Source organism: Fundulus heteroclitus, chromosome 22 (assembly GCF_011125445.2).
Source record: "Fundulus heteroclitus isolate FHET01 chromosome 22, MU-UCD_Fhet_4.1, whole genome shotgun sequence".
Lineage (NCBI taxonomy): Eukaryota > Metazoa > Chordata > Actinopteri > Cyprinodontiformes > Fundulidae > Fundulus > Fundulus heteroclitus.
In genome coordinates this window covers 10,521,279-10,772,725 of record NC_046382.1, presented here as the reverse complement: position 1 = coordinate 10,772,725, position 251,447 = coordinate 10,521,279, and the positions used below count along the sequence as shown (strand labels likewise).

The 251,447-nt window shown below is 41.2% G+C and overlaps 6 protein-coding genes and 1 non-coding gene across 10 annotated transcripts; 4 read left to right on the top strand and 3 right to left on the bottom strand.

Annotated features, from left to right (window-relative positions):
- The first annotated feature begins 14,646 nt into the window (after positions 1-14,646).
- On the top strand, positions 14,647-14,740 carry trnai-uau. The gene is made up of 2 exons: positions 14,647-14,684; positions 14,705-14,740. It is a non-coding gene; the product is annotated as a tRNA-Ile (tRNA).
- A 1,022-nt stretch (positions 14,741-15,762) lies between these two features.
- On the bottom strand, positions 15,763-18,059 carry mxtx1 (mix-type homeobox gene 1). Its single transcript, XM_012862368.3, has 3 exons — positions 17,988-18,059; positions 17,368-17,552; positions 15,763-16,632 (listed from the first exon to the last, which is right to left on the bottom strand). The coding sequence occupies exons 1-3, from the start codon at positions 18,007-18,009 to the stop codon at positions 15,898-15,900; spliced, it is 942 nt and encodes a 313-aa protein (XP_012717822.2). The 5' UTR covers positions 18,010-18,059; the 3' UTR covers positions 15,763-15,897.
- A 4,804-nt stretch (positions 18,060-22,863) lies between these two features.
- tmem254 (transmembrane protein 254) lies at positions 22,864-30,556 on the top strand. Of its 2 annotated transcripts, XM_012862387.3 has the most exons (4): positions 22,864-22,998; positions 26,678-26,781; positions 29,012-29,071; positions 29,891-30,556. In XM_012862387.3, the coding sequence occupies exons 1-4, from the start codon at positions 22,912-22,914 to the stop codon at positions 30,009-30,011; spliced, it is 372 nt and encodes a 123-aa protein (XP_012717841.2). In that variant the 5' UTR covers positions 22,864-22,911; the 3' UTR covers positions 30,012-30,556. The 2 variants fall into 2 exon arrangements, with proteins under 2 accessions (XP_012717841.2, XP_012717842.2); XM_012862388.3 differs by lacking the exon at positions 29,891-30,556 and having other exon boundaries at positions 29,012-29,075.
- A 1,139-nt stretch (positions 30,557-31,695) lies between these two features.
- Positions 31,696-49,793, bottom strand: LOC105926159 (L-threonine ammonia-lyase). Its single transcript, XM_012862376.3, has 11 exons — positions 49,449-49,793; positions 43,924-44,245; positions 42,105-42,221; positions 41,703-41,944; positions 40,984-41,149; positions 37,242-37,341; positions 36,380-36,455; positions 36,050-36,175; positions 33,716-33,883; positions 33,574-33,631; positions 31,696-32,175 (listed from the first exon to the last, which is right to left on the bottom strand). Exons 1-11 carry the CDS (start codon positions 49,562-49,564, stop codon positions 32,077-32,079), a joined length of 1,590 nt encoding a protein of 529 aa, XP_012717830.1. The 5' UTR covers positions 49,565-49,793; the 3' UTR covers positions 31,696-32,076.
- A 29,447-nt stretch (positions 49,794-79,240) lies between these two features.
- On the bottom strand, positions 79,241-207,685 carry LOC105926160 (serine/threonine-protein kinase 32C). Its single transcript, XM_012862377.3, has 12 exons — positions 207,151-207,685; positions 164,578-164,633; positions 130,441-130,592; positions 109,439-109,612; positions 101,456-101,493; positions 99,967-100,056; positions 98,054-98,157; positions 97,832-97,948; positions 90,022-90,147; positions 89,649-89,777; positions 84,354-84,421; positions 79,241-80,934 (listed from the first exon to the last, which is right to left on the bottom strand). Exons 1-12 carry the CDS (start codon positions 207,230-207,232, stop codon positions 80,718-80,720), a joined length of 1,353 nt encoding a protein of 450 aa, XP_012717831.2. The 5' UTR covers positions 207,233-207,685; the 3' UTR covers positions 79,241-80,717.
- A 6,495-nt stretch (positions 207,686-214,180) lies between these two features.
- On the top strand, positions 214,181-225,016 carry LOC105926149 (leucine-rich repeat-containing protein 27). Of its 2 annotated transcripts, none has more exons than XM_021316310.2 (10): positions 214,181-214,694; positions 214,777-214,907; positions 216,943-217,001; positions 218,056-218,208; positions 219,084-219,312; positions 221,865-222,005; positions 222,128-222,188; positions 224,100-224,170; positions 224,571-224,691; positions 224,800-225,016. In XM_021316310.2, exons 1-10 carry the CDS (start codon positions 214,494-214,496, stop codon positions 224,908-224,910), a joined length of 1,278 nt encoding a protein of 425 aa, XP_021171985.2. In that variant the 5' UTR covers positions 214,181-214,493; the 3' UTR covers positions 224,911-225,016. The 2 variants fall into 2 exon arrangements, with proteins under 2 accessions (XP_021171985.2, XP_021171986.2); XM_021316311.2 differs by having other exon boundaries at positions 214,184-214,694; positions 219,126-219,312; positions 224,800-225,013.
- A 2,192-nt stretch (positions 225,017-227,208) lies between these two features.
- pwwp2b (PWWP domain containing 2B) lies at positions 227,209-243,460 on the top strand. Of its 2 annotated transcripts, none has more exons than XM_021316322.2 (3): positions 227,209-227,698; positions 232,966-234,663; positions 242,219-243,460. In XM_021316322.2, exons 1-3 carry the CDS (start codon positions 227,559-227,561, stop codon positions 242,223-242,225), a joined length of 1,845 nt encoding a protein of 614 aa, XP_021171997.2. In that variant the 5' UTR covers positions 227,209-227,558; the 3' UTR covers positions 242,226-243,460. The 2 variants fall into 2 exon arrangements, with proteins under 2 accessions (XP_021171997.2, XP_012717828.2); XM_012862374.3 differs by having other exon boundaries at positions 232,966-234,667.
- Positions 243,461-251,447: the final 7,987 nt, after the last annotated feature.

Below are 251,447 nucleotides of genomic sequence, written 5' to 3'. Positions count from 1 at the left end.
AATAATGTCTTACTGATTAATGTTTTGCCACTATGAACTCTGGCTCAGGCTTTCTCTTTAAGGATCTTGAAACAAGCATGCACATTGACTTATTAGAGGCCTCAACCACTAACTTGACATTCTTCTTTGTTTTTTTTGCTTGTTGATATTAGATCCTTAATAATATTTGACAGCTTACCTCAAGTCACTCAAACTGCAGAAATGGCAAATGCTACATAAACTGTAAACTTACAGGGGCCCAGTCTATGGAGCTAAACCAGGGGATCGCTTGCAAAGATTTTGAAAAAGAGATTTGCTATTGAAAAATTAAACAATGGAAAATCAAACATTGGAAAAAAAAATCAAACATTGATAAGTCAAACGTTGTTAGAAAGTAAAATCTTTTCTATTCTCATTTTATGCTACAGCTTTTTTCCCCCAATTAGATGTTTTCAGTGTCCTTCAGCTACGATGTCACTACAATTATTAGCTGTATAAGCTAATGAAGGTGATAATAATGAAGATAATATTCTTTCTTGTGGTCGAGCAGCGCTACTTGAACCGGAGCTTTCCGTTAATTCACTGCAGGTAATGTTTAATTTTTCAATGCACAATCCCTTTTTCGACGTCATTGCAAGCTGTCGCTGGTTTAGCTCCATACTATGACTTTACACATTTCTACGCCAGCAGCAAACAAAGGTATTCTGGTTAAATTATTGCACACTCTTGGTTTTTTATATTTTAATTCTGTGTTTTAACACCTTCTTTTTACTCTATTTGTTAGTAAACGAAGCGATTTTGTGTATATTTACAACAACAAGACTTCACAATGTGATCGGAAGTACGATATTGCACATGTGCACAGAGAGTAAACGAGGAGGAGCAGTGGAGCTCACAGATGTAGATACAACGTTATAACGACGTCATAATGAAGCAAATGTTCATTCTTACCTGTTAAAGGCAGTGTCAGTAGATCTGGTTTGTACTGTGAATCACTTGGTACAATCCCACGCAGCACATGAATGAGGCATCTTCCGTATCGCCACACTATGCTTCCAATATGGCGGTGACGTAATTCAGCGCTACGTATTTATGTCTGTGATGGAGCAGAACGAGTCAGCAGCGTCCAGTGGAGGTGTGAAAGGAGGAGGTTCAGTAAGCTTAACCCTCAACGATGTTTATGTCTGCTGATCGCGCCCGGTTCTGTTCAGGCTTAAACGAACAAAGTAAACACTCTCAGGACAAACAGTTGGCTTATATTGTTTTATTTGAAGACAAATATAGGCTTTTCATGGTCAAAATACGTGACTAGGCACCTTTAATATGGTGTTTCCCATAAAGAATGACAGAACTGTAGGCTGTGGCTGCTGATCCTGGCTGAAAGGTGGAGGGGAGCCGTACTGTGAAATGATAAAATCTGCATCAGTACGTAAACACCAGCTGGACAGGAATCACAAGACAATGAGGGGGAAGATTTTTTTTATTTTTTTTATTTACCAGCTAGACAAAAGCAAAAACATTTGACACACTTCAGCTTAAATAAGTGTAGAGAACCTCTGCAAGAAAACAACTGGGAAACAAATATAAATGTAAGAGTAAGGTTTAGTTACTTAGTGTTATAAACCCGATAAAGAACAGGTTTAGAACAAGACAAGTCCAGCCATTAAGACTTAATTTAAACATGATGGTTTTGAACTGAATGAATCCAAAGTGGTGTAAGATGGTTCTGCACATTTCATTTATATAATGTTTGTTGTGAACTGGTTCTATATATATATATATATATATATAAAACAGAAATTAAACTAAACTGTGCTAACTGAACTGAATTTAAGTCAACTTCAGCAAACCCAGTTAAACTGAATTGAACTGAACTAGGTAACTAACCAACTAAACAAAATTTAAAGGGTACATATCATTCTAAATCTATTTTTTTAGCTCTTAAATACACATTGTTGTGTCCTTGGAGCCTCTAGGAGTGCAAAAAAACGGAATGGAGTCTCTCTAGGAGCTGCTACATATCTTTATATTCTCTCATTGAGTCAAAATTTTCAAGCCATTCAACTTTCTCTGTTTTCTGTTGAATCTTTTGAACAATTAAATCACAGTATTTGGTGCAGAGTGGCTAAAAAAAGGTCATGAACTTCTGGCTTACCAGAAGCCTTTTATTTTTCAGAGTAATTTTGCAGTCCAAGCTGAAGGATGCTGAAGCTACAGGTGGATAAGTCATCAGTGGTTCACTACACCGAAAAATGGCCGAACGGGGTGACGAGGAATGCTCTGCGACCTGGAGGGGGGCGGGGACTGAACTGCCTCCTTTGCATTTAAAGAGACGGCGCCAAAACAAGTTGCTCTCAGACACACCTCAGAACAGGAGTAAAAGAGGGACGGTGGGGCAACAATAACAAGGATTTCAGACCAAAGCATTGCTGTTTCATTCTATATAGACCACAGCTGAATTAATTAATTGTGAAAAGGAAGAACTTTAAACCCATGATATGTCCCCTTTAATTAAATAGAGCCGTTGTCAGCTTGGTTCGACCTTGAGCAGAGGTCTTTTCACAAGGGGCTTGCATGTTCTCCATGTTCACCTACTAGATCTCTCCAGATAATGTGGCTTTTGCCCACAGGCCAAAATAATCAGGTTAATTATTCTGACTCAAATTATGTGCATGTGGTGGTCTTTTCCTGGGCATTTCTGAGTTTCCCTGTGATGGACTGGCCACCTGTCCAGGGTGTGCCGCGCCTCTTGCCCAGTGACTGCTGGAAATAGGCACCAGGACCCCGCAACCCTGCAGCTAAGACAATGGACGGGCGGATAGATGAATTGTGTATTTTCTTAAAGACTTTAGCCCCGTTCTCCATTTATTGACCTGCCATGCCAGTGCTAATTGTGAACAGTGAAGTTCACTGATGCCTACTGCTGATGTTCATTGCCCTGCAAATGAGAAACAGATTTCTATTTCTGTATGGAACTATGTTTATAAATATATGAGGCCTTTGTTAGAGGAGATTGCTTGCAGCACTTTGCATGCATTAGCGCGTCAAACCCAAATGCAAGAAATTAAAGGTACTCTAAATCAACGTAACTATAGTATTGTGATGATTATCTTTGCGTTTCTAACCATCATATAAATGGTGTAGAACGTCATTCGTGTATCCACAAAGAGCTGCAGCTCCTTGAAACTTTACTCTACTATTTAAGGAAAGGCAAACAAATCCAAGAGCCTTCCCTTTCACATTTCCTATCGCTTATCCAGATGCTATCTCCCAGATCGAAATGCATGAGCGCATGCAGGAACGCACACATAAACACATACTTCCTGTCTGTCACAGGCGGAGATCAATCACACAGTGTGGGAGTGCAAACTGAGGGCGAGGCCAGACACAGGGGAAAGTGGCGCAGCGCACTCACAACGTGCTCAGATGAACTCCTAAATTAGAGCTGCCATGGGCTCCGTGGGAGGGTTTGGTCAAATTACAGAGCGTATTTTTAGAGAGGGGTAAAGGTTCGGCCCTGTGACTGCCAGCAGCTGAGGACCATCACTCACAGGGGCCTCTACTACGTGCATATTTGGTGAACGGCAAGAAACTGGGAAAAAGAAAATTGACCTCTTTAAATCTCAAAATGAGATCTGAGGATGGAACGGTATTGATCCAGCGTGTTTCTTGTGTGGGAAGCTGTTTAAACCAATCATGCCATCATGTGGCTGATTTGCTGCGGGAGAAACAATGAAATCACATGTCAGCAAGACAATGCTCCACCGGGGTCAGTGGGTTTGTGTCAGTCCTTGATCATCCAACACGTCTCGACTCGATCACAGTCCAAAAACCTTCCCAGGACTACAGCGGTGCCATGATCCCTGGGGTTTGGGACCCAGAGAGAGCAACACAACAGCAGCCTGCACTGTTTGAAATCCCTGAGACTGCCTCCGAGTGGCAGAACCATGCCATAACACTTTCTGAAAGGAGAGTCATTTTATAAATGAGGAACTTTGACTTTAATTTTAGCAGTAATAAAAACTTTATGAAGCGCTTTAAAACAAATTGCTGAACAGTTAATGGGATATAAATAATGATAAAACGCAGAGTAAAACAATATTGTTTTACAGGAGGACTCAGCTTTCAAAACTTTCAACTTTCAAAAACGTACAACTCAGCAACAGGTTTGATTCCTTCCAATTTTCACCTCAATCCTCACCTCCATGCAGGTGATCACAACATCTCCCCTGTAAGCCAGGCCAATAACGACCCTAACAACTCCCCATTACCAAGAGGTTGACCAGTTTTGATTTAATTTGCATGTTATCTAAGCCATAACAAGGCCTTTTTGGCCAATAATAAAAAAAAAAGATTTGAACTCCACACTTCTCCAAACATTTGAATTGAGAAAGCTTTCTGGATAGGAAGCGAAACGTCTTCAAACTTCGGAAAAAAAGTCCAGTTTTGTTTTTTAACTTTTTTTTAGAATGATCATGACCTGGATGACTGAGAATCTTCACCAGTAATATTGTGTAAAGACACAAAACAAAAAGGAAAGACTAAAAGAAGCGATATAACTTCAGGCATAGAAGTAAGTTGCATAAGCTAGAGTAAACAAGTGGTTCTTTAGCTTAGCTGTAAAAACCTCCAGAGAACATGCCTGCTGGTTGTCTGGAGGGAGACTGCTCCACAAGGATGTGGCACAAATGGAAAAAGCCGCTCCTCAACAGTTTTCAACACTTTTCGCTGTAGGAACTTTTAAAGTACCCTGTACTCTGGGATGGGAGAGTGTGAAACGTACAGGTACAGCAGGTCAGAGAGACAGGAAGGCGCCAGACCGTTTAGAGGCTTGTAAAAGAGCAGAAAGACCTTAAAAGCAACTCGAACATGACAAGGCAACCAGTGAAGAGATGTCAGAACTGAAGTAATAAGCTCATATTCCCTGTTTTCTGTTAAAATGCAAGCAGCGGCGTTTGGACCATCTGCAGACCTCTGAAACCTTTCCTCGATAGCCCAGACAGGACAGCGTTGCAATAATCAAGGTGCGAAGACACTAATGCATAGATCAGGACTTCTGCATTTTCAAATGATAAAACCTGTCTGATTTTAGTCCTTAAAACCTCTTTAAGAAATGAGGTACAAATGAAAAGTTCATACGTACACAGACCAGCAGCTCTAATTAAAAGCTCTTTACAAGAGTAATTCATTTAATTAACCATTAGATTACATTATATTTTCTATTTATTATTATCACACTATTAATCAGACTGGACATATAAAAGAAGAGGCTGCTTTGAATTTTTAGGTAGCTTCAAACAAATCTGGTATCTACATAGTTCATTAAATTTGGGGGGAAAATCCCTTATAGTTTCTGATATTATTTTGGTGAAAGGATGACATTAAACGGGTAAACATGGACTGGGAGTTTAATCTAACAAACTAGTATTAAAGGCGACAATCATAGTAGCAACTATCAATTTCTTCTATGTCCTTACTTCACTCTGCAGTTTGTTCTCTTGATCATTAAAAAAAAGTTTCATCTTGTTGATACAGAGCTAATCAGAGATAGTTAATGTATGTTGTCCTCGCAGTCTTTAAAATGTTTTTTTAAAATTGGTACTTATTGTCTTCTTTTTGGGAAAATAAATAAACAAATCTGTCTTGAAAATAACCCTCTGAATCTCACAATTGTAATATTTACAAAAGAAAAAAGTCATTTGTAACTCATTCAAAATTAACTCCCATAAATAAAAATCATGTTTTGGTGGCTAGGCAGCCTTGTATAAAAGCACAGCTGTCTTTTTATGCTTCACGTTCTGGTCAACACCTGCCTGACACGGTCTGCAACGTTTCCCCTGCTGGTCTATCTTTAGTGCGTCCAACCAGCCAGAGGGACATGTTGACTCTTCTGTGTGAGTCTATTGTATGTTTTTTTCTGCATGCATTGAAAAAAGGAACTTCATCAAAGCCTAAAACAAGGGCAACACCCTTCCTCTCATCTGGAGTATACAGGCAGTAGGCCAGAACAAGCAGCAGTCAGCGTCCAGCCTAACATCCTGTTTACTTTGTTCCCATGGCCAGTTCGAGGAGCAAATCGGTTTTATTATGTCAGCTGAAGCACAGACAACAGGGTGAATCTTCACTCTGCGCTCGCATCGAGAACCGCTTGTGCCAGAGTGAGGGAAGTGTCCAAACTTAAGACGTTAGCGTCGCAAACTAAATGTGGTTTGGACAAGTATGAGGCCGAAAACGACAGCATTTTGAAATTTACCGATGATTCGTTCGACTTAACAACAGATGGGTGAGTTAAAGGTGCCAAGGCGAACAGGGAGGATTAAAATGCTGTTGTCGTCTATGTCCACACTCATCAGGTTTTTATATGTGTTCATTTTTGTTTTCTTCCTGTTTGTTTCTATGTGTTTTGAAAGGTCAGACGCAAAGAAGGGCTGAGGACCTGGCGTGAGGTAAAGCGTCCCTGCTTTATAGAGAAAAACGAAGAAATCATGCAAAACTTCAACAGGAAAAACACAGTAGGAGAAAAATATTGAATCGTACAACTTTAATGCCATTTAATAGGGTTTCCGTAATATGGAAGATTGAACAAGATTCTTCCTTCTTTACACTTATGTTTTTTCTCCTCGTCCTTTCTGCGCTGAAGCAAAGACACACTTCAGGGAACCGGCCTTTAAGGACTCAAGTCAGCGTTATCAAAATGAGCGAGTTAAGGTGGTCCAAGCATCTGATCAGGATCCCCTCTGGGTCCGAAAAAAGGTTAAAAGATAAAGATAAAGGCCTTTGTTGGCAGTAGTATAAAGCTTGGTACTGCACATTACTCCAGACTTTTTGAATTGAGAAAGCTTCCTGGATAGGAAGCAAAACGTCTTCAACTACGAAAAACAAATCCAGTTGCTTTTCTTTTTTACTTTTTTTGGAATGAGTTAAAAGATAAAACAACCGGACTTCTGTTCTGAAGCTGAAGAGATTTCGCCTCCCATCCAGGAAGCTTTCTGGATGGGAGGCGAAACGTCTTCAGCTTCAGAATAGAAGTCCAGTTGCTTTATTGTTTAACCTTTGTTGGACTGATCGTGACCTGGGTGACTGAGAATATTCACCAACATGTGATCTCTTCTGGGCACTTCCCTTTAGAGGTGTCCTAAGCCCTGCATCCCAGGGCAGACCTCGGACATGCTGCATGGACTGAACATCCCTTGTGACCAGGGAAGACATTGGAACGTCCCAGGATGAGCTGGAGAGCTTCACTGGAGAGAGGGATTTCTGAGTTTCTCTCCTGAACCTGTTGACCCTGCAACCTGATCTTGGTTAAGTGGGGGGAAAAAAAGGCACGTTTACGGGGGATACGCTTCATTTTTAACCCACTAAAGAACACATACATATATAATGTTTTGAGAGAAATGAATACAGCAGTTCAAGTTTTGCTTTTCAGTCAAAAGTGGCGTAAAGCCTCGAAACCTTTGTAACTTTGCGCCCCACCTTGTCTAGCGGCCAGTCTGCTGACACAGCGCTATCTCATCTCTGTCTATTGACAGGCCTTCTGTCAATCCCACCACTGCTGACCGACACAAATGTACCGCACGTGTGCAAACACCCTGATAATCGTTTCTGAGCCTGTCCGTTTGGCCCTCTCACATTAAAAGACTCTCAAGTAGATAAAAAAAAAACATTTTCTGATAGAGGTAAAACTGTTTTCTAGGAATTACAACGACCATGCAGAAGCACACCTAGGAGCAGGCGCAACGCATTTTTTACATGGCGATCACACAAAGTTAAGTTGCTAAACAAGCAATTTAGCTTTTTAAATAATCCTGATTACATTCACATGGATTTGACTCAAAATCCTTTGAAAGGATTGAATAGAAATTGATTTTATTCTTTTTATCAGACATCTCCCTGAACTTAACAGCTCCTGTCTTCCCTTTTCTGCAAATGCATCAGATCTGGGTACAATCAGAATTTATTTTATTTTTGTGTCTGCCTAGTCCCCATACTAGCTAACAGTTACGTAACAATCTCATCTTGCAGAAACGACCTACTTACCCCACTGCATGATAGCAGAGCTGTCAAATATCAATGACAGAGGAATGTGTTCATGGATTTTTTTTGGGAGAATCAGAGCCATATCTTTGACTACACACTAATGCAAAGAAAATTCTTGATTGAGGAAAGTGAAGCTAACAGTCTTAAAATAAATTAAAGCTATGACTTTATATTTTTGAAATTAGGATTCTGGGTTTAGGTTTTTAGGTTTCTTTATGGTAATTCATAGAGTCACAGTTGTAAATAATTTGTTAGCGTTAACGAATACGCACGTTTTATCCCATTATTTTCCAGTGATTTGGATACTATTAATCTCTTATCATCTAATAAAGTTGATGTTGATAAAGTTATAAACATATATTTTTATACTGGGTAATTTCTTACCTTTTTTTGGAATTGAAAAAGTAATGTAATAGTATAGTAACATAGCATACAATTCATAAAGAACATTAAACATAGCAGGATTGTGACTGTGATATTTTATGTGTGTAATAAATAAAAATTTATTGATAAATACTTATAAAACAAAGTATTTATTTGTTAACCGCAAACGCATTTCTTGCCTCAGCATGAATCCTTCTAGAGATATAGCTTAACTGTGATTGTAAGGTAAGTTTATTTATTTAGCACTTTTCAGTAACAAGACGATTCAAACTGCTGTACAAAGTTGTTTGTTTGCTAGTAATGGCCAGGCGTCATCGTGTTATTCTACTCTTGTTTGTTCCATATGTCGGAATTAGAGTCCCATGTCAAAAAACTAATTTTGAGTCAAAAGACCAACTTTGAAAGTCAGAAGCTCTTTACTGGCCCTGACCTTCACATCCTAAATAGTCGCTACAAAAACATGTAATACTTTGTTAAAGTTGCACCAATAAAGTGTCTAGTTGTGCTCCGGACAACTCAACTGCAGACTTGCGCTCAGCTCTACTAGTACATCTTGCCAGGGCAGGACCGGGTAAAAAGCTCCTTTTTCCTCCATCATAAAAAAATGCAACCTTTGCTGCAAGATGAATTCTTGCATGTCACTATCCAAATAAGTCAAGTCAAATTTATTTGTGTAACACATTTCAGCAGCAAGGTGGTTGAAAGTGCTTTACATCATGAAAACATAAAAACATCATAAACACATCGAAACAGTCACCGGTTGTGAGACCAATAAGAAACATCACATTTTATCAAATGAAAACCTCAATACACATCAAACATGTTGGTCAATGTTCCAGTTATTGTGGGTAGACTTTCCTGGTTATTACTTTTTCTTTTCTTGGTTACTTTCTCTTCACTCTCGCTGTGCAAAGACTATGGATGGTCCTCCATTTCATCAGAAAACGGCACATAGAATGAGCTACGGTCATCTTTGCTTGTTTTCTACTCCATCTCCACCAACAGCACGTCTTCATATAGTTGACAGATAAGGAAAATGCGTAAGGTTCTCCTCTGGGCTTCTGAAATCAGAAATAGCGAGGCAACGTGGCACCTCCCAGTGGGTGCACCGGCACCTATGTATTTATAAACTACTTATTCTAAGTTATGAGAACGATTGCATTTTTACTGTGATGTTATTTAGACTTTGGCATAATATGTATTTATAAAAGCAATACATGATTTTTGCTTTGATTTTTTGCTTTTTATAGGAACTCAGTGTTTCCGCTGCTTTGCAGTTTTCTGGAAGTTTGTTCCAGATTTGCGGAGCATAGAAGCTGAATGCTGCTTCTCCATGTTTGGTTCTGGTTCTGAGTGTGCGCCTTGACCAGTGCAACCTGTGGTTTCTCATGGCGCCTGCTGCTTACGACATATTCAGTTGATGCCATGATTGGCTAAAACAAACGTTTGGTAGGCGTGCACTAGGTGTCGCTTCACCTGATCAGTTTGGAGAGTTCTGCTGAATGTCCCTCCTTTCCACAAACGGATTCGATGGGAGCAAAGCCATACTGATAATGTGCAGAATGGAGAGTGCTGCAGATGATCAATCTAGCTAGCCAGGTTAAAAAAACAAATTAATCAGGGACGTCTGGTCAGTCTATGCTAACAGCTACAGAGTGTTTAGCAAAGAGTCCCGCCGACAGCTACACAGACTTAAGCTAACTGTGTTAGAGTTCAGCTAAATCACTACTCAGTGTTATGGTAACTACTTCTCAGAGTCCAGCTAACATGTACTTAGAGTTACCGTAAACTGCTTCAGAGAGTCACGCTAACTGCTACTCAGAGTCCAGCGTATGCAGGGTTGCCGACTGTCCTGTATTAGCCCGGATTTTCTGTATTTTAAGCCATATTGAAGTGTCCAATACAATATACTTTTTTCCCATAGTCTGACAGCAGCCTGCAATTTGTATTTACAAACAATAGATGGCCCTCCTCGCCTTACTTACCGAGCCCTAAATAAAGAAGCAACTCATAAGCAAACCTACAGCTAACCATAGTCAAGAGTATATGGCTATTTCGACTCAAGCTAACAGCTATTTAGATAAGGTGATGATCATATTTTAATTTGCGAAAAATAGAAAACTTGACCTAGTTGTGATCACTTTAAAGCTGCAGTAGGGAGTTTCGAGCAAACCGTGGACTCGGTCTGAAGATTTGAACAAGCAGATTCAGATTCAGCCCTCCCTCCACAGACATCCGTCTCGCATTGTTTTTGTATGAGAGTTCAGTACTGAAGCTGTAAACATCCCTCTGCCTTTTAGACTAAATATGTAAAAATATAATTTCTGTTTCAAGAGTCTTTTCATAAATAAAGAAGTCTACAATAGAAACACCACATCTTTCAGGCAAAGAACCTTGGGGCGACCGAAACTGGATGCGTTCAATTCTTAACACTTGCCTCTGCAATGTTTTCCCTCTGTCTTTGTACTGTTTTCTTTCCTCTGTTTATTATTTGTTCTGTTCATGGACAGCACCTTGAATCGTCTCATTACTGAAAAGTACTTTATAAATAGACTTGCCTTGACTTGTGTAACGCAATAACAAGGAAAAGGGGTACTGTTGGGAAAAAAACTAAGCTCAAAAAGGCGACTTCACGTTCAAACACAACATACGACTCGTGAATTTTACAAGTGACTTAAAAAAAACAAGCCATAATAATCATAAAAACAGACCTCTCAACTTTTATCAAAAGTTAAGAGTGAGATTATGCTCATTTGGGGGCGGGGCTTGTTTGGGGGCGGGGCTAACCGGACCCTGGAAGAGCCGGTGGAGCCAACTCCATCTCATTTTTATCCCACCAGACAATGAAGTAGACATGTATTACTTGTGTTAAAAAGAGAAAGAGACATATTAATACTTTATTGTTCAGTTAATGGATTAAAACATAAAAAAATACACAATTGTTCAAATAATACTGAATAAAATTAAGTAGTTTTAAGTTATTGACCAAATTATTACACTGTTACACATTCATCTATGGGTTGTTTATCATTGTAGATCTATAACCTGATTGGTGAATCAGGCTGAGTTTCATCAAGCCTTTATGGTCAACAATTTCCTCTCAGCAGCAACACTGAAGCACACAGAGGTTCCCGCTGCGTCTTTATGCACGATCCAGCTGCTGATGTCTCCCTCCTTTCAGCTCAATGCACTTCTAGACTGTTACAGTTTATAACATTTTCATCACCTTTCACAGCGACAGGTTTCTCAGTCAGTCGCTGCGCTGATCAGACAAATCTCTATTGCTCTCGTCAGTGCGCTCTGGGTGGTGAGGTGGGTGGATTTTACCCCCGTTGGTGTGCTGCGGGGAAAATGTATAACTAAATACTGTAAAGGGCTCCTATAAAGGGAACAGGGGTACTGACAGGTCTAAGATGAAGCCCCTGATGTTACAAGTTCTTTAAAATGACCCTTAAAAGTGCGCACCTGAATTAAAGCGCGAGGCAGCACGCCCACCGAAGCGCCACTGATTCTATGTTGTTAAAAATAAAATAGCATGAAATACAGCTAGTAACTCTCCTATTGACTTTAACTGGCACACGTTGCTACCGATGTGAGGACATTAAACGTAGTGATTCACGTTTTGAATGGTGAACAGTGATAAAAGCACCTGCTCCGAGGGAAAGGAGGGGGGAGAGGAGCAAGCGCGAAGGCACAGAAACACGGTGCATGTAGTTAAAAAATGCAGAATGAATAAAAACTAAACTTATAAACAGACTAAGTGGCTTTTTAAACTGCATCTGGTTAGCAGAACTGTTTTATGATCCAGCGTGCAGCCATGACTGGTTCTGAATGAACCGGTCATCTGGCAGCAGCTCTCCCCCCGCCCCCTCCCCTCCTGTGTACGCGGTACAGGACCTTACCGGCTCACTTTCACCACTGTTAAGACTAAAATTATTCATAACTCTGATCACTGCTGCTCTGTTAACACGAACTGCAGCAGGAATTACTGATGGCCACAAGTTGTGAAAGAAGCCGAAACAGCTCAGCAGAAGGCGGAGTTTTGTCGTCCACAGCCCAGAGGGGCGTTGTGATTTTTATGCGTGAGAAATTCCATGTTTGCGTGTGAAATGTCTTGTGTTGCGTGTGAGCGTGTGAAGTCAGTGAAATGCGTGTGTCACACGGTCAATGCGTGAGAGTTGAGAGCTATGATAAAAATAATCATTTTCTTATGATTATCAGACTTGGCAACACTGGAAGGACCAGCGTGAGTAGCGAAATGCACAAGAGTGATTGACACTGCTAACAACCAAAACCCAGACATTCCTCCTGGCTCTCATTGGTTGCTTCTTACTGGGAGTGTGTATTTCTGCAAATGACAGAGGGACTACTGGAAAGTGCTAGAGGAGTTTTTTCCCACATATTATCTGGCTCATATTATACTGTCAGGACATAGTGACAGTTTTAACAAATCTTCATGCGACTCTCAGCCATGTTCAAAGTCTACGGTGAGAGCAGAGGAGCTACAATGAACGGCTAACCGCTAACCTAGCCGCTAAGCTAACCGGATACATAAACACTAGCGGAAACTATGAAGAAACGAGCACACACACTGCCGTTACGTGAGTGTGTCAGAACAATGGGACAATGGGGCAAATGGGACAACCAATAGATGAGGTGATTCCCCCGGAACTTGAGAGACAGAGAGGGGGTGAGAGGAGGAACAAAACTCTGATAAATCTCTGTCCGTCAGACCGAACAGCAGAGATTGGTTATAGTTTTTACAGGCCTGAAGCTCCCACAGAGAGCAACTTTGAAACCTCCTTCTTGTGAATATATAATGTACTTTAAAGATGGAAGGACGTGTTTATCCTGTATAACAAAACTGTTTCTGAACAGGCTTACCGACTATAGCTTTAAGCTAGGCGTTAATCAGTTAACAAATCCAAAAATGATTTAAACTTTCTGGAGTCAAATAAGGATAGAATTAATTATCCTGTGTATTATGTACTTGTACACTTTTCAGATCATGCTGCACAAGATCATAAACATAAATCTGAAATAAAATTCAAATTCGATTCAATTTATATGTAACAATAAAATTAAAATTTGTAATCTCATAAAAATACTTGTTTATCAAACAAGTATTTATATACTTTAGTTGTTTTTTTTCATGTCCAGCCTCCTTATCCCCCATCCATATTTTCTATGGAGCTGATCTAATTTGTACAGTCTTTTTCATTCCTGCAAAGAGTCTGTTGGTGGTTTTATACATAAATATGCATACGCACATTTGGCACATTTGTTGAGGTCACCCTGCTCGGTTGCACATCTTTGTTTTTGGATAATGCTTTTTGACAAAAATTAACTGCGTAGTTTTTGTTCTCATGTTGCAAATCTGACAGTACTGCACAGTGTGGGACAATAAAGCAGATTATATTCTATTCTACTAAACAAATTTTGGTTGCTCAACAAATAAGCATGAAAGTCTTTGCAACAAGTGTCTTTAAAATTATACTGCATTAGGAGAATATCCTTCAATGACTTAACAGGAACCAGGTTCTGGTCTTGACCACTGAGCTACATTATAAACTGGAGTGCTAATAGCCCGCTGTTAGAACGCTTTGAAGCCACCGGCCGCCATAGTGGTACTCCCTATTTTCCTCCAGTAACTAGGGAATACGTGCGCTAAAGCATCGAATAACGAGGATTTTCTCATGTTCAGGGGGGCCTAAAACTTTTAAAATGTCAAATGCCACATACTTTTATGTCATGTACTAAAACTATCAAGTACTGAGAAAGTCGTGCTGAAATATTTTGCATGTTATTTATTTATATATATCTATATATAAATGACATTTTTAAATATCTAAATAACAATATACAAAAACATATATTTACATATATGTATACATATATATACATACATATACACATATTTATATATACATATATATATATTCTATATGAATAACATGTAAAATATTTCAGCACATAACTTCCTATTACTTGATAGTGTTAGTACATCCACTGACTGTAGAATTACCCGTGAAACGTTTTCACACAGCCAGAAAACTGCTTGTTGTTGCAACCAAATCCTATGGGATTCTGTGAGAGTAGAGAGTAGCAAGATGGCGGCCAGTGACTTCAGTTTTTCAGGCAAATCAGCACTCCAGTGTATAATAGAGATCAGTGGTCTTGACCACTTGGTTCTCGATCAGTGAGAAAACTATTTGTTTAAATGCAAAGACAAAACATGCACCATGAGCTCCAGTGGCGCAATCGGTTAGCGCATGGTACTTATATGACAGTACGCTGAAGAGCAATGCCGAGGTTGTGAGTTCGAGCCTCACCTGGGGCAGTCTTTTAAGGGGAGTAGTGGCCTAGAGCATTGTTTGTCAGTGGTTCTGGAATCAGTTGAATCTGTGGGAGTTCTGGATTCAACTCCCTGGGGTTTCTGGCTCTCTGTACCAGACCCTTAACCCCGGATTGCTACACAGCGACAGCCCACTGCTCCCCAAGTAATGGGTTAAATGCAGAGAACAAATTTCATTGGAATGCACATTGCAGTGACAATGAAGATACTTATTACTGCACAATCTTGTGTATCTTATGTAACATGTTATGGTTTTGGCCTTTCTTATAAGATTTGGTCCACCTCTGGTGTATCCTAACCCTTTTCCCACGTGTAACAACAAACTCAGTCAACTCACACAGTCTTTTAAGTTTTTCTGTGTCCTTGTGTGACCCACGACAATTGTGGCACCCTTGTCATACACGGACACACATGCCAGCTTTGCACATGGTACACTCCGCCGCCCATTTTTCCTGACCGGGATGGTGTGAGGCTAATTTATTTTACAATTCATTTTAAAACTTCACATATGCTTTAACCTTTTGTAAACCGGCTACCCCCACTGTACTGTGGGTGCGCAGAGATGAACCCCCACACAGCAACAACACGCAGATGACGCCACATGACAGAAAGGTTGCTGCAAGCATCCCACCAGTCAATTTCACTACATGCTTATTGGATCTGTGAAAGATTATGAAACCCAGACATTCTTGTTGTTCTCTCCTATGACTGTCCCTGCGTCAAACCACATTCATTTACAAATAAAACCCCTGCACCTAACCTTTATTTTATTTTTTCAGTTTAGTGGCATTTGCATTCAATGCTTCATGAGAAATTAAAATAAAAAAAATTGTAACTGCATTAAGCTGTTGTTTTACAGCCAGACGCTAAAATCCCTTTAAATGAACAAAGCAAAGAAAACAAAGTTAAATTTTAGAAATACAGATTTATTATTTTTTTGTATAAAATTGTACAATTCACCAGTCATATTATATAAATAGTGAGTAGATTAATAAATACACCCAAAACCCAAAACTGCAGTAATACCGAGTTAAAAAAACAAGAACGTTTGACGTTGATTTCATTTCAAATATCACAGCAGGGCTCTTTAAAGAAATATACAAATGTCCAGAAATCTAAAATAATACCTTAACACAGAAGCATCAGCAGAAAGTTGTTTTTTCTTCAGATGCACATCTGTCCGGTCCTTCTCCTCCCAACCAGTCCTCATTGAGCTCCCCCATGATCTCCTGCAGGGACAGCACAGGAAGGGGGGTATTCTGGACCAGCTTTGGATGCGCTGGCTCGCTGCTCTCCTCCAGAGTCATCCAGTTCCAGGACTTCTCCAGCTGCGTGTACTGGCCTCCAATTTGTGGGCTGTTATCTGCGCTGAGATCCCAATATCCAGAATCAGGCGTTTCTGGAGTGGAGGACTGGGAGCTGGAGGAGGAGTTGCTGTACATCTGCTGCTCCGGATACAAGGCGGTTGCTTGGTTGGAGACTGAGTTGAAGCTCATCATCTCCAAAGATTTGCTCCACAGAGGTGAGACAGGAGAGGTCTGGGCGCCCGGCTTAGGCCACATACCCCACATGGCTGGACTCGAGGTTCTGCCCAGTTGCTGTTGAAACCCAAATATAGAGCTGTATTGTCCTTGCACCTCAGAGGGAGAGTAAGCAGGAGGACACTGGCCATAGTATGCTCCCTCTTCCATTTCCTGCTTAATGGGTGCTGGGTATGCTGGTGGCGGCCTTTGAGGTCTCATGGGGACAGTTGACCCATTGCTAGCAACTCCTGGAGATGGAGGAAAAATGTCATGGTGTGGGCTGTTGGACTGCCACAGAGCTTTTTTTGCTCCTTTACATTTCAGGGTACGAGCTCTCCGGTTCTGGAACCACACCTGGACAGGAAATAAAAGAGAGCGTAGTTTAAATACAGAGCTGATTAAACACATGCTCAGTTGATCATTTACTAGACAAACAAGTATCAGCGGAGCAGCAGCTACTACCTCAAAGAAAAGCCTGATAAAAACAGACTCTGCTGCATTTAAAGATGAAGCAATAAAGTCTTACAATGAAACACTGAACCTGGGGTGAATGCAGGGTGCATTTAAAACCGATATTTTCAAAATAAAACCATGAAAACATACATTACAGTCTTCAACTGTAATTTGCTTCTTAGATTAGATGGAAATATTTCAGCACTGACCCCTCACACAGATGTTGATGTAATGTTCAATTTAATAAATTAAATAATTACATTGTAAGTATAATTGTAAGATGTGATGCAAATGAGTAAAGTAAATGCTTAAAAGTGTAAAATATTATCATATTCACATATAACTATTTATGTAAGGATATTATGAATGACCAGGTAAGTAGATAAAATATCAGTTTTTCTAGTGCTTTTCTCTGTTATTACCTTCTTTATACCTGAAATGCATATTTTGTGCATTTTCATGTTCAGTTTCTGAACATTAAATTTTTAGTGCCTTTTTTTACACATTACTCTTTTCTCATTGGCTTTCTCTTCTTTCGCCTTCTCTTTGCTGCGGTGGCAATGCACATTTTCTATTTTAGGGACACATATAGGATTAATGATACTATCCATATGTATGATTTTATAGGGTATTTACCTGAATGCGTGATTCTGGTAAGCCAGTGGTCTGGGACAGGCTCTCTCGGAGGCTGATGCCGGGGTACGGGTCAGTCTCAAAGGTGGTGCGTAAAAGCTCCACGTGTTCTTTGGAGAAGCTGGTCCTTTTCCTGCGGCTGGCGCTGCGGGACGAGCTGCCGCTGGAGGCCACGGGCCTGGCATCATCTGAGGAAAGAGCAGAGAGTATACATTTCAAAACAAACCGAACCATTCATATAAATTTGTTTTTTAAAAATCATTCAAGCCTTAAAATATCAGGTTTCTAGGTAGGTGTCATGCACACAACTTTGACACAGAGCAAATGCAACAAGTTTAGAATGCTTTTTGTAAATAAATCACATTTTATTAATAAAAAAAACGCAGTAGTTTATAAATTACAGTTTTGTTGTAATAAGTATGTTTCTCCAGAATACGTTTTTTTTCTTTTGCCTGTAAACATTTTGGCTATGTCTATTTCATCCAAATACAAAAGTTTTATCAACATAGATATACAGTTTCTGGCATTACATGTAAATCTAGATAAAATAGTCGATTTCCAGCTTAGGAAACGGTTAAATAACTTAATTTTCTCTAAATCTGATAGAAAATCGGAACTCTTACCATTACTGGAGTCCTTCCACATAGCAGCAGTTAAAACTGATTTCTGGATGCAGCTGCCGGGACTGAGGTCAGTTTGCTAAACTGTCAGGGTCTGTGTGTGTCAGCCGTATCAGAACACCTTTTATATTGATCACCTGAGAATCTTGAAATGACCCACCAAAGCCAAAGGACTCTATAGGGGGTGGGGTCGGATTTGTTTTTCTTTAAGGAATAATGCTTGACAGCAGTACTCTGACCCCACAGCATCCCCCCGCCCCTCCACACACACCTCATGACCCATCCAGTACACAATATAATCTACTGTACTTCAAAATTTGTGACAAGGTCAACAACTAATATGAGGTACTGCAGGCTGAGCTCAGGCAGAGAAGAAAACAAGTCATTTGGGAGTCGTTGAGAGCAAGTCGTCGATACTACTTTTCTAAAAGATCACACAATTGGGGTTGTTTGAGTCACATGATGCCCAGCATGCTTTGTGTGAAATAGTACACACACAAGACAAGTAAAAAAGACAGAAAACCCTTTCCTGCACAACTTTTAATGCATGTTTTACTATTCTGATGTCTTATTTTTTTTAGTGCATATCATTTAAGTTTATGAGTAAAATATTTAAGTAAGACTGAAACCAAGCTTTAGTTCTAATTTTGCAATGATATCTTAGACGACTTAACCATTATTAAGCCAAAGCAGAAGTGGGTTTGTGAAAGGCCAAACATTAATCACCTAACGACAGTTTTAAATAACTATTCCGCTCCCAACCTTTAATGAGCTGAAGCCAATCAGTGGCTTTCATTTGCAGAGCAGCTCTGTGAGATTAGAAGGGGGAAAACAAAGGATGCTTCATGTAGTGAGTAATTGGAAATTTGCCTGTTAGCTCAAAGCAGCCTCATTGCTGAGTGGGTGCATCTAAACCAGGAAGAACCTTGTCTTTTGCCCAAACATGTCTTGGCCTTGACCAGAGCTGTACTCTTAAAAATAAAAAGTATAAAATGTATGCATATCTTTTGAAGGTTTCATTTTAGATTCTCTGTTGGATTTAGTTCTGGACTTTGACTCCTGTCGTCAAGGGCAGGTACCCTGCACATATAGGACACTGCTACTTGCAAACAGACTTTGGACAGCTCTGCTTTAATGCTATTTTAGACTCAACTGACTTTACCTAAAATGTATGCCGCCTTATTCACTTTTGTCTTCATACTCTTGACCTTGTGCTGACATGTGGCATAGAGTCTGAATGAATATCAAAACTTCCTTACAACACTGTCAGGTCTTAACTTTTTCAATGACCTCAGTGATTTGTCCAAGGTGATGTGCAATGTTTGTTTTTCCGTCACAATCTTTTGCATGTAGACAACAGAACGTCTTGTTTTTGGTTGATTCTGACCAGAGTACCTTCTTATATGAATATTTTTGTAAAGCATTGTATTTACTCTAAGGACCTACTCTCTCTTGGCTGAATGGAGGATTTCTTGGAAGCAACTATGTGAAATACACTGATAATGTAAACATTTAAATTCTATGGTGAACAAAGTGCAGGAGCAGATTTACAATTTTGCAAGCACAAAATAAGACAATGCAGTCTGAAGTTATCAGAGCAGAATACAACAAGCGCGACTGTTTTATCTGTTATCCACAAAAGGAGGAAAATCAATGTCTCTCTTGTGGGGACACACCAGCTTTCTCTCTTTGCTTCACCTAAATCCTATCTTAAGCCATCAGTACTTTTACAAACTGGTGGAAATTTACCAATTTATGTAATAACTACTAATGTTAGATAATGCATGATACAAAAAAATTACCAGAAAAGAAAATACTCTAGGCTGTGCAATCATTATTTAAAATATTCTGGTAAAATTCTCAAAAAGAGAAAAAGTCCTCTATCACTGAACCCTCCCATCAGATTACTTTTTATGACCCACGTTTACATACAATGATCAAGTGATTAAAGATAACCAGAAACTGTTGCAGCTAACAGGCTATTCAACTAATGCAAAATCACTATAAAGAATTGCATTTGGTTCGTTCCTTCTTACACAGAGATACGTGCATATTATTTAAAAGCAAATATGCATCTAATCAACTTATCACTTAAAAGTCAAAGTATAATCTCTCAGTAGACAAAAACATCGATACAGTCTCTATCTTTCAGTTTGAGTAAGGATGGATGTTGGACGTTTTTAGATGATAGTTAATGTTTTCAAACACCAGCAGGAATAGAGTAAGCACATATGCTCGTCATGAGGGGTCGCTGCAAAGCCTACAACATAATGCAAGTGATTATTTACTGTCATCTACGTGCTCTTTCAGGAGGAGTGAATGCTGCAGGTTAATGACTTAATGCAACCTGCTAAGTTTCCTTTGACGGAAAACATTTTAACAAATCTGTTTGGATGATTTGTTTGAATTGACTCTGTAAAGTGACTTGAGATGATGCGTTACAAATTGGGCACTATATAAATAAACTGATTTGATTTAATATATTGCGTTTTGCTACAGTCATTATAGAAAAAAATACAACTAAGTGGAAAACATTTAGGACAGCTGCCAATATTCTCAGGATTGGACATCCCAGCAAATTCACCTCAAAGGTAAAATTGTGAATTGTCCAAGAACACACCAACTCCATCTCAGACCGTGCAGCCCTCAATTAGAATTTTAAATGTTAAAGTTCATGACAGGAAAATTTGAAAAAAGTCAGACAAACATTGCTTGTGTGGAAAGATTGTAAGAAGAAAGACTCTTTATTTGTTAAATTCTCATCAGAATGATAACAGATTACAGAACGAGTCATGTGTCCCAGGAGGGGGTCTGGTCTATTCTAACAAAAACAAGAAGACATTCGCCTTTTAACCATCTTGCTCTCCAGCATTGGCCTTAACAGCACAACTTCTGGGAGCCTCTCCCTCTCTAAGACAAAACAAATGTGACCATGGCTCTGCGGCTGCTGTGCAAAACAGATTAATACAATTATATGGATTTATAAGCCAAGGCTAGAATAACATTTTTCCACAACAAGATCAGACTGACATAAAACATATGTCAGTCAAACATAAGGGAGGCACCGTCATGATGTGGATGCTGCATTTTTAACCTGTTCTGACCAAAACAGCAAGAGAAAACTGTTTTCAAACTTTGACCAAACATTCGACACCATTTTTTTCACAGCTTTTGTTTAACAAGTGCTCTACTTCTTACATGACGAAGAGGACAAACCAGATGCCAGTAAACTGCAGCAGAAGCATACCCTGTCAGATAAAGACACAATGGGACACTATCTGTCATGGATTGGCCCCTCCAGGCAATGGACATCAGCATTACTGAAGTGTGTGAAATCATTTCGGCAAACAAAATAAGGCCACAAGCATCTAAACGTGAGATCCTGAAAGAGTACCCTCAACCTGTTACAAGACACAGAATGCAGACCAAAGACTGCTGAAGCTAAGATAAAAATACAGGGGTTGCGTCAAATACTGGCGTTTTCACTTCTTAGAAATACATAATTTCTGTTTTGCTTTAATAGTTGTACATTTCTGTTTAATACATTATCAAACTTCAAGAGATGTCTGCACCATTTTTTTTAATGTTCAAAATCACTAATATTTGAACTTTTTTACTATTGCTTTAAAAATTGCATTTAAAATCACTTCACTTGATATAAATAAATAAAAAAAAATAAGACTTTTTTTACTAAAATACAAACAAGTTCAATTCCAAATTGCTTAAAGCAAATTGTGGGCCCTCATTTATTTGACGGAAACCAACAGATTATGTCAAATCTGCACCCCTGTGCTCATCCTGAGCAAACACATGGTGGCAGTATAGAGGGATAACTCATTTCAAACAAGAAGAACCCCAAAGGGTGGGCAGCCAACTGCTAAGCACAGTGGTGAGGAATCATGATCTGGGCTTGTTTTACTGCCAAAGGACCTAGGCACCTCATTAAGTCTCTGCCGAAAAGAAACTCAGACACATAATGACGCAGTGCCAACTTGTCAAGAAGAAAATGTTAATGAATATAATGTTAAATATTACCACAAAGAGCAAAGTATTCCTTTGTATTTGTCAGTCTCTAACAGAGGTGGATAGAGTAGCCAGAAAGTGTACTTGAGTGTAGCACTACTTCAACATAATTTACTCAAGTAAAGGTAAAAAGTAGTCAGCCAAGAAATTACCCAAGTAAGAGTAAAAAAGTATTAAGTAAGAAGGCTACGGAAGCACTAAGTAACGAATCACAACAGTTGATGATTTAATATTTAAAAAGATTGTAATCAGACAGACAAAAATCTATTTTTTTTTTGGTCAAATTCTGGTATTTTACAGATAAAAATGAAAAAGAAAATACAATAACAATAAGACAATTAGAGACTCTAATGAGATTCATACTTTTTTCACGAACAGCAGCGTTCCTTTTACTACTATTATTGGATTGTACAATTCCTACTTGTCCAGTCAAGAGACTCTCCCACCTGACCTGTTGTTCTCTACAGCTCTGCCAGAGTTTCTATGATTAATGCTATCATTAACCGACTTGTTCAGTTTAAGTGAGTCTTGGTAGGTTCACACTCTTTCCATTTTCAGGTTATAGCTGAACATCACATGATGGCGTGTCCAAAGCTTGGAGTCTTGTTTTATAACCTGACCAGGCTTTAAACCTCTGCACTTTACCTGGGCCTTTCTGCTGCTGTGTTCCCTGGTCTTAGCCCTAAAACCTTCACGAAACATTATTTAAGCTGACTATAAAGCAAAGACAAGCAGCGTCCGTTTACTAACCAAAATGACTGCTGAGATTTTATAATTACATAACCGAGCAAAAAATATATTCTAAAACAAAAAACGCCCATTCTTGGTGCTGACGTGTGCGTGTTGTTTCTAGCCGGGCTCATTTGACGGCGGCACCACTCCAGAGCAACATCGAGCAGCAGCCATGGCGACAAGTGACGGGAGCGATTATTTTAAACGGACCAGCCTGTTTTGGATCGTCTCTGTGACAGTGGCTGCTGGATACTTTTCTGTAAGCGACTTAAATTTCTCTGTTTGAATATAACCAGCAGACACATTCAACCCTTTTTATTAAACTTAAATTAGCCATATTTCTCTGCCGGGGTCGCCTAAAATACCCTCCCCCTCCTCAGGGTCCCTCCTCGGTTATTTAGTTGACAGTCGTTCCTCTGTAGTTAAGTTAAAAAAAATTCTCTGTCGTCATTTAATGTATCCTTTTCGCTAAAAAAAAAAAAAAAAAAAAAACATCAATGCGACTATCGCGTTGATAGCTAATCTTATCAGTGTTAATTAAGTCCATAGGGGAGTTAAACAGACTTTAGGTTAAAGTCCATTTTCCAAGTTGGCTTTTCCATTGACCAACGCAGCAAACAGCAGCCAGTTCACGTTGAAACAACACAAAGCTTCCCCACCGTTCGCCAAAATGTCCTCCTCGGTATTCCTAAGCATAATTATTATTATTATTATTATTATTATTATTATTATTATTATTTATAGTGACAAAAACAGTATGGTGGGTCTGGTTGCCCTATAGTGTTAGTGTTAGACTTTTCTCTACAACAGTGGGGAATCAGATAGTTCCCTTGTTGTGATCCCCTCCAAGGTTTCCAAGATCCCTGACTGTATTTTTTAAAGAATATTTACAACAATCCCATTCAGATTTGACCAGTGTCGCTTTTTTAGGACTTTAAACTAAAAGCTGATATAGCTTAGTCCATATTTCTGAAATTTTTTTTTTGCATTTGGTTCCGTTTGTCTTATTATTATTGGACAGATTTTAGGAATATGTTGCAACACACTCTCAAACATCTATACATTTAGGATGCAGACCAAGAGGTTGGCTCCAGATTGCACCATAGTGAATTGTTCGGACTATTCTTGTTATTAAATTTGACAAATAAACCTCCTTAGACGTGCCTCCTGCTTACACTGGTCATACCTGGGCTGAGTTATCGCACCTGGAATTAGGGGTGGGCGATATGGACATTATAGCATAACATATTGTGGGACTCTTGAGATAATAAAAAGTGATAAAAGGTCATGACCATGTCAGGGCAATCATAGCCCCATAAACACATAAATGCTTCACTTAAAATGCCTTTAAATGGGAAAGTAGCTTTATCAGGACACTAGTTACATGAAAAAGTGTGATTTTAAAGGAAATCACTCAACAGTCCACTATAACTGCATTTAAATATATTTTTGAATTTATTGATATGTATCGATGTTCTCAAGGAACCAACAGTGGAGTAAATCGCAAAAATAGCAGCCCCATCAATATTGGCAGGGTTTGGGTTTTTCAGACATAATTAATTGGAATTTATTGTTCATCAAAATAAATGCAAATTCTTATGAAGCTACATTTTTTCATGATGATATAATAAATGCCCACCCCTACATGGAATGCAAATCCCTAAAACCCTAACAATTTGAGTCCAGGTTTGCGTTGTTTAAGCTTTCCAGTTTTCAATCTGTCGTTATGAAATTGCATAGATTAAAAGGTTTATGGATCATATACTGTCTTAAGTGTAATCCAACTGAAAGCAGTAAAATAGCCATATTTCTGAAAGGCTGCAATCTGGACGCTGACATAACTTTCAGGTTTTGGCTCATATGATAAGCTGAGCGGCACAAGCTAAGAAAGCAAACAGGTTTTCCTAAAGTCTGCAGAGACGTTGAAGTCCTGCAACAAGAACAAATGTGATATTTATAATAGCAAGAGTTGGTGGAGATTCTGATGAAGCACAAGATACAAATGAGGGTAAAAAATAAATATATAAAGACAAAAACTAATAACAGGAGACTGTACAGTAGGGGCAAATTTACAACACAAGAAAAAAACAAAAATGACTGAGCAGTTATTAAGAATAGCGTACCTAAAAATATAAAGAAGTGTGCAGCTCAGTAGGGATGTGCAAAACATGCATTTATGTTAATGCATTAAAAAACACATAAATATAAAAAGGGAGGAAGGATCTGCGACGGAGCTCCTTTGAGCGTCTCTGATGCAGCAGCCTGCCACTGTAGGAGGTCTCCAGCTCTGCAGCAGCTTTATGCATGGTGGCGGAGACGTTGTCTGTCAGTGAGTCATGTCGTCTCCCACCACCGGCACTGGGTCCAGGGGGCATCCTAGAACAGAGCTGGCCTTCCTGATGAGCTTATCTAACTGCTTCCTCTCAGCAGTAGATAAGATGATGCCACCCCAGAGTCACAGAAGGAGTTCAGGAGCGCCCCCTGCGCTCCAGAACGCCTCAGCCTCCTCAGCAGGTAGCGTCTGCTCTGACTAGGGCTGAACCATTTTGGAAAATAATCTAATTGCGATTTTTTTTATCTTTAATATTGCGATTTAATGTGAAACAACAAATCAATCTGTTTCATCGGTGTGCAGATCAGGCGCTAAAAGAGCCGCTGCGTCTCAACTTGGAGAAGAAATGATTGCGTTCTGCCTACGATATATTTAAACCAAAACTGCAATTTGATTTTGACTTTTCTCTGCAATAACCACAAGCAACAAAAATGACCTCTAGATAAAGATGTTTGTAAGCAAGTACTATTTAAAACAAGAACTTTTAATGTTTTTATTAATCAGAATATTATTAAAGAGAACAGCTTTTAACTGAGTTGGACATCAAACCTTGTTGAACTTAAAGTGCAACCAACAAACAAGTCTATTTATTAAACTGATTGACCAGAACTTAATGCTATGGTGAGATTCCTGAAAGTTTCTGGTAAAAAGTATGATTATATAAACTCTAAAACAAGTAATACAATTAAATTATCTCACTGCTGCATCTGTCTTCCCTTCCATGTGGAGGCAAACCCACTTTAAATATATTACCGATACCTAAATAATAATCAGATTCACTGATTGCCACATAGCCAAAAATTGCAGATAGCTGTGATTTGGAAATTGCGTTTTTTTTTTTTTTTTTTAAATTGCGATTATATTGCAAATGCAAATTCCATTCAGCGCGGTAGTTAACCGATCAGAACCGATCACAGGGGTCCACGCGAGGACCACAGCTGATAAGGCAGGGTTCAGTTCTGGTCCAAGTCTGACGCATTTATTCATTTTCTGCTGCGCTTTTAAATGTCAGGGAATCAGATGCTTTCTAGTTCACAGCAATTTCCCTCTGGGATTATTAAAGTATATCTGATTCTGATTAAGCTGTAATGAAATGATGCAGATCTAATGATGATTTGCACGGAGACTGAGAAACTCGCCCTGACTGCCTGTAAAATAAAGGGATGTCCATTCAGACATCCCTTTATTCTTCTGCTCATCCGACTTCATGTGACACAAGTTGTGCAGAGCTGATGAAATAAAAACCAAAAGCAATTTTGTTCGGTTTCTCCTCAGAAGCAAACCTTTGTCGGTCAGAGGGGAAACTGACGCAAGGACTCATTTACTGGAGTTTGCTCTCTGTAGCTCACTGTTGAGCCTCCTGGATGTTAATACATGCAACCAGAGTTTAGCTTTTTATTTATTTTGTAATGTGCACAGCAACAAAATCTAAGGGAGAAAAGAAACCGGCAGCCGGACACATAAATAAAATAAATCCCAGACAGACCTACTAGACAAACTGCCGCTGAATACATTTTGTATTTATTTATGTTTTGTAAAAGTGGCACCAACTGTATTAATTGTGTTTGGTGCCTGACTCTCCGACTCTCCACTGTCGCTTTTGCAGTTCACTGTGTTTGCCCCGGAAAAAGTCCCGTTTGGTCAGCTGGGTCCGTTCGGCAGCTTCTGCAGATACCTTGTGGATAACCACGGCGACCTGATGTACAAAGGGTAAGTGATTAGGATCCGCTGCAGCACTGTTTTCCTGCAACAACTCCTGCAGAACGACGTCTCAAACTACAAAAACAGGACTGTTTGCACATGCGCAGATTACTCAGGGTTGATCTTAGTTAAAGTCCGAGCCGGAGGGGGGGGGGGGGGGGGGGCTTCAGATGAGGCGCAAAGTACCCACCCGTGTGATCAATAGCAGGCCCTGAAAGTCACACGCCTGCTGGAGCTGCAGCTGAATAATGGGAGAAATTCAAGTCATGTGACGCGTCGGTCGGTTAATAGATGTAGGCTTGGTTTATCTTTGAACAACCAGAAACCCTCTGGTAGTCATTTCACCCGCTTTACCGTGGTGTGCCCTTCTTTGGGTCGCTGTCTCATAATTTACAACCAATGTTTTTGATTTATTAAATACATTTTCTATATTCTACCTTAGTTCTGCTGTAAGGAAATCAGGTTTTGTTATCGCAATAAATAATTTCTATCAACAGGAGAGGGTCTATCTGAGTTATTTGGGTTTTGATCCTGGTCCACGCAGGGATTAAAACAACAACAAATGCAAATGAGCCGTATTAGGAAGTCCTCTAAAACTGTTATGAATGGTTATGTATTTAAATATATGTGAGATCTTTATGACTACCGCGTTTTTCTGATCATGAGGCACAACGTGAATTAACGGGTCTGTGCGTCTATGTTCACACATAGGCGCACTGAATATTCTTCCCAAGTGTCTAATATCACAAAAAGGGAACTAAAAGTAAGTAACATTTTATTTAAATCTGTGTATTTTTTTATATGACCAGGTAAATAAGATTATTTGGCAATGGAATAAGATTCTTGCACTTAAAATAACAATTCATCTTTATCTTATTTCAAGTGCAGGATATCCAATAATCTTATTTTAGGGGTAAAAATACTCATGTAAGGTGCATTACATTCAAATTATGTTCTCAGCTCATTTATGAAACTCCTTATTTAGTATTAACTGCTCGGATTCACCGTTTTGTTACAATATAATCAACACTAATGTCTAAGTTAGGTCTTCTGAGTTTCATTATATCTGCTTTTAAGTGCTGCTTTGAAACGGGTCTGTTAGGAAAGTGAGACGTTTGGGTTTTCGCCTCCGTGGTTTCCAGTCCACTTAACATGTTTCCATCCATTCATTTCTACAGTTTAAAGTATTAAAGTAGCGAAGGATCGGCCGTATAACCCGAGTGTACAGTGGGCTCACCGCTATGAGGGAGAAGCGGGTCAGGGCCAAATGGTACCGGCTGGAATCGCTGAGGGACTGAGACGATCTTTGTTTGCGGCGATAACAGAACAGATCCGGGGATTTCTGCAGATAATCTGTGGTCCTCTGCAGAAAGTCAGACCACGACAGCAGGAGGATCAAACATTTAGCAGAAGACATGTTTGTGGTGACGTAACAAGGTGGCTGCCTGTAGAACCCGTTAAAAACCCGTTAAAAACGGACTCCAGCACAAATCCTGGTGTCCTACTGGAGCGGCTTTGGTTAGAAAAAAAAAAAAAACCTGAGAGACTTTAAACCCAAACACTCATTATATTCATCTCTGACTGGCGCTGGACAATAATTCAATAACAATATATATCGATACATAGACATATATAGATGCTAGAAAAAAAGGGTAATTAAAAAGTTCAATAGAATAAAAGTTTCCCTTCCTTTTGCAGTCCAGCCATGTAGGTTAATACTACAATCATTACATCCTCCCAACCAATCACAACGCAGACCCAGGAATCAAGCTCCGCCCCCTTCAGAGAGCGCAGGTTCTTTTTTTCTTTTATAAAAACCTGCAGTTTTGGTAAAAAGTTGGTTGAATAAAGGGTTGAGTTTGAATTCGGTATTCTGTATTTAAAAACAGGTCGCTAAGCAACAGCGTTAAATGGTCAGGGCTGCGCTTAAATAGATGTTTTGAATTGGTTGATAATTATCCATATAGATCAATACAATTTCTATTTTATCCATATGCTTTTTTTTCCTGTATTTTACAGCCCTACGCTGAACTCACCATCCTGGCAATAAGCCTCCCTTTGAGCACAGTTTAGTCATGAGTTATGCTTTTAACCAGGCCAAATTACTGAAATGGGTTTTAGGTGTAATAAGATGGATGAGTTGTTCTCAGAGGGAGCGCAGAACGGATCACGGAGACAACGTAATGTTTCTGGAAGCGCTGCGTGGACGATTTAAAGGGAGTGCTCTGGTCTGTTTCAGGTGGTGGGCAGCCTTTGCCATTCATGTCGCTGAAGCCGTCTACGCTTTAAAGGTGTGCAGGTAAGCATGGAGAGAGCTGAAACGTCCACTAGGTGGTGCCAGAGGATCATTTCGAGTGACGGTTCCCATCCGGTCATTGTTGGCATGAATTGCATATAAAAACTGTTATTGTTGTTCCAGGTGGGAGAGAGTAGGCAGCAAACATCCTCTATAGTTGGAATAAAACAGGAGTTAAATGTCTAAGTTAGAATTTATTGTGGATTTTCTCTAAGCTACACACATGTAAAATTATACAATCAAGTTGAACTGTAGAGAAGATGCTCTTACTAGCCTCCAACAAGCCTCTGGCCTAATCCCGGCTCTCGTTACAAGCACTGGTAGTTTATTACATTTGGTTAGTCCACAGACTTTAAAGCGCTTCAAGTCGAGGCTTTTTCCAGGGAAGGAAGTGACGTAGGTCTGGTGGTATCCTTGTCCTGTGGAAACACCGGCAGCGTCCAGCTCTTAACCACCTAGATGCTGATTTGATGGGGACCAAACCGTCCCCACAGCATGATGCTGCCAGCGCCTTGCTCTACGGTTTGGTACGCTGTGCTCTGGGTTTGAAAGCCTCGCCTTGACGCTAAACAGTTTTTGGCCCAAAGGACTCAATCTGTGTCCATGAAACTTTCTTCAGTAAATTAAAGAAAAAGATCTCCATAAATCCATAAAATAGTGTGTAAAGTCTCCCATTTGTTCTTTTCAGAGTGTATTCAGAGTGTATGTAAGCAGTGTCAAACATTCAAGAAGACACTTTAGCAACAGCTGAGACAAACCCCTGGTTGCACGGCGGCACATCTGCAAACCGTCACTAACGCTTTCCTCTCTGCCCCCCCGCAGCGCCAAAGGCATCAGCAGCCCGACTGCTCGCTTCCTCTGGTTCTTCCAGACCTTCCTGTTCGGCTTCGCCTCCCTCGGCCTGCTCCTCAAGTACGACCCAAAGCGCCTCAAGAAGCCCTGATCCCAGCAGGCGGAAGCCTTCAGAGCCAGAAACGCGGCTGAATACTTACATTCCTGGTGCCTTTTCCCAAGGATGAGGGAACAATCGAGCCTTTTAACCCAAGTGTTAAACTGATGATACACTAAGAACCTAATAAGCGACTGTATTGTAGCCTTTAATTCACTGGTGCGTTATATTCTTTAACTACATTCCATTTATTTTCTATGAAAACAGCTGGAGAAGACTAGAAAATGTTAGAAATTGTGTTTCAGTTTGTTTTAATTTGTAATATAGTGGGCAGAGGATGTTTAATCTGAGACGGATTGTATGTGCAATGCAACACGGAGTCCTAAATCAAGTGTTACGCTCTAATGGTGTTTACAGTCAAGCCTGAAAGACGGCAGTAGATATTTATCAGCTGCTGCCGTAACGTCAGGCACGTTTGCTCTACAGGTACGCTGCTGTTGGCTCAAAAAGACGAAAAAGGAGATATTTTCTCTGTCGTATTAAGGTGCTTCCAGGTCAAGGGTAGTGGAAGTCTTGAATAAAGAGTAATTTACTAACTGCTTCCTGGCCTCTGTTTGATGTGCTGTTGATTCTTAAAGAAATCAGGGGTGTCCAAACTTTTCGGTACATGGTTTTGGGAGTAACTTTGCTGTTTGGTCTTATTTTATTAAAAAAATAAATAAAAATAGAGATCGCTGCCCTCTATTCACAAACTAGTCCATTTTGTCTCTAGCTCGCTCTTAATTGGTGCACAAAAAAAGACTTATGAATGAGTTACAGATTAATTAATAATATATATATGAACTATTAGCTGCCTATAAGAGGAGCCTTATTGTAAAATGGTAACATAATTAGAAAAAACTTAAACTTCTGTTGACAGCCTATCACACATGAAATAGAAAATCCAACTGCTTGATTTTATTTCATTTACAACTGGGGTGCACATTACAGTTGGTAGCACTGTTGCCTTGCAGCATGAAGGTCCTGGGTTCAAATCCCGGCCTGGCGTCTTTCTACGTGGAGTTTGCATGTTGTCCCTGTGCATGTGTGGGTTCTCTCTGGGTACTCCGCCTTCCTCCCACAGCCCAAAGACATCCAAATTACCCTTAGGTGTGAGTGCATGACTAATTTTCCTTTTTACTGCTGCTTAATAGAGATTAAAATTATTTTTGTGGGATAAAAAAAAAAGAAAAAAATGTGGTTCTAAATGTCCTTGCTCTGATCTACTACAGTGACTCAGCAGCGATTAATACTGTTTGTTCCAGAAATTGTAAAATCCCACATTCGGTCAATCTGAATAATGAAATAAAATAAATAAAATGCCTGAAAATAAAAACCAGGAATCCATCTGAAACAGTGTGGATATTCATCGTTTTAGTTTTGTTTTAGCGTCGGTCTGCAGGAGCGTGCAGCCTCAGAATTTAAACAGAACCACATCTCAAAGCACCACACAGCAACAATGGTGCGGGTTCACGGTGCCCTCTGCTTAAAGACGTTTAAGAGCTTTAGCTCCTCTTAAGCAGGCCTGACACCATCAGAGCTGTCTCAGGCCGTTAAATCAGCGGTGGGCGACGCAGACACAATGCGCACACCGCCATTCTCTGTCTCTTCTACTCTCGGGAATTTACTCAGCAAATGCATTTTGCCTTAATTATCTTGCAAAAATCTGCAAACACACAGCATAAAAACAGACCCAATCACAGTTTTTTTGCTTTTATTATGAGATCATTCCCTCTTGGACACTTCTACACCGTGGGGTGTATAAATATAGAGGTATGTACAGCATTTTAGAAATATATATATATATATATACTTTGATAATATTTATTTTATGTGTTGCATTTGTACAGCCACGCCGTCCAACCTGCAGCTAATTCAGAGTGTTTAAGTCTTATAAGAGCTACATCCAGGCCACTCTTCACGGAACAACAGTAGCAGAAGTAACTTAGGTTGATAATTGTTCTATAATCTCTCAGCCTCTCTGTGTGCAAGCATTTCCTGAGGTTGGTTGGGATGTGTTGGGAAACCGATCCAGGTTCCCCAGCTTGTCTCAGGGTTGGAACGCGTAGAGTTGTTCTGATCACCGGTCCAGCCAGCATATCGAAGGGTAGCGCTCGTTCAGCGTCTTGCGCAGCTGAGCGCTTTGTGTCTTATCCCTGGTCTCCACCACGCACTCCACCTGTCAGCACAACAGAGACGTACGCGTCAGAATTATGGGAACGCAGGGAACGTTTTCTGTCTTCGTTGATACGTTTGATTACAATAAAGTGGAAGTTGTGTTGATGTGTGTTTTCTTATTAGACTCTCTGACTGCTGCAGCGCACCATGTTTCACCTCGTAAGGTGCTGAACTGATATGAACTGAAGTGAAGCAAGTGTGATCATAAGGGAAAAAAAGGGCTTCTTTTTTTCCCCAAAAGCTTCCAGGACTGCTGAGTATGGCGTGGCATTTATTGGCACATGGAAAGTGTGGACTGGTCATTGCAGCCATGTTGTCGTAAGTTGCCACACCGCTGGCTCACTGCAAAAAGGGAGCTAAAAGTAAGTGAAATTTTCTTAAAATCATTGTAATTTTCCTTGATTAGAGCAGGCAAATAAGACTATTTGCCAATGGAATAAGACTTTTGCACTTAAAATAGGAACAATTCATCTCCATTGTCTTATTTCAAGTGCAGGATAACTAATTATGTTATTTTAGAGATGAATTGTTCCTAAGTGTAAAAATCTTATTCCATTGGCAAATAGTCTTATTTGCCTGCTCAAATCAAAGTAAAACACACTAATTTCAAGAAACATTTACTTATTTTTAGATCCCTTTTTGCAGTGCTCCCAGTCATGGATACACTGCCACTGGACTCCAAGCAGGAACCCGATATGCTGCCAGCTTCACCACAGATGCTTGGTGAATGCTAAGTATTTGCCTCTTGTTCTCTAACACACCCACTGCTTCCTTCAGACCCTGTTGCTCCCCTAAACCCTGCAAAGGCCGTCAAGTTTCCCCCTGAATTCTAACAGTGAGCGATATCTTCTGAGTGTGAGTGTTGTTACTTAATGACGGGATAATAGTGAATGATAACAGCTGTAAAACCTATTAATGAATGCAAACTAACTTCATTACACAGTGATCTTGCATTGCTTGTGATTTTTGTTAAACAAGGGCAACAAAACAAGCAAGACTATCAGATTTCTAGCTGTGGATGTTTCATTTGTAGTTATTTAAACGGTTTAATCCAACAAAAACACCAGCAGGTCCTCATGTACGACCACATTATTGCCGTGTTGCATCGCCAAAAAGTTACTCTGGAGATCCACCGTTTTTCAACAAAAGAAAGACTAACGTCCAAAGGTATTAAACTGGCTTAAGTTTCCATCTAACACCACTAGATGTCCCTATATCCTAAACACTGCACCTTTAACATGCAATACGTGGACATGTTGGTGATCCAATGTCATGGTTGGTACCTATACAGTTAATATAATGCATGGATGTTTATTTTTTGTTATTCGCTGGTTAGATTGTGCAGTAATGAAAAAAGTATATGACTAGATTGCGAAGGAGGAGGACATTAGCTGCCTACCTTTGCTTTGAAGACATCTGACTTGTCACTGTGTCTGCGATGGCACACATCCAGTAGTCTAGGAGGGGAAATAAAACACGTGGCGGGGAGTCAAAGATTGCATCAAAAAGGGAACAGATTAAGACTAAAGACGCGTCCCTACCTGACGTCCTCTCTGGACAGCACGTCCAGCAGTTTGGCCATGTCTCCTGGCCATTCTCCCAGCTGCAGGGAGAACTTACTGACCCGGTCGTCCAGCACCAAGGCTCGGTCCACACACTGCCTCACCAGGTCCGGCTCCATGTTAGCGCTACTCACCACGACAACCACCCTGAGGCAGAAAGAGGCTGGAAGGTTAAAATGAGCGGTAACCAAAAGAATTACTGCCGCCAACAATGTTAAACAACCATGATGTCAACTGGGTCAAACATGAGTTTTTAAATTGTCTTTATTTGTCACTGCAACATACTTTCCATTGAAATTTGTCCTCTGGATTTAACCCATCCATTAGGGAGCAGTGGGCTGCCACCGGGTGGCGCCCAGGATGCATCCTGGGGCCTAAGGGTCTTGCTCAGGGACCAAGGCTCCATCTGAAAATGTCTAATTATAGCTCCCAGCTCCATTTCCTTGAACACTTTTGTGTGGAGGAAAGGAGCTACGGACTGCTTTAATTCTGACATCATTACATGCAGAAAGGCACATGGATGATGCGAGTCAAATCCGGGTCTACAGCCTTCTGAAAATGAACTACAAAGCACACGCTCTCTTCCCTCCGGATATTTTTGATAGTTTCTGTGAGGTGGGCTGTGCTTATATGGCATGTAACGCAAAGGATTGTGGGAGTCCTTCTAGCTTCTTAATGCCGGTAAGGGAGATCGTGAGGTTCCTATGCTAAAGTAGCTGTGAGAGGAAGCAGACAGGCTCATTTTCCTACCTCCTTTCCTTACTGACTGCACTATTCAGACAACACGTATCCTAGTGAACGCTGACACACTCCCGCTTTGGCCGAATAGTTCTTACCCAAAAGACGTATTTGGATGGAGCCCCAGAATAGCAGACTGTGGGATTCCAACCCAGGACTTCTGTACATTTAAAGGAGCAATAAGTAATGATGACATCTAGTGTTTCAAATTGGAACAACACATACACAACAGCCCGCCACTGACAACAGCCTGTGCCGTTTCCTTGACGGACCATTGCTGCTGTGAAACGCCACTTTATTTTTACTCAATTCAATTCAATTTTATTTATAAAGCGCCAATTCATGAAACATGTCATCTCAAGGCACTTTACAAAGTCAAATTCAATCATATTATACAGATTGGTCAAAAAGTTTCGATATAAGGGAACCAGTTGATTGCATTAAAGTCCCGACAAGCAGCATTCCCTCCTGGAGAAGCGTAGAGCCACAGGGAGAGTTGTCTGCATTGTACATGGCTTTGCAGCAATCCCTCATACTGAGCAAGCATGGAGTGACAGTGGGAAGAAAAACTCCCCATTAACGGGAAGGAAAACCTCCGGCAGAACCGGGCTCAGTATGAACGGTCATCTGCCTCGACCGACTGGGGTTACAGAAGACAGAACAGAGACACAACAAGAGAGACAAAAAAGCACAGAAGCACACATTGATCTAGTAATCTGTTCTACATTAGATGATAATAGCGGGTGAGCCGTCTTCTCTGGATGATGTCACAGCTAACAGAACGCCAGACCAGGTGTACCTACTATGAAGAAAAAAAAAGTTAAAAGCTGAAATGACAATAGTCATTTCAATGCAATGCAAAACTAGAGAACAGTAGAACTCAGTAGAGTGAGAAAAATAGGCCCTGATGTCCTCCAGTAGCCTAAGCCTATAGCAGCATAACTATAAAGGTAGCTCAGGGCAACATGAGCCACTCTAACAATAAGTGGCAAAAAGGAAAGTTTTAAGATTAGTCTTAAAAGTAGACAGGGTGTCTGCCTCACGGACCAAAACTGGGAGTTGGTTCCACAGGAAAGGAGCCTGATAGCTCCTAAAGGATCTGCCTCCCACACAGGTTAGTAATATGATGTTGTCTTCTGTTCTGTTTCTGGTCTGCTTCTCTTACTGGATTCCATGATTGCAGGCTGAGGCTTTTTGCTAAGACAAAACACCAAATGCTGCGCTTTATTTTGGAAACCATGTGAACTCTCATATGACTGGCTCAGGAACCAGGAAGTAAACATGGCCTATAGAGTGCACCGAAGTACTTCCACACGGTACCTCTAATTCTGAAAGGAGAAAAACATAGTTGATGGAGACTTCCATGTCCCTTCCATGCCAGGTGATAAACGAGAATGATTTTGGTTAATTTTACAGTAAACGTCTTACTTATTGCTCCTTTAAAATGATTTGTACCCAGACTGATGTGCACAAGCCAACCGCTAAACTCTTAACCTGACCCTAGCTAGTCAGGTTACTAAACTCTATGGTCTGTGATGGATTTCAGCCTCTACAATGTTAAAATATCTGACCTACTTTTTCCCTCTTAGTTCTGGTAGTTGCCCTGCCAATATGGCAGCCAGTCCCATGGCTCCCACGGGGTCCACTGTGGAGTGCTCCACCTCCTGAAATCGCAGCATCGCCACCAGAGAGTCTTCCTCACTGAGAACACAGACAAAAATTAGACACGTGAACTTCAAATCGCACTGGGAATTAGCCAAACGAGGTCTGAAAAATCACATTGCTGAGAATATTCTTCGTTCCATAACCTCGCAGCCTCGTTTGTCTCACATGGTCAGTAATAACTGATAAACAAAAACCTTTAAGGAGGTCAGAAGGCGTAAATGTGTCATGGAGGTGCAGTACCTGACAGGTATAACTTTGTCTATCAGTTTCTTGGCCAGATGGAAGGTGTTTGCTCCAAGCGATCGCTCGGTAAAATCTGAGAACACAAAATGATCATAGGGTAAGAAGAAACTTGTAAGAAAATGAACGTGCATTTAAATAAGTAATGTGCTCTACAGTCATGGGAAAAGAAGTTCATTCATCTGAGCATTTTCAGTGTGACCGGCTCTATAAGAACGTTTGGGCAGTTTGATGTGTGTCTGTGTGCTTAAAACACAACGGCAGAAAGGGAAAACATCAGCAGTGACCCTGGAGAAGCATTTTCTGCAGTCCATCAAATTAGGAAGGGTTATAAAGCTCTTTCCAAGTGATCTGAAGACACTTTGGAGTCATGGAGTAAACTCCTCGATGTACTAAAGTGTTCAAGAGTAAAATGCTAAGGCTGAAGCTTGGCCTAAACCGAGCCATAAACGGGACGATCCGATACACAGCAGCACATCTACAGCAGAAGAGCTGAAAAAGGAAAGGAATAAAAGGTGCTGCAATGGATCACAGTTCAGATCTCCACCTGATTCACGTTGCTTCGGTGGGGCTTTAAGAGAGCGGTCCAGAAGGAATGTCTGAAAACCTCAGTGAACTGAACCATGGTCAGACAGCAAAGTGGGTCAAAATTACTCCACAATAATTTAGGAGATAAATTAGACGGAAAACATCTACTTAGTTTTTGCTTCTGAAGGCGGCTCCAAGGTGAATCATGGGATATAATTAGTTTTCTTTTCATGATAGTAAAGTATTGATGATCATCTTTTTTCCCCATAACTGTAAATGAACTCAACCCACAGTGCAGGTTTTCATTGAGCGTCCAGAGGCGACGTGAACTTACCTCCATACAGTTTCTTATTTGGGTAGCTCTGCATGTTTTTGACTGGGCCGTCTGTTTTCAGAGATTGTAACAGCAACGGGAAACCCTCTGGTTCAATTCCCTGTTAAAATAAGTGCAACAGTGAATATCTCAAAGCACTGATAATGCCATACTGTCATATGTTTAGAGGAAGCAATGTTTACTGTGATTAAGATCCAAAAGGCAGATTGTGAAGTGGGAACTGAAATACAAATATTGACGAAGTTCCATCAACCCTGAATCCGCCTAGGGATGTAATTCTCTTCTGAATGGTTGGTTTTCACATGAATGTTTTCACAGTTTATATAGACACTGTGAACCCCCCTGCAATAGTAAAAACGGATTTATTTTCTATTTCAATGCTTTGCACTGTGAACAATTGCTGTATCTGTTCTCAGGTTGTCAGATCATGACGATAATAGGGTCTTCTAATTATGCTACATAAAACTCAGCTGTAAGTTCCGGATCTTTCTAGAAGTAGCGGTTTTCCTTCCAGACTAATAATTATAGATATGTTCAACGAAAGCAACATGCCGTTTTTACTACCTGTAACTTACATAAAGTTCCAAAAACTAAACTTTAAATTCCAGGAAGTGACTTGCACCAGTTCTGGAAATTTACCAAAAGCTGACTTTAAGTTCTCAAAAAATAAACTGTACGTTTCATAAATTTAATTGTATGTTTTGTGAAATTACGCGTCAGATTTTGTTAAAGTAACCTGTAAGTCACGTGATTGGAAGTATTCTGTAAGTTCTGCACACATTGTACAAGTAAATCAACAGGTCCAAAAAGTAACATATTTAAAACCCAAGAGAGTGTGTCCTGGCTAGAATAAAAGCCTTTAGTTTGTGTTAAAAACAAGAAAGCGCGTTTAGAGTTTGCCAAAAGCCACGTGGGCAACTCCATAAATGTATGTTGGAAGTAGTTCTGGTTAGATGAGACTAAGAATGAACCTTTTGGCCACCAAGGAAAACTTTACGGCTACGTTCACACTACAGGTCTTAATGCTCAGTTCAGATTTTTTTGTGAAATCAGATTTTTTTGCGTGTCGTTCACATTTCCAAATATATGCGACTTGTATGTGATCTACTGTGTGAACTGAATGCGTTCAACCTAAGTGTCCCACATGTGCACTCGAGGACGCGATGACGTCACACGTAGCAAAGCGTCCTCAGTGTTTGCAGGAGTAAACATGGATTATAATGCTGCCGCGCTTTTTGCGATCTTTAATTTATTTTCTAACCGGTGCTTTCTCTCCATTGACTGCTCTCCTCATTGTTGTCCGCTATGGGTGTCGTCTCTCTTCCCACTTCTGCATAGCCGGACGCAGAATAGTGACGTTTGTCGAGCATCGGTGACTTACAGGTCCGATAAATACGACCCGGCCGTACAGACACAGGTCGCATTTGAAAAAGATCAGATATGTATCGGATTCAGGACCACATTTCCAAGTGGCCTGGGTCGCATTTGAAAAAAATCCGATCTGTGTTGTTCAGACTGTCATAAAAAGATCAGATCCAGGTCGCATATGGGCAAAGAAATCGGAATTGGGTCACTTCAGGCTGCAGTGTGAACGTAGCCAAAGTCTGGCTCAAACCCAACACATCAGGATAACATGGTGGCGGCAGCATCGTGCTGTGGGGATGTTTTTTTCAGCAGCAGGAACTGGGAAATGGGTCCAAGTTGAGTGAAAGATGGATGGTGCTGAATACAGGGAGTCTGGCTGCGGTTTGAGACCGGGACGGAGGTCCAAATAAACAGTTATGTATGCTGACGTTTTATGGTGTTTAGTCCTATTGGTTGTTTACTAAGGGGTGGTCCTGTTTCTGTTGAATTTGCATTTTATCTAAGCCATTACTAGGCCATTGTTTGGGCAATAGTATATAGCTTGTTACTCCACATTACTCCAGACTTTTTGAATTGAGAAAGCTTCCTGGAGAGGAAGCGAAACATCTTCAACTACGGAAAACAAGTCCAGTTGTTTGTTTTTTAATTTTTTTTTGGAATATTGGTTGTTTATAATATAGCTTCATCTTCTCCATTTTAGATAAAAAATGGCAAGTTGTTTTGCAAGGCCTTTTGTGTATTGCAAGGTATTTTGTGGTGTTCCAAACACCAAGAAAATATATGCTCCAGACAGTAATATGAATGTCCAGTGAAATTAACCTGTAAGTTTCAGAAAGTTACCAAAGCAAACCGTCAGTTCCAGAAAATAAAACACAAATTCCATGAAATTAAGGTTCTGTAAAGCGATTTTGTCAAAGCAACATGTCAGTTGTGGTTAAACAATTTGCTGAAAGTATACAAAAAGTTCTAAAAGTCCCCGAATGCAACGTCTATGCTCATTTGATGTAACCTGTAGGTTCAAGGAAGTAAATTTAATTTTGTTTGATTGAAACCTGTGAGTTACCCATGCAGTTTGGTACCTTTTGGAAAGTTAGTCTCAAAATTTAATAAATATCTAAGATATGTAAAACCCCAGTTTAAGTTCTGGAAAGTACCATATATGTTCCATAAAGGGATTTGCTGTATCATGGACTGCTAATAATGTCTCCATACAGTTATAGACAGCTCCTGTGTGAAAAAGAGGCGTTCAAACAAGTAAAACATGGCAGAAAAGAAAAGGAAAACATAACGTAGATAAATGAAGTCATTGCAATAGAAAGGAGCCAACAGGAACAACAGCCGTGGTTATAGCACCCACAGACATCATTTACTTAGACGCGTCATAGGGCGCAGGTTCGCACGTCAACGTCACCGCCATATTGTATGTGGCAGAAAAAAGTTGAGTTCTGTTAAGATACCTCATTCCTGTGCTGCATGGAAATGTATTCGGGCTGATTTCACTACTTGTATTTGCCTTCTATATATATATATATATGTATATATATATATATATATATATATATATATATATATATAAATATATATATATATATAAATATATATAAATATATATATATATATATATATATATATATATATATATATATAGAAGGCAGATACAAGATACACACACACACATACATACATACATACATACATATATATATATATATATATATATATATATATATATATATATATATATATATATATATATATATTTGTGTGTGTGTATGTGTTATGAATATAAGGATCGATTTGTTAAATCTAAACATTGTGGTCTTCATTATTTCACAAAACCGTGTCACATGTGAACCTTTAGGAACAGACTTTTTGGGGGAGTATTAAAGAGGTAAAACTAATAATATGAGAAATAAAAGTCCTAGGTCAATAAAGTAAAAAAACCCTACAAAAGTTATAATGTTATGAGAAAAACGTCATATTATGAGAATTAAGAGGGAACATTTCCAGAATAGTCACAGTTTGCAGAATTATTTCACTCCTGGAGTAATAGGGCCAGGTTAGATTATTTTAAATATTTTTATTCTTTAGGGGAATAAATTCAGGAGAATGAAGCTAAAGGGATACGAAAATAAACTTGTAATATTACAAAAACAAAAATACTACGAATACAAAGTATATTCAGAGATTAAAGTCCCTCTGATACTGTTTAAGTGACTGAGTAACTGCAGATTTGCCACATTTAACATGGCGGACGCTCTGACGCATCGCAGCATAAGCAGAACCCGCCCAATGACGCGTCTACGTATATAATGTCTATGATAGCACCGCTGTGAAGCAGCAGCCATTAAATGTCTGAGTTTTTACGTGTACTTACTATAACGAGAATCTGAGAGTTGAGGTGTTTGACGGCTGCAGCGGTGCTGGCCAGGAGTCCATACTGTCCTGCCGCAGGAACGATCACTGCATCCACTTTGGGCACCTGCTCAAAGATCTCCATGCCCACAGTTCCCAGTCCTGCTAGGTAGGCTTCACTTTCATCTCTGGAAACAATTTGGAAAGATTTTTATTTCCCCGCCACACACTCATCCCTGCTGCTATCAGATTATACAATGCTGCACTGTAACTGTAACCATAACTGTAATAACCAATGTGCAATAACTAATGTGCAATAATCTATTTAATACACTGTGCTATAATCTGTGCAATGATCCTGAAAGAGGTAACTTCTGCTGCTATCACCAAGTGAATATATGTCAATACAAATTTTACTTAAACCGTGAAAGTACATATGACATCATCTGCCTACTCTGATTTCTTTTGTATTTTTATTCTTATTTTTTTCTCATTTTCTTTTTGATCCACTGTATATAGGAAGGTACACTGTATATAACTGCACTTTTTCCTACTTTTGGCACCTTCTCCTGACTATTGACTGACTATTGAGCTGATGTGACAAGTGAATTTCTCCAATGTGAGATCAATAAAGACTATCTTATCTTATGTTATCTTATCTTATCTTATCTTATCTTACACATTAAGAACACGCAGTAAATGCACATGAACTCATTTTGAAGTGAGCATGCGGAGACTGACTCCTCCAGGTAGAGGTATCCGTTCTCTTTGGCCAGATGGCGGGCGTGGTTCCGGGAGTCGTGGCCGGTGCCGCCGTAGGAGATGACCATGGCGCCATAGTCCCTGTAGGTCCGCAGACGGGGAGAGGAGCAGCTCGACGGCATGATGGCGAACACCGGGATCTTCATCTCTACGGCGTGGTGAGCCACAGCCATGGAAAAGTTACAGTCGGTGGCCACAATCACACCCTTCCTCTGCTGCTCCTGGAGGGACACAAACTCACTCCCGTCACCCTCATCGTCCCCCACAGGCGTACAGGAGAGACATGCGGGTTTGTGACATTTTATTTAAAGCGTGGCCCAGAGCTGCAGCCGGGCCGACAGAATCAGACTCCCTTTTCGCCTCCTCCTGGTTAGCTTTTACCTGTGTGAGGGAGGTGAGCAGGTACAGCGCTCCTCTCTCCTTCACGGAGCATGTGTAGTGCAGGTGCTCCTTCTTCAGGTAGATCTCCATCCCGTACTGTTTGGACAGCCTGGAATACTGCGCAATAAAGAAGCAGCATTAATCATTTAATATTCCCTGTTAATTTAGATTTAAGTGGGTTCTCTAGCAGCTGTTTTCTGTTGAGTTTAGACATTAAGGCCACGCCTGGTGGACCGGCAACCCTGCATGGATAAACGGGTAGAGATAATGGATGGATGGAGGCGATGCTCAGTAGTTTAGACAGAAAGTCATCCACTGCTAAAACAGACTAAACTTAACTAAAAATAACTTAACATTTTCTTGAAATTAATGTATTTGTACTTTATTTGAGCAGGTAAATAAGATGGAATAAAATTTTTGCACTTAAAATAGGAATAACTCATCTCCATCAACTTATTTCAAGTGCATTATATCTAATTATCTTATTTTAGGGGTAAACTTACTCTGTCCATTGGCAGATAATCTTATTTACCTGCTCAAATCAAGGACAAATACACTCATTTCAAGAAAATTTTACTTATTTTTAGTTATGTTTTTGCAGTGCAATAGTTAGTTCAATTCAGAAATACTTTACTTGTCCCAAAAGGAAATAGGATGCAGTCAACACAGTCATGAATTCAGCAGCTTATACAATCAAATTTAGGAGCGATAACATTCAGAAGTGGTTCCTATCAAATCTGTAAGTCATTCAGAAGGAAATGTGTTCCTCTCTTCTTCGCTAAGGTGCTTTAGTTCGTTGACGTTTGCAGACGTTTGTTTCTATTTATGTCCCGTATCACCACTGCATTACGATCAGGTTGAGATCTGGGCATTGATCCGGACCTGTTGATCCGGACCTGTTGCTTCTCAAGCTTCAGCTGTTTGAGCGGTGGACTCACATTTGACTCCAAAATGCTTTACTATACAGAGAAGCTCCTGTTTAGACAAAACAAGCCCAGATCACCATCAGCGTGCTTGAAATGAGTGGGTTTGTGCTGATGTACCGTGTTTGGTTTTCAGCTGTGCTTTATGACCACATTTCTCATATATCCGGTCTCATCTCCTTAAAAGATGTTGTTGCAGCTCTTTTTTCTGATTGCCCTGTCAGGAACTTCAGCTAATTAACCATTAATTGACCGAGGTCTGCAGAATCTGAGATGGAGCTGTTGACTTTTTTGTCATTTCTCTGAACGTTGCATGATTTGACTTTGGAGTGAATTTGTGGGACGTCTGTGTTGGTGGCCGTCTTAAATGTTTTCTAATATGGAGAAATTTCACTAAGTGGTGGATGTCACATTAAACTGAAATTGCCTTGTAACCCTTTTCTGATTAACCGGTTTCATGGCAATTGTTCTCTGAGGTAATTGCTGATCGGTCGTTGCCTTGGCATTGTGTTTTCGCACACCTGGACGCTAAGGTGGAGCAAATTCCTGCTTTTATGGAGGTCGTCACTTTGTTGAGGATCTGCTCCTTTTCTTTTTTTTAGATAAAGTTGTTTTTCCAGTAACTATGAGACAGAATCAAGAAATACTTAAGCTCTTAGGGTGACTAAAGTCTATCCACTCTTACATGTGAAAAGAAAACTCAATGTGCTATTCTGTACTATTACTTTTTTTAAATATCAGGACCAGAACATGTTTCTGCCAATGAATACAATTATTCAAATGTTTGAACTTCTAAGCTCTTTCCTGTTTTATGGCAAAGCTTCCTTTAGCTCCCCGAAAGCTGAATATACTCCTCTTTCTATTTACATCAGCATTATTTCATGCAACCAGCATACCGTACAAGGTGTCTTCTGTATCACTGACTGGATGGTGAAGGCTGCGGCGCTGATGTCCTCAAAGCGGAGGTACTGAACTGGAGGCCTGGGGACGATCCTGAACTCACTCACTCTTCTGATTTTCGGGGGATCCATTAGCTTTATTTCAGGAGGTGCAACCGCTTTGACTTCGTGAAACCTGACGTCTCCATTGAGAAGTTCCTCCTCGCCAAAGTCCTTGAGACGCTCTGGTTCGATCAGAGTAGGCCGGCGGCCCGAGGTGCCGTTACAGACGGCTTTGTAGGAGCCGCCCGGCTGACTGGGGCCCAGACGCAGTTCCTCTCTGAAATAATAAAAGCAAAAGGGTGGAACACAACTTTTAAGTCCTGACGTCCTTGTCGGAAAGTGTCGGTCTAAAGCTGTAGTTGTGACTTTCAAACAGAGAAACAACCTCTAACTTTTTAACTTGAGTTTGTTTATTCAACAGGGAAAAAAGTTCAAAGATATCTACCAGATGCACAATTGCAGCTTTTCTGTGAGATCTAGGTTGGTTGAGTGAGACGGTCATGGGAGGAGGTGGATTATTTTGTCTGTTCAACCACTGAACTTTGATTTGGCCCAATTATGATCAACTTCAGTTTACCGATGGATGCTACCAGATTTTTATGTAAAATGTCTCCATATTTGAGAGTCTTTCTGATGTTGTGCACCAGAACAAGGTTCCTGGGGTTGATACAACAGGAACTGACCATCCACCACACTTTGCAGTAAGTATTTCTGGTTTACTGCCAAAAAGCTGTATCTCAGTATCCTCTAGTGGATTCCAGCTAGTGTCCCAATAGAGTTCAAACTTTGCATGTAAACATCTCTGATAGTAGGACTGCCATGCCTCCCAAACAACCAGTTGGTATGTTGATAGCCCAGAGACTTAGGCTACGTTCACCCTGCAGCCTGAAATGACCCAATTCCGATTTTTTTGCCCATATGCGACCTGGATCTGATCTTTTTATGACAGTCTGAACAACACAGATCAGATTTTTTCAAATGCGACCCAGGCCACTTGGATATGTGGTCCTGAATCCGATACGTATCTGATCTTTTCAAATGCGACCTGTGTCTGTACGGCCGGGTCGCATTTATCGGACCTGTAAGTCACCAATACTCGACAAACGTCACTATTCTGCGTCCTGCTATGCAGAAGCGGGAAGAAAGACGACATCCATAGTGGACTACAATGAGGAGAGCAGTCAATGGAGAGAAAGCTCCGGTTAGAAAATAGATTTATGACCGCAAAATGCGCGCCAGCATTATAATCCTTGTTTACTTTCACAAACACTGAGGACGCTTGCTACGTGTGACGTCATCGCGTCCTCGAGTGCACATGCGGGACACTTAGGTTGAACGCATTCAGTTCACACAGGAGATCACATACAAGTCGCATATATTTGGAAATGTGAACGACTACACAAAAAAGATCCGATTTCACAAAAAAATCTGAATTGAGCATTAAGACCTGCAGTGTGAACGTAGCCTTAGTCAGGTCCGCACAGGTCTGCCAAAAAAGTGGATCAGACAGCTGCAGCTGATCCAGAATGCTGCTGCCCGCGTCCTCACTAAGACTAAGAAAGTAGAGCACATCACCCCAGTTCTAAAGTCCTTACACTGGCTCCCTGTATCTCAGAGAATAGACTTTAAAATCCTTCTGTTAGTCTATAAATCCCTGAATGGCTTAGCACCTAAATACATCACAGACTTGTTATCAGTGTATCAACCCTCCAGACCACTAAGGTCTTCTGGCTCCAGCCTACTCTGCAGAACCAGAACCAGAACCAAACATAGAGAAGCAGCATTTAGTTTTTATACTCCATTTATTTCAGAAAACTGTAAATGTGCTGAAAGCCTGAGTTCCTCTAAACAAATTAAACAGTTTTTGTTAACCTATTTGTGTAGAGTTGACAATAAATCTTAATGTTGAAGTTTGTAGTCCAACTTGTTTTACATGTTTTAAATGTGTCTTTTCCATTTTCATGTACAGCACTTTCAATTGTCTTGTTACTGAAAAGTGCTTTATAAATAAATGCACCTTGCCTAAGTGGCACACCCTTTAATGCAGCTCTTCAGCAGTGAGTCTTGCAGATCTTGACAGAAACTTCCTTCAACTGTGTTTGTTCCAGTTGTTTTAAACTTCGCAGCTCTTGTTCCAACATTTTGCACCCCTTGCTGCTGTTTGCTGACTGTTAAAGTTTAGCACTCATCTCCCTTTCTTTAACGAAATGTTCTCTTGTTCTTCCTGTTTTGAAGAGTGGCTACATCCTATTTACTCCCCAGGGAAACAGCCAGCCAAGGATTAACAACAAAAGCTCCTTGTGACCGTGATTATGGAGGACCAACTCTGACACATTTAAGAATAAATATACAAATAAATACAGAAATAAATACACACTCAATAAATAAATAAGCATGACGTAGATGCACAAAAATAAAACAAATAATTTAGGTATAACAATAATTCTTTCTGGATCTATTCTCGTAATCTATTATCACTAATGATTTAAGACCTCACCAGAGCTTCCTCAGTCTTTCCACCATCATCGCTTCAACTGCTTCACTACCTAATTATGCATGATCATTCTCCTGATTAGATATTATTGCACATTTCTAATATAATATCAGGCATGTTAAACAGCTGAGTATGATTAGGTGTTGATCTCGTCACACTGGTGTTACTCTTTTTAAGAAAACAAAGTCAGTCCTGCTGTTGTTCAAGCCATTTGTTTGGTGGTGGCATTTTGCTGAAAGATGAAAAAAACATTTTTTTTTGCATGATGTTGACGTCACTTAGGAACTCTGACTAAGTTAGCAGTTTAGTAATGGATTTAGCTGCCCATCCCACACTTAAAAATGACTTAACTCATTTTAAATATAATCTGGAATAATGTCATCTGGAACTACAGCGTTGTTTTCAAATCAAGTTGTTAAATGAAGCAGCTCACTCACTGCAATAAAACGGAACAAAAGATAAGTAACATTTTATTACAAATTATATTTGTCCTTGATTTTGAGCTGGTAAATAAGATGATCTGCCAATGGAATGAGTAGTTGACCCCTAAAATAAGATAATTAGACATAATGTACTTAAAATAAGATGATGCAGATGAGTTATTCCTATTAAAGTGCAAACATCTTATTCCATTGGCAGATCATCCTATTTATCTGCTCCAATCAAGAACAAATACACTGATTTCAAGAAGGTTTTACTTATTTCTAGTTCCGTTTTTGCAGTGCTGATCCATTGTGGCTATGGTCGGTATCAGCATGTAGATTCTAGCTATGGAATCTGATGCTAACCAACAAATAAAGAGCAGTTGTTCCCTTAAGAACCCCCACCCCCCTTAATTTGCATAATGAGGCAGAAATGCATACAAAAATGGATAAAGGAGAGGCATAAATAAATACGGTTGAAGAAATTAATGGGGTAAAACTATAGAAAGGAACAATAAAACAGACAAAAATATTAAAACATACACAGAAATAAAAACATTTAAAAAAAAACTCACTAATTAATAAAGATGACAACTATAATGAACAATACATAAGGTGCTTATTAAAAAGAGGAATAAGTAAATAGAGATATTTATATTTATATCTGATTGTATATTTTAATTACTGCTTACATTTATTTATTTGCTGTATTTTTTGTATGTATTTTATGCTGATATGTTCATTGAGCATGTACTTTCCATATTTATTTTTAATTGTGTCAGGGTTGGTCCTCCATAGCCATTTCTAGGACCTGTCAGGCGTACCCAGCTTTTAAAAATGTCCACATATTCACTTCAGTTCGATGCCTGTAGACTTTCTCGCTAAAAGAGACCTGTTACGTTTTTTTTTTTTTAAAGTTTCTGAGATTTCTGAGAAATGTCACTGACCTCAAGAAGACTAGAGATGTTCAATAAAACCCTGAATATAGGGTTCATTTTTCACTCTGAGATGAACTGATTCACCTTTCACATCAACTCGGCTTTAACTGTCGGTGATTGATCACATCAATAAGCCTACTTATGATTTATTGCTTAGTCCGGCTCCTCTTTTTAGGGAGATGCAAATTAAGTGGTGATTAAGGACTGAAGGCAAGACAGCTTGATTTATAACAGCCTGGTAAGTGGACACAGGATGGGACAATTCATCTGATTTGTTTAATTTTGCTTCATATTCTCTCATTTCTCAAAGGACACCAAACAAACCTGGTTTAGACTGTTTTTTTTTTTTTTTTTTTCCAAGGTGCATGTCTCAAAGTGTAATTTATAGAGCAGGCTTTCTGCTACATAAAGGATTACCTGCAATGCATTAAGTAATGTGCTTAGGCACTAAAACAAATCAAAATGGATTTAGTGGATGTGCTTTTATTTTTTGGCAGACATCCACCAGGTGGAGCTGCTCTCTCAGCCATATCTCCGGGTGACGCCAACACTCTGCAGACACCACCCTGCTCTATTTCTTTCACCGTGATCTATTATAAGTAGCACATTCACCTTTCACCCGGGCTCACAGATCCATTATCGCTCTCTGCTCCAATTATTTCTAGTCCGGTGCTATACAGAGTGCCCCTATTATTGTGAATGGGAATAAGAGCGAAGCCTAAAGCTGCAGCAGCGATAAAGGAGCTTTCATTCAAGGGCCGTATTCAACAACAACAACAAAAAAAGCATCAAAGAAAGGTAAAGAAAAACACAGCGACCTTGAAGTACCTCTTCAAATGAGAAGATGAGGAGATCAAGCGATGAGCGAAAGCTTATTTTACTTAAAAAAAAAAATAATAAAGATTGAGGATGAAGCAAAAAAGGTGACGGAGGCGTTTTAACCCAGCAGGCTTTTATCATAATCTGCCTCTTAATGTCAGGCTTTTTCGTGAAAGAGTTCATTCAGAGAAACTGAAGCATTTTCTGCAAACTGACTGCTGAGGTTGCTTCGTCACAGCTTTTTTTTTTTTCTAGGAGTTGCCTCGCATTTCTCAGATTTGGTAGCTTTAGCCTTCGTGAGTGACAAACCAAAAGATTTGGATTTAGACGCGACAAGGCAAGCGAGTCCTTTCCCAAAACGACTCTTAAGAGGCTCTTCTTCTCCACAAGCTTTTGGTTTCCCTCTGATTTTCAGGCAGAATCGCTCAAAATCACCAAACAAACCAAAAAGAGAAACAGGATTATGACGGAGTTTGAGAGTATGGAGAACTGGGAGAGGAAAACAATGGGGAGGTAGAAGAAGAGCTGATTTTTTTTTTTCAGCCGCCTGGTCAGTAATTGAAGCCTGTAGAACCAGATAAAGGATTTGGAGGATCAATGCTGCTTTTGTGGGATTCCCTTTTGCAACAAGGATTTCAGGATGTACCTGAACAAGCGTGCTGCAGATCAAAAAGGGGCATAGAGGAGCAAAAACCATCAAACTCTAGACGTAGGCGGTGGAGTTTGTATCTTAGAGCAGATCTGTCGCTACAGGGGTCTGTCGGAGGAGGGCAGGGGTCTGGGTCTCTACTCGTCGGTATTTCCCACCTCTCCCAGAAGGGGTCATTCTCCTCGCTGTCTTTAATCGCAGGTCTCGGTGAGAACAAACGCTCCAGCCGCTCGCTCAGGTAGCTCGAGTAGAATAACTGGGCGGCAAAGTTCATCCTGACAGAGGAAGCTCCCTCTCTCTCTCGCGAGCTGGAGACCGAATCCCTCTCCTTGCTCCGGCGGCGGTGTGTCCGAGGGACGACAGGACACTGACTGGTGCTGCTCCCCCCGGCTGAGCTCCCTCACTCCATCCCAAGCCCGGAGTTACTTAAGAGTGGATTACCCATGGACACATGGTGGCCGTGGAGCGTCTCTGCTGTGGCTCTATTCCTGGGCCCGGATTACTTCCCCTTTCTGTGACGCGCTGCTAATCAGACCGTCTAAGGAGATAGATGTGGAATTAGGGTTTATCTGGAGACCGGTGAACTGGAAGCTCCACCACACAGAAGTAAAAAAAAAAAAAAAAAAAAACCTGCATGGGACGAGAAAATCAAAGACTTTGGGTTGAAATTTGTCGCCTAAAAGTTTAGGAAAATGGAGCGGCACGCCTCGTCTTTTCTTTGATTCGCTGCTGCTGCCTCGAAGGGGAATGCATCTATAAGAAAGAGCAAATATCAGGCAAGGCAAGGCAAGGCAAGGCAAATTTATTTATATAGCACAATTCAGTACAAAGACAATGCATATGGAGGACCAAGTCTTCCATATCTAAAAATAAATACAGAAATAAATAAATGCTCAATAAATAAATAAGAATACAATTAATTGCCACCAAATTAATAAATGTAGGTAGAAATTAAATTATACAGTGAGACATAAATGTATATATCTCTTTTAATTAGCTTATTTATTTATTTGCCTTTGTAATAATTACCTTATTTATTTATTGTGCGTTATAATCTTCAACTTTATTTATTAATTACTTATATTTTTTAAGTATTTATTTATGTGCATGTTATAATATTTTTGTCTGTTTTATTCTTCCTTTGTATTTTTTTACCCTATATATTTCTGTGATGCTATTTATTTCTGCCTGTCCTTTTTACATTTCTGCCTGTCCTTTTTACATTTCTGTATGCATTTCTGCCTCATTATGCAAATGAGGAGGGCTGTGTCTTAAGGGCTCAACTTCTTCCCATTGGTTGGTTAGCATTTTACTGCCATCGGTCAAATCTACATGGCTTTTCCCCGCACTAAAGCATTGTTAAGTAATGTCAAACTCAGCAGTCAGACGTTCAGTGGCCGACCTCTTAAGGAAAGCTGCTACATCATGGCAATAAAAAGCACTACAGATTATCATTATTCTATCCATGTTGGTCTAATTTGTGAAGGAGGCGGAGTTTCATCAAGCCGAGCCAACATTTCCCCTCAGCTGCAACACTTGGGGTTCACGCTGCGTCTTTAAGCATGATCCAGCACCGCAGTGGAGTTGGTTTGAATTTGGATATTGGACATTCAAGCTCCACGGAGTCAACGGGATCTAGCTCATGGTTAATCCGATTGAGGGACTCCGATTTCGGCCAGCGTCTCTCAGCTGCTCCCGCCTCCCACACGCGGTGGTGCAGTTAGAGACTGTCAAAAAACTTTTGAACCAAGCTCTCTTGAGAAATAAAAATCAATAAATGTATTATCTTGTGACCAGCTAAGATAAACTAATATAAATTGATGTCAATAGATAAAATCTGTAAGGCACATTTGTTTTTATTCATTTTTAAGCTATTTTCAATTTTCAAGACAAAAATTGGGACTTTTCCTTACAGATGTTTTTTAGTGGCTTGATTTTATATTAGTTTTGTCATAGGTGGTCACAAGATACGGAATTTATTGACTTTTGTTTCTCAAGAGTGCTTGGTTCAAATGTTTTTTGACGGTCCCTAAATGCACCACCGCGTGTGGGAGGAGGGAGCAGCTGAGAGACGCTGGCCGAAATCGGAGTCCCTCAACCGGATCAACCATGAGCTAGATGACTCCGTGGAGTCAACGGGACTTTTATAATCAACTACAGTATTTTCTTATCAAGCGAGCTCTGCATAGGGTCTAATGTAATTCACCCAGCGCGATGGGAGACTCGTTTTGAGGAAACTATGGTTGTAGCTCACTGTCTGCCTTGCTGTGGTTGCAGAGAGGTGTCTGTTTTGTAGAATAAATCATCCGCCGAATAGTTATTGATCTGGAAAAGCCGAATCTGAAACCATAAAAAAAACATTCAGATCCCAAATGTACAGCGTTCTAATTCTTCCAGTCTATTAGCAGCTTCCCTTAAGAGGTTGGACACTGAACGTCTGCCTGCTGAGTTTGAAATTACTAAACAATTCTTTAGTGCGGGGGAAAGCCATGTAGATTTGACCGATGCAGTAAAATGCTAACCAACCAATGGGAAGAAGTTGAGCCCTTAAGACACAGCCCCTCCTCATTTGCATAATGAGGCAGAAATGCATACAGAAATGTAAAAAGGACAGGCAGAAATGTAAAAAGGACAGGCAGAAATAAATAGCATCACAGAAATATATAGGGTAAAAAAATACAAAGGAAGAATAAAACAGACAAAAATATTATAACATGCACATAAATAAATACTTAAAAAATATAAGTAATTAATAAATAAAGTTGAAGATTATAACGCACAATAAATAAATAAGGTAATTATTACAAAGGCAAATAAATAAATAAGCTAATTAAAAGAGATATATACATTTATGTCTCACTGTATAATTTAATTTCTACCTACATTTATTAATTTGGTGGCAATTAATTGTATTCTTATTTATTTATTGAGCATTTATTTATTTCTGTATTTATTTTTAGATATGGAAGACTTGGTCCTCCATAAATGCAAAGTGCTTTACATGATTAAAATATAGCAAAATAAAACAGAATAAAAGAAAGTAGGAATAAAATATAGATAGAAAATAGAACAAAAAAGTGGTGATTCAGTTAACTAGGACAGTTGAAGGCAATTTTAAACAAATGTGTTTTTAATCTTGATTTAAAGGAACTAAGGTTTTCCACATCTTTACAGTTTTCTGGAAGTTTGTTCCAGATAATTGGAGCATAGGAACTAAATGCTGCTTCTCCATGTTTGGTTCTGGTTCTAGGTATGCAGAGTAGGCTGGAGCCAGAAGACCTGAGTGGTTTGGATCAGGGAGAAATTATGTCGCCGCAGTGGTTAAACTTTAGCAACACAGACACAGTTCGTCAGCTATATAACCGGGACTGAAACAAAGGAGGGCTGAAAAGTAAAACGGGCTCCAGTTAAATCCCAGCAGGTGGTGCGGCTCCTGTTCGCCTCTGATCAGGTGTCCAACGTGTTCCTCAAAGCTGAATTTAGCAGCCAACAGAGATGCCAGGAATATTACTGGAGAGAGCTCCTGAAGCCAAAGTCTAGGCTCTGTGAAAAGAAGGATGGCAGATATAAAGTACGCATTCACGGGGAATAAACCAACTCCCCGAGGTGTTCTCTTGGCTCACAACGTTTCTGAGGAGTCCTCGGAGCAGATCATGAGTGTCGCAGTAAAACAGTGATTGCTTTTATTGGTGTGATAGTCAGGCTCCTAATCCCCAACACACAAGGATAATCACTAAACGTTGCATCCCCTTTGTTAAGTCCTCAGATTGAAATCGCCTGCAATGGAAGTCATTAAGAGTGCCAACGTGTCAGCTCTGAAACAAAACTCTCACTATTTAAAGTGCTGCTTTAATTCTAGCTTGTTCATCATGTTTTTTTTTTTTGGCTTCCCACCCACAATGTGGGAAGGACATCAAAAATGCATTAAAACACGCATCTTGCCAGGAAAAAGCGCGCTTTGACCTTTGGTTGCGAAACACTGTACTTTGTTGAAAAAAAATTCACCCAAAATCGGCATAAATGTTTCTCTAAAACTACAAACAGAATTATAAACAGAGGTCTTTGGAGCCACACAGCGTAGTGGAGCTTTATAGTAGACAGACCATTTAAAGTTTAAAGAGAACTCAAAAAGTTGGATCGTAACTGACTGAAAAGGCATTTCAGGCACATTATGGTGAGTAACGGTAAGAAATCTTTCGTGGGGAGGAAAGGAGCTTCGGACTGCTGTGGCGATTTCAGACAGACTATGTCCAGAATCTGGGCCTACAGCCTTCAGAAAATGAACTACAAAGAGCACAATCTCTGCTCTCCAGACATTTTTGTTAATTGCCGTGAGGTGGGCTGTGCTGATACGTCATATCACGCAAAGGATTGTGGGATTCCTTATAGTACCTGAGCGCAGGTAATCAGAATCAGAATCAGATATACTGTAATAATCCCGGAGGGAAATTGCTGTTTCAGTACCATCACCATAACATAAACATCACAAACATTTCAGGGGGGAGACGGTTCACTGAGGCCGTGCTGCCAAGGACACTGTTACACAGTGTCCACAAGGCGCTTCCCTTGAATCTGTAAAAGGAAGATTACAACCACCTGGGTGAAGTGGAGGGAGATAAAAAAAAAGACAGATGCTTGACAATTTATGCTCTCACGAATAAAGAGTGAAGCATCCGACAAAAAAAAAAAAAAAACACGACGAGAAGCACAAGAAGCACAAATAACACGGGACACATATTTGCAGAAAGGTAAACATTTGAGACTAGTCGCGTGTCAGTTCATCTGTATTTTTGAGCATCAGTTATGTGTGTCTGTTTGGGTGAAGTGTTTATATTTCTGTCAGCTTTAAGTTTATGCTGGCTTCAAATAAATCCAATATTCCAAATTGTTGGGCTTTTCCGCAAAAACACTTCCAGATTTTAGCCCATCTACCATTAAGTCCAACCACCGAAGCCAATCTGTGTTCCAGCACAGCCAGCTTTCGGCTCTGCTCCTCCACCTTCCAGGTCTGTCCGTTCACTGCCTTAGAGGGACATCACGAGGTTCCTATGCTAAAGGAGCTGTGAGAGGAAGCATCCAGGCTCCTTTTCCTACCTCCTTCCTTACTGACTGGACTATTCGTACGGCACTTATCATGGCGTCGCACTTCCGCTCTAGAGTGGGGAGCCTTTGTCTGTGGGAACCAGGACGCCTGTCCCTTTAATTTGCCCAGCCCATTTTAACTGGGATGTCCAAAACAGAACCATGGTTGGTGGAAACTCCTCCCGCTGAAGCAGCCTCAGCTAAGGTGTTGCTCAAGAGCTGGGTGTGGGAGCAGGAGGCTTTCACTGTTGGTTTAAAGACAGGATTTCTAACATTTTAACAAAACAGTAACAGGTGACTCTGTCGTGGAGAGCATGTCCAGTGGGTTGAAATGTTCTCTTGCTAACAGCCTTTGCAGCATGGTGGTCCAGTGGTTAGCACTCTTGCCTCACAGCAAGAAGGTCACAGGTTTGAGTCCTTGGCTCAGCCAGGTCCTTTCTGTGCATGTTCACTACGTGTCTGTGTAGGTTTCCTCCAGGCGCTCTGGTTTTCCCAACCACTAAAGACATGCTGGTTAGGTCTGATCTACGAAAATTCATTGTATGTACAATGACAAATAAAGCAGCTCGTCCTATAAAGCTATGAGTTACTTCTTCACTAGACATGTTCCTCTGAAAAGTGATGCTGTTTTGTGCATTTATCCTTTGCAAACATGGAGGCGAAACGATAACCTGACCCTAGCCAGATTGATGTCGCTCCGCCTAGCTTCACTCACATCCATCTGGGACATCTCCCATAGAGAGTGATTTCTTCAACCAATTTTATTGTCCAGCCAATCAGGACGCAGGGCTGGAGTTTCATAGATGTGATGTAGTGAAGAAGCGATCGTGAGAGTGTTTTGATTCAGACAACAATGGCGGCTCGCATCGAGGAAGCAAGCGTTAACATTGATGCTGCTATTTCTTCCATGTTGTCCAACCTACCTAATATTGTTTCATTAAAAGAACATCAGAGAACGCCTCTGAAGGCTTTTGTTGGTGGAAACCATGTTTTTGCCCTTCTCCCGACCGGATTTGGCAAGTTTTGTTTTCCGGGCGGACGCGGGGCCCGTGGCGGAGCGGTTAGCGTAAATCATGTTAGGAGGCCTTTAGTCCTCAACGCGGTCGGCCCGGGATCGACTCCGACCCGCAGCGCTTTGCCGCCTGTCTTCCCCCTCTTCCTGTCAGCTCAGTCAATAAAACGCGTGCCACTAGAGCCACAAACACATAAAAAAATAAAAAAGTTTTGTTTTTTCCTGCGTCGCTCTCACAGCGTCACGGGTTAGCTTCGGTGTGAGTGGTTGAAATAGCACGTCGATAAAGATGACAGACAAGTGGCTTATCCAATCAATGCAAGGATTTTTGATAAGGCCCAGCCTTCTGAAACGGTATACCTATGGATCTGTTCCAGATGGATGAGTGGAGCTAGGCGGAGCGAAATACATCTGGCTAGGGTCAGGTTAGCGAAACGAGGCGACAGGTGAGGGGGCGAGGGGAAGGGGAGGGTTGGCGCTGGGGTCGTGGTAGAGAGAGTGGAGGCTCAGAAACATGTTTGTTATTTAATGTTGCAAAGTCCAAATGTCAGTCCCACAGAAAATCTGGGTGGCGCTGAATAGGTGTGTGTGTGAGCAAGGAGGCCGACCACCATGACCCAGTCACACCAGTTCTGTTTGGAGGAACGGGCCGAACAGTTGTAAGAAGCGTGAGGCTCGGTACCCAGAACACCAAAGACACTTCCACCAAATACTAAGGAAAATAACTACCCGCTGAATCCCAATGACTTAGACTTAGACACATTTTATTGTCATTTTGTATGTACAGAGTGGATACAAAATGAAATTTCATTGCATGCAGCTTAAAACAGTGTAATGAGATTGCAACTGAACTAAAATAGCATTACAATATAAAGTGCAGGAGTGACAAGAATGTAAAAAAGTGTGCAGAAGAATGTTCCACCATGTTTTGTAGTGCAAGGATAATGGTGCAAAAAAGGCATTAATTTGAAAAGGTCAATGTTTGCGATGCTAAATAATGATGGTGTAAAAGTGCAGTAAACATTCAGCTGTGTACTTTTAAATTTAAATGGATTATAAAAGTTCAGCAATGTTGGCAGTGCCAGAATAATGATGCGGAATGGCCACAAAGTTCAGTACTGTGCACGTGTGATGATGGAGTTAAAAACATTATTTCTCTCAATATTCTGGCAGCACCCTTTACATTTTCAGACATTTAGACCTTATGCCGTCGAAATAAAAAAGTCAGTAGCGCTTTTAGACGGGGCTAAATAAATCTGTGCTCAGTTTCATCAGGATCTTCCACTGCCCAGTGGCGAATCGAAATAGCCAAAGCACAGAGCGATGACGCAACACCAGGAGCATCCAGGTAAATCCGAAGACAAAAGAAGCCGCCGTTTGGACACAGGGATCATCTTGATCCCCGCTGCCTGTAATACGGACTCAACACAGAGCATTACAGAGCTTGGCTGCCAAGCTTTGGCGGCTGGTTGTTAGTTTTCTTATTATTCTACTAGAAAGGGTAACAGAATCATGACACCATTACGAACGCAGGCAGTTTATCATGCCAGCATTTTTATATAAGCTGTGTAATAGTTTGGGGGGGGGGGTCGGTGTTTTAAGGGACCTGTGTGGTAAATAGTAAATGACCCTGAGGAGTAATAATTTATTACCGTCCTCCCCTTATCTGTTTAGTCAAGCTGTTGATAGCCTCCGTAAGTACAGAAAAGCCACAATAGGATTAGAAGAGGACAAAGTCAAGGAAAATCAAGGGGTGAAGTAATGGCTTCACACGTCCTCCCACACAACTCGTCCAGATTAGATTTGCCGTCTTGCAAACGGCCAGAAGAAGGCGATGCTCTGACAGGCCTTACACTGAATGAGACAAAGAGATCTGTGAACAGCAGGAGGAGGAGGAGGAGGAGGTAGCTTTTACAAAAAAATAAAAGCCAAAGGGTGACCCTGCCTCCAGGAGTCTGTCGCAGCACGGATCAGCCTGGCACCGGCCAAGGATGCCGTGATCCTCTGGTCGTGTGCTCTCTCTGGACCTTTTTGTTCTCTGCATTGTGTCCGCTGTCCTGGACCAACGCTCGCTGGATGACCGGCACGGACCTGAAAGACGATCAAATATATCTGCAACTCACTTAAATCATGAAGAATGTTCCATTTAGTTCTTTTACATTCATTATCAGCTGTGTTTGATGTTGTTGAACATGCTGTTCTGATTGGTCAGTTAAGCGTTGGTTGCTCTAAAAGCAGGGGTGTCAAACATACGGCCCGCGTGCCGATTCCGGCCCGACGAAAATTTTATTTCGGCCCGGTGGCTAAATGCATTTTCATTATTCAACAAAAATTGTTATTTTTTTTTAATCCAGTGTCCTGTCTGGCAATGTGACAATAAGAATTGTTGTCTTAATGCCAAAAAGAGCTCATCAGATTTGACTTTCACAAGTGGAGCAGTATAGCTTTTGCCAAAGTGCTCCGCTTGATTTATGAATGTGAATAGTTTGCGGGGATTATCTCAAATTATATGGACACTACAATGGAAAGTAGGAGAGAAAAGGAAGAACAAGAAGAAAAAAAGGAAAGGTGAAAGAAACAGGAGATAAAAGGAAGAGAATGATAAAACAATTATTGAAAAAAACATGTACTTCCTTTAATTGAAAATCTGCAGTTCCTATATTGTCCACGAGGGGCGCTGTGTTTTAATCAGCAGATGGTAGCACTGAGCTTCAGATGTGGAATATTGATTTTAAATCATTTCTTAATTTTTATCTGTTTGATGTATTTTGTCATGCAGGACAGTGTCTTTAAGTTCTAAAAAATGTGAATAAATGTTTTTCAACATTGTACAATCACTGTGATCAGTTCTTATGCATAATGCACAAGTAAATGTTTAACTGAGTAAAAGTATTGTTCATTTATATACAGTGCTAGGAAAGGTGTTTTTCCAACAGACATTTCTCTTTTGTTTTGTCTTTTTCATGCTTATATGTTTAAGAAAGGTTTATAACAGAGAAAGGTAACTGGAGCAAATACAAAACACAGCTTTCAAACAATGATTTCCTTATTAAAGCAATAAAAAACTATCCAGGCTAACCCGAGTCTATGTTAAAAATTTAAAATATGACATGTTTGACTTGGTCGAGTACTGACGCAATTTCACACCAAACCTTTAGCACAACAATGTTTGACGGTTGTTTTGATTAGATCTTAATCCAGTGAAAAGCAGTTTTTATAAGTAAGTATATTATAAAGTTAAATCTGATGTATGAATGTGCACCACAAACGTCTGAGCATTGAGTTTACTTAGTGGACCGCTGATATGAAGCCGAACATTATTCACCCCCCTCACTGATTCAGATTTTATATGATAAATAATGTAATTTATTAGATAAGAAAACAATGCAAAAGCAGAATAAATGTATCTGTTATCAACTCACATTTGATAAAACAAGCCATCTATGAAATTATTTATACCCTACTCTATTAAATCTATTATTGGCATTAATGCCATTAAACTCTTCTTTGATTTTTGCCGATCGGCTTTTTGCATGTTTCCACTGGTATTCTGACTATTTAGCTTTAATGTTGAGCGTCATCTCATTAAGGCTGGAAGGCCTCCCTGCCATCACCCTAATCTTTAGCCCCCCCACCGCAGACTTTCTGTATAACTCAAGCGAGGGCTTTGAGCAGCTCCAAAACCTGAATATTAGCCTAATTCTAGTCAGAAGAAATATATTGGTAACATTAAAAGACCACTTTAAACCTAAATCTAGGCAGGGGTATCAATAATTAAGGGAAATATTTGGGGGAAACCGCGTAAACGTTCAAAACGGATCGCATCAGAGAGATTCTGACATATCCTGACATGTCCTTGACCTCCATGCCTCCATTTGTATCTGTTTACTGTCAGGCGTGCCTCCCGGCTCTGTTCTGTCATAAACCCCTTGTGATCCCTTCGCTCGTTTGCCCCCCCCCACCCCTCCAGTTTTGTGTCGCCGCCGTAGTTAAACCGTAGATCTACTTAAGCGGCCAGACGAGCGTGCCAGAGGAGGAGGAAGGAGGAGGCTGAAGACGGTCTGGCTTAACGAAGATAACCGTGTTTACAGTCGTGTGTGTGTGTGTGTTTGGGGGGGGGGGGGGATGGGGAGTCAGACACTGACAGAGGGAGCGAGACAGGTCAGTTCAGTGGGAGGTACAGCAACTAATCAATGCAATTATATATAAAAGGCGGTTGGAGCTGCCGATTTTCCCAGAAGGAGGAAAGCAGCTTTAACCCTCTGTGTGTTTTTTTTTTTATCATCAGCCGTTTCAATTAATACATGGAAAATAATTAAAAGGTGCATGGTTGTGGATCAGAATGAGAAATATTTGATGCACTGCAGTCTAGTGATGCAAGGCGCTGTAATACTGACTAATGTCATAATGCAGCACTGGAATCCTGTTCATGCCGGCTGCTGCGGTTTCCGGTGATGGTTTACTTCCTCTCGTCTCTTTAAATTACCGGCAATAATTGTTTGTTTGAAGCGCCCTTTTGCCACGGTGAAGTGATTAAAGAACTGCAGTGAAATGCAAAAAGAAAGTTTGAATTTAATGTGATCCCCCCCTCCTCCTTCTCCCCCCCCCCCAATCCACACATACAGGCTCAAATTTGAATACATTGGGTTAAATCTTTTAGTAAGTGCTGCTGAAGATTTAAAATATCTTTTAACTTGACACCGAGTAGACCTCCCAACTTCTGACTAGTGATTACGACCGATTGCAGCTGTTGGTCAGCATAACAGGATTTGCTTAACTTTGTTTGTACCGACCAGCTTTCTGAGCGACTGAAAAGTCCAAGGAACTCAGTGAAAAACCTCAGAAGGTGCACGAGTCCATAGTTTCTTCTGGAGCCATTTCTAAACAAACGCAGATTGTAGATACGTGTTATCCAGATGTGTCACCGCTTTACCAACGCCTTGAAGAAAACACAAGTTTGGACTTTCAGGAACTTACCAGCTGTTTTAGAATAGGATAGAATAGAATAGAAATACCTTTATTGTCCCACAACGAAGGAATTTGGGTGTGATTGTGGCAAAAACACGTAGACAGAAGACACCAGTTACACTAGATTCGCTCACTTGAATTTAAGAAACAAATTTAAAGTTAAGTTGTGAAGCAGAAGAGAATAAACTTATCAGAAAGGGGAAAAATGTGTCATTATGAATTGAAAATACACCCTATTTGGATAAAAATGCATACATTATGTGAAAAATGCAATATTCAAGTTAAATTTGGCGTTTACTTTTCCAATTAAACTGATCTCAGGAGCGTATGGCTGACGCGCGTTTCCTAAAATGACAGGTGTGTTTAAGCACAAAAATAAAAATGCACAAAATATTCCACTGCTTAAGCATTCTTGCCAAACATGTTCACAAACTTTGCCAACACGTCCTCACTGATAATCCTAACATGGTCAGAAAAAAGCCGCTCCTCTTCTCTTTGCAGCTCTCCTTCAGTTCCTAATCACAGGACTCAATTAAAGCTGAAAGCTCTTCTATCCACTTTGTCCTTCGACTCAAATAAGATACTACGACTGTACAAACAATCACATTGTAAATCATAATTATTCAGCATATCAATACTTTTTAAATGCAATCAGATTATAAAACTGTTAATCAGTAATTAGAAACCAAACTAAAATTGCCATAATTACAGTCTATCTCACTGCCCCTTACACAGAGGAAATACAGCAGCCAGTTCAGAGAACAATGGCAGAATACTATCCAACATGCGTGATTGTAGAAGCAGCAGGTAAAACACCTGAGTGAAGTTGGACCCCCATCCACCCACCTTCTTTAAATCGAACAAATTATTCATATTCATAGGTTAGCAACTGATAATTTATATGAAATTCACAGTTACAGCATCAACAAACTATTATTAATATCATTAAAATGAAAGCAGTACAAAAATGTTATATATTTTAAAATATGCATTTTATATTTTTGTATAGTCAAAATTTTCATTTGTACAGCTATCATTATAATGATATTAATAATAGTTTGTAAAGGTCATCAAAGCTCAGTCAACATCTGTTCATGCTGAAACTGTGAATTTCATATAAATTATAAGTTGCTAACCTATGAATATGAATAATTTAATTTTAACCTGGAAAAAAATGATAGTGGCACAAATGAAAAATTTATTTCGACACCATTTTTGTCTGATTTGAAGAAGGTGGGTGGGGGTGGGGGGGGTAACTTCTCTCAGGTAGCTAAAACTTGTGCAAATCAGCATCTGAGAGAAAGGATTCATGATCAGATCAGAACCTGTGCAACACATTATCATGCAGTAAAAACTTAGTTTGTTGAGAGCAGCAGAGATTATAAAGTCTAGGAGCCGCTGGGAGGAAGGACCTGAGGAAGCGCTCCTTTGAGCATCTGGGATGCAGCCGTCTGTCACTGAAAGAGATCTCCAGCTCTGCAGCAGCTCCATGCATGGAGTGGGAGACGTTGTCCATCCATTATGTTATTTTTCCAACAGTCCTTCTGTCTCCCACCACCTGCACTGGGCTCCAGGAGCCATCCCAGGACAGAGCTGGCCCTTAAATGAGTTTCTCCAGCCACTTCCTCTCAGTCTCAGACAAAACCACAACAAACCACACCGTAGAAGATGGCCAGTGCCACCACAGACAACTTTAAGGAATTCATTTCAGATTCTTTTTTTTTTTTTTCAGTGTCCTGTCTAGCAATGTGGCAATAAAAATTGATATCTTAATGCCAAATAGAGCTCGACAGATTTTACTTTGACAAGTGGAGCGAACAGCTTTCGCCATAATGCTCCGCTTGATTTGTGCGTGTAAATAGCTTTATTGTGATTCCTGCAGGGAGAATTTCAAATTATATGGACACTACAATGGGAAAGTAGGAGAGTAAAAGAAAAACAAGAAGAGAAAAAAAAGAGAAAGAAGAGGTGAAAGAAAGAAGAGATAAAAGGAAGAGAATGATAAAACGTCCTCATTTTAGATTCTAACCAGGTACTCACCTTGAACTTACACAGGGAGGAAAAAAAACTACCAAAAACATCTTGTTGATTTATTTGAATAGAGTGAGAAGAAATGTGTTTGGAGGAGTCGATGTGAGGCTTTCACATTGAAGAGCAAGCCTGCAGCATGGTGGCATCACGCCATAGGGCTGCATGATACCATCAAAAAGGGGAAGGAACAATGACATTTAACTGTTTTTTAAAAAGGTAGGCCTCTAAAGTCCTGAGGTCAGAAGTCAAACCCCCAGTGGCTGCGCTGACAGTCTTCGTCTACGGGGGGGGTCGCCTGCTCTACCACCACACCAACCACTGAGCGGTATAATTAAACTCTGGAAGAGGACAGGTTTAAACAAATAACTACAAAGTCTCAAGGTGATATGACATCTGTGGGTCTGTTATATAATCTGGAAAATGTGTAGTAGTCTCATGTGTGACAGATTTTTCAGCCCCCCCTTAATAAATAGGGCAGGGGTGCCCAAAGTGTGGCCCGGGGGCCATTTGTGGCCCCTGTGCTGATTTTGTGCGGCCCTCCAACTGATTTCAGGAAAGATTTCAGCGCTGGTGATTTTTTGCACATGCAAACTTTTTATTCTTAATTAGGTAAAATTCATTATCGACAAGTTAAATTCTTACAATTGAAGGTTTAATTAAATTTTCGGCACAAACACCAAACGTTTGTTTTTTAGCGAGCACCCTTTTTACATGTGCTTTAATTTCATGGCAAATAGGCCGACTTTTGCTCAAATGCAGACTTTGGTGCATCCAAATCTGACTGGAATTCATTTAATAGAATATGCTAAACACGGTTTAATATATTTTCTTAAAATGTTCGTATTTTGTTTGGCAGGATCAGTATTTTTGGTCGTGTTATTTATTTCCATTCACTTTTGGCCCTCAGGCGCTTTCGATGTAACAATTTTGGCCCGATAGACGAAAAGGTTTGGACACCGCCGCCTTACGGTGAAGATGATGAAGATGTGCGAAGATCATGAGGAAGAAAAGACACGTAATGACAAATAAAACCGGGGTTTCCTGCACCACAGTCGGCGTGCAGCTGAACTGAGAACCGAGTCCCCTCCCCGGTACATCCCCCCACCCCCCTGCCCACATCCTGAGCTTCTTGTCCTGCTTTTCACGTTTTCATTAGGAAACTGGGCGCAACCGAGAGGAGCAGGGAAGGATTACTGAAAAAGTAAGCGAACGATTTCAGCAGAGGAAGTCATTAGGAGTGTTTTTTTTTTTTTTAAATCCTGCCTCTGGGTTTAAAGCAGAGATCCCTGACTCCTTCTGGTCATTTTCAGTCTTTGTCAGCAGCTGCCTCCCCACCATGACTGGTTCCTCCTGCTTACCTGTTGGACTCCTGCTCCTCCTGATTGGCTACACAGCAGCAGGTAAGGAATGGGAGTGTGAGCGACAGGGATGACATGACGTCGCCTCTGCTTTATACGTTTGGTGTTTGTGACGGACGGTGAGCTCGTTTTTAAGCCTTTCCACGGATTTCTGCTAATGTGACGCAAGTGGAGCCTGAGTCTGGATCCAGACTTTGGGGATCTGTGTGTGTTCAGACCCTCGGCAGCACATCTGTTTCTAATTCGGCTGCAGTTCTTGCGTCACTTCGTCGGATTCACCGCCAGCGTTGTTTCTAGCAAACACTTCATCTGTCGCAATCGTTTGTTTGCTTCTTCAGCCTTTATGATTTTCAGTGGAAGTTTACAGAAATGGAGACAAAGCTTGGGGCGGCAAATTACACTCATCACCCTGAGAAAGGAAAGAATAACCCACTATTACTAACAGAGAAACATGTTTTTCATCTGAAACTTTCCATCTAACTATTAATTTAACTGAGCGTTGATTTGTCCCAATAGACCGTGAGTCAAACTGGTAAAAAGTAACGTGATCTTAAGCTGACTTCAAGTGGAAAACATGGACGCTGTGAAAGCTACCAGCTGCTGAAAGGGGTCCAGCTGTTGGGGTCCACAAAAGGTTTAGTTTCAGCAGAGGCTGAAACAAAGTAAAAGTGTTGCGTGATTGTGTAACAGCATGCAGTCGGAGTGCGAGTAAACCTTGAACACGGCCAGATTGTAATTATACTGCCAGAATGCAAAAGCAGACCTGTAACAGTGACTTCCTCCACCTCGTTGATGTCTTATGTCGTGCATTGCAAAGGTAACTTTACCAACACAAATGTCACGGTAATTTATTGCGATTTTATGTGATAGACCAACACAAAGTAGTGGGGAGCTGTAATTTGGATGGAATCAGTTTGTTTTACACATACTAATCTGAAAAGTGTGGAGTGTAATTAGTATTCGGAGTCTGTAGGCTACTTTGCAGAAGCAACTTTTTCTGCAATTACAGCTTCAAGTCAGCTTTCACTGACAGGTTTTCTTCTTCTTCTTCTTCTTCTTCTTCTTCAGTGATATTGGACGGAGAGCATTTGTTTAACATTAATTTCTAAGTTTCAGGAGAGATTGTCAATTGGGCCTGTTGACTGGGCCTCTCTAACAGGTGAACGTGCGTCAATCTAAGCCCAGAGATCTCTGGTTGTATGTTTAGGGGCCGTTGTCCTGTTGGAAGGTGAGCATCCGCCCCGGTCTCCAGCATTTTCCAGCCTCTGACAGCTTTTCCTCCAGGATTCTGCTTACTTTAGCTCAATCGAGTTTCTCAGCAGCTCTGACAAATCCCCCTTTCCATGTTCAGAGAGGAACATGACCGCAGCATGATGCTGCCACCACCGTGTCTCCCCCCTAATGGTGATGGGTTCAGTGTGATGCGCGGTGTTACCTTCTTGTCTTTTCATCCGTTCCTCCATCCAATCGTCCTTGAAGGGTGAGCTTGGGTGGAGGGGTGACGGGATGGTACGCCCCGAAGAGGTCGCCAGTCCATCACAGGGCAACATGGAGACACAAAGAACAACAAACCAGGCACAAACTCACACCTATGGGCAACTTAGAGAGACCTATTAACCAAACAGTCATGATTTTGGACTGTGAGAGGAAGCTGGAGTACCCAGAGAGAACCCATGCATGCACAGAGAGAACATGCAGACTCCATGTAGAAAGACTCCAGCCTGGGATTCAAACCCAGGACCTTTTAGCTGCAAAGCAGCAGAGCTACAGTGTCAGAATGCAGACCAACTTGTTTTTTGCTCATTATTATTTTACTTTTTTTTTTTTTTTACATTATATCAAATCTGAATTGCATATAAAATATTTGCTTTTGACTTGATATGAAGTTTTTAGAAATACATCCCATATCAAAGTTCCATCTGTTTTAACCTTCATCTGCATATTCTTCTACAAAAAAAAATCACATTGTGTCTACTTAATTATTTTTATTGTGAGGCCCTGTGTGGCATATTAATGTTTCACACAATATTTAAGTAAATCAGTACTTTTCACTCACAATCATTTGAAACATTTTAAGATATTTTATTTCAGCCAATAGATTTTAGTTTCGCAGGGTTCTGAATGCATTGACCTCTTTCACGATAAAAAGGAACAGAATGCAGAAATCAGCATTAACTGGTTACAAAACAGCACAGAGAGGCACAACTTACCTGACTCCGCCAGATGGATTTGCTCCGCATATCCATCTGGAAACCTTCCGTTGAAGTAATTTTGGGAAGGGGCGAAAATACTGGTTAGCTGATTGGCCTATGTTGGTGATAGACGGGCCAAATGAACCAATCAGATTCGTCGTCGCTCTGTTACGAGCGACGACGAAAACACAACCACAAGCCAAGCTACTCTTGCTGCTGCAGGTAAAGGCTCGTTAGCTCAGCAAAGAAATACTCTGTAATTCCGATAAAACTTGCTCGATAGCCACGCTAATGCTAGTTTCATCGGCTGAAGCCGCCATGTTGTTTAGACTGAACTGACGCGCTTCCCGTTACGTCACACCTCAACCCGCCTCAAAGCCAACGCTGATTGGACGTTCGTTTGGTGAACGGCTCCAAATTTTCTTTAACGGAGAGTAGCCAGACTGATCTGCGAGTGAAACCTTGAAAGCTCGCGAGATCAGGATGGTCTCACGAGGCTAACAATCAACAAGTCTGTAAGAATTAATAATTATAAAAATTGTTAAAACAATAGTTTGTTAGCTCACCTTTTGATTAAATCACAGCATTCAGTCTTTTCTTATAGAGTCTGCCAGCATCCTGCATCTCTACTAGATGATATTTGGCCCAGATCATGATGCCACCACCACCATGCACCATTGTGGTGATGGTGTGTTCAGGATGATTTTAACAGCCTTAGCAGTTAAAAAACTTTATTCTTTTTTGGTGAAATGGTGGTTTGGTTTCATCAGACCAGAAGCTTTGGGCAGATTTTAATGCGGCTTGGATGTTTCTGTCTCCTGTCTCTCTTTATTCCAGACAAAAGTTTATTTTTAGTTCAGTTATGCAGGTTATTTGATGGAAAACAATTTTCCACGATCTCATTTTTACATAACCTTAACAAAGCGTTTTAGCTGGATTGTTTTTTGTTTGTTTACCAGATGTGTTTTATTGGAGCTTGAAGGGTTTTTTGGTGTCATTTATCAATCTGCTGATGCTGCTCAAATGGAAAGAAAAGGGCCGGCTTGAGCTGGAAGAGGAGAAAACACCTTCCCACTGCTGAGCCACATGTAGTTTTCTCCTCACGTTATCCCCGCGTGGCGTTTTTATGAGACATTCACCACGAAGCTCTCGACTGGAAAGGCTGCAGTCGTAAAAAAGAGGAGGTGGCGCTGGCTCACAGGTGGGGGCGCAGCTGTGGTTTGGATGGATTTAAGAACCCCGTTTGCATTTTTTAAATCTTCTTGCTGATTGGAAAACCAGCAGAGGTGCTGTGGCTCTGGTGGACTGGAGGAGAGAGAACGCTGAAACGCATTTACGTCCAGCTGTTTGGGTCTGGTTTTTACCGTCTTCAATGATTAATCTGTCACTTTGGAATGAGAGGAGGAAAGATGGGATGCAGAGTCATCACCCGCCTGAGTGAGTTTAACTAAGCCTCCCCCTGTGAAGCACGGGGCAGGACAGAGAGCTGCCCTGTCCTCGCCGTTAGGAAAAAGGCCGTCCTGCTGTTTACTGGCCTGCTTCCTGCATGTAGGGAACTTTGCATCCCTCCGGCCGGCAACACGGAGCCGGGAAAATGTTTCCAAGGGAGGTTGTTGTGAAATGAAGGCAGCTCGGTGTTTGGGTATGTTCTCTGTCGCAAGCGATTTTCGATCGGCTCCTCTGGTCCCCCGTTTGGCCTTTCATGGTGGACTGCATCACTTTTGGGGATCGGTCACATGGGAAACAAATTCTAGACATTTGCAGAGAAAAAAACATCTTTTTATTTATTTATTTTTTCTCGAAAACATGTTTCCAAAGCCAAGAAAGGAAAATCACGGAGAGCACGAAAGGAGCAACAAAAAGGCTTGAGACTAAGGAGCAAATGACATCACAACTGTGGTTTAAAACTGAAAATCTGTCTGAAGCTGGTGAAATTGAAGAGATAAGCTACACGGAGAAAAACAGCGGAGGCCTTGTCTGATGGGATAAAACTTAGTTCAGTAAACACAGACGTAAATAAACATATTTTGGCTCAACAATGGGTGTCCAATCCAGAGGCCTGTTAATCACATTACCGTTTACATCAGGCAGAAGAAAAACACCTAAAACGTGCAGGACAACTGGCCCTGAGGACCAGGGTTGAGACACGCGGTGCTAAAGCTTGGCTTCTTCTCTCTTTGTCTTGTCTCTTTTGGAGTGAGAAGCTTCAGTTCACAGGTGTTACAGGCCTTTGGCCCGGTTACTGCTCTGGGAAAAACTAAAGCAACAAAGTGACGCAACCGCTAGTAGAGCCGCCCTTAGCTGCAAGAACTGGAAGTGCTCATTTTCTCTATGACTTTATCAGTCTCTTACGTCCTCCTGGAGGATTTTTGGGCCACTCCTCCTTACAACACTCGGTTCGGCTCAGTATTCACGCCTCCTCGACGAGCGTGTAGCAATAGGGCTGGACGATAATTCAATAACAGTATAAAATCGATAGATAGACTTATATCGATGATAGAAAAAAAATGGGCAATAAAAAGTTCAATAGAATAACAGTTTTCCTTCCTTTTGCATTCTAGCCATGCAGATTAATATTCATTAGTCATTACATCCTCCCAACCAATCACAACCAGAGACTACAGGAACTAAGCCCCGCCCCCTCCAGAGAGTTCAGAGAGCACATGTTCTTTTTTCTTTTTTAAAAACTTGCAGTTTTGGTAAAAAGTTGGTTGAATAAAGGGCCGAGTTTGTGTGTTCTGTATCTAATAATAGGTCATTAAGCAACAGCATAAAATGGCCAGCGCTGCACTTAAAATATATGTTGTGAATTTGTTGATAATTATCGATGTTGATCAATATGATTTCTATATTAGCGATGTGCTTTTTTTCCATATCGTTCAGCACTATGTGGCAACACTGGACAGTCGCCTGCATCGTGTCGCTGACTTTGCAGCAATTCCTCATACTAAGGAACACTACACTGTGCATGTAGGGACAGTGGGATAAAGAAACCCTTGTGCTAAACTAAAGAGTTATTTCACAGTTTTTCATAAGTCTGGACTGTGTTTGATCAAGTCAGGTTCAATATCTAAAATACTAAAGGGAAATACACACTGGCAAGCTCAAAATTACGTCAAAATAAATACCGTAGTTTTAGACAAGCAACAACAATAAATAAAAAATAACACTATTGGTATATGGACTCATCACACCTGGACTGGAATAAAAAGTTCTAGTGACTAGAATGATTTTTTTTTCACAATAATCACAAATTATTACCAATACAGGTTTTGATTGGTCAACCCCTTATTACATTATTACAAACAACAAATGAGGATTCCTAATTTTCCCTTAAAATATGTCAAAAATGTCCCCTCGTCTCCTGAGCTAAATGTTTGCTACGCCACTTTTTTCCATGTTGTTCTTCATAACGCGCTAAAAAAAAATTGGGGGAGTGTGAAAAAAACAACGAGTAAAAACCCAAAACACACAAATATTTTTGTGCCACATTTCCCAGGTGGAAGAATCAGCTCGCAGCTTTTTTGTCCTAAAAGGAGTTTGCCTGTATCCATGACAATGGGATATCTCAGCTTTGATTACCTGTGCTTTCAAATCAAATAACAACTTATTTTGTGTTTGAACGAGGTCGTAAACAAGCTGGCAGTGGGAATATGTCTGATGGGACGAATATAACGTTCTTATCTTTTGAGGGAGCTTGGTTTAAGCCATGCTTTGGCTAAAAAAAGATTCTTCCAGGTCATGGTAATTCCAAAAAAGTTAAAAAACAAAGGAACAAGAAGCAAAACATTTTCAAACTTCGTGAAAAAAAAGTGCGGTTGTTTTGTTTTTTCACTTTTTTGGAATGTCAATCTTAACGGCTCCCATTGCAGAAGGAGTTTCTGCACCAAATGCTGTAATCTACTGGGAATGTCGCTCTAGCGTCACATAATTATCTGATCAACAAACAGTTGTTTTTTTAATTGTTAGTGTCGTTTCTTTGGATGTTGCACAGCAAAAATAAGACTATTCCTGCGATGGGTTAGATGAAAACAGTCACTAGATGACACTAATTTCTTTCTTTGAGGTTGTTCAATGAGACACTAAAAGGGTCAGATGATAATAGGCTAAATGAAGCTTAAAGTCATGCCCTCCAGCCCCTCTCTGTAAAAAACCACATCTGTATAGACAATCCTCTGAGTTTCTCATCGACAACAAGGCCGATGACAGTAGCAGGTGAAAGAATGCAAAGTGGCCTCGCCTCAGGCCGTCACATGGCGGCCCAGGCCGTAGAAGGTGTTGGAGAACAGAAGCCGAGTCTCGTGAATGAAGGCGGACTTCTTCTCAAACATCCTGGCTTCAAAGAGAAACGGATAATTGGGAGCAGGGCTGCGAGGAGGAAACAGCTGGAACTACGCATGAGGCCCTCCCCGCCCTGCTGGAGGGAGCTCACACTGCAGGGCGAGGACGTTTGTTAAACGGATTATTTAAATTAGGAACAAGCATACTGATCAATATTGAATGAACAACATTAAACAAGGTTGTGTGTTTTTTTTTTCTACATCATTTGTTCTCAGACTCATAGGATCATAAAGCTTTTTTTGACTGAATAATATGTGCATGTCAGTCCTGACGTGCCACTTTTGCCGGCATGTGTTTCCACTCAAAGGAAGTGTGTGTGTGTGGGGGGGGGGGGAACAACTGCTTTTGTTTAAGATGAAGTGATCAATCAAAGCAAGAGCAGTTGTCTGAAGCCCAATTTTCTCTTGGATCCTACTCAAATAGGGAAGTGATCCAACGACTTGAAGCAGGCTTTATAATGGAAAAAGCGGACTAGCGTTCAGCTTCTTGAACGTCCCTCTCAAAGCCCTCACCACAACCGTGCTGAGCAATTGTGATCTGTGCTCAAAGGCCGGTCCTGTGCCAGAAAAGCCAGTCTAAACGGTGTCTGTTTAAACCTAACATCACTGTACCAGCAGGCAGGTTTGGTCAGGAAGCATCAGGCTCTGGATATCTTATACATGCCAATGGTACTGGAGTAAAGCGCATTACAATGAAACACGCAAACACAGAAAGGAAATGCAATAGACAAATGGTGCTAACGACAACTGCTTCAGTCACGGAAAATAAGAGCATAATGAAAAAATACTGCAAGCAACAGCGAGTAAAAAAAGCTGCCAACTAAAAAAAAAAAAGGGAAAAAAAACACGGAAGTACTCCAGACCACTAGGGGGAGTAGATGGACTCGGTAAAGACAAGCAGCTAGGCAAGGCAAGGCAAGGCAATGCAAATTTATTTATATAGCACAATTCAGTACAGAGACAATGCAAAGTGCTTTACATGATTAAAATATAGGAATAAAAGCAAGTAGGGATAGAATGTAGAAACAAAAAAAAAAGAATATTTAAAAAGAGTAAAACAGTTTAACTTGAACATTGAAAGGCAATTTTTAACTACAAGGGTTGACAGTTTGGGTCATACGGTTGAATCTCGAACAGAGCCCGGTGTTCAAGCTGGACAATAATCCAAAATACACCACAAAACTGGCTCTAGATTGGATGAAGCAGGACAACACGAGACCCTGGACCTCCACCCTATTGAAAACTGAGCCTGGTTCTGCTGGAGGTTTTCCTCTCCACTGTCGCTTCATGTATGCTCAGTATGAGGGATTGCTGCAAAGCCATCAACAATGCAGACGACTCTCCACTGTGGCTCTACGCTCTTTCAGGAGGAGTGAATGCTGCTTGGAGAGACTTGATGCAACCTGCTGGGATTCCTTAGAGAGGAAACTTTCTGACCAACCTGTATAATCTGATTTAATTTGACTTTGTAAAGTGCCTTCAGATGACATGTATCATGAATTGGCGCTTTATAAATAAAATTGAACTGAATACAAAAAAGGACATTTGATCAAATATTAGCAGGCGGTACATTTACATTTTAAACCTGTATGCAGGATTTCGCCCCCGAGAAATCCACATTAAAGTCAAACTAATTGCATCCAGTTGTTTATTGCGTTACTCGATGTCTCAAGCATACACCTCTGTTTTGTATGCAGGACTGGAGTCTGACCGGCAACCCCGGGCGGTGCAGTCAAGCATCTGTCAGGAACACATGAACCTTCACAAACGGCTGGATGAGGTGGAGAAGGTGCAGAATCCGAGATAACGTTGCTTTTGCTCGAGTCCAGCAGTCTTTTCTTGGTTTCAGCTTTCTTATACCAGTCGGCTGTGTGGTGTTTTTTTCCCCCCTTATGAAAGATAAACAGTCTATAAAACTACCTCACAGCCTTTCTCATCTTTTAGTGTAAAAGCACTGAGAAAATGCTCACAATGCTCGTCTATTTTAGGTCTCTTTTTGCGTTATTCATGAGAGACAGTTCAATTATCTATAATGGAAGATAATAATGTATTATTCACTTGTCAACCACACTCACACGTAAGCTATGCCTCCCCTTTGCCTGCAGAGGGTGGAGAACACCGTCATGACGTTGGAGGGAGAGCTGGCTGATCTGATGGAGGCCATTGATGCGCCGCAGTGGCGCCCCCTGCTGGACACATCTGCAAAGACAGCCGTGGACATCCTGGAAGATCCAGCGCAGAGGGGCCAGTGAATGGCGCACACGCCCCACGCCACGATGACACAAAGTCCCTACACAGACTATTCTGTGCAAAAGTCTTGAGCCAACCCCCGTTTACCCCTCCTTCATGTTTAACCGAGAGAAAAAAATACAAATGCAGTCGTTTGTCCAAATGCTGGTTCATTTCTTTATTGTTGCGCTTGGATGACTGAATGACTGAAGTCAACAGAAAAATATATATTTTTCTCTTGTCGTAATGAGCAGCTATGGTTCTGGACTGAAGCTGGAGGGGATAAAAGCAGTCGATGTTAATAAGAATATAACCTTCAGAAAGCCTGGGGAACCGATGATCAATAAATAATCACAATATTTGCCCCAAGACCTAAACCATGGTGAAACGTTTTCATCTTTAATGTGAAATGGATCTTGTACGATTTAGCTCAAAAGCGAATAAATTTATCAAAGGGAAAACTTATGTAACACACACACACTTTATATATATAGAGAGATAGATATATAGATATATATAAAGCTGTAATAAGCGTAGTGAACCTTTAATACCTGCCAGTCTTCTTTGGTAGGTGTTTGAGCATCTTGAATTGGTAATATTTTCCCATGTTACCTTGCAAAAGTCCTTCAAATCTATCCGATTGTGAGAAAATCTCTTGTGTACAGACCTCTTCAGGTGACCACAGAGATTTCTGCCACATTTAGTCCTGGACACCGGTTAAATAATTTAAAACTTTGACAATGAGAGGCTGAAAAATAGGCGAGGCACAATTTTCTTTTACAGATCGTTTACGTTTTGCCATCGTCGGACAATAACGCCTTCTCCTAGAAAGTGTTGGGAAATTTGAGCAGCAACCTTGCATGCCGTCTTTGGTCTTGCAACCTTTCTCCTTAGTTCAGATATACGGAGGATACAGGAGATTGCTGTTACCCACAGAGCTCAACCAGTTGTTGTTGGAAAATGTTGTAGCTCATCTATTGTTGCTGACAGCCCAATGTATCCTCTCTGACCAGTTTAAAATTCGTCTTTTCATTCAGCTTGCGAAATGTTCAGTTCATCTAATTTCATCCCATATTTCTGCAATTATGAATGACTGCCTTTTCCGTTCCAAAGCGTATAAACCTCTGTGGGCTTTTATCCTGACTGATACCTTTGTTGATATCTCTGAAAAACTGTGGCTTTTACCAAAAGAAAAGAACATTTATGATACAGATGTCAAAAAAGAAATCTCACCAGGACAGCTGATGCTCATTGTGATCAGATGAACTATGACTGGCAGCAGGTAGTTTAATGGCCACTTTTTGCACATCCATGTAACCATCTTACGTTGCTATTGTTGATATTATTCTAATGTTTCATTAAAGGTGGAGAAATTGCAAAAAAAGACAATAAGAATAATTTTTTAATCCAGTGCATATCAGTGTGCATCTTTACAAGGACTGTGTTTCGCAGAAGAAGAAAAAAAAACCTCCTCTGCATTATTTACTCTCTGTAATCCTGCGGCAGCTTCTTCTTTTTTTTCCCCCAAAGTCTGCGGTTCAGACCTAGATTCTTCTTCCTGCAGCCGGTATTGGCAAAGCGCTTGTGTGCGCGCTGCTATTTAGAGACAGGATTCACACCAGAGACTCACCCCTGCTCCGCTCCGCTCCAGACCAATGGCTGCCGCTGCAATCCAGGGAAAGTGACACACAGACGCCAGATCATTGGAAGAAGGTTTATTTCTTTAACAAAGCAATCAAAGCAGCAGCATCATGTTTTTGAACACACAGAGCAGGTGTTTAGGTGGTACTTGAACAAGACCTTTTTTTTATTTTATTTTTATGTTTTTTTTTCTCCACCGACTTGACAGTAGAAATCCTGAAGTACGAGAACGTCACGTGACGGAACGAGTGGCAGGGATCACGCCGTGTTCGTGGTGTTTGTTTTTTGGCCGACGGGGCACGGAGTTTCAGACTCCATCCGCAGGGCGAAGACAGAGTACGGACCGGGATGCCTCGACAACGTCACACGGAGAAACGCTTCAGTAAAGAGACGCTACGACAAAGCCTTCGGCCTGAGGTCAAAGGGCAGCCGGAACGGAAACAGTCAAAGAAAGACATTGGGAGGCAACTTCCAGTTAGAAATGATCAACGTATCATAGTAAAAAAAAAAAAAAAAAAGCTAAAACATCGTAAAGCCAAACTGTTCTTCATCTACAAATGATTAACTTCAAGTTGATTCCGGTGGAGCAAAATCTGAGAACGTCCCGCTCCACAAATCTGAACTTTTCACGAATCACTGTTAAAATACCGCAGCAGATTCTTCGTATAGATCAGGTGGTTCATTGGCTGCACAAATGACACTGCGACAACAGATCATCACGCACACGCAGCGGCGGACCTCCCGTCGCTCGTCTGCGCCCCTGAACCAAAAGCATAAAGGCCACCTAGAGGACGCCGAGAAGCACTCCGTCTCGTCTAAGGATAACATGCTGTCCACGTAACACTGGGATTATATCGTTTTTGTACACGTCACGTTTTCTCAGAAACCCCACTGCCACGCGGGCCAGGTATACTCGGTCAGTAATCAGGTGAGCGGAGCGGCGAGGTTTGAGCGTACCAAAAAGCTTCTGCATGCATATAATCAGCCAGTCAGGTTCAAGCTCCAGGCTTCGGCTAAATCAGGCTCATATTGTAAAAGGTGCATGCAAGAAACTAAACCGAACAAAATACAGCAAAAAAAAAAAAAAAAGGAAAATAAAAAGGTTCAATATGAGTATTCATGTCATCACAGGCAGACTTTAAAGATGCCTTTTTTTTTACATCCCTTTACCAAAGCTCCTAAATCTAGTTGTTGTGTGGGATAAAAAAAAAACGTTTAGTAGAAATTTGGGAGATATATTTGCCTCATTCTGGGAATGATTGGAGAAGACTGACACCAGTCTCACGTCTGTGCATTAAATCTGCAGCCCAAGCAGCTGAGAGCAGCTTTGAATTATGAGAATAGAGAGAATAAAGTTGTATTTTTATAAGAACTTTTGCAAAATACCGCAGCCTTGCCCTGCATTAAAATGAGGAATGTCGAACATCTTGTAAAAGTTATACTTTGGTGTTGTTTTTGCAACTTATACTGAATATTTTCAGCACATCAGCATCAAATCCTCTTGCGACCCCCCCATGAGGAGTCTGGTGGCCCCCAGGGGGCCCCCCACCCCCATATTGGGAACCTCTGTGATAGAGAGTCTGGGGATGGAGGTAAGGACTAGATGGTAAAGAGGTCTGTCAATCTCGAATAGTTGGAGCTCATCACCAAAGACAAATCAAGTCTTCACTAGATTTTTTTCATAAAATACAAATAAACATCTATAAATATATATTTTAATCAAGGCTCCTGCTGGAATGTTTTGGTATCTTCTGAGAGATGCCCGTCTCATTTCCTAGTTTTGGGCTCAGTCGCACCACTCTGCATTTGACGCATTCAAACACGACAGGGACTCGTCCGCTAACAGATGCTCAGCAGGACGAGAACGTCTGCAGGGTCTGAAACGTGCAGAGAGCCACACTTTCCATAAATCAGATCATAAATCAGAGACATGAGAGTGGCGTCCATCTTCGTTTTCTACTCTTAAGACAACAAAAAAAAAAATCGCGAGTTGTTTTCACCAGAAATTCAAGACACCACTCCACCTGGAATGACCACATTACAGTCCTATAAACGATAACATCTTTACTGTTAAATAGAGCAAACTTTAAGTTCTACAAAAAGAAAGAAAGAAAAAAAAAAACGACATACATTCAGACATTTAAAGTTCCTTAGAAATGGGTATGCAAATGGTAGAAAAGCTTTGGCATATTTTGCCTACAAGTTGTGCCTGCAAACCTGCAGAGAAGAGCGGAGTGAAGCGTTGGAGGGGCGAAGAGGGGGGGGGGGGGCTTCACCCAGCTCTTCCCCCGGTTTACACGTCAGGTTAGCAGTCCCACATAAAACTGTGGAGAGTTTAATTACCTACATTACATGCTATTTACACTGCTTTGTCTTTCCTCAGGCCCAGGAGCAGTGGGGTGGGGTAGGGGGGGGGGATTTTAAGGTAGTCCTTTGCTACATGTTCCCAGGCGTCTGGACCGGGACTAACGGGACCACCTTAAAGGAGTCGAGCGTCGCCGTGCGAATCAGAGACGAGCTGGAGAACCGACAGCTACACGTTTAGGCCCCAAACTAAGCCCTACGGGGGGAGATGATCTTTGTCCTAACTGAGCACTTAACAGGATGACGTCTAGTAAAGCAGCTTTGAAATAGATTCTTAAAGGCTGACAATGCTCTTATCTATCCTTAGAGCTTATTCTGGACTTTTTCCAGGCATCGGTAGCTGGTTTCCCGTAAATTAAGTTACCTTAATATCTTAGGAAAGGCTTCGAACAAAGAAGTTGGTTCACACTTAAGAGAGGAAAAAAAAAAATCAGACTCATATCTCGAGCTTATAAAGCATCCGTGGGTGCGACACGGTTAACGGATACTGATTATTATAAACAGGCACGACGTTAAACAGCTTTAAGAACAGGAAACCCACCGACACTTACTGTAAATGTGACCCAGGAAGCTGCCGCAACGGGCCGAAGGAGCTCCGGGAGGAAACCGAACACATTTGCCCACAATTTGGGCAACGTAACAAACAGTCATGGTAAAAAAAAAAAAAAAAAAAAGGAGAGAGAACACTCACTTTTTTTAACCGAGGCTTTAGGGCATCAGGGAAAGCAATAAAGGTAAATCTGGTCTGTACCAGGTCCTACATTTGTTTTTCTTTTTTTTTTTTTTAACCTAATCTCAAATGTACAAAAACATAAAGCAGATTCTGCTTCGTGTCCATTGATGTGGTTTCTTAAACACAAGTCAAGCCAAAAAGGAAACGCTGCGTATGGAAAACTAAGTACACCCTTCTCGCTTTAAGGGAAAAGAGCAACAAAGGGCGGGCCACTGTACGGCTGCAGCTAGCTGATCATCATTAGTGTGACCGACTGTACAAAAGCACGCAGGTTTAGTCAGTTTGCTGCTCTGGATGCTCGTTAACACAATGCCAACGTGGAAAGTCATCAGCAATAACCTTTTAAGGAGAGCTTTTAATTGAACTCTTGCCCTTTTACTTATTGTCTCTGTTTATTTTATCACGCTCTCCATGTGTTTTTATTTAGCACTTACCTGTTTTACTATGTAGCACTTTGGGATTTGCATAAATATAAAGTGCATTACAAATCCAAAGTATTATTATTATTATTATCATTATTATTATTATTATTATTCCAACAACTGAAGACGATTCTCTCCTAGGCAGGAAAGATTATTCACAGACAGAGAACCAGCAAGAATTCAGCTCCAGATCTCCTTCTCAAACTCTACGTGTCTCTGTTGGCATAATCAGCGTTAAAGTTCCTGAAAGCATAACTTGGCAAAGGCTGAACAAGCGTAGCTTGTTTGGCAGGGTTGACAGGAGAAAGCGTCTTTTATCTAAGAAGAACATAGCAGCAAGGGTGCTTGGTCATAGGTTGGGTCATAATGCGTAGCTCCACCTCTGGAGAAAAAAAACAAAAGGGTAAAAATGCTTCTTTGTCAAGCATAGTGGTGGATGGGTGATGGTTTGGGCTCATTTTGCGACTGGCAGACATGCCAAAAGTGTTCTGGAGTCAAATGTGAGAACATCTGTCTCAAACTGCATATAACACTGCAAAAACGGAAGGTTATCACACAGAATGTGATAACCTTAGCGTAGCCTTTAAAACTATCCTAGATTCAAATGGTTTTGCTCAAAATGTGCATAAACCGACGCACTCTTGGCTCCATACTTTAGACCTTGTGCTGACATATGGCCTTAATTGTGAAGAAGTAACAGTATTTCCTCACAACCCTGTCCTATCTGATAATTTTTTAATAACATTTCAGTTTAATCTAACTGAGTTCTTCACCCCCAAAAGAGGGTTCCATTATAGTAGATCTTCATCGGACAATGCTGCATGTAACTTTAAAGAGTCTGTCCCCCTTTTAATATCCTCAGTATCACAGAAATGCCCTGCAGATGGCAGTAATGGTTTTCTTCCCATTCACAAATAGATGTCTTTGTTAACGGTATGACTTCCTCATTGCGTTCTGCATTAGACAATGTAGCTCCCTTGAAAAAGAAGGTGATTATTCACAGGAAGCTGGCTCCCTGGTTTAATTCAGAGCTGCGTTCCTTGAAGCACAATGTTAGAAAATTGGAGAGAAAATGGCGCTCTACACACCAAGAGGAATCCTACCTAATCTGGAGGGACAGTCTAATGTTGTATAGAAAGACCCTTCGCAGAGTTAGAGCAGCATATCATTCATCATTATTTGAGGAGAATAAAAATAATCCTAGATTTCACGTCAGTACAGTTTCCAAACTTACACAGAGTCATAGCTCCGTTGATCCATCCATTCCCTTAGCTCTTAGCAGTACTGACTTTATGGGATTCAGTGTTTCCCCCAGGAATTTGCTTAGGCGAGGCGATGAGTTGTCGGACTTAGAAATAAGTAAAATTTTCTTAAAATTAGTGTATCTGTCCTTGATTTGAGCAAGTAAATAAGATGATCTACCAATAGAATAAGATTTGTGCACTTAAAATAGGAACACCTCATCCCCATCATCTTATTTCAAGTGCAGGATGTCTAATTATCTTAATTTAGGGGTAAAAATGCTCATTCCATTGGCAAATTATCATATTTACCTGCTCAGATCAAGGACAAAAACACTATGTTTAAGAACATTTTGCTTATTTTTAGATCAATTTTTGCAGTGCAGCAATGGCCTAGTCAAAGCCCAGACCTCTAAACTGATTAGCAATCTTTAGATTGCTGTGCAGAAACAAGTTCCTCATCAATGAACTTTAGCAATGTCGTAAGGAAGACCGGACCCACTGAGACGTCGACACCTCTGTCGACACCGCCGCCCAAAAAAACTCAAAGCTGCTTTGTCCTGTTACGGCTGAAGGTTATGCCATCTGTTGCGTCCCAGGGTGTAGTTAGTCTGTGCGTTTTTGATCTTGGTTTGATGCGTAACGACGGCGTTGAATCCGCTGTGAGTTTCTGTACACTTGAGGTTAGACATTGGAGCAGATAATTTCTGTCACATCCTCCACCAGAAATCTGCATCCTTAACGATGCAAAGAGCAAGTTATTTATTTTTTGCCCTCAGTCCAGCTAAATAAAACCTCGTTAAGAGCCGCTAATGTTGCACAATCTTTAAAAAAAAGAGACCTAACAACCTTAATTTAATATATAATATAGGAAATTAGAGAACCTTTGTTTTATTTGTAAGGTTTTGCAACAAGAGGATGGAAACATTTACTTTAAAAGGATGTTGATACTTGTGGAAAATTGTGTAAGAAGCACAAATTTCCCAACCCAAAGACAGGCAAACTGTTGCCGGTACCATAAGTCTCATTATGGTTTCTATATTAAATGCAATTATTCCATGAAAATCTATTAAAATTAGCATCTGTTATTAGATCCATATTTAAAAACATTAGTTGGTTCTTTATCATTTTTAGCCAAAGTTATAGTGCCGCAGGCTGCAGAGCCCCTATCCTAAACCCAAAACACCAGAAAGGGGGTGTTCTGTCACCCCGGCAGGGTCGTAGGAGAGGCTGCGGAGGGGAAAGTAAAGCAAAAACAGGCGATTATGTACGCTGAGCGGCTTCGTGTGCCGAATCACTCAGTCGCCCCCAACAGTTTTGGCACAGAGACGATGCGAAAGACCGGCAGGCGCCTCCACCGAACCGGCAACCCACCCTAAACCGTGGATCGCTGTTGCTCAAAGATGTCACCCTGCCTGTGGATGCTCTCTCTCTCTCTCTCTCTCTCTCTCTCTCTCTCTCTCTCTCTCTCTCTCTCTCTCTCTCGTGATCGACACCTCCTAGTTAGTGATAACCTTAGTTTTCATGCTATAAAGTTACATTGCATAGAAGTTAGAGCTTACTCTACGAGCACAGAGACTCTCTGGGGATCTGCTTCATTCATGCCTTACCGGAAAGATGCTACAGAAAGTAAAAGAGAAAGAACACTGCAGGAGCCATTTTTGGGTCGTTTTGAGCCCCTACCCCCCTCGCCCCCTTCCATGTGCGTTTCCTCACCCCCCCTTTCCCGGCTACAGAGGAGATGGGCGAAGGGGGGGAATCTATTGGCATGGCACAAACGCGGCAGCCGCCAGAGAGACCCATCGCAGTGCGGGCTAGCAGCTGCCGGGAGAGGAGCACACGGAGCCGCACATGCTCAGTTTGGAGGAGGACTCCGGTTCCGGATCCGGGTCGAGCTCCGGCTGAGGCTCCGGGTCCGGTTCCGGCGCGTCGTCATCAGCGGCGGCCCCGGGTTCCGCCTCTACGTCGCCGTCCGCGCTGGCGTTGTCGCCCCCGGCCTCCGACTGACCCTCCTCCTGGCGCCTTTTCAACCTTCCAGGGATAAAACACAGTTTGAAATCACATCTGAGCTTCTCTCACTGTTAGACATTCTAAAAAAAAAAAAAAAAAAAAAAAAATAGAAACCGCAGTAATGAGAGTGGAGTGTAATTACAGGACTTGACTGAATTAGACTGTGTAGGGCTCTTCACCGCTGTGCATGATTCCAGATTCATTATGAATAGCAGTAGATTGTCATTAATTAGAGCGATAGGATATAATAAGACACTTGCACAGGGAAGGAGTTCAGCAAGACTGTGGTTGCAGGACGTGGTCAATAATAAATGAGGCAATAATTGATTGCAACACACGACCGATATTCCTCCCTCGCTCCTTGCAAAGAAGAATACCTTACTATGATTTATGTCCCTTTTAGTTGTTACCCGTAATGAACTCAGCAGAGTCTACTGACATGAACAAAAGCTACGAAGATCACTGCAGCTCTGGCTGGCTTCTCATGCTAAATGATCCCCCTCTATGTTTTTTTTTCTGTCATGTTGCCACCATGCACCTGTAGGCGGTTGGGGAGATTTGTTTGTGGTAGCGCTTTTGCTTTCCAGTGGGGAAAATAGAGCTACATGCTCAGCAAACATTGTCACAAAACATTTTAGAACTGTGATGCGTGAGGGAGAAGGCTGTGGAAAAGTTGAGAGCAGAAAGTTATGAGGCTTTCAAATGCATTTAGGGTACCACAAACCAAACGTCGCCCCTTGCAGACCCCACCATTACATTCTTTTATCTTTTTCTTTTTTTATTACCAGGATTTTAAGAAAGTTGAGGCAAACAATGTAAAAACATCCCTGCAGCAAAGAATGAGGGGCCAATTGTGAGGCTGGCTGGTTGGTCTGGCCTACATTATGCATACGGTGAAGAAAGACATTCTTTGATCTCCTGCTGCCTTTGTAAGTTTGCTCACTCCCTAAGAAATATAGAAGAGTCCTTTTAACTAAGGGGAAGACAAAATATCAACCAAAGAAAAGAAAAAAACATGGCGTAAAAGTTAAATATTGACTTGCACGTCATTGAGTGAAGTAAGCAAGTAACCTTGTGGACAAACCTTTGTTAGCAGGAACACCGGTAAGTTGTGTTTGAACGCATCTCACCACGAATTTTGAGCCACTCTGCTTTAGCTCTAAATCATTCAGAGCTCCTGGCTGCCGCCTTGCAACTCAAAGCTTCGACTCCCTCCATCGATCCTTTGTAGGATGCAGACGTGAAGCCTGGCTAAACCCTTCCCTGACCTCAGCGGGATCCTTCTTTAGCATGGCTGTAATATTCTGGGTCAATGCAATGCTGGAGGAGGCCTCCATGATCCACGCTCTCAGTTTTATCCTGTAACACTGAGACAAAAAGCCCCAAACCATGTTTCTACCTGCCTGCCTGACTGTGTGTGTTGGGTTCTTAGGGTCTCACTTCATTTCATACCAAATAATATATCACCATATATTAATTTTTTACCTCGTTCATAAAGTAAGAGCATGCATTCTTTTAATTAAAAATAAAATTACTCCTATTGTCTGCAGGAAAGGAATGTGCAAACTATTGTGGACCCAAAATAAAAACAAAACACAATTTTGCACCTTTGACTTATAAAGGAGTCTAAGAAAAAAATCTATGATCTATTCAGCCAATTTTAATAAATGAATTAAAAGCAGATTTTGCATGTATGCATTTGATAGATTTCCTAGTTGCTATGAAATTATAGCGAATGCAGAAGTGTGGAAGACAAATGCTTGGTTTTGTACTCAGCATTTTTAGTTATTAATGGTAAATGCCTTGTACTTCTATAGCGCTATAACTAGTCCAATGATCCCAAAGTGCTTTACACCATCATTCACACCCTGACGGTGGTGAGCTATGCTAATAGCCACAGCTGCCCTGTGGCAGACTGTAAGAGGTGTGGCTGCCAAACATAAGCATATAAGAACATTTTAACTTGTTTAAAAAGTTTTCATCTACATCAACCACCTGTGCTGGTGGAGCCAAATCATTCTGGAAAACAGTGCAAGTAGTGAGCTAAAAGTAAGTATTTTATTTTTATTTTATTTTTCTTGAAATGAACGTATTTGTCCTTGATTTGAGCTGCAAGTCAAAATGATCTGCCAGTGGAATAAGAAATTTGCACTTAAAATAGAAAAAACTCATCTCCATTAAGTGCAGTATATCTAATTATCTTATTTTAGGGGTCATGATACTAATTCCATTGGCAGATAATATTTTTTCATCTGCTCAAAGGACAAATTCAAGAAAGTTTAACTTACTTTTAGTTCCATTTTTGCAGTGAAAGCATGAGGGGGGGGGGGGGGGGGGGGGGCTTAAAATCAGCCCAGCGGCCACACTTTGGACACCTCTGATGAGTACGGACAAGAGGGAGCAGAAGACTTGACCAATGTGGACCAGGAGACCTCTGATGTGTCACCAAGACCAACTACGCTAATGCTTGTAAGATGAGCACCAAATCCCTCCAGTGAGGCATCAGCAATACTGACTTTGAAAACAGATACCCCAGACTGCACCGCGTGGAAAATTGTTCTATCAACGGTGTTCCCTCATGTAGCTCTCCCTCATCTTTCTCATCCTCAGCTCATGAGGCAGGATCTGGCATGGCAGCCCAGAACCAGGGCGACTGATCTAAATCTAATCCGGCCCGGTCCAGATCTGCTATCTACAGCTCGTTGGTCATGTTAATGGTGGCGGAAAGGTGCACACTGCAAAAATGGAACTAAAAATAAGTAAAATTTTCTTAAAATGAGTGTATCTGTCCTTGATTTGAGCAGATAAACAAGATGATCTGCCAATGGAATAAGATTTTTGCACTTAAAATAGGAACAACTCATCTCCATCATCTTATTTCAAGTGCAGGATCTCTAGTTATCTTATTTTAAGGGTCAAAATACTCATTCCATTTGCAGATAATTCTATTTACCTGCTGAAATCTAGGACAAAAACGCAAATTTTAAGAACATTTGACTTATTTTTAGGTCCGTTTTTGCAGTGCAATATCTGCACACAGCCAGGCTGCAGGAGCCAGAATTTGGGCTGCACCGTAGGGCATCAAACACTTATTTCAATCAGTGATTTAAAAATGAACTTCCGTGCAATGGATTGTGGGATTTCTGGCCTATGTTCTGTTACTCTACAACAAAATAAAACCCACAAAAAACCAGAATTTGAAGCCGCCAATTTCTTTGTAGTCGTCAGTGGGGGTTTGAGTAATGATTCAACTTCGTTCTGGTGCTGCAGCTTTTACGACGACAACATAAAAAGGGATTATTTAAGAGATATACAGCGTGAAATGATAAAATAAAATAAAAAACGTGTCAGATGTATAACTCTTGTGCTTGTGAACGAAAGCAGCGAAACATACTAGCAGCTCTGGTCGGAGACGCCCCGCCGCCTTTCCTTTCTCTTACCTCTCCCGGTTGAAGATCATGAACTCCTGCTGCACCACTTCAAGGCACTCCTGTAGGTAGTCGTTCTCCTGCGGGCAGACACACAGAACAGACACACGTCTTCAGCTTCTCACGACTCGACGCCGACCCGCGCCGCCATAACGGGGAAGGCCGACACGAGTCAGTGCACCCCCCGCCGATGGACGAGGCGGGGTCTCGTCCTCATGAATTGTTTGCGAGCCCCTCCACAAATTGGATGTTTGGCTCGAGACAAAAATAGAAGCTCATATTTCCAGAAGCGCCCGGGGCCATGACAACGGCACGGAAAGGCTTCATAATTTAATAATCTTAGTAATAATGCAGCACAAGCACACACACACACACACACACACACACACACACACACACACACACATGCACACACACACGCGCGTGCGGCAAATCCCATAAGGCTGCTGTTATTTGAGGCACACACTGTTTCCTACATGCTGATCAGCCCTGATAACAAGTGACAAAAAAAACCCAACCACAAACACAGAATTATGGTAATAACACTGTCATGAGGGCTGTTTCACAAGAACAGGCTGGTTTTTTTTAATTCTTCTGATATACAGAGAGGATACCCCTGGTCTGTGATTAAAAAAAAAAACCCCACATCTGAACACTTTAGGAGGAAATAAAGCATCATTTTGAATTTGTTCTGCTGGAGCATCAAGAGCAGATTTGTCACTGTTGTTCATCTGCAACTTAATATTCCAGCGTAATCCTTTTAATTAGAACAACATCATACGGCAATAATCTCATAATGATCGGTAAATGTTAGATGAGCAAATGCCATCAGCGCCGGCTATTCCCACTGTTGGCATTAAATGCTAAAAAAAAAAGAAGAAGAAGAAGAAGAAAAAAAATCAATTAACTGATCCGTCGTTTAGAAAATGAGCAACAACGGCCGCGGATATGAGCAGTTCTGGCTGCGTGTTAACGGAAGAAATGAAAATGAGAAATGCCCAAATGAAAGTTAACACCTGTAAAATGGCAAATTAAATTACAGAAAAGAATGAAACGGCATGAAAAGGCATAATTACAGCAAGCTAATTTATTTACTCTGATTTATGTTTCACGGAAACAGAATATTTTGCTGAGCAAAAAAGCTTTGAGTCGTAGCCCAGGAGCGACGGCGGGGCAGGAGCCAGGAGTCTGTCCTGTAACCGGTGGGTTGCCGGTAGGGCTGACCAATTAATCGCATTTTCAATATAATCGCGATTTAAAAAAACGCAATTTCCAAATAGCAGAGGTCTGCAATTTTTGGCTATGTAACAATTAGTGAATCAGACGTGTCCTTTAGGTGTTGGTAAAATATTTAAAGTGGGTTTACCTCAACATGGAAGGGAAGACAGTTGCAGCAGTGGGATAATCTAATTTTATTACTTGTTATAGAGTTTATATAATCATACATAGCATTAAGTACTGGTCAATAAGTTTAATACATAGACTTGCTTGTTGGTTGGACTTTATGTTCAACAAGGATTGATCAATTAAAAGTTGTTCTCTTAAATAATATTCTGATCAATAGAAATATTAAAAGTTCTTGTTTTAAATAGTCCTTGTTTACAAGCATTTTTATTTATAGGCCATTTTTGTTGCATGTGGTTAATGCATAGAAAAGTCAATATTGCAATTTTAGTTGAAATATATCGTAGGCAGAACGCGATCGTTTCTGCTCTGAGTTTAAATGCTGTAGGTCTTTTAGCAACTACCCTGGGTCAGTGCTGTTGTGCCAGGCTATGCTTCTTTTTGGGTGACGTCGGTGTGGATCTAGCACTGCCGTTGCCTGTGTGCGGTCTCATGCTGAGCCTGGTTCTGCTGGAGGTATCTTCCTGTTAAAAGGAAGAGGTTCCTCCCCACTGTCGCCACAGGCTTGCACTGGATCGGGATTTCGGCAAAGTCAGCTGGGCTCCCCTAACGTGGTTCCTGCTCGCGTCCTCACTAAGACTAAGAAAGTAGAGCACATCACCCCAGTTCTAAAGTCCTTACACTGGCTCCCTGGATCTCAGAGAATAGACTTTAAAATACTTCTGTTAGTCTATAAATCCCTGAATGGCTTAGCTCCTAAATACATCACAGACTTGTTATCAGTGTATCAACCCTCCAGACCACTAAGGTCTTCTGGCTCCAGCCTTCTCTGCATACCTAGAACCAGAACTAAACAAGGAGGAGCAGCATTTAGTTCCTATGCTCCACTTATCTGGAACAAACTTACAGAAAACTGTAAAAGTGCTGAAAAGTGCTGAGTTCCTTTAAATAAAGATTAAAAACACATTTATTTAGGATTGCCTTCGACTGTTCTAGTTAAACTGTTTTAGTGAAACATAATTAGTTCAACTTTGTAGTCCAGCTGTTTTTAATGTTTGCTTTTAGTTTCTATTTTTCTACATTTTAATACTACTTGCTTTTCTCTGTTATTTTGTTTCCCTGTATTTTAATCATGTAAAGCACTTAGCATTGTCTCTGTACTGAAATGAGTTATACAAATAAATTTGCCTTGCCTTGGTTATTTGATTGCATTCTGCTACAATTTGAACTTAAAAGTCTGATTCAATCTGCATATATTTGTACGGGAAAGAAAGATATAGTTTTGATCTGAATCAAAGCTGAGCCGGATTCTTAGTCGGAGGCATTTGTTTCTAAGGCGTCATGAAATGCAAACATTTCATTGAAGCTGGTTCTGTAGAAATGAAATTAACTGAGCTGAATTATTCACGCTTTTGAAAAATGCAGATACGATTCCAAAGTCAGATCAGAATAGAAGTCAGCCAAATCGCTGAACGGTGCAGGTTATGTGCTTCAACAATAAGTATATCTTCATGCTCTCCACTGGAGCACACTTTTGTCCATTTTATTTGCAGAGCGAATAATAGAGGCCATTCACAACAGCTGAGAGAGAGAAGGGAAAAAAAATGGTCTGGCTCACTGCCAAACTAAAAATATGCAGCTCTGACAGGACCTGCCTGCTTAAAGGAGACCTGAGCTGCATTATTATCTCCAGAGCAGCTCGGGCTCTTGAAGTATACGGTTTATTCCACTAAGACTCCTGCAGCTGTAATTGAGCTCTCACTTACACCGGCCGTTTAAGTTTGTGAAAATCACTCGAACAAAATCTGCCTCAAAGATGAAGTTTAGGCCGAGATCGCGTTAGTTTCTAACGACTAAAAAGGCTTCTTAACGTGAAAAGACAACATGAGGCAAACAAGGTAGGATCAGTGATGAGATAACAGGGAACGAATGCCTTGTAACAGATGCAGTAACATCTTGAATCCCATCTTCATCCTCACAGCTCCCGAATCCTCCTACGTAACAGAACGTGTGGCAATTATCACCGAGGTAAAAAAAATAAAATAATAATCATTGCAGCGTATCATCAGAAAAATCTGCTCACAATGGACTGGACAGAACAATCATCATCCATAGCTGGACCGACATTATTAAGGGTTTCCTTTTAAATGTTTATTCTTTAATGTTTAAGCTTTGTATTCCACTGATCTGTGGATCAATTTGAAAGATTTATTTGCATTCTATACAAAGTTCTGGTCTCTGTTCTGGAAAAATGTGTAGCTAACCATCCAGAGCGGAAAAACAAACTCTGCATTGAGTTTTCTTACCGTTTTCCACAGTCTAATCTGCTGCGTTTGCTGTTTTCTTGAACTAGTTTACATTAATGTATTCTGTGAAATGGTTGCTGTTGTTACTTTTTGTGTTTATCTTTACATAGAAGGTATGTCTGACCAAGTGGTTTTCTATTCAGTTGTGTCTCCTGTTAATGGTGCCATTGTTGCCGTTCACCTTGGCTTCTCTCTTTGCGTGGCTAAACATACAGGCACCCATAAAGGCACCGTTACCTTTAGCCAGGTTTGCTCCCACGACTTGTTTTTCTTTCCAATAGAAAGTACTCCTTGTTCAGCATTTCTTTTTCTCAGATGACAGCCGGAATATTGAGTTGTTGCTGCCATCAACTATGGATAATTAACTTGGAAAGTACTCTTTGTCCAGATCTTCTTGGGTCATTTTCCTACATAAATACAGTCAGGCTGCCAGGATTTTTGTGTTTTCTCTCTGTTCTTCCTTTCAAGGAGGGACGGTCCGACTCAGCATGTCTGTGTTTAACCGTGTCTCCTTTCTAGATGAAGTCACTGAAGGAGCTATTACTGCTCTCTGCTTGTTTTTCCACATAAAAAGTACTTCTAAACTAGTTTCTGGGTTCAAGCCAGTGCTTGCATTTTGTGTACTCTTAGAAGTCTTTGGTGTAAAAAGTACTCCTGTCAGCTCAATCCATAGCTGGTTGCAGCCGCTCACGCTGAGCCTGTTTTCATCCTGTTAAAAGGAAATGGCTCCATTGCTCTGTTGCCACACGTCTTTTTTTAACTGGCATGTAATAAGTAACCAAGTTTTAATGCATTGCGTCATAACTTTGATTATTCAGCTGTATTTCTTTCCTGGAAGGAGTCACTGAAGGTGCTAATGTTCTGTTATGGTTCTCTTTCCCAGATCTGCGTATGTGTGTGTGTTGTTTTTCCTAAAGAAAGTACCCCTGGTCCAGTGCTTCTGTGTTCAGTTGAGTCTCTTTCAAAGTCTAAGTGTTGGTGTAGCCACCTGACCCAAATTGGATAAATCAACCAACATTTTATGATCAACTGAGTACATTTTATTTGAATAGCACTTTTCACAAATTAAAACAAACACAAGCTGCTTCAAATTAAAACAGTATGAGTGCAATTAAAGCCTGTTTTAAATTAGAACAGGCCTAAAAAGGCAAAATTAAGTGAAAAAAAATATATAACCACTGGGGATAAAAATAGGATTGTATTGTATTGCAACTTGGATTAAAAAGTAATAATGTATGTTACTGGACCTGATTCTGGCTGGACTTTATAGTTAGATTGCACTAAAATGAACAATAAAACTATTAGACTTCAGCAGAATTTGGGCCAAACTAATTTTAGATATGAGCCGAATCCAATTATCTTTTAAAGAGGTTTGAAATAAAGGTGTCTTGCATTGGCAACATATAAATTTAAAGATATTTGTATTTCACACCGATGATCACTTGATAATTGGTTCAATCTTAGCAGGGAATGATTAAGTGAAATTTCTCACAGAGTAAAAATGTAGAAACGGCTTGATTAGACTAGGTTTTTAACTATTATTACAAAAAAAAACAAAAAAAACCTGGATTTGATATTCCAGTTTCATCATTTCACGCCCAGCACGACTTGTCAGAGTAAAATGTGGGAGGCTTGTGCGCCGCACCGGTTCACTCACAGACTGCGAATCCTTGCTGTTGTCTCGCGAGCGGTTCTTAGCCAGCCTCTTTTTCTTCTTGTGGAGGGGACGCGACTCCAGGATCATCTCCTCCAGCTCAAAGGTGGGGTCGCAGTGGAGCCGGCCTTTCTGTGGAAAGGGAGACGCACGCCGCATAATTAGAGAGACACCCTGTGTGCGCCGGCGAGGCCACGAGGCAGTGCAGGCACAGCACTACCCAGGGAGTAAAAAACACAGGAACTCACAGCTTATGTGGACGGCCGTGATATTACAGGGCGCCGTATGCATTATTCAACCAGCATCCGCAAAGGAGCGGGTTATATGCGCTGTTAAATAGTCATTGTGTGAAATATTGCATCTCTTTGACACTGACATTAGGAACAAAGCCCGGCTCCATCTTCTTCTCATACACGGCGTCCCAGTTGACTTCGGCGAGGTACGGAGACGTCTGCATGTCAGAGAGACTGGAGAACCGGTGCTCTGGGTTCACCGTCAGGAGCTGCAGGGAACAGACACACACGCACACACACACACACACACACACACACACACACACACACACACACAGAGTCGCTAACGTCACCTTGCCAGTTCAGATATCACCTTCACAACTTCTCTCCAAACCAGCGGCACGCCACTTTTCTCCCGGGAGGTGAAATAAATTGCAGGTGTGGAATAAAACTCTTGTGTGGCTTCGCGGTTTCCTCCTTTTTTTTTAAAGAAAGATATAAAGTAAACATTCACGTAGCTCAGGCTGAGCTCACAGGAGTGGATACAGCGTTGGTTTATAATTCTTTATTCCCCTGGTGGTCTTTCTAAAAACAGGTAACGTCGGGGTTTTTGAGTTAAAATAATCTTTAACTTCAGCCTCTCAGAGATGCCGTCACTGGTCACAGTTTGTTTGTCCGAGAAAGGGATAAACAAGAGATATTTTAGCTGCACGGCTTTTCTTTTTTAGCATCAGAGTAGAAAAAGAACAACCTTTATTGTCCCACAGTAGAGACATTCAGGTGCACACTGCAAAAAGTTGACTAAAAGTAAGTAACATTGTCTTGTAATGAGTGTATTTGACCTTGATTTGAGCAGATAAATAAGATGATCTGCCAGTGGAATAAGATTTTTCACTTAATATAGGAACAACTCATCTCCATCATCTTTTCAAGTGCGGTATTTCTGATTATCTTATTTTAGGGGTCATGATACTCTTTCCATTAACAGATAATCTTGTTTACCTGCTCAAATCTAGGACAAATACAGTCATTTCAAGAAAGTTTTATTTTTAGTCTTATTTTTTAGTTCCGTTTTTGCAGTGTAAAAACAGCAAGGAGCGCATTGACAACATAAGAACAGATACTGCAAAAAGGGAACTTAAAGTAAGTACAATTTTCTTGAAATTAGTGTATCTGTCCTTGATTTGGGCAGGTAAATAAGATTATCTGTTAATGGAATGAGTATTTTAACCCCTAAAATAAGATAATTAGATATTATGGATTTGAAATGATGGTGGAGATGACTTAATCTATTTTAATTGCAAAAATCTTATTCCATTGGCAGATAATCGTACATAACTGCTCAATTCAAGGACAAATACATTAATTTCAAGAATATTTGACTTACTTTTAGCTCTCTTTTAATATGTTGAGTATGTTGTTTTAGATGATCATCTAAAATAACTAAGATATTTAAAGAAGTGTGCTACGGATTGATTCATAGCTACGCATGAGAAAAAAAAAACACAACAGATTATTTACAAGAAACAGACTGCAAATAAAGCCGAGCTGATAAACAACTTAACGAGTTTGTTGGGAGCAGCGGCGGTCATAAAGTCTAACAGCTGCTGGCGGGGAAGATCTGCGGCAGCACTCCTACGCTCTTACCACCGCCATCCTCACTCAGGTAATCTAGAGAGAAGTTGACTCAAAACACAACATGCAGCTGAAAACAGATATTTGTGAAAATATTTTCTTTCCCCGTCTGACATTAAACCGAACTCAATGATTACTGATTTAGGCCAGTTAGGGATACCAAACTAATTCGTATTTCCATGAAATGGCGTGTGTTGTGAATATGGAGTTATATTTTAAATTATTATGATTTTATGGACATTTTCTAAGTGTTTGGCAGAAATTCCTGGCTTGTGCGTTTTGGGTATCCAGACAGAACTGATGTAACTTAGTCAGGTTTGTTTGGCCTCCTTGCTCTCACACACACACACACACACACCTTTTCAAGCTTTACCAATAAATTATTAATGAAACCGGAATTATGCACTGCAAAAGCGGAACTAGAAATAAGTAAAATGTTCTTAAAATTTGTGTATTTGTCCTTGATTTGAGCTGGTAAATAAGATGATTTGCCAATGGAATAAGAATGTTGCACTTAGAATAGGAACAATTCATCGCCATCATCTTATTTCAAGTGCAGTATATCTAATGATCTTATTTTAGGGGTCAAAATACTCATTCCATTGGCAGATAATCTTATTTACCTGCTCAAATCAAGGATAAATACACTAACTTTAAGAACATTTTACTTATTTTTAGATCAGTTTTTGCATTGTGGCCGTTCCAAAACCTTAACTATGCTGACTTAAGCCACAAATTACACCCAAGGACGATTGAGACATTTAGGAGACATTTAGGAGACATTTAGGTCTTCCCGATATGTTGTCAGTACACACCCCACACAACGATGCAGAGATACGATCTGACTGCTGGTTGGGGTCCAGATTCAGAAAGAAACTTTGCAGCAAGAACGAGGATAATGTAAAAAAAAAAAAATCTGTTTAGTATCTAAGGTTGTCCTCAGTTCATAGTAGACACTGTGCTGGAAAAATCTACACTCCTTCTATGCAGGACGTTGCATTGCTACCTGGTTGTGTCCCTGGTCAGTAACCAAAGCAATTAGCATATACCAGAGTTTTCCCAGCACTGCAAAAACAGAACTAAAAATAAGTTGAATTTTCTTGAAATGTGTGTATTTGTCCTTGATTTAAGCAGGTAAATAAGATGATTTGCCAATAGAATGAGATTTTGCACTTAAAATAGGAACAACTCATCTCCATAGTCTTATTTAGAGGGCAGAATATCTAAATATCTTATTTTGGGGGTCGAAATACTCATTCCATTGGCATATAATCTTATTTACCTGCTCAAATCAAGGACAAATACACTAATATCAAGAAAATTTGACATATTTTTTGTTCCGTTTTTGCAGTGTTCACCAGAGAGCCTAAGAACCCGCGCACAAAGGGATGCAATCTGCTTCCTCTTTCACCTGGGGGCTGCACGCAGGAAAACGCTAATGGGAAGTGGCTTCACTTGTCATGTTAGCTCTCCTCCCGTGCTTTATTTTCCTTCGTTGGTCACAGGATGATTCACTTTTTCCTCCTGCAGGGCCAGTTAGGTCTATCTGGGTGGAATCCAGACACGGTAATCGATCAGCGGCGGAGCGGAAGAGACCGTCTCTCTGTCCAGAGCGCTCCGTCATACCGACGGAGAGCACATGGACGCACTGAAGCTCACACTCACACCATGAAATACTCTCTGGCTTACTTTCTTTTTTTTTTGCTGTTGCCACCAGAAGGCTTTTTATTTAAATCAGTCAAAAGATACGATTACCGTCTGACTGAAGCCCATTTGTTGCTTTTGGACATAAAAGGGAACAGTTATCATTGTACAAGCCTAAATTTTAATTTGATTTCCTTGGTGAGATGATTATTACCCCGTAAATCTAGGCGCAGAGGAGGAAAAGGGCCGACTTTTCTCTCATGCATGTCTCTGCCTCCCATCTGTTGCCTTTTTCCCGCCGATGCCCCGAGGGTCTCCACTCATCCTGCCTCCCACCAGCGTAATTCCCCCCTCAGAGCCTGCTCCGTCTCCTCCTGCTTAAACAAATCACTTTTCATCCCAGGACATACGCTAACATCACCTCCATCGCTGCTTCCCTCCTTCGGCGCCGACGGTCGTTCCCGAGGAAGACGCCCCTAACTCAGGGTGGGATGAAAACGACATTAGCGTTCCTTAATACGTTAATTGATTCCCTTTTTTTTTTAATCAGGGGCGCAAAGAGCCATCACTCATTAAATTTCGGAGTTACCCGCCAAATCGCTCGGTCCCCTCGAGGCGGGGAAAGTTGTGGAGTTCCTCCGACATCAGCAACGCAGACGGCACTAACCCAGCAATTCAAGGTTAATTACTGACAGATAAGGCGCCGCGCTGCAGGGGGTGTTTGCTAGTGTTTCTCTGAGAACACAAAAGGTCAGCGCTGACTAAAAATAAGATGATGAAATCTTCACTGACAGTTCAATCTATCTGTGGACTCTGCTAAGCTCGGATGAAAAAAAAAAAAAAAAAAATATATATATATATATATATATATATATATATATATATATATATATATATATATATATTTTTTTTTTTTTTGTTTGTTTGTTTTTAACACCCAAACCAATAATAGAAATATTGCTCCAGAGTTTAGCTTTTTAAAGTCCGTAGATATTTGGTGTTTTAGTCGAAAGGTACCTTTTGACTAAAACACAGATCCAACAGATCCGCCCGCTGACATAAAATTAAATACATAATTGTTAAAATGGTATTATTTTACAGCAAATTTCACAACTTCTGAAATTACGGCTTTTTAAAAAAAAAAAAAAAAACTAGAGGAGTTATTCTCTAACTATACCACAGTCGGGTTCCTCTAACGGACATATGGCCACCTTTCTATGCCGCCTTTATTTGGCAACCGCTTCTTTCCTGGAGGCCAGAATTTACCAAACAGCTTGAGCTCCTTAATCAAATCTTTTCTGCTGTGAAAGAAAAAAGAGAAATGGATTAAGTGATTTTGTTTAGAATCATGTTCAAGTGCCCGTGCAGAGGGTGTCAGCGAGCTTCACAGGTACGCATAAATTTACAATTACTGGAATAATTTTGTGAGGAGCCATTATTGTGGAAAATATTGGAAAAAGGAAGTCCAAGTCCTTGTTCCAAATGGTCCAGGGGAGGCAGTGTGGCTTTCTGCTTTACCTCCAGCGGACTAGAGGTAAAGATCAGGAAGCGCCATGTGTCCGGGTGCTATCAGGGATTTACTGAAGAACACAGCTTTAAAATATTCAAGTAGGGATGGGGACGTTTCACATTTGAACCGATACGGTACCAGGTATCGATACCAGTACTTAAAGATACCCATTTTCGGTGCTTTTGTGTGTCTATATAGTAATAAATGTTAGTTTGTTAATAACATCTCTACATTTCTCAGTTTAACATGTTTATTTCTCAATATATAAAGTTGTTTGGAGCTACAAGTGAACCATATTAAATAATTTATGAATTTTTTTATTTTTCTTATTTTTTTTTCTTTTTTCCCAGTGTCCTGTCTAGCAATGTGGCAATAAGAATTGATATCTTAATGCCAAATAGAGCTCGACAGATATTTACTTTCACAAGTGGAGCAAACAGCTTTCGCCATAATGCTCCGCTTGATTTGTGCATGTAAATAGCTTTATTGTGATTCCTGCAGGGAGAATTTCAAATTATATGGACACTACAATGGGAAAGTAGGAGAGTAAAGGAAGAACAAGAAGAGAAAAAAAAGAAAGAGAAGAGGTGAAAGAACGAAGAGATAAAAGGAAGAGAAAGATAAAACGTCCTCTGTCTGCTCCATCACCTGGAAAGAGACGCAAAAAGAACAGCACAACCAACGGACATAAAGCAATAATTTATGAATTTTAATACATTGCCTGAATCCACAGCACATAAAACAGTTTTTTTTTACCAAAACAACAGTTATGAGAGGCAGAGAGTGAATGAGGGTAATATGGGATTGTAGCAGTGTGGGACTAAAATTCAGGAAATATTTTTACACTGCAAAAACAGATCTTAAAATAAGTAAAATGTTCTTAAAATTTGGGTTTTTGTCCTTGATTTGAGCAGGTAAATGATATTATCTGCCAATGGAATGAGTATTTTGACCCCTGAAATAAGACAATTAGACATACTGCACTTGAAATAAGACAATGGAGATAAGTTGTTCCTATTTTAAGTGCAAAGATCTTATTCCATTGGCAGATCATCTTATTTACCTGCTCAAATAAAGTACAAATACACTCATTTTAAGAAAATTGTATCTATTTTTAGTTCAGCTTTTGCAATGTAGTGCAACAGCTCCAGAAAGAAAAAAAAAAAAACTGTATTAAAAAATTAAATTTTATCAGGGCGGGATATAATTTACAATGAGGAAACAGAGAGGCTGTCTTTGCTCAGACAACAGGAGAGTTTCTCATCTGGGCAGCAGCAGCCTGTCTGTCTGTCTGTCTGTCTGTCTGTCTGTCTGTCTGTCTGTCTGTCTGTCTGTCTGTCTGTCTGGGAGGCAGGGCTTGGAGAAGCGCCGCTCTCCCAAGACAGTAACTTCAGAATGATTATTACTTTCACAGGAAGTTGCTAGTAACAGAAAAAAGTCGCTTTTTTGATAAAAAATGTCGCTGGATGGGTCTAAAAAGTCGCTAAATATAAAGAGAAAGTCACAATACTGGCAGCAGAGACCAGGTGCTTCCTCAGATTCCCGCCGCTGGTCTTGCACTTCGCCTCACAAATATTGAAGCGAGCATGATCTCTGCAGTGCATTTTTAAAAGTGGAGCCGTACTTTCCAGCGCTTTCTAAACGCCACGCTCACTTTACTTCCTGGACCAGCGGCTACTGACGTAATCGCGCTCTTATGCGGGCAACGCTGTGTTCATGTTCTGGGTGGAAAATCGCCCGCTCTTCCACTCCCTCGGTTTCACAGTGATGCGTTTAGATAACGAAGCATGGTGTCGTTTGAGTTTACATGACACGGTACTTGGTAGCATCGGCGGGATTCGGTCGGTGCTCAAAAAAGTACAGAATTTGGTACCCATCCCTATATTCAAGTGGTTGTTGACAAAAGAAACAAAAAGCATTTCTTTCAGTTGGGATAAAAGCGACCGTGCTTCTTTCTTTTGAGGTATTTCAGGCAGGTAAGACCCTTAGAAAGACCTGGATGGATAAATAGAACCCTGTCTATATACTGGGTTATAAATGACTTCCGGTCAAATCTGTCTCCTGCTGAAGAATCGTTGTGTAATCTCTGAGATCTTTCTCTTACACGCAGTTCTTTACTATTGCAGGCCTGTTTTTTTTTTCTAACAACAGGTCCGTGACATCTTGTTTCCCCCCCTTGCTGACGTCTTAGGAGAGATCAGGCGATCGCTCCATTGCAGCACCAGCGCAGCCTCCTGAGCGCTCGGCTTTGGAGGCTAAACATCTGCGACCCAACGCCACAGCACAGCTGGTCTCACCTGACAGCTCACGTTGACCACACCGAGTAAAAAGGAGGAACGCCACTTTGACAAGCCGCCTTTTCCTCCTGCATCACTTCCTGGATGCAGCGTAGAGAGGGCAGCGGGCATCTTTATACAAATCACACGGACTCTCTGAAGTAATTTATCCCCAATATTCAGCATCTACACAAATCCTGTTCCAGAGATCAGGATGTATGCAGACTGATCCATGCATTCAGAAGGTTAGGAGGGTTAATTTAGTCAAACCGACCTCTACCTTAGGAGACGACGCTCCCAGTTTTAGGCTGTGATCCGAGCTTTTCTCCATCATTTCCTTTGATTGTGGTCTAAACCGGTTGCTTTTATCACCAGTGTAAGCAGCCCTGCATTAATAACCTCCAGTTGATGCATAACTTCTCTGACTACCAAGCTCCTGTAAGAAGAGCTTCAACACTGCAAAAACGGATCTAAAAATAAGTAAGATGTTATTAAACTTAGTGTGTTTATCCTTGATTTGAGCAAGTAAATAAGATTATCTGCCAATGGAATGAGTATTTTCACCCCTAAAATAAGATAATTAGACATCCTGCACTTGAAATAAGATGATTGAAATGAATTGTTCCTATGTTAAGTGCAAAAAATCTTATTCCATTGGCAAATCATCTTGTTTACCTGCTCAAATGAAGGACAAATACACTCATTTTAAGAAACTTTTTGCTTATTTCTAGTTCCGTTTTTGCAGTGAACGGCTCGTTTTAAGATCATGTAGCAACAGCCACTAATTTTCTATCAGTGTCTTACACACTTGAGCTCTTTACAAGTAATTTATCCCCAATATTTAGTAGAGAAGGATGGATAGATGGATGGATGGTCAGTCTAGCTCACCTTCCTTAAAAGAGCCACCAGGTCTTTGGGCCAGGCTGGGCAGTACTGGACGCTCACTGTACTGAAGAGCTGGATCAGAGACTCCACGGAGTTACTGGCGTGGATGTCATAGGGCCTCTGGGAAAGACAGAAAGAGGAGAAAAATCTCCAAAGTTCAACCCAACAAGTTCAGTTTTTGCCAACTTGAAAGACAAAGAGAAACATCAGCCGTCCTAGCCGTACCCATCCACGCAGAACCTCAAAGGCTGTTACCCCCAGTGACCACCAGTCTACTTCAAAGGCGTAGCCTGTACCTCCGCTCACAAACGACTGGAAGATCTCTGGAGCTGAAAGCAGAAAGCAGAAAAGTCACGACTGCTCGCCTGGCTACAACAAGCAACTGTAGAACAAAAAGACGAGCTTTCCCTTCCTAAAATGCCTTTAGGTTCTCAGAAAGACCCCAAAAACTTTGTTCTTTTTTACAAACAATAGTCTACAGTCATGGGCAAAAGTTTCAGCACAGGCACAAAGGTGTTTGAGGCTTCACCTTTTAGATTTTTTACAGCTTTTTTGTCTTATACTAAAGACCAATTTAAACATGAATCGACTTCCAGATCAAAATCCTGATGGATTCTGTTTAAGAAAATGTTCTTATCGGTGTTGAGATCCTGACAACAGGTGAAAATATGTGATGTTTTGATCTCTTTGTTACCACGTTTGCCTTACGGCACAGTGCTCTAGCGTGCTGTCCTTGATGTTTCTCTTGGATATATTGTGATTCCTTTGCTGCCCTTGTTGTCACAAACTAACGGTCAGCTAGCTCTGCACTGGTGGCAACAGGCTTTTACACCATTTATTCAATCAGTCTCACCTGATAGGTAAAGAACATGATTAAAGGCCTGGTAGGCCTTCTAGCCAATGCAGACTCAGTGGACTCGGTTCGTAACAGGAGATTTAAAAGGTTTTAAAACTCTCAGGAAAACTACCAAGTGAATCCTGGACGCTTTAGAAACCTTACGCACTGCAAAAACAGAACTAAAAATAAGTAAAATTTTCTCAAAATTAGTGCATTTGTCCTTGATTTGATCAGGTAAATAAGATTATATGCCAATGTAATGAGTATTTTACCCCTATTTGAAATAAGGTGATGGAGATGAGTTTTTCCCATTTTAAGTGCAAAAATCTTATTCCATTGGCAGATTATCTTATTTACCCGCTCAAATAAAGTAGAAATACACTCATTTCAAGAAAAAAATTACTTATTTTTAGTTCTGTTTTTGCAGTGAGACAAAAGAAAAAGCAAACAAACAAGGAAGTAGCCGCTGCTAGCATAAGCAGACAATGATTTCAAGCCGTACCTTTATGGTAGCCGGTCTGCTACGTAGACTTTCGTGATTTTAGTTGGACTCTTTCACGGCCTCCCTTCTGCCGATGACATAACTACACTGATAGGAAGTTAGCCAATCAGTTTGTGCCGATATAGAGAAAGTAAAAATTCAGACTAAGGTCATCAACATGCAACTGATTGCTCTGCACAGCAAGGTGAAGTGTCACAGCAAAAAAAAAACGATGCTGTGAAGTTTGGAAAACACATGTGGGTCAGTGCTGAAACGTTTAGTTACACTGCAAAACTAGAACTAGAAATAAGTGAAATTTTCTTGAAATTTATGTATTTGCCTTTGATTTGAGCAGGTAAATAAGACTATTTGCCAATGGAATAATATGTTTGCACTTAAAATAGGAACAATTCATCTCCATCATCTTATTTCAAGTGCAGTATATCTAATTATCTTATTTTAGGGGTAAAAATGCTCATTCCATTGGCAAATAATCTTATTTACCTGCTCAAATCAAGGGCAAATACATTCATTTTAAGAAAATGTTACTTGTTTTTAGTTGTCTTTTTGCAGTGTTATTGTAGACTAATATAGGTCCATTGGAAAAGAATCCACACAGTTAGAAATCTACATAAAAGCGGAGATGACCTTATAACCATGTCATTAAACTTGTCTTTAAACCCGGCCATATCATCGTTAGAGCAACCCTTTGTTTTCCTGTTCTTGGTTTATAACGGCGTCTCCTGTCTCTGAGCACTGCTGTTGTTCTCGCAAAGGAGGCGCGGCTATTTATAAGACACAATGGCGGATCAATGTTACCCATGTAGGGCTTGGTTCCAGCCAACGCTGTGGCTCTCTCTCCATCCTTTATTATAGTGGCAATGTTGAAGTCTGTCAGGTGAGCGTGACCTGAGAAAACCAGAGCAGAAACGAAGACAACATCCGTTAAAAATGGTTTCCTTATTATTTATTTACATTTTCAATGACTTCATAGGGAGCAAAGTGGAAGCCAAATTCCTTGTCTATGTGCATAAACCTGATGAATAGAGCCAGTTCTGATTTGGAAAGAAGCTGCAGCAATTGTTAATAGGAATATATATATATAAAAAAAACAAGAAAATGTTCCAGTGTGTAAACAAAATAAATCAAATGTGACATTTCAATGAGCCGATTCTGTGCCAGCTCATTATTTTGGTAAATCTTTGCAGACTTTTCTGCATCATCTGACTCATCAGGAAAAAGCACATTTATTCAAGTAATGGTGGAGTTCCCCTGTTTTTCTGCAACTATTATTTCTTCCCACGGATTAAAGACATAAAGACTGGATTATGTAAAAGAATAAATGAGGCGTTGAATACAAAACTGAAATAACAGTACATGAGTTTAAGGCCTTTTCTCTACCCAGTGCTTACTGAGGAGTGTTTCACGTCTGCAGGCGCTAATTTAATCAACGCGGATTTAAAAGGTGAGAGCAGGTATAAGACACTGAGGGGGTGTCACTAGCCGACCGAATGTCACATCCAATAGACAACAGGAACATGTTGGATCCTTTAGACGAAAACACATTCAGAAGCAGAATGTTATCTAAATATGCTAAAGAAATATAGGGTAACACTTTATTTGAAGGGGTGTACATAAGACTGACATTACACTGTCATAAACATGACATAACACCTGTTATGAACATAAATGACTGTTTATAAATGTTTAGGACTGTTGTCATTAATTGTCATTCGGTAAATTATGACACTATTAAAGCAAAGTTGACATTGTTTAAAATGTCTTTGTTATGACAAGCCCTTAATTTAACAAAACTCCAAGTCAAGCCCTTAACCTAACCAAATCCCAAACCAAGCCCTTAATTTAACCTAATCCCAAGTCAAGCCCTAAATTTAGCCTTGTCTCTGTTAATGTTAAGTTGTCATAACAAATATATATATATATATATATATATATATATATATATATATATATATATATATATATATATATGTGTGTGTGTGTGTGTGTGTGTGTGTGTGTGTGTGTGTGTGTGTGTGTGTGTGTGTGTGTGTAACTGAATCAACTGTTAAACACTGGACTATGGACACCCCTGACCTAAAGCGTGCAAAAAGTGCACAAAAAATATTGATTATTGCTAGATTTTAAATGTGAGCTATTGTAAATCTTGAAATATTGTTAGCATGAAATGATCTGTGAGAGACTAGTGATATAGATTTCACAACAGCACTTTTTGTAGTGCTGTTGTGAAGCATCCCATAATCAAACCTATACCTGTGAAGTGCCACCAAAAAAAACACACTCTTACCTTGTTCATCTAAAAGGATGTTGTCCGGCTTCACATCTCTGAAAAAACAAAAACACACACACAGAAAAACAATAATTTAATCACCTTAAAGTTAACAAAAATAGTCAAACTATTTTAATGAAGTTTAACTGTGTCTGATGATCGCTGCATTAACTAAAAGCGTTGAGCCCGCTCCTGAGTTAACACATTCTGAAACCCTGCCTCAAGATGTCATCGCATGTGGGAAAGCCTGGGATTAGGTATATACAGTATGTGTAGATGCGAAAGTCTGTAGGAGGTGTGCTGGAGGCTGATGCATGTGTGAATTACGTGTTGGTGCAATATTGTGCCAGTAAGCGCACAAGAGGGACGAGATGCTTTCCTTTCAAACGCTGCCTGAGGGACTGGAGGCGCAACAATAGTCAGACCTCTGGAGGCTCTCTGCAGGTTCGCTCAAACAAGCTTATTACGGCGGGGCCGCACGCACCGAACAGCGAACACATCCGCTGGCTTGACTTTTACCTGCCGCTTCGGAGCGTACCCGCTGCATTTAATTACGGCGCACGTCACGCTGCAGCACAGAAAAAAAAAAACAACACAGGCAGCTTACAGAGAGCATCAGCACGGGTGACAGAGATGTGCATGCCATGTTGATGCAAGCCCCCTCCGCCTGAAGCCCTGAGGGACGGAGGAGGAGGAGGTGGGAGGAGGAGGAGGAGGCAGGGGAGACGCATCTGACATACGCGGGAGCCTCAATAAATAAGGGTATCATCAAAAATGCATTCTAGGATTTTTCATTTAAAAAGTAAACTTACTGTAAAATAATTACAAAGGCTCTATGCACCCCTGCATCAATGCAGCGTAGCATGGAAGCCGTCGGCCTGCGGTTCTGCTGAGGCGTAATTGGTCATTGAGGCAGGGACTGGTACCTACGGCAGTGTGGGCCGGCACCAAGTCCTGCTGGGAAATGAAATCGGCATCTCCGTAAAGGTTTTCAGCAGAAGGAACCATGCAGGGCGCTAAGATCTCCTGCTTGGTGGCTGAGTCGACTTTAGACCCAGTGGGCCAACACCAGCAGGTGACATGGCACCCCACACCATCGCTGACGGGAAACTTCACCCTGGATTTTAAGTAGTGTTGCGCCGATGTCATTTTTTGACCCCGATACCGATACCCGATACCTGGCTGTGCAGTATTGGCCGATACCGATACCATCTGTTTGAAATTGATGTGTGTTTATATATATATGAAGAACTGCATACTACTTAGGGTAGTAGAACTTTTTATTGCCTACCTGGAATGGGTGACAATAGTTGAATAAACTTTTGGCTCTCAAAGGCCAAAATAGTGCAACATTGGTGAAATTATAACATGTATAATTGTAGTGCAACAGTAAGACAGTAAAATTACATTAATAATTGAATAATCTCTTTTAAACCCTGAGTTTTGGCTCTCAAATGCCAAAATAGTGCAACTTTCATGAACTTATATAACATGTATAATACTAGTCAGGAGAGAGAAGGCTGCGTTCAAGTGACATACAAACATCAAAATGGTATCGGTGCCCTATTTGTTGGTACTCACCGATACCGATACCACTATTTTAGTGCTGGATCGGGGCCCCGTCCCATACTGGTATCAGTATCGGTGCAACACTAATTTTAAGCAACATGGATTCTTCCGGATTCTGGGACCCCGATTACCAGATGAAATGCAACATCTACTCTCTAAAGAGGACTTCAGACCACCGAACAGTCGGGGAGATTTTCCCCCTTAGACCGAGTAAGACGCTTGTGACATCAACTCACCTGTAGCTTATGTGAGGATATGTTTGTGTGTTTTGGCCCTTGAAGCGTTGACTCCAGCCACAGGCCACCTCCTGTAGACCTAACCCCACACCTACACCTCTTTCCACCATACTTTTTCCTTCCACTAAATTTTCCCCAACATGCTGCAGCGCAGGCTGTTAATGTGGCACTCTGTTAACATCCAGCTTATTTAGCTTCATCCTGCTGTCCCGTCCTAAGTCTTCCCCATGACTGTGTGGGTCGTTACTCGGTCCTAACATTCTTCCTATAGCAATATTTAGATTTTTCAGAGAAAATGACAACTTTATGGAGGGGTTTAAACTGTAATCAATGCTTGAAGTGAAAAAAAAAATGTGAAGAATGTAAACAACATACCAGTTTCAAGTTTTGAATGTAATGGCTGAATTAATTAGATTTTTTTTAAAGATATTGTAGTTGATCTAAATGCACCCGGAGCAACACCACTCCAGCAGAAAAAAGGCAACATGAGTCAAGAAAAAGAGGGATACTCCACTTCTTCCTCCCTTTCTCTAATAAGACTAATTTTACCTCCTTGGGCATGGTGACAGCTGACTGTTGCTAGGAGACCAGAGACCCTTCTTCCTTATAAGTTGGTGCAAAAAAAAAAAAAAAAAAAAAAAAAAAAAAAAAAAAAAAAAATGGTGTAGCGTGTGCCCTACTGTGGAAAACTTGAACGCTGGAACGACGCAGCAGAGGCCAGCCGACAATGCGATTAGGGCTCCTTCCCAGCAGCGAGAGGCTGTTAAACATCACAGCGTCGATCACTTATTTTATTAGCAGCCGCTGAACGTGTGTCGGCGTCACCTTCACCGACAGGAAAAATCAAACCGCTGCTTGTGTGAGTATTAGGAAGGAAGGAATGCAGCTGTTTATGTCAAATGAACCTGTGCCTAACTGTGCAGAGCGTCGCCTATCAGTGAGCCAAACGACAAGGTATAGCTGGTAGCTGGGTGGGGGGGGGGGGGGGATTTTTTTTACTGCATACGTACCTCTGTCTGAGCACCTAAAAATAGCTGCAAGATACACATCGGCAGGGGTGCGTTCAATCACGTGTCAAGAGGCGGCAACATGGGCTGGAGTCTGATCCAAGGGTCTGAAAGCCGGGGGTTTATTTCCAGGATCCATTATCTAAAAGGTGATAACTGGGAGGTCTGATTCCAAACAGTGGGAAGCCATAGCAACAATATAACCTGTTATAACGTTACATTTTTATTTGGACTTTTCTTTTTTTTTTTAACTGGTTCTAATTCTGTTTCTTTCTACTCGTAAAATCCTGGCATCGGATAAACAAACATCCCACCTTTCAAGGGAATCATTGACAGACACGCAAATGTCAGACTGAAAGCTGCAAATAGATTGAACTATAAAAAAAAAGGAAAAAAAAAGAAGAGTCAATGAATGTGTTGCGCAACAAGTGAAGCACACTATGTGAAAGGAATGTGTGTTTCACTCTGACGGCTCTTACAACCCATTAAGGGCGAGCTTGGGAGGACTCCCCCTTGAGTCATGAAGAGGAGGAGAAAACGAGGAGAAAACGAGGGGGGATCACATGGAGCGGCTATTGATCCTAACCAGGCGAAAACATTACAGTGAAACAGATGTGAGTCATGCTTCCTGCACCTCATTCATGGCAACGTCTCATTATTTTCCAGACTTGATTTTTGCCGTTTAAGAAAACTAAAATAAAATCCTACATTTATTTTTGGTATTTTAATGTTTGTTTTTCTCCTGGATATGGTGCCGCCCTAACCTGACGCCGCCACATAGATTTGCTTCGCATATCCATCTGGAAACCTTCCGTTGAAGTAATTTTGGGAAGGGGCGAAAATACTGGTTAGCTGATTGGCCTATGTTGGTGATAGATGGGCCAAATAAACCAATCAGATCAACGAAGCATATGACGTACTAACAGCGACGACAAAAACACAACCACAAGCCAAGCTACTCTTGCTGCTGCAGGTAAAGGCTCGTTAGCTCAGCAAAGAAATACTCTGTAATTCCGATAAAACTTGCTCGATAGCCACGCTAACGCTAGTTTCGTCGGCTGAAGCCGCCATGTTCTTTAGACTGAACTGTCACGCTTCCCGTTGCGTCACACCTCAACCCGCATCAAAGCCAACGCTGATTGGACGTTCGTTTGGTGAACGGCTCCAAATTTTCTTTAACGGAGAGTAGCCAGACTGATCTGCGAGTGAAACCTTGAAAGCTCGCGAGATCAGGATGGTCTCACGAGGCTAGTGCCGCCCTATTTTAGCGGCCAAATTTTGATGAACACACGTAACGCCCGCCTTTATCTTTCGTTTCTTTCTGCTCCCGCCACTCTGGGTGAACTTTAATATCTCAGTCACCCAACATTCACAGAAGGTACAGACACTGAGGGCAGGTGGAGCTTTTTCCACTCCCCAAATATATAGTATCATCTGTTTGTAGACTGTGAATGTAGGACACCCACATCAAAAATATTGCATTCTGGGATTAATTTGCAATAGTGATAACTGCTCATAGTGGGGTAATGATTGTGATTCAATACAATGTGCAGCTATAATTATATATTGTTATGCCACTGAACGTTTAAAGCTATATTATTGTGACATTTCTTTCTGGGCTTAGGATAAATCGGCTCATTACATTACTTATATAGGACATTTTTGACCAATCTGTATAATCTGACCCAATCTGTATAATATGATTGAACTTGATTTTGTAAAGTGCCTTGAGATGACATGTTTCATGATTTGGCGCTATATAAATAAAATTGAATTGAATTGAATTGAATTATGTCCAACAACCTTACATGGTCTGACGTGAATCACGTTTGACCACTAGAGGGAGTAAGGGGGCTAACATAACCTGCGTAAATGTGCTGATCTTCTATAATGTTGAAAAAGATTGTGGCCACATGTTTTAAAAAAGGAGATGAACGAAAACCCTCCGTCTCCCTTCTGGACTCACGTTAATGTATAAATTGAGGGCCTGCTCCCATGTGACTAGATGGTCGTCGCCCCCTAGTGGTCTGGCGCACTTCTGTTTTTATTTTAGAGCGAGTTTGCAGCTTTTTTTTTTTACTGTTGTTTTTGGTGCGTGCAGAATTTTTGTTCAGTGGCGTTTTTCTGTTGCAGTATTTGATTGTTTGTGTGTTTTAGAGTTTGCCTCAGTCCACTTTCTGTGATTGCAGCGCTTTTCTTTTGCGGCGTCTTTCTGTTGCAGCACATTTGGACATCTGTCAGCCAACCGTACGGTGCCCATCTCCAGCGGTCAGTGATCGAGACGGCGGGGTGAACCGTGCACAGGTCGCCAGTCTATCACAGGGAAACGCAGAGAGAAACAACCATGCACCCAGACACCCATAAGGTGTCTGGGTGTCTGGGTGACCAATTTAAACTAACAGACATGTTTTTGGCCTGTGCGAGGAAGCCCGAGTACCCAGAGAGAATCCACACATGCACAGGGAGAACATGCAAGCTCCATGTGGAAAAAAACCCAGGCCTGGATTTGAACCCAGAACCTCAGTGGGCCAAAAAAAGTAAAGAGAACCGAAAAGCTTGTTCTGTTTTAATAAAAAGCACAGAAGGTTTGTTCTGTGATTTTAAGGGTTTTAGTAATTTCTTTTTCCACTGATTTGTACACTGTTCCATTTGCGTTTTATCATTTTATTACTTTCTTAGAAAATGACAAACCTCCATATAAATATATCACCATAATGCCTTTTCATCTGTAGTTGCAACTGATGCTACAATTCTTGTCGCGCCTGTTTATTTTTTCCTGCAGAGTAACGCCGAGTAACACCGTTTTATCCTCTCTGCTATTAACAAGATAACCACAGTCTGCTTGTAAGACAGATCGAAGAGAAACACATTTGCATCTCCCAGCGTCACTTCAGAGGAAACCGAACCGAAACTCCTCACAGCATCAATAATGCGGGTTCACACGAACGCACGCATACGCCTTGTTTGAAGGTATAAATGCGGCCCAGACAAGGTTTTGAACAGCATTCAAACAGAGTTTCAGCCATCTGTGGCACTAAATCAGCAGTCTGTTGGGATCTTTGCTCTTTTACTCGCCAAACTGCAGACACACACTCCCCGTACCGCTGCGCTCAGCATTCCTGCGCAGAGGAAAAACTGGGCATACTTGAAGCTTCACTGATTATAGCTGATGCATGGCCACATTTGCAAGAAAGAAAGCTTGGTAGGACCCCACACCTGGCTATTCTGCACATGATTCACATGACTGATTAGAAAAATCTGGAAAATATAACTCATTCAGTGAAAGCCTGCCAAGCTCTTACTACCAACAAAACAGGGTTTTATAGTTTGCACATCCTGGACACCATTTCTCTGTTAGTCTTCATTATAGAAGCACTTCGTCTTGCACTAAAAACATCCACAATTTCCTCACACACCAGGGATTACCTGGAGGGGCTCCTTCGGACCTTGCCAGGCAGCAGCGATATACCAGAATAGGGCTGGACGATAATTCGATAACAATATATATCGATGATAGAAAAAAAAGGGTCAATAAAAAGTTCAAAAGAATAACAGTTTTCCTTCCTTATGCATTCTAGCCTATCATGTGGGTTAAAATCATTTCTGCACATACAAATGGTTTTTAAGAAATACTCACCTGTACACTTTGATCGCACACAGTCTCTTTCTCTTGCATTGTTTACATTTCAATTGTTGTACTGTTAAATCACTGCTGCACTTTTCCTGTAAACTTTATCCTGTACATTCTATCCTGTAAATGTTATCCTGTAATTTACTTTATCCTGTAATCTACTGCAATTTACTGTGATTCTTCAAGCTGTATGCAAACGAAATTTCGTTCTGTACGCACTTTGTGCATACAAAGTGACAAATAAAGTTGTCTAAGTCTAAGTCTAATATTACAGTTGCTACATCTTCCCAGCCAATCACAAAGGCAGACCCAGAAACGACACCCCCCCTTCAAAGAGTTCAGAGAGCACGTGATATTTTTTCTCTCTTTAAAACAGTTGCTGTTTTGGTAAAAAGTTGGTTGAATAAAGGGTTGAGTTTGAATTCAGTGTTTGTTGTTCTTTATCTAAATATAGGTCGCTAAGGAAGAGCATAAAATGGCCAGAGCTGCACTTAAAATATATGTTTTGAATTTGTTGATAATTATCGATATCGATCAATATAATTTTTATTTTATCAATATGCTTCTTTGCTATATCGTCCCTTTGCTGCACATCGAGAGCGGCTGAAGACAATCCCTGGATCCAGAGTCGAACTGAGATTAAAAGCCCATTTCTTCCAGATTGCTTCATTAATCATATCTGGGAGGTGACCGTTCACACTGGGACTGGTTCTGCTGGAGCCATCTTTCTGTTAAAACGCAGTTTTCCTCTCCGCTGTCGCCGCATGCATGCTCGGAATGAGGAATTGTTGCAAGGCTAGTGAAAGTTGTGCAAATTTCAGCTAAAGAAGCATTTTGAAATGTCAAACAGGGACACGCGGGGCAGGACGCAGTCTTAGGACAGGAAAAAGCAGGAAGTGAGCTCAGTGTGGAGGCCGGTTCAAAACATCCAAACGTGTTTCCATCCCACAGAAACGGCTGCAGCACAGCTTAGAAATGTGCGGTGACTTTGTGGTTCTGACTGCCTGGCCAAACAGATTAATGCTGCGTTTTCCCCCCTGAAGCACAGAACACATATTCCAGCTGCACACAATCATCAAATGTAATTCATCCTGTCTGAGCTGAAGCCAGAGGAGCCGGGCAAGGTAAAACATCAATGACGTCGGTGCAAGCTGCAGACACAGAACCTCTTGGCTGCCAGATTCAACCTTAACTGGATTTTTAAGAGCATATTTCATGCAGGATAAAGCCCTGCATTTTCTTCTGAGGCTCATTTCAGTTAGCAGCAGGGTTTATAGTTAGATTTGGAAAGTACTCTCAGTAAATACGGAGTACAACAAGTTTGTTTCCCCACACGTCCAACAAACGCACGAATAAGTCACAACTTTTTTATAAACTTAAAATTAGTCGTTCGCGTGGCAGTTTTCCCTTTATGTTACATAACGCTGCATCAATTGCCAAAACCGGCTCGAATGGAGCGTTGCAGCTCTCAATAGACAACAAAACTATGCTTTTCCTGACAAATAAAGCTCCAGAAGACCCAGACAAAAGAAATACGAGCAGACGGATGCACGGGTACCTGTGGATGATGTGCTGGCTCTGCAGGTAGTCCAGGGCCAGAGTCATCTCACAGAGGTAGAGTTTGACGGCGTCCTCACTGAAATGGACGTTCTGCTGTAGGTGGTAGCGCAGGTCTCCTCCAAGCAGGAGGTCGACCACCATGAACATGTCCTCCTCGTCCTGAAAGGAGTACCTGGGAGCAAACACACCGCTCGTTGATTGGGGGGGTGGGGGGGGTGCACAGCACATGGCACACATACACAGAAGCAGAGACTGGGCACATACACAGCAAACAGAAAGCAGGGCTGGAAGACATTTATTTTGCATGCAGGACACATTTCAGGCTGATAGCAAGCGTGCTGACACGTATCTGCAAACTTTATTCCTGATGCACTGCTGCTTCCTAATGCCCAATTTGAAGGTGAAATTAATATTTAGCGGTTTGGAAATGCATATGCCTGTTGGGCTTTTTTATGTTTTCTTAAAGCTACAAAGTTTAAAGGCATTTTATTTTTATTTATTTTTTTATTGTGTAATCGTAAATTGCATTCTGTGGTGAAAAAGTGTAGTGTGCATTTATATCCAGCTCTGTATACTCTGATGCCCCTGAACAACATCCATTGCAACTAATTACAGTACTTTCTGAACCTACAAAATAAGTAAATAAGCGTCGACTTGTGTGTAATTAAATATGAGTGTAAATCCAGCGGTTCTATGAAGGTCTAAGGGGTTTGTTAGAGAACGTCAGAGAATGAAGAACACCATGAAGACCCAGGAATACTTAGCAGAACGGTCAGGGGGGACGTTGTGGAGGAATTTAAAAGAAAAAAACAAACATCCAGGGGCTTTGAACCTCTCACAGAGCTCCGTTCAGTCCATCATCACGCAGGTCAGCTATCCGTCAGGCACTAATCTGACCTCAGTATATCTTGCAGGGAGAAAGACATTTTATAGTAAAGACTTACAACACCGGTCAAAGAAGAAAGCAGATGATCTAGTAAGATGAGAACAAAATTGTCTTTACTGGTGTGTGGTTAAAAAAGTAAAAAAACGAACACCTCACAGCCGTATCCCCCTCCTAAAGCATGGTGAGGGGATGCTCACCTTCTGCAGAGATAGGGAAGTTAGAAATGTGGTGGAGCTAGATGCAGGAATATCATGGGGGAAAAAACACACATATTTGTGTTAGAATGGCCTAGTCAAAGTCTGGAACCAAATGGAAATGAGGATCGGTGGCAAAACTTGAAGATAGCTGCTCACAGACGCTCTCCATCCAACCTGACTGAGCTTCAGCTTTTATGCAATGAAGAACGGGGAGAACTTCCAGTCTGTGCACAGCTGGAGAGGATGCGCCTTTATTTTACTGTTTCTGCACTAAAAAGGGTTTCTACAAACACCGGACACAAGGCGACCAAACATAAATGTCAGACACACTTTTCAGATTTTTTATGTAAACAAGACGTAAAACAAAGTTATCATTAATCTAATCTCTAAACCTTTCCCTGTACAGTCTGGCGCCAATTCCAACATCTGGGTTGTATCAACTAAAAAGAAACAAAAGAGAAACAAGAAAAATCCTCCAAGGGTTTCTCACCCAAGAGATTAAAGCCTTGACGAGCATTTGTTTTGTTAAACGTCAGAATAATGACACAGAGATTTATGTGTTGAGACTATTTAGTTTTCTCTCTTTTCAGATGTTTACATGCACCAAGATTTCAGGTCTTTAAACTATTTGGTAAAACCCAGGTAATACCAGATTTAAGCAAACTGATTCATGGTTATAGTTCACCACTAAACGTTGTGAAATAAGTTAACAGGAACAACCTGAACTAGTTCTCAGCCATATATTATATTAAAAACACCTAATATGGTTTTTAATATCTCCTGTTGTCTTTGCTCTATTAAACTGTATCTTAAAAGGGCTGAACTTAGTGCCCAGTCACAAATTTTAATTGTTTCAGCAACAGGAATATTTTGACGCATACTTTTGGATTGTTTGTAACTGTGGTCAAATCACCCGCAGTAATACCAAATACCTGCAAAACACTGAAAGTTTAGTTTGTGCTGGACAAAAGACGACAATCAGGAATCAGGAATCAAGGAATCAGGAATATTTTATTTGTCACCGCGTGTTAGCTCAACAAAATTTATCTTTGGCTACTCTGGTTCACATGTCTACAACCGTAAATGAAAAAAAAAATACATTCAGGTCACAATCTAACTTCTGTCATAAGTGGGTTAACCCACCACAATGTTCCTCGTTAATCCGGACTCGGTTAACCCACATACGTCTTTGTTGTTTCTTCAGTTGCTTACCTGCAGGATGCTCGGAGAGAGGAGATCAAAGTTGCAGCTGCTCTGCGTCTCTCTGCGTCCATAAACGAGCAGACAAGCACACCCCGGCAACACAAAACCCCTCAATGTAACCTGATAGTTTGAAGGAGCTTGAGCCTTCAGCTAATATCCTTATGTAGAGAGCAAAGTTGAAGGCAACGTAGTCAACTTTGAGGAGAGCAGAAAAAGCGCAGGCCTGAATTATCAATTTAGGTCCTCACAAAGCGGTTCTCGGTTTCTGCTGCCTGCATGTGCACACAGACACTAAAACACTCAGCCGAACCACTTGAGGGTGAATGCAGCTGCTCTTTCTTCTTTGAAATATCCAGACTTAAAAAAAAACTGAATCATTCATTTCAAAGTTCTCAAAAATGTGAGCTCAGTTCATGGAGGGATTGCCACCAGGTTAGATGAAAAATGGGTTAAAGGCAACCTATCAAGCATCCTTTGTAACAATTTAGGATAAGTATGGGCTATACAAAACATGTTCAATAACTTTTTTGCACAAAATCATTCTCAGATATTGAGATTTCACCTCCCCAGTTCCAACTATTTAGAGGTTCTGTCAGAATGAGCTGTTTTACAGCTCTGTCGCTTTTATTTAAATAAGCTGGTGCTGGCCGCGCCTCCCAAAGCGATGTTTACACTCACACTTTATACACATGAACATGGCTGCCAGCAGATGCACAATGGTGCAACAATACATCTTTGTCCCAGAGTCAGACCCAGAAGCAGAAGAAGTGGAGCCTCTTTGTACAGCCAGCAAAGATGCAGCAACATTTTCTGAATGGACACAGGGCTATCAGTAGCTTTTTAGCGTTAGCTTAACGACAAATCATGTTCATGCCAAACGGCCATTGTACAGCGTATACAGAAAATAGAGCGAGTTTGAATGAGCACATGGGATGCTATGTGAAGGGAAGTGCCCACAGAGTGTGACGTACCGTATTTTTCGGACTATAAGGCGCACTTAAAATCCTTAAATGCTATCAAAAAATTTATGATGCGCCTTATAATCCGGTGCGCTTTATATATGATTAACGTTGTGCTTACTGACCAATTCTATGTGGTACAATGCACTCAAAAATCAGGTAAAATGTGTAAGTATGACTTTGGTTAGTATAGAAGCCGCTCCAATCAGTGGATATTCGGAGCATTGCGGCACATTGTGTCACTACCTGGTCGGACCCCTGAGCTGTTCAGAGGACTGCCTGACTGTAATGTCTAAACTAGAAGTGCGATTGATCTAAAACAGCAAAAGTTAGTCTGATTTAAAGTCAGAATGAGAGAAATAAAGGTTATATGTCACTTATACAGCATGTGCAGATATCTTTATTTTTAATTTCGTATGGCTAACTATCATCAGCATATCAACAGATGTTTGTCATGTGATTATTTTTACCAAATGCACGTAGACATAAAGTATTCACTGTTGCCCGTCTGTAATTCACTCACTGGACAAGCTTTAAAACAGGAATATAAAAAGAAGCTCCCACTATGTCGCACGGATCCCCTCCAGAAATATTCCCTGTCTGATCACAGCCGACAGGGAAAGCAAGTTGTTTTACACTGAGTCTTATGCTGCGTGCCATACATCATTCAAGCTGTCAAGACATTTTTTGCCGTTCATCAATAACCCCAGAGCCAAGTCTGAAGCATTGTTTCCTCGTTTCAGTGATTGATTCTGCATCGTTCTTGGCTGCAGCCTGGAACGACGCTGCTTCCTTTGTCCGTGCAACAATAGCGTACAATGATACAGCCGGCGACTATTCCTGCAGCTGATCTTTATCCGGCCTTCGGTTTTCCACCGGGCTGGTAAGTCACAGTCATACTGCACTTGCAGTGTTTGTTCTTTTTCCATGTGCATCCAGATGCACAGTGTAAAATATGATGCTGCTGTTTTTTTTTTGTTTTTCTGTTGTGAGCAAAGACATGAATGATTTATTATGTTGATGCACAGCAGCAAAGAGTTCCTCTCACCTCCTGCCATGTTGCTTGGCCTTTTGTTAAACTGTATACCATGTGCAAAGCCTTACTGGCAGTACTCCCATCTTAGTGCATGTATGTTTAGTGGCTTCTCTGTCCAGGTTGTAGTCATTAAAGGAGCTATAATTTATTTTTTACATACTTTTATCAAAGTACTCCTGGCCCAGCATTTCTGTCCTCGGATGGGATTCTTTCCTGGACGGAGAAATTGATGAAGCTATTGCTGGTATTAGGTTTGTCTACATTTTGGTGTTAAACTTTGTCTCTTCAAAGCTACTCAGCTGCTAGTCTTATTAACCCGGAGCTTTCTTCCAGTTAAAAAGGTCATGGTTCCTCTCCAACGTCATCACCAATTGGCAACACATAATCCAGTGAATCAGACTTTATTGCTCAACAGCATAATTGGACGGGAAGGGATGTAGCTGGTTTTGTACCCGAGGATACAAGTGGGTGATTGGATTGGACTGAAATTTGATTTTAAACACAATTTGAATAGTATTCTGTTTGACCCATTTGTCTTTTACAGAGCCTCTAGAGCAGAGATGCACAATGTTTTGGCATTAATATCGGCGGCGTAAGTAAAACTGGGCTGATATTAACAACCGGTGTTTATTTGTGTATGTATTTTGGGAGGGAGGTTGGCTAAGTGGTATTTGTTTGACCATGTGACAGTGATAGTGGTTTAATGGAGGACAGCGAGTTGCTAAACCGAAGCGGCGAACCCATTTCAGTCATGTGGTTATACTTTCCTGGTGACAAAATGGTAGAGAAATACACATAATATTCATAAATGTCAGCTATAGCCCATAATTAATATCAGATAATGATGCTGACATCATTTAATCTGACTCTCGCCAGACGCATGTCGCTCCGCCTAGCTCCATTCATCCATCTGGGACCTCTCCATAGGAATTGCCTTTATTGAAGGCTGGGCCTTATCAAAAATCCTTGCATATGATTGGATAGGCCACTTGTCTGTCATCTTTATCGACGTGCTATTTCAACCACTCACACCGAAGCCAACCCGTGACGCTGTGAGAGCGACGCTGGGATTTTATTATTTTTTTAAATGTGTTTGCGGCTCTCTAGTGGCACGCGTTTTATTGACAGGAAGTGGGGGGAAGTCAGGCGGCAAAGCGTCGCGGGTCGGAGTCGATCCCGGGCCGACCGCGTTGAGGACTAAAGGCCTCCTAATATGGTTCACGCTAACCGCTAACCGCTCCGCCACGGACGCGCCCCGGAAAACAAAACTTGCCAAATCCGGTCGGGAGAAGGACGAAAACATCGTTTCCGCCAACAAAAGCCTTCAGAGGCGTTCTCTGATGTTCTTTTAATGAAACAATATTAGGTAGATTGGACAACACGGAAGAAATAGCAGCATCAATGTTAACGCTTGCTTCCTCGATGCGAGCCGCCATTGCTATCAAAACAGTCTCACGTCACGGTCGCGTCTCCACTACGTCACATCTATGAAACTCCAGCCCTGTGTTCTGATTGGCTGGACAATAAAATTGGTTGGAGAAATCACTTTCTATGGGAGATGTCCCAGATGTATGTGAGTGAAGCTAGGCGGAGCGAAATCCATATGGCTAGAGTCAGGTTAGACATCCTTTGTATGCATGTAGCCTGACTCAAGATGCATTTATATGTGATGTAGGCCTGTGTGAATGAAGTGTATAAATGGCAAGTTTTGCAAAAGCTCAACTTAAAACCTTATTAAGGTTCTTTCAATCAGACTAACCAATCAATCAGGTCAAATTAAAGCCTCTGACTACTTAGATACACTCGGAAACAAAACATGAAACCACAAAAGTGAATAATTAAAGCCGAACAGATGCTGAATACTCAGCCAAGAAGAATAAAGACAGACTAATAACTTAATATCCCCCAGGTGGGAAAACAATCTGAGCCTCTGTGATTTCTTTCATCAAACCGGGCTTCGCGTGATTGCGGGTGAGCCACTTCTTTATTTTTCTCATCAAAGCTCTTCTACTGTGGTGGTATTACTTCTATTTATAGCAGCAGGTTTTCCTCTACATCCTCAAGTCTGGCCATGAATGCGCACAAGGACACCCTGATTGCTCATATTTGGCAGTGATTTCCTGCCGAAGGGGTGTCTGTTTGCGAAAGAGTAAAAACAGAAAATGACTCTTTGGCTTCGGGAAGGAAAGAAAAACACAATCATTTTCACAGAGCGGGTTTTCATCCACCTGCAGTAAAAGGAGATTTACTACATAACTGCAAGGGGCAAAAAAAAGCTCTCTGGCAAAAAAAACAAAAAAAAACAAAACGTTTTGGGATTCTGAAAATGGCTTTAAAAGCCTTAATCACACAATTCATCTTCCCTGTTGCTGCTGCCCGCTGTCAGAGGGAGATGACTCTTTAGCCACCCACACCCAGCCGCAGTTATTCCACCTGCCCTGACCTTTTAAAGATCAGCCTCGCTGTTAAAACACGGGCGCCGCTGCGACAGATGGCCGGCCGCAGGGCGCTGTTTGCCTTTGGCTCCGACTCCTCACGGCCGCCTATTTAACACCTCGTCGTCAGACTCCGCTTCCCAGGCGTCCTGCCGACAGACGAGCGTCCTCCATGACGGCCCCTCGCCATCTCTGGGCCAACCCGAAACCAGCTTCCCGACCACCGTGTCTTCGCTCGCGCTCTCTCTCTCTGGCTGTCACTTCCTCCCCTCGCTGCGTCCGAGGTGACAGGGAGATGTCCGATAACGGCAAACAACTGGAGCATATGAAAGGAGCCGGCGCTGACAAGCAGTGACACTTTCAGGGCTTTTCCCCGGGAAAGGTGGAGAGAGGGAACACAATTTGACTCCCCATCTTTGGCATCTCTTGCCTTCAAATCAACACGATGAAACTCAAAATGTGTGTCGGTTCTGAGAATATCAGCGGCCGACTCTCCAGTTCTTGCAAATAGACAAACTCAGGCAAGGAATTTGGTTTATCTGGGTAAATATGTCTTTTGGAAATTAGTACGTGTAAGTTATTTTCTGATACTTCAGTCTTGCTCTCGGTCGCCATGTTTCCGTCCAGCGGTCACGTGGATTTTGAGCGAAAAAATGTGAATTAGGCGTGAATTAACCAGGCTATGCAACGCGTAAATTCATCGGATGTTGACGTCATGCACGGTCGTAATAAACAGGAAGTATGATGGTTGCAAACTGTAGCATGGGCTCCATGTCTGTGAAAAACGGAGAGAGGTTTTCAGTAATGGTTTGCTGCTATCAGGCAACTTGTGATGGTTCTGCCAGGTCAGTAGTTTCGGTGATTTTACGCGCTGTCCAGAGTCGCTCAGAAAGAAATGCAGTTCTGTTTGTGATGTAGGAATATGCGGGAAGACGCCGACAGTAGAAACAGCTGATCAGTTATGTGAGGTAAATGTGTTTCCATCGCCCGTTTTGCACATTAACTCTTAAGTTTATCAGAAAAGCCAAAACCCACCTTAAGCGAGGGTAAAAACTTTTTTTTTTTTTTTTTTTTTTTTGCGAAATTGAGGAATTTATTTTGCATTTTGACATTTGCATCAGCCTTTTGCATTGTGGTACTTCAAAAAATGCATAAAAAAGCTTTGATGGGGGCTGGGCTGGTGGGAACAGGCTAAAGGACAAATCTTTTGTCAAATATAGGGATAGGAAACCGACATTGTGTGGAGCTAAGTTTTTCTATCTGTGTAAAAATAACCACATTTTCCTCTAAGAAAAAAAAAAAAGAGAATTTCTTTGAGAATAAACAGGGAACGGATCAAAAGCCTCCAAGGTTCAAAGAAGACCTTCAACAGAACCTTTGATCAACATTTTTATTCTTGTGTGTTGGAAGCAGAATATAAAAGATGTGAGCTTTAGGTTTTTGTTCACTGCTGTCCAAGTGTGCAGATCCCTCCTTCCCTTCACCTCCTTCTCCACAAAGTTATTTCTCAGCCATCTTAAAGTTTTTATCGACCGTTGTTGTGCAAAATAAGCAAATGTCCTTGTTGTTGTTACTCCTAAGCTCTCTTAGGATGTTTGAGTTCATCACTTTCTAACTTACAGAGGAAATAGAGACCCTGTCAGATATTTAGATTTTAAAAGTATACATTTACAATACAGGGTGTTTGTTTTTTACCTTTTGTTGCAGTAGCCTAATATATTTTTTGGAGGAAAAATGTACTTTTAATTTGAGAACATACATTAAGTAAATCATCTGTGACCAAAACTATTGACACTTCCAACAATTTCTATAAAATAAATGTAACTAAAACATGTTTTTAATGTACATAGTAGCCCATGTTTCTTTTTTCCCTGGACATAAAACAGAGGCTCATTATTTATTTATTTTTTTTAGCCCCAAACCCAAAACAAGAAAGACGACAGTAGTTACCATCCAAGTAATCTTCATAAATCAGGAAATTTTAAAAATAAATAAATAAATCCAACTTCTTTGAACTTGCCCGTGTCTACAGTCAAAGCAATAAATAATTTAAAGTTTAAAGCATTTTGGATCTTTTCTCTCCCACCATCACAAACCTAAGGCAGGTCTGCACAGAAACTAAGGATACGGGTGTAAGTACGGTGGCTGGTCTGAGATGCTGTGAGCCTTTTTCTCTTGCAAAAAGCCCCGAGAACCTTGTTAGGAGTGCTGAGCATCATGAGCTTATTGAAATACTTACTAAACAGCTGTTCTCTACCAGAAAAAAACAAACAAAAAAACAAAAACAGGGCTCGCTTGGTCCTCATAAGGCCACCAAACAGCAACAAAAACCAACCTTCTTCCATGGCCGACTCCTTGCAGATACTTCGCGAAGAAGCAGCAAACCACGCACTTTTAGGTAAATGAATTAGCATGGTGCTTGATGAAACCAACACGAATGGACGCCTCGTGGGGTCAAGGGTACCTGTCCACAACCACAGGCCGGCACAGCGTGGGCTGGGACAGTTACCGCCACAAAGACAGGACGGTTACTGGCTGCAAGGAGCACAAGAAAGAGGCTGAAATAATCGGGCCACAGTGACAAATGAGCTCTAGGAGGCAGAGAGGGAAGTAGAGGTGGAGGGGGGAAACAGCGGAAGAGGAGAACCAGTTTTGAGGAAAAAAGCAGAGAGAAAGAGCTTCTGTTGGCTCGGCCTGTCTGCAAAGTTTCAGTGGCCTAAATAAAGCTGATGACGGGCTGCGTGACTCAATCACGGGACACTCGCACGCTCCTCTGAGGATTCCTCCAACAATGGTCTGACTGAGCGCTGCCTCTCCTGTCTGAAGCCTCCGAGTCACCTTAAGACACCTCCGCCGGCCTGATTTCACAAAGTGAAACTTTGAAAGCCTCGTCCTAAAAAAATATGTCCCGCTTTACAAAGCAAGGAGGAGAAGGACGTTATTTAAAAAAATAAAAAATAAAAAATAGTCTGAACAAGAGTCCTTCAGGGAAGTGTCCTGCCTACTTTAAAAAAAACTCTCTAACCACACTGGCTGCAGAGGTTCACCAACCGTGATTCCTGCAGAACTGCACAGCAAGAATAACCTCAAAACCACCAAACAGAGCAGGTTTAGGGAGACCAGAGCTCAAAGTAAAAACTTTAGAATCATGGGAAGAGATGGTGTGTAACAAACCGCCTGAATGTCCAAAGTTAGACCGGTTCGTTGCTCTGTGCAGACGGAGCAGGAGCGCTCGTGCCTGATTGAGCCGGGTCAAAGTGGATCCATCCCCGGTTCTGGGCTGTGAGGGCCAGGATGGCGCCGGTGGCCGTGTCGCTGTGTCACCCAGTTACAGTACATGGCCAATGAATTAATAGCGCAGAACTTTTTTTCACGTTACTAGCCACAAAATGGACTCTGAAATGCCGAAACCACAAATGGACTCTGTACCACACGTCAATAGCACACCGTCTATTTCCCCTGCATTGGCTACCTTGTGTACATTGGTTTTCATTTCAATTGTTTACATAAATAGCTGCCGCATCTGGATACGTGAATAGCACACTGTCTATTTCCCATGCATTGTTTACATTGTTACATTGGTTTTTCATTTCAACTGTTTACATAAATCGCTGCTGCATCTTTATCCTGAAAAATAGTGCAATCTACTGTGATTTTTAGAGTGATTCTAGAGTGACTTTTTTCAAGCTGTATGCAAATGAAATTTCGTTTGGAACGCACTTTGTGCATACAACATGACCATAAAGATATCTATCTCTATCTATCTATCTATCTATCTATCTATCTATCTATCTATCTATCTATCTATCTATCTATCTATCTAAACGTCAAACCAGTAAAAAAACTTCTACAAACAAAAGCCCATAAAGTTTTATGTGCATTTGCATTCAGCCCCTCTGAGTAAGGACCTGGTGTTAAATCCAGTTACACAGACATTACAGCTGCTTCTCTTGCATCGTCCTAAAAACTGAACCTTCAACCTAAGCTCTTTCCCGACTGGATTGAGAGCGTCTGAACGTCGATTTTTAAGTCTTCTTAAATATTCTCAACGGCATTTAGGTCTGGACTCAACGGATGGACTGAACAGAGCTCTTTGGATGTAGTCTTTATAACCTGACTCGGCGTTAAACTTCTCCCTGTTGCGTCTGCCGTGCCTCCTGGTCCCCATAATGCTATTTGATGTAGAGTTCACACGATGGTTTGATGACGTCATCCCCACTGGTGTCTCTTCCTTGCAAATCGGTCCGCATGTGCAGCAGATTATTCTGCCGGGGTGCTGAGCTGTCGTTGTTAGTAGACGGCCCGGCAAGGATCTCCCACAGGGAAGATGTGCGACACACACTTAATGTGTCCTGATAAACATCAGTGCAGCCGATTTACAAGGGATGCCTTCCTCGATTCCTCAACGTTGCTCCGCGTTATCAAAGGAAATAATAGCGTCTCGATTTGTTCATGAGACCAAAGGTGTCTTTAAGGGGACATTTGTCACCATTTTGCAAACCCCCTTGTGTGGAAGGAGCTCAAGACCCCGTGGCTCATTCTCCATTAGCCTGTGTTTCCTGCCACCTCCATACATCTTCTGTATCCATCTCCTGTAAATATCTCCCGTGACCATCCCCACTGCCCACAGCCTATCGCAGGCCTCATTAAAACTGCTGACTCAACCGTTCCATATTCTCTCCCGGCCTTGTTTCTTCCTGGCCTGAAATCAATATTCTAATGGGAACAAGACAGGATGGAGTACATTCATCCTCCCCATTACCCGCCCTCGTTTTTTTTTTCTGACTCCACAGCAGAGAAGCAGAGCCTACTGCTGGCCCAAACTACCCCCGTCCAGCTGACTTTCCTCTTTGGCTACACTTAGATTATTGATTTTTGGAGAAGACGGGGAATGCAGTTTTAGGAGCGATGTTTTCTGATGTGAAGTAAGGTGGCATCTACTTCAGTGTTTCTCATCCCTGATCCTCGGGACCCACTGTTCTTCATGTTTTAGGTCTGTCTCTGCTCCAGCACACCTGATTCAAATGTTTGCATTACCTCCTCAGCGCACCACCTAGTGCTGGAGAAGTCTGTTATCACCTATGTATTTAAAGCTGTAGTTGGTAATGCTGTTCAGAAACACTTTTTGGGATACTGGGTAAAATGGTCCTCCCATCCTGAAAGTAGTAGATACATAATCTATTCACAAAAAGTAGGTTAAAAAATAGTTTTCTGGGGCGTGCTTTGGTGTTGCAGTGGCTAGCATGCACAACCCATATATGGAGGCCTTAGCCCTCAACATGGCTGACGCAGGTTCGACTCTGACCTGTCGTCCTTTGCCGCATGTCTCTCCCTCTCTGTCATACCCCCTTTCCTGTCAGCCTACTGTACAAAAAAAGAGTTTCTTGGGGAGCTGGAGGCCTGTAAAAAAATCTAACCAATCCATGCCCCTCGGTCTGAAGGGCATGGATTGGTTAGAGCTTTGTTCTTGCCCTCACCACCCTTTGTCACTCAATCACTTTATCTATTGGTTGTCCCACATGTCAATCATTCTGACGCGCTCACATACCGCCAATGTCCGTGCTCGTTCCTTGTTAGTTTCCGCTTGCTGGTTGCGCTTGTAAACTTCTAGTGTTTAAATATCCGGTTAGCTTAGTGGCTAGGTTAGCTGTTAGCTTAGTGGTTAGCTTAGCGGCTAGCCGTTCATTGTAGCTCCTCTGCTCTCACCGTAGACTTTGAACATGGCTGAGAGTTGCATGAAGCGAACCGCATTCATGTTTATGAGAAGAAGAGGAAGGACTCAGTAGAAAGATATAAGACCAGAGTGGATTTGGGAGATTTTTAAGACGCTATCCCCCTGAAGAGCGGAAAAGCAAGGTCAGACGGTCTTGCAGATGGGCATTTATTCAAAAAGGGACTTGGGGAAACTTTTGGAAAAATCGTCAACCCTAGCTTTTAACTGGTGTTTATGACAGCTGGGAAACACCTAAAACATGCAGGGCACTGGGCTCTGAAGACAAAGATTGATTAACTATACCGTTCATTGTAGCTCTTCTGCTCCCAACGTATATTTTGAAAATGCTTGAAACTCGCAAGAAGCAAACTGTCGTACACGTTTATGAGAGGAAGAGGAAGGCCTCAGAAGAAAGAAACAAGACCAGAGTGGATTTGGGAGATTCTTTCAGGCAATTCCCCCGAGGAGTGGAAGAGCAGCTTAAGACGGTCTTGGACACATTTCTATTCTACCTTTCCAGAAAAATTATCCAGTCTACCTTTAAACTTGAGAATTAAAGTCTGGTTATTTATTTGTGTTGTACATGTAGCTTATTTTGCATATACACCATTTTCTGTTAAAAAGAAAACCGATTCTAGTCTAAAACTAAAACATTTGAAATAAATGCAATAAAACCATCATCAGTATGTTAATTCTATTTAAGAAGATAATAACAAGCAATTGGTCCGATTACAGTTAGAACTACAAAGTCTATAAGTTTACGCACCCTCATCTGTATTGGTTTGTGTAACGGAGAGCTTCGTTGTCTGACTTGCGTGTTTTGTAGCTCTTTTCATCCATGTGCGTTTCCGTCACATCATGATGTTGGAGTTACAGGCTGTCAGACATCGGCACAGCAGTCCAAAGCTCCTTTCTCCCCCACGATAGAGTTCTTACTGTTGACCCCTTGAAAGGTTAAGGAAGAGGAGCTAGGAACTACAATTAGACATTTTCGGACGCAGTCTAAGCCACAAAAGGTGATATGCCATTAATTGAAGATTAAGTGGAAGGACAAAGTGTGCCAGAAAAAGGTTCTTACACACCATTTAGGGAAAGCACATCATATCTATAGTGAAACATGTTGCTGATGTTACGGTCTGGGGCTGCTTTGCTAAATCAAAACCTTGCTGTAATCGATCAAAATATGAATTCTGTCCTCTAGCAGGGAACCCTGAATGATAATGTCCAGCCATCGGTTCATGATCTTAGATCAAGAACAGCAGGACAAAGGCTACAGTCATTATTAACTGATTTAAAACAGTTCTTTAAAACTGCTACATAGCTATGTAAAAGACTCACTCTCAGTGAGGGGGGGTCTCATGGTGATTGCTTCTGCTGCGACTGACGCACATTAGCTTTGTTTTTCTCTTAATGAATGAAACCATTACAGTTATTTCATCTAATTATCATCATCTGATCCAAAACAACTGTCTGATGATCTCAAACGTGAGCGACAGAAAACCAAAGACAGAAGAAATCTGTTATCTAATAACGCATTTCAGGGTTTGTTTTTAATACCATTACTGAAATAATTCAACTTTCAATATTACACGTACTGAGATGCACCTTAGTTGGCCTCTAAAGGTAAAGATAAAAGTTAGTTTACAGAGAGATGAACTACACTCTGAAAGAAGTGACCCTGCACTTATATGGCTTTCAAACATTATAAAGGAGAGAAAGGACTCAGTGTCCTGTCATGTGTTGCAAATCCTTTCAAGGATTTGTGAGGATTTGGTGTGCAGCAGGTGATGATTAATTTTTTTTTCCTCCTCTGAAGTAATCCATTCGGAGCATCCTCAACCCCCGTCACAAGGTGTCTGTGAAGTTAGGGAACGGCAGCAGCAATTATGGCGGGCTGCGGACTTAACGGGGGCACCCCCCCCCCCTCCCTCCTCCCCCTCGGCTGGAGGCAGCCTTCACCCCACTGATGGGATTCAGAGTGGGCTTTCACCAGCTTGCTTCCAAATGCTTTTCTTCTGAAGATGCCTCTTCAAAAGCACAGCAGCAGAATTCACAATGACTCTAAAAAAAAAGAAAAAAAAAAGAAAAAGCGGAAGCCCATTTCCAGACACGGTGTTTGCATCCATGTGTGTGTGTGCAGGTATGAGCTGCAGGGTACCTTAGAAATCCTCTTAGTCTGCACTTTTCTTTGTCGACAAAACAAATCAATGGCAACTACTTCCTCTCGACTGTCATGCGTCTCTCGTTTTCGGTTTATGATCCACCGCTTCCAACTCATTGCCGTTATTGCGGGAATCATTACCTCGACTGACAGCAGTTTTGTTTGTTTTCCCATATTCTCCGACGCTTTCAGACTGCCTCTCCGGCTCCCTCCCGGCACCGTATCAATAAAAGCACTCCTGTGAAGCTTTATCAAAGCTGGCATTTCTCTTGAGATGCATTTTTTTCTTTTTTCTTTTTTTATTGTTTGCTTTTGAGAATTGGCAGTTCCCAAAAACCCCAGCTGGTCTGTCGCACATCCATTAATAATGAACTGAAAGCCCAAATGCCAAGTGCCAGAAATCGTAATGTTCTGTGTGAGGAGCCAAATGGATAAGGCAACTGTCAGATCTCCCTGGGTATGGAGGGGGGGAAAAAACACATACACACACACACACTACGTGCCCACGCAGTGAACCAATTATTTCCATCGTTGTTATACAGTAAGAGAGACAATAGGAGAAGGAAGCAGCGTTCTCATCGGTCCCATCTCATTACCTGCCGCCTTGCATGGATGCCGTCTCAAGCATCAGCTAAATGAAGCAGACAGTCATTGCCATGCACACATAACAATGTTGCTAACACAATGCTTCATAAAAGCTTCCGACAAATTAAAGCAAAATGCAATTCTCTCCCAGATTCAACTCTCAGAGACATTTTTGCTTGTTTTAAGCGTAAAAAATGAAAGTTTACAATAGTGATGTAGAAAGTACCCCTGGATCAATGTGAGCTTCTGTCCTCTTTCTGTGTCTCTGCTCTGTCTTCTCTAAGCCCCAGTCGGTCGAGGCAGATGAGCGTTCACACTGAGCCTGGTTCTGGTTCTGCTGGAGGTTTTCCTCCCTGTTAAAGGGGAGTTTTCCTCTCCACTGTCGCCTCATGCATGCTCAGTATGAGGGATTGCTGCAAAGCCATCAACAATTCAGACGACTGTCCACTGTGGCTCTACGCTCTTTCAGGAGGAGTGAATGCTGCTTGGAGAGACTTGATGCAACCTGCTGGGTTTCCTTAGAGAGGAAACTTTCTGACCAATCTGGAGGATTTGATTGAATTTGACTTTGTAAAGTGCCTTGAGATGACGTGTCATGAATTGGTGCTATATTCATAAAATGTAATTGAATTTAAATGAATTTTGCAGGAGATTTTTGCAGGATGGATGGATGGATAGAACCCTGTCTATATACTGGGTTATAAATGACAGTTTCCTTCCTGTCAAATCTGTCTCCTGCTGAAGAATCGTTGTATAATCTCTGAGATCTTTAGTGCTCTCTTACAAGCAGTTCTTTACTATTGCCGGCCTGTTTTTTTTCTAACAACAGTTGTTTTTCCCCCCCTTGCTGACGTCTTAGGAGAGATCAGGCGATCGCTCCATTGCAGCACCAGCGCAGCCTCCTGAGCGCTCGGCTTTGGAGGCTAAACATCTGCGACCCAACGCCACAACACAGCTGGTCTCACCTGACAGCTCACGCTGACCGCACCGAGTAAAAAGGAGGAACGCCATTTTGACAAGCCACCTTTTCCTCCTGCATCACTTCCTGGATGCTTTGTTTCTGCAGCGCAGAGGGGGCAGCGGGCATCTTTATACAAATCACACGGACTCTCTGAAGTAATTTATCCCCAATATTCAGCATCTACACAAATCCTGTTCCAGAGATCAGGATGTATGCAGACTGATCCATGCATTCAGAAGGTTAGGAGGGTTAATTTAGTCAAACCGACCTCTACCTTAGGAGACAACGCTCCCAGTTTTAGGCTGTGATCCGAGCTTTTCTCCATAATTTCATTTGATTGTGGTCTAAACCGGTTGCTTTTACCACCAGTGTAAGCAGCCCTGCATTAATAACCTCCAGCTGATGCATACACTGCGAAAACAGACTTAACTAAACTAAAAATAATTTTCTTGAAATGAATGTATTTGTACTTTATTTGAGCAGGTAAATAAGATGATCTACCAATGGAATAAGATTTTTGCACTTAAAATAGGAACAGCTCATCTCCATCAACTTATTTCAAGTGCAGCACATCTAATTATCTTATTTTAGGGGTAAAATTACTCTTTCCATTGACAGATAATCTTATTTACCTGCTCAAATCAATGACAAATACACAAATTTTAAAAAAATATTACTTATTTTTGGTTCTGTTTTTGCAGTGTAACTTCTCTGACTACCATCTGAGCACATCGAGTCATTGAATAAGAAGGTGTTTTAGATTAAAAGCTCCTTTAAGAAGAGCTTCAACAGCTCGTTTTAAGATCATGTAACAGCCACTAATTTTCTGATGCCCCAGAAATCTCTTGATTATTTTTTCAGCTGTTTTGTTGCTGTTTTTGATCACATTTGCTTCCTGGTGACACATCAGCTAGACCGATGATGATAGCAGTGACTGAAGGACGCTCTGGTCCTGTGGCTGCAAATCTGGTCCTAATCCTCACCCCTCTACCCCCCAGGATAGAAAGCTGCTCTGAGGTCTCTTTCCTGTGCTTGGGGCTGTGGATTACGGCCAAACATCCGTAGGTCTCTCTCGTCCGTCCAAAGGACGGCATTCCAGAAGCCTCCGTTCAGATTCAGCTTTCCATGACATCTTGGTTTCTTTCCTAAAATCTCTTCCAAACAAGCCCTGCTTATTCTGTCTTTTTCAAACCGTCCTCTCACGAAGGTTAACGTTAAACGTGCCCAACTTAGACCTGCAGAGTCGGAGTTAAAGCCTCCTGAATGTTTGCAATTCCTCTGAGCATTCTCAGGTCTGACACTGGGGTGAATTTGCTGAGATTAGAAGCTGCTTGAATGATTTCCTCTTGTGAATAATCAGCTTTACTAACAAATGGACTTTAAAGGGTCAGAAAAATGGCATCATAATAACCCTTTCAAAACTGATGGCAGCAACAATTGAAAAATCTCATTGCTGATGTCTTTCCCTACACATGTGTGCTTCAGACCCAGCCAAAGGACAAAAAAAATGCTGCTTTAAGCCCACCCGGCTTTTTATTGAAGCCCTAGAGGTGCATTTAAGTTTTCTCATACCTGTATTGATAGTACTGGAAACTGTCCTTTTCCCCCCAGAACTTCAACTGTGTTTTCTTCCTCATTTTCTGGTTCTTTAAAGTTATATTTAGAATAAATACAACACAATCAACTTGAACGACACAAGTAAACAGAAGCCTCTTTAAGACAATAAGTTTCTCTAAGGGAAACCTTTGCCTCTTTATTAAGGGCAAACATCCTTACATTGTCACGTGTGAAGCTGGAACTGAACCCACAACCTTCTGATGGCTCTACCCTTTGAGTCACAGTCACCCCTGCTCGCTCCAAGCCAGGTTAGACGTGTGTTTGCACTCTTTATCAAGCGAAGACATCTTTGGCCATCTTGATTGCAGTTGCTACAGTTGAACCACTAGGGGGAGCCCCGTTAAACCAGACAGCCATCGCCTCATGAAACGAGTCATTTTCGCTTGTTAGCACAGCACCAAGCTTCGCTTTTATGACATTCTGTTGATCGGCTCTTTGCAGCGCTGGTAGATTTTACTCTGGCTCTTGATGCTGAACTGCTTGGGCGCCTCTGAATCTTACCATCTTGGAAAAAGTTTTTTTCTTTTCCTTTTGCCTCTTTTTTTTGTTTGCTTCTTCATTTGCTTTTTCCACCCACTCACTCAATCTGAGCTAATCCTCACTTATCTGACAACAATATGTATCTGGCTCTTTGGTTTCCCTACTCCTTTGGATGACATAGCCCCTCTCGCGTCTGTCAGTTCCCTCCTTGTCTGAAAGTCGGCTGTTGTCTCAGGCCTTTCCTTTACACACCGTCGCCCACTCTGCTCAGTCAACCAACCTTTCCTCGCCTCATCTACTTCCTTCCAGCTGACTCTCAGCATCAGCTTCATCACTTTCTACCACCCACCCACGCCCTGTTTTCCCCGAGTCTTTGTCTGTCCGTTGGCCCAATTCCAAAGCTGGTTTGTTCAGAAAATCTGAATAGGTTGAAGATTTCTTCAGAACATCTCTCTTTGCAAAGATGCAGAAGATCCATTCTAGAAGTTGGACATGTTCGTCTACAAAGACCAAAAGGACAAGACCGGAGACGGCCCCTTAAGTCTTCGTGATTGCCACCAAGGAAGATTTTTTTAACTTTTCGTAGCGTGACAGAAATGTATTTAGCATGAAAGAGGCAACTTTTAAACCTAGACAGGAACGTCGAGTTTCAATGGCGTTTTCTGTGTTCTTTGAGAAACGCCTCACAGAACAAGATGATAAATCATACATTTCTGTTGTGCTTTACAGTAAAAGTAATTATTGTATATACTGTATTTGTAAAATGAAAAAAGCCTCTATGTATTTAAAAAAAGATAATTTTTATAAATTGCTCCTTGATCCAATTGAAAGGCTGGGTAGTTTGATGATTTTTTTATTTTTTTTTTTAATTGGGTGGGGTAGTTAACAAAAATCTGACCTAAAACAGGAAAGGTTTAGTCTGATTCAGTGTCAAACAGTGAGTAAAAATGGTTAGCCCTTTAGTACAATGAACAGAAACAACTGGTTTACAGTGTACATGTATGTATATCGACATATTTAATCCAATGTCTCTATCCTTAAGACTTAAATGGGCGTAAAAGGTGGTTTAAAGCAACAGAACGTCCTCCATTATTGTGTTTTTCTTATCTTTTTTTGTCAAACCTCGTGTGTTTTCAAGAGATATATATATATATATATATATATATATATATATATATATATATATATATATATATATATATATATAAAAATAAACTGAGAACCACTTCTTTGGTGTTGTGTCATACGAAGGGCTACCAGTACTGAGTTTTAAACCAGAAGATTCAGCGTTCACCTTCAATTTATGTAAAAAAAAAAAAAAAAAAAGCCAACATGTTTTTCATGCTTTTTTATAGATATTGTAATTTTAAAATCTATATAAATGCAAATGTGAATAAACAGGCAGAGTAACGGAATAAAATAAAGTTTTATATGCAGCTCACTGGTGGATTGCACTTTATTTAGAACAGGGTTGTGGGGCTACTTGGTGCCCATGGGCTCCATGGTGGTGACCCCCGATATATATCTATATATATATATATATATATATATATATATATATATATATATATATATATATATGTAATTATTTATATTTTTTTACTGAAATGGCCTTTCTGTCACTACTGTAACACTGAAGCCAATAAACGTAGGAAACACAGATCGTGTGCCGCCAGTCTGCGTACGACTCCTGAGATGAAATTTCCTTTTTCTGGCTGCGCTGCCAGGCGCTAAAAGGTACGAAACCAAAGAGAAAACAAACTGCTGAGCACGGCAACGCTGCTACTGCGGTGGGAGGGAAGCCGAGACGCGGTCGCCATGTTCCCCCGGTGAGATGGACGGGGACTTTTTGGAGAGTCTCCTGAGCACGGAGAGGAGGTGTGAAACTTCTAATTCCCACATAGCTGCAAAGACAGTGTATTTGTCGCTAATGGGCACTCAAAATAGTGCTGGGGGCAGAATATGAGAGGGAGAGAGGAGCAGCCCAGCACATTGGAAACTAGAACACAGAAGGTTCTGGCAGCCACACACTCCTACAGGGAATTATCTAAAAAAATATAGACTCAGAGCCACTACTGTATGCTCATTAAAATGCCCTCAGTCTCTCCAAGTAGAGGAGCTTCTCTAACAGGGAAAACATCCAATGGATCAAACTTAAATCACTGAGAACTTTATAAGGCTGCAAATCCAAAAACATTCATTTGTTTGGTTCGTCGTAGCAGATAATCAGTTCATCACAGAATGTGTCAGAAACTAAATTCACTGGCAGCGATTACCCCTGAAACATGCAACTGTTCTCCCAATTACAGAGGAGCACAGCGCTTTGTCTAATACGCTGTGAATGCCAGCTCCACAATTACATTTAGAAATGTGTCCCGCCTGAGAACGAGAGTGTTGAATAATGAAGCCAGCCTCCATTCACCCACATATCAGGCTCCGGGGAGTGGTAAGGTCATTTCAAAGCGTGGTAATTATCAAATGTGCACTTCATGGGCTCAGAGTCAAAATTAATATCCCGAAATATCTCTCCTGTGTAAATTGTTTCTCAAGTTAATAGCTGTTGGTTTGTGAAGAAAGGAAACTTGTTCCGAGGTTTAATTAAACAAATGCATGCGTTCTGCACAACCAGCGCGATATCCACAAACAGAGCTTCCATTCGAGGGGCTGCAGCAGGTCTGAGGGGAGGCATGCACTCTGGAAAACGCACAGACAGACAAAGCAAGCAACAGCAGACCACACTGAAAGTGTAAAAACATCGGATAGTCACCAGAGATTTACTAAAAATACATGTTCAATTTCCTGTAGGATCTCAAGCTCTCTAAAGACGTTTCGGACCTCATCTCTCTCTATGCACTGCTGTTTGTTCATGTACTTCATGGCGTACATCTTCTCTGTGTCCCTCTTTTGCACAATGCATACCTGCAGGCAGAAAAAACAAGGTGGAGGGGGGGAGAGGAGGGGGTGGGAAAGGAGAGAGAGAGAAAAAAAACATGTTAGAAGATAAACAGGTTTCATTTGTTTGAACATGGACATGAGAAAACAGCCCTCAGCTGCTCTTGGAGCAACGGCAAGAATGGATATTACCAGGGTTTCTCCACTGGATGGATGGATGGATGGATGGATGGATGGATGGATAAACAAGGATGGATGAATGGTTGTGTAGAAAATGGATGTTGGATGATTGAAGAATGGATGAATGGGTCCATTAACGGATGGATGGATGGATGGATGGATGGATGGATGGATGGATGGATGGATGGATGGATGGATGGATGGATGGATGGATGGATGGATGGATGGATGGATGGATGGATGGATGGATGGATGGATGGGTCCATTAACAAAAGGCTGGATGGATGGATGGATGGATGGATGGATGGATGGATGGATCCATTAACAAATGGATGGATGGATGGATGGATGGATGGATGGATGGATGGACAAACAAGGACGGATGAATGGTTGTGTAGAAAATGGATGTTGGATGATTGAAGAATGGATGGATGGGTCCATTAACGGATGGATGGATGGATGGATGGATGGATGGATGGATGGATGGATGGATGGATGGATGGGTCCATTAACAAAAGGCTGGATGGATGGATGGATGGATGGATGGATCCATTAACAAATGGATGGGTGGATGGATGGATGGATGGATGGATGGATGGATGGATGGGTCCATTAACAAAAGGCTGGATGGATGGATGGATGGATGGATGGATGGATGGATGGATGGATGGATGGATGGATGGAAGGAAGGAAGGAAGGATGGATGGGTCCATTAATAAAAGGCTGGATGGATGGATGGATGGATGGATGGATGGATGGATGGATGGATGGATGGATGGATGGATGGGTCCATTAACAAAAGGCTGGATGGATGGATGGATGGATGGATGGATGGATGGATGGATGGATGGATGGTTGGATGGATGGAATGAAGGAAGGAAGGAAGGAAGGAAGGAAGGAAGGAAGGAAGGAAGGAAGGATGGATGGGTCCATTAACAAAAGGCTGGATGGATGGATGGATGGATGGATGGATGGATGGATGGATGGATGGATGGATGGATGGATGGATGGAAGAATGGATGGATGGATGGATGGATGGATGGATCCATTAACAAATGGATGGATGGATGGATGGATGGATGGATGGATGGATGGATGGAAGAATGGATGGATGGATGGATGGATGGATGGATGGATGGATCCATTAACAAATGGATGGATGGATGGATGGATAGATGGATGGATGGATCCATTAACAAATGGATGGATGGATGGATGGATGGACAAACAGACAGATTGTAGGACAGAAGACGGCTGAAGGACAGAAAAACGGCGTAAGGGACATTAACAAACTCACAGCATTCATTACTATCACGGGTATTCCAACATCCAACATAAATCCTTAAATCGCGTCCCAGACGCTCGTCCAGCCTGGATGAGGTACCAAGCCTCGCTCTGACGGGCTCAGCGGCTCTCATGAACATCAGTTTCAAAGCCGGCGCTTCCAAACAAATCGTCTCATAATTTATTCACACTGGTTGTGTGGTTTTTGTCAGGAGGTGTCAGTAAAAAGGTCGGCTGCAGGACGAGACTCCAGAGAGGTGAGACTCATCACAGTAGCAGCAGCGTCTGCAGCCATTACACCCATCATGTGGCTGCAACCATCACCGGCCGGCCCACGCAGAACGACTTCAGCGTCAGGCTTGCTGCTTAATCTTCCCTGATTTCCCTCCTCATCCTACTGCTGTATAGCAGGGAGAAAAGTCTGTGGAAAAGTCTACTTACAAAAACACACACACAAAAAAAATAATCATTCCGATTGGCTTGTTTACATGACGCATTTTTGATTGACCGTTTATTCCGATTACTTTTGTCCATGTAAACGTATCAGGATTGGATTGATTATTTAACAAGAGAAAGGAAATCCTGCTTCAGATAGTAAAAAAAGATGATATATATTCCTGTGCGCCACCTACGCCTAACCATGTGGCTAAACATTAGCAACAACAACAAAAAACAAAAAACTGCAACTATAGGCACACTTTAGTCTGGTTTTCTGTTTGGATTCTAAACATATAAATCCTACTGCTATAAGAAGAGCAGAGGGGAAATGGTTGGTAGAGCATCTTAATGTCCATGGAGACACAAAGAGAGGCTCTGCAATGTGTCTTGTGACAGAAAACATATATTTGCCGTTGTATATTGCTGTTTAATGGCGCTTTGAAGAACCCCCCCAAAGGACTTAAAGGCTTAATTTGAGGTCTTAACACCACACCTTTTCACGCAGTCAGTAAAATGTTTACCAGGGCCAGAGGGAAAACAAAAACACTGATTTGAACAACTGAGAAAACAGGATTAAGAGAAACCTGCGAGATTTTAATTTTAATGTTAACAGCTGCTTTGGCTCTGTGTTTTTTTTTTTTTTTTTTTTTTTTAGGTGTGCATCTCCATGGCAAATGCCTTAAAAAGCCATTTGAGTATCTGAATGTCACCATGATGGGAGAGTAGGGGTTTAATTGAATTACCTTATTTGATTGTTTTAGTTGATTGGATTTCTATCCGCATGCTGATATTTTGAAAAAAAAAGAAGCCTTCACCAAAAAGAGAGCAAATCACACCAATGTTCGCTCCACAAACCCTCCAGGAACAAAACATACGCCGTTGTTGTGAACCTAAAGACTGCTTGTAATTTAAGAGACGAGTTTCACAATCTCCAAGGCATTAGTACGTAAAATGCACCCTGCTATTTTTCATAACAGATACTAGTCCAAAACAGCCATTTCACAGGTTTCATTGGAAAACTGCAAGAAGCTGAAACTTGATCCTGTCTTTTTGTCCCTGGAGCCGGCCAGTGGGAAGACAGCATTCCTATCAGGCAAATATTTGAGGAGATGCACTGTTTAACCTAATGTGATTCCTAAAAACCATGACACAAGTTGCAATAAGTCATTCTGAACATATTTGTATATAACAAAAATCATATCAAAAATGTGCATTTAAATTACAAATAATAATGAGTTTAGGGATACTTTTGTATGCCAATTAGTTGGTTTTCCAGAGGATGAAGCAGGGAATAAAAGAGAAACGTGAACACATACCGTTAAAATAGACGTTATCTGAAGAGTGACTGGAAGGTTATTCACTATGAGTAAAACATCATCTATAAAACTGTGCTCATAGTTTCCCCTCAAGCGCACAGCTCATGTCTGTCTTGACACCTGTCAAGTTCACTACCTTGGATCTTTCAGCTCAAATTTCACGACTTCTGTCAATTCTTTCTACTATTTAAAGTAATTCAGGAGCCTCTCAGGAGCCGATTTATCAAGCGCACAGACTTCTAGCTTTACACTCAGGATCTCATCAAGCACAGGCAACAGACTGTCCACGTTCTTCCTGCCATTTTGTAACCTTTCCCCGCTCAGGCCCACATGCACATAGGAATCACATTCTGAGAAATTCACCCAAGCTTGGCTGTGCTGGTTGTCGGGACACCAAAAGAGGCTGTGACTTTTTTTTTCATCAGCCGTGCCGGTTGTTTTGAGAATGAAACAAGGTTAGATTTATTTCACATCAGCTGTGCCGGTTGCTAGGAAGCATTGTTTTTGTTTTGCTTTTTTTTTAGCCCTGTACCTGAGTCAGGTACAGACTGGAGGAAGCTGATTTCTTCTTTCTTTTAAAATGGCTATGCTGGGTGCTGGGAGACCGAAAGACATTGTGAGGTATTCACGGTGCAACGTCAAAGCAACATGTTCCTTTTATTTTATTTTTTTTGCCTGACTGGACAATAAGAGACATAAGAAAGCTAAGAGTTTTGCAAGTTGGTCGCCTGCAGGGAAACTGAAGGCATCTGTGAATTTTTTTGTCGTCCATTCATTGTTAAGGAAGGAGGAAGGGAAAAAGCTTGTGCATTGGTTCTTATTGGTTTATAACACATCATTTGGAATCGTGTTATGAAGCTTTCCTTCGCCCTTAGACAAAAGAAAACCTTCAGAGATGGATTTTCAATTTTATCAAGAATCTTTAGCGTCACCATGTGTCACCATGGTGAAATGCTCAGGATGTACGCAGATTACATACAACACAAAGACGCAACAGACGTAACATTCCCACACATATTATTCTTGAATTTAGATATGAAGTCAGTTGATTGCACTGACCGAACACACTTCCTGCGATGTGTAAAACATGCATATAGTCTTTAGGGTCTGCTAAGACTCGTACCGAATCCGAAAAGTCTGATATGAATTACTGTGTCGTTGCATTAATTAATCCCTCAACGCTTCATCAGTGATACAGCCATGTCCGCAGTAAACTCTCTGCAGCAATCTTATGACTTGATTTACAGAAGTGTGCAATCAGACATTCCCTGAGAAATTGGAGTGTGCAAATAGGCATCACTAGTAGTGTGGTTGCAACATGTAACAGACCCCAATCTTCTCAGCAGGGGGTGATGACCATGTTTTTGAGCCTATTAATATTTAATTTACTGTTTCTGAAGTGTTTGCCTGATAGAAGTGGGTTAAACTGTTCATTGCCCGGGTGGGTGGGATCTGTGGCAATACGTCTGGCCCTTTTCTGGACGCATGCTGTATAAACTGTGTCCAGATCTAGTAGACAGCATCCCACAATCCCCTGCGCTGTCCTCAGCACCTGTGCCAAGTCCTTCCTCTCCTGCACTGTGCAGCTGCCACACCACACAGTTACGCTGAGACACGAAATGCTTTCTATTGTAGCTCTGTTGAAGTTTTTTAACAGCATTGTAAAAAGCCCAGTAAGTTTCAGTTTCCTGAGGAAGAAGAGCTGTTGTTGGGCTCTTCTTCACCAAGTGGGAGGTGTTCACAGTCCATAAAAGGTCGGAGGAGATGTGCAAGGTCATGACTGACTTCACACTCAGGTTTTCCCGAAGACCTCTTCATTCCAGATGGACTGTTTGTTGGTGAAAACCTTGATCTTTTTTTTTTCTTCCGACCAAAGCAAACTGGTCCAGCTTAAGTCTAAGCAGTGTTTATCAAACTTCTCCTTTTTGCTTTTGTGATAGTAAGACAGAAAAAAACTTTGCTGGCAGGCCTCTCATCCAACAAGTCCCACGTGTAGACTTGGTTACCTAGAGATCCCCTCTTAATGCAGCTCTCTAACAAAAAGCTTTGGAGCTAATTTCTTTTTCTTTACTTCTTTTCATCCTCTTACTGTGTGTGGTGCTAAGATAGACTTAGGCTGTGGTCCAGCATCGTTTGTCACAGTTCCAGTTGTTTTAAACGTATTACTCGTTGATATATATATATATATATATATATATATATATATATATATATATATATATATATATATATAGTATTTAAAGAAAAATAGGTATTTTATTGTAGCCATCCTTGAGGTGTGATGATCAACACACATGTACTTTACATGAGTGATGTGTTCTTGTGTCTATCCTATCAGTTATGAATCACCTCATGATTCTCTTGGGAAACTAAAAACACACATTCTGATCAACTTATGGACATTCAAGTTTATATTTGTTTCATACATTTTAATTAAGGGTGGGAATGTAAATAATTATAGCATCACTAATAATGCATGAAAAAATGTAATATTTATAAGGGAGTGTTTTTCATCAATTGGAAGAAAAGACCTTCATTTTGAGGCTCTTTACACACATGTACTGTATCTGTTGTGGGTGCTGTGTATCGGTCTGCTGGTTGTCAGAGTAGATTAAACCAGACTAAAATATTAAAGTGGAGGAAATGAGTCTAATGTGACATCATGGAAATGTAGTCATGTAGTAACCACTAAATATTTTTACAAAGAGAGTTTAAGAAATTAGTGTTTAAGTGTTTTTTCATGTTTTTTTTCTTCTTTTCCATATTTATCTAGACTTTGAATGCAGAAAAACCAAAATCCATACTTTTTTGTACTTTTCAAGACATTTTTGGGATCTTGTATGAAAGATTTTCCTAATCAAACAGGTATTCCTCATTGATTCATCTCCCACTGGACTCAGGAACTGGTCAGTTGAGTAAAATGATGGAAACAAGGATTTATTCATGTATTCATAGAGAATATTAGCAATTTCAATGCATCAGAGCAGTTTTGTAGAGAGCAGATAAAAAGTAACAATTTAGAGGCGAAAAGAGGTGAGGCGGAAAGTTTAGAGAGCTATTTGCATATGAATGTAGACATTTCTCAGCTCAACTCAAATCAGCAAAGATGAAAGATTCAAGAAATCCCTCTGACGTAAGTAGAGGACAGAGCCACAAAGGAGTGATGAATGCTAGACTCTACCAAAGCCATGTTATAAGAAAAATCATCTACAAAATGCTAACAAATGTCACACCGAGGCAACGTTTAATTTAGGAACCCTGCATTTAGAGGCTGTCAGCGGATGCCGCTCAGAGACAAAGTTCTCTTTGTTGCCCAACAGGATGCCTGAAGCCAGTTCAATTCACCAGCTGGCTGTGCATCTGGGCACGCTGACCAGATCAAGCTCTGGATGTAGCAGCCTCTTGCCAACACAGGCCAGACGTCACAGGGCCACTGGACAATATAAAGCCACCCAATAACCAGCTTCCAAACACACACACACAACTGCAAACAACATGAAAATACATCTGTGTTCTTTCAACACTGACACAAACATTAATTCCTTTTTGCTTTAGTTGATTGGGTTGGTTTTTCGACGATCATAAAACATTCCTATTCACAGAGAAAAGTTTTTAAAGCTTGAAATCACAAAACATCTACATTTCATTGCAAAAAAAGGAAAACAATTGTAAATGATATTTAAAAAATATATATAGAATATATTTTTTACTTTTTGAAAAGAGAAAGACATGGCATCAGATTAACATGACTGAAACTCTAAGTGGAAAAAGGCACGATCTGATGACCAAATGACATAACTGCAGTATCCAATAAGTCTGCACATATATCCCTATTACCAATGATTACAACAAATTTTGTTGTATCCCTCTGGCCTTGGCACACATTGATCCAGATTACTGGATCAATGTGTGCTTCTGTGCTTTTTTGTCTCTCTTGTTGTGTCTCTGCTCTGTCTTCTGTAACCCCCAGTCGGTCGAGGCAGATGACCGTTCATACTGAACCTCGTTCTGCTGGAGGTTTTCCTTCCCGTTAATGGGGAGTTTTTCTTCCCACTGTCGCTTCATGCTTGCTCAGTATGAGGGATTGCTGCAAAGCCATGTACAATGCAGACAACTCTTCCTGTGGCTCTACGCTTCTCCAGGAGTGAATGCTGCTTGTCGGGACTTTAATGCAATCAACTGGTTTTCCTTATATAGGACATTTTTGACCAATCTGTATAATCTGACCCACTCTGTATAATATGATTGAAATTGACTTTGTAAAGTGCCTTGAGATGACATGTTTCATGAATTGGCGCTATATAAATAAAATTGAATTGAATTGAATTAATTAATCATCTGATATAGGACTGCACAACATACTGCAAATGTATCACCGTAAGCAATATGGATATCACAGACAACTACCTGCGCTGTAATAACTCTTTGCTAATTAGTACTCTGCATTCAGGCTCCCTATGCCTCCGGACTTGTTATTAATGTAGGGTAGTGGTAAGGTGGTAACGTCATTAATAAACTCTAACTACATTGTATAAATGCCAAAACAGCAGACAGCAGCCAGAGGAAACACTTTCAACAAAACCTTGTTGAGATGGAAATAATGAGTTGAATTTATTTTCCTGTAACTAGATAGACCCACAGACTCAACGTCTGAGGGTCTGTGTTTCCTGTAAAACTCAATGCGGAAAAGGATTAAGACTTTTAAACCATGCATTTGCTTATGGAAAGTCATAATGTTATTGCAACATTCCACAATACTACCACAAATAGCTAGTTTCCTTATTAATTTAGTGAAGCTCCAATCTGATAGCAACTATTTGAAATAGTCATTTAAAGCGGACATATCATGCTTTTCAGTTGTTTCTTTTCACATTTAAAGTATTTAGTTGTGATGTATATAAAGTGGAACAGCAATGCTTTGGTCTGAATTTCTCAGTATTGTTGCCCCACAGGCCCTCTTTTGCCCCTGTTCTGAGGTGCGTCTGTGAGCAACTCGTTTTGGTGCCGTCTCTTTAAATGCAAATGAGGCAGTTCACACTCCGCCTCCTCTCCAGGTCGCAGAGAATTCCAATCCATCCCTGGTTAACCAATTATTGTAGTTTGATAGCAGAGATAGGATTGTCTAGCGCCCCATATAAATGTTATTCCCGAATTGATTAAATGATGTCAACAACGTAAGACCTGTCCATCCAGCCTTACATGTTAGAGCCAGAGTCTTACCCAGAGCGAGAGAATTAAGACGACAAATCTGCAGGGCCGCTAGCATCCTGGAGCTTGGACTACAAATTTCGCTGTGAGAACACAAAAGGGAGTGTTCAGAAATTGCAGGATTCCATGACTTTGTTTGGCAGCTCTGCAGCAAACTCTGTGATGTAATTGTTCATAAAACATAATAGAGAAAACTGAACGGCTTGAAAAATATGACCCAAGCAGAATATAAAGATATCCACGTAGCACTGGGATAGACTGAATTAAAATTTTCTTAACTCCTAGAGACTCCAACTACACAACAAAACTTATTTAAGGGCAAAAAACATGGATTTTTCATGATATGTCCACTTTAAATGAATTCAGCTGGACTGAAGTAACAGAATTACGACAGCTTTTCCACAAGTGATTTGCATTCCTTAGTATCTCAATTTTTGTAAGGATAACAGTTTGTGTGTCTTTACCAAAGCCTATAAAATCTATAAATCCCTGAATGGATTAGCACCTAAATACATCACAGACTTGTTATCAGTGTATCAACCATCCAGACCACTCAGGTCTTCTGGCTCCAGCCTGCTCTGCAGAACCAGAACCAGAACCAAACATGGAGAAGCAGCATTTAGTTCCTATGCTCCACTTATCTGGAACAAACTTCCAGAAAACTGTGGAGGTGCTGAAAGCCTGAGTTCTTTTAAATCAAGATTAAATCAAGATTAAAAACACAAAATTTGTAGTCCAACAGTTTTTAATATTTGCTTTTAGTTTGTATTTTCCCATGTTTTATTTTGTTTCTACATTTTATTCCAACTTCCTTTTATTCTGTTTTATTTTCCTATGTTTTAATCATGTAAAGCACTTTGCATTGTCTCTGTACTGAAATGTGCTATACAAATAAATTTGCATTGCCTTGCCTTACACTTTTTTTTTATAAACCTTCAGGTTTATAGATCAATAGGTTTATAAACCTATTGATATCTCTGCCTGGTGTATTTTTCTCATTCAACAGTTTATTGGTATGTGGGGTTATATTTTTTCTGTTTGCCTTATAATAGTACAAACCTTTTGAAGCAGCTGTTGACATTAGCAAAAATGTTCAGATTTATACATTTTTCTGCGACTGTTGTGCAGCATTAGCCAACACGTAAAGTTAGGGTTTTGTCATGCTGGTTTTAAACTTTTCATTATAGTTTGTCATAGTCGACAATAAAACCAAGTAACATCAGAATCCTTAAGCTCTGCACAATGCACAAGGGAAAACTAACAGCGCTCCAAAAATATACCTGAAAGGGAAGATAAAAGGTGAGACAAACGAGCCGGGTCCAGGGTTTGTGCTCAGGTCCAGATCCCACGTCTCCGTGCAGCTGGAAGGAAGAAAGTCGGCCTTAGATCCTGTCACAACAGCTTCCACAATCTCTCACGGCCAGCAGGCCACAGCACCGGTTTATCTTTAAAAGAGATGCTTTTAGAGGTGGTCAGCTGATTTGCATTAGAGTGGGACCCATCAGTTTCTCTGCGGACGGCGTGAAAGACAGCAGACTCTTTTCATGTGGCGGTTTGAAAGAAAAGGGAGATGCAAAGGAAAGTCCGCCACTGAGGGGACCACCTGTCTGTCTCATCCTCAAAGACGGGCCGCCGCGTTCACTTTTAACAGTCCTGAGCTCTGAAGCACGGCATCAACTTTGTTGTTTGTTTTTACTGCAGCCCATTCATTATTTAATCGGTTCTAAGATGGGAGAATGGCATAACGAGGAGCTTCATGCTCCGTTTCATGGGGTTAATCTCAATAGGGTCACCCAGATGCGCCTGGCGGCAGAGAGAGCATTTCTCCAACAATATAAACCGCTCTACAATAGGCCAGGATAGTTGGAAACACATACAGTGGATAAAAAACATCTACAGATATATATATAACTATATCTACAGATATATATATATATATATATATATATATATATATATATATATATATATATATATATATATATATATATATATATATATATATATATATATCTTATATATATCTATATATACTTTACATGAGTGATGTGTTCTTGCATCTATCCTATCAATTATGAAGCACCTCATGATTGTCTTGGGAAAATAAAAACACACATTCTGATCAACTTAAGGACATTCAAGTTTATATTTGTTTCATACATTTTAATTCAGAGTGGGCATGCAAATAATTATAGCATCACTAATAATGCATGAAAAAATTTAATATTTATAAGCGAGTGTTTTTCATCAATTGAAGAAAAGACCTTCATTTTGAGGCTCTTTACACATATATACCATATCTGTGGTGGTTGCTGTGTATCGGTCGGCTGGTTGTCAGTCAGAGCAGATTAAACCTAAAATATTAAAATGGAGGAAGTGAGTCCAATGTGACATCATGGAAATGTTGTCATGTAGTTACCACTACATTTTTTTTACAAAGCAAGCTTAAGAAATTAGTGTTTAAGTGTTTTTTCAAAAAAAAAAAATTCTTCATTTCCATATTTATCCAGACCTGGTATGCAAAACAAACAAAATCCATACTTTTTTGTTGTTTGTATATCTAGAGCGTGTAACGGAAATAATTTCCCTCTGGGATTATTATATTATTTCTGATTTTGATTCTGATTACACACCTCAATTAAACAAGTTAAAAAAAACAGGTACAATAATGTGGTTGTATTTGAGCTCATACTATTTTACTATGTATATGTAGAAGAATAGTAAAATTAAGTAGTCTTAAACCACAGTCTGCTGCAGTGGATTTATTAATCCCATAAGAAGGTATCAGCCAAGAGAAATACATCTGGGGTTATGTAGTGGTAACATGTGATAGTTCTCTGAGAAAATAAATCATCCAAGCCAGGCCAGAATTTGAAAACAAAAACAAATTTGAACTCTCCCAAAACAAATGTGCTATGGACAGTTGAAACCACTTTGAACTTTTTAGCCCTAATTTTAGAAAGGCCCAAAAAAAGCACCACTTCATTGGACTGTAAGAACACCATAGCCATGCAGAGTCACGGAGGTGGCAGCATGATCGTTTTTTATTTATTTATTTTTTTTAAACAGCTCAAATTACCATTCAGCATTAGACCAATACTTTCAAGTTTCAGGTACATCTGTGAGGGAGAGAATAACCCGCAGCTATACTATGAAATTAACATCCAATCGATGATCTGCAGGTAGGGTCACCTGCAGAGGCACACAGGAGGTCTGGGATCTGACAGATTTGGAGCATTATTGCGTAGGAGAGAGGACAAACGTTGTGCCACGCGAATAGACGACTACTGAAAATCAAAAGGTGTTTTAATGAAGTATTAATTTAAGAGTGTGCACATTTATGCAACCACACAACTTTAGTTTTTAGGCTCCGCCCTCCCAAAAAATACCCCCTCTCATTCATTTTTTTTAAAGTTGGGTTACAGGGTATATGCCACATTTGGGGTGAAATAAGGTTAAGACCTTAAATGGTTTCTCTTGGCTTTGTTTTTTTTTTTAAAAACCTGCTATTTTAAAGCAGGTCTGAATACTTTTTATAGTCACCGCATGTTCAGAGTATGAGACGCAGCACACAGAGGCTGCATAAAGGCCAGGGGACGCCTGATAGTCACTGTAATCTACACCGCTCCAAAAAACGTTAGAATAACAGATGTGTGAGACCGCAACAGGCCTCCTCAAGATCCATAGTCACAAATATTATGGTAGAAGTTTTTAGTTTTTTTTTCCCAATTCAGGGTGACCGATCTTTTTTTGGATGACCCACCTCCTACAGATCAGACTAATTTTATACTCCGCCGAGATTTTGTGTCCAGAAGCCGCTCCAGTCCTCTCATCCAGCTGCCTGGTTGGGTAGGGGATGGTAATTTGTCATGATTCTTTTTTTTTTTTTTTAAAGAAATATTTAGCAAGACTGAGAATCTTCTTGATTTAACTGGGGTAAAAGAATAATGCTCTAGAGCTTTGCCTGTATTACACCAGCCTCTCGCTTAATGCAGGTAATTAAAGTGCTAACCTAGATCAAGCCCAAGAGGAGCCGTCTCTTTGACTGGCATTAAAAAAACCGCTTGGACTGGAGGCCCAAAAAAGACACAAACACAACAAATCTAGACAAAAATTAGCACTAAGCTTCACAAGTTATCAGTAAACCCGACAGGCCTACGCCCAACAGCCTAAAAATATGCTGAAAATAGTTCAGTACTATTCCCTGTGCTTCATCCATCACAGAGTCCACATTAGATCCCCAGCAAGTGCCACTTCAATCTTCCTCGTGGCTCCTATGACACAGAAGCTGGTGACAAAGACGAGTGCTGAGCCTTGCTGAAGGACACTTGACAGAAAGCAGCAATTGAATTTAAGGTATTGCTGAGGTTGTAAAGCTTGACAGTAAAGCCTCAAGGGCTTGGAGGATTTATAACATGGTTTACGGTGTCCTGATAATGTAGCGTCGTAGTACATCAATGCATTATTGTCCTACGAGACGGCAGAGTGGGCTGCATGTGTTCTTTTTGTCTCTGCTGTGCATTTTTATGTGGTTCTTCTCTTAAATGGAGCATAAACTAAAATTAAAGCTCATCTCACGCTTGTATTTTTTATGACTACTACTCCCGGCAGCACCGATGCCGATTTTCGCGTCCTAGCTTGCGGTTTTATTGTTGTTTTTAAAGGCGGGGGCAGTTGAACCCAACAGGGATAGATTTGTATCAGAGTAGTAGATTCACAATGGGATGCAATTTTGCACTGCAAAAACAGAACTACACATAAGTCAAATCTTCTTGAAATTAGTGTATTTGTCCTTGATTTGAGCCAGTAAATAAGATGATTTGCCAATGGAATAAGATTTTTCCACTTAAAATAGGAACAACTCATCTCCATTATCTTGTTTCAAGTGCAGGATGTCTAATTATCTTATTTTAGGGATCAAAATACTCATTCCATTGGCAGATAATCTTATTTACTGGCCCAAGTCAAGGATAAACTTTAAGAACATTTTACTTGTTTTTAGATCCACTTTTGCAGTGTGCATGTTTCGCAGTTTTTCCCTTTGCACTGGATCGTGCAACATACATAGAGATGCATCCACCAGTGAAATCCAATGGAAGGGCGTTTTTCTCTTACTGTTGCATGAGATTTCAGCTGACCGCACTGCAACCACAAGGAGCACAGCAAGGAGACACGTAACGCTGTTTCCTGACAGAGAGCTCCGGCCAAGACTAGAAACTTCAACAACGCATTATCGTATGAGGACAAACTTTACTTTGCCTGTGCAAATCCTCAGTTATCCGGGTCATAGCAACAGCAAACAGGCTTAAATGGGACGCACCCGGACATTGGTTCAGTTCTAAGTAGATTAGAGGCTTTTTTGTGGATACCTGCAGATTTTAAATGATGATGACATTATTTATTCTTTTCAATTATCAATTCATAGACAAAAAACATTGCTTGATGAGCAAATTCACAGTTAAGCCAAAGAATGTCATAACCGCTGACAGAAAATGGTTTTAAAAGAGGTATGTTTTTATCCTATCAAGATTTCTTTTCCTGAGCTGTGGCTCTCTGCAGCTCATCCAGAGTTACCGTGGGCCCATTCTCTGATTAATGATCTAATTTACCGGTGGACGGCCATGTCCTGATAGGTTTCACCATTCAGGTACTCTTATGCGCTACCTGGTGGTGGTCCGTCACATGAAATCCCAATAAAACACACTGAAGTTTCTTGCCGTCACAAAACGAAGTAGGAAAAAAAAGTTCAAGTGTGGTATGAGAAGTTCTGCAAGGCACCTTATGTCCTTTCAATCTTCCAGTTTACCTAGACTCTAAAGTAAAACCTTAAGAAATCTATTTGACCAAATTAAGGCTTTAATACAAGATCTGAGTGTGCACTTCGATCTCTCCAGCTTTCTCTCTCTGCCTCGAGCTCCTCCGTACGTACCCGGATCCCCTGCTGGCTGATCTCAGCGTTACATGCTCCTTAAAGACATGCACTTATTAGATACTTATTAGCTACTTATTAGCTAAACATATCACTTGGTTTGTAAGAACGACAGGGGGGGAAAAAAGTAGAAAAGGTTTTTCAAGTTGTGCCTCAGCACGGTGAATCACTGCCAAATCCCAGGCATGTCTGCATGTTGTTTATTTTTCCAGTCTGCCACCCCGCTTCTCTTCGTCATCCCCTTAACCGTTCCCTGCTATAGATAGCAGTCCTATCAATTGTTGTCAGGGGGTCTAAAGCTCCTGATACATCAAGGCGCCAAGGAGGAGGAAATAAAAGGTGGATTTTTTAAAAAAATCTATTGTAGTCAGGAAGCTGGAGCTTAGCGTTATTTATTTATTTATTTTTAGGCCCGGTAACTGACAAGTCGGCCAAACGCCTCCGACTCGGACATAAGAGGTAAAATACGGACCGGCAGAAATCTGGTGCCTCAGGGGGTTGAGAAGGCTGGAGGAAGGGTAGCTTGGATCTTTCACCTTGACTTCATAATAAATACAGTATCTGTACCTTGACTAGTGAAATCCATTCTTCTATAGGGTTGAACTGCACCTCACGTTGATTCAATGTCTAACAGTCATGATTGAATAAGTTATCACCTCGGGAAAAGCGCTGACAAGTCAACGTCTTGACAATGGGGCCCAAAAATATTTTCCGTTTCTGTTAACACAGCTACATTTTAACTACAGTTTCGGTGTATACGATGCTAAGGTAAGTATATAAAAAAAAAAATAACTGTGTAATTCCCCCACCACGCCACTAGTAGGCGGTATGTTCTTTGATACTCAACAACATGCACATGAATAAAAACACTCTTTGCTTAAAAAAGGCGCATGTGTCAGGGTTCCCCCTTGCAGGCATATTTCCTGTGTACACAGGAGACCAGGATGTTTTCAAAACAACGCACTCTGGATCCCATTTTCAAATTGTGCTGTTTTTAGAGAAAACGTGTGCCATTTTGGTGTAGACGAACGATAGAAACGCAAGAACACGTTTCCGTTTTCACCAAAAAACATTGTGTAAACGGACCGTTTGTTTTTTAATTGCCTCCACTTTCTAATTAAGTCCCCAAAAATTCCTATTAATTCCCACGATACTCATAACCAATGGTTGTGTTAAGGTGATTACATTTATAACATTTGAAGAGTCACTCTAAACCGCATGGTAATGTGTAAAAGTAAGAAACTTTAAATTTTAGTTCACGCAGCGAAGAACAGAACCCTGTTATTGGGCTGTCCGTGAAGCTAACAACAGCTAGCGCTAGCTTACAGGTCTGTTGTCTGGGCGTTCGCTGATGCACGTCATCTTTATGTTGCTCTGAAACATCCATGTCGTACTGTTAGCTTAGCAGGTAGCACTGCTACGCTCACGGGCTAATTTCAGCGTAGCTAGACCAAAATGCTCTTACGAGAACTTTCCCGTTTGTAGTTGGTGGCTTGTTGTGCTAATTTTCTCCGTCCAACCTCCCAGGTATGTTCCATTTTATTCAGCCAATTGTGGATGCAGCTGTGCAATTGAATAAGTTGCCTTACCAGATTAAATGCCAGTTTTTAGTCTTGAATTGTGTGAAATACATCTCTAAATAAATGTGACTTATAGTCCGGTGAGACTTGTATGTTTTTTTCCCCTCTTTATGACGCATTTTTGACTGATGCAACTTATATTCCGGAGTGACTTATAGTCCCAAAAGTACAGTGCCCAGGTTCCTGACAAAGGTTCATTCATCCATCCATCCATTTTCTGACTCGCTTATCCCTCATGGGGTCCTGAGGGGTTGCTGGTGTCTATCACCAGCATTCAATGGGCGATAGGCGAGATACAACCTGGACAGGTCGCCAGTCTGTCGCAGGGCCCTGAAAAAGGTTCCTGCAGTTAAATCCCTCCATTAAGGGATCGCTGGTACTGGATATTAGTCGAACATAAAGCCTGGACATAGAGGTGGGTTTTGGGTGCTCCCAGATGCCGTCACTGCCACGTTTGGCATCAGTGGTGCTGTTTCTAAGAACTTGTTGCCATGTAGATGGTTTTACCAGTTTGCAAAGATGCTTAGGAAGTAGGAAGGTGTCAAGTGTCAAGCTAATGCCAATCTGTCTGCCAGGAGGCATGTTTTCAGCCGCAAATTGTGTCGTAACAAGATATGCAATGTTACTCACTGCACCTGTCACCGGCCACAATTTTATGGCTGATTGGTGCATGAATACAGAACAGGATGAAAATACACACAGTCAGCCTTCTTGCCGAGAGCGCCATTTTGGAAACAGTGCTTTGAGAGAGGGAAGTGAGGCGAACACAATTTCAGGGTCTGATAAACATGTCATCCTGTGAGAAGAAGGAATAATTTCCACTTTCATTTGGTTCATTCCACTGGATGTCTTCTGGTCTGCAGCGGCTGCTGTCAGCCCACTGGAAATGTGAGTGTTTACTGAGCTCAGCAATCCATTTGCTCAACTCCAGGAGGCACTACTACTGCAGGCATCGTAATGAAAACGTGCAGCCATAGATCGGGCCTCTGAGACTGAAATGGGAAAAATGGGAGTTTTTGCAAAATGGAAATGAGTACATGAGTTTTAGACAGCAATGAATACAATTAGGCTAGTAATATATGTTGACACCAGAAGAAGATATCAGGGCCTCAAACACTTTTATGCATAATCACAGATGATCCTGGCTGCAACCTTCATATTAGGTCAAAACAGTCTACAGGAGCTCCAAGATCATTAAAACACAGCTGGATCGGTCTTTAATGCTACTATGCTTCCAGTTACCTCCAACTATTTTTCCCAGCTGTTTTCCTGACCATCTTACCACAGTGCAACCAAACGAGTTTCCTGACTGAACCGGCGTGTCTTTCTGGCCCTGCCACAGTCTCTGCCGTCCTCCATATAAACCTAACATATAAAGCAGGCATCTGGGCAGCAGTTCCAGACCTACTAAGGAGGATTTTTCAGAAATTAATCACAAAAGCATGAGAGGATACATGTGAAAGGTATTTCTTTGCATCAGTGAGCCTAATATCCTGCCTAAGGCTGACCTGTTGCTGGGAGCGTTATCATTGACAGGTTTACAGCTGTATTTAATCTGCAGCCTAAAAAAGGTCACCGCTTTCTTCCGTACCCAGTAAGCCGAGCATTGTGCGCAGTTTGGAAAAGTGCTTACTTTTTCCCAACTGGCAACCCTTGTGCAGAGCACAGCATAGCATCTAACGTTGGGAAAACATGGGTTACGTCTTGAAGCTACATGCTGAGATTATTATGGTTCAAGCCAGAGCAGCTAATGCAATTTAAATTGCAACATTAACTTACTGGGGAGTGCTGCCGGCATTTCCAGGATAACTTTTACTTCTCTAATGACCAAGTCATGTCACTGGGTACCAGTCTAACCGAAGGAAAAAGCTGCCAACACTGCAAAAACAGAACTAAGAATAAGTAAAATGTTCTTAAAATGAGTGCATTTGTCATTTATTTAAGCAGCTAAATAAGATGATTTGCCAATTGAATAAGATTTTTGCACTTAAAATAGGAACAACTCATCTCCATCATCTTATTTCAAGTGCAGGATGTCTAATTATCTTATTTTAGGGGTCAAATTACTCACTCCATTGGCAAATAATTTTAATTACCTGCTCAAATCAAGGATAAATACACTGACTTTAAGAACATTTTACTTACTTTTAAATCCGTTTTTGCAGTGAACAAAGTCACGACCATGCAGCCGCCACAACGATAAACCAACCTCACCTCCTTGCAAAGGTTTTGTGCGTTCTTAGAACAATCGAAGATGGCCGACATGCCGTCAGGCCTGAGGGATGGACGGACGACAAGGTTCTTTTGGGATTTAAATGAAAATACAGAATGTGTAAAACTAAACCCACTGCAAAAACTGAACTAAAAATAAGACATTTTTTTCTTGAAATGAAAGTAATTTTCCTTGATTTGAGTAGGTAAATGAGACCATTTGCCAATGGAAATAAGACTTTTGTACTTAAAATAGGAATAATTAATCTCCATCATCTTATTTCAAGTGAAGTATATCTAATTATCTTATTTTAGGGGTAGAAATACTCATTCCATTGGTAAATAGTCTTATTTACCTGCTCAAATCAGGGGCAAATACATTCATTTCAAGAAGATTTTACTTATTTTTAGTTCTCTTTTTGCAGTGCCCAAACCTTAATTATATCTTAGTTTTGGAGAAACAAACCAGAGAAAAATGTGCTCTCGGCTGATTTAATAATAAATTATGTCTGGAATCTGTTCTTGCAATTATGTATAAAAAAAGAAAAGAAAAAGGGCTTTGAAGCCACTCTTTGATTATAATAGGGATACAGAAGGAGAGCATTAAGAAGATTACATGGTTTTCAGACTTTGAGCGATAATAAAGATGCACAAAGTAGGAGTGAAGTTTTCTCTCTGGTATTTTCTCGTCAGATGTACTGAATGTGTCAGAGGCATAACTGAGTATTTCATTAAGGGTGAGACCGCTCGTACTTATTCATCGACGTGGCAACGAGTCTGCAATCTACCTGGCATCACGTTCCAGATTCTCCAGGTGAAAATATGCAGATGCCGTCAGAAAACTGACGCTGCATCATATCGCCTGACTGCTATGGAAGGACGGCGTCGGTCGGCGGGCGGTGAGAGCGACGGCGGTGCAGAGTGACAACCAGCCTGCTGCACCGATCCCTGACTTGTTAACAGCAGAGGTTCGCCGTGGGACTTCAGTTCTGCGGTCAGTTCTGACAGCCTGCAGCAGCGGTGCGCTCTTCCTCTGAGCTTTCCTCTCCTGAGATCTTTCTCAGAGCGATCGTCTCTCTGTTCACACGCGTCATCCTCATGGGAACTGACCACAAGGTTTGACCTAGTACTAGCATTTCACAAACCCGTCGACTCGTTGCTGCGCCCTGGCCTGAAACGCAGAGGTGGCCATAATCCTTCTTGCAGAGGTTTTTAATTACAGATGGAAAAAGGTTTTAACTTGCTTTCCCTTTTTGTGTGCACAAAGCCAAAAAGACATTACCACTGTGTGATTATTTGGATTTATAGGATTTTCGCATTCCTTGTATTTATTGGTCAATGATTTCGTAGCCCAGGTGAAAAGCTGGTAACGATAGGCCAGGAATACAGCATGATTCTCTAGCAACTTCCCACTTTGAAGGTCTGTACTTTTGCAGAAATCATCGGTCTCATCCAGGATGGTGACGAGTCTGCATTCAAACAGGAGGTAGACTGGCAACTCAAGAAGAACAACCTTCCAGAGGAGCTGCTGGTTTATCTTCTGTACTGCCAACATTCATCCTGTCCCGTTTCTGTCAACCACTGTGTGGTTCGGCTCATCCACAAAGCTACAACAAGCAATCAGGTCTGCGGAGAAGGTGATCGGGGCTGACCTTCCCTTCATCCATACAGATCTAGGGTCAGGAAAAGAGCAGCTAACATCTCTGCAGACCCTACACATCCTGGACACAAACCTTCAGGCTGAAGCTACAGAGCGTTATTTACCAAAAAAACAGCCACCACGGAGTGTTTCTCTGATTAACACTGAGTGCCCAGAACATCCATCCATCCATTTTCATACACGGTTATCCCTCATGGGGTCGCCAGGGGTGCTGGTGCCTGTCTCCAGCTGTCAATGGGCGAGAGGCAGGGTACACCCTGGAGGGCAACACAGAGAGACAAACAGGACAAACAACCATTCTCACACACTCACACCTAAGGAGAATTTAGAGAGACCAATTAACCTAACTCATGTTTTTGGACTGTGGGAGGAAACCAGAGTACCCGGAGAGAACCCACGCATGCACAGGGAGAACATGCAACCTCCATGCAGAAAGACCAAGGCCAAGGGTTGGACTTGAACCCAAAACCTTCTTGCTGCAAGGCAACAGCGCTACCCACTGCATCACTGAGCAGCCCATCCCCAGAACAATTTGCACCAATCCATATATATATATATATATATATATATATATATATATATATATATATATATATATATATATATATATATATATATAGAGAGAGAGAGAGAGAGAGAGAGAGAGAGAGAGAGAGAGAGAGAGAGAGAGAGAGAGAGAGAGAGAGAGAGAGAGAGATAGATAGATAGATAGATAGATAGATAGATAGATAGATAGATAGATAGATAGATAGATAGATAGATAGATAGATAGATAGATAGATAGATATGTATTAAAGTCAGTGCCAAGAGACACTGATGGGCTGGGCTAAGTGTAGGGAACGTCTAAAGTTCAGTAACAAACGCTAAACAATATCAATCAATGCTCCCAATCCTCACAAATACAACTCCTGGGTCTGATGCTACGTGGGTGTGTAACTGATGATTTTATACCCAAAGGTAAGGCTATGATGACTACAGCATGTGACGTTTGAACCAAAAGGAATATTTAACTGCAATAGCCACCGTTCAACCCTAAGAGGGCAGGACTAAGACGTTTTGAGACAAATACTACAGAACAAAACAAGTTCACATGAAAAATAAAAAAATAAAAACATTAAAGTAGCACCCTTAGCCCAGTTTATCTGGGAAAAAAAGTGGATTTTTGAAGTGAGTTTAAAATGTCTTTGTTTATACGAAGTGGATCCTAACTCATATCCTTGGATGTGTCACAAACGTGCCGACTAAATTGGATTGTTATTTTAACCTTACACGTTTTAGTTTGGTGAGCTCCGGACTGTTAAAGTGAGAGTGAACACCATGGAAGACAGAAAAAGCTTCCTGAGGACTTCAGAAAGAAGACAGTAGAAACGTATGAGTCCGGTAATGAATTTAAAAAAAATACTACAAATTCAAATCAACCTTACAGAATTTTTTATTTTATTTTTTATTTTTATTTATTTTTTTACAAATGGAGGACATTCAAAACAAACTACTGACCTACTAATGTCTGTCTTTACCCTCAATGCAGACAGCAAGATGCTAAAAGGAGTCTAAAAAAAACCCTAAAATTTCATCATGGAACCGACAGCAGATTATTGCTGCTGTTCTCTGATCAAAAAGAGATTGCCTTTGGTCACTAAGAAACACCATGAAGGTCAGGCTGAAGTTTGTCAAACAGAACAAAGACTGAAGCAAAGACTTCTGGAATAATGTTTTTTCTTATTTCTTTGGACAGACAAAAACGGAAGTATTTTGAAACTAGAATAGACGAGAGCTTTACCAAAAACAAAACAAGCATTCCAGCAAAATATCCTAATACCATCTGTGAAGCATTTAGGTGGAATGGACACGGTTTGGGGATCAGGAAACATATAAATTAACCAGAAATATATCAGTCAATCCATCAAAGACATGCTGAGAAGGAAGAAACTGATACTCCTGAGCCTAATCATAGCTCAGATCTCGATCTCATTCTGATACAGTGGAGTGACTTTAAATGAGCTGCAAGAAAACGGTTCAAACATCTCACAGCTGAACGAGATGAGTGTGAGAAACTAGTAGATTGGCTAAAAGAAGCCTTTCACTAAAGTTATGTCCGCCAAAAGAGATGAAACTGGTTGATTAGGGGCACAGGTGTTCTAACTTTTTAATGTTTACCTGCATTAAATCACTTTTTATCTCAGACAGAAACAGATTATACGTCGTTACGTAAATGGGATGTCGTTAATTTTATAACTGTTGCTTTCCCATTTCTGTTCATGTTTTTACTCGTGTGTGTGCAGTTTAACTTTGGAAACCTCCAGTGGGTCGAGGCAGATGGCCGTTCACACTGAGCCTGGTTCTGGTTCTGCTGGAGGTTTTCCTCCCTGTTAAAAGGGAGTTTTCCTCTCCACTGTCGCTTCATGCATGCTCAGTATGAGGGTTTGCTGCTAAGCCATCAACAATGCAGACGATTATCCACTGTGGCTCTACGATCTTTCAGGAGGAGTAAATGATTTGGCGCTATATAAATAAAATTGAATTGAACCAATTCGTGCTGTTAAGATTAGAGTAAAATATACCAACTAAAAGACTCCATAAGCTCTTATAAGATACTGTTATTTAAACCACGACGGAACCGACAGAGTCAAGGCTCAGCGAATCGTCAATAGCCCTCTTTTCTTTTGATGGCTCCTTAACAAAAGGGACTCATACATACAAAATGTCAGATTTTAAGCATGAAGATATGAACCTCTGAAGGTCTCTCATCTTCCCTAAAGTCCAGCCCGGGGCAGACGCACTGATCATGAAAGGAAATTCAGACTGCATGCTGATTGAATTCTTATCTGAACTTTTTAAAAGCATAATAACCTATTTTATCCTAGAGCCAAATCAGATTTTTAAAAGCAGAATATGTTATTTTATCCAGAAAGGGATGGGGGAGAAAAGAAGTAGCTGGCCTCTGTCACAACTCTGCAATTAATTCTCCACGCAGCATCAAAGATATGGAAAATGTGGAGGTGGAACAAAACTGAGCCTGGCGTGGACAAGCAGCAATTTTTTTTTTTTCAATCCTGAAACTTGGGAGTCTCTCGGGGAAAAAATGCTTGGAATGTTAATGAATACAAAGAAAGAGTTTAACCTCTTTTTATTAGTGGGAATGTAACGCTCACAAAACATCTCATTAAACAGGGTACATCTTTAATGAGGGTATATCTACATCTACAACACACTTTGCCAGAACAGTGTTGTGACTTAAATGTTTAATTTTCTCCCTATGAGGACCATTTTCTATAAAGAGTGTTACTTTCCGAATGTTACAAATTCAGCGAGCTCGCCACATACAGTCACTGAAAAAAAAAAGCACGCTCTCTACTCAAGTCAATTGTCGGGGTACATGTCCAACAGCTGAAGCTTGGCCCAAACCGGGTCATTACAGGATAATGACACCAAACAAAGTAGCTTATCTACAAAAACAATATAACCAAGGTGAACACTGCAAAAAGGGAACTAAAAGTAAGTGAAATTTTCTTGAAATCAGTGTAATTTTCCTAGATTAGAGCTGGTAAATAAGACTATTTGCCAATGGAATAAGATTGTTGCACTTAAAATAGGAACAATTAATCTCCATCATCTTATTTCAAGTGCAGGATATCTAATTATCTTATTTTAGGGGTAAAAATACTCCTTCCTTTGGCAAATAGTCTGATTTAGCTGCTCAAACCAAGGTAAAATACACTAATTTCAAGAACGGTTTACCTACATTTAGTTCCCTTTTTGCAGTGAATGGCTTTGTTACAGTCCAGACCTCAACCTAATTAAAATAGTGCAGTTGTACCTGAAGAGAGGTGTGCAAAACCTCAATGCAAACCTCAGTGAACTGTTCAGTGACTGAGACAGATATAAAATCACTGCTTCAATTTGTTTCTACTGCAGCTGTTTTTATAGGCTGTGAAATCACGAGTTGTAATTTATCATATACAGCGTCTCAGTTTTGGATTAAACTTAAAAAAAATAATACAAGTGTGGGGGATTAGCTCTGTATTTTCTCTATTACTGAGCCTAGATTTAAATACATTTAGAACCAGGTATATTTTTATTTCGTTTTAAAAATATATCCTCATATATCTGAAACCTTTTTTTTTTCCAGTGAGTGATGAAAGCCGATAAATAAGTGAAGATCGTCCACTGAAAAAGTGGGATTCAGGGGTCCCGGAGCAATTTCATCCATATGGCCTCAGCCTCCTTTAGCAGCAAAGCAGCAGAGCTCCTATGAAATCTATAGGAGCTCTGCTGCCATGAAGGCGTATTCATTTCTAGGTTAAAAAGGCGGCTGAGGGCTATATGCTGGAAAACTCCCGTTCTGCAAAACAAACTCCCATTTCCACACGGCCAGCTGCGAGGTAAAGAAGACGGACGGGGGGCTTTTTGCGAACAATATCTGGCTTACAGGCAGGTGGAAGCCCTGCAGGACTAACTAAAGACAGCAAATGCTATAAAAAGGCTTCATCATCTCCTGACCTTTCCACAGACGCTCCCCACATTTCTCCCACATGAGCTTGTCACAGTTTCTCTCGCTGTCTCCCCCCCCCCCCCCCCGCCTCTCCACCTCCATCACACGGGCTCCCAAACAAGGGTCCGTTTGTAGTGAAGTGTCTGAACGGCGCAGGAAATGAAGACGCAGAAACCAACGGTGGAGTTTCTCCGCCACTTCTGACCTTCCCTTTCCTGTCTCCCCCCTGTCCTCCCTTCTCTGCGTTTCGATGTTAACCTGTCCCTGTGACTGCTGGCGTTAGGAAGCTGTCACTAAACTGCTGTCGGATCCAATGACTGTCATGTCTTCCCCCCCCTCCCCTCCCCTCCCCTCAAACTCCCACAGCACAGGTTTTAATGAGCCCCACAGTCGACATGCCGGTCTCCGGTGCATTCAGAGGCGAGACGACAGAGCAACAGAGAAGGGGGGGGGGGGGCAAAGGGTGATACTCATGGGAGAAAGGAAGGGGGTGAGTGGGAGAGCCAGGAGGAGGCGGGCAATTATATCAACTTTAAGGCGGTGTGTGGAGCTTCCTGAGCTGTAACAAATGAGCTGCGCCGAGGAATGAATCACGGCGAGCAACCATCCCTCCTCACTCCATCTGCCCGAGTACAGATGCTTCAAAACATCAGAGCGAGGAGGAAGAGGGAGACTGTGGGAGACCGAGCCATGTCGCCACCAATTGTTTTATCCTTCATGATAACATGCTCGTTTGGCAACGCGGGGCTACTGTAGCTACTGGCATGCAAGCCAGAAGACCTAAGGGTGTGCAAAGTATGGAACATAAGTGAGCGACAATTGTGATTTCTTTTTTTACTGTTTTTCAAACCTATAAAAAGAGCCTTCGGAGTCATGCACTCAAACTGGATTTAAACATCCAGATATGGGTGACGGCGCAGCGGCAGCAGCCGCACGATCTCAAAGTCGGTTACTTTCTATGGCTTTCCAAAAAAAGTAAAAAACAAAGCAACTGGACTTGTTTTCCGTAGTTGAAGACGTTTTGCTTACTCTCCAGGAAGCTTTCTCAATTCAAAAAGTCTGGAGTAATGTGGAGTACCAAGCTATATACCTGTTTCTGTTGTATTTGCATGTTATCTAAGCCATTACAAGGCCTTTGTTTGGGCAGTAGTATAAAGCTTGGTGCTCCACATTACTCCAGACTTTTAGAATTGAGAAAGCTTCCTGGAGAGGAAGCGAAACGTCTTCAAACTACGGAAAACAAGTCCAGTTGCTTTGTTTTTTACTTTTTTTACTTTTTTTGGAATGACCATGACCTGGATGACTGAGAATCTTCACCAGCATTTCTATGGCTTGAATCCGAAGAAAAAGAACTTTTCTAGTTGACGTGTGGCCACTCTGGTGACAAATAAAAGACAAATAAAAGTTCATCTGTCCAGGAAACGGGTTAGGCTCGGTGAAAGATGGCAGACTTTCTGCTCAGCCGTCAAGCACACTCTGTTGAAAATCATTTGTGCCTGAGGGCTGTGAAGCAAGGGGAACCAAATAATGACAAGAGCCAGTTTTTGCCTCAAGTGCTACTGATGTCGCCAGCAGGAGTTGTTTAATGTTGATGCATCCTCTGTCAGGACAAAATATCAGCCAACATCAGCAGATTGCGTGAGTAAATCAATTAAACCTGCTGCCTCCAAACATTCTTCCTATAAATTTTCCCGCAGTAATTAGCTTTTGTAATTTTTCGAACTATAAGTAGCATTTATTTAGAAGTTTATTTCACAAAATACAAGGCTATAACATATTTAATGTAGTAAGTAAACCCATTCAATTGCACGATTTGCATCCACAACAGGCAAAATAACATGGAAAACACCTGGTGCAAACGAAAAAAAAAGAAATACATAACACAAATCAGATGGATTACCTTAACTTCTTACTAAACTTGCTTAACTGCATTGTTTCAGAACTAACATTGAATTTTCTCTAAGCCCCAGTCGGTCGAGGCAGATGAGCGTTCACACTGAGCCTGGTTCTGGTTCTACTGGAGGTTTTCCTCCCTGTTAAAGGGGAGTTTTCCTCTCCACTGTCGCTTCATGCATGCTCAGTATGAGGGATTGCTGCAAAGCCATGGACAATGCAGACGACTGTCCACTGTGGCTCATCCTGCACTTGAAATAAGATGATGGAGATGAATTGTTCCTATTTTAAGTGGAAAAATCTTATTCCATTGGCAAATAGTCTTTATTTAGCAACTCAAATCAAGGACAAATACACTCATTTCATGAAAATTGTACTTATTTTTAGTTCTGTTTTTGCAGTGTAATCTAACCTAATCTGTATAATCTGATTGAATTTGACTTTGTAAAGTGCCTTGAGATGACATGTTTCATGAATTGGTGCTATATAAATAAAATTTAATTTAATTGAATCGGGATTCCTGAAGGTTTTATGGCCCTTATTTGTTACTTGCAATGAAATTAGAGCTTATTTTATTTATTAAGTTTTCTGGAACTGTCATGAAGCATATTATGGACCACTACCAAAGTATTTTATAGCAAAACAAAGACTGAGCCACAAAGAAAACAAAAACAAAAAGTCTGGAGGAGTCATGACACCACGTACTGTAAGGCTCGCTGGTTTTAGCATCCTGCTGGGAGGCAGTTCAGCATCCACTGGTACCGATAGCTTGGACAGAATTTAAGGTAGTAATGAAAATGGAAAACTACCTCCAAATACTTCGATTTTTGATCAAATCAACAGCAAGATAGTTTATACAATTAGTCAATCCAACAGGATAATGATGGCAAACACACACTAGCCCTGTCTATGATAAATGTACAAGCATCTTGGAATGTAAAGTGGCTTTACTTTTAGTTTAAAGCTTTAAATTAAAACTTATTAAGCTTCATCGCTGTGAGAGAATCATTGGGTTACATTTCAATGCAAAGCAACAACACTCCTGTAATAGGAGAAATGGTTGGGGGCATAATTTAAATAAGCAGCATGTTTTGGTTTTTTTTTATACACCACATTGGAAACACACAAAAAGTGGTGCGGGTATGTTTGAAAGAAATTCAGTTCCAGATAAAAACCTGTTGCATGGTTGCCAGAATGTGTAAACTTGGACCTCGAGCTGTAAAATGCAAATGTTTATGTCAATGTCAAATTTATTTATATAGCACTTTAAAAACAGGTTTAAAACTGCACCAAAGAGCTGTACAAGAACAACAATAACACAAACTGATAAAAACAGAGTATCAAAACACTACTTCAAACGAATGGCAAAGAATAAAAATGAGTTCTGAGAAGCAATTTAAAATGATCCAGGCTGTGGGCAGATCTAATTTGGAAAGCTAGATTGTTCCAAAGAATAGGAGCAACAACAGAAAAAGCCCGATCTCCTTTCCTCTTAAGTCAGGTAGCAGCTGATTATTTGATCGTAGAGTTCTGGACACAGACCGGAATTTTAAAAGGTGCCGAAGACAAGGGGGAGCTAACCCATTTAAAACTTTATAAGTTAAAAAGAGAATCTTTAAATCTATTAAGTTTAGTTAATCAGTGGAATACTCAACAGATTACTTAGTTAGCAGCTAGCACCCTCGTAAACTGAATGAAAGCAGCGAGTGTACGGCTTATATTTTAACACGCTCAGATAAGCACACGGCTACAGACGTGAATTACTGTCGGAACATTTCTGTATCGTTAGATAAGAACTTCTTTTCCTGCAAAACGGACATCGACTGGCACAAACATCGCGGTAGATTAGAAGCAGAGTACTGTGCACAAGGTTTATAAATGCCTCTTGGAAGAAGAGGGACCCTCTGCTTCTATCTTGGCAGTCTCTCCCCCCCCCCCCACCCCACCGCCCACCCCCCCAGCTCCAACCTCACTCACGACTCCCTGCTACGCAAGACCGAGTCCCACAACACTCGTTTCCGCTCCTTCACAAGTCCTCGCAAAAGCAAACACACATACATCCGACAACGACTACTACTTAAATGTTTGTTTTTTTCTCCTTCCAGCACCTACACAAGCTATGGACTACAGATTGTATTTCACTGCACTACATAAGGTAAACACCTCTCTCTTTTTTTATATTGCTTTCATATAGAGCTACAGAAACTAAATCTGTTCCTCGTGACTGAAAAACACAAAAACAGCTTTTGAGGATTAATACTCGTCTAGATATATAATATAATGACTTTCCACGTCGCCGTTTGGCTCATTTGGGTGTCGTGGCTCAAACGTGTAATTTATTTCAGACCACATCTCCTCTTTCCTTTAATGCGTTTTATGGGAAACTAAAGACTTATGCCGTTAGGTGCTCGGAGGCAGCGGGAGCACAGTGTGTTGCCACAAAACATCAAATGAGATCACCTCCGGCGAGGGCGAACCTTAGCTGGAGGTCTGTGTGAGCATCTGCCGGGCGCTGAGAGTGTGTCTCTCCACAGAAAAGGATGGAAACAAACAGCACCGTAAAAAAAAAACGTTTCAGCACAATGTAAGCACTCACTTTAAACCGACAGCAGATATTTACCGCTATCCTGCAACCGATCCGTAAAGCATTCAAGCTAAAGCTAACTGTAGTCCTTGTGCTGTATGTATTACCAAGCGTTTCAGGTGCTAGGCGTTTGCATTCTTGTTTTGTCACGTTTAAATGTTTCAGACCAGTGGCGGCTGGCCCATAGGGGGCGCTCGGGCGCTGCCCTCCCTAGATGTGGAGGGGAAAAGTCAAAATATATAGAGATTTTAAAAGTATTATTAATGTCAGTTTTTACTTAATAGTACGTGGCTACATGTAGTAAGAATTATTAAAACACTTCTACTAATTGACTCTACCATTTAACAGTCCATTTCCACCAACAGAACGTGTCATTTCTCTACTTCTACACTTTTGGGGCTGTCACTCAAGGAGCCCCACAAGTGTAGCGAAATGACTAATCGTATACTGTTGCTAGGGAAGATTTATAAATATTTGGCCAATCAGCATCGCCAAAATAAATGGGTTTGGGGCTCCTGGAGTCTTTGCCCCTGCTACACAGTGATAGGTGTATAGACCACTTCACGCGTGACGTCACAAGCTACATCCGCGCTACATCCGGGTCATGGTAGTAGACAAAAACAGTACTGTTTTTGTCTACTACCATGACAAAACGGGTGAATTAGAGCATACTTTTAGTTTATTTTTGAAATCTAAACAATGCCTACGACTTGTTGTGCTCCCGGTTGCACACAGAGGCATTCCAAATCGTCGGATGTACGTTTCTTTTGTTTACCGAAGAAAGAAGAAAGAAGAAAGAAATGGATAATTTCAATGAAAAGGATGCAGAGGCAGACAATCCCAATCGACTGTGGGAGCCATCATACCATGACAGAATTTGCAGTCTACACATCATCTCCTGTAAATACAACTTAATTTTGCACTAGTCATTGTTCTACTTAAATCATTGTCTAAATAAAAATTAGGATATATATATTTAAGTCAAGACGTAAACGTTTGTTACGTAATAATATACGTACATGTACAATGTATGCAAACCCTCTGGCATGAGTCTGTGAAAAGGATTAATAAGACAAAAACACCAAATTAATCCTTTGTGAACAATGTTTTTTTATTAATTAAATGCTTATTGTGAAATCGTAGTAATTTTCCGACTTTTAATTTAAATGCATGTACTGGGTTAGGCAGGGAAATCTATTGGCCAGCCCCACCAAGATTTTCTTTCACCAGCCGCCACTGATTCAGACCATCAAAAAAATAACATAAGATGTTAAGTAATATCAGACAAAGATAACCTGAGTAAAAAACAAAAGACACTTTTAATATTTTATTAACTAATATGGGATAAAACCTACACAAACCAAACTATTGTCCCTATCCTTTGACTTGGCCACTTCAAAACCTTCCTCTTTCTTTCTGTATTTTTTTTTTGTAAAGCCACTTAGAGGCGGACTTGCTGGTGTGTTTAGGATCATTCGTCCTGCTGTATAAACATAATGGACGGATATTCTCCTTCTGGATGCTCTGCTGGAGCGCAGAAATCCCAGCTCCATCAATCACGGCAAGTCGTTCAAGTCCTGAAGCAGCAAAGCCGAGCAGGGCAAAGTTTACACAGTGGTTACAGCAACAGCTCAGCAAAAATACGGTTTCCTTTATTCTCATGAAACAAAGAGAAAAACATATGATGGTCACACTCTGCTTTTAGAGACAGTTTTGTTCCCAGTGAACTCTTATTTTTAACAGGAGCTCCTCTGTGTATTTTCTATTGCACCCCAAGTCAAGGTCTTTCAATGGGATGCTAACGTATTTTAATTTTATAGATGCTATGGTAGATGGAGGCTGAAAGTTAAAAACAATAAATGACCTTTCTGTAACCCATTTGGCCTTCCTGTTGTGTGCTGAAGCTCCTTATTGCTTCAGAGCTGCACTTTTTGCTCCAGTTGCTTGATTGCTGATCAAGTTCCTGGTTGCACTTCCCTGCTGAATCAGATTTGGGTTCACTGCTGTGGGTAGCAGTTTCCCACATTTCTAATGATGATGTAAATTTTTATTATTCCACATAACACATAAGTTGGCACATAATCAGCCTCTTGTAAGGTCCTGCTTCCATCAAAAATAGAAAATAATTGTGGTAAGCTGGGCTTTGTGACATGCTTGTCAAACTGGTTGAGCAGCAATGGAAGTGGGACCCAAACGGCAGCCAAAAAAACAACAACAAAGCAATGTGACATCTGTGGAGGCTTCTTGTTTTTCTTTATTTGTTATTCTGTAGCCAGCAGCATAACCAAACAGAACCACCAACACCCACTACAAAAACAGAACTAGAAATAAGCAAAGGTTTCTTGAAATGAGTGCGTTTGTCCTTGATTTGAGCAGGTAAATAAGATTATCTGCCAATAGAATGAGTATTTTGACCCCTAAAATAAGATAATTAGGTATAATGCACTTGAAATAAGATGATGGAGATGAATTGTTCCTATTTTAAGTGCAAAAATCTTAATCCATTGGCAAATCATCTAATTTACCTGCCCTAATCAAGGATAAATGCACTCATTTCAAGAAAATGTTTGTTATTTTTAGTTCCGTTTTTGCAGTGCAACAACAAATGACAAACAGCTTAAACTAAATTGGGAAACGCTGTTATTAGGGTTGCATCAAATGCAAAAAAAATACAACACTATTTCCACTAGACAAAGACTAAAAAGAACAATACATTTATCTTAGGGTTAGGGTTATCTTAAACACGTTCCAATAAAACCTGTGTCAACAGAAAAATCCGCTCTGGCCAGTATCATCCCTCTTTAATCCGCCTCTTTTTACCCAGAACCAATAAATTGTGTGCAAATCCCTGGGGACTGTTTTATCTGCGCACCTGAGAAGGACATGCCAGGATGAGGTCCCTCTACTGCAGGTGAAGACAGGGCCAGAAAACAAACAAATTCCAACCAAACATAATAAACAAAAGGGGGAAAAAATAAACTGTTTTCTATTAATGCGTGTTTAAAACAATAATATTCAACCTGACATGTATCGTTGGCTCATTGTTACTTCTCTCAGCTTTCAACATAATCTGAGCGCCATAAATTGCTGCTGATGCTGTTTTTTTTTTTACCCTTTATACATAAATTTGGTATCCAACCCAGTCTCACTGTCAGAAATGCTAGAAAATGTGACATTTTCACATTTTTCTGAGGAGACACTGATCTTCTGTGAAACTAACTACAAAAAGATTGTCTAGGGATGGATGATAATTCGATAATATATATCGATCGATAGACGTATATAGATGATAGAAATAAAAGGGTCAGTAAACAGTTCAATAGAAAAGTTTTCCTTCCTTTTGCATTCTAGCCAATCATGTAGGTTCATTTTACAGTCATTTAAATCCTCCCAACCAATCACAACGCAGACCCAGGAATGCACCATCACCAAGCTCCGCCCCTTTCAAAGAGGTCAGCGAGCACGCTTTCTTTTTCTCTTTTTAAAAACTTGTAGTTTTGATAAAAAGCTGGTGAAATAAAGGGTTGAGTTTGAATTCAGCGTTTGTGTGTTATTTATCTAAAAATAGGTTGTTAAGGAACAGCATAAAATGGCCAGGGCTGCACTTAAAATATATGTTTCGAATTTGTTGATAATTATCGATATCGATCCAATATGATTTCTATTTTTATCGATATGCTTTTTTTCTATATCGTTCAGTCCTAAGATTATCTACAATTCCTGAATGAAAATTACGACAATATAATGGTTCGCTCCCATGACAAATGTCAACAAAACGCATATAAATGTCGATGTTATCTTTAAAATCATAAGTTTTCCACATAAAGTACATTGAATGCACTGCAAAAACTGATCTAGAAATAAGTAAAATGTTCTTAAAGTTAGTGTATTTGTCCTTGATTTGAGCAGGTAAATAAGATTATTTGCCAACGGAATGAGTATTTTGACCCCTAAAATAAGATAATTAGACATCCTGCACTTGAAATAAGATGATGGAGATGAGTTGTTCCTATTTTAAGTGCAAAAATCTTGTTCCATTGGCAAATCATCTTATTTACCTGCTCAAATCAAGGACAAATACACAAATTTTAAGAACATTTTACTTATTTTAAGTTCCGTTTTTGCAGTGTGGCGGCCATGTTCTCTTTTTTTTTTTTTTTTCCACTGGGGGAAACTAGCCAATATGAACGAATAGGCCAAATAACACGTAGGATAGAAACGTACGGTGGAGCCAAACAGCGTCTTTTAGACGTTTCCTGACTGAAATGGCTGAATTATCTCCTCAGTCTGCAGTCAAGTTCTCCAGAGTCCTGCTAATGACCTGATTATTGGACTCAGCTGTATTGAAGCAGAGACACATATAAAGGTTGCAGGACACCGGACCTCGAAGACTTGATTTGGAGCATCTTTCAAAGGCAAAGGTCTGTGGTACTGGATTTAAAAACATCCATCTTAACCAACATGGGCAGAGCTTATGTAGGAACTCCTGTGCATCGATTTTTTAAATCAAAAATACAAATCAAAGAGGTTCAAGGATATTTATCCATGCAATTAAAAAAGCATTCTGCATCATAATTTGCTAGAGATTCCCATAACGAAGGAGGTGACAACAGCTCGCAGGGAACAAAGCAATGCGTATAAATTTACATAAATTCTCATGTTAATGCGCTCGTCACAGCCGCGGGACGTGTTTTCAGCAAAGAATGAGCAAAACTGAAGAAGTTACCAAAACACACGAATGAATAATGAACAAATATTAGCTGGGATGTTTGGGATTTAAGATTAGGGTAAACTATTCAGACCTCCAGAGCCCAATTGTGCGTTGATGAAAACGCATTAAGCTAAAAAAAAAAAAAAATCAGCACTGAAGCCTGTAACAACGACAACAAGAAAATCATTCAACTAGAAATTAAGGTTAATCAAAGCTGTCATTTCTTAATCCATAATGTCCACTAATGACGACACGGACACCTGTGGCACACTGCTGGGATCTGGTTTCACAGTGAGCGGCGCACACAAACACACTCAAACAGAGAAATGCCAAGTTTACAGAAAAAATCTTATTGATTAATAAACATTAAACCAGAAAAAAAAAACACTGATCTTGACTTTTAGGCAACACAGTGCGATTTAAATTGAAATGTCCATCAGCCGCTTCTGATCCAGCAGAGATAATGAACGTAGCAGGTAACAAGAGGACGCAAAACACACACGTTGAAAACTGGAGACAGCTTTACCTTTCCGAAGCTCCCTTTTCCGATGGCCCGCAAAATCTGGAAGTGGTCAAAGTTTACTGCGGAGAAAACAGAGAAACAGAAGCTGGGTGAGGAAACACGAGGTTTGTTCGTAGCATGAAGCGTTAATCTGACAGATTACCAGCTCAAACAGTTTATTTCAATGGGCAGACATCACATTTGATGATTAGATACCAATCTGTTGCCGTTACCCACTGACCATAACTCACATGCTTAGGACAAATAGGGCTTAGTCTAACAAAGACAGTTGTTGTCTCATCTATTAGATATGAGTTGTGTCTTGTGAAAAGGTTCTACATAAGAGAATAGATATCTATTCATCTGTCGCTCCATCCTGTCCTGATCATAAACGAGACCCACACATGCTTTAACTCCTTCGCTGAGGCAGTCTGACTCCAGACCTGAAGGGAGCGGTTCCCCTCTTTCATATTTGAGAATCAGGACCTTAAGTCTTAACCAGATAGTTGTACACAGTTGTGAACCAGGAGGGAACTTGGAATGGTTCTCCTTTGCACACGCTAACCACACTGCAAAAAGGGAACTAAAGGTAAGTAAAATACTTACTTTTTAAAATAATAAATGTGTGCTTCTGTGCTTTCTGTGTCTCTGCTCTGTCTTCTCTAACCCCCAGTGGGTCGAGGCAGATGAGCGTTCACACTGAGCCTGGTTCTGGTTCTGCTGGAGGTTCTCCTCCCTGTTAAAAGGAAGTTTTCCTCTCCACTGTCGCTTCATGCTTGCTCAGTATGAGGGATTGCTGCAAAGCCATCAACAATGCAGACGACTGTCCACTGTGGCTCTACGCTCTTTCAGGAGGAGTGAATGCTGCTTGGAGAGACTTGATGCAACCTGCTGGGTTTCCTTAGAGAGGAAATTTTTTGACTAATCTGAATAACTTGGCTTTCAACACCAGCGAGATCTAGTTTAAAGTGTATGTCTTTGTTTTTAAACTACTTTTAATTATAATTATTTTTATTTTGTTGTGTTTTTGGATTGTACAGCACTTTGTATCAACTGTGGTTGTTTTAAAGTGCTTTATAAATAAAGCTGGTATGGTATGGTATGGTAATCTGATTGAATTTGACTTTGTAAAGTGCCTTGAGATGACGTGTATCATGAATATTATATAGTTATATAAGTAAAATTGAAATCAGTGTATGTGTCCTTGATTTTGAGCAGGTAAATAAGATAATCTGCCAATGGAATAAGGTTTTTTGCGCTTAAAATAGGAACACCTCATCTCCATTATCTTATTTCACGTGAATAGATCTAATAATCTTTTTTGGGGGGTAAATTGGCAGATCATTTATTTACCTGCTCAAATCGAGGACAAATACACTAATTTCAAGAAAATTTTACTTCCCTTTCTGCAGTGAAGAGGGACAGTGAGGTGTATCCGGCATGTGGAAAAGACACAACGCTTCTTACGAGAAGGGTTCTCTAAGGAAATCAGCTCCAATTTATTCATCAATCTATCGTCTATACCCGCTTATCTGTACAGGGTCATGGAGGGGGGGGTCTGGGGCCTATGTCCAGTGCTCATTGGCCAATAGGCAGGAGAACAGGGGAGAACATCCATGCAGAAAGGCCCCAGGCTGGGGTTTGAACCCTAGGTCCTTCTTGCTGCAAGGCAACAGTGCTAACAACTGCAACACTGTGACGGCATGAAGGAATCATTAAAAAAATCCAAAACATAAATCCTATCTACGTGCATCAGATGTCAAATGCCATCTAATTTAAAGGATTAGAGGTCATGTCAACAGACTCCAGTGTATGAATAACCAAGGAGGCACCAATGGGTTCTTGAGGTTGCAATGCCATTCTAATGAGGGCAACGCAGGCAGAAGTGCTGTGAGGCGAACCTTTTTGGTAACTTTAACACATTTCAGCCCCCTCTGCTGTTTTCTCCACCTGTTCAACTAATGACTAGCAACAGAACTGATTTGTTTCTGACAGGCTGCATCTGGGTGGGTGGATTTTTAGACACCTGCAGAATTACCCTGATGATTCTGCAGCAGCAGTTTCTCAGCGAAGGGAGGAAAATGGACCACTTTGTGCCTTTACGTGTTTGTCCTAGAGTTGGACCCAGAGATTCAGAAACTGGGTCTATGGGAGAGAAAAAATAAGCTCGGTCTGCGTTGGGGGGAAATCCTTGGGGCCTCGACCTGACTGCTGCAAAGAAACCTTTTAAAATAATGGCCAAAACCAACAAGGATACGGGACGTTTTACACCAAATTCCAGATTTTGTTAAGTATACATCGTCTCATGAAGAAGAAGCTGGATCGGAATAAGGAAACGGGAACATCTTAAATGTATTTGGATAAATGTTTGCAGGCAACACTGAGGGCATGAAACACCTTTTCACAGGACGCATTGCTTCCCTGCATGGAGGGGCTGCAGATAACAAGAAGTGAACGTCACCAGAGCTTTTCTGGAAAAGCAAACAGAAACACCGAATGCACAAATGTGCAAATGCATAGCTTCATTAAATATAATGTAATTTAATAACTTAAGTTATGCCAGTGTCCTGGCTCTCACTGCACATCCACAGACTTATCTGCAACAGTAGCAGTCACAGCTCCACAATAATAGCCGTGCTGTTTTTTTTTTTTTGTCTTGTTTTTATGAAATGGTCTTAATATTGTCTGCTCCCATTGCTCAATGACTTTATAATAACAGAAAGGAAGCCGGCATTCACTATAACATTTTATTGCTTTGTTTTTTTAACAAAGCTTTATTGAACACCTCTAGTAACAACTACATCTGCCATTACGTCCGTAAACAGTGCGCTGCTGCTGTGTGACGTCTTGAACTGTTCCCATAGAAGTGTGACGGCAAGTTGCATTTAGTTAATACTATAAGCAGCCACGCAAAATCAGATTTCAGAAAAAAAAAAAAAACAAACGAATTGAACATTCAGTCCTGCAGTGCGGACGTAGACTTTGTCCTCACGGCTCCAGTTGCATTTTGCAAGCTCCATGTTCGCGTTTGTGTTAAGAGGACAGAAAAGGTTTCCCAAATATCTGGTTCGGATTTCGTCTAAAGGTTGTTTCAGAGCTGAGTCCAGAGAGTGGCCGGCGGATCATTTGCAGCACTGCAATAATTTTGAACAGCTCACAACCAAACTTCGATTTTGGTACAACTTTGTTCCGCCCGAGTTGAAGCTAAAAGCACATAGACATTAGTTTTTGTGGTATGAAACGTATTTGGATGCCAGGACTTTCAATAAAAAAAATAGATGCAGAAAAGAATTAAATCTTTATTTAATTACAAGTAGTGTTGCGCCGATGCCATTTTTTGGCCCCGATACCTGGCTGTGCAGTATTGGCCGATACCAATACCATCTGTTTGAAATTGATGTGTGTGTGTGTATATATGAAGAACTGCATACTACTTAGGGTAGTAGAACTTTTTATTGCCTACCTGGAATGGGTGACAATAGTTGAATAAACTTTTGGCTCTCAAAGGCCAATATAGTGCAACATTCGTGAAATTATAACATGTATAATAGTAGTGCAACAGTAAGACGGTAAAATTACATCAATAATTGAATAATCTCTTTTAAACCCTGAGTTTTGGCTCTCAAATGCCAAAATAGTAGCCTCGTGAGACCATCCTGATCTCGCGAGCTTTCAAGGTTTCACTCGCAGATCAGTCTGGCTACTCTCCGTTAAAGAAAATTTGGAGCCGTTCACCAAACGAACGTCCAATCAGCGTTGGCTTTGAGGCGGGTTGAGGTGTGACGCAACGAGAAGCGCGACAGTTCAGTCTAAAGAACATGGCGGCTTCAGCCGATGAAACTAGCGTTAGCGCGGCTATCGAGCAAGTTTTATCGGAATTACAGAGTATTTCTTCGCTGAGCTAACAAGCCTTTACCTGCAGCAGCAAGAGTAGCTTGGCTTGTGGTTGTGTTTTCGTCGTCGCTCTGTTACGAGTGACGACGAATCTGATTGGTTTATTTGGCCCGTCTATCACCAACATAGCATAAATACCTCTTTACCCCGAGTTTTCTGGCTCTCAAATGCTAAAATAGTGCAACTTTCATGAACTTATATAACATGTATAATACTAGTTTGGAGAGAGAAGGCTGCGTTCAAGTGACATACAAACATCAAAATGGTATCGGTGCCTATTTGTTGGTACTCGCCGATACCGATACCACCATTTTAGTGCTGGATCGGGGCCCCATCTGATACTGGTATCGGTATCAACATCACTAATTACAATACAAATGAACCATTTTTGCCTTTGTTTTAATTTGTGAGTAAACAGGACGTCACACATCCAGCCACCTGTGCCAAAGACTTAACTTGGATAAATGAAGGAAGTGTTTTGGAAGGAGTTACCCATAACCTGTTCTGTTTATACGATAAAACATTTCCTAGACCAAGAAAATAGAAAACGATCAACCTAAAAACAGGCAACCTTTTTACAAAACTCAGTTTCCTATCTAGCCTATCTAAAAAGATAACTCGCCGTTTTTAGTTCTTCCTATGTAATATAACCAATCCTAGTCTAGACTGAAGCATATCTATTAAATGTGGTTGTTCCAGGTTTTATTCTCATTTAAAAAAGACAATCTGAACAGTATGGTTACTATAGCATGTTTACTATATGCCTACAGTGAAATAAAAGAGTCAGCCAATAGTTTAGTCCAGTTAAAATGAGTCTTTTTTGTATGAGAGTAAAAATATGGGAACCCTGTGGGAGAGAAAAATCACCATTTTGGGAAATAAATGGCCTTAAATATTTAAAAGCATTGACTTTATGAATCTGGAGAAAAGAAAGTAAATACAATTATCCAAAAATCGTCCCAGATCTTCTAGTAAACCAACAGCATCAGTGAGGCAATAGCAGAAGGGACTTTTTTTTCAGATAAACAAACTCTCTGGATTTATTCTGTTATTTATTTATTATATGCATGTATATGAGATGTCTCGGCTCATTGCCGTCTTCATTGAATGTTACGTGCCTCAGATTGATAAGTCATCTTGCGTGCTCTTTGAAATATGTTCAGAGAGGCTAAGTAGCAGTCAAGAAGAGGTGAAGATGAGGAACACAGTCTTTGATGAATAAATCCTGCTCGCTATCAGAAAACTGAACCCCCCCTGTTGCATACAAAGATGTGCAAATAAACACCAAGTTTGTCTGATATAAAAAGTTAATTTGTTGAGAGATTTTCTGATTAGTTTCACTTTGCACACTGGGGAATTTACCAGAAATGCAAGACCTTGTGTTACACTCCCAGATCTGGAAAATAACGACCAGATTAATTACCGACCAGATTAATAGCAAGAAACTGTGCCATTCCTGGAATCTGCAGCACTAAAAACTAACTACTGACTTGGATACATTTTGTGGCGATGCCTCAAACTTCCTGATTTTTCGTGTCACTTCACAAGATGTGGAGGGGCCTGTTTCACACCCTGCGTCCAATTTCTTGAGGCCTGATAATGCAAAGTTTTTCAGACATTTCAGAAGGGAGACGGGGTTCTTTGTCCCAGAGAGGAACATGTTAAGGTGGAAAACGTGCGTTTCGAACCCGGAACAAAAGAAAGATTATCTAGTTAAGTTCCTGGCTGAAGCTACTAAGAGCATATAATTACCAAAACTGAGACAACACCTCTACCAACAGGGCTATAAAGGCCACTCAGCGAGGAAGAAGCCATTACTCCAAAACAAACACAAGAAGACAGATTAAAGTTTGCAAATGCACTCAGGGACAATGGAGACGGGTCCTGTGGCCTGATGAAACTAAAAGCGAAGTGTTTGGCCATAAAGACCATTTGGAGAGAAAAAAAAGAGGCAAGCTTGGAAGGCTGAAGGATGGAGGTGGCAGAATTGGGATGTTTTTCTGTTTAATTAATTAGTTACGGTTGCTGGAGGAGGGACCGGTGCACTTCACAAAAGAGACGCCATCCTGAAGAGAGACAATTATGAGGAAATATCGAAGACATCAGCCAGGAAATTAACGCTTGGGCACAACCGGGTCTTCAAAACAGACTTGAGCCCCATTCATACCTCACGTAAAAGACGGATACGGATACGGATACGTGTGGAGTGTTTCATACGTTCTAACCGTCGATTTCGTCCGTATTTTGACACGAAAATTGGGAGCTTACGATTACGGACGAAACGGATCAATACGGAACAATAATACCGGAAAAGGTGGGGGCGCTATTTAGTTTGTAGTACAAAATGTCAACAAAATCACGAAGAAGGTTGTAATTCTGGGCTTTAAACAATGGCGGGATTCGAGGAACGACTTGCGGAGCTTTTCCGCAACTACCCACACATATGATGTGTCGAGTCCGGGGCACAGGGACAAACAAAAAGTTTACTTACGGAGCAAATACAACAAAATCACGTATTGGACCGTCGTCATGTTTGATCAGTGACGAATCATTGGCGCCCAGCACTGCCACCTAGAGGAAATATTGGTTATTGCGCACCTCAACAGACGGAGGTATGAAGGAGTCAACGGATAGAACGTACGGACAGAAATACGGACGTGTAGGCCAAACGTAGGGTATGAATGCACCTTAAGGCGTTGAGCATTCTACCAGATTACTTACAAAGTGGTTCGAGGACAACTATTATTATTGTTATCAAGCCTCTTTTTTTTTCTTTTTTTTTTTACAAAGGTAGTCTCACAGAGGCAAGCGAGAGCTGTTGGAACTAAGTCCTACTTTAGGAGAGGCTATCCAAAAGTCCTGTTCTTAGTCCTGTTGAATGTGTTTTGGCAGAAAAAATGCACATTTGACTTCTCCACTTCTCCTGAGGCATGAAAAGCTCCCAGTCTTGTATTTTTCTTATTCCCCAGAGCTGATCAAAGTCAGAGGAATCAGCTGTGTTGCACGGAGGATAAATACTTTCCACTACCTGCCCCCCTCCCTCCTGGGTTTCCACGCTGCCGACTGAGATTTGCCACTGATCCCAGGGTGCGAGTGTGAAAGTGTAGCCGTGGTGCGGGCAGATGTGGCCACAGCAGGACTGACGGCAACTCCAGCAGCTCCGAGATGAAAATCCATCAGGATTTTTTAAACTCACACTGCCTTTCAGCCCTGAAACAGAAAGCAATCAAGAGGAGCGAGGCAAAAAGCCGGCCGGATTGCTCTGAGTGGACCTATTGCTCACAGGTAGCACTCCCGGCTGCATCTCACAGGAGAAGTGAGGTTTCTGTGCTGTCTGGGAGTCAGGATAATCCAGTGTGGATTCTCCTATTTCAGACTTCTGTGCACAGCTAATCCTTCCATAAGGCACGGCGGCTCTGATTCGGCCCCTCGTTCTGACACAGTGAGACAGTCCCGTGAACATAGCATTCTGTGCGGTAGCTATTAGAACGGGATTAAAAGAAGTGTGAGAAAATGTAAAATACAGCTAGCTGGGTTCACAGACTCAGCACTTTCTTTTTTTAAGATTCATTATTGTCTGACTCAATCCGGGCTGTGATAAAAGAGGCGCTTGACTGAACAGGATACATACCCTGGTTTCATAGAAGACTCAAAGTGGCATTTGAACAGAGGGAGCTTTGAAAAAGATATAATAAATCAACACTTTCATTAACTTTTTGCCAGTTTGGTAGGATGACCTCCTCTCTGGTCTTTCTGTTTTTCAGAACCCTGAACATAAAACGTTACAACAACCATGAGAGGACACGACACCAAGACACGCAGCGGATGTGATGCTGAACTTGACATTTTAAAAACAAAAGTCATAAAATACTACCATTAGGAGAAATCTATTAAGCAACTTATGACACTGAGTTGTTTTTCTTCAAACCACTGATCTATACAAGCAGACCTCCTTTGAAGCATGAGTCATGGAGTAAATGGGAAGCGAAACAAAGGGATCCCTGCCGCTTCGAGGCAAGGCTGCTTGAAAGGAACCACTCTTCAGATTGAGGAGGATACTTTTCTGCATGCTAAGAGGATAATTAATGTGGATGTAATGTTTTTGTGCAACTATTCCCTTCTGCGGTTGCCTGGCAGACACACACGCTGGGAGGAAGAAATATGTAGGAAGCCATGCATGTCCCTGCATAGTGGGTTAAGTTGCAGCATATAGTAAACCGCCTCTGCTGAGCGGTGGAGGAGGAGAAGTGTTAGTTCTGCCGCACATAAATAGGTTCACGGCATCTTAAATGCTAAGCGAATCAATACAGCCGCTGACGGACTGCTTTACCCGACAGATGTTTCCGCACAGACAAACGGTGACCATTTCTTTCACAGAACCAAGAGACCAAACTCCTACGCAGGAACATCCTCGCTGAAAGAAAGGCCTCAGGAACCTTTTGTCTGAGATTCTGATGTGAAAATTACAGGAATCAATGAGGCATGACTGCACGTATTCGTAAGCTGCGACGTTTCACAGTCAAGTGGTGTTTTAGTGGAAAAAAAAAAACGGCCAGATACTGACGAGAGAGGCCTGAAAGGAAACCAGTATCTCTACAGCGCAGCATGCTGGCGCCATCAAGCACTCTCAGGTTTCTCTGGACCACAGGCAAATGCAGCTGAAGCCTCAAGTGGATGCCAGCTTCTTCGGTTTATCGCCGTAGAAACGGGATAAGATCATCCTGTGGGTGCTACAATCTGCTGATGCACCAGGACTCGGTGTCGAGTAGACACAGACGGCCCTCCTCGATGGGTGTTCGCCTCCTGTGGGGAAGCTGTTGTTGGCGGGAAGCCTGAGTCAAGGTGCACGGTAAGTGTGAGACTGACAGTGGTGTGCAAGAAGATTACTCAATTACCCGCATCAATATCTGCAGCCCTGATGGGCTGACAACGTCTGATGAATACTTCTGCAGCGTGGGGAGACTTGTGTGAGCAAATGTCAAAAATTAAGACCAGAAATAGGCTGGCATCACATTGTCATGGTGCAACACTGAGTAAAAAAAATACCACAACGTCGCAGCAGCACAAAAAAAAGCATGTGTAGCATGATATAATTGTTTTCCACTAAAACATTATTCCTGCTGCTATATCCCATGTTGAATATTATAGTCATGATCAAGTCACACATGACTTTTATTAGGCTCGAGCGAAAGTGCATCAAAGCGTTTTTGGTATTAATTAGCCATTCTCTGCCAAAATAAAGTGGCTTTTGGGGTGGGGGGGGGGGGGCTAAACATATACAAAACCCACCAAAATTTAGCAAAATATTCAACCCCCGGTGACATTTTTATTTTTGAATGGAATTAAAAAGTCTGATCCCTATGAGGCGTTCGTCCAAGTTTGACACGTGTGAAACGTCAAAAAAACCTCCATAGCAATCCTTTGATCCAAAATGGCCGACTTCCTGTTGGACATACCCCGCAAGAGCCTTTCTTTTCTTCTTCTGGAGGATTCTATCTGTGCGCCTAATTTCAAAAGTCTAATTTCAAACGGCCCCTAAACTCAACTAGGCCATCGGTGTAACGTATGTAAAACTCTGATGAACGCCTCCTAAGGATTTTAACGTATCGTCTTCAAATTTGGTCAGAATCCTCTTGAAGCGGCACCATGCGCCACTAGGGGCGCTAGACCTGTAACTTCAGGTTTGGTGCCAAGGAAGGCCACTTGCAACACTGCACAGTCGCTAAATAAAACAGTCTCCCTCCGTGTTTTGGAATCTGATAGCAGACGACTTTGGACCAGCAGGTTGAGAAGTTATGGAGTTACATGTAAAGACAAGGCCACATGTCTTTGGCCACATCAGAGAACCAAAATTATGTCAGGTAAGTGTCATAAATAAGCTAATACTTGGGTAAAAACTTACACTGTGCTGCCTTAAGACATGAGGGATTTAAAGTTATCAAAAGGGTGAGTTTTTGGACATGTGTAGGGAGCGGGGTCTTTGCCTTCCTGCCACAAAATTTGAAACTCTGCAACATAGAAAGCCCTTATTTTACCAAAGTTGGTGTGACTGATCCATTTTTCCTGCCCAAAGATGCTTTGTGGTCATATGCTGACATCATGTAAGAAACACCCGGGGAGAACAAGTCTCTTCTGTTAACTTGAGAAAAGTCCCTCTCTGACCCTCTTGACCTAATCTAAATGAAGTTGTGTCAGAAGAGCGATAAACTCGTGTCTGGTTTCCAATTCAGACAGTTTTCATTTGAGTTTGTGGCCAAGTCTGACGTCACACCGTGCCCACATGTTTGGCTCCAGTTTCTTCATAAATCATCAGGTCAAATTGAACATGATGGTTAATAACCAAACATCTAAAAAGTATTTAGGAAAATTTTGGGGGGTTTTCATGTTGTTTTCGAAATACATCAATACATTATATCATCGATATTAGGATTATATGCTAAACCAACGCAAAGTAGTGCAAAATATTAAAGCAGAAAAAAAGTGCTGCAGAAGAGCATTAATCAGAGAAGCAGGCGACAAAACCATGGTAACTCTGGAGGATCTTCAGAGACCCACAGCTCGGGTGGGAGAATCCATGTATTGGGCCTTCATGGAAGAGAGGCAAAAAGGAAACCATTGTTGACAAAAATATATAGCAGGTCCTGTCTGTCAAAAACCATGTTGGAAACACAGCAGACTTAAAAGAAGGTGCTCTGCTCAGAAGGGGCCATAACTGAACTTTTTGACTGTCCGTCTGCCCCCTTTAAGCAGAGTTTAGAGCTAATTACATCCAATTAGCGTCAAATTAGCAGTAAAAACGAAAGGATTTTCTCTAGAAGCTGAACCGTTTTTGTCCTGACTTCAAATAAAGTTACATTCTAAAACATTTACTAACTATCAGATGTTTTAAGGTCAATATTAGTAAGAACATAGTGTCCTGAAGAATGGTTTCCCCGTTCAGCCCATTTGATAAAAGAGTTATCATTATTTCTTACTATGCCAAATCCTCCTCATTATTAAACACACTGCATTGGTGGCTGCAAAGGATGTTCAATCAAAATCTTGGCAATTGTAATTATAGTTTCTGAGATACATATTACAGAGAATGATGAGGAAAGAAAAGGGAAAGTGAAGAGACAGGAGAACACGTTCAGCAAGACGTTCAGAATGATAACACACAAAGGGAATGTGCTTACACCCAGTAAATTATCTTTAACATGTAGAAATGAACACAAACTTAGACTCTGTAGTCATATTTTATTATTAATTATGAATCCTGAGATAATGTAATTTTCATGAGACGTTTTTTAATTAATCATCATCACAGCGGCTGCTCACGGCACAAAGAGCGTCGCGAGAGAGGAGGAGGAGCGGCCATCGATCAGCAGCAACGACTTCAACTCTCCTGCAAGTCTCCTCTGTTTGAAGAGCCAACCCACAGTTCAGACCACGGTGATTTTAGCCTCTATTTGCAGGAAAAACTCTGCTGATGTCAGTCCTTTTTAAAAGGTTTAACATTGCAAAGCACCATGAGGTGAGATTAACCCATCAGAGTTGTAATTTTTCCATTAAAAATGCTCATTTAGGGAAAACTCAAATATAGATTAAGAGCCATTCAGGGTTGGAGTTCTCTGCCAATACTACAATTTGTTTTCACCTTTCAGACAACATGATACAGGAATTAAAGTCACAGATTATTGTTATTGTGAAACAGTTAGAAAACACAACCAGCTGATAATCAAATGCCTTATTAAGCTTATCACCAACAAGGGCTTGATTTGCTTTAATCCCAAATATTTTTTTTCTTTTGATATTTGAAAATGGTGTAGATGCTTTTCAAATGCAAATAAAAACTTATTTTTTTAATTGATACTCCATTCATGTTGTTTTATTTTATTTTGAGAGATGCTTGGCTCATTTCCCTAACCTTGCCTTTCAAGATGGATTCTCGCGGTATTTCACTAACACACGATCTTGTGTTATCTTGAATCCATCTTGTACCGCTCCAGCTTCAACCTTTCGTGTCCGAACCTAAAACGGTTCGGGCCAATCACGTTGCAGTATTGTGGTTTAAGGCGGGACATACAGCTGTGATGAAAGCAAGAGCGGCTGAGCCGACAGCCGAACCAAAACAAACATGGCAGCGCAGGAGGACGCATGCGTAGCTGCTGCTATCACATCTGTTTTGTCAGAATCCACGTTTTCTTCTTTGATAGTAAAACAGCAGGAAATTCCTCGACCAGCTAACCTTGTGGTTTCTCATGACGTCTGCTTCCTATGTTTTAATTCCATACCGTTATAGGCTAGAACCAACTTTTGGTAGGCGGGCACTAGGTGTTGCTTTGCCCAATCAGCTCGGATTCAAATGGAGCAGTTCCAGATTGATGATGTCCAGAACACAGAGTGCTACACATTACCAATCTGACTGATCAGGTTATCAATTCCCATCAGAAAAAAAAAATCATCTTGAATGGAAATAATTTTAAATTTAAATGTGCTCGGGGTATGTATAATTTGGGCCTATGGGTGCTCTTCAGGTTATTCATCAGGGTCAACTATAAAAAGAACAAGTTGTGGTAAAATTGATCAGGGAGGCACTTATGGAGAAGATAAACAGAATTTAAATGCCTCTGTTTTACAACAAATTTAATTTAAATCAAATGAATACTGTGAGATTCTGAGGCTGCAATGCGACTAAATGCAAAATGAAAAACCTCACTGGGCTCAGTCAGTATCCACAGATGGGTCACATTTGGGTTTTTGGTTGACAAGTAATACGAGCAACACTCTTCTTATCCAAGATCAGCTGAGAAGATCAACTGCCTCCACGTTCAGTAAGTGGCGGGCTCTAAAAATATCGTTGGGTGTAATATAAAACCACTAAGAATGTGGAAGATTAGGAAATGCATTAAACACCCTCCACAACAACTCCGCCTCGACCGTCCTGCCTTCAGTTCCCTCCCCCCCCCCCCCCCCCGGGTTCCCTCAGAGAGAATAATCTAAAGCGAATCCCCACCACGTTCGATAGACCAGGCCGATTATGCCGCTGGCCTGTCACCTGAACTGAATGCACCGAGTCGGGCCGTGCAGAGCACTGCCGGGGGTGGAGGGTGCAGGATGCAAAGCACTTTCTAATGGGGAGGGCAACCTGATACCTTTGATGTCAATAGGGCCTGGCGTATTGATCGATGCAATCCCACTTAATACGATGGTGCTTAAGTTCAACGTGAAGACTCACTTCATGCCTCAGAGTTGGCCCGGGGAGGACAGAGACTAAAACTCTGTCCCAAAGAGTGAGAAAAGACTCATTCAGAGTGAGTTTGGTGGCATTAAAAAAAAAAGGCTGGACAAATAAATGCAACTGCATTAGGTTAGTTCAAGTGATAACAGCTTATTAGTATATACCATAACGATTTACATGAATTATGTGGATGACTACCTGACTAGTAAAAAAAGAGATAAAATAAAAAGAATACAGATAAAAATAAAACATGTGGAAACATCATTTACGCCCTGGATGGGATAATATAGTCACAGGTACACATTCTTGTTCCAAAAGTTGGGAAATGACGACTTAAAAGAAATGATCTGCTTCGTCAACTTTATTTCTAGTAGCCAGAAAAGCTATCAACAGCCTAAAAGGCTCTGGGGTGTATCAGGACAGGCAAGGTTGGTTGTGTTTTGTGGGTCAGTCAAACTTGGGGTTTGTTGGGTACTTGCTTGCTGGTTACCACTGAAATGTGAGACGGGGGGTTATTTTGAATGTAATTGATCTGACATTTTCTATGCTTTTAAATCTGCTGAGCGCAGCTAAATTTTGTATTTGACTATTTTTAAGCATAGACTTTAAAAAAAAAAAAACGTCTATTTGTACAGCAGAAATTATACTTTACTCTAAAACCTATTGTCTTGTCTTATGCCCCCTGGTGAAATATCTAAGTGGCACAGGTGCACCTTCTAAGAATTTGAGTTTTCAAGGAGCGAAAACCCAAAATGTCAATTTTTTTTGCCATGGTTTGCTGATAATAAACTGTAAACTGGTCATGGATCCATGAACTCGGCTTAAAATCAAGCACACTGGGATTATGCCGCAGGGCAATAATCCAAAGCACATCAGGATAACCTTGCTTGAATGGTTAAAAAAATGAAGCTTCTGGAGTGGCCTAGTCAAAGTCTGGACTAGGGCTGGAAGATAATTCAATAATTCAACAACAACATATATCGATCGATAGACGTATATATACGTATGATAGAAAATAAGGGTAAATAAAACTGAACAAAACAGTTTTCCTTCCTTTTGCATTCTAGTCAATCATGTAGGTTCATACTACATCATTACATCCTCCCAACCAATCACAATGCAGACCCAGGAACCAAGCTCCGCCCCCTTCAAAGTGTTCTAAGAGCACATGTTCTTTTTTTTTCCTTTTTTTTTTAAAGCTGCAGTTTTGGTAAAAAGTTGGTTAAATACGGGGTTGAGTTTGAATTCAGTGCTTGTTGATACTTTATCTAAAAACAGGTTGCTAAGCAACAGCATAAAATGGTCAGGGCTGCACTTAAAATATATGTTTTGAATTTGTTAATAATTATCGATATCGATCAATATGAGTTCTATTTTATCGATATGCTTTTTTTCTATATCGTCCAGCCCTAGTCTGGACTGTGGTATAACTTTAAAAGGGCCTTTCGTGCTTGTAAACACCAAATACACAATGTTGGTTGCTGCTGCACAACAGTTGTTAGGTTTAATAACTTGTTCCACTCAAGGCCAGGCCGCTTTATATTTCTTTCTTCCATTGATAAATGAAGACAACATTTAAAAATAACTGCAGTTTGTATTTACTCAAGTCGTTGTTGCTTGATATTAGACTTAGTTTAATCTGAGACCAAAAAAATAAATATTTCAAAACAACTGAACAAATTTGTGTTGGAGGCAACTACTTTTTCATGGCACTGTGGGTGCAGCCATGTAAAGCACAACAGGTACTGCAGCTCCCCAGGAACATGGCAGCATGTGTGGTTATAGAAAAAGAGAAAAGAAAAGAAACTTAGCTACGTTAAAGACCTGTTACCTAAAAATTACAGCTAGCTACATATGATTAGCAACCAAACCAGCTTTACTTCAACTTCTGCTGTGTTTCAGGAAGCCTCCCCCATCAATCCCACACCAACACCACCACCAGGGCCAGGGTGGATAAGAGAATTTGCACCTTCATCAGCTGCTGTTTCTTCCAACTGTCCTTATTATCTCAGTCTGTCAGAATATATCATTCATAAAAAGGCTCAAGCTTCAGTCCACATGACTGAGTTTCAATGTTTTCACCAGTCTTCCCCCTGAAACAGCCGGAGACTTGTGCCAAGGTTCTGTCACGCGGGGCTCTCTCCTGCAGCAGCTGTAATCTGAATATCAAATTGAAGGGAGACAGGAGCGCGAGTATATGAAAGCAAAGCTTTGTCCTTTGAGAAATGAGAGAAGTGAGTGCTAAAATCGCTAACACAAAGCGCATCTGAGAGCCGGCGTGATTGCACGCCGCCGCGGACGGAATCAATGCACGGGGGTCAGAAAACCCCACCGAGCGTCAATCATTTCCCGTTTTATCTTCTGAGCGTAGCCCGTCTTCTAATCCATACTGTCTGCTCTCATTTCGCTGACAGGTTTTTCCATTTGCATAAACGCCGAACATAACAAGTATGCCGGCGCACTCGGAGGCTCTACGGCATCTGCAGAAGGCACTGTTTTAAAGGATGAGGACTACATGCTTGAGTGCTCCCTACATCACTTTAATATCCACACAGACAACGGCAGGAGGCTGTGACTGAGTGCTTGTGAAACCTGACAGCGCAACCAGGATCATAATAGGACCCGCATTGAAGGAGCCGTTTGCTTTGCAGCAGCTTCCCCTCCCGCGTGATTACTGAATATTTTAGGCTTCTTGTAAGCCACATTTCACGGTGTGTAGTAGTCAAGCTAAGTAGTCAGCACCAGAGGAACCTACTGTGCAATTCATGCAAAGTTCACACAGACATTTCCTCTCGGGCCGTCTTCGTCTTAAGCTCATATTATTTGAATTTTATTGATGCGAGTCTCATCGTGGTGCACTGGGAAAAGACCGGTTCTTTTGATCAGCGGAGGGAAGGCCACGAGCCTTGGACGCTGATAAAGGAGAAGCGTCTGGCTCGAATCATTGTGGTAAAGCAGCGTGTTTCGTTTCAACCGGGCCGAGCTTTAAGATCATGCTAATCAGGAAGCCGTTAGCACAAATCAAAGTGTACTTGAGCGTTTGAGAAACGAGAGGGGTGTGCTCATTTAGCAAAGAATTGGGGCTAAAATAAGACTTTTCCTCCACAGGAGACATTTATGTAAGAAACCTCACCGCACAATGCTTTTCATATGCACTCTTTGCTTCATCTCACCCCGCAGGTTTCCCATAGGATTAATGTCTGTAGAGTTGCACATTATATCCAATCTGTATAATCTGATACCAGATCGAGTAGATAACAACAGTCTTTGGTGATGAAGGTGTTAAGGCTGAAACACGCTAAACCATCCGATCCGTCCGACCTGACGTTCAGATCGGTACAGATTTTTTTTCCTCATCTACTGTCTGTGTAGACGTTCCCTCTATGAATCCCTGGATTCTTGAGGTTGAGTATTCACGCGAGATGGTGTACCACAAAATCCGGAAGGTACGCCGGCATAAACGAGCCGGGCAGTAAACGTTAAGCTGCAGTTTCTGCTCGAACAAGCTCAAAGAATATTGCTGTTTGATTTTCTTATCTGTTTGTTGTGCTTCTGAGCTCCTGCCATGGCTAAATACAGTTTATTTAAATGATTTATTGATTGTTTTAATAAGATGTGTTTTCCGAGACGGACCTATTTGGGGACAAACCTGGCCAGAAATTGCGCTCCGTTAACCTTTGTGGTTTTAAGATTTTATTTAGCATTTTCCTCAAAATAGACATCTTTTAATTTGCCAAATGGTCTCTCTTACTTTCTGACTTCTTATCAAAATGCTGGTAGCTCCAACCGAAATAGAGCAAAGGTTTGCCTTGGTCAGATCTCCTTGAAGATTGAACTTCTATGCCGGTAAAGCTGCATCTAATTGCTACGACGCGATTTTCCGCTGCATTGGAAAGATCGGTGGCTGCCGTTTAACAGTATTTTTGTAAATCTCACAAATAAGATAAGGATACCCTTGGAGGAAATACACACAGAGTCTGCTGTTGGTAATGCCACTCCTTACTATATCAATATATCATACCAAAATTAGGTGTGCTCATCAAAAAAGGAAACAGTAGGTTAGCAATATTCTGTCTCATAAAATAATAAATGAGGTCTGTGATTGTTTCATTCAGATACTTTTATCTCACAACCAGGAGGATTTCACTGGATTTGTATATTGATGCAGCGAAAGGCAGCTCTGTATCTTTGGGCTGTTTTTGAGAAAAGTCATAATTTTGTTTCACAATAATCAATTTTAATTAACCCAGAGAGTGGAAAAACATGCAAATGTAGTTATTTAAGACTTAGGCTACGTTCACACTGCAGCCTGAAGTGACGCAATTCTGATTTTTTTGCCCATTTGTGACCTGTATCTAATCCTTTTATGACAGTCTGAACGACACAGATCAGATTTTTTTCAAAAGTGACCCAGGCCACTTGGATATGTGGTCCTGAATCCGATACATATCTGATCTTTTTCAAATGCGACCTGTGTCTGTACGTCCGGGTCGCATTTATCCGACCTGTACGTCACCGATACTCGACAAACGTCACTATTCTGCGTCCTGCTATGCAGAAGCAGGAAGAAAGACGACATCCATAGCGGACTACAATGAGGAGAGCATTCAATGGAGAGAAAGCACCGGTTAGAAAATAAATTAATGACCGAAAAATGCACGCCAGCATTATAATCCATGTTTACTTCCGCAAACACTGAGGACGCTTGCTACGTGACGTCATCACGTCCTCGAGTGCGCATGCAGGACACTTATGTTGAACGCATTCAGTTCACACAGGAGATCACATACAAGTCGCATATATTTGGAAATGTGAACAACCACGCAAAAAAATCCGATTTCACAAAAAAATCGGAATTGAGCATTAAGACCTGCAGTGTGAACCTAGCCTTGGACTTAGACAACTTTATTTGTCATTTTGTATGCACAGAGTGCGTACAGAACGAAATTTCGTTTGCATACAGTTTAAAAATTTCAGTGAATTGCAATAGAATTACAGGATAAAGTGCAACAGTGATTTCACAGTACAGCAATTGAAATGTAAACAATGCAATGAATGCATTTTAAAGACTGAGAGTTCGGCAGCATTTGTAATGCTAGATAAGGTTGCAATGATGCAAATGTGCAGATATGCAAGTGGTACAGAGTCCGGTTATAGCTTCAGCAAGAGAACCAAAAGAGAAATTATTTAAATTTGCTAAAATCTGTATTGGCAGGACACAGCTTTACAAGAATCACAGATTGAAGATCGGCCAGAAAATCTCTGATTGGTGCATCTCTAGTTTTCCACTCAGTAGGATTATAGCATGCTGTTAATCCTGCCTGTAGCCACAACCTTGTTAACAGGCTGCTGTTCTTGGCTAAGAGGCTTTACAGGCTGTAGCTGGCAGTGTCCAAAAAGTACACGCTATTTTATGCCATTTAACATTGTTTAGATTATAGATTTGTATTCAGCACCTTCAAACGATCACATTTAGAAAGAAAAATAAAATTTCTACAGTTTGTTTAAAAACTATTTTACTGTTTCATTGTTTTGCACAGTTTTTTTGCTCTTCATCCTTTCAGAAATCAGAGATATTGGCAAAAATAATCCACCGCTCGGTGTGAAGTGCCTCATAAAAAAGCTATTTTAGAATCAAAATGTGTTTTAACAACTTTACTATACTTAAAAAACAGATATAGTAGTTTTAAAATTCAGGGTCCTCACTGGCTGGAGGGCTATAAAATGATTGATCTGTTAGCAAGATCTTGATTCTTGATATGAGAAATATTTTTACGTTCGTTAGATTCACATATACTTAACTGCAGGGAAGATAGATTATAGCCTAAAAGGTACATCTCAACACATGTGAATAGGACTGAAAGGTTCATTAATTGATGTAGGAAGCTGTGTAGGAACAAGGAGGAGGCTTACAGCAGCGGGGGCCGGGACCAAGCAGATTGAGGCAGCTAAGTGAAGCCACAACGACCTTTGTTAGGTTCTTTTGCTTGTAAAATATGGATAAATATACTGTCGTCGTGTGTCGTAACCATACTCTAATTTTATTTTTTGGATAAAAGAAACAGCTTTTCAGTTAACGACCCAGAAAAAGTTTTGTAAGGTCTGCAAACATCATGCCTACAGGAGCGCACCCCACCGAAAGGGTCTGCCATGGTTGGAACTACGCAGACACAGTTGGAGAAAACCACAAGGGGTCTTCAACCATGCAAAGGGTATGCTGTAATCGGTACAACATACAATCCAATTTTCCATTGGATCGGAGGCCACCTTAGAGGCCCTACCCAGATCTGTAGATTTATATAGACTCTTTCAGTGCCAGACGGTCAGGACCTGATGACGTCTCCCCCATCTTCAGTCAGATCTTCAACAAGTCTTCAACTATAGGAGGTTCCAACGCTCCACCATCATCCCGATCTCCAAGAAACACACCATCAGGGGGTTAAAAAGGCCTGTAGCCCTATCGTCTATGGTTATAAAGTCCTTTAAGCGATCTGTGTTGTTCAAGCACCTGAAGGAGATCACAGGCCCCCTGCTGGACACACTGTACCCCCGACAACGGGCGTTGCTGCTGTTTTAGACTTGATTTACGACGCAAATGATGCAAACAGAAGCCAAAATCCTGGTTTGTACCCACAAACATGGCCGATAGAGTCACCCCTGAAAGTATGCCAGTAATATGTGTATGCTCTTTTCAGTCAAAGAATAAGCAGTAACAACACAGCATTTAACAGAGTTGTGTCACCTAAAACTTCTTTGATGTCAGTACAGGCGAACTTATTCGGAGAGGGCTCCTTTGAATTCCCCCATTTTGAAAGAAACTTGTGTGCGAGGTTTACTCACGGTTACAAAAGGCCGCGGGTACGGAGGATTGCGTCCCTTTTGGTACGGGCCAAAGATCATTGTATGGAACGCTAGTCGTTACTACAGTGCTTTATGCAAGCATATTAATGGAAAGTTGAGTGGAAAGAAAAAGTGTGGTATAAAACAAAAATATTTTCTCCATTGGTGCAGGTGGGGTGGTTTCTCTGTCAGGAGTGGCTTAACACAAAGAATGCATCCATCGTAGCTAATGTTTTAATACGTGTGTGCAGTGTCTCATGAAGACTATGTCTCAGTCCACGGCACGCAAACCTTCCCCAATCTCTTGAATGGGCATTGCTTCACAAGCTTTCCAAGGGTGTTGTTATCTGCTGCTTGTGCACATTTATGTACCACACTTTTTCCTTCTGCTAAACTTTCCATTAAAATGCTTGGATTCAGCACCGTGGACAACAAGCAGCAATTGTGGAGGATGTCAGTAATTGTCTGCTGAACAATTAAGTCAACATTCCTGTTCATGATTGTGTTGGCTGTCACGTAAGGTTTCTGTGAATAAAATACGCCATTCTTTAGTATAACGTATAGTAGGGCTGGACGATATAGAAAAAAAAAGCATATCGATAAAAAAGAAATCATAATGACCGATATCGATAATTACCACAAAAAATTCAAAATATACATTTTAAGTGCAGCCCTGGCCATTTCATGCTTATTGTTGCTTGATGACCTATTTTTAAATAAATGGATTCAAACACAACCCTTAATTCAAGTAACTTTTTACAAAAACTAAGTGTTAAAAAATAAAAAAAGAACATGTGCTCTCTGAACTCTGAAGGCTGATTAAGCTTTCCTGGGTTTGTGATTGGTTGGGAGGATGCAATGACTGCAGTATTAACCAACATGATAGGCTAGAATGTGCTGTTCTTTTATTTAACTTTTTATTGACCCCTGTTTTTTATATTGAACCATACGTCGATCAATATATACAAGTTATTGAATTATCGTCCAGCCCTAATGTACAGCAGAAGTTTGTATGCTGTTGTTAGGTGTAACGTATTTTTTCGAACCATAAGGCGCATTAAATATTATTCTCAAGTGTGTAATATCACTCCGCCCCTTCACGTACACAGCTCTCTATCCGTTTCTGTCAGGAGGACTGGGTAGTTGGACTACACTGGCCTGTTTCTAACATTAGACCAAAATAAACGTAACTTTATATTGAATTAACTTCCTTGGTTTATGGTTGATAGCGCCTTCTCTGGGGCGTGGGCTGCCTTACATGAATGCACTTCTAGTTTCGACATTCAGTCAGGCAGTCTTGTAGACAAGCTCAGGTGTCCTATCAGGTAGTGTACCGTAATGCTCCGAATATCGACTGAGTGAAGCGGCTTCATTGCTAACCAAAGTCGTACTTAAACATTTTAACATATTACTGAGCACACTGTACTACGTCAAATTTGTCAGTAAGCACAACGGTAATCATATCAAGGAGCACCATCAATTTTCTAGAAAATGTAAGTATTTTTGGGTGCGTCTTATAGTCTGAAAATACGGTAAGCAATTTTCATAAAAACTTACAGAAAGCAACAGTTTAAATACGTCACTCTGAGTGCAATGGATCCCCTTTTTGAACTGAATCCCTTATTTATAACAATGTTCTAATTTACTGAGCTGTACCTGTAAGAGAAGAGGGCATAAACCAATTCTCCTAAAGCAAACCTTTCGTTTTTTCCAAGAGACACCTGACACATTGCACTAGTCCTGCCAGCCTTGCCATGAGTAAAGCGGATCAGTGAACCAAACTCCCACGTTTATCAAAGACAGAGCAAACTGCTGCCTCAGTGAGAGATTTGCATGCAAAAGTCGTTTCCTGCAAAACCGGTGGGAAAACAAGAGAACACAAAAACCCTGCCGTTTCCATCTCCTCGGTGCCCGTGCAGCGAGCTGAGGGCTACATTTGATGAATTTGTTTACTTAAACCTCCATCATCACAGAGCATCATTATTTTCTCCTTGTATGCTCCAGCGCTAATGCAGTCTAAATGGGGCTGCTCTAAACAGAGCATCACTTGAATATTCATCAGAAGCACAGAGCACAGGGTCCTTTTAGGCATCGCGGTTCAGCTGAGGATCTAAATTGATAATTGGCCACGGAGAGGGAGCTTTGGATATGGAGATGCGGAGGATGTGCCGGTGACACTTTATCCCAAATTCCAGCGCCGAGTCGTGGTCGTACCATCTTGAGGCTTCCTGCGCGTGCATTAATTACCCTCGGAGTCAGTTCCCCCCCCCCCCTCTCCAACTCTCCATCTGGTGGGCAGCTTTTAGGATAACACAAAAGAGCCATACTGCTGAAAGATTAAAGCGGCCATTAAGGCTTTTGTTCCTGGCTGCATGTGGGTCTCACTAATGTGATGACCGTCTATTAAAAACTAAAAAAAAATACAACAACAACAACAAAACCAGACTGGAAAGAATGACTCCTACATCATACATTGTTGCTAGGGTTACCCATCAAATTAAATTGAACTCGGTCGGCTTGTGTCTTGATGAAGATCGATGGAGATGTGCGCCTCAGCTGCAACAGTTTTAGTGGATGTTTTCCAGCCAACAAAAGGTTTTGTTTTTTTTCTGCCTCAGCAATCCTGTCTACTTACTTACATGCGCTGCTGACCAACAGTCTACTCTAAATGTTGAATTGTTCCAGATTTCCATAACCTGTTTACTTTTTCACTGATTTGGCAATGAAAGCTGTTTTTTCCTAACAGGGCCCTCCAAGACCCATCCATGCGTTTGTCTTGAGCCGCTTATCCTTTAGGGGCGCAGGGGGTGCTGCTGCCTATCTCCAGCGGTCATGAGGCGAAAGGCGGGCTTCACCCTGGAAGGGTCACCAGTCCATGGCAGGGCGACACAGAGACACAAAGAACCGTGAACAGACTCACTTACGCCTAAGGGTAATTTTAACGAGACCAATTAACCTACCAGTCATGTGGGAGGAAGCTGTAGTACCTGGAGACGACTCACGCCTGCACAGGGAGAACATTCAATCTACCTGGAAAACCAGTTAGAAATATTTATTTGCTGCTGCAAAAATGTCTCCCTCAAAAAAAAATGTAAATAGAAAAACCTTTAATTTAAGCAAATTTATTCAGTGGACCAACAACTCCCACATTGAGCAGTAACGGTTCCTTTACAAAAACTGGTGGCACAAGTTTTTGCACACCTTAAATGTTTCTCCTGGAATTTATATTTATTTCGGGATTTAGAGACATTTTCATTTAAAATCAATACATTTTTTGTTTCTCTCTTTAAAATAATCTGATGTGACACAGAGGGCCAGATCTACCCCCCCCCCCCCTCTCCACTTCAAAATGGGAAAGACAAGTCAGAGCATTAACTAAGACAAAATGAGACCCTGACTGTAACCTTTAAAGTATTATATATATATATATATATATATATATATATATATATATATATATATATATATATATATATATATATATATAGATATATATCGTATTTCAAATAGTCCCTCCTGCCATATATATATATATATATATATATATATATATATATATATATATATATATATATATATATATATATATATATATATATATATATATATATATATATATATATATGACCACACAGGAAAAAAAGTTCTGCCCAGAATAAGAGGCAATAACAAGCTGCAAGAGCTCCCAAACCAGGGCTGACAAGAATTATGTAATTTTACTCCTGCAACCCTAGGTGGGAACAAAGTTTTGTGTTCTTTTGGACTATCTAGTGACCTTAAATGAGGTTAAAATAATCTAGAAAAGCTCACTGTGAGAGAACTGCAGCAAGGACTAGAATCTCAGTCACCAGGTCTCCATTACAACTGTTATAAACTGTCTAAAAGCAAGATGTTTTTAGTAAGGGCATGCCCTAGAAAAGCCTTTTCTGCCCTACCATCATAAACGTAAATATCTATATATATATATATATATATTTTCTTTGTGTGTGTGCATGCAATATATATATATATATATATATATATATATATATATATATATATATATATATATATATATATATATATATATCAAGAGAGAGAGATATGTGTGTATAATTTGTAAATGTATTTATACATGAAGTGGGATTTGTTGGATCCAAATTATGATAAAAGGGATTACGATAAACGGTCTATGAATGAATATATATATATATATATATATATATATATATATATATATATATATATATATATATATATATATATATATCAAGAGAGAGAGATATGTGTGTATAATTTGTGTGTGTTTATTATATTAATATGTAACTGCAAAATACATAACTGCGTGTATATATATCTCATCCAGTTTGACTTCAGTTTAAATTGCTTTGGTTCTGAATAAATATGTATAATCTGACTGAAGATCATGAGCATTGTGAACATATGATTAAAATGTGATCTGAGCTGCCTCCTATTCATTCTGACAGCAGCTGTCTGATATGTGGTCTGACCCAAGATGGCCGCCCTATAGGCACGTTGGCCTAGAGGCCAAAAGCGTCCAATGGGGCATCTACATATATAATGCCTATGGTTAACACTACCTAATGCTAGCTGGCTATATGAATAGCGTTCATACACAATAAGCCCTGCTTATATGACTTAATGGTTGAAGATCTTAGTTATAATAATATGCTGCAAATAGTGCAATCGGCCCTAACCAATCAGTGACCGATGGTCTTCTAACATCACTTTTTCAGAATGACCTGGGATGGTTGGAACTACAGGCAAGCAGGTGAGAAAACGGAAAAGCCAAAAAAAGCAACCTGACCCGTAGCGAACCGCTCTAAACTGTTACTAGAGGAAAAGGGGCAAATCTTTCTAAAATATTCTGTTGATGACCCAGTTTGGGCCAAGCTTCAGCTTTTAAGACAGATTGCCTCCTTTTTGTCTGTAGAATCCAAACTCTTCCATGATACAGAGGAGTTTATGGTTGATTCACTGACTGCAAGGTGTGCAGTTCCACTGGCTGCAAAACAAGCCCAACATCTTCACAGCTGGTATAACGTCGTCGTGCTGATGTGCTGTGTTAGGTTTTATGCGCATAATGACCAACTATCTGTGTTTTCATCTCATCTGTTCAAAAGGACATTGCTCCAGTAGTGTAGAGAGAAGAGACTCTCCCCTAGCAACGCTTCCAAACAAGCCCTACTTGTTAAGAGTTCTTCTGTCCTGTCGTTAACTTTTTACCATTTATCATGCCGACTGAGGCCTTTAGAGTCAATTTCTCTGAGCTATGCATGGTCTAAGCTTTGAATGGATTTGCCTGTGTGTGCATTTCTGGGAGGAAACATAATCAGGTTTGTCAAAGGCAGCAAAACGCCTGCACACAAAGTTTCCAAAGCATTTAAGTGAGGAATTGAACCTCGACACCATACATCACAGACACGTCCACATCATGACGCATTTCTGTGGGACCTGGTTTCACAAACCACTGAGCTGTGACCCAACCTAAAGTAATAGACCATGCTCCAGGGTTAAAATGCCGTGCTAACCTTTCGACTGTTCGCAGAGGGACACATTAGGGGTCTATTTAAAGCACGGTGTGAGGTGGGAAGGGAATGCAGCAGAGGCAGTAACAAATTGGCTTCGCGAGAAAAGCAAAACGGTGAGGCTACACCAGACTTCTCAGGAAATAGCACTATTTATTTCCAGCCAAAAGTATGAAAAAAAAAAAACAGTGACAGGTAAAAACTGCACCCACTCTCCCGAAATGAGCAAATGCACATGTGCTTCATGATGAATTCCTGAACTATTTCTTAGGTAAAGGTGTCATGGATGCACGCATTAATCAAAAGTCATTATATCTCGGTGGATGACTGGTACCCTTACAGTGGAGGCAGGAAACACATGAGAAAAGCAGAAATGGAAAACAGATTTGTTTCTCACTAACAGGGGAGATGTGTTGTTTAACAAAAAAAAATGTTAAAAAAACGCTTCTGCTGCTGCAGAAGCACAACACGCATAGTGCTGCGTTTAAGTGTACATTTAAGGTGAGCGGAAAAGGACACTGTGGCCTAGTTCTTTTCCCTCTAAGCAGTTCAGCTTTGAAGAAAGCTCAGGACACATCGTGTTCTGGCCCAGATACACCTGACTTCTGTTTGCTCTTGCAGGTATTTAGGACAGAGGTGTATATTCGGTTCCTGAGTCAGGCGCACATTCACATGATGCATCAGCTCGAAACCTTCTTTTTTTTTTTTTTTTTTCTCTCCACATTTTTTTTTTTTTTTTGTACCGCTTTCTGACTGGAAACTGAATCGACACGTCTCTCTCTTTTAACACCTGTGAGCAGCTGAGGGAGGATGTGTTTATAGACTTTATGCTTTATGAATAGAAGCAGCCCTGTTTGCATACACACACACCCTTCCTCAGGGGAAAAATATAAATACAGGGGCAGCTGGAAGGGAGGAGTTTCTGGGAGATTGGACAGTGATGCCTTTTGCCGGCCATTTAGTGTGGAATCCTGCAAAAAAAATTAAAAATAAATCATGCAGCGGGTTGATCAGGATGCTGATGCATACCTTCGAAGCACATTAAATATCAGCCATATGGTGGTTGGTCTTTGCAGGTTCTTGGGGAACTCTTCCGGGATGCATCAAGAATGCAGCGAGCTCCCCGGAGTACATTATGGAGCATCCTCGGATTGTTTTATGCATGCATGTATCTTCCTCGTTGAAATCATTGTGGTACATTATCGTTTTGGCAGTATAGCCGGGTCCTGGGTGCACTTTACAGCATCAGCGGTAGCTTTTTCCGTGACGTGCTCGGTCATTTAAGAATTTGAAGCAGGACAGGCCCCGCTGGCCTCGTGGCAAAAGCTAAAAGCTCATTATGAGCGTACTGGGCTGGCAGTGATGTCAAACAAGGTTATTTTAACGCTCTTAGTGGTACAGGGGCAACGTGCATCGCATCTTGTTGCTGCTCCTCTGCTTCTACCACACCCGAATATATGTCAATACACACACGTATAAGCCACAGTGAACAGAAGACATCCTCTGCCTTATTTCTTTTTTGTATTTTTTTCTTTTTGCTTTTCTTTTTCTTACCTACTCCTTTTGATCCATGGTATAACGAGGACACACTGTATATATTTGATGCACCTTGACTCCTCTTTCCTATGACTACTGATTACTGAGCCAATGTGACATGCAGATTTCTCCAATGTGAGATCAATAAAGCCTATATTATATTATCTTATCTTTGGCTGCAACAAAGCGTAGCTCGTAAAGCTGATAGATTTAAAAATCCGCAACATATAAATGCAGTGGCTTATCAGGCTTCTTGCACATAGATATTGCTACAGCCTGGGTTCCCCTGGGGTTTTCAAAGTTTTCAATTTCAGACTCAAAAATAACTGATGAATTGAAGCATCTTGTGACCCCAAGTAGTGGTTGAAAATGCTTGCAATCCAATTAAACAGGTTATACAATAATACTAACAGCATAAACAGCTAATATATTGCTTATTGTTTATTCATCTTTTTATATATTTGTTGCCTATGTAGTTGGATGTTTGAGGGGGATCTCAAGAGCCCAGGTATGTTTATTCTCAATCCCCAGTGAGGTCCTGGTCAAACGTCTAGGAACTACTGCGTTAGAGAAAAAAGGGCCTCTGGCTGTAGAGAAAAACGGTAATTTCCGAACTGCATGTATGGTCGGACGTGTTTGTCGTAAGGAGACCAAGGGGAGTTCAGGCGGTCGGAGAAGAAGCTGAAGCAGTGCCTCGTCCGGTTTAAAATTCAATCTGTCGTAGCTGATCCAAACAACTTCAGACACTAGAAGTCGGGGATTAGAGCACAGCAATAAACTCTACCGACGAATGGATCTGTCCATGCTCACTTGCCTAGTCTAGTAACTCCTTTATTGGCCTTTTTTTGCCCCCCAGTGAACGGCTCGTGAAGTTATTATGTTATGACCAAACTTTCTTTTGCTGTTCTCCCCTTTCCTGTCTTCTTGTTGTCGTCTGACTCTTCCGTTTGCGTTCGTTTGTTTGAGTGACATTTGTGCCTGTGCAGTTTAGCTGCCGGGGGTGTGACTTTGATTTACCCGTATCATGAGTTAATCTGATTGGATGAAGAATGACACAAAATGCACGGATTGTCCCAGGGGCTCCCAGGAAGTTGTGGCTCTGGCAGAATCTATTAGTAACCTACTATAGACCAGCATGAAGTTTAAAAGTATACATACGCACTCGGCTGGCCGGTGTCCCTCGCCATTAAATGATGTGTAAACCCAAATAACCCCAAAAGGGAATAGAAATGCATAAGAATCAAACATCAGACACATTTTATGAGGCAAATCTAATTACTTCTTTGTTTGCAAATTATGTTTACTGTAAGTAAACAGAGCGATTAGGTGTATATTTACAATAACAAGATCATGTGACCGGAGGTAAAATGCGTGCAAAGAGTAAACAAAGAGAAGCGATGGAGCCGAGCGAGTCGCCAACACCCAGCGGCTCTAGAGAGGATTTACTCGAACTTGGAGCCACTGTAGGGTTAGCGTTGGCCTTCAAGCTGTCACTTTACTTCAAGGCATAGCAGGACGGTCTGCTGACTCTTTCAGTGGCTGCGTCAATTGTCACCATCTTGCTTTCTGGTAGTTCTGCGGTACTGCCAGCAGAAGGTACAACGATGTTTGTGTCTGCTGATCGCACCCTGTGCAAAGTTATTTTCAGGCTCAAAAAAGGACAAAATAAACACTATCAGGACGAACGCTTGCCGTATATTGTTTTACTTGAAGATTCATATATGTTTAAGTTTTTTTTATAGTCAGAGTGTGTTACTAGGACCCTTTAGGCTGTTTTTGGTTACTGACAATAATGATAGTATTTCCTCCAAAGCATAGCTGAAACTGGACATGGAGGAGCAGAAACCTCCACAGATTATGTATATCATCATAACTGAGGCAGGAAAAATACACTTTGAGCCAAGGGTAAGATCTGAGTAGCATCACAATTGCCTTCACACTGAAATGACATTTTTAAAATGCTGCTGTGATCCAGTCACGTTCAGCTGGGCATGAAGCTCTTGTCGACCTCAGGGCCGTCTTAATCTGACATTAAGGGGGACGATAGAAATCAGTCCTCGTTATTCAGACTTCATAAAACTGACACGGGGTGAACCTCCCATATTTTGGATAAGGGAATGTGAAAAAAAAAAAAATCTCCTTAAAAAAGGTCCAGAACCCACCAATTAACAATAAGCATGTATGAGCTTTAATAAGAGCACTTGGCATGAAAGGCTTGGGTCAAGAACAGCTGAACGATGGTGACGATGATTATGTGAGGTGCTACATCTTAGCATTTGGCATTAATTAGAGCTAAAGTCACAATTGTGACTATGGCAGACATGCTTGGACAGACTCTCCTGCCTCGCCCTGATTTCTCTGATTAGCTGCCTTAGTGTGGTGTCCGTGTAAATATAGCGGGTCTGACAGACCCTCTGGCAGCACGAGGGATCTCAGAGCATCACACGAGGACTTCCAGCGACGGGTGGGTGGTATTCTTACATCAAAGTGGCTGACCACCCCGTCATGTCCACTTACAGTCACGCGGGGAACAACCGCTGGCCTGTTCCAGACGCGTCGTATCTGCGATCTCCGTTCTGACCGGCTGGGAAACTTAAAACACAAGAGACGGTATAAATCTGTTGCCTGTGTCCTAAGCTCTGAGTGCAGCACGCCAAGACGAGCACAAATCACAGCGGAGCAGGGGGGAAGTGCTGAGTCAAGCCGTGCCGAAGCAGCTAACTAGGCTGTGAATCAGACACTAAAGCTCAAGCATCAGACTGTGCTCTGGTTGGGCTCCGTGAAGAACAACAACTCTCCCACCTCCAGTCTGATACGGAGAAGTCGTTTTCTACAGGTTCTGTGTGCTGGTTGTAGAAGCAGCGTCCGCTTTGGTTTTACTTTGTGGTCCACAGATTACAACATCGAAAGTCAAATGTGAAATCAAAAACACCAGCGGCTTAAAATGGGCTGAAAAGTCTAGTTCTAAATAGTAATATAGTCTTTATTGTCATTGAAACATACATTACAACGAAAATTGTTCTCTGCTTTTAACCCATCACCCTTGGGGAGCAGTGGGCTGCCATGTGCGGCGCCCGGGGAGCAATCAGGGGTTAAGGGTCTTGCTCAGGGACCCAGAGTGCAGGCAGTGGGGATCGAACCGGGTACTTGCATCCTTCTCTGAATGCAAGCACGCTGCTCTAACCACTAGGCCAACACTCTGTTAGGGCTACGTCTCCACCAGCTTTACACGTCTAAAGCCCGGACTTTAGTTACCGTGACTTTATTGCAAAAAAAACCCCTCAAGCTCAGTCAGACAGGGCGGAGAGCATAAGTGAACATCAATTCTGTCTTACGGCATCAATCGGCTTCGATGTAAGTTATTGAATCGAAGCTGGGGCTGCACGTTTTTTTTTTTATCTTTTATTTATGAAAATATGAAGAGGAAGAATCAAAGCTCAGATGTCTGCAATAAAAGCAGAATTGTCTGCAAACAAAGCATACAGAAAGAAAATAACCTATTTTAAACAAAAAAATTCAGAAACTAAACAGGTTCTTCTTTCCCAGACTTTTTCCCAGTCTTGCAATGATCCAAATACTCCTTTACAAAGTCCTTGGTCTGCTGCCTGCACCACCTTGTAATGATCTCTGAGCAATCCTCCAAAGAGTTTCCACCGGTCCAGTTTCTACCCCTCATAGGGTTGGTAGTTTCTGCAGATGTAAATGGTGTGTCTTGCCAGCGACAACATAATATTGCAAAGACGGTGATGTTGCAATGAAACATGTTTGCACGATGACCCAAAAAGTCTCAGCCAGTCCCACTCCTGCTCTTTCACCATCACATCTGAACAGGCGGCGGATTTCTTCCCAGAAGTGGGTGCAGCTAGCCTCGTGAGACCATCCTGATCTCGCGAGCTTTCAAGGTTTTACTCGCAGATCAGTCTGGCTACTTTCCGTTAAAGAAAATTTGGAGCCGTTCACCAAACGAACGTCCAATCAGCGTTGGCTTTGAGGCGGGTTGAGGTGTGACGCAACGAGAAGCGCGACTGTTCAGTCAAAAGAACATGGCGGCTTCAGCCGATGAAACTAGCGTTAGCGTGGCTATCGAGCAAGTTTTATCGGAATTACAGAGTATTTATTTGCTGAAAGAAGAGAAAAACACTGCTCTGGAGGCTTTTCTCAGAGGAAAAGATGTTTTTGCTCTTCTCCCGACTGGTTTCGGCAAGAGCTTGTGTTTGTGTTTTCGTCGTCGCTGTTAGTATGTCAACATGCTTCGTTGATCTGATTGGTTTATTTGGCCAGTCTATCACCAACATAGGCCAATCAGCTAACCAGTATTTTCGCCCCTTCCCAAAATTACTTCAACGGAAGGTTTCCAGATGGATATGCGGAGCAAATCTATCTGGCGGAGTCAGGTTAGGGTGCAGCCAGGACAGCGGAGGAACAGGTGCTCCAGCGTCTCGGGGGTCTGAATGACGGACTGTGCGATCTCCGCCATAGACTTCCTTGTTAATTTGGTGCAGGATGACGCCCGTAAAGATCCTCCTGTGCCTTATCAAAAAGTCTGTATTGTTTGCTTGTTGATGACTGAACCTTGTGTATAGATTTGACCATATCTTCTTTACAGATCTATTTGGGAATATGTTTGTCCAATGTTTGGGAGCTGTAGGCTCTTGTAGAATTTGTGAAATTAGAATACTGTAACAGTTCTTTGTCCAGGATTGTCCTGAATTTAGCTCCATCCGTCTATCCGTCAACTCTTCCCAACTTCCCCGTCTCCACGGAAGCACAGCGTCCATGCGGCATTATGCGGCCACCACCGCCTTTCGCAGTGGGACGATGCGTTTCGTTGTGCAGAAAAGGCCCAGAAAGCTCAATCCTGGTCTCATCTGACCCAACCTTTGAACTGCACGGCCACTTTTTGTCCTTTTTAAGCTGTGGATATCCGCAGCTCTTCCAGGGTCAAACGTCCCCAAAACGTTCTCCCAGGGACAAACGCTGCGTTCATCTGCCCCTTCGCTGATGTTAAGAACAAGAATTTCTTAGTTTTAGTTCCAATCAAGTGTTGTCTATGTGTGTGTGCGGTGGGAAGAAATGGAAAAGCTGCAGCAGCAGCAACAACAACAGAGGGAGTTTAATTAACAGAGATTAATCCTTTACTAAAAAGGCAAAAAGGGTTTTGTGCACAAAGCCAAACGGTAAGAGTCCCTTCTCGAATACGCTGGAATGAGTGCGCCGTTGAGGCAAAGCAGACACTGAGGTTATCTGCCAGGAGCTTCTAATTGGTTTCTATGGGAAATGATGTCTTCGCGGGGCGTTAAAAGTGGGGGGGATCCCAGGGTTTTGTCTACCAGCAGTGCACAGGGGCCCTCCCCACGCGCACCCTCAGACGGGCAAACCCTGCGTCATGAACTGGATGCCAAACTACAGAGAGTTCCCATCAGCCAGCCTGTCGCGCGGCTCAGGCTGGCTTTGTAATCTGCGATCCTCCTCATTTGCTGCGGGGATGCCTGAGCCTGAGCGCAGCGAAGATGTACTTACAGTCTCATTCAGGTTTTCCCCACACAGGAGCAGGCAGAGCAAAAAACGCGCCGCTTCCCTCCTCCCTGTCACGAAGCAGCTCGGCATCAGAAGCCGTCGGAGAAATGGCGATCCGTTTCTCCCCTCGACTGCATGCTAAGTATCCAACCAAACCAAGTCTGCCCCGAGGTTTCGTCTCTCACCACTTCCAGCCTCTCAAAGAGAAAGCGCATCCTTTCAAGCAAAGCTCTGTTGTCATTTTCTGTCTACGGTCAGAAACGAGTGAATGCGGACGCCAAGGTTGAAATGTCTTCCCCTCGTCTTAAATCCTCCCTCACGGCCCAGACACAGGCACCGCTGAGCCTATGCCTCAGCGCGCCACGGTGACCTTTCCTCCGACTATCACCTGCATCAAGCTGCGCTCATCTCTTTGATGGGATCCTTCGCCGCTACAACTGTCCCCACCTGAAGCAAACTGGGTTACATAAACCCGGAGAGGTGGACGAAAAAGCCTGCGCCTGTGTGGCCACGGGCGAAGCATTTACCGGACGACACGCGGTGCGGCGTACGAGCTTTGATCGGCGGTAAAAAAAAGAGAACAAACAAAAACTTCTCTATAAACTAGGGCTGAACGATTTTGGAAAATAATCTAATTGCAATGTTTTTTCTTAATATTGCGATTTAATGCGATTTTTTTTCCCAGTTTAATTTATCATGTATTTTTAAACATATACAAACAATAAATCAACTTGTTTCCTCGCTGTGTAGATTAGTTGCTTAAAGACCCACAGCATCTAAACTCTGCAAGAAATGATTGCGTTCTGTCTACGATATATTTCAACCAAAATTGCAATTTTGACTTTTCTCTGCATTAACCAGAAGCAACAAAAATTGCTTCTAAATAAAGATGTTTGTAAACAAGGACTATTTTAAACAAGAATTTTTAATGTTTCTATTAATCAGAATATTATTCAAGAAAACAGCTTTTAGTTGATTTGGACATCAATCGTTGTTGAACATAAAGTGCAACCAACAAGCAAGTATTAAACTGATTGACCTGCACTTAATGCTATGTATGATTATACAAACTCTAATACAAGTAATAAAATTAAATTATCTCACTGCTGCAACTGTCTTCCCTTCCATGTGGAGGCAAACCCACTTCAAACATTTTACCAACACCTAAAGGACGCGTCTAATTCACTAATTGTTACATAGCCAAAAATTGCAGACTCTGCGATTTGGAAATTGCGTTTTTTTAAATCGCGATTATATTGAAAATGCGATTAATTGTTCAGCCCTACTATAAACTTCTTTTTTTAATATATATAGAAAAAAATAAGGTTCCAGGAGAACACAGGCACTGTGGTGACAAGTTAAAATGTGTGCTGTCAGCAGGAACAGCAGGTGCAGTCAGGCAGTCGTACTTGTAGCCAGTCTGTCAATCCGAACAGACATGAAAGCAACAGGACAGGTGTTAAAGCGGAAAAACCAAAAACAGCTTTCATTTCTGGGATTGCAGATGTATATCATGCTTCGCTTTTCTTTCTTTTTTTATTACTCTTTGTTATTGAAGGTTTAGAGAATGAACGTGTCTGTTTAAGAACAGTGATTATGATTGACAGCAGCTAGTTTTTTTTCCTGTGCCTCCGTAAACAGGATTACTTTGACAGGCTTGTTGGACTGGCAAACTCTTGGAATAAAAAGAAAAATATGGGGAGAAAACCACCAAGAATAGTAGATTTACACAAGCCATTTATACCTGCGGCACGCTCAAGCTCCTTTGAAATTTACAGCGGTCAGATGAGACAAAAGTGGAGAGAATGAAGCCCTGTCCACAAAGACACAAGATGAGGTGTAACCGCAAACGTATTTCATCGTCAAGGCTGTGTGTCCGCACAGATTTAGCGTTTTGGTAGACCATAAACAATCCATGCGCCTCGCTCTCACAATTAACAACAAACATGGTGCCATCCAGTGTTGCCTTCATGCTAAGGGAAATATTGGCTTTGTTATGGCTGTTAGCAGCATCCTCAGATTCTTCCGCCCTACACTCAGTGTCCCATGCCAGCCGGCATAACGATCACGTTGAACATGCTTAGGTGTTTGCGTCTGATCCTCCACCATGGTGCTTGTTTACTACATATGTACTGAACATTGCATTTTCTGTGGCCATGTCACAGGGCAACCAACGGGTCCGGCATACCTATTACAGCGTTTTCAGTGGTGCGCAAACAAATTTCTTCTTAATCATCTCTTAAAATTCGTCTGACAATTTTTGTGTCGACAGACGGAGCGTAATGTTGCAGGTAAGTGAAACAGGACTGTTTAGAAACAGCTTAGAAGCATCCTCATGGCCTCAGATAATGGACTTGTGTCTGTACTTGACCACAGTATTCTCCAAGAAAGACTTAAGAACTTACTGTAGGGATTAAGGCAAATGCATTAGGCTGGTTTAAATCGTATCTGTCTGGCAGAATACAGTTTGTTCAAGATAAAGTTTGTTCATGTTAATAAATCTTCTTGAAACTCTGGGGTCACTTGTGGAGTACCACAGGGTTCAGTCCTTGGGCCAATTCTCTTTACTATCTATCTAGTAAGGCTAAATGTCGCTTCTTTATTTTAACCGCCTCGATGTTCGAGAGCAACATAAATCAGTCGGTAAAAGTTCACGTATGGGAGAAAACCACCCGGTCAACTAAGCTAACGCGCTAGCTGTTATTAGCTTGACACACACTACGGTACCCGGTGACGAGCTGCACCCCTCCTTCACACTGCATCGCTCCTCGCGCTTCCAATTCCCCGTTCTGTGGGCACCTCCCACAAGCATCCAGACAACTACAGCCAGGGTTACCCCCATTTTCTTTAGGAAACCCTGGCTAAAAAAACGTAACCCCTAAAGAATCAAGAAGGTTGGGGTGAGTAGACTCCGATGCAGCGTACCAAACCCTTTTTGTCATCCCGTCTCAGAGAGAGGAGACGGAAACAAAAGGAGAAATAAGCATGCATATGTTAATTATCACACTTATTTTAATTAGTCATGAGATTATATCCCGCTATTACCATCCAATGTAGAACAGATTACTGGATCAATGTGTGCTTCTGTGCTTTTTGTCTCTCTTGTTGTGTCTCTGCTCTGTCTTCTCTAACCCCAGTGGGTCGAGGCAGATGACCGTTCATACTGAGCCTGGTTCTGGTTCTGCCGGAGGTTTTCCTTCCCGTTAATGGGGAGTTTTTCTTCCCACTGTCGCTTCATGCTTGCTCAGTATGAGGGATTGCTGCAAAGCCATGGACAATGCAGACGACTCTCCCTGTGGCTCTACGCTTCTCCAGGAGTGAATGCTGCTTGTCGGGACTTTAATGCAATCAACTGGTTCCCTTATATAGGAAATTTTTGACCAATCTGTATAATATGATTGAACTTGACTTTGTAAAGTGCCTTGAGATGACATGTTTCATGATTTGGCACTATATAAATAAAATTGAATTGAATTGAATTAAAATGTATATTGCGTGATAAGTGATTTATTGATTATGGTGACAGGACTATGTGTAGGGCAGTGAAACGGCCTTTCAAACCTTTTGACCCTGTGCCGACTGTCAAGCATGGGAGTGGTGGCGTCATACTGTTGTAGCAAGACAAGCATGCATGCATCCAAGCATGATGCCACCACCGCCATGCCTGACACCGGGTAAATTGGTTCCACGTGTGGTTTTCAATCCTAAGAATGATGCGCTAAAGAACAAACCTGGTGGTGGCACCGTCATGTTGTGGGGGCTATTTCATTGCCAGTGGTACTGGTGTATTACACAGAATGAATGGAATAACAAAGAAAAGGGCCGGCCTCCAAAATATTTCAATTTCACTTAAAGCATAGACGGTCGAAACATGGACACAATCGAGTGTTCAGACAGGACAAAGAGTGTTTTAAAGGGATAAAGAAAGTGAGCAAAAACTTTCAGGAATTGACTTTACAAAGCCGCAAGCTTGACCTTGTTGAATATTTGTAGAACAGAGCATACAAGTTCGGATATCAACACCGACCCTATCAATTCTGTTAAGACGAGTGCTTGAATATCCTACCAGAATCCAGCCAGAAGGTCTGATCAGTGGAACTGCCATTAGTGCCAAACAAAGTTGGTAATGAACAGATTCTAAAAGTTGGCCATTTTTTTACTTTAATCAACATTTCAGGTAAATTTACAGGTAAAATTACCAATAGGAAACCCCTCAGAGGTTTTTAAAGTCAGCTGTTGTGATAGCTGTGGTGACTGGAAGCATAAAGCCAGGTCAGGTGGGACCAAAATGTTGGCAGTAACACATCCTGTGTTACGGGAGAGCAGCAGCTCTGTAGCTGAAGGCAGCCAGGAAGCCGCGGTGAATAAAGGAATTGTGTAAAAATGAGAGCCTGCGACGGAGATGAAAGAAAGGGAGTGCCGCAGCAGTAATCAGACATCCATCTCTGAGTCTATCTTTATCCTCAACCAAATCTGCTTTCAGTGCCTCAGACATTTATCGTTGATGGGAAAAGCAGCAAGCCACAAATCCAGACATCCAGGCACTCACACGATCAAACGCCTACACACAAAATAGAAGTTTACTGTCCACAGAAGTGCAAATTTGCCTTCGGCTTAACGCGAACGATCAAACGGACTCAGAGAGACAATAGAAAAACAACAGACCCCAGAAATACCAGCGACAAGCATGCGTTTTCGAATTTTTTTCAGATGAAAAATAACAAGATTGGGCTCATATTCAATTAAAGCAAAACATTTCTGCAATTCTTCACACTCTAGTAAAAAAAAAAACACTGCAGCATATTGACGTATTTTGTGCGTTATTTGAAAAAGCAACAGGCGAGTAGATTCCGTTGGTCAGCGTGTAATCAGGAGTCAGGAGCCTCAAAGTTAAACTGAACACAGTTTAGGCGCTGCCATTTAACCATGAGGGACAATTTATCCCATCACCTCATCTATTCATCGCTTTCTCAAGCAATAAATAGCCAATAGTGTAAGGACATGGATTAATAGGAGATATTTATATACGGACGGACGGACGGACATCTGTCTTTTCCTCAGAGTCACTCTAACATGTTTTTTTCTGAGCTACATTTTCATGTATCTCATCAAACACATCACAGCAGAGCTCCGCGGTTCAAGAGCCAAACTGAAATCTCTCCAATAAGATAAAGCACATTATTAAGAGTCCAAAAAAGCGGGCCCTAATCTCCATTCAATCTAACCCGTGGCTTTATTTACCACCCACAGTGCCGTGTGTTAGAGTGAGCCGGAGACTGACAGCAGTGGAGGCGCAGGCAGCTTCTGGCAGCTGTGTCCGGACATCAGCCTGACCGCTCGATCGTGTTTGCAGCCCTATGAGCCGGTTGCCTGCTCTAATATTGCAGCTTGATCTAGGCCATGCACTGTTTTCCAAGAAGCTTGGGGCTTGGGGAGGGGGGTTGGTGGATGCTGCTCCTAAGAGACGTGACATCTAGAGAGACGGTACGTCTGCATCGGTGGCGTGTCGCAGCTCTTTGAACAGTGAGCGGGGGAGAAGGAGAGGCAGTAAACGGTGTAAAAGCTGTGCTGCTACACCGTCCGAGGCGATCGGCGTCGCGCCCCGACACACTTTAGACTCCGCCTGCTGTTCCCTACCTGCTGAGCCGAGGACCGTTTTCATTGCCGCGCACACCGTGGACCACGTTCCAGGAAGTACCGGCTGTATAATTACATCAAACGCACTTTTGCACTGTCGAGCAGATCCAAGCTTAATCTATATGCATAATGATAGTGATTATAACAACGGCCGTGATTAAGATAATAATGGAGCTCGTGATTCAAGTGCAGAGCGGCACACATGAGTGGCACCAGCCTTGATGGGCGACACGGAGGGCTACGAGTAATGTTTGAAAATAAACCTGATCCCCTTTGTTTCCTCAAGGTTTCAACTTTAATCATGCAGAACCAGCCACGCCACGCGCATCTCTCCCATAAGATCCAAGATGTGGGGATTTAGCTTTTGATCGGATGCGGCACAGCGGAGAGCACTTAAAGCTGGAGGGCCACTCCTTCGCTCTCTGCTCTCCCTACATCTACTCGCCTTGACAGCAGCCTGACCCACGGAGCTGGACAATTTGCCTTCAAGGCCGCTGACACAATTGCTGTAGACCTAATTGGGTTATCCTGGCACGAGAGTGCACGGCGATGCAAACATATGACCGGATCCCTGCTGCGATACGACCTCATTTATCCAGGTTTTTTGCCTATGATAGCCACAACTACAGAGATTCAACGATGTTGAGCTTATTGGGCGCCAAAGGTTGGCTTGCATCCGCTTACAGGATCTTCGATTAAAGAAGCGCCGATCAACTGGTAAACTAGCTTGTAAACAGTTTAGTTTCCTTTGAAGACCAATGGGCAAATTTCCTATAACAAGTTTTGGTTTACTTTTGCAATTAAATGCGTGAAATGCGGGGCTGAAAAATTGTCCAGCATCTTGCTTGATAGAGGTAAAGGTCTTCAGTCTATAAACGATTGCAGGATTGTTTCAATCATTTCTGAAAGCATATATCCTTAAGATATACCCAAGCCTTATTCAACTTTTACACAAAAAACGGATGGATGCACTGATCAGGCTTTTTTTGTGTGTGACTGAAACCAAATTCCAGTTGTCTTGGAGGACGGATCTGAAGATACAAATTGTTTTCTGTAACAGGTCCAAACTCCTGCAGCAAACTTTTTCTAATGCAACAACTAAAAGCTAAAGTGTTGACTAAGAATAAAGAAAATGTGCTGTGGGTTGCTTGCTAGAAGTTTTGAATCCAACAGAATATAAAGGCTGTGTTTATTTCTGGTTTTGTTTGAGAGCTACTCTGTGTGATTCCGATTTTGGACAAAGCCAACTTTCCTGCAATGCATAGAAACCTATTAGTTCATACTGTGTTTTAATTTCATTGGGTAAATGTAACAAACGTTGACAATAAAAGGGAAGTGTGTGCTGCAGGTTGCTTGACATTGGCAGATATTTGGAATATGATCAGTAGGTCAAATCATTTCAGAATAAGATTATTTTTCCCGGTCATTCGATGCATCAAAACTGGAAACCCCGTCGTGTACGACCTGCCAATTCTGACGTTAGCTGATTTCTAAAATACATACAAGTTCATCAATTAAATGATGTTAATCCTTTTTTTTAATAAAAGACTCAGACCTGCAGCACCCAATAAAATCTTTCTTTCACTGTATACAGTACTATAAGGTGTGTAAAATACAAAGATTTTAAGAGAAAATCCAGATTTGCTAGAAGACTGATTCTGAACACTGATCATTAAATCAAGTACAAAAAGGGATTTATTTTTCTTGTTTAATAAATGCATCAAACGTATAACTCGTTTGCGGAGTGACCTCCTGATTTCTATTTTCTAAGAAAAAATTAAAACTCATTGGTGAAAGTTTTCTGGAAACATTTCCCCACGACTGTGCACTCTCGTAATCGTGTAACCTCGCCTGCAAACTGAATTTTAGTGGCATTTGTGCATTCACAAACACATGAGAATGAGAATCCATCGTGTCCCGCTCCCGCCGTCCAAGGCCGACCCAAGACGGATCGGTCAATCCCGTTGCAGAATTACGGTTTAAGGCGGGACATACAGCTGTGATGACAGCAAGAGCTGCCGAGCACCCCAGCCGAACCAAAATAAACATGGACGCAAGCGTAGCTGCTGCTACCACATCTGTTTAGTCAGAATCAACAACTGTTCTGAGTGTCTCTGTCCAATTTAGCGTCACTTGTTGTGGTTTCTCATGGCGCCTGCTTATTTTCATTTGATACCTCGATTGGCTAAAACCAACCTTTGGTCCTAGGTGTCGCTTCGTCCAATCAGCTCTAATTCGAACGGACACAGATTAATAATGTGCAGAACGGAGAGTGCTACACATTATCAATCTGGCTGGCCAGATTAGCAGTTGTGTCCCATTTAACTCATTTAACCGATGACAATTTGGATACCGGAGAAGCCGCTTTTCTTGATATTCCGATATTTTGTTTCTGAAGAGGAGTTTCTGTAAGACGGCCAGTTCGATTGCTTGGATCATAACATATTTCAGTGCAGTCCTGGTTAGTGACCCTGGTTAATGCGCACAAAACGCACAGAAAAAGTGAGCGTACTGCTCCCTAAACGTTGCTTTGAACATCGTAAAACTAATCAGCTAGTGTTTCGGGGAGCTGCAGCAGCTAATGCAGTCTCTGCTTCACTGTGAGCTTCATTACAAAATGCTGAAAAACATTTGGATTTTAGGGGGGAAAAAAATATTAATTTGGGCTACAAAAGCACACGCATGGCCAATCATAGAGCTTTGTAGGCCGTGCAGTAAAAAAAGAAGTTGTGATTTTTGAACAATTGGCCGTGAAAAACTTGACAGCTGTGGGGTGAAGCTTATATGAAATCACAGTAAAACAACTGATTTTGGGTTAATATCCACAAATATATCAGCTAGTAGTGGGAACCGTCCAATTTACCCCATGATAGAAATACTGGGAGATATAATTTGTTTTTCATCCCAGTTTCTTAAAAGCATCAAATTGCTTTTAGTTATCTGTATAGGGAGTGTTAAACACTAACAAATACTATACACCTAAACACTTATAGCATATATAAGCTTTTGCTTACATGTTTTATGTAAGCTTTTGCTTACATAAAACAATACAATCATGCAACAATACTTAAAAAATGCAAACACAAAACAAGATAAAAATATAAACCTTGTTAAACCCCTTCAGTATAATCACGAGTTACAGTAAAATGGAATAAAAACACATTTTGTGGTCATTAATGGCTATAGAGACTGATTCAGCTTAAACTTAAACCATTGCCAGTTCAGCATCAGAACCAATAAGTTTTGGTTCATACACTGAGGAACTTCTAAGAGTTTAGTAAAAATCAGATAAAGGTTTGGCACATATATGCCTGGAAGCACAAGAGGGATTTCAACTGGATACTATCACCTCTGGCACTTTTTCCTCCTCATGTAATCGTTATAGTCCGTAGAAAAGCCCAATCAGAACTGCTCACCATCTGAACCAAAGGGTCAGACCTGAGAGAAAAATGGAAAATCGGTGCCGGACATGAAAAAGCCCGATCGGTCCATCTCTGGTGAGACAAGTAAGGTCAGGGATTCTGATACCAGTGATTTAACGCCTTGTTGGTCCAACCAATCTCTGGTTCTGATTAATATGTCAGATTATCTTTGCAGCAGGAATAGCTGTTAACATGCTGCTTTAAAAAAAGCATTTAAACCGTGGAAAACACAACTTTTCATGCACCTATACACTGCAAAAAGCGAACTAAAAATAAGTAAAGTTGTCTTGAAATTAATGTATTTGCCCTTGATTTGAGCAGGTAAATACGATTATTTGCCAATGGAATTAGTATTTTTTTACCCCTAAAATGAGATAATTAGATATCCTGCACTTGAAATAAGACCATGGAGATGAATTGTTCCTATTATAAGTGCAAAAAATCTTATTCAATTGGCATTTAGTCTTATTTACCTGCTCAAACCAAGAAAAAAATACTTTAATTTTAAGAAAATTTCTCTTATTTTTAGTTCTATTTTTGCAGTGTACTGAAACCACTGTGTCTGACCAGAGATGATCACACCATGAGGATCTCAGAGCGACCCTTGCCTAAACTAAACTACAACCGGGCATCTGCTCTATTTGCTCTTGTCCAAGTTAGAAAAAAAAACTGGATCCCTGACACAGAGCGATGCCTCTCAGCAACTTTCTGCTCTCCAAGACTCACCGAATCAAACTGGGAAACGACATATCAGCTCCCTTCTAATCCGGGTTACATAACTGGAAGAAAGCTAGAAGGAAGCTGGACTTTCACGCCTCCAAACACCACGAAGACACAACAGAGGTCCATCAGCAGTAAGCGCTCCGTATGTATCGCTCACTTGCAGCCGAGCTCTGGCTTTTTTCCACGCAGGGTTCGCTCACGCACCGCCGTTACGCAAATAGCCGCTTTCAACTTTACAAAATGCCTCACTGTTAATTGACTTTCTTTGCCCGATGCTTACCATCTTCCTTCTCGTCGAACACGGGTCTCTTTGAAGAACTGTTGGCTCCCATCCTCTTCTTCCACTTGCCCCAGTGAAACATTGATGCTCAGATTGCATTCCTCGCCTCTTGGAGAGAAACTACAGCTCTGCGTCGGACACCCTCCTCCCGAGAACCAGACTGCCGTGCATTTCAGCCGACTCCCGTTTGGTTTAGGAGGGGAGGGTGAGGTGGGTGGTGGTGGGGTTTCTTTCTCTTTTTTTCCTATTTTCTTTGTCTGTCCGTGTCAGCGAGTGAATAATAGTGGTTTTGGAGGAGAGGGGAAGACAAAGTGTTTGTGGGTGAGGTGAGAGGAAGCGCAGACGGCGGGTGTGTGTGTGTGTGTGGACGTGTTGGGTCGGACTGTGTTGTGGAAGTTGGAGCTGGGTGTTCAAACAGTGACTGGATGTTTGCAGCGCTCAGCTGTCTTCCGCAGACAGACCAATGCGCGTCGCTTTCATCACCGGCTGCTGCGTCAAGCTGCCCGGACGCGCGTCTTCCAAACGGAAATGGACCGGACGACGTTTGTCTGAGAAAATAAAAGCCCGCGCTTTTATTTTTTTTCTGGGAGCGTTAAATCTTTGTATAGTGACGGACTCAGACGTGAACCTCCAAAAGCATCTAAAGACAGTTACAAGGTCGGCTTTCTATCACCTGAGGAACATTTCCAGGATTAAAGGACTGATGTCTCAGCAGGTTCTGGAAAAACTAATCCATTTTAGTCGAATTTATTACTGCAACTGTGTTTTCACAGGCAGTGGCGGTTCTAGACCAAATTTACCAGGGGGGCCAAGGTGGGGCCAGTGTTTTTTTTAGAGGGGCACAGAACAAAAGAATGAAATAATAAAACAGGACAATATTTAATTGTTTTATTAATAGGCCTACTAAGTGAGCCACTTGTGGCTCTGGAACTGCAGGTTTCAGACCCCTGATCTAGCAGATGAAAACTGTGATTCCAGCTCGATATGGCTGAAGCTAAATGTGAAACACCTTAATTTTGAAATCCTAAAACTTTATGGGTAAAAAATAAAGTTGGTCAAAGTGACCAATCAGTTTTGGTTTCTTTGCTGGTGGATATAATCGTAAGAAGTGTATTTAATGTTATGTCTTTAGTACAGGGGTCTTAACGGGGGCCAGGACCATTTCTACAGGGGCACTGGCCCCTGTTGGCCCCTGTCTAGAACCGCCCCTGTTCACAGGTCTGCCTAAAAAGTGGATCAGACAGCTGCAGCTGATCCAGAGCGCTGCTGCCTGCGTCCTCACTAAGACTAAGAAAGTAGAGCACATCACCCCAGTTCTAAAGTCCTTACACTGTCTCCCTGTATCTCAGAGAATAGACTTTAAAATACTTCTGTTAGTCTATAAACCCCTGAATGGCTTAGCACCTAAATACATCACAGACTTGTTATCGGTGTATCAAACACTCCAGACCACTAAGGTCTTCTGGCTCCAGCCTGTTCTGCAGAACCAGAACCAGACATGGAGAAGCAGCATTTAGGAAATGCTGCTTCTCCATGTTTAACTACCAGGAAACTGTAAAAGTGCTGAAAGCCTGAGTTCCTTAAATAAAGATTAAAAACACATTTGTTTAGGATTGCCTTTGACTGTTCTAGTTAAACTGTTTTACTGAAACATCATTAGTTCAATTTTGTAGTCCAGCTGTTTTAAAATTTCCTTTTTGTTTCTGTTTTCCCATGTTTTATTTTGTTTGTTTTGAGATTTTCTTCCTACTTTCCTTTATTCTGTTTTTTTCCCCCCTATATTTTAATCACGTAAAGCACTTTGCATTGTCTCTGTACTGAAATGTGCTATACAAATAAATTTTGCCTTTTGCCTTTGCCTTACCATGCAACCATGAAACTCCATGTCCGCGTCTCCGCGCAGGGTAGCGGTTGCATGTCTCTCCAGCAGTCACAAACTGGACAGGTCCACAACAAGCAGCCAACCAACATGCAGACTCCACGCAGAAGGAGCCTGGAACGGCCCTGGATTTGAACCCAGGACCTTCACACCACCAGCATTCCTCCCGTCCAGTGTCGCCTCCAGAAATGTTTCATAGAGGGCCAGATGGGGCCAGTTAAACTCCTGGGGTGGCACTGAAACTAAAAGCCATAATTTCAGGATTATATTCTACTGTTGTAGCAAAGCTGCCTGTAGAAAACTATCAGAAAGACTTAAGTAAATGCCTACTGATATCTTTTGGTTTATTGTTTGATTTTGATGTGACTAATGATCTAATGTGTTTAGACCAATAACAGTACAGTTAACATTATGAGTTGAACAACAGTTCCTTTTTAAATGTGTAATTATATTAGGAACAAGGTGTACATTTATTCATTTATTGGAAAAACAAAACAGTTACTAGGGGGAAAGTAGATACTGATACAAATAAAAGCGTGATAGAAAGTCAAGAAGGGCAGCTGCTTTGCTGGCTGTGCATGATGGGATGAAATGCTAAACTGATGCTACTATTTACACTGGTGAGTGGGGTGGGGGCACCCCTGGCCACCCCCTGGTGGTGCCATTGCTCCCATCTTAGATCCGCTTATTCTTACAGTGTTTGAATGTTGTGCATTTTAAAGGTGCATACTGGATGTTTTGAAGGTAAATGTTGTTTATTTTTTCTTTCCCTTTACAATTACCCGACTTGTGAAATGAGTTACCCTCTTACTGCTGCAGGTGCCTCCAGGCCCCATTGGTCTGCTCAGGAGAGAGTGATTCGGCATGCGCTCGTTCAGCTGGCCACTTTGTTCAGCTGGAGTCTCCGCCGTAGTCGATGCACTAGCGAGAGAACACGGACTACCTTCAATATTTTCAACTTTCTTACCTCAGAAGACATCTCGCCTCTGAACAAAAGACCTGCACAGTGGCAGATGCTTTTTCTCTTCTCCCATGTGTGTGCACAACACTGGTGTCGTTTCAACTTGTCACCAGAGGGGGCAGACTTCTCAAAGATATTTGAGTAAATAAAATAAAAACCTGTCAACTCTGTCTAGCTTCTAGTTGAACTTGAACTTAACTTATGTATCACTATAAATTTCTACTTGATTATTAGTTTGAGTTGAGAAATCTTAATTCTCCCAGAGGGGAAATGGATCACACAGCCAGCAGTAAAACACAAAGACAGACGTGTAGCAAAACTATTCCAAAAAAAGTAAAAAAACAAAGCAACTGAACTTGTTTTCCGTAGTTGAAGACGTTTCGCTTCCTCTCCAGGAAGCTTTCTCAATTCAAAAAGTCTGGAGTAATGTGGAGTAACAAGCTTTATACTACTGTCCAAACAAAGGCCTTGTAATGGCTTAGATAACATGCAAATACAACCGAAACAGGTCCACCCCTTAGTTTTTTACTTTTTTTGGAATGACCATGACCTGGATGACTGAGAATCTTCACCAGCATGTTGCAATACTACACTCTCACCAAGATCACAGTCTTCTTGTTGCTTTGACTTTTCTCTTTCAGGCTTCGCTAACTATCCTTACCTTCTGCATCTGCTTCTCCCACACCAACTACCTTTATGTTGTCTTTAACTCCGTCCGTATATCTCCTCTTTGCTCTTCCTCTAGGCCTCCTGTCCGTCTGATCCTGCCTCAGCATCCTTCTATCGATGTGCTCACCATTCCTCCTCTGAACGTGTCCAAAACCTCTCAGTCTGATCCCTCTGGCTTTATCTCCAAACTTTATCTCTGATGTACTCATTCCTGATCCTATCCGCCCTCGGCACTCCCGAAGGAGCAGGAAGCAAAATCACGCCATTATTTAGAAATCCAGTCTGGATAAATGAATGTTTTGCTCTGTAAGTCCTGAATCTGCATCTGGATGGAAGCAGATTGAACTCATCATGCATCGGATGGGCTGGATCTGTCAGGATCAGTTTGGCCTTTTTATTTTTTTATTTTTTTACTGACCTCACCGTACACAAGACGCTGAGGTCACGAATGTGCCGGTGATTTTGCTGACAATTCCCAACAGTTTGTTCCTGTTTTCGCGAGCTAAGACAAAAACAACAGATAACAGTAAAAGTTAACGTGGACTCAAAATAACAAGTATAAAACATTCTCATAAAACCACAAAGCTGATTAAAATACATCTGCTGAGGAACCTTCCCAGAGAGGGAGCACACATGGGCTTTAAACTTCAGCCTGTCATCACCAGAGATGCCCACAGGTTAGATGACAGAGCAGGTTTGCTTAAAATCAATAACTATTATTAGTAGTAATAAAAAAATTGTTAAATCAACGATAGCACTAGCAATATAACATTATTGTTTTTATTTATTTTCTATTCATCCATTGACGCTTGATATTCTTATCAATTAAAATCTATAGGGCTTGCCATTAACCTTGATTTTATCACAATAATTTTAAATGTATTTTACATGTTTACAATTATATGAATTCATTCTAAAAATAACTAATTTGTTTCGAAAATCTTAGCTGTTTGTGTTGTGCTTCTCATTAATTTACTCGTATGCACAAATGTTGCTATCATTTTTATACTAGTTTAATTATTTCTACTGTATTACTTATTTATAATGGGAGGACAACAACTTCAAAAAGTTGTATTTCATTTATAATTTGATTGTATTGCACTTGGATTTATTATTATTATTATTATTATTATTATTATTATTATTATTATTATTATTATTATTATTATTATTATTATTGTACGCAAACATATATTTTAATTTGACAGTATAACCAGACGGTTAACAGGAAGTTACGTCTTGCTATATTCTGGCTACCTTGACATTCCTTTATAACGAGTGGCTCAGTTACTGGCTGTGCCCCATTTCCATGCCAGCGAGGAGAGATTCCGCTCCGAGAGTAGGGGCGCCCAGCCGATGACATTGTTATTAGAATAAGCCAGTTAAGTTTGATTCGTAAATCCTCAAATATAAATTATAGGCTGATTTTGTGGATTTCAAACACACCGTTTTATGTGGACTGCTCTGTTTCAGCTTTGATTGCTCATTTTTGTCTCACCAATCACCATTACATGCATAAAAATGAACCCATATTATTGTATGTAAAAAAAACAATACATTTAAATTAGATGAACGTAAAGTTAGGTGTCTCTTATATTTGGAAAAGCCAGTTTTCTCAGCTTCCTAATGCGTACTTGCCACTCACAATATGGCAGACTCGTTTGGCGTATCGTTTCTCCAGCCGCCCAGACGAATCAAAGCCGAAACACGGGTCCACCATACGTCTCTGCTCGGTAGCTGAGCCCAAAGCGGGGTCTACTCTTCTCTGCCGACGGTCGCTGACCCTAACCACTCCATCTAAGCTCCTCCCACGCCGGTCTGCCGTCGCGTTTGGCCGGGCTTCTCGCCGGCGGACTGTGGAGGAACGGACCTACCAGAAAGCGGCATGCCTGCCACACGTAGCACATCAAATAACCCTCCGTTTCAAATCATGTGCAGTCAGGATGGCTGAGAAATAAGCCGCAGCGGGGAGGTGGGCTTTAACGCGATGCAAAGTGTTGGCTGGCGCTGGCCTTCATCACAGCAATGAATTAATATTTGACAATCCGATTAGAGTATGGATGGGTGGAGCCGGAGCGCTGACAAAAGAGCGGAAGGTTAAATAACACTTTGGGGTTTTCTGCGGATGCTACGGCTCTGCAGATAATGCCACATTTGACTTTAGTTGAAATCTTAACAGAAATGTTATATTTTTTGGTCACATTTGCCCAAATGTCTTTATTTTGTTCAGATTATTAAGTGCTGAACGGGTATTTACTTTAGATATGTTTTTATTTAAAAATGTCCAATTGGTACCTTTCAATGGTGAAAGGTGCAGTTACATTTGTTATCATTTAGGTACAAAAGATAACTAATAACGAAATCTTGGTAAAATTATTAAATACATGCATTAATAAAAGTGAAAACAATTCCTTAAAATGTAGGTTTATTATGTTAAAACTATGTATATTTATTTAGGATGAATTGTGTGTTCATGCGACATATATTTATGTTTCAAGCAAAAAACTTTATTTCCTTCACCTATCTAATTAACAACATATTTCTACACATTTCAACATGATATGCACATTATATTTAACTCTATATTTTGTTACTATTGTTTTCCAGTGTTCTATTTGTCCATTCATTGCTTTTCCTCTACAAAGTGAAATAAGATAGTTTTCCTTTAGTCTTATTTATTTATTTGTCCACAGTCCTTTGTCGCCTTTTAATCATACATTTATTTTAATCTTTTGGCTTTACCCATCAAAATCCTTGGACAAGGCAGACACTGCCATGGACAAGGATCAACAGGAAAGTTGCTGTGCAGATGAACCAATCAGATGTTAGGGTCCATTTAAGTTATTTCATGACAGACTGTAGCTCTAAAAATGTGAAATAATTCAATATTTCTATGATATTTGTGAATAAATGTAAGTAGTAATTTAAGATTTTGACCCTTTTTTCCACTTATTTTGTCTTTATATGATCACATTAAAGCCTAAACCTTGGTGTATTTCAGTTTATTTAATGTGATAGATGTTGTACTGTTGCAGAATTTAAAAACATATATTCATCTTACCCCCTTTTAAACATACCTCATTACAGACAGAATCACTAAATAATGATAATAATTCATATATATATATATATATATATATATATATATATATATATATATATATATATATATATATATATATATATATATATATATATATATATATACACACACACACACACACACACAAATACACACAGATAGATGGATAGATAGATAGATAGATAGATAGATAGATAGATAGATAGATAGATAGATAGATAGATAGATAGATAGATAGATAGATAGATAGATAGATAGATAGATTTATCTTTATTTATAATTTCACTGGATTGTCTAAAATACATTATTTAATGATTCATTTATAACGTAAATGACAACGTAAATATTTATTTAACAAATTATTAAAATCACATTCTCTCGCGCGAATACAAAATCCGTGAGATTTGGCGTTAACCAGCCGTAGTAATATGTCCACTTTGGCCTTCCGTAGTTTCGTGGACGCGGTTGTTGTCAATTTCGTTGCCACGGTTACACTTTGACTCGGGAAATGCAGCCGAAAGTTACCTTACTTTTTTGAATATATATACATACATATATGCCATAGCATGAACTGTTTATTAAGACTTGAATTGGTTTGTATTCTCTTTGGAGTAGAGTGGCTAAAATAAGCTACATAACATTTCTTCAGGCGTTAGTTTTGTAGTTTTAGCTAACGGCGGTCGTGGTGAAGTGAAAACTCAGGGATAAAAAACGTAACAACAGGAAAGACGTTTGAAATGAGCGCTTCTTGAATGACTTCCTCTGACATGGCCGGGGAAACACAACCGGGCTTTGTCTTCGGGAACGGCGAGGCGAACCTCCCGAGGAAACACGTCCCGCCCGACGGCACCGAGCCGCCGCAGGACGAGCCCACTCCCACGGAGATGGTCAACCTGAGGAGATGCGACCTCACCTGTGTTCCTGACCGGGTCCTGGGGAGCAGCGACCTCACGGTGAGGAGCCCAGAGCCCAGCATTAGATGCGTTCCTCCGCTTCTCTGCATAACAGGACGCCTTTTTCCTTTTTGCTCCTCAGTATTTGTGTCTGGAAGGGAATCAGATCCCCAGCGTCCCTGCGTTCTTGTTCTGCAGCCTGCCGCGGCTGCAGTGGCTGGACCTCAGGAAGAACCTCATTACCTGCCTTCCACCTGAGATTGGCTCACACAGGTCAGGTCCTACACTGCAAAAACGGATCTAAAAATAAGTAAAATGTTCTTCAAATGTGTGTATTTATCCTTGATTTGAGCAAGTAAATAAATTTATCTGCCAATGTAATGAGTATTTTGACCCCTAAAATAAGATAATTAGACATCCTGCACTTGAAATAAGATGATTGAGATGAATTGTTCCTATTTTAAGTGCAAAATTCTTATTCCATTGGCAAATCATCTTATTTACCTGCTCAAATCAAGGACAAATACACAGATTTTAAGAACATTTTACTTATTTCTAGTTCCGTTTTTGCAGTGTACTGCGTCCCTCTAGTCTACAGGAACTGGCTCTGAGCTGCACAGTGCCTGGCAAAAAGTATTAACACCCGTTAAAACTAGACACAGACACACAGATCTGTGCATTTTGTTAGGACTAAAGTGGGATAGATAGACTCAGAATCCGTTATTTCTGAAGTGAAAGGAAAACAATGTTTTGCAGAATCAGAATCAAGTTTATTGCCAAGTAGGTTTGCACTTACAAGCAATTTGACTTGGTGTTGATGGTGCAGACAAAATATATTATAAAAGAATAAGTAAAATGTTCTTAAAATGTGTGTGTTTGTCCTAGATTTAAGCAGGTAAATCAGATTATCTGCCAATGGAGTGAGTATTTTGACCCCTAAATTATTATTATTTTAAGATAATTAGACATTCTGGACTTGAAATAAGATAATGGAGACGAATTGTTCCTATTTTAAGTGCAAAAATCCCTATTCTATTGGCAGATCATCTTATTTATCTGCTCAGATCAAGGACAGATACATACATTTTAAGAGCATTTTACTTATTTTTAGTTGTGTTTTTGCAGTGTGGTCCTGATGGACCGCAGCCTCCTGCCAGAGGGAAGTGACTGAAATAGTCTGTGACTGGGGTGCGTGGGATCAGCCACAATCTTCCCTGCACGCCTCAGAGTCCTGGAGGCGTACAGGCCTGGAGAGATGGAAGATTGCAGCCAATCACCTTCTCTGCAGACCTGATGACACGCTGCAGTCTGCTCTTGTCCTTAGCGGTGGCAAATACAAGCTTTAAACAAGGAATGTCAATCTAATGCCCCAAAATCAAATTAGTCAGTTGATTTAAAAAAAATAAATCCAGCAGTTCTGTAAGAGAACTTTAGTTAACAAACAGCACCGTGAAGACTAAAGCGGACCGGTCAGGGAGGAAGTTCTAAAAGCGTTTATAGCACGGTCAGGTTAAGATAAAGGCCATAAGGATAAAAAAATTTAAAAAAAAGCATTATTTAGCTCCGTCCATCTTTCCCTTGACTCAGACCACTTTCCCAGTCCCTGTCAGTAAAAAACATCCCCACAGCCTGGTGCTGCCACCGCCATGGTTCCCTGTGTTCTTGGGATGATGGGATTTGTTGGGTTTGCACCAGATGGAGCTTTTTTTTCTCCATTTTCAAGGTAATTAGCTGGTAAGAGTATTTAGGGGCTTAATACTCTTTAGTGATCTCTACTGTGCAGATGTTTTATATCTAAAGGAAACATACTCCAGGACATTACACCTTTTCTTTTGCTGTTTTGTACTATATACACTCTTTGATATCATATTGTCTGTTGTATTCTATCTTTAATGGCTCTAATTCTGCCCTTTGTACTCTACATAAGCTACTGGAACCAGAATTTCCCTGAAGGAGAAATCCCAAGGGACAAATAAAGTCTAATAGGAAAGGGGGCAGATAGAGACGCTCAGGCCAATTTTCAGGTTTTTGTTTATTTATTTGTTTTGTTTTTTCACCTTTCACCTCACCAACTTGAACTATTTTGTGCAGATCCATCTAGTAAATTTGTATTAAAAAAGCAGATAAATTACGGGTTGGAGTATAAAAAAAAATGCATAAAAAAAAAAAAAAACACAGGGGATGAATACTTTTTCACGGCACTGTAAACTCCAATGAACTGACCGTCACTGTCGTGTGTATCATAGTAGAGTAGAACGGGTCCGTGTGCTTCCTGTCAGCCTTGTAACCTGCAGCTCTGATCACGCAGGTCCCTGAGGAACCTGCTGCTGGAAGCCAACCCCATCTCCGAGCTTCCAGCCGAGCTGGGTGAGTTGGCTTCACCCACACCAATCAGCTGTTGACGTTTGAGACGCACGCTTCCTCTTCTGTTTCCTCCCTGTCACGTCTTCAGACCTGAGTTACATTCAATAAACAAATACACTGCAAAAAGGGAACTAAAAGTGAGTAAAATTTTCTTTAAATAAGTGTATTTGTCCTTGATTTGAGTAGGTAAATAAGATGATCTGCCAATTGAATGAGTATTTTGACCCCTAAAATAAGATAATTAGATCTTTTCACTTGAAATAAGATGATGGAGATGAGGCGTTCCTATTTTAAGTGTAAAAAATCTTATTCCGTTGGCAGATTATCTTATTTACCTGCTCAAATCAAGGGTAAATACAACAATTTTAAGAAGATTTTACTTACTTTTAGTTCCCTTTTTTGCAGTGTATTGGATGTTTAAAAGAGAACCGAGAGAGAGATTCACTTTCCTCCTCAGGTGGGCCGAATCTAAAAAGCACATTTCTGGTCCCGCTGACCGGACCGAGGCCCGGGCCGAATGGCACTCACTGCAAAAACGGATCTAAAAATAAGTAAAATGTTCTTAAAATTTGTGTTTTTGTCCTAGATTTTAGCAGGTAAATAATATTATCTGCCAATTGAATGAGTATTCTGACCCCTTAAATAAGATAATTAGACATCCTGCACTTGAAAAAAGATGATGGAGATGAGGTGTTCCTATTTTAAGTGCAAAAATTCTTATTCCGTTGTCACATAATCTTATTTACCTGCTCAAATCAAGCATAAATACACAGATTTCAATAATATTTTACGTACTTTTAGTTCCCTTTTTGCAGTGTATTGGAGGTTTGAAAGAGAACCAGGAGAGAGAAAGAGAGATTCTCTTTCCTCCTCAGGTGGGCCGAATCTAAAAAACACGTTTCTGGTAACGCTGCCTGGCCGAATGGCACGGGAAACTAACCCACAACTTTTCAACCGCAGGACGACCGCGCCGCTGCCGTGGAACACATCCACTCTGTGATTCGGGAAATCCCAGAGGCAGCTGCTACAAACGTCTTTTTCCCCTTTGTTTTGCCAGGCAACGTGATTACATTGAGAGGCCTGAGCCTGCGGGGCTGCCCCATTCGCTTTCCTCCCAAAGAGGTCCTGCACCAGGGCTGCCGCTCCGTCCTGCAGTACCTGAGGAGCGTTCTGGCCCGGAGAGAAGTCACGGAGAGGAAGAGCCTTCCAGGTGAATCAAAGGCGCCTCGGCGGCGCCCGCGCTTCCTCGCCATCTGCTCTTTGTCAAAGGCAGGACGGCCGGGAACAGAAATAGCTCCTTGCCCTGGTACCGCTTCGCCCGGCGTGACTGGCGTTCCCTTGGAGACAGCTCAGGCCACTCGGCTCACTCCCTCTCCCTCGCTGCTCCAGCTTCCAGCTCTGGAATATTTTTAGCAGGCTGGAAAATGATCGATTACCCGTGGCTTCCTAAACAGGGTGGCTCTCTTTAAGCAGGCTCTGTCTGTCTGGAAGGTAATCACCATCAGAAGCCCTGGACGGCCCTCCTCAGGAGAGGCGGCCGATGCACGATGTCCTGATCGGATCATTTTTCTCCCCGTTCACAAGGTTATTAACGGAGGCAGAGCTCCGGTCTGCGCAGAGAAACTCTCCTTTTATTAACTGTTACAGCCTCAGACTGTCCGCCTATAAACAGCGCAGCCTTTTATTCATAGACTTTGGAGTCATCATCCTTTTTTCAGGCCTCGCCCTGCGATCTAAACGAGCATTTAGCCAGCGTCGTCTGCCTGTTATGTTTGTGTGTGTGTGTGTGTCCGCACTGCAAAAACAGAACTAAAAATAAGTCAAATTGTCTTGAAATTAGTGCATTTATCCTTAATTTAAGCAGCTAAATAAGATGATCTGCCAATGGAATGAGTATTTTGACCCCTAAACTAAGATAATTACATATACTGCACCTGAAATAAGATGATGGAGATGAGTTGTTCCTATTTTAAGTGCACAAAAAATCTCATTCCATTGGCAAACCATCTTATTTACCTGCTCAAATCAAGGACAAATACACTAATTTCAAGAATATTTGACTTATTTTTAGTTTTCTTTTCACAGTGCGCTGTCACCAGAAAGGTTTGACCCTTGTGTCTTTGCCAGCCGAGGAGCAGCTCCGGCTGTCGGAGCTGACGGAGTCCAGCGTGGAGGAGCAGGAGGAGTCAGCCGACGAGGACGGGCTGCAGAGGTTCAGGGAGCTGAAGGACGAGCTGATCTCGCTGGAGAAAGCGGAGGTGGCCGCCATGGCGCAGAGCCGCCGGAAGTCTCAGCTTCTGCCCGCGGCCAAAAGGTGGGCAGCGGCGGACGGATGTGCAACGGTGGGACAGGAAGTTACCTGACACACGCGTTCACGGCCCCTGAAGTGTTTACAATTTGTCATGTTGCAACCGTGAACTTTAATGTACGTTAGAAGGGGCTTTGTGTGACCTTCCACTCTTCCACTCTTATTTACCTGCTCAAATCAAGAGCAAATACACTAATTTCAAGAAAATTTTTCATATTTTTAGTTGTTTTTGCTCTAAGGCAGAGATCTGCACTGCATACACCGCCTTCTCATCCTTGGGGTCTTCTCAACCAGCACAGGGGAAGTGGCAGGAAGGTATTCAGCGCTGTCATTTTTACGATCACGCTGCATAAAGGGAATTAAAAGTAAGTACAATTTTCTTGAAATTAGTGTATTTTTCCTTGATTTGAGCAGCTAAATAAGACTGTTTGCCAATGGAATTGGATTTTTGCCCTTAAAATGAGAACAGTTCATCTCCATCATCTGATTTCAAGCGGAGGATATCTAATTATCTTATTTTAGGGGTAAAAATACTAATTTCATTGGCAAATAGTCTTATTTAGCTGCTCAAATCAAGGAAAAATACACACATTTCATGAAAATTGTACTTTTAGTTCCCTTTTGCCGGAAGTACACACCGGAAGTCTAGCTAAATCTCCACAAGTTGCTCCCAAAATGTTTATTGTTTTGGTATGCATGATCGCCTGACTGTAATTCATGCTCTTCTTGACTGGACTGAAAATAAAACAAAATCAAAAATATAAATGAAGTCGCCCCTGAAATCGGCAGAAGTCCTTTCCTACTGGAAGTCGGTCCCAACAGGAAGTTAACAAAGTCGTATTAAATCCACTGAGCTTAGGTTTCGCTTAAATCATCTTTCTCTTGGTCTCCACACATTATGTTGTCCAAAGCCTTCGGCGTTGATGTGCCCTGGCTCACCCCAGCTGAGTTGATGCTGCTACTGATGGGTCTAAATTACACTCCTTCCTTGGGGTTTAGGATTATTTCTGTTGTCTAACAATAAAATGCCGTGCTTTATTCTGCAGATTCTGCGTTTAAAAAAAAATCATTTAAGACAGTTTCCAGTCTTCCCAGGAGCCAACATCCCACTAAAGTTCGCCCATTGTTAGACTGTGCAACTCTCAGAGAAAAGACACTAAAGTCTAGACCTTCGTCTCAGATGCTATAGGCGTTAGTTAGCAGGTAGACATATGGCAGCAAGACTCGGGTTTGCAAAGTGATGTCGGAACGAAACACAAAGCTTCAAAGATAGAACTTCAGAGATGTTTGACCATGACGCACCGCCGCGTGTATGGAGAAATAAACCAAACACGGCATATCAGGCTGTCGGCACGGCGGCGGACGGGTGATGGTTTGGGCTCGTTTCACACCTGTATTCCCCGTCTGCCGTCCCGTCATTGATTGGACCCTGAATGCCTAGGTACTCAAACGTGAGCCCGTCCATCTGACAGCTGGAGCTCGGCCCAAACTGGCTCTCCAACAAGACAGCGAGGCCAAACCCTGTAGCTAATTTAGAACAGAACATAATCCAGGTTTGTTAGTTTATTTGCCACGGTCCAGTCAACCTGACTGAAAGTGGGATCTTAAGAGAGAAGAAATGTCTGTACATCTGAGTGAACTGGACCGCTGTAAGTAAAGTGGGCCAGAATCCACCCCCTCCCCCTTCCCAGTGACAGATGCAGCTAATGAGAGCGCCTGCTCATAGTGTTGCACCGATGCCATTTTTTGGCCCCGATACCGATAACCGATACCTGGCTGTGCAGTATTGGCCGATACCAATACCATACCGATACCTTCTGTTTGAAATTGATGTGTGTGTGTATATGAAGAACTGCATACTACTTAGGGTAGTAGAACTTTGTATTGCCTACCTGGAATGGGTGACAATAGTTGAATAAACGTTCTCAAAGGCCAAAATAGTGCAACATTGGTGAAATTATAACATGTATAATAGTAGTGCAACAGTAAGACAGAAAAATTACATTAATAATTGAATAATGTCTTTTAAACCCTGGGTTTTGGCTCTCAAATGCCATAATAGTGCATCTTTCATGAATTTATATAACATGTATAATACTAGTCAGGAGAGAGAAGAGGGTTTTCAGAAGCATCCTCTATGACTATTTTCTGTCTAAATAGTTCTCGCTTGACTTTCTAATGTCCTGCGGTCCTGGGACTGAGAGAGAGAGAGAGCGCGCTCCATTTTAAGTCCACCGGAGCAGGTTGGCGTCGAGCTAAAACAGGAGACATCTTCTTCCGCCTACCTTTTTGTGTGTAGCTTGGCCCTGTCCGCGTGTTCAGGCAGCAAATAGCCGGAAATCTTCTCCGACACAGGGCTGGTGTTATTTTTATGCGGCCACAGCGAGGAGTAGCAGAAAACTGTCCTTCTGAAGGACTGCGTGTGGGAAGGAGAATCCCCAAACACTTCTTTCCAATGACATCCACCACCGAAAGGGAGCAGAAATAACCGTTTCAGAGCCTCGCTGCGACTCTGAAAAAGGGTGTAAAAAGGAGACTGTTTTGTTTTTGTTTTTCAGGAAAGGTTCGACGACAAAGGCCGGCATAATGCCTGAGCTTCGCCTGCTTGGCTCTCAGTACTGCGGGAGGTCGGGAGAGAGAGGGGAACCGGCCCGGAGAGAGCTGAGAGAGAAACAGGCTCTGCTGGAGAAGGAGAAAAAGTGGGCCGTTTCACTGGCATTTTCTCTACACTTCCTATTTAAAAATGCAACGTCAGCTAGAGAAACTGTTTGCTCTACATGAAATAATTACATCTTCGCTTTGTTCTGTGACGCTGCTGCAGAGGGGCTCTTCAAAAGCACCGCAAACAAGCCAAAACCAGAGGAAGACAAAGGAAAGCGCAGGTGTGTATGGCAGACAGCGACTCTGCTTTCAGCTGTTATCCACCAGGGGGCGCTGTCACTTCATGTGAGGCATGCAGAAAGCGAGTCGGTCCCTTCACTGACTAGAAAATCTATGCGGCCATGCACGCTCCCACAGATTGTAATGGTGATTTCTACAGATTTCTACTGTTTTTTTACTTTTACTATCAGACAAAGATGATCTGAGTCTGAGTGAATACAAATTCCAGTTTACAAAAGATGATTTTTCTTCATTTAGAGGGGAAAAAAACCCAACCTGGTCCTATGTAGGAAAAGAAAAAACAATTGCCCTCTAAACCTAATAACCGTCTGTGCAACAACAACCAACCTTGATTATTTGTGGTAACGGCCAGTTATTCATATTGCTGCAGAGGAACTGTGCTTCGATCTTTTCTGCAGAATAGTTTTTAATTCGCCCTCACTGGTGGGTTTTAAAACATGAATTTCAGGGTTTTTGGTCAGGCAACATAGTCCACTCCTAAATCTCCAGCCATAGCGGATTTGCCTATGGATTATTTTGCTGCTGAATAACCGATGGTGTTTGTTTTGTTTCTTTTTTTTTTTGCGTAATGTCACCAACTGATGGCCAGACATTCTCCTTCAGGATTTGCTGCTGGAGAAGAAATGTGTTTCCATCATTTGCAGCAAAGTAGCTCCAGACCAACATACTACTGCCACCGTGTTTCACAGTTCTTTATGACGCCCTGTTTCTGAATTGCTGTGCTACTTTAAAGCCACAGAAGCCGGATGCAGATATACTATCACAGAAATCATGGGGATAGTCAGTATGTTGTTGTTGTTTTTTTGGTAACGCTTAAGACAGGCCTTTGTGTTATTTTTGATCAGCGGTGGTTTGGGCCTTTAATAATAATAATAATAATAATAATAATAATAATAATTGAACTTTATTGATCTCACAATGGAGAAATTCACTGTTATTATAAAGTCTTATTGTTAAATAGTAAAGAGACTGGGGCAATGGAGGCCGATAGCCCTTTAGATGCTGTTCTGGGTCCTTTTCTGACCTCCAGGGTGACTTGCTGATGCTCTAAGAGCAGTTTTGATAGGCAGGCCTCTGGTCCAAGTTTGTACCATACATGGACAACAATTCTCACTGTTCACTGGACTCAGAAAGTCGACCCTGATCATCTTCACAAGACTGTCACTAAACAACAGGTATCTCCATATCCTGTGTAACACAGGCGGCTACAGGAGATCCTTCCGTCTCTGTCTGAAGGTACCCAGACAATGAGAGTTACTACAACATTTAACTCTGATAAAGTATTTTTTTTTTTATCTGAACTGACTTTTAAGTGACTTTGTAATCTTTTCTAGACTAATAGAGGTCAGTGAGGTGATATATTGACCTGGTATGTTGCTTTTTGAAATCTCTTAACCTACTTTATGTCGTCAGGCAGGTTCTGTTGCGGTGATTTCCTGGTAAGGTCTGGAAGTGATCAGGCCTGGGTGTGTCCTGTGAAAGTTAACTCAGCCTTTCATTTTTTTTTTTTTAAAAAGGATAAATCACAGCCAATTTATTCTTTAGGGTTACACAGTTAAGCGTGACAAAAAAACGAAAAGACAAAACGGTAGGAGTGTAAAGACATTTCACAGCTCTGTAGGTCTATACTTCCGTGCATCCGGCAGGAAAGGAATTCTTATTGTTTGACAAATATTCAAATGTTATCAGCATCTGGGGAAACAATTACTAAAAAGGAAGGGATAAATTTGGATAATTCAACACAGAAAGCCTGCTAACGTTGCTGCTTTCCGTCTGCGGCTACGGGCTGCAGGCGGCCATCTTTGCGGTTCCTTGTTCGTGCAACAGAAGCTCGGCTATCGCAATCGAAACAACGTGACAGGAGACACCAAGATCTTCTCGCTCTGTTACAGGAAGCCGTTTCAGAAAGTCCTGCAGAGGGCAGCACGGGACCTTCACCGGAGCGGAAGAGGGAAGAGGACAGGTAAGGTCAGGAAAGGTAGCACACGTCCCCAGGATCCTGCAACATGGGATACCATGTCAATAAGACATGGTGCTAACTGTGCTGGTTAGTATTAAGTTAGTATATAACCATAATTTTGTGTCATTGTGTCGATGGTAATGCAACACGGGGTCTTGGACATTAGGGCTCACTAACGAGAAGTTTCCATTGATTAGAATTGCATTTATAGACACCTAGTGGATAAGAACAAGACATTTAGTCTTTGGGGGAATCGGTACACAGGGTGAGATTTCCCATCTGTGGTATTCCGTTTTCCTCCATTGAATCAGTCACGGTCTCTGCAGTTTCCCTCTGCTGTGCGCCATCTATACCCCAATACCTCTGGTACATCCGAATACTCTCTTCTGACTTCCACCTTCAGATCAGCTCGGGAGCTGGAGCGCCACATCCGTGCTCATGTCAAGAGGATGCAGGAACGACGAGGAAATCCCGGGGGCACTATGGCCCCGCAGACGGCAGTGACAGAGGAGGATGTGGAAGAGGTTAGCCGCTGAGCCAGGATCTGCAGAACAAACCATCTGTATTGAAATCAGATGTCCTTGATCTAATTTTTTCCCCTCCCTCCCTCCGTCCGTCTGTCTGACCGACAGATCAGGAAGTTACAAGCGCGACTCCTTGAGAGGAAAAATCTGGGAAGGCATTCGGAAAACGCTTTCACCATCTACACTGCGGACACATGGCCGAGTTTCCTGTTTAAGTGACCGGGACGCCTGACGCCATGTTTGAGTGCTAGGAATTAAAACACACACACACACACAAAATGACTTAAAACAGACGACTCCATCGCCAATGGCCATAATGTTTCCAACATTTAAAAAAATAAACATGCCAAGTCTTCTTGTGTCTTTTTACTCGGACGTCTACAACACAATGTCTCCATTTTACAGTCTAGGGATGGTTAAAATCTACAGATCCCTTCTGGTTCGGTTAAAAAGGTTAAAAGTGGATCTAAATAGAGCATCTTGCATTAAACTAAATCAGATATTGGCTATGTGGGACATGAAATAAGGTCGTTTATGATATAGTTCTCCCGTGCCCCATACAGATTTGTCATGCTTGTCCAGTACTAAGAAATGCTCAACACAAATTTTAGTCTTCCAGACATTTGTTGATTCTTATTTTTGAGACTGGTGTGACAAAGGGTAACCTTTTGGAAGGTGTTTGTGTCCCTTTACATCGGGGATAAATCTCACACAGCAGTTCAGAAAAAGACCATCATAACCAGCAGTCATACATGGTGGTGGTGGTGGTCGTAAATCCTGAAGAATGTCCAGCCGTCCGTTCATGACAAAGCGTTATGGAGTTTCTGCAATAGGACAATGATGCCAAATCACACTAAGTCTGCTTCTGAATAATTCAACATGCTTAACCCACCTGGGCAGAGTCTTGGCTCATTAGCAAGGATTTGTAGAACTTGATTACAACTTTACTAGTTGTATATAGTAACTTTATTGTTGTTATCGATAAGTAGAGTTTATTGACTTTATATCCCTGTGGTGCTGCTAACAGGCATCACCCCACAGGACGACAGACTTATTCCACTGTAAACCCACCAGTATGTGAGAGTGAATAAAGGTCATAATAAACAGTAAATGAAAGCAAACCTTAGATTAGGAGCTTGATTAACGATGGTACTGGACTGCCAAATAAATTTAAACTCCTACAGCTGTTTTGCCACAAAGTACATTCAGCACGAATCTGCAACCGCAAGGATTATTTTCCTCTGGTTGTGCATTCCTAGATAATTAATTTATGTCATGACATTTCATCTTTCTTCAGTAGGACTCTATATATACACTGGTAATATGCTTATTGTTAGCAAAAGGTTTCTACACGTTTCATTTAAAACATTTTTTTTTTTTTTTTGCTGTCAGATTTCCAGGTTTGGCCTTACTTTAAAATGTAAATGTAGTATTTTACTGTGTATTCATAGCAGATTTTTCTGCAATGGGGAAACTTTAATTATGGAGTCTGCAAACAAAACAAGAAAATTTTCGTATTTATTAGGCTCAAGAAAATAAATACAGTTCCAGACAGAAGCCGTGTAGATGCGTTAGCTTACTTCATTGTGTCTTTGTTTTTAGTGTGCCTTTTTATTCCTTTACATTGATTTTCTGTTTAGGGCTACTCGTCTTTCCCTGCACCGCTCCATTGTAAACCTTACAATATGTTAGGGTAGGTTCAGGGTAGTGGTCCGGTGTCCTGGAACCTCTGGACGTGTCCCTGACCCAAGACATCTGAATAAAATGGCCGAATTACCTCGAAACTGTGGAGTCTACAGTATGCAGTCGGGTTCTCCAGAGTCCTTATGGCGGTTGGCAAACAACATTAGGTAGTATTACCGAAACCAACTGGTTAGGAGTGTAGATCACATGACGGAAAAAAAACCAACAAAATAGAAAAGAAAACTAAAAAACAAAACAAAATGCCATATCCTATTGTATAATGTATACTGTCTTAGAAAAAAAAAAATAGCCTGACAACTCCTATTTCCAGAATCTTTCTGCAATAAATCTACAATGTCTAATTGTATGTTCATATTACTAAGATTTTGGATTTATTGATTTCTATCAACCCTGATAATTCCTGCAAAAAACAAACAAACAAACATGTTCTATTGTCTCATCTTCTCCACGATCACATTTCCCTGTCTGACGTTTCCCTATAAATAATATTCTATTCAATCCAGTATGCCCAATCCCAAATCGTGATACATTTGTCTCTTCTCCCCTGTTTCTTTCTGCTCTCCTCAAACCCAGAGTCCTGCTAATAACCTGGTTATTTAACTCAGGCGGGTTAAAGCAGAGTAACAAATAATGCCACTTGAGGGCCACTGGCTTGGTGGGGAGCGAGTAAAAGTCATTTTTTAAGAAGAAAATGAAAGATTAATATCCTTTTTTGTGGCATTTATTTGATTTGATACATAAAAATGCTTCAAGTAGACGGATAAAACCCCGAAGTCAATTTCCTAATGCCATATTTTTGTTAACCTCGCTGCAAAGCCAGCCTTGCTCGCCACTACTTAGTCGGCGGGGAAAGCTGGGTGAGGCGAGGGGTAATGAGCGGCATCAAACGTCGCAGAGTGAGGCAGAGAAAAAAGGCCAGGCCTGGCTCCTGAGGAGCTTTTTCTTTTTTGCCTTCCTCCTCCTGTAGCACTCGGGAGCGTGATGTCAGCGCCGGCTGCGCTGTTGTAATGGACTTGGTGGGGGTGATGGCGTCATTTTCTGCCCTAGCGTAGCCTACCTGCTCTCGATAGCGAAAGGGGAGACGGGAGCTTTGGCCCGACGCGACCGTGGCTCCCTTGGCCGGGACCGAGTACCGCGGAGCCGGACAGATCAGCCCGGGAAACATGGAGGCTGCGGACGGGGAGCTGCGGGCCGGCTCTCGGGTACCTGTCACTATCGATCATGTTGTTAACGACACGCTGGTGGTGACGCTGACCTACCGAGAGAGGAGCTACACGGGGATATTACTCGATTCCGGCAAAAAGTGAGTACTATGACCGACTTTCTTTTTTAAAATAAAATAGTATTTTTTAATATTTTTATGCCATAGCCGGCTAACGGCTAACGTAGCTCGGTGCTAACTGAAATGCTAACTCGTTAGCTTCGTAGCAGCAAACTGGGCCTTCTGGGATGGGGAGGGGGAGATATGGGTTATTGTAGCTGACAAGGGAGCTAACGGCTAACTTGATGGCTAACCACAAACTAACATGTAACTTTACGGCGTGGCACGTGAAAAACATGCCAGTTTCTCGTCGTGAAAACGTTTTTTTACATTTTATTTATTCATATTATCCGCTTAGGGACCGCAGAGACTAATAACTGGCGTTGTGCAGCATCCACTGTTGTTGAATTCACCAATAGCTTATTGTTAGCCTCATCAAATGCTGAAGAAAACTGAACAAAAAAGCAGGTCTACGAATCAGACGTCGGCGTGTTCGTCTACACGAACGGTTTTATTTATTTTATTTATTTTTAAATGAGCTGTTTTTTTTTTTTTTTGTTTTTTTTTTAAACAATCTTTGGTGTTGGTGTTGATTTGAGATGCAGGCTCTGTTACAGCCACAGACCTGGAGTTCACACAGCAAGCGTGGAAAATTACAAAAAGTTGCCTTTTGATGAATTGACTTTAGCCAGGCTCTGATAACCTGTGGCCCCAGGCTGGTTCTGTTGGCCATCGGAGGCCCCTGTCTGTCACCAATAAGCACAATCCTGCTCAATTATGAGGGGGTGGAAAAAAAAAAAAAAACAATTATCAAGCATAATTTGCCATCACTTATGCCTTTTTATTATTCACTTCCCCCCTCTCTCTGTTTGTCAAAGCTGTCAGCTCTGTGTTGCGCACCTTTTAAACGCCACAGGCTTACTTACACTATTTATAGCCTTCGCCGTATCAAAATCTGACCAGCTTTGGCCCTTCTTTATGCAACAGCTCAAGCTGCTCTGAGAACCACTGAAGCCAAATGAGGGGCAAAGAAGGCCTTGAAATAACCTAAAATAGACCTTTTTCCTCCTTTCAGGCCTTGTCAAACACCAGATTTGACTCCTTCCTTTCAAGCTGAGGGAAAATCATTTCCTCTCATTGTTTCCCCCCCCCTCTGGCTTTTTATAAATATCCCTCTGTGTGTGTTTGTGTGTGCATCAAACTAATCTCCACTATCTAGTTTCACCGAACGCGACACGGTAGTGTCTGCGGCTTTGGGGGGAATCACTGCTTATCGTCGTACTGTGCGTCCTCGCGTCGTGTCTAACAGGCACGGCCTGTTCCCTGAGGTAAGCAGGGAACGTGGGCACCGTTTGTGGACGGTCGCAGCGGAGGCTAATGTTTGGCAGCTCTGGGGTGGGGGGGACACACAGGCACGGGGGAGAAAGGTTTTGAGAGGAAACAAACATCGCCACGGGACTGTAATTCACGGAGCCCTGCCAGCTCCCGTCTCTCCCGGGGTCAGAAATGGGCTCCCCTGGCAGCGCGCTAATTAATAATCTCACCGCCCTGGGTAGACACGGAGGCAGGGGAGGAAACGAGAACTGAAATCTCCTGATTGCATCTGTGAATCCCGAGTGATTCATGGGATTGTTTTTGTTCAGTCAGATGTTGGGAAAAGACGAGGAGGAGGAGGAGGGTGGTGGTGGCCTGGGCATCCTGTAGACTCTTTGTTTGCTGTCTCCTGACTACAGCAGCTCAGCCATGTTGCTTTTTGCCTGCCCGCCACCTCTCAATGACTTCTCCACCGTTCGGCCTTCGTTAGTTGATTGATTCCCCCTCGGATGTGAAGGAAGACGGGGCGAAGTCGTCCGCTGTAGCCCCAGGTATGGGGAGAGATTGCTGCACCCAACCCCCACCCCTGCTCTGTAAGAACTTCCAGAGCGCAGGTGACTGGGACGCTTCTTCAGACGCAGGGAAACACAAGACTTCTCATTTATTTACCCCCCCTCTGGAAATATTTCAACATCTCCACACATGCGTGTTCACACTTAAAGCAGTGTTCCCGCGGATCCTTAAAAAGTCTTAAAAGGCATTGAATTCTGTAACTTAAAACTAAGGCCTTAATTGGCATTAGAATGTCTTAAATCAGTCTTTCTTAGGTCTTAAAATTGTTTACCAGATACCAAAATAGTTTTATTTTAGTAGGGAACAAAACAAAGTTGGAGAATTCAGTTCAGTAGTTATTAAAATATATCTGTAATTTGTCTTTTTTTTAGCTTTCTTCCTATATGAAATGTTTTTCAAAAAAATTTAAACATGTCTACTGGGCCAGAAAGTAATGGTTTATGTTAAAATAAACATTTGGGTGAAGTTGTCGCTACCAGGTTGATCATGAATTTGGTCTTAACTTTTTATTTCAAGTGGCATTAAAACATCTTAAAAAGCCTTGAATTTAACTTGCCTTATGCTGTAGGAACCCTGTAAAGACACCCCTGATGAAAAATGAAATCTTTATATATCTCCAAACCTTTAATCGGTCAGTGTGGATAAACTTGTAGTTTTCCCCTGAGGTGTATATGTGTGTGTGTGAGACATGACTAGGGTCCTTCTTAGCCACGCTTCAAAGTCGAACAAGAAGAGAACGAGCAGTTCCAGCAAGGCAGATGTGAGTTAATCCTCATACGTAAGGAAGTGGTCACCACTGGGACAAACGAGAACAAGATGATCTCGCCGCCACGGACGGCGAGCGGGATGATAGGGGAGGAAAAACAAGATGACTCCGTAGCTCACTGCTGACGGTGGGGGGGTTGTTCCAAAGATTGGCCGTGTTGGTGGTCAGCAACTCTCTCTAGCAGCCATTAGATGATGACTACATGCCAACTGGTTGTTAGGGATCATTGCATAGAAAAAAAAAAACTTAAGCTTTTTCTGTCAGATCAACGCAGATGTGAACTGGGTTCACAGCAGTGCGCTGCGACACGCTTACTCAGGAAGATGAGTAGCTGTAGTCAACAGCCAGTAGGGCTGGACGATAATTCGATAATATATATCGATCGATAGACGTATATAGATGATAGAAATAAAAGGTCAATAAAGAGTTCAATAGAATAACAGTTTTCTTTCCTTTTTAGATGCTAGCCTATCATGTAGGTTAGTTTTAGTCATTAGATCCTCCCAACCAATCACAACACAGACCCATGAACGCTCATTCCCCAAGCTCCGCCCCCTTCAGAGTATCAGAAAGCACATGTTCTTTTAAAAAATGTTAAATACTTGCATTCCAAACAAAGTAAAAAACAAAACAACTGTTTTTTACCTTTTTTTTATGTTGGAATGACCATGATCTGGATGACTGAGAATCTTCACCAGCATAATAAAAACTTGCACTCTTGTAAAAAGTTGGTTGAATAAAAGGTTGAGTTTGAATTCAGTATTTGTGTGTATCTGTATCTAAAAATAGGTCGCTAAGCAACAGCATAAAGTGGCCAGGACTGTACTTATCGATCAATATGACATCTATTTTATCAATATGCTTTTTGCTTTTTTCTTCTTTTTTTTTGCATATATAGTCCAGCCCTATTAGCTACGTTTACATTCACAAAAGTAATTCACAAGTGTGCCTGACGTAAAAGTAATCGGAATGAACGGCTGATCGCAAGCGGGAAAAAGTCATGTAAACACGCCAGTGTTGAATATTGTGATCGGATTAAGATTAACCGGAATGCAATTGTAATCCGAACGAGAGGGGTGGTTTATGCTGGTTCATAATCCGATCAACGTCCATGTAAGCGCTGGTCAGGTTAAAGTTTTTCTGAATGTGGCAAACAGACCCGAGTGCACGTTGGCGAGTGGCGGAAATACGTTGGGAAGCAAAACCGTCGAGGCTCCCGATAAAACCGTTCTGTTCGAAACATTAAAACGGCTCAAAATGTTTAGTTTGTAACGACTAAACCGCAATTAGAAAATAAACTTGTACGCCACTGCTAGTTCAGCAGAGACAGAAGTATTTCTTCTGTGGTTTTTTTTTTTTTTTTTTTTGGGGGAGGAATTTAATCACTGTGGAGAGTGATTCTTTTCTGAATAAAGCCAGATGTGTATATAAACGCACATCATGATTGTATTAATTGATTCTGTGCCCATATAAACGGTACGATTATAATTTTTTTTTTTTTTTTTGTCCAGTTACTTTTTAATCCAATTGCTAAATTTATAGCATGTAAACATGTGATCGCTTGGGTCTCTTTATATGGATATCTTTTCACCAGCTGCTAATCTGCATTGAATTTCACTGAACTGGTTTATAGCTACCGCTCAAGTTGGTAACTAAGTTTGAATCTGTATAATTATGTTGACCTGTTGATGGATTTTTATTTATTAGATCGGTTTGTCTAAAAAATAAGGTGCTATAGATATAAAACAAATTGAATTCAGTTTTGCTTCCATCAGACGAGACTAAATATATTAGATATATCACTATATTTGTATAAAATCTGCTGGCTTTTGTCAGACGTTTTAGCATGACGGTGATGCAAAAATATTTTATTTTTGCATCACCGCAACCGCAAGGATTATTTTCCTCTGGTTGTGCATTTCTAGATAAATAATTTATGTCAGACTCTAAGAACATTTCATCTTTCTTCAGTAAGACTATATATATATATATATATATATATATATATATATATATATATATATATATATATATATATATATATATATATATATATACACACACACACACACAAGGGTAATATGCTTATTGTTAACAAAAGGTTGAGGCAAGGCAAGTTTATTTCTACAGCACTTTTCATTAACAAGAGGATTCATAGTGCTGTACATTAAATCACCAATTACCCATGATGCTTGTTGTGTTGTTTTTAATGCATCTTTAACAATCCTACCTAAATGTGTGGATGTGGATCTTCTCTAAGCCCCAGTGGGTCGAGGCAGATGAGCCTTTACACTGAGCCTGGTTCTGGTTCTGCTGGAGGTTTTTCCTCCCTGTTAAAGGGGAGTTTTCCTCTCCACTGTCGCTTCATGCATGCTCAGTATGAGGGATTGCTGCAAAGCCATCAACAATGCAGACGACTGTCCACTGTGGCTCTACGCTCTTTCAGGAGGAGTGAAGGCTGCTTGGAGAGACTTGATGCAACCTGCTGGGTTTCCTTAGAGAGGAAACTTTCTGACCAACCTGTATGTGATTGAATTTGACTTTGTAAAGATCCTTTAGAAGACATGTGTATCATGAATTGGTGCTATATAAATAAAATTGAATTGATGTTAGACACAAGAGTAACGGTCTGTCCTGTCTTTGTTCTGACTCGTAGGACCGGGCTCTTCTGTCTGCCGGACTTTACGGCCGAACACGAGAACCAGCCCGTCACCAAGCCAGCCTGTGAACTCCCGGAGCTGCTGAACGAGGAGCCCGTGTCCCCCGGCGAGGCCCCACCCAGACCAAAGGATGAAAACTCGCTTCCTGAAAGCGGCGAGCCCGCCGCGCCCCCGCCCTGCCCCGTGCCCACCCCGGTGCCGGCCGGGCAGACTCCGTTTCCTCCTTATTTTGAAGGAGCCCCGTTCCCCCAGCCCCTATGGGTGCGCCACACCTACAGCCAGTGGGTGCCGCAGCCCCCTCCGCGACCAATGAAGCGGAAGAAGAGGCGGTCGCGGGAGCCCGGCCGGATGACCATCAGCACCATCCGCCTGCGGCCGCGGCAGGTGCTGTGCGAGAAGTGCAAGAACACGCTCAACAGCGACGAGGACAGCAAAGACGGCATCGGCAACACTAAGACGTCCAGGAAGGAAAATACGCTGCAGAGCGACGACGACGGGGATTATAAGGACGGCACGGGCAAGCTGTCGAGAAAGGAGGACCTCGTCGCCGCGAAGGACGCCAAAAGACGAGAGAACGGCCCCGGAGTCGACGCCAAGCGCTTCCGGAAGGACAAGAGGGGCGAGGGCGTGGAGAAATGCCCCGCGGGCGACGTCATCCCTCACAGCCCCGTCATCAAGATCTCCTACAGCACGCCGCAGGGCAAGGGGGAGGTCATGAAGATCCCGTCCCGAGTCCACGGCTCGATCAAGCCCTTCTGCCCAAAGCAGCTGGTGCAGAACGGCAAGAGGTCCGCGGACGCCGCCAAGGAGCAGCGGCACATCCTGGACGCCACCCGCTCCGGCCTCACCGTGTCTATTCCAAAACTGAAACTGACCCGGCCCTTCGCCACGGTCAGCCAAGGCTCGTCCTGTCCAAAGATCCGGTTGAGGCCCCCGCAGAGCCAGGGAGAGGAGACCATGATGGAGTACGAGGCGGAGTTGGTGGGCGGCGGCAGGAGGCGGAGCCCCAGGGGGCCCGGATCCTGCCTCCCGCACTCCGAGGACTCGGGCGAGGGGAAGAACTCGCTGGAGCTGTGGTCGGGGAGCTCCGGGGAGGAGGCGGACCGCGGCCACGGCGACCTCACCCTCCTCATCAACTTCCGCAAGCGCAAGGCGGACTCGTCCAGCCTGTCGGTGTGCAGCAGCGACAGCCTGGACGAGTCCAAGTCGTTCAGCTCCGAGGGGACGTCGCCGGAGACGTGCGACCTGGCGCCGGGCGAGGACCTGTCCGTCACCTCGTCGTCCGCCACGCCGCGGGACTGCAAGACGGTGCCGCCGCTCACGGTGCGCCTCCACACGCGCAGCATGACGAAGTGCGTGACGGAGGAGGGCCACGCCGTGGCGGTGGGGGACATCGTGTGGGGGAAGATCCACGGCTTCCCCTGGTGGCCGGCGCGCGTGCTCAGCATCAGCGGCACGCGGAAGCAGGAGTCGGACGGCTGCGAGGCGCAGTGGCCCCAGGCCAAGGTGGCGTGGTTCGGCTCGCCCACCACCTCCCAGCTGTCCGTGGCCAAGCTGTCGCCCTTCAGGGAGCTCTTCAGGTCCCGCTTCAACCGCAAGAAGAAAGGGATGTACCGCAGAGCCATCCTGGAGGCGGCCAAGGCCGTGGGCCACGTGGGGCCGGAGATCACGTCACTGCTTACCCACTGCGACACGTAGGTCAGTCCGCTTAACGTAGAAGGAAATGGGGCTGAACAATTAATCGCATTTTCAATATGATCGCGATTTTAAAAAAAAACGCAATTTCCAAATTGCAGAGTCAGCAATTTTTGGCTATGTAACAATTAGGGAATTAGACACGTCCATTAGGTGTTGGTAAAATTTTTAAAGTGGGTTTGCCTCCACATGGAAGGGAAGACAGTTGAAGCAGTGAGATAATCTAATTTTATTACTTGTTTTAGAGTTTATATAATCATACATAGCATTAAGTACAGGTCAATCAGTTTAATACATAGACTTGTTTGTTGGTTGCACTTTATGTTCAACAAGGATTGATGTCCAAATCAACTAAAAGCTGTTCTCTTGAATAATATTCTGATTAATAGAAACATTAAAAGTTTTTGTTTTAAATAGTCTTTGTTTACAAACATCTTTATTTAGAGGCCATTTTTGTTGCTTGTGGTTAATGCAGAGAAAAGTCAAAATTGCAATTTTGGTTGAAATATTTCGTAGGCAGAACGCAATCATTTCTGCTCCGAGTTTAGATGCTGTGGGTGTTTTAGCAACTAATCTGCACAGCGAGGAAACAAAATGATTTGTTGTTTGTATATATTTTAAAAAGACATGATAAATTAAACTGGGAAAAAAAATCGCATTAAATCACAATATTAAGAAAAAAAGATTAGATTAGATTATTTTCCAAAATCGTTCAGCCCTAGAAGAAAAGTCTGAGGTGCTTAACGGCCGGGCGATATGTCGATTTTTAAAAATATCAAGTTGTTGTTTTTTTTGAAGAGATATTGTCTAAATCGAGATGGTCTGTTGCATTATAATTATACTTTTGTTTTCTCATTCATCTACGGCTGTTTGTTTAAAAAATGTGCCTGTGGGACATTTGGCATAAAGCTTTGACTCAGAGATAAGAAAAAATCGTATCTCGATAAATATCGTATCGCACTGCAAAACCAGAACTAAAAATAAGTAACATTTTCTTGAAATTAGTGTATTTGTACTTTATTTGAGCAGGTAAATAAGATTATCTGCCAATGGAATAAGTATTTTAACCCCTAAAATAAGATAATTAGATATATTGGACTTGAAATAAGATAATAGAGATGTGTTATTCCTATATTTCGTGCAAAAATCTTATTCCATTGGCAGATCATTTTATTTACCTACTCAAATCAAGGATAAATACCCTAATTTCAAGAAAATCTTACTTACTTTTAGTCCCCTTTTTGCAGTGTAGTCATTGCTGGGCACTGCCAGTCAGCTAGCATTTATTCAGAAGCTAAAATCAGCTTTTATACTCCCAGCGTCACTATAGGAGGGTTTAGAACGACAAAAGGTTCAATATTCAGACAGAATACTATATTTTCTGGGTGCTTATTCTAAATGTCGGCATTTTAATTTTGATGCAGAGGTAAGCAAACTTGTTTTGAGTCATGTTTTCATGATTGTAGTGAGTAACTTTTTATATTTATGCAGTGTTAGGAATCATTGTTGCGTTTGCAGTTTTTTTCTTTTTAATAAAATTAAAATAATTGCCGCTGTGATAAATTATTGGAAGTTAATGTACCATACGGTGAGAGTCTCGTACTAATCCATGCAGAGTTTTAAACATTTGAGGGATCTGGTTGTTACCTGGATGGATATTTTTTATTTATTTTTTTTATATCTAACAATATTTAGTCTTCACAAACAGCCTGAGTCTGAACAATTCCTTATTACTTAATGAACAAAGATCACATCAGTGTAAAACTCTGTAAAATGAGTTGGGTACATCCAAAAAAGTGATGATGATCAAGAAGGTATGCAAAGCTAGTGATGCAGCAGATTATTATTATTATTATTATTATTAAAGCTTTCTTAATACAGGGAGTCTCATTGAGACAGGCGTTTTTTACAAAGTCATTCAGAACAGTACAAAGCTTACTAAAATACAACAGCACAGCGTTTCAATTGCAAAATAATTAGCGAAAATAACAAAACTTAAGAGCAAGAACTTTTTGACACTTGAGCAAGATTTTAATTCTTTTTAAACGAGCAATAAAAATCACCCAAAGAAAGTTGATCTGGGCGTTTCAGCTCCCGTTGAAGGTGACTGCGGGTTAAAGGCTAACTCTGGGCGGACCGAGGGAACAAAGAGGGGGGGGGGGGGTTACTTCCTGATATCACAGACTGTAAATGGCAACAAACACAGAGGCAATAAACCAAGGGATGGATTGAGAGATAAAAATGTGCCAATGAAAACGGCACAGAGACGGCAATCAGCAGCTAACTAAAGGCTATGAGTCAGAGCCGTCTAATAAATGAAGAGACCTGGCTGAGCAATTCATCAATAAAATGTAACCATGATCCAAAAAAGGCAACAAGACTATATTCATTCGATCCACTCTGACCGGTGATCAGCAAGCCGAAGACCATTTGTTTCATCTTTTCCCGCTCATTAAATAGAAATAGAAAAATGACACGTTTCAGGCTGCAAACACATCAGCAGAGGTTATCTGATGGTTTAGGACAAATCAGATGTTGGGGTCGTATGCTGTGATTTAGAAATGGGAATAATCCTGTACTGCCTTCCTTTCCAGGACTATATTTACAGTCAATGTGTTGCACTTAATCCTACAGGAAGTATTGAGGCCTAAAAAGCCTTGGATTTGATTTTATTGTTTAGGCTGCGTTCACGCTACATGCAAATGCGTCTTTTTCACTGTAGTGTGAACGGTCCAATTCCGATAATTTCTGTGCATAAAAATCGATACAAAGATCAATATCGATGTTTTTAAAAACGATTTAATATACATTTTTCTGGCTTTCAGTATTGATATACCTCCCAACCCTTAGGGGGCGTTATTACAGCGCATCATTACTGTTCACAGCCAGGAAGAGCAAGTGACACCGACTGAACGACCGACAGGATTTTAGAAGCGCCTTAGTCCCTAAAATCAGACGTTTGGGCACTTTTTTTGTTTCTGTGATACGTTAAATGCATTGAACCAAAAGCACTTTATTTTCCTGTTTATATATCTGTGTTCAATGAATGTAACATAAATATAATATTTGGCTGGTTTTGGTGATGGAATGATTTCGAACATTTGAAAGTAATAAATATGGATATTGGAGTCAAATCAAGGTTTTATATATATATATATATATATATATATATATATATATATATATATATATATATATATATATATATATATATATATATATATATATATATATATATATATATATATTAGGGCTGGGCAACGATTAAAATATTTAATCGCGATTAATCGCCCTGATTAATCGCGATTAATCGCATTGTATTTACAAACTCCAAGAATGAATTCAAAAGTAGTGTAAAGAGCACTTTTATTTTAATGTTCTGCTGCCATATGAACAAAAGTGTTGTAACATTTGTAGCACTTATTTTATACTGGATATTTTCAACCCATCTATTGAATTTAGTGAACTAGTTGATCTTTTCTTCATAAGAGAACAGCAAGCACTGCAGCCAAAATATGGCCTTTTTCGACCTGCTGTATATTAGCCAGTCCCTAAGCTTGATGTATCATGAAACTGTTGACCTTTTGGGTTTTGTGTTTTTTATTTTATTATTACAATTAAATAATAATAATAATAATAATAATAATAATAATAATAATAATAATAATAATAATAATAATAATAATAATAATAACAACAATAATGTTATGTTCAGTGTTTTTTCGCTAATCCACCTCTTATATATTTCAATCCTTATGTAATTTTGTCTGTGTTGTGTGCACCTGCCTGTTGCTTTAATCCTATAAATTTCCCCGTCGTGGGATAAAAAAAGGATTAGCTAATGTTATCTTATCTTAAATAACACTTTTTAATATATGTACTGGGTTCTTTCAAGGTCTTAATTACATGTTATGTGTGGGCTCCAGTAACATCCATCCATCCATCCATCCATCCATCCATCCATCCATCCACTGATCTACCTGGATGTTCCCTGGAGGACTGAAACGCCTCAGTCAGAGACGTCTGTGGGTCTGTCGGGGCAATGAGAGAAGTTTCGTCTCCTCTCTCCGTTTCTGGGGCTCGACGTTTTCATGTTTTTTCACGTGCTTAGATAAATTAGTTGTGTTTCCACTGAAATGAACCGGCTTTTTACAAAACATACAGCTTGATTTCATTTACGGTATTAAAATAAAGCCAAACGGTGCTACTTCCCCTTTTCATGTTTTTCCGCTGCTGCGGTCTCTCTCAGCCGTTTCTTTGCTAAGTTTGTGTGAGAGCTGAGCGGGCGGGCCAGGCTGAGCCTGCGTGCTGATTGGCTGGCGCCGCTGAGCCATGTACGAGAGGGGAGGGGGAGCGGGAGAGTGCTGCCGTGAGACAGCGCGCTGCAGTCAGCGCGCCTGCTGACTGACACTGACTGAAAGCATGTGAGCAACATGCGTTAATGCGCGATAAAATAAATATCGCCGTTAATAGTCAAATGAATTAACGCGTTAACTTGCCCAGTCCTTATATATATATATATATATATATATATATATATATATATATATATATATATATATATATATATATATATATATTAGATAGATAGATTAGATAGAATCGAATGGACTCATCCTAGATGATACTCGGCGTTAGTCTGCAGTCTGAACAATCATGTTGCATTTTATCCGTCCTTCACGTCGTTCTCCTTGCTCCAAGAACTCTGATGGCCGTCGCATTTATCAGTTGTTTGAACGGCCACTTCAAAAAAAGATCTGACTTTAGCAAAAAAATCGGAGTTGAGCATCAAGACCTGCAGTGTGAACGTAGCCTAAGTCTACTGGGGGTAACTGTGGATAAAGAAAATTGTGAATAGAAGCTTATTATTATTATTATTATTATTATTATTATTATTACTACTACTACTTTTAATATTACTTTTTTATATGGATGGAGGGGGGAGCCACAAATAAAACGCTGGTCTTAAATCAGGAAGGAGCCATTTCTGTGCGTCTGCTTTTTGCCCATTATGGTCTTTTTAAGCAAAGTAATAAAATTGTAAGCCTTTTTCATTTAAAAAAAACACCGTTACACTTAAAAGAAACTGTATTTGGTGAAGGATAAAGCAGTGAAACACGTCTGCTAACTTTAGCACGGTGTTTCATGATTAGAGCGTCGTAAAGATAAAAAACGCAGACTGCTGCACGGCCACGTTAAACATTTTGTACCTGAATGTCTTGACCACTGTAAAAAAAGAAATGTTGTGATTTTGAGATGGAAAATTAGTCTTAACAACATAAGGAAACTGAAAGTAAGTTAACATTTTCTTGAAATGAGTGTATTTGTCCCTGATTTGAGCATTTGAATTAAGATGATCTGCCAATCTTTACCCCCTAAAATAAGACAATTAGATGTAATACACTTGAAATAAGATGATGGAGTTGAGTTGTACGTCTTACAGTGCTTAGATTATTTAAATCCAACCTCTGGTGTCTAAAAACAAACGGTTAATGAGTAAAATGGTAACAATCTAAAATTCACAAATAGAAATCTGAAAAATGCGTGGTGCATTGGTCCCTTTAGCACCTGGCAGAGCGACCTTTCACACATCTAAAAAAAAAAACAAGATGTTTGTTTTTCCTGCTAATTCTCAGCGCTGTCAGATTGGTGGAAAGCTCCTAGGAAGCTCAGCCTTCAGGTCTGGACTTTGACTAGGCCATTCTAAGGCACGATGCTTTGAGCCAAACCAAGCTGCCATGGTGTGTGCAGGGTGAATGTGCTGCTACAGTGTTAGTAAGATGAATTTTGGTCGCCTCAGATCGAAATTTAAGCTCTTAGCATTGTTGTTTTTTGATACATATATTTTTAAATAACCTAACCTTTAGCCACTAAGGGTCCCTGAGCCTGACCCTTAACCCCAGATCGCTCCCGGGCGGCGCTCAGTAGCAAGAGGATGGGTTATATGCAGAGAACAAATTTCATTGGAAAGTTTGTTGCAATGACAATAAGATGATTATTTATTAACTTTAAACGTCATCTGGACCGTCATCCCTGGCCTCGGGTCTCCATGTTTGTTCTCCAATGTTCTCCAGCAGACCTCAGACCTTCACAGAACAGCTGGATTTATTCTCAGATTAGACCGTGTTGGTGTTTCACATTAAACCCCAGTTTAGATCGCGGCTTGACTGTAACGTGACAAAATGGGAAGAAGTTCAAGGGTATAAAATGTTGCGCGGCGGTCTGCCGTCATATTTTTAACACTGGAGGAGCTCGGAAGTGCGCGTCAGCTGCTTTCCAGCTGCTTCAGACCTTTATGTGGCCGAGTGCGCAGGGAAAAAAAAAAAAAAAAAAGGCTGCTTCCTTTATGATGACTGGAAAAAGCGACTTGGTCTTTATACTCCCTGTGTGTTTTATTCTCACAGCCACCCAGAGCAAAAACGAAAAAAAATGCAGGCCTCTCTCTGGAAATGCGACAGGATTTCACGTTTGAGTGTTTGGGCGAAGACCTGCGCTCCAACGCTGGCGCAGTAGTCGGGTTTCCTCTGTCGCTGCCCCCCCCCACCCCCCTTTAGAAACCAGAGCAAGGCGCTTAGAATAGCCACATGACAAAGTCGTTTTGAGGCATAACTGGAAGCACATGTTTCTGCAGTTCAACCAGGCTGAAACGGCGCCACCTTCGTGAAGCATTGACTCCGCTTTTTGTCCTTTTTTGCAAACAAATCCACCCCCCCCCCTGCACTACTTCTTGATAATTTAAATAATAATTCAATAATAATAATTTAAATAATTAAATAATAATAATTTAAATAATAATTAAATAATAATTTAAAGCGGTTTGGTAGAGATGGTTAAAGAACATCGGCATCGCTGAGACCAAAGAACGCAGCAGGCGGGTCAGACGGCTGCAGCTGATCCAGAACGCTGCTGCCCGCGTCCTCACCAAGACTAAGAAAGTAGAGCACATAACCCCAGTTCTAAAGTCCTTACACTGGCTAACTGTATCTCACAGAATAGACTTTAAAATACTTCTGTTAGTTTATAAATCCCTGAATGGCTTAGCACCTAAATACATCACAGACTTGTTATCAGTGTATCAACCATCCAGACCACTAAGGTCTTCTGGCTCCAGCCTGCTCTGCAGAACCAGAACCAAATATGGAGAAGCAGCATTTAGTTCCTATGCTCCACTTATCTGGAACAAACTTCCAGAAAACTGTAAAAGTGCTGAAAGCCTGAGTTCCTTTAAATCAAGATTAAAAACACATTTGTTTAGGATTGCCTTCGACTGTTCTAGTTAAATAGTCGAATGCAAATTTCTTTTTTTATCCAACTGCCTTTTCCTACTTGCATTTTTTCTGCTTTATTTCCTATATTTTAATCATGTAAAGCACTTTGCATTGTCTGTGTACTGAATTGTGCTATACAAATAAATTTGCCTTGCCTTGCCTAAACACAGGGCAGTCTGAAGAAAACCTTAAAGAAGCTGGAAAAAGGCTTGTAGCTGGGATAGATTCAAATGCATGCCACACTTTTCAGATTTTCATTTGTATTTCTCTCTTTCCTGCTGTGCAGAGGCTGAGGACCAAACAGACGTCTCCGAGGTTTTTTTTCTGGACTCCCAGACTCCGTCGCCACGGCCCAGGAGGGGAGTATGCGCCGCGTCCACGGCTAATATTTATAATTTTTATTTTTTTTTCTTATTGTTTTTCACAAGGCTGGTGGAAGATGGATTATTATTATTGTGGAGACTGGATAAGGGAGCAAAAAAAAAAAAAAAATGAATAAAAAGGCTCAGGCTCTCGTGATCCTCTTTGAACTCCTGAACTTTTTGTTATTTTCTAGGTTAATCATATTTCTATAGAGCCTGATAACAACACTACATGGACCCAAATGTATTTATTCTCCCCAATCGTTTTTTTTTTTTTGTTTTTTTTTTTGGGAAATCCCTCTAGTTTGCTGCTGTCACTGCGAAGGTCCGACCTGTCCAGCCCTCTCTGCCACGTCTGAAAGTCTTACTCTGAAGCCTCTCCGCTTTAGAAAATGTGAACGCTCCATCCGGAGACGACGTACCGAACTCTGTCCGCCTCCAGAGTCACGCCGCGTCTGTTTCTCATTTCATTTCAGACAACTCTACCCCTCCCGATATCCTGAAACGCATTTCTACGTTTAATTATTTAAAGTGACGCATTTTAAGGAGGACAAAAAAAAAGAAAAGAAAAAGAAGCACTTTATCTGTACCTTGGTGGCCTGCTGTTAGCACACTGTCTGAAACACTATTGAGAGCGACAGCCTCGATAGGCAGCAGAGGAGTTCAGAAGTCTTTGTGGTTGACGATTTATGGCCTTGGAGATACAAAACTAGAATCCTTTTTATTTTATTTTAGAGATTATTTTAAAGTTTGATCCATGGGGAAACCAGACAATTTCTTTCTTTTTTTTTAACGCTGTGTTCTTGCATCCTGGTTTCACGACGCGACTAAAACGAATCCTGACATTTCCACTGGAGACTTGGTGAACCCCACCGCCCCCCCTCCTTACCACCATGCGTCATCAGTTAAAGCTTTACGAGTTAAAATAATAAAAAATAATTCCATGCTGTAAGAATACTGTGAATTCAGCTGCTGTTGTCTCATCTTCAGTTGTCTTTTCAAGTTTTTTTCTTTTTCCCCCTCTCTCTTTTTTCCTCATAGAAATCTTCCCACTGCTGCTGCACACGCTCCAGAAATTTGTCCTTTCACCAGAAGGTCTAGGGTAGCATAGGTAAACTTTTCCGCAGCTCAGCTCTCTGCTTTTCCTCTTTTTTTTTTTTTTTTTTTTTTTTTAGAAAGTTCCCACCTGAAGGAAATCAGCTGGTCAGTATTTAAAGGTCAACCGAAGATTGCACAGGCACACTCAGCCAACCAGCTCGGCTCCTTTCTTCCAGCCCAGAACCGGAGAAGCAGGCTCAGATTAGGGGACAGAATAATTATCTGATTTTATCTTATTTTTTTATGAGGAGCTGCTCCCTTCTTCCTGTTTTGATCTTTGTTGTGAAGGCGTCAGCAGCCAGATCGGTGCAAAGGTGCGCGCCTGAGAGGGGAGACTGTCTTCAGGATCTTCCCATGGATGAGACGTGGCAGTCTACCGCTGCCCGCGTCAGTCAATGTTGTTTTTTTTGTTTTGTTTTTTTACATGTACTGTACATAAAATAAAAATATACAAGCAATATTTATGTAGTCGTGTGCAATTCTTGCCTATCAGAAGGGTTTCTGTCATTGAAAACACGCGTTCCTTTTCCTTAAGAGGTTTCTGAACTCAAGTTGAAATATCATCAGGTCTTAGTTTAGTTCTGAAAGAGAAACCGATGTGTTACAATGTTTTACTTTAGATGATTATGGAAAATCTAATCTCAAAATTCAGCTTTATTTTTTTTATTTGAATTTTATTTTAGGAAATCAGAATATTAGCTGAAACCGATGGGTTATGGTCGACACCAGAGGTCTTCAAAGTGCAGCCTGGGGGACCATTTGTGGCCCCTGGACCGATTTTGTCTGGCCTCCCCTGACAGAAATTAAAGAGTGAGGCCCCCAAGCACAGGTGGTTGTGGCAGACACCCCCAACCCCCTAATTAGGGAAAAAAATTTGCCTGACATATTAAAATGTTCCAGGGTAAAATTTTAGGTGCAAAACAGAAAAGTTTTTGCATTCTATTAGATTTTATAGTAGATGGGACTACATCTATCCTGTGACTTTACGCCTATATTGCTGACAATGTCTTTTTCCAGTTCAGGCCGCACAAATTTGCAAACCACACGCCTATTTTTATGAGGCAAATGTGCTGTATGCTTTGGACACATTTACACATCCTTTAGCTATAAAAGATCCGACCAAATTAAGTGTTAAAATGCTGAATGCTTTGAAAATAGTCTATGCTTAGTTTGTGGTTGAGCAGTAAAAAAAAAAAAACTTGTACTTTTGACTTGACATCTTCTGCGGGAGAAAATTTGAACACTACTGGTCTTTATGAATATAGAGGAGTACTAGCAGCTAGCTTGATGGTTGTTCAGTAGACAACCCTCCACCTGGAGGACAAGCCAAGAAAGGTCATCGCTACTCAAGCTGGGTGTTCACATTTGCTCTATCCAAACCTAATTATGGGCATTTTAATGGGAGGAAAAAGTTTGGTTGAAAAAGTTGTTCAAGCAGCTGAAGTCGATGCTTCCAGAGCTGACAATGACTCCAGGGACACGGGCTGCAACTGTCATATTTGGTGTCTATAGCCACTTCTGAACCAAAGAAAACATCTGAAGTATCTTTAACTGTACAAAGGAAAATAAGAACTGGACTGTTGCTCAATAGTCCAAAAGTTCTCTTTTCAGATTGTATTTCATTTTAAAATCAAGATCCCAGAGTTAGGAGATGCGGAAGAAGCACTGAATCTAGGGCGTGGGTTTCACAGGGATTATTTTTAGGTGCCATGTCATCTGCTGCTGTTGGTCTTCTGTGTTTTATCAGGTCTAAAGTCAGAGATGCCAGATATAGCAGGACATTTTGGAGCCCTTCATGCTGCTGAGATGCTGATTTCACTTTCCAGCAGGGCTAGTTGGTACCCGTCCACACTGCCAAAAGCACCAATGCCTACTTTAGTGACCACAGTGTCACGCTGTGGCCTATAAGCTAGCAAACTGGCCAGACCAGAACCAAGCAGAGAGAACCCATGAAGTAATGTCATGGGGGAAGATGAGACACCAGAAACAACAAAGCACGAGCTGAAGGCCGCTATCGAAGCGACCTGGCCTTATTGAACATCTCAGCCGAACCACAGGCTGACCGATTACCTCGATACGTCTGGGCATTAGCTTTATGATGGCTGAAGCCCACTCAGGTCTTAGCCTCTCTCTGACCAGCCGTCAGCGCTAAAACAAACTTGTTTCCATCAACATGAACATGCTAAGGAAATTATATCGTTTGTAGGACCTTTTTACATAAGTGAGAATCATATTTGTTGCAAATATTCAAAGAAAACGTAATTGAACTAGCTAAGCCGTGTAATAACTGCTAGCTTAAATAGCTGCTAGCTTAAACAAGGCTTTTTTTTATTTAATTTTTTTTTTTATGTTTTTAAATGCTGCTTTCCTTCCTACTGCTTTACTTATACAATCGTGTTTCTTCCAAGGATCATTTCATTTATTAAGGAAGCTAGTAGTGGTTTAATAAAAGGGGGCATTTTCTTCAAATGGTTCCCACAGCCTTTTTGTGCTTTGGCTAGTTTTTAAACATTTTGGGGCTACAAGCACCAAAATGCTGCATTTTTATTTATTTTTTTTTCAATTGGTTGAAACTTAAAACTGCAGCTAAGCAACCTTTTTATAAATTGCTTGTTTTGAGAGTTTATTTTGTCATTTGTTGCTGGGGTTTCGTATCATCAGATTTTGTCTGCTAAAACAAGAGCTGCTGCTTTGGCTCTTTTCTATTTCCGAAGTAGAAATAAAAGATATCTAAATAGTCGAAAGTATTACTTTTAGCAGGACAACGGGTTATGTATGACGGGTCAGAGAAACATAAAGTCCTCCATATTGTCTGTTTCTCCCTTACACCAACACCCCTCAACCCATCCGCAGAGCTGAGCCCGATGTCAGACGTGTTGATTTGTTGCCTCCGTGCCTTAAATAGGACTGGTTAAGTATGTCTGTTGCATAACCAGTGTGTGCAGCGCAGCGAATAGCTTGGTGAAAGTGAACTGACCCGTGCCTGGAGATGTCCTGGCCGGATCATTTCAGCTGTTGTTCACCCTTCCCCCACAAACCCCACCTCACGGCTGCTCCTGTTTCACACATCTGACCCGCTCAACTCCACCGCCGCCCAACATTTCACAACTGCCTGCTCTGTTTCCCGAGGACCGCGGCCCAAAGTAAACTGGCTGATTCAACAAAGCGAGCCCTGAATAATAGTGGGTGGCATAATGGAGGCTCTAGAAATAGACCAGTTTGAGTTTTAAAGGTCAACACTGTCTCGTCTACCACCTGTAATCCATGTAGCTGGTTTCTTTGGACCGTTTTCTATCAGTTCACGCCATTTGTTAGATTATATATATTTTGTCTGGTTTTAAAAGACCAGCGATAGCAGTTTCTTATCCACCAGTAACCTTAGGAAGGCTACAGACAGGGAAGCAGCTGGACTCAACTAGACGTATAAACATCTCGTTTCTTTATACCATAAGGGTGTGATCCACCACTTCTGTACGCTAATTGGTTAAAACTGCTGTGGCTTTACAAAGTCAAGGTAATAGCTCACTATGAACCAATTAAACATTAATAGCTTATGTACATGTGAGAATGTCCTTTATAAGTAATGTCTCTGAAATAAGGGATTACCTTGCAAAACAGCTATTTTCTTCCAAAGAAAGGATCCAGTTCTGGTTAAAACCTGACAGACTGCGCCGTGGTCTAATGAAACCAAACTTGAACTAGGCCATTCTTCCAAAAGGTACAAAAAGACGTCTCTAAACACTAACCAAAGAGCACCATAAACAGAAGTGGCTAGTTACATTCACTGTTACATTTACTTGAGGTAATTTTTGAACAAAATGTACTTTTAGGAGTGGTTTTACTGCACTGTACTCTTTACTTTTGCTTGAGTCATATTATCACTCAAGTATCACTACTCTTAGAGTAAAATTTCTGGCTACTCTACCTGCTGCAAGTAACTTCATGAATAAAGAAAAGACTTGTTTTAACCAAAAATGCACCAGAGAGACAAAAACCTAGAGTTTATGTTAAAGTGAAACTTCTTTTTTTGTACACAAACTTTGTAATTGTAATGGTATTATCTGCTGAGCTCATTGAGCCATTTAGAGGACAAATGAACGCACAGTGAACAGTAGATATTGTCACTGGAAGTACATTGCACTGTTCTGACGTACTGTATGTACATTAACTGTTTTCAAGGTTAATGTTGGAAAAAAAATATTTAGAAAAGTGTTTCTTCTGCCTGAATTTGTTATTTTGTAAACATGTTATTTTTCATTTTGTGTTTAATATACCAGAATTTGCACATAGCCTTATATTTTTGTCTGTCCGGTGACATACTTTTAAAATATTAAATGAGCATCTTTTAGGAGTAGTTACTCAGTACTTGACTGGCCTTCTTACTGAATACCTTTTTACTCTTACTTGAGTAATTATTTGGCTGACTACCTTTTACTTCAGTAAAGATTTCTGCTACTCTAACATGAGTACAATATTTGGCTACTCTACCCACCTCTGACCGTAAACCACTATGAAACAGTGAAGGCAGCATAACCTGACGGTACTTTTTTCGGCTAGGCATGAAAAACGCAGATGAAGCTTTGAATGGTTCCAAAAAGGAAAAAAAAAAAAAAAGAGTCTGAATATGAAGAGGAAACTTTCATTTTGGTCATTTCCAGTAAGTTGACACATTCATCCTATTCAAACAGAAGAGGGACTTCCTGAAAGTAACATTAACATTCAGGAATGACTTAGACAGCTTTCATAACTAAATCTGAAGACGTTCTCACACTGAAGTCAGAATCTTGCAACTTACGTAAAAGGCACTTCAGCAAAGTATTTAAGGAGTTTAATTCCTTTTAAATCAAGGTTTCTAAATCAAGATTAAAAACACATTTGTTTAGGATTGCCTTCAACTGTTCTAGTCAACTGAATCACCACTTTTTTGTTCTATTTTCTATCTACATTTTATTCCTACTTGCTTTTATTCTGTTTTAATTTGCTATATTTTAATCATGTAAAGCACTTTGCATTGTCCCTGTACTGAATTGTGCTATATAAATAAATTTGCCTTGCCTTGCCTTGCCTTTTACTACCAGGACATTACGCTGTTTTATGTTTTACATTTTTGGTTTTTATGAGAAATTGTACAGGGTACTGTAAATGCCCCATAAAACATGGAAAATGTTTGGAAAAGACTTTTAATGCTTTCATTTTTTTTTCTTCACACCGCCACCAGCTGAGAGTCGCTGTACCTTGTCGGTAAGTGAACCATCCCTAACGGCAGCACACCACGATGACGTATCGCTGCATGGGCCCGCTGAAGCGCGAGCTTACTGTAACCCACAGCCGTGCAGGGTTCTTCATCCTGTGTGGAGAGATTTAAATCTCCTTTCATTTAGAGTTCCTTCATTAAACGGAGCTGGCTGCTGCTTTCTTTGAAGTCCAGCACCAGTTTTAGGACCTGACCCACAGAATCTGGCTCTCCCATACGACCTACACTCCAAAAACTGATCTAAAAATGAATAAATGTTCTTAAAGTTAGTGTATTTGTCCTTGATTTGAGCAGGTGAATAAGATTATCTGCCAACGGAATGAGTATTTTGACCCCTAAAATAAGATAATTAGACATCCTGCACTAGAAATAAGATGATGGAGATATGTTGTTCCTATTTCAAGTGCAAAAATCTTTTTACCTGCTTAAATCAAGGACAAATACACTAATTTTAAGAACATTTTACTTATTTTAAGTTTCGTTTTTGCAGTGTATTTTTCAATCTGCAAACATCTGCTTTTGCACGGCTTCAGAAATCTGTAGCTATCTCAAGAGTTCCTCCCGATAAAAGCTTTCGTCTGTTTTATGTATTCGTCAATATTTCCTTCCTCTGCAAACTGCTCGACATCTATTAAAAAGCAAGTAGAAATGGGTTGCTGGCGTTTGCATGCCGAACAGCACGGCGCGTCCTGACCAAGCAGGAAGGGACCAGGAGTCCCAGTGTTTACATGGAAACAGGCACACCTTTACACGCGCTTACACAACAAACACGCTCCACTTCGGGGTAATCTCTTCGGTTTCCTGGAGTTGACACGGCGCTTCGTCTCCCATCCACATGTGGGTTTTGTCCATCTCAGGAACACAATTCCCCGTGTTCCTCCTGCAGACAGATGTGCGTAGGCTAATAAAGTTGCATCACTCGCCACCCCCCTTCCCTCCACATCTTCCTATTTGGAGCTGCGCGGTGCTCCTTCATGGATCAGCAGAGCCTAAATCTGGAACAAAGATGGAGGGGGGAGAAAAAAAATGGGAAGCACATGGCAGCGAGATGCTGTGTGCAATTACTGCTAATGATATGCCTCCATGCAAGCTGTGGCCTTAATTAACTTTGCAGGAAGCCAGGCCTGTGCGGGGATGCAGCGGACGTCCATGTCGAAGCCAAAGCTAAGAAAGCACACCTGTCCTTGACGTTGCTCAGACAACAAGCCTGTTATCCCAGATTAGACGCGCTGGGTGGTCCTGCGTGAGGAGGAACACGATGTGGATGTTAGAGGAGTCATCCTGCAGAACGGAGCTGAAACCGGGGCCTTCTGGTGGGGATGAGGCTAGCCGGTTGTGGGCAGACGTGGTTCTCCGAGGTAAGGAGGCCAGCTTTACCCGGAGAAAAAGGACCTTCACAACTAAAAAAGAAACTATGAGTAATGGGTCATAGGGCTTAAGGGTTTATTTCTGATATTTTAAGGCGTTAACTTTCACCAAAGTGTGAATAAGGAAGCACAGAGGAGCAGCAATTAGTAATACTATAGTAATATCATCTTTATTGTCATTGAAACACACATTACAACTAAATGTGTTCTCTGCTTTTAACCCATCACCCTTGGGGAGCAGTGGGCTGCCATGTGCGGCGCCCGGGAAACATTCTGGGGTTAAGGGTCTTGCTCAGGGAGCCACAGTGCAGGCGCTGGGGATCGAACCAGGTACTTGCATCCTTCTCTGAGTGCAAGCACACTGCTCTAACCACTAGGACAATACTCCCCATACACTGAGATGCAGCTCGGTAGGACATTTTGGGTTAAGTGCCTTGCCCAGGGGCACATTGACATGTGGCAAGGGGAAGCTGGAATCAAACCCACAACCTTCTGATTGCCAGACGACTACTCAACCCATCTAGCCACAGTCGTCCCTTGTGGGTGCTGTTGCCTCAAATAGAGACAACAAGAGACAAGTTCTGGGTTCGAATCCCAGCTGGAGTCTGTGTGTGTGTGGAGTTTACATGGTCTTTCTCTCTCTCTCCTGGATCTTCGTTTTCCGCAGGTCCACAGGGCAAAAACTAAACCAAACACACCAACTCAAGTGTGACATCATGACCGCTGACAAACGTAATGAATGGCAGGGATTGTGTCTTCTTCAAGGTGCCTTTCAATGGTTGGGAAACGAGGAGTTGAGCAAACCAGGCAAAGGACCAGATTGTGACGGATAAAGATCTGGATGAGAACATCTCCAAACTCGGGGATGTTCCTGGCAGCTATCAAAAGTTGCCCAACGTCCACCGTGCCCTTACTTGCCAGCCCGGCCTCTTCTCTTTAATCTTAAAAGATATGTTTTTCTTATTTTCTTTTGATCCACTGTATATAATTGATGCACCCTTTCCTACTCCTGACTATTGACTGACTATTGAGCCGATGTGACAAGTGAATTTGTCCAATGTGAGATCAATAAAGACTATCTTATCTTATCTTATTTGCCGCAGCCTTTGGCACAAATTTAAGAGGTTGACTTGAATTTGTTATGTCATTAGCATATGTACAGAAGTATGAAGTGCTTTAGGGACAAAGGAGGCATGGTATGTCAGGATCCCCGGGGGCTTTATTAATCACTGCAGCTACCTGGGGATCCTGCAGCCTGTTTATGTTTTGCACTTTTAGTATTGTTTATCCTTAGATCCTTGTTTCTGTTTAGTATTTTTGTTAATGGTGTCTGTTAGATTCGGTTGCTGTTTAGGTTAGCTTCTGGGCTGATTGTAGCGCCAACGTTTGGGATTAGAGCATCAAAACTGCCCCACAGAGCAACAGGGGATCTGG

Bases quoted from the DNA above. Each gene is read 5' to 3' on its own strand.
- mxtx1 (XM_012862368.3), bottom strand. From the start codon at position 18,009: ATGTGGAAGGACTCCAGTAATG. The intron at 17,553-17,987 runs GTAAGAGTTCCG...CTCTTTCCTCAG, and splicing joins GTGGAAGGACTCCAGTAATG to ATGATGCCAGGCCCGTGGCC. The intron at 16,633-17,367 runs GTAAATACCCTA...TTTCCTGTCCAG, and splicing joins TACCAGAATCACGCATTCAG to GTGTGGTTCCAGAACCGGAG.
- tmem254 (XM_012862387.3), top strand. From the start codon at position 22,912: ATGGCGACAAGTGACGGGAGCGATTATTTTAAACGGACCAGCCTGTTT. The intron at 22,999-26,677 runs GTAAGCGACTTA...TCGCTTTTGCAG, and splicing joins TGGCTGCTGGATACTTTTCT to TTCACTGTGTTTGCCCCGGA. The intron at 29,072-29,890 runs GTAAGCATGGAG...GCCCCCCCGCAG, and splicing joins TACGCTTTAAAGGTGTGCAG to CGCCAAAGGCATCAGCAGCC.
- LOC105926159 (XM_012862376.3), bottom strand. From the start codon at position 49,564: ATGAACTTTGCCGCCCAGTTATTCTACTCGAGCTACCTGAGCGAGCGG. The intron at 41,150-41,702 runs GTCAGTCTCCGC...AATTGTTTCCAG, and splicing joins GGATACCTCTACCTGGAGGA to AGATGAAAGTGAAGCCTACC. The intron at 32,176-33,573 runs GTAGGCAGCTAA...TTGTGCTGACAG, and splicing joins CAGATGTCTTCAAAGCAAAG to GTGGAGTGCGTGGTGGAGAC.
- LOC105926160 (XM_012862377.3), bottom strand. From the start codon at position 207,232: ATGTTTCACTGGGGCAAGTGGAAGAAGAGGATGGGAGCCAACAGTTCT. The intron at 130,593-164,577 runs GTAAAGCTGTCT...TTCTGCCTGCAG, and splicing joins GAAAAGGGAGCTTCGGAAAG to GTATGCATTGTGCAAAAGAG. The intron at 100,057-101,455 runs GTAAGAGTGTGT...TGGTTTTCTCAG, and splicing joins CATCCTTTTAGATGAACAAG to GTCACGCTCACCTGACAGAC.
- LOC105926149 (XM_021316310.2), top strand. From the start codon at position 214,494: ATGACTTCCTCTGACATGGCCGGGGAAACACAACCGGGCTTTGTCTTC. The intron at 218,209-219,083 runs GTGAATCAAAGG...TTCTTTTCACAG, and splicing joins GGAGAGGAAGAGCCTTCCAG to TGCGCTGTCACCAGAAAGGT. The intron at 224,171-224,570 runs GTAAGGTCAGGA...TTCCACCTTCAG, and splicing joins CGGAAGAGGGAAGAGGACAG to ATCAGCTCGGGAGCTGGAGC.
- pwwp2b (XM_021316322.2), top strand. From the start codon at position 227,559: ATGGAGGCTGCGGACGGGGAGCTGCGGGCCGGCTCTCGGGTACCTGTC. The intron at 227,699-232,965 runs GTGAGTACTATG...TCTGACTCGTAG, and splicing joins TTACTCGATTCCGGCAAAAA to GACCGGGCTCTTCTGTCTGC.